Source organism: Anabrus simplex, chromosome 1 (assembly GCF_040414725.1).
Source record: "Anabrus simplex isolate iqAnaSimp1 chromosome 1, ASM4041472v1, whole genome shotgun sequence".
In the NCBI taxonomy this organism is placed as follows: Eukaryota; Metazoa; Arthropoda; class Insecta; order Orthoptera; family Tettigoniidae; genus Anabrus; species Anabrus simplex.
The window spans coordinates 626,203,714-626,430,706 of NC_090265.1; the positions used below are offsets into that span (position 1 = coordinate 626,203,714).

The 226,993-nt window shown below is 40.1% G+C and overlaps 1 protein-coding gene across 1 annotated transcript; it reads right to left on the reverse strand.

The window, feature by feature from the left end:
• Window positions 1-266: 266 nt before the first annotated feature.
• On the reverse strand, window positions 267-127,286 carry GC (gamma-glutamyl carboxylase). Its single transcript, XM_067155133.2, has 10 exons — window positions 127,105-127,286; window positions 123,436-123,591; window positions 100,161-100,326; window positions 80,496-80,681; window positions 80,189-80,352; window positions 46,942-47,109; window positions 40,195-40,343; window positions 39,893-40,024; window positions 19,397-19,760; window positions 267-691 (listed from the first exon to the last, which is right to left on the reverse strand). The coding sequence occupies exons 1-10, from the start codon at window positions 127,238-127,240 to the stop codon at window positions 267-269; spliced, it is 2,046 nt and encodes a 681-aa protein (XP_067011234.2). The 5' UTR covers window positions 127,241-127,286.
• Window positions 127,287-226,993: the final 99,707 nt, after the last annotated feature.

Below are 226,993 nucleotides of genomic sequence, written 5' to 3' on the forward strand. Positions count from 1 at the left end.
CTAGGGAAACCACAAAGGTTTAGCTATGAATCTATGAATTTTAGTATAATCCACATTTACTGTTTTCCACCTTTACATCTTTTCCTGGCATACCATCTTAAACCATAAATCAAGGTTCTACTGTACATAATTTTGTCAGATTAGTTCTTAATTTTATATGCTCCTAAATGATTGACACCAATGAACTTCAGCATAACTAAAACTACTTTCAGATCTATTCCAGTCTATCTATTCCCTTGCAAATATATCAACACTGTTCAGGAATATTAGCCAACCCTGACACGTTTTACCATTGGAACAGAATACAAAAGATTAAGAACAGCATTGCTAACTATAGCAATAGCAGTAAAAAAGTTATCTATACGATTTCTAATTTCATCGAGTACTCCTTCCTTCTTTTCATGATCCTTGGGACTGTCATAATGTGGATCCCTCAACTCCATGATCTGTCTTGACTGATTGATGTATGTATACATGTAACACGAAGGTGTAGGGGATGAAGTGCGGACTTTATGGAACACTCCAACTGGGATTCTCACACTTTTACCTTCACCGACAGTTTGATTTATTAGTTTATCTTGCCCATCCATTTTACTTTCAACAGCTTCTTCCTCAACAATAACTTCTCCCTCCAGTACAGTCAAAGTGACATTTGTTAGATCAGGATTTATGTAGTTCTCAAGAGTGAGACCTAAAAAAAAAAAAAAAAAGCGCATAATAGAATTTCTTTTTAGCACTATACACAATATTACTGTATCTAACTACATTGGTACATACTGATTTTACAGTACAAAGTAGCATTAGTTTTTACTATCTAGATCTTAGGAAAACACCAATGCACTTAACCCTCTTGGAGTCAGGAGCCGATCTGGTCGGCCGCTCACCATCAGCATTTTTGCACTTTTTCTCAGAATATCTACTTTGAAAAATCATTTACACCACAAAATAATATACTGAATGATGTATTATGCATTTCTAAAGACAATTCTATAGAATAATTAATTTGAAAGAGAAAAATAAAAACATAAAAAATAAAAATTCAAACATATGTCACTAGTAAAAACAAGACAATTTTACTCACCTATAAAATTCGCGTATATGTATCGATGTATGGCACGTACTGACAAGAAATTTTCTACGTACGGACAACATAGTATAAAAATAATTCTGAATTATTAAAAAATAAACAGTTGATACAGTTTTTGTTTTCTGTAAAAATCTTTTCTCGTTTCCGGTTCTGGTATCTATTTGAAAAATACAACAGTATACATGTAATTACAAAATCTATGGTGCTAAAGCCCTGATTTGCTTTGGCCTACTAAGCGACCGCTGCTCAGTTCGAAAACCTGCAGTTTACGAGGTGAGGCATGGTCAGTGAGACGAATTCTCTCAGTCATTATTCTTAGTTTTCTAGACTGGGGTCACCCTCTCACCCTCAGATATCTCCTCAATTGCAATCATTTAGGGTCACTTAGGTTGAGTGGACCTCGAACCAACCCTCAGGCCCAGGTAAAAATTCTTGACCTGGCCGGGAATCGAACCCTTGACTTTCGGGTGAGAGACAGGCACGCTACACTTGGCCCGCGGGGACTGGCATTTAGGTAATGATAGAGCACTATATGTGACTATGAGGTTTAGGAGGGAGAAAGCGAAGAGTAAGTTGAAGTATGATATGGGCGGAGAATCAGACATGTTTAGGTCCGGGAAGTTCCATGAAGGAGACAGGAGGTTGAGGAATGTTGTTGGGTTCACTGGGGGAAATTTCCATAAAATGTCCTCCAGACATTATTATCATCATCTTCGTCATCACATCTCTTCTTTAGCTACAGTGATCCTGGGGATGTGCCTGGTATAAATTCGTCGCCACACTCTGAACTAAATTCGCTATCGTTATCCGATAAATCATCTGAGTTAACTTTGTATTGTTCCAAATACTGCATTAATTTATCGTCATCAATACCTTCTGAAAAAATATCATGTGAACCACTTGCCATTTTGCTGTCACAAATCCATTAACTACAAGACCGGTTAGCAGTATTTGTAAACACAGGAAACGACTCTTGTGAAAGCTGTAACACCCTCTTAGAACTGCCAAAGCAAGGTCAGGCACACAATAACGTGTAGCCCCTTTACTATAGGTTGTCACAAAAGTATGCACGTCACTATAGGTTGCCTCAGAATTATGTATATCATAGAATTTTAAGCCGGGCAATGTAATCGGCTCTGGCAACTTCCGACTGGATTTTTAAAGGCCAACCTGAACGGCTTTGGCAATTTAAAGGAGGGGTGCTCGCAATACCGCCTGGCTCCAAGAGGGTTAAAAATAGTTACAAAAAAATCAAATCAAAAATAAAATAAAATAAAACTAAAATAAAATAAAAGCACCTACCAGTTGCAGTATTAAAGAAGCGTAGGTACTAATATAAAGAAACTGTCCACTTCGAGGTCAGGGAAGCCCTATGTTGGTGATATCACTGAAAGTACCATTCAACATCTAGTTCGCATGCACAATATTAGCTGGTAATGGAAAACCTTATCCAGAGGAGAATGATGAAAAGCTGACCTTTGAGTGGTGTAAAAAGCATCTGTCTCTGAACAGGACACCATTCTATGGGTGATATAAGCAGTGTAAGCAGTGGCAAAGTTATCTGGAGGCATTTGAGGCAGCACCTACCCTACACACAGCCCATGGCCTGCCAGGTTGGGGTGTTGATGGCACTTCTCCACCGTTGCCTCTCCTTCCACCCCTCTTCTTCAGTAATTGTATTCCAGTCCAGTTTGCTTTTACTTATACTGTCCTTGACAGAGTTCATCTAGTTCTGGGCCTCCCTCTTGCTCTCTTTCCTTCTATTTTTGGCTCCAACATTTGTTTTGGTATCCTTCCCTCCTCCATCCTCATAACATGTCCAAACCATCTCAATTTATTTTCCATCCTATAACTCAGTTTTTCTACCTCTATCTTTTTTCTGACCTCAACATTTCTTAATGTCTCTCCTTGTCCCCCCTGCCATATTCCTCAAGAACTTCATCTCACTGGCCTGAATTTTACTCTCATTTCTTGCTGTCAAAGTCCAAGTCTCTGATGCTAACATTAATATAGGGGTATAGTACATCTTATATATTATCTCTTTACATTTCATAGGAACTTCTCTGCTCCACACCAGATTCTTTACACTCTGGCAGAACGTATTTCCCGCTTGTACCCTTCTGCTGATCTCCTTATCCAACCTTGCATCTTGCATTATTTCACTTCCCAAATATTTGAAGTATTCAACAACCTCAAGTTTTTGTCCCCTGATAGTAAAGATTCCTTTTTCTTCACTTTCTTCCCTTGTCATCACCACTGTTTTACTCTTCTCCACACTGATTTTCATACCATATTTCTCAATATTGTCATTTAAAGCCTCTAGTGTCCGACTCGTTGGCTGAACGGTCAGCGTACTGGCCTTCAGTTCAGAGGGTCCCGGGTTCGATTCTCGGCTGGGTCGGGGATTTTAACCTTAATTCGTTAATTCCAATGGCACGGGGGCTGGGTGTATGTGTTGTCTTCATCATCATTTCATCCTCATCACGACGCGCGGGTCGCCTACAGGCGTCCATTAGAAAGACCTGCACCTGGCGAGCCGAACCCGTCCTGGGATATCCTGGCACTAAAAGCCATATGACATTTCATTTCAAGCCTCTAGTTGGATTTGCACTTCTGTATTGTTGACTCCCCAGATCACTATGTCATTTGCAAACAAATATTTTCTTATCCCTCTGTATGTTTCCTTTAGAATTTCATCCATAACCATTATAAACATAAGTGGAGGCAATACACTTCTCTGTCTTAGTCTAGTTTGGTTTCTAAACCAATCTGTTCTCCCCAGCAGAGTCTGGACACAACTGGAACAATTCTTATAGATTGCTTTCAGTAGTTCCCTTGATTGCCTTCCACATCCTTTTCTTTCCAGAGTTTCCCCACATGTTTTCTCTATTAACACTATCGTATGTCTTCTCTAGATCAAGGAATATCATCACCATTTTCCATATTCCCACTGTTTTTCCATTAGTAATCTCATGGGAAATATAGGGACATGCCTTGTCGAAATCCATACTGAGGTACTTGCTTTTTTCTCCATATACACCTTAACAGCCTATGTAATGAATGTAGACCAATTGGTACTATTGCCTTTATCATTATATCCACACGTTTCATCCATCCCTACTGTTTTTCCTGTTTTCATTTGTTTAACAGCCATTTCCACCTCTGCCACTGCAATATCACTCTCCATTTCTGGTTCATCCTTATTTACCACTAAACTCTATTCTGCATCATTACTGAAATTGTCTTTCCATCTATTCTTTATCTCCTCTAGGACTGTTACTACATTTCCACTTTCTTCCTTCACTTGTTTTATGAAGAATTGTTCTTTTCTATTATTTATCAATCCGTACAACATTTACATCCTTCTCCAACTCTTGTGTGAAGCTCACCCAACATTTTTCTTTTCCTCATTTACCACCTTTTTACACTTTTAATTTCCTGATACTAAATTTTACTTCCTTTCCTATCTCTATTCTATTCTTGCTGTGCTTTCTTCTTTTGTTTAACAACCTTCACCTTTTCATTCCACCAACGTGTCTCCTTTTCCTTCACTCTCTCCAACGTTCTGCCACAAATCTTCTCTGCACAGCTTACAAATGTGTTTTTAAATGTGACCCATTCTTCTTCTACATTTTCTATTTCTCATATAGGGATGTGCTGTTTTAATTCCTTCTGAGTTCTTTGATCTTAATTTCCATACTTTTATTTTCTTCTGTATTATTTCTTTTACTCTCACAAGTTTACCTATTTTCTATTTTGCTACCACTACTCTGTGGTCTCCATCAAACAGCTCACCTGGTAGCAGTGTTACATCAATTATCTGTTTATGATTTGTGTTTCTTCTTTCACCCCTACCATATCTAGTGATCTTTCTACTATTGTTCTTTCTAAACTGTTACTCATAATCATTCCGTTTCTCTCACAAAAATCAATCATCTTATCTCCCTCGCTGTTTCTTTTTCAATAATCTAAAGGACCAATCACTTCTTTCCCATTTCTGTCATTTCCAGCCTGCGCAAAGAGGTCTCCCATGACTATCACTTCCACATCGGTGATTACTTCCTCGAGTGTCTACAAGAATTTCTCTATATTTTCCTTACTGTTTCCAGTTTGGGGTGCATGAACTTGGGTAAAATCTTTCGCTCATTCTTCCGTCTTCAGTCGTACTCTGATTATTCTGTCACCAACATAATCTACCCTATCCACATTTTCATCCAGGATTTTGTTAACAATCACTCCTACTCCATTCTTTGCCTCACCTCTTCATCTCCAGTATAGGGTGTACCCTCTCCACTCCCTTTCCCCTCCACTTGACCTTACTCAGTCCCATCCTTGCAAGATTCTCTATCTCTATAAAATCTATCAACTCTTCTGATTTTCCTGTCAGGGTAATAACATTTATTATTCCCACCTTCATAATATTGATTGCTGGTTGCCCACTTATCATAGCTCCCGCAGCACAAGAGCTGCACGTCACTTTCAGCAAGGTATGCCCTAACCTCGTCCGAGGCTGATAATTTCCACCACTCATTTTAGGCTGCCAACGGCCATAGCCGTGTTGAAACAACGGATCCTGTGACATCTCCAAAGTTAAGCAACATTGGGCGTGGTCAAGATTTGGATGGGTTGCCATGCGCTGTTAGTGGGGGTAAGGGAATGGAGGAGCAGAAAGGAACTGGCCACCCTACCGTACGTAAACTCTGGCTCAGGCACACCTCTGTGGAGGTTTGGACCTGTCTTCGGGCAGAATACACCCTTACCTTACCTTATTTTAGGCATTTGTTATGATGGGGTTGCCACTCTCAAAGGCATTTTAGAGCTACTGCCAGCAATTATTCAGAGCACCCTTGCAGCTACCCCTAACATTGGAAACAAACACTGCTGTTGAATAGTGTACTCATACTATTCCCCGAGTACTGGCTGCCTCTTCCGCAATTTCCACCGTTCCAAAGTCCATCTTCTCTGCTCTAGATTCCGTTGAGATCTTCGCTTGTAACCCTGAGCTGGGATTCTTACCAGATGGTACACACCGGGTCGGTGTGCTCTGGGACTTGCATAAGCAGGGGCGTCACTCCCTGGGCAGGGCTGCTTCTGAAGAGGGTACCTACTTGCTATCTGCTACATTCTTTCTAATGTTCCAGTGCAGTGCTGAGGCATAACTCATGATATTTCGAACACTGAGCGAATTGTGAATGAAAACTTATGTTCTGTACTTTTTTAAAACAAGTGAGAATGTGTTGCATTAACAAAATGAACAATTCAAATTATTTTAGAGACCAGTACAGCATCTTACATTTTCTTAAACGTAAGCCATTTGCTTCTTGGTCTTATGAAGAAAAGCGTGACAAAGAACGAAAGGTATATGCCTAATTCAGAAATTAAATATTTTGATGGAAAGGTGGCAAATTCTCTAGTTCCCTGGTCCATCTTCCTTACAGCCCCAACCTGGCTCCCAGTGATTTGGACCATTGAAGAAGCACCTGGGTAGTACCCCAAGTGATTCAATGACAATACGGCCAATCAGCATGTCATCGTGACATATAGCTTCAGGGACTGGACGCAAATTTCTTCCATGCCAGAATCCATGTCTTTGTGTACCACTGGAACAGGTGTTTGGATTATGTTGAATAGTAACGCTACAGATCAGCCCTCTGAAGGAAACTATGGAGAGAAAAAGGCTGAAATGGTTCGGCCATGTCAAAAGAATGGGACAAGGAAGATTACCAAGAAGTGCTCTGGAATGGACAGAATCTGGAAGAAGACCAATTGAAGACCATAAACAAGATGGAGGGATCAGGTGGAGGATGACGTAAATCGGAGAGGATTACAGTGGCAGTCAGTGATGAACGATAGAATGTGGGGAAAAAAGAGAAGATTTGAAGTGAGTCTGTGAACAACCTGCATAAGCAGAAAAGTATCAAGAAGAAGAAGAAGAAGAAGAAGAAGAAGAAGAAGAAGAAGAAGAAGAAGAGTAATGTGTATCAGTGCTCTACTACTGTGAATCCTTATATCTGCCTATAATAGGGTGGCCAGATTTTAAGACTGAAAATAAGGGCGACTGCCAGTTTTTAAAACTGAAAATAAGGGAGATTTAGAAAACAGGAAATTATTTTGCTATGGCTTTACAAAACTAAATACTCATGGCCTTACAAAACCAAATACACACTTCAGCTAATTAAGTACATTACAAAATATTTCCTTAATACTTCAAACTTGACTTGGCTAAGGTTAACAAAATATGGAGCAAATTTCAAAAAGTTAGAAAATTCTTTACATGAAAAACAAATTTATGATAACTTGTAACTGTAGTCTTATGAATTCATCCCCCTGTAGGGGCGGTTGGTAGAAAACATCCATGGAATCCCTTGCCTGTCGTAAGAGGCGACTGAAAAGGGAACTAAGGGCTCTGAACTTTGGAGCATGGGTTGGCGACCACTGTTCCCCTAGCTGAGCATGACATTGCTTCTACTTATTTGCGTCAGGCTCCTTGCTTTCACCTTTCCTATCAGACTTCCCTTGGTCAACTCTTGCTTCTTTTCTGACCCCAATGATATTAGGTTTACGAGGCCTATGGAGTCTCATTTTCATGCCTTCAGTAGCTCTTCCCTTTCTTTTGCCTTTACACTCATTCTTTGAAGGGTTTGACCTCTTTCATCCTTCCCTGTAATATTAGTGTTATCGTCTCTACAAAGGACCTCCAGGACAAAGAGTAATGAAGATTTTTCTTCAAACTCTTCGAGGATGGCACTTCTAACAGTTAAAGTAGGGAATAAAACTTATACTTTAATAAATGTCCATGCACCAACAAATGACAAAAACAATAAAGATAGAGAATGAGTTAAAAACGTTTGGGCAGAACTTTATTACATATTATCGAAGATCCCTAATGAGCATATAAAAATCTTACTTGGAGATTTCAATGCTAAAATAGGCAGAGAAAAGAAGTATCGCACAGTTGTAGGAAAATGGCCAGCTCATAAATTAATGAACAAAAATGGCCAAAGATTAATTGAACTTTGTGCTGATCATGGACTCGTTTTGGAAACCACTAGATTCATGATGCTACGACATAAACTTATGACATGGAAATGCCCAAACGTAAAATTGGGAGAGTTTCAGATTGATCATGTTGCTATGGATAAAGATTATCATAAAGAAATGTTTAATGTCAGAGTCCTCCGTGGGGTAGACATTGACTCGGATCATTATATCTCAAAAATAAAAATCAAGTTAACACCAAAAAGGAAACACAAACGTAATCATCTCAAAGCAAGGAGAAATTATGATCCCAGTTACTTAATAAATAATAAAATATATTTAGAGAGATCCAAAACACCTTTAAATGACAAATTAGAGACGATGATCAACAAACTTAAATCCATAGCTGAAGAAATCGCTCCAATTAAAAGGAGAAAGGAACATGCGTGGTGGAATGGGGAATGTGACAAAGCAATTCAAGCACGGCACAAGGCATGGTTAAAGGATCAACAGAGGAAAACAGAAAAATCTCGAGAAGAACTAATTAATGCCAGAAGACAAACAGCTAAAGAAATTAGGACAATTAAAAGAAATTATCAAAAGGAAATGCTTAACACTATAGAGGAAACATTCAATTACCATAAAACAAGAGACTATTACAAAACATTCAAGCAATATCAATCTAAATTTATCCCTCCCACACTTAAGTTGAGAAATAAAAATGGAAAAATGGCACACAATAATCAGGATAATGCTAACATCCTTGCAGAATACTTTAGAGAGTTACTTAATTGTGAGGATCCTGTGGAACATTTAGAATTTGACCCTAACCCAAAAAATAAAACTCCATTACAAAAGATTATACCACCAGTTTACAATGAAGTGAAAACAGCAATTAATGCACTTAAAAACTACAAAGCAGAAGGAGAGAATCAAACAGTAGCAGAAATATGGAAGAATGCTAATGATCAGACTATTCAAAACCTACATAAATACATCATTAATATTTGGAACACGGAGAAGCTTCCCGAGGAATGGAATACAGCGATAATCCACCAGCTGCATACGAAAGGTGATCGCTCTGATCCAAATAATTATCGAGGGATATCCTTGCTTGATATTACATACAAGATTTTATCCAAGATTATATACACAAGAATCCAAGAACAACTCGATCAAGAACTTGGAGAATATCAGGGAGGATTTCGACCAGGTAGAAGCTGTCCAGATCAAATCATTAGTTTAAAATGGATAATGAAGCACCAAAGAGTTCAAAGTAAGGATCACGTTTGTAGATTTTTAAAAAATATATATATATATATATTTTTTTTGCTAGTTGCTTTACGTCGCACCGACACAGATAGGTCTTATGGCGACGATGGGACAGGAAGGGCCTAGGAGTTGGAAGGAAGTGGCCGTGGCCTTAATTAAGGTACAGCCCCAGCATTTGCCTGGTGTGAAAATGGGAAACCACGGAAAACCATCTTCAGGGCTGCCGACCGTGGGGCTCGAACCCACGATCTCCCGGATGCAAGCTCACAGCCGCACGCCTCTACGCGCACGGCCAACTCGCTCGGTGTTTGTAGATTAAAAAAAAAAAAAGCATACGACAGTATTCAACGTGAATCATAAAAAAACCAAAAAACAAAACCCACACCCTTAAAGAATTTGGCTTACACCGAAAACTTGTTAACCTCATTAGTATGACTTTTAAAAATACGAAGGCAAAAGTTAAATTTAGAGGTGAATTATCAGAATCATTCACTATAAGAACTGGACTTTGACAAGGAGACCATTGTTATTTAATTGTGCATTGGAGAAGGTTATGCGTGAATGGAACAAGAAATGCCAACCAACTATGAAGATCGGTAGAAATATTAAACTCACCTTCCTTGCTTTTGCGGATGATTTAGCATTACTTGAAAATACAACAGAAGAGGCTAAATTTCAAATTGAACAACTAGAAATTATAGCTAAAAAATTGGGATTACAAATTTCATTTGAAAAAACAGAAATGATGCCAACTTTTAAAGTTGATTTACCAGTTATTCAACTGAACAGTAATAAAGAGATTAAAATTGTTCAGAAATTCAAATATCTTGGGGAAATAATAACATGGAACACAAATGAAAAAGAAGCAATAGAACACAGAACAACTAAATTTAAACAAGCACAAAGACTTACCTGGCCAACCTATAAAAAAAAATCTCTTTCGATAAACACTAAGCTGAAACACTATAATTCCATAGTTAAACCAGAGGCAACGTATGCTAGTGAAACTTTATTCAAATTAAATGTAAAATCTACAACAGACAAATTACAGAAAACTGAGAGAAGAATTCTTAGAACAATTATTAATAAAAAACACCAAGTTGATGGACAGTGGAGATTGTTGCCTAACAACAGTGTCTATCGTGAATATGAATCAATAATATCTACAATGCGTAAAAGAAGAATTTCCTTTTTCTGTCACATATCAAGATTACCAGTCACCAGGATATTGAAACAATTATTCGATTACTTTTTGAAGAATAAAATCAATAATAATTGGTTCAAAGAAGTTCAGGATGATTTAGAAGAATTTGGTATAACTCGGCAACAAATCAAAGACAGAAAAGAGAAGAGGATTTTGAAGAACAAATGCATGTCTCAAACTAAAAACAGTTGAACGGAAACAATATACTATATCGGACACACAAAGGGGTTCCAGGTCGGAGAGGATGAGAAAGTTCTGGGAGAAGAAAAAGAAGAAATTAACTCAAATGTATTGCTTTCAGTGCTCCAATGTGGGCGTAAAATATGTAAATAAATAAATAATAGAGGGTGGTTGCCCAATTGTACTTCCTCTTAAAACAATAAACTTCACCTTCTCTACCATGTGTTAAATGGCAAAACAAGATGGATTATCTATCTATATGAATAAAATCGTAATGACCATGTGTCTGTACATTGACTATTTTGGTGAAATTTCTGTACAGTTATTCATTACAGGTGTAATAATGACCATCTGCATATTTTTTTTTTTTTTTACCTTTGGTGTCTGTTTGTCTATAACTTGGAAACTACTGGATATATTTCTACCAAACTTCATATTTAGAATCCACCTGTCCTTGGGTAGGTTTTAGGGCCAATATAGTTTCTAAATCCCTGATATGACTGGGGGTTTATACAAAACCAAAACTGTGATTTTCACTCCCACAAAATATATACAAATAAACTTAATGGAAATCTATCTGCCTTAATGGAAAATTTCTAAAGCTTTTTCTTCATGTGCATCATTTCGATACAAGGATTAATAAGGGAGATATCATTAATGGACCGTCTTTCAGTACAAGTCCCACCGGACTTAACTTAAGAGCGGGTGCGTGTAAAGCATACTTCTTATAACTTGAAAACTACTGAAGATATTTCAACCAAACTTTATATTTAGCATCCACATCTCCAAAGGTAGGTTTTAAGGTCCATACCATTTCAAATTGGCGGAATGGACTGGGGGTTTATAGTGAACCGAAACAGTGATTTTACCCTCCCACAATATATACAAGACCAACCTGACTGGAAATGATCAACCTTGATGGAAATCCATTTCTAAAACATTTTTTCTCAAGTGCGTTTTTTTGACAGCAGGATTAATAAGGGAGATATCATGGACGGTCGGTTTTGCAGGCTAAGTGCAGCAGACATAGCCCAAAAGGCGATGATGTATGTGAAGCAGATTCCTAATCTATATGAATAAAATCATAACGACCGTGTGTCTATTGACCATTTTGATGAAATTCTCAAGCAGTTATCCATTTCAAGTGTAATAATGACCATCTGCATTTTTGTTAGCTTTAGTTTCCTGAAAGTCTTCATTTTTACCCCCACCCCCCTCCCACCCCAAAGCAAGACTGAGGCACAATCTGCCAGACGAGCTATAAAATTGAAAATTGAAATTTGGCAAAATTATATGTCTTAGGCTGTAATCGACGGAAAGCTTCCAAGATCTTTAAATATTTCATTTTTTACTCTCGAAAAGTATCAGAATTTTGAGGCAATTTTAATGTCGGTGCTGACCTTCATTTCGAGGTATTTCGCGGCTAAACAGTAAATCATATCACAAAACGGATGGCACAATCTTGGTTCAATTTGGAGTGATCTACAACTTTGGTCCTATGATGTTTCGTCGTATCTCTATTCCTTATATGTTAGATTTGTCTCTATTTCTGGATTATTTTGCTCTTTGTACATGTATAATTCGTAGTTGGAATCACTTATATGAAGGATAGAATCATTTAATTCTACACGAACATTGGCCCACCCAGTTTTCATACGCCAGCCAAATTCTATGTTGGTACCTGTCACATTAATACCCAGAAGTAATGCACTGTGAGAAAACCCTACCTAAATTTCATATTCAACGTTTCTAACTCAATTTCACCCATAAATAGATGAGACAGGAGAAAATATCTTAATAGCAGCCATTTAGACCGCTAAATGAGGCGTCTTATGGTAATATCCATTTGTCGATATGATGTATAGTTTAGCAGCAGTTAATCTGTAAATGAAGGTTTGCAATATTGTAAATATGCATATATTTCGTATGACGATCTATATATATTCATAGAAGTCGATCTGTAGCGATGTAGAAAGGGTGTGTTTGCCACTGTAATTAATATTTTACATCGATAGTGACTCTCAGCAGGAGGGTGTATGCTATTGTAACAAATTACTCTCCACATCAACGTTGACTGGCAGTAGGAATGGGATGCATCTCCAACTCCTTTGTAACTAGCATTAGTAAGGAGGGACTACCATTATAATTAATAATTCTGTTCTCGATTTGACTGGCAGAAGTCAAGGGAGCATGAAATTTTGTTCAAAATGCCCCTAATCGATTGTGTTTGGGAGTAGGCAAATGTGCCCGCCATTATAAACAAGTCTACCCATCTAAAATGTGACTGGGATTAGGCATAGTGGCCTTGCTATTATAATGGAAACTCACCAACTTGGTGGGACTGTCATTAAGAAAAGGGACCCGTCATTATAATAACAGCACAACTCAGTTTTGACTGGCAGTAGGGAAGGTGCCTGATATTATATTAAAAACTTCTCTATTGTAATCTGTATGGAAGTAGGAAATGGCACCTGCCATTGTAACGAAAACTCCCCAAATTGATTGTGACTGCGCAGTAAGTAATGGGGCCATCCATTATAATGAGAACTTACCTACTCGACTGTGAATGGCAGTAGGCAAATGGGCTTGCCATTATCATCACAACTCCGCAACTTGCACTTTAAATTGGAAAAAACGTATGGGAACCTCCTCCTGCTGTTTCTGGATAATGCTTAGAGACATGCAATTTAAAAAAGTCTTATTCACTGCATGTACAGTAATCTATTTCAATATCCATACACAATGTAGAATCCGTAGCGAAGCATTGCTAGTTCTTAATATTAATCAGTGACGGAATGGCAAAAGGCGTGACCTGTGAAAGGGATGTCTTTAATGGGTAAGAAAGTGAACACTTCCCAAGGATTTGTAAATCTAATCTCATCAGTCTCAGAAGACAGCAAGAGCTGATCGTTGGAATTTAGTTTGGAAAGATAAAGTATATGTAGGCAATGCCAGTTCTTGGTGTTCTATGGTTGCCAGTTCATGCTCACAAGAAAAGCAATTATGTTTTAACTTTACTTTATTATTACACTACTGTAAGTGATCATTGCCATCAGGATATTTCCCAATTGCAATGTAACTGTTAATCTTCTTCTTCTTCTGTTTGATTTTGACCACTATGGACCACGGAGTAACAACTATGATATACTGGATCATCTCTTCCCTCCCCTGGCTTTGATCTTCTGCCAATATAGCTTCATTTGTTGGCTTATCTGCTTCCTTCTTTGTTCTGAAAATCACTTTTGAAGATTTATTTTTTCCTTCTTCTCAGAAGCCTCTGAAGTCTGAAACTAATTGTCGAAAGTGGTTCCCGTTTTGGATGGCTTCATGACTAATTTCCATTCTCTCCATATCAACATGTATCTCCCTAAACCACCTGGGAACAATCTTTTTCCCTTCGAAATGTGTAACGAGTTTTCAAGTCAGCCTTTCTTGATTCATACGTAAGAGATGTCCATAAAATTGTATCTCTTCTTCATCGGCTGTATAATTCCCTCAGTCTTTTTGTATAACTCTTTTTCGGTCTTAATCTTCATTGCCCACCAACATAATAGGTCTCAGAATCTTCCTTTCTTTCTTCTCCAGTTGTTCCAGCAATCCTCTGCTTGTTAAATCCAAGGTCTCAGCAGCATATAGTCCTTCTGGTTTGATCACGGTGTTATAGTGCCTTAGTTTTGTTCTCAGACTTAGTGATTTCTTGTTGTACACATCTTTCGTCAACTGGTATGCTAATTCCATCTTTCTAATTCTTGCCTTGATTGCCTCCTGTTCTAAGCTATTAGACTGGATCATTTCAACAATAACAATAACAATAATGACAATAATAATAAAAAGCAAAGTCATCTCCATACAGGCCATGAAGGCCTTGGGACGGGTGGAAGGTAAAGGGTTCCACTATCCGTAACCTTGTCACTTGGAGGGGTAGAGTGGCTAGCTCTATGCCTGGCCAACTTTGCCCCCAGGAATAAATCTGGTACTCAATTTTCGTGTAGGCTGAGTGAATCTCAGGGCCTCGTTTCTTAAATTTTTCGACTTCCACATCTTTCCGGATGAACCGAGCACACCTTTACCACCTCGGCCAGACAGCCCCTACAAGTTATGAGTCCCTGAAGGAATAATGGGTACTGTGGAATGATTTACTAACATGAATTGCATTATTCTATAATTTTTCTTCATTAAGTAAGTTATTTATTATTTACTAGTGACAAATTTGCATGACAGCAATCTTAAATATAAAGTGATAGGCTTTAAAGGATTTGTCCAGTTCCTTGGCTGAATGGTCACCATACTTGAACTTGGTTCAGAGGGTCCTAGGTTTGATTCACAGCTAGCCTGAGAAATTTAACTGCAAAGGGTTAACCTTTTGCACTCCCATGTCGAGTGGGACTCGACATTAAAATATTAGACTTGCACTCTGATCTAGACCCACTCGACACGACAATAGTTTGTACTTTCAGCGCTCCTATGACGACTGCTGTGTTTCTGTATTGTTGAGGTATCTAGTGGTCTCCAAGACCTATTTTCTATAGTTTGAGGGAACTGTAATGACTGTAACTTCTGTTATTCTCATATGTTTATGACAGTTTACTATGATATAGATTGAATGTAAACATGGCTTCTGCTTCATCTTTGCTCATGGAAATGGATATTTTAGAATAGTTAGTGAATAATGTCTGGAAACAATTCAACCTCAGTTATTGACAGAAAGAAGCAAAACTGTGGTGAACAATTAGAGAAACCAAACATAATTGTTGGCTACTCGTCAAAGATGGAAGGCGTTGATTGCTCGGACCACTACACATCAAGCTATGCTTTTATAGTGAAAAGCTTGAAATTGTACTTCTGGCTATTGTAAGTGGCAATAGTCAACAGCTTTTTACTCTATAAAGATTACTGCACCGTGAATCTCATGGGCATTCCATTGCACAAAACCTTGCAGAAACAGGTGGTCAATGGGTTGGTTGGCGAAGTACGCAATGAAGTTCAAAAGTGAGGATGTTGATGTTGAAGAAAATTTGAATGGTAAACTGCACATCATCAACAACCTACCTGGAAAACAACATACAGACTGCTGTCTGTTCAAACAGGAACAAGTAAGGTGGTAGAAAGGAAACGGTTTACTACGGCAAAACGTGTTTGAGAAAACCCGGTCTCCACCCAGAAAACTGTTTTCAAAAGTACAACACAATGAAAAACTACAAGGGTTAATGTATTTTGTGTTCTAACTGCAAGTATATAACATTTTACATAATTATATTTTGTGTTAGATAGTTCTGCAATGTTCACTTCCTGCAACTGTTCATAGTGCAGTCATTAATTCAGAATGGAGCAGGAAGCATATACTAAGGGTAATGGAGTTCATAAGTTTAATATCTCTATGGGAGGTGTGATTGTCTCAATGGCTTAGCAGCTGGCTTCCCACCTGGAAGACTGAGGTTTGAATCTCGGTTGATTGGGGTTGAGATATTCATCTCAAAATTTACGTGGCATCAGGAAGGCCATCCAACTTTAAACCTCCAGCCAAAACTAAAATGAACCTGGGTACATCTTACATTTCCTTAATTGCTGCTACAACCTGGTGGCAAGATTATATGTTTTTACAATGCTTAGTAAAGCTAAAGGTTCCACCTATTCAATAGGTGGAACCTTTAGCTTTACTAAGCATTGTAAAATCTTGAGTCAATACGGACAAAAAATGAAGTTTTTAATACTAAATAAGATTATATGTTTCAAACAGTGAAGTTATGGAATACAGGGTGTATGGAAGCTATTGCTCTTTCTTTCTTTCTTTCTTTCTTTCTTTCTTTCTTTCTTTCTTTCTTTCTACCTTCATGTAATTAACAAAATAATATCAGAAAAGCAGAGATATTCCTGTGTTAACATGGCACAGTGCATGCAGCTGCTAACGGATATTGATATTTGTGGCGAATTATGTACAGACCAGTTATCAGATGTACCAAGTGACAGTGGATTGGGTTAGTGATGTTAGTGATTGCAAAAGTGATTTTGGAACTTCTACATCAAATCGTGAAAAACAATCTCATCTGATGGAATACAGTAGTGACTAATACAGATGAAGATGTAAACATGATAATGTAGATCCCTTTTCACAAAGGGTACTGCTCTGAAAAGAATCACACTGCACAGAACTATTAAGCAACCTGGTGAGAACATGTTCTATGTTTGAGATTGATATCTTTAATACTTTTTGAGTCACAATAGTTTAGGTGCAGCAGTGTAATTTTATTCTTACAAGCTTGAACTATCTGGTCAACAGGAGGTAGCAGCATCCGTTCAGAACCTGTCACTGATGTGTTAATGCACTTTTCATCTACATACAACACACTACACTACCAAACACTACAGAAACATACAATAGTGAATACATCCTTCTACATAGAGCTGACATCAGGAAGGACATGCAGCTGTAAAACAGAACCAGATCCACATCATGTGCCAATCTCAATGAATTGGGAAAAAGGGACAGGAAGAAAATGCTTTGTAAGATTTCCTAGTGGACAACATGTTTGTATAGTATTTATGTAGCTCAAAAGTGGTATTTTTCCAAGGTCCATCCAGTTGCCTGCCTATTAGCTTATGCTATCTCTCCATGCAATATTTAAACTATTTCTGCACTTTCACTAAAATGACTAACTCCTAAACCATTAATGCAAGTTTATCTACTGTAAAAGATAATTTTACCTAAATAAGATTACTGAAGTAAATAAACAATAACTGTTGATAAAGACCAATTAAGCTCAACATATGGTTTCCAATTTTAAGGTTGATTTTTTACTGTGATCGATAACATAAAAATACTTAGTGAATAATAATGTTATTGGCTTTACGCCCCACTAACTATTCTTATGGTTTTCGTAGATGCCGAATTGCTGGAATGTAGTTCCGCAGGAGTTCTTTTACATGCCAGTAAATCGACCGACACAAGGCTGATGTATTTGAGCACCTTCAAATACCACCGGACTGAGCCAGGATCGAACCTGCCAAGTTGGAATCAGAAGGCTAGCTCATCAACTGTCTGAGCCACTCAGCCCGGCAATGCCTATTGATGGCTCCCTTTTATAGTGTATACCGTCACAGACTTTTTTTTTATGAAGCTCTTTAAGCTCATCACTTCTTCCTCACATACTTTGTGTACGCCCTTTGGGCATACATTGGCAATCGTGGGGCACCTAGCTGAGTCGGGTATTACCTCCCCCTTTCTTGTGCCAGTCTCTCCACTTTAACCTTTCCTATCAGACATCCCTTGGTCAACTCTAGTTTTCTTCCAACCCCAACGGTATTATGTCTGCGAGACCTAGGGAATCTTTCATTGTAATGCCCTTCATGACCTTTCCCTTTCTTTTGCCGAGACCTTAATTCTTTGAAGTCTTCTTTTTTTCCCTTCTGATCAGTGTTAAAAGAGGATAAAACAATCACCACCACTCACCACTATATACTTGGGGTCTATCATTGACAGTGTAAACCAAGAAAATGCTTGAGTGACCAATTTTTCTTTGACTTTCTGCACTCAAATTGCCACTGCTCAGCTTCTTTCTATTTTTGATAAATGTTTCATATGCTTACATCTTCTTCTGTAAGTGTTCTATACAGGTTGGGTGAAAAATCCCTTTACACTAGCTCATAATAAAAAGTAATGAGTACACATTTTTAAATATTGTTCTTGAGTCGAGAGCAGCTATCATTATTATTCTATTCCTGCTTGATTTAGTCGGGAGGGTAACACGATGGTGGATACAGGCGATCTGAGTGTTGAGGAGCGTTTAGTGGCTTAAGTGTGGGTTCATGAATGTCCAACAACACACAAAAACAACGGAAGACGTTATTTGCTGTGCATTTTGTGAAACCGTTACTACCGTGGCAAATATTATTGGTATGGGAAAAGAAAGCCTTTGCGATGGGAGGTGTTTGTGATGTGCCACGTAGCGGGAGACCAAGCAGTTGTGCTGAGACTCGTGTTACTGTGGTTGAATGAATTGAATAATCGCAGGCAAAAACAACTCTTAAACGTTGTGCAGTGTTGGGCATCCTGCGATTGACTATGTAAGACCACATGTGAAAGGACTAACGCCTTTCATGTTTTCACCTATTCTCAGCGAATGAGTTGAGTGATCGTAACATTGAGCAATGTGTGCATGCATGTCAAATGATATTCTCATGCTACCTGTTTGCAGATGATCAAAAGAAAGTTAAGTTCTCTGATGAGAGTGCAATTCATTGCAGTTGTGCATTTATAATGCTTTTTGCTGAGCAAAAGACAATCCACACTTTTATGAAGAAATTGAGAGCACTGTGCTGTATATTATGGTTTGCACAAGGCTAACAGCCAACCCTGCTTGGTCTGTATTTTTTTGATGGCCAAGTCAATCAGAACACTTACCTGCAAATATGGAATTAACAACCAGAGGAATAGTTGACATTATGTATATAGTGTAAAGGGAGGTTTTGCCAACTCTATACAATGATGAAAACCACATGAAATATGTTCAGTGGTTTTGGAGATGATCCCACACAAAGACAGACACTTATTAGAGACTTTACTTTATGATACGTACAGATTTTGTGATCTTTCATTACAAAAGTTAATAGTATTTATGTAAATTAGACAAACACTTATTATAGATCATAATATCAGAGCAACGGAAGTATAACCTTACCAGGAAAGTCAGCCACAAATAATGCATCACTGTAATTGGACCAAGTATAAATTTCCTTCTCTAATTCAATTATATTTTCTCTCCATGAGCTGAACTCTGTTAACAGTGGCATCAACCATGAAACCTTTCTGAATGGAGACCATTCAACTTGTAGAACATCTACTCTTGGATCATACATTCGCTGCTGAAAGCGACCGTTGAGTGAACACCATACATCAATGTAGATGGAAATGTTTGGACTAGTAATATATTTACTAATTTCTTCATTGGTATTCAGTTCTCGCAATAGATTTCTCTTCAGGCACTGACCATACTGAACTATCATATCAGCATGTTTGTTCCAACGATCAGTTTGCACCCATGCCTAGAACAAATAACAGAACTACAAAGAAAGAGTAAATGTAAATGAACTCAGAACACTGTTAGAGAAGATATGATGCAAATATAAAATCTTCTGTAGGGTTCCATGGGATAACGTTTGTGCAAAATAACCCTGAAAAAGAAAATCTGAGAAGTGAGTAAGAATTATTCACACTGCCTGAGCAGAATGTGTGACATTCTACATTACAGGGAGATATTTCCTGTTAAATATTGAAAATATTTCAAAAATTCAAAGAATACCTTACAGTCTTATGTCAAATTCACTGAACAAAACTTTGAAAATCTACTTAACATAACTCTCAAGTAAGAAAGCTAACAAGAGTAAAATAACATGTGACTTATCATGTAAGCATGTAGGCCAGTAAATCAACCGACACAAGGCTGACGTATTTGAGCACCTTCAAATACTACCGGACTGAGCCAGGATCGAACCTGCCAAGTTGGGGCCAGAAGGCTAGCTCATCAACTGTCTGAGCCTCTCAGCCCGGCAATGCTTATTGATGGCTGCATGGGTTCAAAATGTTTGGTAAATACTGTTGAAAGGTTGGCTCTGTTGTAATGTAAAGGGACGGGGGACAGGCAAGACAAGATAATGGAAAAAAGGAGTAGTTATATAATGACAAGACTGGGTCCTTTCCTCAACCTAAGCACCAGTTTATGTTCAACTTCTGAATCTATAAGGGCAAGAGGGTAAAAGGATGAGGACCAAGCAAGTGGCTTCGCGGTTCGAACCCCACTGTCAGCAGCCATGAAGATGGTCTTCCATGGTTTCCCATTTTCACACCAGGCAAATGCTGGGGCTGAACCTTAATCAAGGCCATGGTCAATTCTTTCCCACTCCTAACCCTTTCCTGTCTCGTTTTCACCATAAGACCTATATGTGTTGGTGTGATGTAAAGCAAGTAGTAAAAAAAAGGGGTAAATGCTTAAGGACTTCAACTGTGAAACAATCATCAGATGGAATTTGATGGAAACAGGAGAGTATGGAGACTATATGCTGTTTCATAACAAACAACTATCCTGTATTTTTGGCAGTGAAATGCTAGATTTTCATTTACTTTTCACCGATGGAATATTAGACTGATTGTATGTTTTCAATAGAAGTAACAAAGAGGCATTACTAAATAGTCCTGAATATATACATTGGTGCGGTTCCTAAGAATCTCTGCCAGTCAGTAAGTCAGTAAGTAACTAGAGTTCCTATGTGGGGTTACAAATCTGGCATGGATGTTGGTTCACCAGCGGATATGACAGAGCCAACAACTCAACCGACGGATAATCCCCAACAATGTTCATTGTGCAGAAAGTCTTAAGTCTGTATATACATATTTTTGCGTGTCAGTCCCGTGGTAGCTCCTTTAGGTATTTCCAGGAAGTGGCTGGTGACTCAGATGACCTGGAATCTACCAGCCAGCCTTCCCGTGTATTGTTCTCGGTGGCCGGCTTACCTGTGAATTTCTTTGAGATTCAACGGGAATGTTCTGCCTCCAGTGACATAGTGAAATTTCTCGATTAAATTATGCAAGCCATATAAAGGGAGACAAGCCTCGGAGAGTCAGTCAGAGTTGGACTGGGTGTGGGAGTCAGTGTTAGAGTGAGCGACAGTTGGGCTCCGAGGTGGAGCCAGTGTGACACTCAGTGAGTTGGGGTTCGGTGGCTGGGCTGAGGGCGACAGAGGTGTTGGCTAAGAAGTTATTATATTAATTACATTACATTAGTTCCCGAAAAAACCAAAAAAACAAATTTTGCTATTTTTACTTTCACCAACCCAGCTATTCACAATGTCACTAAACCATTAAAAAAGCACAATATTAACATTGCATACCGGACCCGCAACACCAACCGTAATATTTTTTTCAATTCCAACTCCGTTAATACAATTTATGACAGATTCTTAAACTCGAGAATATATAGACTCAGATGCACACAGTGCAATTTTTCTTATATAGGGCAAACTGGCTGTAGCTTTAGAATAAGGTATTTAGAATATTATAATGCCTTGAAACATAAAAAGCATTCCGCCATGAGTATTCGTATGAGGGACACAGGGCATAATTTCAGTACTATCGATCAAGATATGCAAATACTCAAATACGTAAATAAAAGCAGCCTAAGGACCGGGTATGAAAATGATTACATTTCCTTGGACCAGAACTTTAATAAAAATAGTAATTTAAATGACGTCTCGGACATTAACAGCCCCATAATTGAACAAATCCCCAATCTAATTGCTAACTTTGGAATCAATGCTAAAAATTTCATGAAGATTTTTCATTATAAACATGCCTTCAATCCTCCTGTAGTATCAACAGCAACAGTAGCCACACCTACAATGCCTCCTAGCACTGCATCCCCTCCATTGGCCGACAACTCATGTAACGTCCCGCCTCCCTTCCCCTTCCCGCTATCTTCCCCGTCTCTACGATCGCATTCGTACAACAATGTAGCAGCAAGTTAGTGACCATCAAACCTCAGTAAACAACCAAGGGACTAATCTCCCCTCAATTAACACATGGGTAAGCGCCTTCTGTTATTATTTCCTTACAGTAGTACAGCCTTTAAATTCCAGCAACTGACACACATACTATTCTTCCTCTTTCTTCTTTTTTACATGATACACCCGATTTATATTATTTCACCTACGAGATCAGTAGTTCTCCATTTGAAGCCCAATATTAACACACTACTACACAAAATATAATAATGTTTGAAACACAACGCGAGGAAGTCCCATAAGGTTATTTACGCCGATCCAGACAACGTTTTATCATCAGTGCAGTTCGTTTTTTAACCAATATGTGTGATTTTAGCATTCCTCATCATGTTTATTTTAAAAAACAACATCATAGTTCATTACAAGAGCTCACCCTTATGTGAATAACTGTTTTTAATCATAAACAGTCTGATCCAATTGAGCGAAGATTATTATGATCATTGATTTATACGAACATTTAATCACTACATACTATAGTAACATTTCATGTCATTCATTCCACTTACATTTTAAGCAATTTTAATGATCAATATTTGTTTTAATAGACATAATATAATCTTATTGATTATTTTTAAATTGTTAAAATTCTTATTTTATCAATGTATATTAGACGTTTTTTCGTTTTATATACCAGGATCAGGGCCCTGACCCACCATGGATTATGTTATCTATAGCTGATGATGCTCACTAAGATTGAGCGAAACATGTCCTACTTGTAATTAAATGGTTTTATCCTAAAAATAAAGGACTATTGTGTATTGGAAAGGTGGTTTTATTAATATAATACCTTCTTATTCTGAAATCCAATACGGTTTTATAATGAGATTTATCACTTGTAAAGAGGTGCTGGCTGTCACTAGTGTCCCATCGAGGTCTGAACCAAGAGCTGTTGTTGTGGTGTCGGAGTGTCCAGTGAGTAGCTGCATGGGAAACAGCGTACGGGACAGAAGACCGTGTACTGCCTTAGAGTACTGTGTATGTGTACTTCTGTGGATTGAGGACCCCCGTGAATCAGCGATCGTAAGTGTGAGGATAATTGGACATGGGTTAATATTCGCTGTCGTGAGAATCATCCTGCTGTTGGATACTGTTGAGCTATTGCTGATTGTTGTTCACTTCATGTGATTGTGTGAAGTACCAGAGTATCATTGGAACTCGAACAAACGAACAATCGTCTTGTGTTGTATAGCCAGTGACACCGTTTTCAAATCCAGCTATCTATGCACAGCTGCTGTATGAGTTGACTGACTGGACTTGGAGAAGTGAAAGTGAAGCTTAGGCATCCACCGGTAGATTAGTGGGCTAGACTTCCTACTGTGGGTACAGAAGAGAGATTTGTAAATAGACTGTAATTAGTGAGGCCATTCATAACTGGTTAGAATTGCTTGTGTTTAAATATGTGTGTGTGTGTGTGCATTTATTAGGCCATCCTGAAATAAATTAGAGTAATGAAACAGATGGAGTTTTATATTAGTAACAAATGGTGTCAGAAGTTAGAATAGACCCCACGTGTGATACATCATTATAATCAGAGTGAATCATTGGACCACGTGCTGCAGGTTTCGACCACCGTCGGGAACAATGCAGAACATCGGTGTATAGTAAATGCACTCTCATATAATAATTATTTTTCATCTTTTATTAATTACTGCATGCCAACTGAGACCAGAGGCCACACAAAAATGGAGGCTCAGTTAAATGCGCTCTTCGATATGATGAAGAAGATGGAGGAGAAGATGGAAGAAAGTCAAAAGATGGCAGAGAAGATGGAAGAAAATCAGAAGAAGATGGAAGACAATCGAAAGGAGATGAAAGAAGGGCAAAAGAAGACAGAAGAAGGCCAGAAAATGACGTTGAATAAGTTGGATGTAGGCTATAGTGAAATGGGAATGCCCTGTCAGCATTCCCCGTTCATGTATTTTCTGAGAAGAACGGGCTAACACCCGACTGTGTGGATTTAAAATGAGCGCCAAACGTGCAGGCATCATGAGTGACAGCGTGCAAGTGATCGCTCGCTACAGAGTACCAGTCAAGGCCAAGTGACGTCATGATTGAATGTTCCATTCGCTTCGATGTCATTATATCACAAACGGGATGTCCGATCGTGATTTGAAGAATGTCACCTTGTAGGCCTGGATAACAAATACTACTGCCCAAACTTTCATGAAAATCGGCTGAAGGATGGCAGAGTTATAAAATTTTAAAGAAGCTCATATCTTCAGTCTGGCCATCTGACTTAGGGCAATATAAGGAGCTCGCCAGCCCTGTAGTAGACAGTGAGTGTGTGTGATTTCGTCGTGTACCAGCTGCCACGCTGTGCGGGCCAGCTGTGGTAGTACAGACTGTTACTCTGTTCGGCTAAGGACTGGTGATATAAAACACGCGATACAAGTGTCGAACATATTCTCATCGGACTCTAACTTCGCGTGCAAACAGAAAATTTATTTATTTGAAATGTCGATTTGTTGAGCTGATTAACCTTATTTTCATCTTGTGAATTTCATATTGCAGAGTCTATACAGTAATCGCTGTCTCGTAGATATTTTTGAAACTGTGCTGTTATAAGAGTGTGAAGGACTTAGTGCGTAAAGACTGTGCCTTAGCGAAACATTGTTTCCTTTTCGAGAGACTGTGTTAACTTACAAGTAACTAATCTCATTTTGCTCCGTATTGAAGATACAATAAATAACATTCTTTCTTGAATAAAATTACTGTGTCCACCTATTCAATACAATTATATTTTTTAGTGATTAAATTCTACATGAATTTATTATAAACACTAGTTAGGGACATGTTTCGCCCTAGTTTTGGGCATCTTCAGCCTAATACTAATCTTAAGGTCAAGTCTTAAATCTATTAACATTGGAACTTAATACTAAATACTAAATACAATGGTCTTATGCTTCTTACAAAGTTGTGTTGTAGGTGATATTTACATAGTTTACAATATGTACATTAACTAAAAGCCAGAATTTGTGAACAAGGAAGCAAATAAATTATTTTATTTTACAATGACTAGAAAACGTCCAAAGTGTAGATCGGAATTATCCTATTGTATGGTTGGAAGTTTATGCAAATGTGTACATATTGGCTAGAGATTGATCACAGCGTGAATTGGGGCTTCTCCAACTTTATGGATGAACATTAGGGTGAAGGTTTTACAGCTGGTTCGTTCAAAGGTGGTTATGGTCACTATCGTAAGTATATTGTTACAAAACCGGAACCGTGGTTAAAGTAGATCATGTTGGATTTGAATATTCCTTTAGGAAGAAGCATGGTTGGATGGTAATGTTTAATAGGTTAAAGCATGTATGTTGGAAACATATTGTTGGTATTGTTCATTAGTGCTAATCTGATAAAAATTTTGTAATATTGTGCCATTCTTGTCGATTAACGTTCCCATTGGTGCATTGTTCAACCTTGGAAGGAATTATGAGTTGTCTGTAACTGAATAAGAGAAAAAAGGAATTTAGAATGATGAATGTAGAGCCGAATATAATAATAATTGTAAAGTGAAAGTGTTTACCCCATAAAAGTGGACAAACTTACTTGTCTTGTCGATGTTAGCTGGAACCACCTGTTCCGTTGCGTCTGAACGACTAACCTTATTACTTCTAGTGAAGTATTGATGCGGTAATGGAGGAGTGGAGCGTAGAGGGGAAGGGGGAGTGAGTTTCAATTTATGCGTCTGTGTTGTTGCTTGAGAGGCGTTGCTCGAATTGGATTGGGCAGGCCCAGCATTAGGCGTGGCTATTGGAGCGCATGTGTGCTGTGATTTAAACATACTGGGGACTTTATTCTGATTTACGGCCTGGATTAACCTCGGAGTTGCCTCATATAACGGATTTTCATTGTCAATGACGTCGTTAAGATTATTATTTTTATTATAAGTTTGCTCCAAATAAATGTACAAGTTTTCCGTCTCATTCAATAACTTCCCCTTACCTAGGCTTCTAATGATCGTCAAATCTTCCTCAATTGAGGTGAATTTATGGCCTGTTTCACTCATATGCTGGCTCATGGCTGAATACTTGTTATGCTTGGAAGCATTGTAATGTTTCAGATATCTTGTGTAAAAGCTCCTCCCTGTTTGACCAAAATATGTGAACTCACATTGTGCACATTTTAACCTATAAACACCAGACCCTGAGTAAATGTTGTTATTATTGACTCTATTGTGGTTGAGGAATATGTTCTGGTTATTATTAACTGTCCTGAAGGCTATGTTGACGTTGTGTTTTTTTAAAACATTAGTGATATGATGGATAGCTGGGCTATTATACGTAAATGTGGCGTAGTTGTTTTTCTTTGATTTCTCTGGGATTAGTGGAAGATAGCCTAGTTTTGTTATTAATTAACCGATTGATTACATTTATTTTAAAGTCATTGAACTGAGCTAACTGCCTTATGTAATTCAGCTCTATTTCCAAACTTTTTGGCGAAAGAGGAATTTTTAGTGCCCTATATATTAGACTATGATAGGCAGCTAGTTTTTGGGTCTTAGGATGCAAGGATGAATCTTTAATAGTTATGGGTGAATGAGTAGGTTTCCTAAAAATTTGAAATTCAAAATTGTTATCCAAGCGTGTAACCGTTAAATCTAAAAATTTAAAGAATTATTGACCTCATTTTCTTTGGTAAATTTGACGTTAGGATCTATTTCGTTTAGTGAGATTAATATATCGTCACTGTCAGTAATGTCCTTATTGATGATCACGAAAGTATCGTCAACAAATCTTAGCCATAAACAAATGCCCTTTACTTGTGAAATAATTTTTGTATTTTCTATAGAGTCCATGTAAATATCTGCTAGAATGCCAGAAAGAGGGTCTCCCGTAGCTAGGCCTTTCTGCTGATAATATTTACCATTAAAGGAGAAGTAATTATTGTTAAGAACGAAATTCAATAACTTCATGAATTCTTCAATTTCCATTTTACTAAGGCCGCTGTGTTTATTGATGTTATCATGGATAATTTTAATGGTTTCTTTAGTAGGAATGCTTCGAAACATGTTTGTGACATCGAAAGAACATAAAGTATGGTTGGGTTGCAGTTCAAATTTCTTCAATATTTTGCAGAAATTAACTGAATTTCTTAAGGGGGATTTATTGTTGAAAACATAATGTTTTCTTAAAAACCTATGAATGAATTTCAACACTTTATAGGTGGGGCTATTCCTACAATTCATAATGGGATGCATTGGGGTGTCTTTTTTATGAATCTTCGGCAAAGCTCTGGCGGTAGGGATATTGGGGTTCATGTTGAAAAGTCTTTGTTGCTCTTATTCGTTGAAAAGAATATTTATAGTCTACATGTAATTGAATATTGCATTAGAAAGGAAGCAAGCAACACTTGATAAAAACCTCTCCCAACAGTCTAAGATACAATCTCCCACACATAACGAAGTTTCACAAAGAACAGTATCCCCACACGATAACACATCCACAGTAGTCAATTTGACGAATGATGTTTTATTTCGGCTAGGCCAATTATACTTTAGGCCCTTATTCAATATCCCAATTGTACCGGAAACGCCGCTACGTGAAAGAAGTTCGATGTATGTGTGTTGAACTTCGCACGAGGTGGAAGATAGGCAGCCCGCCAAACTCGATGACGTGCACAGCCGTGACGTAGCCGCTTCGAGTGAGCTCCACACAGCCAAGTGTAACCATATATGGTAATGTCCCGGCCCATGTGCAAAAGTCTATTTAGCGTTAAAATATTGTTGTTTAGACATCGCCAACGTGGAAGCCATTGTACCAGATGCAACTTGTCAAATTCTTGAGAAAATCCACCGTGTACTTTAGGAGTTATAGAGGTGGATAATGCCCACGTTCTAGATGCTTCGTCACAATCTGGTATAAAAGGAGGGCGATCCGGACTACAGATTCAGTGTGTGTTACTCCACCGTCTCTGCGACATGGGTGACAGGTGGAGCTCTACAAGTGCGGACCAAACCTATGGTCGGACGAGTCTTTGCATTTCGAGTGTTCGGTTCCAGCGGAGCTAGAACTTTATTATTTTCTTCAAGTGCCATGTTAGGACTTGTGTTTCAGTGACTAACTGAAGGAACTTAGAATTTCTCTCGTGAGTGTTGTGGCCATGATCGTTAAGGCGCTGAAGTCTAAAACGGTCTAACACCGAGGTTAGCCGGTTCGAGTCCCGTTGGTCGAAAAAATTTTCACCATCAGAATGTTGGCCGGCAGGGTAGGGGAGGTGGTGGTATACAATTTCTAATCACTAGATTGCGTGCCAAAAGCCTGGATTAAATTCCAAACCTCTCCGCAGTGCTCATATGGAGTGAGGGCATATGACGCTGTTGATGGTGATTCGTCCGTCGGATGGGGACGTTAAGCCTTGAGCAGACCCCTTGGTGCTATTCGACAGGAGTAGGCTATGTGCCGGCACCGGGTTTCACCCTCTCCCTACTATCATATATCACGTCATTCATTTCATCTCTCATTAACTCCTCTGATGAGGTTGACGTCAGGAAGGGCATCCGGTCATAAAAAACCGCCAAGACAAATTCATCTCACCTCATACCCGACCCCGTAGGGAAACGGGACAAGGGCTGGACAAAAGTGTTGTAACTTTTCCAAGTGCTACATTTGAATTTGTATTTTGAACTTGTTTTTTGTAGACAGACTTTGGGAACATAGAAATTTTCCGAGTGTCTCATTTGGACTTGTGTTTTGCGACAAGCTGTGGAAACATAAAACTTTTCTTGTGAATGTTACAATTTTCCAAGTACCACATTGGACTTGTGTTTCATGACGAACTGTGAAAACTTAGAGTATTCCAGAGTATTACGTTTGAACTTATGTTTCATAACAAATTGTGGGGAACATGAAATATTTTTTGAGTGCCGCATCTGGACTTGTGTTTAAACTTGTGTCATCATAACAGACTGTGGAAACATAGAGTACTCATGCCATATCTGAGTTTGTGTTTTCTTCTCGTAAAGTTCCGGGGGAACATGGAATTTTTCAGTGTCATAACTGAACTTATAATTTATACTTCGTAATCATTTTTCATGGACAGTGTTAGACTCTTTCCAAGTGCAGTTTTACTTTAATGATCACTTAATGACATTACTTAACAGTTTTCAGGTACACGTAGTTTTGTTTATCGACGGAATAAGACATTTCCGAGTACCATTTAATTTGCTTAATTTATTACAAACGTGCCAATGTGTCCTGAACTTGCATGAACTGTGCATCTTGTGTTCAATATTGTGTTCTAATCATAAACTGACGAAATCAGTGAGTTAGGAACTGTGTTGACAATGATGAGCGACCCAATAGAGCATTCCAGTCTGCCATGCCAATGTTAGCAAACTTACGTCATGAACTTGACATTATAACTTATACATTATTTTCACAAATATTAATTCGGCTGACACCTAACACATGGTCAGATATTCAATTCAATCATCTTATTTTCAAGTGATAATTTATGAACATTTGTGATTCAGCAAGGTGTTTGAATCAAGATTCCAGTGTCAATTTCATTAACATTTGACATATTCCATTTGCAATGAGTGAACGCAATAATTTAAAGGTCAATTTATTTAACAGTGCCACAAGTAAGTTGACTGCCATACGGGGGACTTGTGTGTGAATCACGCCTCACATTTTATCAACATTGTTGTGAGAGATTGAACCCCGCAACATGTGCGCCTAGAGAGTCAAGAACTCCCAGATCCTCGAGAACTTCGAGAAATTCTAGAACTTTGAGAAATTCTAGAACATCGAGAACTTCATATCCAGGACGAGCATGGCTCCTGTCCAGGCCGTGCCCAGCAACCATCCCGGAGTCTGGAGATTCCAGCCTGCTACAATGCTTCAACTCAACTTGTATGAAAGGTGATATGAATTTGTTTTCAATGAACAATAAAATCAGATTCTCAAAAAAATCTAAGTTCAATGAACTAATACCCCTCTCTGTACCAACTACAATGTTTTCATGCCACACCCTTAGAAATAGTCCAAGCTAGTGTCAGCGCCCCAAAGACAGACATTTTTTCCTGGTACACAATCTCATCCTCAGAAAACTGAAAGTTCGTCAAATTGACTACCGTGGATCTGTTATCGTGTGGGGATACTGTTCTTTGTGAAACTTCATGGTTAAAGGAGACAAAAGATGGCCAGAAGGAGTCTGAAGACCACCAGGAGAGGACAGGAGATGGTCAGAAGGAGATGGAGAACGACCTGAAAAAGAAGGAAGACTCTCATAAAGTGCTAGTAGACGGCCGAGAGAAGACTGAAGACGACTATAATAAAATGGAGGGCAATCAGATGAAGTTGGAAGACCACCAGTCGAAGACGGAAGGTGGTCAGAAGAAGATGGAAAATGACCAGAAAAGGACAGAAGACGGTGAGAAGATGCTGGAAGACGACCAAAAGAAGACTGAAGATGACCAGAATAAGATGGAGGACGACCAGAAGAAGACAGAAGATGGCCAGAAGAAGATGGAGGACGACCAGAAGATGACAAGGGACGGCCAAAAGAAGATAGGTGACGGACAGGGAAATGTCGACGAGAGTCCACGTGAGATGAAGCATATTCCACAGGTCGACGCTCTGTCCCTTAGACCTTGTCCAGAAGACTACGAGTTCTGTTCCAGGAGGGAGGACGAGCACAAAGTTTCCTGCCAAGTGATTACCATGGGGTTAGAAGGAAACTGGAGCCATGACGCCTGGATAGAAATGCAGACGGATGGGGATCGTCACCTTCCCCTGGTCCCCCTGATTTACCAGTCCGTAGTGCACGAGGCACGGGCTCTTCTCCAGCGAGGACGCTGTCTGAAAGAGAGCTACGCATGTTCTGCAAGGAATAATACCAAGATCGTTAATTTTATTAACATGATTCACTTCTTGATCCATTATATGATAATTGAATACATTAACATTAATTTGACTTGTTTATTTATCACCAACAGAGTTATTAATTCTACAATTACAGATGATATAATACATTCAAATAATAACAATATTAACAGCACTTACTACTACTACTAATTAAAACTAACCAATATATAGTATATACATATTTACAAGACACATACAGAAGAAAAGAAAAACATGAAAAAAGAAAAGTGTTTATACATTTGAAATGACCGAAGGAAGTATACTTTCAGTTATAGTCCTGACGCTCAACCCATACCCACGCGGTGTCTTCTGATCTCAAAACTTGGCCCACCCTGGTAATAATGAGGGTTGTCAGTCTGCCCACTCTAGTGATAATGAGGGTTGACAGTTGGCTCCTTTCCTCTGGACACAAGGGGCACGTGTCGTTTAAAAGGCAAGTGAGCGCTGTCAAAAGCAAGGTTGTCATATTTTGCGTCGATTATTTAAACATGATAACATTCAATTTATTCTAAAGTCAAAATACAAATATAAAAACCTGATCATGAACCACAGCACAAACCAATATCGCAGAATAATTTGTTTCGTGCTTAACCCGTGCGGTGGTTGTAGATGTTGAAAGAAAAAAGAAAGAAAGAAAGAAAGAAAGAAAGAAAGAAAAAACAGGAAGAAGGCATTGGCAAATAAACTCGACAAAGATTAAACTTAAATTGGTACCAAAGTAGGCCTATTAAAAAATTAATTTTATGCTGCTAATATCAGTGTCTCGCTTTCAGTAAAGAAAGGAAAAGTACAACAATTTTTTACAATTTGTTTTACGTCGCACCGACACAGATAGGTGTTATGGCGACGATGGGCTAGGAAAGGCCTAGGAGCGGGAAGGAATTGCCCGTCGCCTTAATTAAGGTACTTCCCCAGCATTTGCCTGGTGTGAAAATGGGAAACCACGGACATCCATCTTCAGAGCGGCCGACAGTGGGGCATGAACCCATTATTTCCCCGATGCAAGCTCACAGCTGCGCGCCCCTAACCGCATGGCCAACTCACCTGGCAAAGGAAAAGTAAAATCACGAACTAGGGACTGGAATAATAATAATAATAATAATAATAATAATAATAATAATAATAATACTAATAATTGTCTGCCTCTGTGGTGTAGTGGTTAGTGTGATTAGCTGCCACCCCCGGAGGCCCGGGTTCGATTCCCGGCTCTGCCACGAAATTTGAAATGTGGTACGAGGGCTGGAACGGGGTCCACTCAGCCTCGGGAGGTCAACTGAGTAGAGGTGGGTTCGATTCCCACCTCAGCCATCCTGGAAGTGGTTTTCTGTGTTTTCCTTCTTCTCCTCCAGGCAAATGCCGGGATGGTACCTAACTTAAGGCCACAGCCGCTTCCTTCCCTCTTCCTTGCCTATCCTTTCCAATCTTCCCATCCCCCACCAAGGCCCCTGTTCCGCGTAGCAGGTGAGGCCGCCTGGGCGAGGTACTTGTCATTCTCCCCTGTTGTATCCCCCGACCCAATGTCTCATGCTCCAGGTCACTGCCCTTGAGGCGGTAGAGGTAGGATCCCTCGCTGAGTCAGGGGGGAAAACCAACCCTGGAGGGTAAGCAGATTAATAATAATAATAATAATAATAATAATAATAATAATAATAATAATAATAATAATAATAATAATAATAATAATAATAATAATAATAATAATAAATATCGGAGTATATAGTTCAGACAAAAAGTAGCCAGCAAACTTCGCTACTTTTAAAACAAATGCCGTATTAACCTTACCTCTATTCGTCGTCCTCGTCATTGTCTGCTAGGTGAATTACAAATCTATCTTGGTTGCTATCCGTGTCGTGTTTCATGTAGTTCTCTTCTGTCTTAATGGTGCTGCGAACACAAGCAGATCACCTCTCAGGACCGATCGTTCCAGCCGTTGACTTTGCTTACTTAAAGTTTAGTCGCCTTTCTTTTCTCCGCGGAACGACTACTACCCGGCTGAATATCACTCGCGGACACGGAACCAGTATTACTCGGTCGAATATCACTGTTACTGGTGCTCGGTTGAAGATCGTTTGCGTGCACTGGCAGATTTAATTCGGGATTTTCTGATGCGATAATTTCCAGGTGTGATTCCCACGGCCTCCACATTACTGCATGAAACGAAGTGAAAAGCAACACACTTCACGAATATTAATGAACGAAGCAAAGAAATAATCCAAAAACTTTCAAACAGCGAACAAAGCAAGTGTGAATTGTCATAGCTGAAAAAAGAGACTGACGACTATTTAACAAGAGGTGCATTGGCAACAGAGCTGTGAGGATTTCTGAAGGGGAATGCGAACTTCCGTTTTAAAGCCCACTGCCGTCATAAATCTCTCCCTGCTAGGACAGTGAGTGGCCAGGGGGATCAAACGTTTGCCGAACTGTTTGAATGCCGCTGAGTACGGGTTGACCGTCTCAGCTATACCAAATGCGCAGAACAAGATACAGGGAACACTGTCTATGAAGCGTCCATACGATGTCTGCAAATTTCATTAACTGACAAGTGGAATACATCCACTATCTTGCTAATTTCATTCAGGGATCTTAAGGCCTGCATAAACCAAGAGTTCCTGTGTGATTCCATTCTGCACCTGGGTAAGTGAAAGGTGACAGTCTGTCGGGTGTTGCGGGAAGGAACATGAATTGGTAGCAACCGGAGTAAATTGGGACAATCAAGGAAATTACCAATACATTTGTGTATGAAACGTGCGTTAACATACCTGCACCTAGTTCTAAGAGACTCAATACAAATTTTTGTACAAAACAAATCATAATCTATCGATGACAGTTTGATACCCAAACACTTTATACTGATCCATTTGAAAATCTCATCTGTACTCGCTTTAAGGCATTAACTAAGTATTGCTGAGAAGGGATCCACACTTCAGAGCAGTACTCTAGACTAGATCGCATAAGCGAGAAATACAGGGTTTTCAATCGGACAACAGATTTAAAACTCATGCAATTTCTTTTGAGGAAACCTAACATTTTAAATGCCTTGTTAGCGATATTTAACACAGTGTCATTGAAAGACAATTTTGATTATTAAAAATAATACCAAGATCATTAATTTTACTAACACGCTTCACTTCTTGATCCGTTATAAGATATTTTAATATATTAACTTGCGATTTTCTCGTGAAGGATATTGCACTGCACTTTGAAATATTTACGGTTAAATGCCAATTTTTGCACCAATCACTAATATTATTTATACCAGACTGTAACAATTTACAGTCACTCATCTTCTCAATTACCCTGTAGAGTTTAAGGTCATCAGCATAGAGCAGGTAGTTGCTCGAATGGATGTGTGATGGCAAATCATTAACAAATAGAAGGAAACACAAATGTCCCAGTAGTGAACCTTGTAGAACTCCAGACACAGGCTGACAAGGATGAGAAATGATACCCTCGTATTTTACTGAATACCTCCCGTCATAAAGATAGCATTTAAACCATTCAAGCAAGCTTCCATGAATGCCATTTGCTGAAAACTTAGTCAGAAGAGCATTATGCTGCACAGAGTCGAAAGCTTTGAAAAAGTCCGTGTACACAGCATCAACCAGCTTGCAATTGTCCAGTGCGCTAGGTATGAAGTAGGAGTGGTGGTAGTTGAGCGTTTCTGGACAAAACCATGCTGACTAATGTTAAACCACTGACTGCACTGTACAAGGCTTTGTTCATGACTCTTTCTGCTACTTTGGAAATAAGTGAAAGAAGAACTACTGGTTTGTAATTGACAAAGATCTGTCACCTTTCTTGAAGACTGGAATAACATATCCCTTCTTCCATTCAGATGGGAAATTGCCTGTACGAAGAGACCAGTTGATTATCGTGGCTAGTGGAGTTGCCAGCTCCTCAGCACACTCACGTAACACAATTCCTGGAATGTGATCTGGACCACATGACTTCTTCGTATCCATTGACTTCAAGATGTTGCAGATTTCCGATGCCGAAGTTACCACTGATGATAAGTTAATTTCCCCGAACTGTTCAGTGTGAGAATTGCAGGGAACAATGGGTGGATGAAATTTCTTGAAAGTGTCAGCAAAATTAATCTTTCAGTGAGCTAATTTCTTTGTCTTCACTAATCATCGTAGAGGGTAGACGCCTAGATTTTGATTTGCAATTCATAAATTTTCAAAATTTTTGTGGATGTCTGATAATATCTTCCTCAACAAACCGACATATACTTTCTCCGCTGCATTTGTTTGTATTCTTTTCTTAGCGCCACAAATTCAATGTAATATGAAGGAAGTGAAGACTTCCCAAGCTCATTTCCTTGCTCTTTCCTTTGCCCACACTTTGTCTGTAAGTTCAGAATCATACCAAGAGGGGAAGATGCCTAGTCTTCATTAAGTGAGAAGATAAGGCGTCCTTAAGAGCGCTGTGCAGTCAATCATAAAAAAAGTCAACTGTGGATTTAAATGAGAGTATGGAGTGGGTATGTGGGAAACTGGGAAACTGCGAGTGAGATTTCTAGATTCTAATGGGTGGGCAGGAGATAGGGATCTGTGCCCAGATGGCCTTCACTTAAACAGCACTGGTACATATAAATTAGGAAATTTGTTTAGTGGGGGATGGACAGGATTCAAGCAAGTTCCACGGAGAGCGGAATAAGAGATTTTGTAGATGAGGAAAGTCTGCTTTTGTCCATATGAATAATGATTTTGTAGTGTGTGGTAAACGAGGAACACGGGAAATATGAAGTCTGAGTTCAAGCGCAGAGTGATATGATTGTACTAACTGATCTGTTGCTTCAAACAGGGTATTATTAGTGATTCTTTCAGACACGATAGCAAGGTCCAGGAAGTTATTCCGTGTTGGAAAACCGCAAACTTGGCGAAGGTTAAATTCATTGGTGACCTCTAAAAGAAAGCAGGCTTCCTCGTTGACGTGGGTGAGGATAGAATTAATAAATCCCAAACTGTCTGAGGCCAAGGCTAATTGGCTTATATTGAAATCACCGCACGAATAATAGTGTCATTTTGTTTTCCTACGCAACTGATTCGAGCTAGGGTTTCTCGGAAGTCTGTGAGCCATACTTTCACTTCGTCTGGGGGGGGGGGGGAGCAAGTAACAGCAGACATTGTACAGCACTTGGCCAGGAGATGGGGTGGCTTTCACAACACATTCCCAGTTTCCCGTTAGGTCGGGTCGTTGCACCGGAATGTAAGCAGAGTTCACTGTTATTGAAACTCCACCTCCCTTGTTCTTACAAGTAATGATATTTTGCCTCTCTTGGCAGAAAATAACATAATTATCGTGCGGTATTTCACTATTGTCAATTGAAGAGTCGAGCCAGGACTCCGCTAAACACAAACAGTCGTAATGCACGTCACTCAAAGAGACATTAAAGTCCACGAGACTGAGCTCGATAGCTGCAGTCGCTTAAATGCGGCCAGTATCCAGTATTCGGGAGATAGTAGGTTCGAACCCCACTGTCGGCAGCCCTGAAAAGGGTTTTCCGTAGTGTCCCATTTTCACACCTGGCAAATGCTGGGGCTGTACATTAATTAAGGCCACGGCCGCTTCCTTCCAACTCCTAGGCCTTTCCTGTCCCGTCGTCGCCATAAGACCTATCTGTGTCGGTGCAACGTTAAGCCACTAGAAAAAACAAAAACAAACAACAAAAAAACAAAAACCTCCACAAGTGATTTCTTAAGACTACAGACATTCTGGTAGTAGATGCTAAGGCTGGTATTTACCTCCGGCCCTGGGTTCAGCTGGACATCGCCAGCAACTCAGCGCCAGGCTGGAGGTTAATCTGTTACTGGCCGAAGGCTTGTGCTTTACATGCTGAGTGGACGCCATTCGCTGCTTCTTGCCGTTAATACACAACATGTGGGCATTTATTTTCAGCTTATTATTGGAGAGTATATCTTCCCAACAATTAACATCAAAGTATATGCTAGTCGGTTCAATTTCATCCACACATAACCATGATAAAAGTATTTGGACCACAAGAAACACATTATTATCATGAACACACTTACAACACGCCTAAAACAGTTTGCCAATTAGTAAGTCAACAGAAACTACCCAGAGGAATTCAAGTGATTAACATGTCCTTTGAGCTCTTCATCGTTGTTGCTATTTTGTCCACCAAGGAACGTTTTCAGGTGCGAAAAGAGATGGAAGTCGCTGGGAGCAAGATTAGGGCTGTACGGTGCGTGGTCAAATTGGCTCCAGCCAAAGTTCTGTAACAGTTGACTTGTCTTGTTCACAGTGTGAGGTCTGGCATTGTCATGAATGAAAACAATACCTTTTGTGAGCATTCCTCGGCACTACTTCTGTATTACACAATGCAGTTTTCTAAGCATTTCACAGTAAACATTTGAATTGATTGTTTCACCCCACAGTAAGATATCCACTAGTAGAATGCCGTGTCAATTTCAAAAGACTGTGCACATGATTTTTCGAGTTGCCAAGATTTGCTTGTCTTTGCTGGTGACGAAGTATGGCTCTACTCCATCAACAGTTGTTTCAATTCAGGGGTTTCAAATGCGACCCACCTCTCATTTCTTTAACTATCTTGCTTAAAAAAATCATCACCATCTTCATTGTAACATGTCAAAAAGCCATGTGCACTGCCCTGATGCTGTTACTTGTGTTTCTCTGTAAGATTTCCTGGCACTTAATGAGAACACAATTTTTGAAATTTCAGTTTTTCAGAAACAATTTCATGAAGAAGTGATCTTGAAATTGGTGGAAAGTGTGTAGGAAGATCAGATAGTGTAAACCTATGGTTTTCCCTGATGTGTTCTTCAACTGCACAGACCAAGTCTTCATTAACCAACAATGGATGCCCACTTCGTTCGTTATCATGCACTTGATCACATCCTTCATTGAACTGTCTGACCCATCTCCTTACTACTGAATCACTCATCGCATTTTCTCCATGCACCTCGCAAATCTGTTGAACGTCGATTGGTTTAGTGTTCTTCGCATTCAGAAAATGAATGGTAGATTTAATCTCACATGTGGTGGGATTTTTAGTCAAATTCACAATTCTAACCAAGAAAATGTAACTTAGCTTTTCAGTCTGTCAAACATACAAGTTCAATATAAATATTACACTAAAACATACCTGTAAGAAACACACTATTAAACAAGGAATAAAATACACACTTGTGTGTTCAACGGACTGAAAAGCTTTGAAGTTACATTTAACTGAGTTGACAATGGAAATGATGGCTTCCTTCTTAACAAAACATTCTAACCAAACACTATAAAGCGTAAACAATAGACAGCAATCTCAAAATGGCATCATCACCTTGACTCAGAGCAACTACGGTGCATGCACCGAACTGCAATGGCAGCGATGCCAGGGCAACTGATAAAAATGGAACTTACTTTCTGGATGTTCATAAAAGTATTTCCAATCCAGAACGAGCTACCGAGAGAGACAAAGAGAAATGAAAGGGTAAATATACTTGTATTAGTTAACTTAGTTCCATGATTACAACAGGTACAGAGGAGGTCTTGCATTCGGCTAAAGTGAACAAACAACGCCTGCATGTTTTTAGATATCAAAAGCTTTTGACAATGTGGGGCACCTCCATCTAAGGAGGACTCTCGATTCAACAGGTATTCCTGATAAATTGAACAATCTCATTATGAATTTAAAAGAACAAATTGAAACAAAACCAGGAAACTGATGCCATCCAATTTAAACATAGTGTACTGTAAGATTCTCCACTATCTCCTGCCCTGTATAATTTTGGAACAGATCACATTCTTGCAGAATTATCTGAAAAATCCATAGTTCATCAATATGGTTTTCCTCTAAACAAAGGAGTACAAAGACTGATGATCATGAGTTTCAGATGATATGGTAATCATGAGTAACAGTGCTGAAGCAGCAGCTGAACTGACAAAAACTGCCCTATAACATTTTCATGAAATATGCCTTGATATAAATGTTTCTAAATCTGTAACTGTTCGCATCAAGAAAGAGAAATATTCAGACGAAAACCTCAGTATAAATCAACAAGAAATAAGAACAAGTCCATCGTGAACAAATACATTATCTAGGTATAAACTTCTCTGACGGACTGATATTTGAGCCTCAAACCACTCTTTAAAAAAGTACAAGATTGTAGAAATTCTTAACTCACCTTTGCTGCAAGCAGACAAGCAGAACAGAAATTTCAAATTCTAACTGTTCAATCACTCCAACACTCATATATCCATTCCAGGCAACACCTGTGTACAAACTTCCACAAAGGTTTCTGTCCGATGCAGATAAGATAATAAAACGCACCCTGAAAGAGGTCCTTCAACTATCGACTGATACACCAGACTGTATGCTTTACATGGCAAGGAAATACAAAGGCCCTGGTCTCTTGCGCTTCTTGGGAAGCTTGATTTCAACATACAAACATCTGTCAGGTTTTGAGCAGAGAAGAAGGCACAAGGCACATGGCACAAGGGACCTAAAAGCAGAGAGTATGATTGCTTGAATCAACTTGGCGTTGAATCAACAGTTGCACTCAATTTCCTGATACAAGGAAGGATCATACTGAAATGTTTTCCTTTTCATGTTCTTATCACTTGGTTTGTGACTTAACTGACATTTGTTTCTTCCTTTCCATTACTTGTATTACTACTAAAAAAATATATATTTTTAAAGTGTTGAAAAATAATATATACAAGCTAAATGGGCCAAATGAATACTTAGTAATAGTGTGAACAAATAAAAGAGCTTACTTCTGGATCCAGGAAATGTTCTCTTCCAGTATTATTGTCCACTACTTTGATAACAACAAGGATTGTATCCCATGTGTGAACCATCATATCCCATGAGTACCCATATAGGCCATTGGTCCAATTGTTGTAACCCTATAAATGTAAAACAGGTGTGTGCTGTCAGTAGACAATGATTGACAAATCATAAAATAAAGCAATGAAACTAAATGATCTCATAAAATGTAAATGTTACAATGGAATATCAAATGTCTGAAGTTGCTATATAACATTTACCCAAGTGTAATTTAAATGTGATAACTTACCTTTGTTATAAAATGAGAATACGGCAAAAATGCCTGCACACCAACATGAGACAGAAGTAAAATAACAACAAGATGATGTTTCCATGTTAGTTTAGACTCACTATTCAGATCAGATTTTGCCTTCAACTTCTCTGTTCCATTATTTTGACCTTGAAAGCATAAATTGTTCATGACAGTTTAGCTATAAGGAGGCATGTAAGTTCATATAATACCTCAAACACCATACAGTATCTCAGAAGGTAGAAATGATATATTCCAACATAATGATTTGTTGATCATTAAATAAAATAAATAATCTGCTAAACATAACAATAAGAAGCCAGAGACAATCACTTTCAAATTCATAAAAATTCTCTTAACTAACCATTCTCTAGGATTCTTGAAAGGCATTCATATTAATAGCCTTTTCTTCAGGATGATAAGAAGTATGGTTTAACCCTCTTATTGCAACACCTATTTACAGTGGGTATGCTATGAATGCCACCCAGCTTACAACCAAATTGCAAGGCTGAGTAAAGAAGAGTGCAATTGCACTCCTGGCAATTTTAGTGAGTCAGGAGGAGCGTGATCACGCTTCTTAGCACTCTAAGGGCTCATTTTTATCCTGAACAGGCTTTTCCTGTCTCTATGCTACGTTAATAAAAAAGAGAAAGAAAAGTAGATTCTTCTCACCCATGCAGAATGAATCTAAGCATTACAGGGTCTTAATATCATGCAATGAATAATGTAGGTACTGTAGTTCTAAATGTAATTCTTAAAGCTTGTTGTCTAAGGGACCTAGCATCTAGGTCATTGGCCCTTAGCAATTCTGTTTTCTATGACAGAAAACACTCCCAGCTTGAATCCTCCTGCTGATTTCCCTATTGTCTTGAATTCTCCATTAATTTATTGGCCAAATACTTTTAACTTCTCCACAACTTCCATATCTTCGCAGCTGTTAAAAACTTCTATAATGTCCTTCAGTACCAGACTTTCCCAAACCTTTGATCCAGAGTCATGATCAGTGGAATCATGTAACTTAATATATGCCATGTACTTCCTATACTACCATACTTTCCCCTATTTTGTCTCATACAGATTTTAAAAAAATGAGAAAGGACAACTTAAAACACCAAGAAGCAGATATAATAGGTCATTGGTGCTATCAGCAATTCTGTTTTCTATGACAGAAAACATTCCTAGCTTGAATCCTTCTGCTGATTTCCCTATTGTCTTGAATTCTCCATTAATTTATTGGCCAAATACTTTTAACTTCTCCACAACTTCCATATCTTCGCAGATGTTAAAATATTCCACTTCTATAATGCATCATAGTTCAGAAAAGCAGGAAGGACAGAATCAGGAATTAAAAAATCTGAGAAGTGAGAATAGGAGAGACTATTCAAAAGTATCTAGAAAGCAAGACTGAAGTGGCCTGACCATAACAAAGGATGAATGTCAACAGGGCTGCAAAGAGGAAGTAAAAAACAGGAGTAAAGGGGCAGATCTCTATGAAAATGGGGGGATCTAATGAAGTACTACTACTACTACTACTACTACTACTACTACTACTACCACCACTACTACTACTACTACTACTACTACTACTACTACTACTACTACTACTACTACTACCCAATGCTACACTGAATTAACAATATATGTGTGTTTGATGCAGCTCTCCATGCCACCCTATCCTGTGCTAACCTTTTCATTTCTACGCAACTACTACACTCTACATCTGCTCTAATCTGCATGTCATATTCATACCTTGGTCTACTCCTACCGTTCTTACCCCCTTCACTTCTCTCAAAAATCAGCTGAACAAGTTGTTGGTGTCTTAAACTGTGTCCTATCATTCTATCTCTTCTTCTCGTCAAATTTAGTAAATCAATTTCCTCTTACCAGTTCGATTCAGTATCTCTTCATTCATGATTCGATTTACCCATGTCACCTTCAGCATTCTTCTGTAACAACACATTTCAAAAGCTTCAATTCTCTTTCTTTCTGAGCTAGTTAATGTCTATGTTTCACTTCCATATAATTCCACGCTCCAGACAAAAGTCTTCAAAAACATCCTTTTAATTCCGATATCAATTTTCAAAATGAGCAAATTTCTTCTCTTAAGAAAGGCCTGCCTTGCCTGTGCTAGTCTGCATTTTATGTCATCCTTACTTCTGCCATCATCAGTTATTTTGCTACTGGGGTAACAACATTCATCTACTTCCTTTAAGACTTCATTTCCTAATTTAATGTTTCCTGCATCACCTGGCTTTGTTTGAATGCAATCTATTAATTTTTTTGGGACTTATTTATTTCTTATTATGTACTTCTTCCTCATGACTGTCCATACCATTCAGCAGTTTCTCCAGATCTTCTGCAGACTTGGATAACATAACAATATCATCAGCAAATCACACGGTTTTGATTTCTTCTCCTTGGATTTTGATTGCTTTTCCAAATTCCCCTTTAATTTCTTTCATTGCCTGTTCTATATAAACAGTGAAAAGGAGGGGGAACAAACTGCAGCCTTGCCTCACTCCTTTCTGGATTGCTGCTTCTTTTTCAAAGCCCTCGATACTTATCACTGCAGACTGATTTTTGTACAGATTGTGGACAATACTTCTTTCCCGATATCTGACACTGATCACCTTCAGAATCTCAAATAGCTTGGTCCAATCAACATTATAGAATGCCTTTTCTAGATTTACAAAATGTCACGTACATGGAATTTCCCTTTATTTGGTCCTCTAAGATCAGATGTGAAGTCAGGATTGCTGCATGTGTTCCTACTTTTCCTCTGATGCCAAAACGATCTTCTCCCAACTCAGTTTCAACTTGTCTCCCCCTTCTTCTGAAAATAATACATGTTAAAATCTTGCAGGAATGAGATACTAACCTAATGGTGTGGTAGTTTTTGTACTTTTTAGCACTGGCTTTCATAGGAATAAGTTAACAATATTCTGCCAAAAATCGGATGGCACTTCTCCTGAATAATACATCTTACACACTAAATGGAATAACCTCCCCATACTGGTTTCTCCTAAGGCAGTCCGTAATTCTGAGGGTATGCCATAATTCCCAGTGTCTTGTTCCTCTTTAGGTCTCTCAAAGCTCTGTTAAATTCTGACCTCAAAATTGGGTCTCCCATTTCATCAGCATCAACAGCCTCTTCTTGTTCCAGAGCCATATCTAGGGCAAGGCATTTGATGATTTTGCATCTTTTTTTTATGAAGGCCAAAATATAGCATGAGTATATGTACATGTGTTTCATGAATTGACTGATTAAATAAGGGCCATTTGTTAGGGCATTTTTTTTTTCATTTTTTGCCGTTTACAAGAGAGAGGTCATTTTTGGAGCAATATAGGGTCATTTTTGGCATTTTTAATTGTTTTCTGGGAAGTGTTATATTTCGTTATATTTGGATATTTAATTAATATTATTTATGTTTACATTACTTGTCTATTATGTTTAACTTAGACAAATAACTTGCTCAAGAAAGAACGTATACTTGCAACATACCCTGCTGCCACTAGTTTTCAAGGAAAGAGTATTTTCAACTCGATTTCACTTCCAAGAAAACATACTATAAGCAGTACCTGCTTCCCCTATATGTAAGACGCATAATGGACTCGCCCAAGCTGGGCATTGCTCCTTATCTTCAGCTAGATAAGAAGGAAGTCAGTCGCCCGCGTGCTACGAGTCGAGTGAATTCTTTGTTGACAAGTACTGTAAGATGCCCAAAGTTAAAGGAAGTACAATTGTTAAATTAAAACAATTTGTTACACAATATGGAGGAAATATATTTTCCACTGATGGGAAAATATTATTTTGCAAAGTGTGTGATGTGCGAGTTTCAGCAGAAAAGAAGTTTACAGTTGAACAACATGTGTCACGAGAAAAACATAAACGTGGTGTGCAGCGACTTGAAGATAAAAGAAACCGTGGCTTACACCAGACACTACTGGGTTAATCTTCAACATTTTCTCCATTTTGTGAGAAACTGTGTACAGCATTTTTATGCGCCGATATTCCACTGAACAAATTGAACCATCCAAAGCTGTGTACATTCTTAGAAGAGGAGACTGGCAAATCTGTACCAGATCCCAGAACATTAAGAAGAACCTACGTTGGAAGATGCTATGACAAAACGTTACAAGAAATAAGGATAAGGGTAGGAGACGGAAACATATGGGTATGCATAGATGAAACAACAGACAGTATGGGACGATATATAGCCAACGTTATTGTAGGCGTCCTGGAAGCAGGGAATGCTGGAGAACCATTTCTACTACATTGTGAGCAATTGGACAAAGCTAACTGGTCAACAATTAGCAAACTGTTTGACCAGTCTTTGAGGCTGTTGTGGCCCGATGGCATTCGGAATGACAATGTGCTGCTTTTAATAACAGATGCAGCACCCTACAGGGTAAAGGCTGCAAATTCATTACAAGCGCTCTTCTCGAAAATGGTGCATGTCACATGCCTAGCCCATGCGTTACATCGGACCGCGGAAGAGGTACGACATAATTTTCCTGAAGTTGACAAGTTAATTGGGTGCATAAAGAAAGTGTTTTTAAAAGCCCCATCTAGAGTTCTAGCATTCAAAACAAAAGCTCTTGAAATTCCCTTGCCCTTTTCACCTGTTTTGATTAGATGGGGAACGTGGATTGAGGCTTGTTGTTATTACTGCGAGAACTTTGAAGTTGTAAAGAAAGTGGTCGATTCCTTCAACAAAACTGAGGCTGGATCAATAAAAACAGCCCAGGAACTCTTGGCTGACAAAGAAATTGCAGGTAAACTTTCCTACATAAAAACAAATTTCGGATCCCTTCCTAATGCAATAAGTGCTCTAGAAAAATCCCAAGTGCCACTAGTGGAGCAGCTGCAAACTGTGTATAAAGTTGTGAATGATCTGAATCGTGTGTGTGGTAAAGTGGGTGAAGTTGTATCCATGAAATTGAATAAGGAGTGGGTATAAAACTTTGTGTTCTATTGGCAAAGCATTGTCAGGTGAAAATTTTTCTCTTACCGACTGTGAATTGAATCCGGGAGATATTGCTTGTTTTCAGTATGCACCAATTGTTTCAGTTGAGATAGAGAGAAGCTTTTCCATGTACAAATCGTTACTTGCAGACAATAGGCAATCGTTTTCATTTGAGAACCTACGCAAAGTTTTTATTGTGCATTTCAATTCAAATTTATTGTAAACAGCCACTGAAGGTTGTTTTCTTAAATATTCTTTGTTAATTAAATGACACCTATTTGCTAGGAGAGTATTTGAAGAATATGCCAGTTCTAAAATATTTCATTTTTTTTCACCTGGGGTGCAAAGTGGTATTTACTTTGCTAGTAACAAAAATAATTTAAACTTAATGCATTGTCATCCATTAAAATTCTCTCTCAAATCAGCTAATTGTTTCTTAAAGGATTAATAAATAAGTGACTTATGATTAATTTATTGGTCTTTTTTTTTCAAATTTTGTGTCATTTTAAAACCATTTTTAGGTCATAAATGCATTTTTTATTTTGCATTTTCTTGCTATTTTTTGGTCATTAAATGCCTTGCCCTACATATCACCTTTACCTTCATACAACTGTTGGATATGTTCCTGCCATCTTCCTGCCTCATCTTATTTCTCCAGTGATTTTCCATTTGAGCTCTTAATATTTATACACCTAGTTTTCCATTCTCAAAAGGATTCCTTGATTTTCTTGTATGGAGCATCCACCTTTCCTAGGACCATACACCCTTCAACATCCTTGCACTTTTCTTTCAGACATTAAACCTTGGCACTTTTTATCTACTTCATTCTTTAAATGCCTGTATTCTTTTCTTCCCTCCTCATTTGTTCTATTCTTGTACTGTACTTTCATTGTTAATCAATCAGGCCTAGTATCTCCTGAGTTATCCATTGATTCTTAGTTGAACTTTCCTTTCTTCCTAACCTTTCTTCAGCAGCCCTACTGATCTCATTCTTCAGAATTGTCCATTCTTTCTCTATTGTGTTTCCTTCAGCTTTTTCATTTAGTTCTTGTGTGACATGTTACTTGAAACAATTCCTCACATTCTTTTCTTTCAACTTGTTTAAATCCCACCTCCTTGCATTCCTTTTTTCAATTTCTTCAACTTCAGATGGCATTTCATGACCAACAAGTTGTGGTCAGAGTCCAAGTCTGCTCCTGGGTAAGTTTTGCAATCCAAAACCTGGTTTCTGAATCTCTGCCTAATCATAATGAAGTCTATTTGACACCTTTCAGTGTCTCCAGGTCTTGTCCATGTATACAGTCGTCGTTCGTGGTGTTTGAACCAAGTGTTAGCAAGGACTAAATTATGATCGGTGCAGAATTTAACCAGCCGACTTTTTCTTTCATTCCTTTGTCCCAATCCAAATTCTTCTGCATTACCTTCTCTTCCTTGGTCTACCACTACACTCCAGTCTCCCATCACATTAACAATACACCACTTAAATAAGTTAAATTTATATTTTTTATCAACCGAGATCCATCTTTTCTTATGATTTTTACAAGGGAAAGAAAAGTTTGCTTCTTGAGTTCTGACATGTTTACTTAATTTCAAAAGGACCATTATAAATCAAGAACTCCATGCGATTAATGGTTTATGTCAAGTTGCCAGCCTAAAGGTCTTATAAACTACCAGTGAATCCGACTACTAAAATACTTGTGCGTGTTAAAAAAGGATTAAAATACTCATATTTAATTATTTATTAACATATTTTAGAGCCCAATAAATACTTCAATCTTACCATTATCTTTACCCATAGAAGATATTGCTGGTTTGTAGATACAGCTCTCATTCTTAACAAATACAGGATACTCAACTTCTTTCATCAAAATCTTAGCCAACAGTTTTCTTGGCCAATCTACATGGCTGAAAAGTGGCAGTGTCACCAAGCAGACATATGCAAACATTCCTGAATGTAGAAAAATATGTTAGATATGGAGCAATAGTTGTAATTCAGTGACATTAATCCTAATATTAGTTAATTCAATACTTCAATAACTTTAATAAAGTGATATAAGAGGTACAGTGATCAGTCAGAAACTGGTAATATGTATGGTATGTGGAAAAACAAATGACACTGTTATTATTGCTCATCTGCTGACCACGTTTCCCTAGTAATGAAGTATTTTTTTTATTTATTTATATAATAATTTGTCATATTGTAAAATTAGTATTGTGGAGAAGGTGTTTATCATGGAACATGATGTCTTATGTTAATGATAGGGAACAACAGAGCACCCATGAACCGTCACCACAAACAACAATCATGGATGATTTCACCAACAGATATTACAGTCTTCAAAGTGTAGTTTACAACGAACATCGCTTGAAACTCTGTTTCAGCGATAGGTCTGTTTGGCGGATGTTAAAAGAGCCTGGTGGATTTGCATACGACATTCAAGTAGCTCATCATCTAACAGAAAAGGTTAAGCAAGCCCAATTACAGTATTACATCTGTGTGTGTTGTCCACAATGTATGAGGATCCAGATTTCTTCTGCAACATATGGTTTTCAGATGAAATATGGCTACATCAAATGACAAACAACTAATTTTTTAGGGTTTAAACAGCCTGATGATGTTATGCAGATACCATTACACAGTGCGCAGGTTACGATTTGGTGCACCGTGTCTGGTTATGGAATACTGGGCCTTTATTTCATCGAGGATGCTGCACAGAATCCAAAAAATAGTGGACCAGGTAGTCTACAGAGACAACATTATAATCTCATTTGTGAAAGATTTGTGCAGTTTTTCTGTCACGCCAGAAACTTATCCCTCCAACGACAAAGGGCTGCAAGATGGAGCTACAGCAGGGGAGTCACTAACCCTTCTTCAAAGACACTTTGGAGATTATGATATACAATTTGATTTCCATGGGGAACTTGAATATTTGACCTGAATAAGTAAATTACTTCAGAGGTGGCCTAATTTCTCATGGAACTCTGTTCTTGTACCCTTCCAGCTCCCTGGATCTCATGGTCCCAGATGCCTACATACGGAGCCTGTTGAAAGAATCCCCAAATTACGCAAGAAGATAACATTATTTTTTGTATCCTTACAGCAACCTTTGTTCATCAACATGTTCATTAATCTTCAGTCCAGCTCCATGGCTGAATGGTTAGTGTGCTGGCGTTAGGTCCAAGGGGCCCCGGCTTCGATTACCGGCTGGGTCGGGTCTTTTAACTTTCATTGGTTAATTCCTCTGGCTCGGGGGTTGGATGTTTGTACTGTCTTCATAATTAGAATTCAATTAGATAGGGGCCCATCCTCACAGAAAAGCAGGTTGCGTATACGGCATCAATTCAAAAGACCTACACTAGGCCTCTCCGGAGGCCAAATGCTATTATTATTATTAATAATAATAATAATAATCTTAGAAACGTTATGTACAATGTGAAACATGTGATGGTTCACATTTTGTACATGTACTGTACCAACACAATTAAGTTAGATTTCAGTGTCACTTGTTTTGCCGCATACAGTATTTCTTAGAACAAAGGAACATCTTCAGTCAGTCAAATGTAAAATCTTGATGCAAACTTTCTTAAAATGGCAACTCTGATGTTACAATATGTTTGGGACATAGGTGAGAGCATTTTTACAACTTACAGTGAAAATGTCTCCATCTTACTGTGGTTAATAACTTTTCACTTGATGCAATGGTCTGTCAAGAAATAGTGAACTAATTTAATGATATTATGCTTTTAGAGAGCACAGCTGTCATAAATGTTTAAGTTACATTATCCGTGAAAAATATAATCATATTTCAATTTAGGTTTTCATTAGTCATTCCGCTGTTAGCAGAATGGAGGGACAGACATTGCTCATTCTCGTTGTAGTGTATCTGAAAGCCGAGCTACAAAATGGATAAGACATACACATATCGGTACTTCTATTACACTGGCATTTCAAAATTGAGCAAACATTCAATATTATTTCCCTTCTCATGGTTCCATCTTGTTTTCAGTACAATGTAGGCAACATAATTATAACTTACGTCTCATTTATAAAGTAGCCAATTATCATGTAGTTAAGCCAGCTAAAGAATAATTATTATCAAAATATTTGTTAATCATTGTGCTGAATACAGTAGGTTCCATTTGAATAATATTTAAATGGTACAATTTATTATTTTATTTATTTATTTAGCTTATGGTTATACAAATTTATAAAACAAAAACTAAACAATATTAACAACTCTAAAAGTGAAAAGTCACAAGTGACACTTTATAACAAGTGTTAAGACACTGACAAAGTCATAGGCAGATGCAGGAAATGCCTTCTGTGAACACTTTTGGACATTATGGTGGATGGATTGTTTAAGTTCACTACAGTCATAGGGAGGGGAAGACTGTACACCCCACTTATAAGGGAATGAACTGGATTGGCCATGGCTGGTTCGAAACCTGTTACAACTGATCCAGGTTTTCCAGTACTGAACTAAATGTTAGCATGTGGCTGCCAGAGTATCTTATCTACTGATCTCCTGGCATACACACATAAAAGAATGGTACAATTATTGTGCTAACACATGTGCATTCTATTAAGAGAGATTTTAATATCTTACTCATCATCATCATTTTCCAGCTCCAGTTTCCTGGGTGTGATGTATAAGAGCTTGCCACTTCTTCCTGTCAAAGTATAATTTCTGTTCCTCTATGTCCTCCCACTTAGCATTCCTCTTGCTGACCTCCAATTTCACTGTGTCTATCCATCTATTCTTTGGTCTCCCTACTGGCCTCTCCCTTTTCACTTCTCTGTAAAAGTAATTCCTTACTGTTCTTGTTCCATCCATCCTTATAACATGTCCAAACCATTGTATAGTTGGGGACAAATCATGACGACCTCGCCTCACACCACTACTTTCCAGTGGCAACTCAGTGTCTATTAGTGACTTATAGGATTTACTACCTCTACTTCATCCAGAGTTGCCAAATCGGCTACTGCACTCTACACGAAGAAAGGGTAAATACTACAGAGAGTGAAGAAGAAAGTGGTTTGGCAGCCTCTCCAAAACAAACAAGGATCGCTTAGAACTCGTTAACTCAGCAGGGTGCAGGTTGTGATTGACTAGTGGCTTCCAGCTCGCTTCTAGGAACTGACGCCGTCATGTTTTGTCCCCAACTATAGCCTGCATTTTCCCTAAAAACTCAGTAACGTATTTTGATACCACCCTCCTTCCTGTTTGCTTCATTTCTAATCTTGTCCTTCCTGGTCTTTTGGTTCATTGTTCTGATGAATTTCATTTCTGCTGACTGGATTTTACTATTTGCCTTGTTATGCAGGGTACATGTTTCAAGTCCATAGGTGAGAACTGGAATGAAGTAGGTATAAAACATGGTCAATTTACTTTCTGGGGTATTTTATCATCCCAGAGTAGATTTCTCATTTGAAAATAAAATTGAGAAGCTTTCTGAGTCCTATTAAGTATTTCTTGGTTTACTGTGTTATCTTTTGAAATGATACTTCCAAGGTATTTGAAGTTAGAAACAGACTTTAATAGAGTTCCCTCCAGGAAAATGTTTGAATCTGTGCCTTGCTTAACGATAGTCATTTCAACAGTTTTTGTTTTACCGATATTTAGTCCATATTCTTTAAACTTGCTGTTCCAAAGATTTAGTTTCTCCTGTATTTCTGCTTCAGTTTCTCCCCCGATCAGAACATGATCTGAAAATATTAGAGTGTTAGGCTCTCTGCAATGTTCTTTGATGGACTTTATGATCCGATACATAACAATGATGAACAGGAGTGGTGACAAGGCACTTCCCTGTTGGACTCCCCTTTTGGTATCAAACCAATCTGATCTTCCATCCCCTGCTTGGACACAGTTTAAGCTCTTTTAATAGACCATCTTTACTTTATTGATCAGGAAGTTTGGCACACCTATACCTTCTAGACATTACCAGATGATCTCCCTAGGCACACTGTCATAGGCCTTCTCGATGTCCATAAAAACCATCACTAAATCCTTAAATACTGAACAAAAGAAATTATTTATCAAAACGTTCATTTGGAGTGTACTGTTATACGGCTGTGAAGGATGGACTCTCTTGAAGGAGGACGTGAAACGACTAGAGGCAGTGGAAATGTGGCTATGGAGGAAGATGACATGAACTAGCTGGATTGAGAAGAAAACTAATGAAGCTGTGCTTAGAGAAATAAACACCCAGAGACATTTAATAACAACGATAAAAAGGAGAAAAGCGTCACTTTTTGGTCACATTCTCCGGCATAATAACTTCATAAAGAACTTGTTCGAAGACAAGGTGATGGGAAAGAAAGGCAGAGGGAAACCACGGAAGAAGATCATTGAAGAGGTAGTTGAGATGATGAGATGCCAAGGTTATGGAGAGATGAAAAGGATCATAGAGAGAAGAGATCAATGGTTGCAGCGACAAGGCGAAGCCTTTAGATAATGATGATGATGAAGTTCTTGCTATATTCCCATTACTTCTCTGTTAGCATTCTGATGGCAAATATCAGGTCTGTAGTGCTTCTGTTCTTCCTGAAACCCTGCTGCTCCTTCTCCAATAATGGTTCAACTATATTCCTGATTATTCTTTCAATTATCTTCTCCAGAAGTTCAAGTGAGTGAGAAAGTAGAGTGATACCCTTACGATTTCCACATTTCTTCCTGTCTCCCTTTTAATACAGGGGTATAATGATACCTTTCGTCCAGTCCTCTGGTATCCTGTTCTCTTTCCAGATGACAGAGAGTACTCTATACAGCCAGTGTATGCTGTAATGCTGCAGCTGCCTTTATCATGTCAGCAGTGAGGTCATCAAACCCTGGGGACTTACTATTTCTCATGTTCTTCATCTGAGACTCCACTTCTAGCCACGTTAGCTGGTGTTGTTCTCCATCTTGCATTTAAACTGCAGTCTTCAGTGATATAATTTTGAAGACTTTCTCCATTTAACAAAGTATTGAAGTACAGTGGTTCTTCATTTCTTTTCTGATGCCTTGATCTGACTTCACCAGGTTCTCATCATCTGTTTCCAGTGCAAGGATATTGCCATGCTCACTACAGTACTTTTCTTCTTGACTACTTTATAAAGCAACTTCCTATTAGTTTCACAGTCTTCTGTTAGCCTGGTAGTGAACTCATCCCAGCACTTTTCCTTTTCTTTAATCAGTTGCTTCACAAATAGTTTCTTGTTCCGATACTCCTGTGCCATGTACTGAAGTTCACCTTCTTGGTGGACCAATTTCTGTTTCTCATTATGTAGTCTCTTCTCTGCTGCATTTCTTTCTTTCACAGCAGTTTTTACGCTCTCATTCCACCATGGTGTTTCTTTCTCCTTGCAAATTGCACTTGTCATTAGACATAGTAATTCGCCTTCTGAAACCAGGGTTTCTTGAATGACAGCCACTCTTCTTCTACATTTTCATTTTTTGGTAATTTGGTTGAGATCTTTCTTTGGTATTCTTCTTTCTTTCCATCTTCTCGTATCAACCAGGTCTTTACTTTTTGGTATTTTCTTGCGCTTGACATTCTTCAGATGGACGTTTCCCATGTGCGCAACCAAAAGTCAGTGGTCACCATCAAGACTTTTACTTGAAATAACCTTAACATCATATAGTCTGTTGAGAATTTAAACTGTTTTGAATTGTGTAGTATTTTTACTCTCATTTGTTTTTGGTTGTGTATCATGGCGACTCTTGGACCAGTGAAGAGAATTAGTGTTGTTGTCTAAGTCTATAATCTATCACGATTATGTGTTGTTTAAACAGTAAATATATTGAATCTATGGAGTCAGATCGAGTTTATTACAACATAGTGGTGACCCCCGACGTGATGGATGCTGTGAGTTTATTCCTGTCCTAGAAAAGAAGGAATTTGAAGTACAACAGCACATGGTCCCGAGTTACTATTTCTTCCAAGTCGAGAAGGAATAAATATGGAGAAACTGAAGAAAGGTAGGATAGCTGTGAGAAAATGCTTCACAAAGAAGATAAACGACATAAAGGGAATCCTCGCAACAGGTATGTCTCCCGATTTTAATGATGCACTTACTTCAAATTTCAGTCGTTTAGAGGCATTAATGTTGGAGCTTCATGAATTAGACAGCAAAATAATGGATGCACTTTTAGATAGCAGTGATGATACGACAGTAATTATATCAGAAAAAGAAACTTCCGAGAAGTATAATGACGAATTTGAGGTTATACGTGTACAGGTGAATAACGTTTTGACGCACCGTAGATCAGACAGTTCTTTAAGTGAGGCACATGAAAAGGCATCATGTCATAGTCAGGATAGGAGGAGAACTTATAAACTTCCTAAGATTGAAATTAAGAAATTTAATGGTGATTTACGTGAGTGGTTAAGTTTTTGGTCGCAAGTTAGGAAGTTTTATGAAGATGATAGTCTGCATGATAGTAACAAATTTCAGTATTTATTACAAGTTATGGAAATAGGAACTGAACCTCATGAAATTGTGCTTAGTTATCCACAGACGTCAGAAAATTACCCGAAGGTCATTCAAACTCTACAAGAACGGTTGGAAGAGCGGATCTTCTATTACAAGTGTATGTCAGGGAATTACTGAAGTTAGTGATTTCAAATGCGACACAAGAGTACAAGCTTCCATTACCCACCTTGTTAACCAAGCTAGAGTCTCACCTTCGATCCCTCAGTAGTTTGAATCTAGCATCTGCAGACCCAAGTACAAGGCTCTTTCCATTAGTCAAATCTAGCCTCCCAGAAGAGGCATTACGAGCCTGGCAAAGAAGTCGGTTCTCGAAACAAGAAAGAAGTACAAATGGAGAAATTGGGTCTCGACTTGAGTGCCTCATGGAATTTCTACGTACTGAAGTCCAAAACGAGCAGCAGATTCTATTAGCTCAAGCAGGATTTAGTAATTTGGCTGTGGAAAGTAAGAATGAGAAGAGGTTAGGTTCTACCAGGACGGAGAAGAAACATAATAAAGACCCTGTAGATAGACCCGTTCCTACTGTTGCCGCCCTTTACAACAACAGTTCTTCAGTGTCATGCATTTTCTGTAGTAAATCTCATGAAAGTGATAAATGTTCTTTTACTAGGAAGATGAGTATAGAAGACCGGAGATCAAAAATGAAAGAAAAAGGTTGTTGCTATTTGTGTACAAAACCTAACCACTTAGCTAAGAACTGCAAGTCTTCCGTTCACTGCTTACTTTGTGGAAATAAGCACATTACTGTTATGTGTCCTGATTTATCATGAGCTGAGAAGAGAGAATCTAAGACTGAGAAGGAAACGCAGTCATCTCAAGTTACATCTGACCTAGCTAACCATACTTGTATAAATCAAGTTGTTCTACAAACACTGATGGTCAAATTACAAGGGACTGGTAAACAGAAAACAGTACGAGCATTCTTAGACTGTGGCTCACAACGAAATTACCTCCTTCAGAGTACAGTTAAAGAGTTGAGGCTAGAACCTTGTGCAGAAGAAATAGTAACCCATGTTTTGTTTGGTGGAGATCAAACTTCTAGCATTAAACACAAAAGATACAAAATCAACATAGGAAGAAATGATGGACAATTCAATTGTGAAATAGAGTTACGGGATCATCCTAGAATTTGTCAGTCGATTCCACAAGTGTCAAGATCTTCGGACTTGTTGCAAGAGTTGAAAATGAAGAGGATATGGATCAGTGACCTGGATGATGATTTTCCTGAGATTGAGCTCCTCATAGGAATGGATGCATACGCCAAGATTCTCACAGGAAAGGCAGTTCAATTGAAGAATAGACTCCTAGCCGTGGAAACAAAACTCGGATGGACTTTGGCTGGTGAGAGGCAAGACCAATCTGTTGATGTTAATCTGAGTAACCTCACCATCTCAATGGCTTGTGATGATATGCGAACCATATCTGAGCTCTGGAACCTGGAGACTATTGGTATCTGTGATCAGGTAGAAGACAAAACGACTGAAGAGGTCAAACAGAATCTCCTTAGCACTTTGAAAAGAGATGGCAGTGGTCGCTATATAATAAACTTCCGATGGAGAAAAGATCACCCCGAGATCGGTTGCAATAAGCATAGTGCAGAGAAGAGACTTGAATCTACAACTGACAAGCTAATGAAGGCAAACCTAATTCACCAGTTACGATCAGATTTTTACTGAGTGGAAGAAAGAAGGATTCATAGAAGAGGTACCAAATGAAGAATTGGAAAGATACTGTCATTATCTCCCTCATTGGCCAGTAATTAAATTAACAAGCTTGACAACTCCTGTTCGTCCAGTCTTTGACACATCCTGCAAGACAGAAGAAGGTGTTTCACTGAATGACTGTCTAGAGAAAGGGCCCAGTCATGTTCAGTTAATTCCAGAGGTACTCCTCAGATTTCGGGAGAACGTGATTGGAGTTACTTCAGACATCCGAAAAGCCTTCCAAATGATTGAGGTTGCGACAGAAGATCGTGATTTCCTGCATTTCCTATGGAGGGAGAATTGCGATATGAAGAAAATCAATGTTTACAGACACTCGTGAGTGGTTTTTGGAACTACCTGCTGTCCATTTATACTAGGTGCTGTAATAGAACACCATATTACCAACGGACGTAAGGAAGACAAATCAACAGCACATAAATTGATGGAGTCGATGTATGTCGACAAATGTGTGACATCGGTGGCTTTGAAGGAAGAATTTGATACATTTCAAACTGAGAGCGTTAAACTGCTGAATGATGCAAAAATGGAACTTAGGAATTGGGAATATTCAACAGAAGGAATCACAGCGATGGAGGACAGTGAAACTGAGAAGAGATACAACACAAAGGTTCTCGGACTACAGTGGAACAGAAGATCGGACACACTGAGTGTTGAATTTAATACAAAGATTTTAGCTCTCCCAGAAGTACTGACGAAGAGAATCTTACTTTCCTTAATACACAAGATTTTTTATATCATTGGAATTCTCACTCCACCACTTCTCCCATTCAAGCTGTTGTTGCAGAAGGCATGGTGCATAGAAAATGAAACCAAGAAGGTCAAACAGAAGTGGGACACACCATTACCTGAGAGTATTGCTAATGAATTTCGTAAGCACTATCAGGAAATAAACTGCTTAAGGGAAGTGGAAGTTCCTCGATTAATCATGGGCGGTGTGAAGGAAAGGAATCGATGGTTGCTTCATACCTTCGTAGATGCTAGCCAACATGCTTATGCTGCTGTGATCTTTTTACGAACTGAAAGTGACCAGGAAGTTTCAGTGCAGCTGCTGTTAGCTAAAGCCAGGGTAGCCCCACTAAAGACCATCACTATTCCCAGGCTGGAATTATTAGGCTGCCTAGTTGGAAGTAGACTCGCATCAACAGTTAAGTCTGCTCTACATCTACAAAATGTGAAAGAATATTTCTGGAGTGATTCTTCAACTGCATTAGCCTGGATAAGAAGAGATGAACCATGGGCTACATTTGTTGGCAACAGAGTAAAAGAGATCAGGAGTTTAACAAGTCCAGAGGACTGGAAACATATTCCAGGAATACACAATCCGGCTGATCTCATATCAAAAGGATGTTATCCGACCCAGCTGAAGGAATCGTGGTGGTGGAAAGGTCCAGAATGGTTAAAATGACCAGAAGAAGAGTGGCCATTTAATCAGCTGGAAGACAATGAGGATGAAACCACAATCCTAGCAGAAAGGAAGAAGTTGGACTGCACTATGACAATGCTAAGTCTAGAACTGACAAGAAATTTGAGTTTTTCTCAACGAGTTAGGGTTATGGCATGGATTCTTAGATTTAATAATAATAATAATGTTATTTGTTTTACGTCCCACTAACTACTTTTTAAGGTCTTCGGAGACGCCGAGGTGCCGGAATTTAGTCCCGCAGGAGTTCTTTTACGTGCCAGTAAATCTACCGACACGGGGCTGTCGTATTTGAGCACCTTCAAATACCACCGGACTGAGCCAGGATCGAACCTGCCAAGTTGGGGTTAGAAGGCCAGCGCCTTAACCGTCTGAGCCACTCAGCCCGGCGATTCTTAGATTTTGTAGTAATGCAAGGAAGATTAACTGCCACACAGGTCCCCTACACTTTTCAGAAATAAAGACAGCAGAGCTGATTGTCATCAAAGGTAATCTATCAGATTCATTCCCAGCTGAAGGTGATAACATCAATGGGATAAATGTTGTCAGAGACGAGGAAGGTCTCATCCGAGTGAAGACCAAGATTGTGATGAGAGAGGATCTAATGAACTTCAGATACCCATTGTTGCTACCTAAGGAACATAAAATAGTTGAGGCACTGATTATGGAGCAACACTGTCATGCCGGTTTGCAGTTTTTAATGGTTTATTTGAGGAAAAGGTATTGGATAGTGCAAACTAGGAGGACTGTAAAGAAAGTGATAGCAAGTTGTCTGCAGTGTAAACGTCATAAAGTAAAGAATGCTGAAACAGAGTCTGCCCCTCTACCTAATGATCGAGTAAAGGATGCCAATGTTTTTGAACATGGCAGGACCATTAATTCTGAGAGATAATTCTAAGGTATGGGTTGTTCTCTACACCTGTGCCGTCTTCCGGGCAGTCCATTTGGAACTAGTTTCGTCATTAAGTACCGAAGCTTTCATTCTTTCATTGAGAAGATTTATCGCTAGAAGGGGCCGTCCATCCATTATCTATTCTGACAATGGTACTAATTTTGTTGGGGCTTCCAATGCATTAAAAGGCCTAGATCTCCAAGAACTTCAGCAACAATCTAGGTTTCAAGAAATAGAGTGGAAGTTCAATCCCCCTACTGCAAGTTGGTGGGGAGGATGGTGGGAACGTCTGGTCCGTTCCATTAAAGAATTGTTGAGACGAATGCTCGGAAGGTCTGTACTCACTTATGAAGAATTACTGACTTCGCTTTGTGATGTAGAGGCCGTTATTAATGGACGCCTACTGACTTATATATCAGAGGATCCTGAGGATTTAAATCCTTTGACACCATCAATGTTTCTTAACGATGTTGGAGAGGGTTTTGTGCAAGATATTGATCATCTCGAGAATGAGAAGTTCCAGACACGCCTGCGCTACCGACAACACCTGATGCAAGAACTAAAACAATGCTTTAGAAAGGAATATCTGTCCCAGCTGATCCAGCGTGTCAAAGGAAAGGAACATCGACTTTGAAGGAAGGTGATGTGGTTCTGGTTGGTTGCGAGCAACAAAAGAGAGTGGAGTGGCCACTAGCAAGAATAGTGTCTCTCTTTCCTGGCAAGGACGGTGTATCTCGGGTAGCCAAGTTAAGACTGAAAGATGGAACACTGATAAGACCTATTGAACGACTGTACCCTCTGGAGATGGACAATCGTGAGGACCCCTTAGTTTCCAAAGCCTCTTCACCTGATAACATTCCCCATGGGTACAGAACCCGTAGTGGTCGCAGAGTGGTCCCCAATCCAAAATACTCCACTTAAGTTATAGACTACGGAACTGTGCTGAAGAAAGGGTCCTGTGATATTCACAGGTATAAGTTATTTGTGATATAAAAGTGACTGAAATTATTCCCACAATTTCAGGGTGGGAGAAATGTTGAGAATTTAAACTGTTTTGAATTGTGTAGTATTTTTACTCTCATTTGTTTTTGGATGTGTACCATGACGACTCTTGGACCAGTGAAGAGAATTAGTGTTGTTGTCTAAGTCTATCACGATTATGTGCTGTTATTGAGTTTAACCAGTAAATATATTGAATCTATGGAGTCAGATCGAGTTTATTACAACACAGTCTATCACTGTCCTCTTCTTCCCATCCCAACTGTAGCGTCTGATTTTGTGGCTGTCTCTCTTCTGAAATCGAGAGTTTTGTATGCTCAGGTTATTCTGTGCACAGCCATGAGGGCCTATGATGTCTTTGCAGCCTTGCTTATCTGCCCCAACTTGGACATTCAGGTCTCCCATAATTGTGATGTTGTCTTCCTTTATTTGGTTCTGTAGATCTACAAGGAACTGATCTCTTTCATCTGCAGGGCAGCCTGTCTGTGGGGTATATACTTGGAGAAAGGTATGGAATACCTGGCCAACATGCAATTTCATTTTAATGATTCTGTCACTCATATAACTGATGTCTGCCTGCACATCAACATCTTTGTGGAGAATGAAAGCAACTCAATTTCTAGCTTCATTAGGGTTCCCACTCCAGTACAATATATAGCCATTTTGTAAGGTTTTCTTTCCTGAACCTTTCTATTTTGTCTCACTCAACCCTAAAATCCCGAGTGTGCGCCTGTCCATGACGTCTACAATTTCTTTGCATTTACCAGTAAGGGTGAGGATAGTGAGGGTTCCAATTCTGAGCTGTTTCTTCCTGTGTAATGTCGGTCTTCGATGAGCTTCGGGTTGTTGGCCGTCATAAGTTTGTGAGTTGCACGAAGAGTTGTTGTTGTGTCTGGTAATTTTAATACTTTTACATCCGAGGCGTGTTTTGGTTTTGAAAGCAACAAACTCATCAACTCTGTTCAGCTGACTTGCTAGGCCTAACACTGTAGAGAATTTTCTGTTGGGGCAATCTCCCTTAGCCTTTGGCAGTCCCCTGCCACATCTGGAAGGCAGCAGCATTTTGGTGAATTTGTGTGTCATTTCCTACACAAAGGCTTCACCAAGCCTCCTACGTGAAAACTCCTCCACCCTTAGACGTTGGTTCTCCCTTAGTTTGTCAGGTTTGGTACTGGCCGCACAACCCTTGGCCAGAGAGTCGTAGGTACTGTCACATACGGTAGCAGGGTTTTCCTGACCTTAGAATTTCATTTCAATTACTCTGTATCTATTAAGCTATATTACCTAACAGTTAAAGTAAAACCCAGATGGTTGAAGTGATAGCTTTCATTTTGAAAGGTCATTCATCACAGCAACCAAGGCGTTTGTCTGGTTTCTTACCTATACCGGAGACCACACGACTATACAGGTTTCTTACCCTTTATTACACTTGTCAAATCTCCAGATGTAGAAGTCTTGTTTCTATATTTCTAAGCTACTTAACAAAGAATTCAAACTGTTTTTCTGGGTGAACTTAAGCATGCTGTTATGACCTTGGCTTTATAGCCTACTATTACACCAACCATATTCCTTTTTACATAGTCGATCAACACTAAAAATTCTTTACCTTATTTGCTAGAAATTTCTCAAGATACAATTACTTTAACCACAGGTACATAATCAGCTGAAATAACTAAAATTAAATATAATCTGTCTTATTGATGAAAACACAATGTGCCCTTTGATGTAAAGTTTAAAAATAATACTTCTTATACTACAGACAAGCAGGCAAGCTGATAGACAACCTAATCATGCATTCACTAATAAAAAAATTGAAAAAATAAAACAACAACTTTTTAAAAACAATTTTAAACTGCCACTTAACAATGAACAAAGCAGATGGAAAACGGAAAATATACTAACAGTAATCAAAAAGAAAATAATCAGAATGTATCTTGAATTGTTCTTCATGACAACAGAACAGTCCAGGGATCTGCTTCATTATTTATTTATTTATTCATTCATTTATTTATTTTGTTGTCACTGATGCTTTCATGGCCTGTACTTATAGACACGATACAGGTTTCTCTGCGAAACGTAAATAATTTCACATTATTTTCTTGACACGGCATAAGACCAAAAGCCTATATCATGTCTATTTATTTATTTAAAATCCGCAAGTCATATGTGGCTATCTTCCATCTGCTTTTAGCTTATACAGAAGAACTTCGTTTATCCATCCTCATTGTCCTAGATTTCCAGTTTATCAGGAATGATATATAATCAGAGTGTATATGATGAACATCATTTGTTACTCTACATAGTTTTAGGCAAGAAAAACAATAGAAGTAGGCAGCCAAAACAGACATTTGAAATAGGCAGCAAAACAGGCTCTTACAGTTCCTACCTCTTATATGGTAATGTCGTTGTGGCAGTGAACAAGTAAATCATCCTCATCTTCTTCCTCCTTTCCCCTTATCCAGTTCCTGCAGGGTCGGGGCATTATTTGCACTTCTCCATCTTTCTCTCTCTTTCCACCATTCCTCTTCCATCATTTTGTCCCAATCCAAGCCTTTTCTTCTTGCACTCCTATTTACTGAATTGATCCGCCTTATTTCAGGTCTCCCTCTCAACTCTCTTTCTCTCAAACTTCATCTCATCTGTTTAGGTATTCTTTTACCCTCTGTTCTTTTTACATGTCCAAACATCTTAGTTTATTCCATCAATTCTCTCACTTATGTTTTTTATTATGAATTCCTTTCTGACACCTTCGTTTCTCACTGTCTTTCCTTGTTTTTCCTACTGTACATTTTAGGTATTTCATTTTGCTGGCTTGAATTCTACTCCTCCCTACGTGTCATTGTCCAGGTCTCAGCCATGTAAGTCAATATGAATGCTTAATTATTTTGTACATTATCTCTTTACACATCCTTGGTACTTCCTTATTCCAGACAAGTTTTCTTACACTCTAAGAGAATGCATTGCCCTGTTGCACCCTCTTGCTAATCTCCATGTTCAGCCTTGTCTTCTGCATAAATTCACTCCCTAGATATTTGAAACTGTCCGTAATTTCATGGTTTTGACCACCAATTTCCATAATGCCCTTTTCTTCTCTTGACATTACAATGGTCTTGCTTTTCTCTGCACTAATTTTCATACCATGTAGTGGAGACGTTGAAATACCTGGGGAGTGAATTAATGGAGAATGCTCGACTGGATGCTGAAATTGGTAAGAGGATTCAAGCTGGAAGCTGTCCGACTCATTGGCTGAATGGTCAGCATGCTGGCCTTCGGTTCAGGGGGTCCCAGGTTCGATTCCCGGCCGGATCGGGGATTTTAACCTTCATTGGTTAATTCCAGTGGCGTGGGGGTTGGGTGTTTGTGCTGTCCCCAACATCCCTGCAACTCACACACCACACACAACACTATCCTCCACCACAATAACACGCAGTTACCTACACATGGCAGATGTCGTTCGCCCTCAACGGAGGGTCTGCCTTACAAGTGCTGCACCCAGCTAGAAATAGCCACATGAAACTAAAAGAAAAAAAAAGAGCTGGAAGCTGTTTCTGTCATAGTGTAAGAAACATGTTATGGGACAAAGATGTGCCAATGGAAGCAAAGGAAACCTATGTACAAGATGTATTACGTACCCATAACAACTTACGGAGCAGAAACTTGGACAATGACAAAGAAGGATGAGAGTTGAATACAGGCAGCCATAATGAAGTTCTTGAGGAGTATGATACAGAAGAGTAGAAGAAACAAAATGAGAAAATCATCATCATCATCATCATCATCATCATCTGTTTACCCTCCAGGTTCGGTTTTTCCCTCGGACTTAGCGAGGGATCCCACCTCTACCGCCTCAAGGGCAGTGTCCTGGAGCTTCAGACTCTTGGTCGGGGGATACAACTGGGGAGTATGACCAGTACCTCGCCCAGGCGGCCTCACCTGCTATGCTGAACAGGGGCCTTGTGGAGGGATGGGAAGATTGGAAGGGATAGGCAAGGAAGAGGGAAGGAAGCGGCCGTGGCCTTAAGTTAGGTACCATCCCGGCATTCGCATGGAGGAGAAGTGGGAAACCACGGAAAACCACTTCCAGGATGGCTGAGATGGGAATCGAACCCACCTCTACTCAGTTGACCTCCCGAGGCTGAGTGGACCCCGTTCCAGCCCTCGTACCACTTTTCAAATTTCGTGGCAGAGCCGGGAATCGAACCCGGGCCTCCGGGGGTGGCAGCTAATCACGCTAACCACTACACCACAGAGGCGGACAGAAATGAGAAAATACAGGAAGAAATTGGCATGGAAGAAATGAATGACAAAATAGAGAAGAGCTGATTAAGATGGTTTGGGCACATAAAGCGAATGAGTGATGAAATAATGCCAGAAAAGGTGATGGAAATGCAAATGCAAGGAAGGAGAGGCCATGGAAGACCACGATTGAGATGGAAGGACACAATCCAGTGTAGTATTAGAGAATGAAACTTGGACTGGGACACAGTGTTGGAGGAGGAGTGGTGGAAAGACCGAAGAAAGTGGAGAGGAACTATATTTGCCCCTACCCGGCTACAGCTGGATAATGGGAAATGATGATGACGACTTTTCAATTTTCTTGTTCAGTGCATCAAGTAGTTCTTGTACTTCTTTACTATTTGTATCCCAGACCACAACATTGTCTGCAAATAGTAATAACTTCATCTCCCCATTCCCATATTCTTCCTTTGTCTCCTTTACAATTTTGTCCATAACCCTTAGGAACAAAAGAGGTGACAGCTCACTCCCCTGTCTTAGTCCAGTTTCATTTCTAAACTATTCCGTATTTCCAACTGGAGTCCGTATGTTGCTGATACGGTTGTTGTACATTGGTTGCATCATTTCTACAGTTTGTGTACCCAGTCTCTTTTTGACCATGGTTTCCCAAACCTTCTTCCTGAGAACACTATCGTATGCCTCTGTTAGATCTATGAATGTCTTGACCATATCCTTTCCATATTCCCAATTCTTTTCCATTAATTGCCACATGGTCCACTGTAGATCCTCAACTTCCTCTTGCAACTCTTCTACAGTACCTTTCTTCTCATTCTCCTTTCCAGTATTTTTGCCACTTGTGATAAGAGGACTCCTGTATAGTTAAACACTTTTTTATTCCCATTCTCAAAGGCTGGTATTATTATTCCCTTTTCACAGTCTTCTGGCACATGTTTCTGTTTCTACATGCACTTTAACAATCTGTACACACATTGTAGTCCAACAGGTCCAGCAGCCTTTCAAGTGCATTCTCTGCCTCCTTGTTCCATTAGCTGTTCCCTTCACACATACAGCTGCTAGAGCAAACCCAGGCCCTCTCTCAGGCACAATTTCCAAGAGCACTTAGCGTTTGTAATTGTAATGAAATTCATAACCTGTTTTCTTCATGCCAATTCCGTGCAATTCTTATGTCCAAAAAGTGGTTGACTAACAAATGTCCCAGCTCAGCTGTTGACATGGATGGGTACGTCCTTCTACGAAATGACCGTGAGGGAAAAGGCCCGGGGCAGGACTGCTGCTTATGTTGCCACAGACCTCAAACAATTAGCCACCTTCACAGTATGAACGCAAACCAGAGTTTTCGTTAGTAGAGATAACTTTGTCTAGAGAAAGTAGGATACTTGACCGACCTCGAGACTGAAATGCTAAAACTTCAGCCTGACTATGAACACATTATTATAGTGGGAGATTTCAACAAAAATTTATTAAACAGTACTACAGCTTCTACTTAATAGTTTTGTAATACTTTTGAAGCAAGAAACATGACAATTTTAACCCTTGGACCAACCCACAACACTAATTGCAGTCACACTCTCCTTGATCTAATAATAACAAACAATTCGGAGTAAGTTCTGCAATATGGACAAACATCAGTCATGGAACTATCTGGACATGACAATCCACTTGTCCTATCACTTAAAAGCAAAAGTAAAGCAAAGCAAAGTCATCTCCGTACAGGCCATGAAGGCCCTTGGAGGGGTGGAACGTAAAGGCTTCCACTATCCGTAACCTCGGCACATGATGGGGTAGAGTGGTTAGCTCTAAGCCCGGCCGCCTTTGCCCCCAGGAATTAACCTGGTACTCATTTTTGGTGTAGGCTGAGTGAACCTCAGGGCCATGTGCACCTCCGGAAGTGGAAATCTTGTTTCTTAAATTTTTCGACTTCCTGACGGGGAATCGAACCCACGTCCTTCCGGGTGAACCGAGCACGCCTTTACCGCCTCGGCTAGGCAGCCCCTTGTCCTATCAATTACAAAGTCCAAAACAAAAGTAAAATATGTTATTTAGGGACCTCAGACAAAATGACTCAGACAAATTAGAAGAAGATGTGTTTTCTGTGCTGTGGATGGAGATAAATCGTGCCAATAATGTAGAGGAAATGGTTTCAACATTTAATGACCTAGTAACTCTACAACTGACATGCCCCTGTTCACGTGGGAAAGGGTTCCAGAGCTCGGAAACTGTGGCTAGATGATGAAATTTGCAACCTAATGGCTAAACAAGACACTGCTCATAGACGATACAAACACTACCCAACGGAAGTGAACCACCAGACTCATAAAACACTATACAATAAAACTACCTCCAAAATTTTAAGCGCTAGACTACGTTATGTCCATAACTTGATTAAACCAGCCATATGTCCTGTGATGATGTGGAAATCTATGAAATATTTTGGCATCAGTAACCAGAAATCTAAGAACTAACTGTTATCATGGATGAATTGAATGACCACTTTGTTTCCTTACCAACAGGAATTAATATGGTCTTGAAAGAGAAAACAATTCATTCACATGATAATACACAATCTCCACAAGGATAAATTTTACTTCAGCCACATCACACCTCAAGAAGTGATTGACTCAATAAAACTCATCAAGACCGATACTAGGAACGTACATAATATACGCTATGAAATGCTAATGAAAATTCTCCATTACATCATTTATCCATTGGTGAATATCTTTTATTATTCACTTTAACAGGGGACTTATCTGGAAATATGGAAAATGGCCATAGTTCACCTGCTTCCGAAAATAAGACTGGCAAAAGACGTCAGTGACTATTGACCAGTTAGCATCTTATGTATACTATCAAAAGCATTGGAATTCATAGTTCATAAGCAGATTACCAACTATCTTACTCAGCACAATCACTTTGATATCCACCAGTCTGGTTTTAGACCAAGACACAGTACTTGCAGTGCATTAACACACGTTACCGATGACAAAAGGCAAGCTATGGACAATAAACAACTGATGGTTCTGGCATTATTGGACTTCAGTAAAGTTGTTGACAGAGAGATACTTATATCCAAATAATTTAAATTTCTCTGTGAGTGCACTCCAGTGGATCCGTTCCTATCTCACCAACCGCCGGCAGTGTGTACTTAATAACAATGAATATTCAAATTGGCGTATGGTTGATGTGGGAATACAACAAGGATCTGTACTGGGGCCCCATATTTTTCTCTTTGTGTATAAATGGCATAACTTCTGGATTAAAACACTGTAGATACCACTTAAATGCAGATGAATTACAGATATATACAAAGTAAACCCAGAAACCGACATTCAGATACACTTCACCTGAATGAAGACTTGATGACCATAGATATATGGGCCAAAAATCACATATTAAAATTAAACCCATCAAGATCCCATGCAATAATTATTGGTTATGCTAAATTACTTCGCAAACTCAATCGAACAGCATTACCACAGTTGTCCATAAATGGAATTCTTATACAGTAGAGTGAAAACATAAGGAATCTTGGTATAATATTTGATGAAGATCTGTCCTGGTCTGCCCAAACTACACCTATGTAAAAAAAAAAATGGAACACTACAATGTCTTGCTAAATTTCAATTCACCTTCCCTTTTAAACTAAAGAAAATCCTTCTTGAACACTTGCATTACCTCATTCTGATTATTGCAATATAGTTTACAACAACCTAAAGCTCATTTCATGTTAAGAAAACAGTATTGCTCTTATGACAAGGTTGCCATATCAAACGCCTCTGCTCAACAGCATCACGGGAAAACCGTAGCATATATATTGGTGAAACTCAGTACTTAAGTTGAAAATAAAAGAAGGAAGAAAGTACATTGCAAATTATTTGTTTGAAATCTAGGGTACAGGGGTTGTAGAGTCGGGGGAGGGCTTATTTTGGTTTTTACAGCAACATGGATAAACTACTGCACATACAAAACCTCAGCATTAAAGCAAACTAGGAGAAAATAGACAACAGATAATTTTTATAGGCTCAGGGTGGGGGATGCAGTTAATTGCATTTAATAAATTTGCCCAGGCAACGCCGGATACTACTGTGCCGTCATACCGCCCCACGAAAAGAATGGTAACAATTAAATGCACTTATGAAAGAGTGGTCAAAATGTGGCAAAAATAAAATGTGCTTAAGAAATATAAGCTAAATAACAAAACGAAGCACAGATAAACATCATTGCGAATTTCTGTATCTGTATAAGTCACGCCTTAATGTATCGCTGCACACAACAGCATCAAAATCTTCAGTAATAATTGCTGTACAGTATGTGAATATTAGAACACACATAAATAAATAGATGACTTCTCTTCAACAGTGATCTATTTCTTTATGTGTGTGTTCTGATATTCATGAACTGTACAGCAGTTATAAGTTGCCGGCGATCCACAGCATAACAGTTTACATGTAACATGTACCATACCAGAGCAACTCAGAAGGAAAATGAAGGAAGGCAACAAAGCGATTGCTATTCCCATCATGTCCTTCCTCCCTGCTAATGTATTTATTAAATAGAGAATGTTAAGTAATTTTTTTAATAACTTACAGGCAAAAACATGCCTCATCCATTTTCTTTCTTTCATAATTAATATTTCTTAATCACGAGGATTTATGAGTGTCTAAGAGGGGGTGTGTTCACTCCTTGTAGGTCCATAAGAGCAGTACTGTTTTTTTAAACATGGAATGAGCTATAGGAGTAGAATGGGGAAGGAAATTACAGTGTGCTCAGAATGCTTGTGTGAGATTTATCTGTGGGCTTCGTTACGTTGATTAATTCACACCGTCGTACACACATTTATGTGGTTTCACTTGCAAGGGCACTGAAGACTTCATACTCTTTTGCTTTTTGCATAATATTCTTAAATGTTCTCAACCAGCTTATCTTCATGATTGCATCAAACTTCTCTCCACAGACCATAACAAAAATACCTGATCCTGCAGCACCATGTGTTTATCTTTCCCTGTACCCAGAACAACAATCTACGCAAAATTATTCACCATTACTACAGCCCGACAATGGAATATCGCATCAGTGGATGTCAGAAGTATGTTCAGCATCTTCATTTCCCATTTCCAGCTTCCTGGGTCGAGTTGTAAATCAAGGACCTCCATCGCTGCCTGTCTCTCCAGCACTCTTCTCCTTTTTTTAAGTACATCTTCTGGTTTTCCTCCCCTCTTCTCTATGCACTCCCACACTGAATATGTCCATCTCTTTCAAGGTCTTCCTCGTGGTCTCTTTCCTGTTAACTTCTACGAAAATTTTTTTTTTGACATTCTCTCTTCTCGCATTCTTATTATATGCCCGTACCACTTTAGCTTTGTTGTTTTTATCCTGTCTTGAAGTTTCAAGATTCTTGTTCTTTCCCTTATCTCTTCATTTCTAAATCTATCCTTTCTGGTTTTGCCCTTAATTCCTCTTAGGAATTTCATCTCTGCTGCTTGTATTCTACTCTCCTCTCATTTTGTTGTAGTCCACGATTCAGCTGCTTGAGTCAGTTTGGGTTCATAACAGGTTGAATATAATACTTTCTTACATTTCTTCCGGACGTCTTGATTCCACAAAATACTCCTTACATTCTGGTAAAGCTGTTTGCCCGTTGTGTTCTTTTCCAAATTTCCTGTTATCTTTCCATCTTCTGTGGTCACACTTCCAAGTACTTGAAACTTTTAACCACTTACAGAATTTTCCCATTCAGTTTTATCTTTCCTCTTCTTTTCTTCCTTCCTTCTTTCCTTCCTTCCTTTCTTCCTTCCCCTTCTCATCACTACATTTTTATTTTTCTCTGTGCTTACTTTCATTCCAAATTTTTCTTTTTCTTAATTCCATAAATCTACTTGTTTTTACACTTCCGTTTCATCCTCACCCCATATCACTATATCATCTGCAAACAACATGGCTTTTGTTGCCTGTCTTCCCAATCTCTGTTTAATATTCTTATGAATTTCATCCATGACTACGATGAATAGTATGGGGGATAGTACACTTCCCTGCTGGAGACCAGTTTCAACTTTTAAACTATTTTGTTTTTCCTATACTATTCTTCACATTACTAACACAATTTTTGCACAAAGCTTTTATAATTTGCACTTCCACTCTGTTAACTTATTTTTTCCTTAATGTTTCCCATACCAACTGTCTGGGCACACTGTCATAAGCTTTCTCAATATCAATAAATGTCATCACCATGGCCTTTCCTAACTCCCATCTTTTCTCTATCATATGTCTTAATGTAAAGATCAGGTCAAACGTTGATCTGTCTTTCCTCAAACCATACTGTTCTTCTTCCATTTCTCCTTCTAGCTTCCTCCTCAGTCTTCCTTCCAATACTCTCTTAAAGATCCTAGCTACATGGGTAATAAGGGTGATCCCTCAGTAGTTATTACATTCTTTTTTTTAATCACCTTTTCTAAACATCGGGATACAGTAATTAAACCCTTTCCCCACTCTTCTGGGATCACCTTCTTCCCCCAGATTATTCTAAATAATAATCTATACAGCCACTGTAGCCCTACTGGTCCTGTTGCTTTTATCATTTCTGTAGTTACCTCATCCACTCCAGCTGCTTTACCGCTCTTCATCTTTTGTACGGCTTCCTCTATTTCTAACATCAATATCTCCTTTTCTTGTTCTTCTTCTTCCCCATTGTTTCTTCTTGCTTCTTTTCATCTACCAGTTCACTGTATTTAATATTTAGTAATTGTGAGAAGTATTCTCCCATCTTTTTAGTATATCATCTCTTTAAGTCAATATCTGCCCTGTTTCAGTTTTTTACAAATTTTGTATCTTCCCTATTTCTTAAACTATTCTTCACCACACAAAACCTTTTTACTTCCCTTTATATCCTCCCATAAAGTTTTTGTGAATATTTCCCAGCTCTTCCGTTTCTCTTCTTGTACTATTTTCTTACATACCTTTTTGACTTCTTTATATTTCTGCCAATTCTCTGTACTACTGCTGCCTGTCCACATCCTTCAAGCCATTTGTTTCCCTTTAACTGCTTCCTTTATCCTACTGTTCCACCAAGGAGTCTCCTTTTCCTTTTTCCTCCCTGATAGTCTTCCACAGGTGTTTACTGCACACTTTACAAAACCATTCCTGAAACATGTCCATTCCTCTTCTGCACTGTTCATGTCATCTTCGGGCATTTCTTTCTTCAGATACTCTTGAAACTTTTCCCTTATTTCTTTCTCTTTTAACTTTCATTCCTTTATTTTTCTTTCACTTTTTTCTATTAACTTCGTTATTTAACCAAGTCTTAATTTGGCTACCACCACTTTATGATCTACGGCCGTAGCCGTGTTGAAACACCGGATCCCGTGGCATCTCCAAAGTTAAGCAACATTGGGAGTGGTCAGGAGTTGGATGGGTTGCCATGTGCTGTTGGTGGGGGGGGTAAGGGAATGGAGGAGCGGAAAGGAACTGACCACCCTACCGCACGTAAACTCCGGCTCAGGAACACCTCTGCGGAGGTTTGGACCTACCTTCGGGCAGAATAACCCTTACCTTACCTATTTTATGGTCTCAATATCTTCTTGAAATTAATATCTTTCTGAAACGTTCTTTTAATTAGTATATCCAGTACTTAATATTCACATGATTTTTTTATGTATGTACAATGTTTTAATATATATATATACTAGCAAGATACCCGTGCTTCGCTACTGAAATTTATAATTGAATGCTTTATTGTTTTATATAAAATCCGCCAAAATTCGCGATCTGACTCGTTTTCTAATAGATTACGGCAAGTTTCCTCCCATTTTTCAATCTTTCTGTCCAGTAATCAATTTTATACTTCTCGGGCTAGGTCTAGGTATTCCACCAGGTCAGTTGGGTCCCTAAATCTTTGACATCTTTTCCTATAAGCATTTTTAATATGGATAAAATCCTTCAGGAGATCCAGCGTGGTGTCGTCTTCGGTGCCTTGGCGGTACTGAACCCGCGGCTGGACTGCATTCTTAGTCATTACCCATCCAGGACCCGTTTCCAGCGCGGTCTGCACATTTGATGACGGTCCAGAACATTACTGTTATTATTATTATTATTATTATTATTATTATTATTATTACAATTAGGGTGGGTGATATTAGTTGGTTTTAGGTTATTATTATTATTATTATTATTATTATTATTATTATTATTATTATTATTATTATTATTATTATTATAGATGTTCTGGACCCCACAGCAAGATGCAAGACCGCTACTTGGCAGTAAATTACATCTGCTGCCATTGTCATTGTTGACAATGTGACCAGCACCATTGTCGCGCGTAGGCAGTGTGTGGGATTTCTAGTGATACAAATGACATACTGTACTTCCGTGCATTATTGACCTTATTATAGAGGTAAACAATTGGATGGTAAATCTCATGCCTATCATTTATTTCAAATGTGTTTAAGATTTAAAATGATCGGTTTATGATCAGAATAAGTACATTGAAAATCTACAGCCTGTTTCCAGTTATTCGACAGGGTCAGGAATGGAATGAATAAAGCCCCCATCTAGCAGCGACAATAGGAATTGTGCCGGCTGCCAAAGCCTGTCGCACTCCTCTGGGGCAATGATTAATGAATGACAAATGAAATGAAATTATATTGGACAGTGTTGCTGGAATGAATGATGACAGGGAAAACCGGAGTATCTGGAGAAAAACCTGTCCCGCCTCCGTTTTGTCCAGCACGAATGTCACAAGGAGTGACCGGGATTTGAACCACGGAACCCAGCTGTGAGAGGCCGGCGTGCTGCCGGCTGAGCAACGGAGGCTCCTTATAAGTACATTATGAACAGTAAAATCAATTGGTCTCACCTCCTTTTACACCCCACCGCCGTTAAGTTTATTTACCCCTCCCCCAAAAGAATTAAAAGAAGGCGTGTTTCTTTAGGTTTAAAGGAGAATCTAAACACCAATGTTCATGTCTATTACCTTCAGTTTGAGATATAAGTATCCCCATAAAAATAATTCACTTTATTTCACTTCCTTTCACACTCCTTCCCTCCCAAAGTGAATTTTCTGGCAAAAATACTTGTTTCTTTAATAGTAAAGGATCTTCTGAATACCAATTATCGTGACTCTAACTTCTTCAGTTTTTGATTTATGTGTCCTCATGAAAGGAATTCAACTCCTTTTCACTCCCGCCCCCCAAGATGATTCATCCCCCTCAAAAAACAGGTTTTTCTTTGTTTTTAAAGGAGATCCAAATACCAATTTTCACATCTATAACAACTTTAGTTTTTATTAGATGTAAGTATTCTCATACAATTAAGTCAATTAATTTTTCAATTCTTTCACTCCCTCCCCCCCTCGTTCATTGGATTTTCCGAGAATATGTGTTTCTTTACTTTTAAAGCGGATTCCAATAATATCAAATTTTGTGTCGGTAACATCTTCATTTTTGAGATATCAGTAGACCAATTAAAAGAATTCAACACCATTTTCAGTCACTTTTACCCCCCACCGATCCACCCAAGTGGTATTTCCGAAAACTAAAAATACACGTTCCTTTATTTTTAATAGATATAAAAAATACCATTTTTCACTTCTGTAACATGTTAAGTTTTTTGAGATATACTGTATAAATTCTCATTTTAAAATTTCACCCCCTTTTTAGTTCCCCTTAAGAGGAGTTTCCAAAAGCAAATCACCTATGTTTTTTCACATTTACAGAAGATTCCAAATACTACTTTTTACATCTGTAACATTTTACGTTTCTCAGATACTCTGTAGATATAGTCCTTCAAAAAATTCACCCCAATTTGTCACTCCTGTTTAACCGCCATTAATTGGATTTAAAAAAAAAAAAAAAAAAAAAAAAACTTCTTTATTTTTAAAGGAGATCCCATATACTGATTTTCAGTTCTGTAATGTTTTCATTGAGATATATGTATCCTCATTAAAGGCATTCAACCCATTATTCACCCTTTTACAGCCCTCCTATTGGGATTTACGGAAAACAAAAAAATATGTGTTCCTTTATTTTTAAAGGAGATCCCAAATACCAATTTTCAGGTATGTAATATCTTCAGTTTCTGAGATATAAGTATCCTCATTAAAGGGATTCAACACCTTTTTCACCCCTCCTATTGGGATTTTCCAAAAACAAAAAATACATGTTTATTTATTTTTAAAGGAGATTCTAAATACCAATTTTTACACCTGTAAACTTTTAAAGTTTTAAGATATAGATACACTCATTTTAAAAATTCACCTCCCTTTTCACCCCCCATTATTTGGATTTTCCAAAAACAAAAAATACCTGTTTCTTTATTTTTAAAGTAGATCCCTAATACCAATTTTCAGGTCTGTAATATCTCCAGGTTCTGAAATATAAGTAGCCTCATTAAAGGCATTCAACCCATTTTCACCCTTCCTATTGGGATATTCCGAAAACAAAAAAATTTGTTTCTTTATTTTTAAAGGAGATTTTAAATACGAATTTTTACCTATAAACTTTAAAAGTTTTGAGATATAGATACACTCATTTTAAAAATTCACCCCCTTTTCACCCCCCCCCCCGCCAATAATGGGATTTTCCAAAAACAAAAAAGTGTTTCTTTATTTTTAAAGGAGATCCCAAACACCAATTTTCAGGTCTGCAACATCTTCAGTTTCTGAGATTTAAGTATCCTCATTAAAGGCATTCAACCCTTTTTTTCACCCCTTTTCACCCCTCCTATTGGGATTTTCCTAAAACAAAAAAATGCATTTTTCTTTTTTAATGAAAATTCTAAATACCAATTTTTACATCTGTAAACTTTCAAAGTTTTGAGATATAGATACACTCATTTTAAAAATTCACCCCCCTTTTCACCCTCCCATTAATTGGATTTTCCAAAAAAAATCTGTTTCTTTATTTTTAAAAGAGATCAAAAGTACCAATTTTCAGGTCTGTAATATCTTCAGTTTCTGAGATATAAGTACTGGTATCCTGATTAAAGGCATTCAACCCCTTTTTCACTCCTCCTATTGGGATTTTCTGAAAACAAAAAAATATGTGTTTCCTTATTTTTAATGAAGATTCAAAATACCAATTTTTACACCTGTAAACTTTTAAAGTTTTGAGATATAGATACACTCATTTTAAAATTTCAACCCCCTTTTCACCACCTTAGCGACGGAATATCCAAAAATCCTACATCTTAATATGAATGTATCCCCAAAATTTCATTTCTTTATGTCCAGTAGTTTTGGCTCGGCGATCAGTCAGTCGGTCAGTCAGGACAAGTTATATATATATATATATGATCTTATTTATAAGTTCGAAGTAACAGACATGAAAGTAGCAAGAATGATTGCTGGTACAAGCAGGTGGGAACAATGGCAGGAGGGTCCTCGGAATGATGAGGCTAATTTAGGAATGAACTCGATGGATGAAGCTGTACGCATAAACTGGCTTTGGTGGTGGGGTCATGTGAGGCGAATGGAGGAGGATAGGTTACCTAGGAGAATAATGGACTCTGCTATGGAGGGTAAGAGAAGTAGAGGGAGACCAAGAAGACGATGGTTAGACTCGGTTTCTAACGATTTAAAGATATGAGGTATAGAACTAAATGAGGCCACAGCACTAGTTGCAAATCGAGGATTGTGGCGACGTTTAGTAAAATCTGAGGCTTGCAGACTGAACGCTGAAAGGCATAACAGTCTATAATGATAATGTATGTATGTATGTATGTATGTATGTATGTATATGATTTTTTTGTATTTATGATATGATTCTTCCTTAATATCACAAGGTATTACTATTCTTATTCTTATTCTTATTATTTGCATACTAATTTTATCCATCCCTCATGCCTTCCTATTTTCATTTTATGGACTGCTAATTCCACCTCTAACATTGTTATATTATCTACTGTTCTCACCACACCGTATTCCTACCGTCTCCTCTGCAAAATTTCTCGCATTTAGCAGTTTATCAAAATACTCCTTCCATCTTCTCTTTATTTCTTCTGGATGTGTTATCAACTCTCCACAACTAAATATTCCTCCAAAATATTGTATTGAGAACTGAAGTCTGTCAGAATACTTCAGCGACCCAGTGAATGCTGCAGATCAATACAGAGGCAATGCAGTAATATCAATGTCATTTCCAATCAGTGCTTCTCCCACCAACATAACTTGCTTCGAATCAAGATTTCTTTTTTTGACAAGCTCTTGATGACCCATTTCAGCATTTCTTCATTTGTATGGTGATAGAATGAAAGAACTGATGCCACAGCATATGCTCTCATTAAACTTTAATTTACACTATCAACATAATGAACTGCTGCAACTACAATCAATATTTCCCACTTTTAAAATACGGCAATTTTCATATTGGTTGATTTTATATCATTTTATTTCTTCCATATTCTACAATGCATTGTTACTAGGTGACATGCAACAGAGTTATAGGATGTACACTGGCAAAATGTCCGCTACGAGCAGCCTCAACGTGAACTGGCAAAGCTGCTCGAAGATACCTGGGCCCTGTTGAACAGCTTCACAGGTGTTATTGATATGCTGCTGTTGATATCATTAACCAGAGTAGCACACACCATACTTTTCATGTGTATCCACAGATAAAAGTCTGGAGTATTAAGATAAGAAGACTGGGCAGGCCAATACACTGGATCTCGATGTCCGATCCACTCTTGTGGAAAGGTGTTGTCCAAACACTACTGCACACTACACGAAAACTGAGTGCATTGGAGCCACATTGTATTCAAAACACTGTTGATGATTAGCAACAACTGTACAAAAGGGATTTTCAACTGCCCATGTGTGTGTTATGCAAGTTTATAATGCTCGCTCTCTCTCTCCCCGCCCCTCACCCAATTGTGGCCTTGTCGGCATCATCGGATGACAAAAGTCTCAGTATGGCATTGGCCAAGTGTAATGCTTGCACCTCAGTACCAACATACTGAAGGACGGTATGTTCATAAGTGTTGGTGGGGATGATTATTGTTTTAAGAGGAAGTACAAGTGGACAACCATCCTCTATTAACATTAATCAGAGGGAAAATAAGGAAGGAGTCTAACACTTCGAACAATGAAGGTTTTGGCCAAAGAAAGACAAGGGCCACAAAGGGCGTGACAATGAAAAGCTTCCTAGGTCTCCGCATGTAATACCGCTGGGGTTTGAAAAGAACAAGAGTTGACCAAGCAAGGTCGGATAAGATAGATGAAAGTGAGGAGCCTGATACAAGTAAGTGGAAGCAATACCAGGACTCAACTAAGGATCCCATGGTAATCAATCCACTTTCCCAAGTTAAGAGTCTCTGGAGCCCCTTTCAGTCACAATTTACAACAGGCAGGAGATACTGTGGGTTATTCTACCACCAGGGGTTATGTTCATAGGGACTTCTTTTCATCTTTCAATCCCAGGAATCGCCCCCTATATGTCCAGCCATCATAGAGGATTACAGGCACTTATTTGAAGCAAAGTCCCTGATGCGGTGCAGACCCATTGCATTTTTCACACGTACGTACTCATGTCAAAGTACCGGAGTCATACATAAAATCAGGTCTTGGATTGTATAGTAGTAAACCTTATAAAAACTTGGCCATTTAAGGCAAAGTTAAAAAAAAAAAAACTATGTCAAGATATGGGAGCTGTAGTACTAATGCAGTTTGTGACTGCCCTCTTGAGGTAATTGGTGATATGCATAAAGACGAGCAAGTACTTTCCACTCGCGTATTTGGAGTTTTAACTCGCAGTCGCATGCATGAGAGTGAGCGAGAAGTCCACTCACTCAACACTCACAGTGTGTGACGTCACCCAGTGGAGCGGGGGCAAGCAGACACTAATTTCCAGCAGTTCTTGCTCCAGAGTGGTATGCCTAAAGATCGAGTGGTGATAGTTTATACTCAGAAATCAGTGAGTTACCTCTGCAGTTGACTTACGAGGAATTATAAGGGCTACATGCGCAATAATGGAGTATTTTATGGATGTTGCAAGAACAAGGAAGGATCCTCAATTATAAATTTATATGTTTGAAAAGGAAAATGTGCGTTGGATGGCACAGTATTTTCTCAACGAAAATGATGAAACAAGAGGCGGTGTTCTTAGCAATGAAGGAACTTTGAGGGTTTTTTTGTGCTACGTTGGCGATCCTGGTTTTCAGAGTGGCGTGGCTGAAGACATAAGTGTTAATCAAAGTACAGTATCTTGTACAATTTCCAATGTTTCAAGTGTGATTGAAGTGAAAGTTAATTGCTGGATAAAGTTTCCAATGACAATCCAAGCTCTACAGGATGCCAAAATTCAGTGGCAGGTAAGGTATAATTTCTCTTGCTGTAGAAGCTGTTGATTGTACACATTATCTTATATATATATATATATATATATAAAAAAACGCCACATCAGCATGGTGATGAATATATTAATAGGAAAGGGGCACCTATAATAAATGTGCAAGCCACCTGCAACATGAGTGAAGAGTTTACTAGCGTGGACGTCACTTGGCCTGGTTCAGTGCATGATTCCTGAATCTGGTGAAGCATTGATGTTTGCAAAGTAATGACAGGCAATCATGCAAATACCCTTCTTGGGGATGCAGGTTATGTATTAGACCATGGCTTATGACTCCGTACCGAAATCCTGAAACCGCAGGACAAACACAGAGAAGGTTATTTTTGGGCAGGTAAAACGCTCTCCAGTACTTCCGAATAAAATACGATAGCCACAGAGAAAGTAAAAGAAGGGATGAAATGGCAAGGCTACTACATGGATTGTAATCTTATTTAAGTACTTGCTGAATGTGTTCCTTTTAGTAATATTTTATTAATTATAATACGTAGATCAGTCACCTCATTTTCAACCCTATATTAGTCTTGCGCTTGTGGTGAAGTATTTTGCTGTATATATATAATTATGTCCTCCAAACTGTGCTCTTAACAAGTGATTGAAACTATTTTTTCATGCCAGTGCTTAAGAGTACATCATTCTATGTTTGGGTCCTGATACTATAAATCTTTCCTTTTTAAAGTGAGCAGGAGAAAATCATTACTGAAAAATCTATTTCCTGAAATATGTTGGTTTTTAGTGACTTCAATTTCTTTTTATAATTAATGCTGTCACATTTAAGACTACCAACCCCTGTCCAGAAAACTAGCTATTTTTTACATATACTCTTCAAGTCCTGACATGGAAGACACAGAAGAAAGTGGAGTACGGACAGAATTCCACCCGTTTAATCTACTGCTAAAAATAAAATCTGCCAGGACCATAGGACCTTCAAACAGAAAGCAAAATATAAAATAAATTTGAAAAATAACACAAATACAGATTTGAACATTGTTTGAACACATTTAATATTTTGTCACTACATTTTTCTCTGCTCGCTTTTCTCCATTTCTCACAATAATTTCTCTTCTTTAAATTCAGAACTCACAACTGTTTTATTAGCACTCATTTTTACAACTCTGCAAATGACATTTCTGCACCGGCTTTTCATTTTTTCTCCTTCCTGCGATGCTACAGATTCTAGGGGTGGCTGCAGTGGAAGGCTTAAAGATGTACCTGGGTCATGTGTTGATCAAGAAGCCACCATTGCTAATTTTCCTTCTGCAATATTATTAGAAATATTCACTACTGCAATTATAATTATGTTGTACAGTAATTATAAATAATTAAATTTTTGTAGAATTATTTATTGTTTCATGATATTTTTTTGAACTTGCAATCAGTTTATTGATGAACTTGAGTCACTCTCCATTACATCAAGTAATTCTTTCCCCACGATTTTAGGTGGACTGGTTTGTTTCCTGTTCTTTTCAAGTCTGTTTTGGCTTTAATTCTTGAATTCTTTTAGACACTTGACCTTCAAATAATTTGATCCCAAAGTTACTTCTTGTTTTTCGGATGATCACCTGCAATGCTGCTGCTTAAAAAAAAAAAAAAAAAAAAAAAAAAAAAAAAAAAAATCTGGTAGCTGAGATTTTGAAAATAGGATGAGTTAAGACTTCAATACATAGACTATACAAAACCTGCCTGAAATTCAATACCATCCTCCTCCATGGTAACTAACACTTAAATTAATCTAGAAACTGTAACCCACTGTTGTAACATACCTCACTGCCTCTCAGTTCCCAGAAGCTGTGTGTCAGCGAGAATCAGTTCACACTTGGAACATTGAGTAAAGACTCGTGCAGTGCAGCGAGATGTTAAGCATACTGTTTATCAGTTGAGTGTTTCCCCTTTTCCACTCCGAGTAACCACTTCACTTTTATGCATATCACCCAATGTTTTGCATCGTACATTTGAAGTGTATATTTTTCTTAAAGGGCCGGCCCCATGGTGTAGGGGTAGCATGCCTGCCTCTTACCCGGATGCCACGGGTTCGAATCCCGGCCAGGTCAGGGACTTTTACCTGGACCTGAGGGCTGATTCGAGGTCTACTCAGCCTACGTGATTAGAATTGAGGAGCTATCTGACAGTGAGATGGCGGCCCCGGTCTAGAAAACCAAGAATAATGGCCGAGAGGATTTGTCGTGCTGACCAGACAACACCTCATAATCTGCAGGCCTTCGGGCTGAGCGGCGGTCGCTCGGTAGGCCAAGGCTCTTCAAAGGCTGTAGTGTCATGGGGTTTGCTTTGGTTTACTTTTCCTAAAGAGAAAGAACACAAATACTGGTATGTTGAAAATTTTGTGGCTGCTGATTTTTTTTTAACATAAAAAGTCTATAGTTTTCATATATATTTCCTCTGATCTAATCAATGTGTCCTTCATAGTTTTACTATCATTGTTTTCATTATTCTTGCAATAGTCTGTCCTACTTATCACCACCAAAAACTTCTGCAAGTATGTCTGTTATTTCTATTAGTTTTTTGTAATTTGAATTTTCCATCAATACAGGTTTGATTAAGAATTTTTTCTTTTTTATTTATTCAAGATATGGTAACTTACTGATGCTTGATAATACTGATACAGATAATATAATATCAGTATAGATTTTATAACTCAAAGTTAGTAAATATAATTATGTTAAAACTATATATCATTGGCTAGTATGGAAATAAAAGGTACACTATTCTTATATAAAGTCGTACTTGTATATCATAATTAATGTTTCATATTCCCCTTTAATAACTGGGAAAATTCAAATTTTCAATAATCCATATAACTTTCTGCTCATTTAGGTTAGATAAACGAGGTTTGACTGTATTCATAATGGAGAAAATCTAATGGCTGCATACTGACAGTGAATATTACATCAAAACAATGAATATTTACCAATGCTGAAAATTCTTGAATTCATTAGATGAAATGAAGAACAAAAGAAGAAAGCATATGGTCTCGTTTTGTCAAAGAAAAGCCAGAATCCAATTGTGAGATCAAGAAGGAAACCACTGAAATGGATTATCCAATAATCCACTTGTTCTGGGGTAAGCAATAACCTGTAGAGGAAGCAGCATTGCTATTTCACAGGCCAACACCAAACCCAAAATATAATATTCCATTGTTAGTTTTATAACCTTCAATGCACATTGAAATTATTTATTTTCAATAAACTACAAAAATAAAATTTAATAGAACTTACTTAAAAGGTTCAAAAATCCAATGGTGATTGAGGTTTGTCATAGAATAGCCTCCCAACCAATCCTGGTCAAATTTCTTCAAACCAGCATAAAAATATAAGAGAAAGAACTGGAAACGGAGAATAGCATAGTTCCACAATGGGACATGAGTATCAGGCTTTACTCTTCCAAGGTAGCAATCTAAAGACCTGCAGTACAGAATAAATACATCTAAGTTTCTTTCTTTTTGCAGAAAGACCACAATCATGTAACAAAAAATATATTAAAGGTACATACAAGTGGCACCCTGCAACCTCAACAGTCTCTTCTCATCTCATGCAGATTTAACACCTTTGGATCTCAACCATATTTTTACCTCTCACATCCAAACCTCATGCTCTCCTATGCCTTCTTCCAAATATTTTTTATGAGCTTATATTCTAAAAAAATGAAAATCAAGAATATTTCAGTAAGTAATAACTGTCAACCAATATTTTTATTTTAGATAGACACCACTGAAAATGTTGGCACCAAACAAAGCTTGTCACAGACAAGTGCACAAACAGTCTCGAAGTTACTTAAGTGTGAACAAAGGGCTTCCATATTTATAATTTATCTCATTTGTGTCATAACATCACCAATTCACAATCTTTGACAAATTTATGCAATGTAAACAATTTTGTATGTAATATATATGCATGGTTAAAAGTAATCTGTTAGAATGAAATGTCATCACACTTATTATAATTGCTCATATTTTACAGATATTTTACAGTGTTCTAAGTGTTATATTCATGTCTGATTGACTGACAAGCTTGTGAGTTATATTAATAAAATATGATGAAATGGTGAACAATGAAAGTGTCAGAATTATGGGAAAATACTATTTGGTAACATTCCCACACTTGTCATTTGTGGTACCTTCATTGTTCACTATCAATCACTTCATAAACAGTATCCTCTATTTCGTATACTGGTAATCATGATGTATCTTATGGACAAATACAGAGGAGCAACATCACAAGACAAAAGCATTCAAGTGAACTTGTAGTAAAAGGATAAAAATAGTTTATCAAGCAGCATTTCTTATAATTCTTAAGGTACTTATTATTATAATTAATCACATACAGTCATATCAGCACACTAATTTTAATTCAAAACCAGTTTTCGGAATCTAAGGTCCATCATCAGTATTGTATTGTTTGCATACCTTTACTTTGATACTTTTACACATGTTTTATTTTTTCTTCTTTTTCTTATTTTACAGTTGATCTCAACAAGGCTCCATTTTAACTTTTTAAAACTTAAACTCAGTCTGACAACACATTCATGTGGAATTAAATGTTTTAAATCTTTTCAACACTGATGATGGACCTTAGAGTCTGAAAATCAGTTTTGAATTAAAATTAGTGTGCTGATACAACTGCATGTGATTAATTATAATAATAAGTACTACCATTAGCACTGTTACTAAGATGGCTTTGATATTTTATAATTCTCAAGATAGGAACACCTATCAACAGTACCAAAGATAAAGATCAATGATCATTACATGGTCACCCAAACCTGAGTGGTTGTATAAATTAACTTGAAATATGAGAAATCAATAAACTATAGTTGGGCATGGGACACAAGCCTTTCCACATTGCCAAATAAAACTCAGAGTATTAATAGGAACATACGAGGGCAAATCAAAAAGTAAATTACACTTCTAAGTTATGGCCATTTATGAAACCACCTACACATAGGGAACATGGCTATGACAACATACAATACAAGTTCACTTTTCCACATAGTCCCCAAGAGATTGTAAACATTTCTCGGTACAGTCAACCAACTTTTCGATTCCAGATGCGTAGAAATCACCTCCAGCACTATGTAGCCACCTGGAGACAGCTGCTTTCACCTCCTCGTCGTTTCGGAACTGAGATCCTGGTTCAGCTTATTGAACACATGACAATCGCATGGCACTAAGTCTGTATGGAGGATGTTGCCATACCTCCCACTTGAATTGCATCAGCAGTTCGGACGTTTGGCGGGCCGTGTGAGGTGTTAAGGTATCGTGCAACAAAATCACACTGGCGCTCAATTTTCCCTGCCGCTTTTGTTTAATAGCCTTATGGAACCGGTTCAATGGTCCAATGTTTGACAATACGAAGCCGAGTTGATTGTCATGCCTTTCGGCATAAATTGCATGTCAAAGAACACTGTCGTCATTACCTTTCCTGGTGAAGGTTGGACTTTGGCCTACTTTTGTGGTGGTGGTGTGGTGTGCACCCATTCCACTGATGTGTAACTTCGTTTTTGATTTGCCCTTGTAATTCCATGTAAATATGAATATGGAAGAAAACAACAACAATTACAGCCAAATTAAACATGGAAATATTAATGGCATAATTGAGGAGTCTAGAAGCCAAACTGGCAATGTCCAATCAACCCAATTTTACAGGAGAGACTGATTTGTTAGAACTCTAACTAGAGGAGATACATGCATGAATGATTTTACAGAATATACCTCTTCCACTCTTAAACATTTTAAAATGCAGCATAACCTAATATTTACAATAAATGTTGAGGACTGATGTTATTAAAATTGGTGATCAATAGGTTTGCCACTAACAGGTGGAAATTTCCACTTCTCCATTCAACATAATTGGAAATGAAATAATAGAAAATCATGGTCAAATAAGAGTTCAGTATATATTAACTGTGTTTAATCACATAAATAGAACATCTAAACTATCAAATCATTTGTTTCTACAAAAAACTTCCTCTTCCTCATTCTCTGTCATGTCATTCCCCATTGTTTCCAGCAAATTTGTATAAAACTGGAGCCCGTCAAACGTTTTCCAATGATTGCCGTAATGTTTAGTCAACAATTTGTCAATGTCTTGCAATTTCAAAGTATTCACTTTAACACCTCCTTCAATTATGGCTGCCAAATGCAAGATCTAGTGTGGTGTAAGAGCATCAAATATCTATATATAAAGGGAACTGTGCTTTGTTAGCGGCTTCCTGGCAGTATTTATGATACTGTGGCATATATTTACTGTATGTGAGTGTTGTCTAGTGAATTTGTGATCATTTTATATTGATTTTTAACGTAAGTCTATTGTGTTTTTATGCCATAGACGATAGTCATCTTGTTTTGCCCTCAATCCATAGACAACATTACTAAGAGAGACACTCGATATAATTATTTACTATATTTGCATTGCCCTAAGTGTCAGCCATTTTGTTCTATCTGCTATAAATGGCACGGAAACTATGACTAATCCGGAAACTATGCATGCTCTTATCGACGTTGCCAAGGAACTAGAGTCTACACCTGTTGACACCATTACAATGGACGTATTTTTGACGTTATGGAGTAGACCGTACAGCCAGCAACTCCACCTGACACCCTCAGGGAGCCAACGGCTTCGGGTGGATGAGCTCCTTGAAGAAGGGCGGTGGTCCCTCAGTAGAGGAAATGCCACTGGAATCCACTGAAAACCTTATGTCGGGCAGCAGCGCCATCAGTATCGACTTGATGCACAGAGCAATTCATGCTCGAGATGGGTCAAGAGCGGGGAGCCTCAAGCGTCACCAGAATGACTGGTTTTTCGGTTGTGGTACTGCGGTGTGGAAGAGAGAGGGACCTCACTACACTATTATTCCCATGAACACTATCATGATAGCTGCTTTAAATGGATCTAATTCATCATGCGACCCGGCTGACAACCGGCACTTTTGTGGTTCCAGGCTGCATAGTGTGAAATGTGCTACTTGGCATGTGCATGTAGGCAACCAGGCTGCACATGCGAAATTTGCGACTGGAAGAACAAAGCAGAATGTGGCTACTTGGAATGTGAGAGGACTTTTAGCTTCAGGAAAACTTCTCCTGATCACACAAGAGTTGGAAAGGTATAATATAGGAGTGGCTGGGCTAAGTGAAACTCACTGGAAAAACAATGGCCATTTTAGAAGTGGTAATCATTGGGTCTACTTTTCTGGAAATGAAGAAAAAAGCAGTAACGGGGTTGCAATTGTGATCAGTGACAAACTGAATGGCCTAGTGAAAGGATATAAACCTGTTAATGATAGCATTATAACACTAAGTCTCAAATGCAAGACACTTTCAATCAACATCATTCAGGTTTATGCCCCAACAGCGGATGCATCTGATGAAATAATCAACCGCTTCTATCAAGATCTTGATGCTACTGTTTCAGCTTTTCCAAGCAGAGAAATAACTATTGTTACGGGAGACTTCAATGCCAAAATTTGTTCAACACAACATGATGAGCATGTCAGAACATCGATAGGAAGATTCGGAATTGGAGAAAGAAATGAACGGGGGAACAGTCTTCTTGAGTTTGCAATTCAATATAAAAATCAGATTGACTATATCTTGATCAGTTCAAGATGGAGGTCTTCTGTAATGGACACCAAAATCTGTCCAGGTGCAGTATGTGGCAGTGATCATCAGCTTCTTAGAACAGAAATAAGAATAAAACTTCAAACACCAGTTAAAAGATCACACAGGATACCACAAGTAGTTGATATGTCATCATTAAAGGAATCATTGGCGCGAAGAGCCTCCATATTACAGGATCCAGTAACAACTGCTGAAGGGCTGTGGAAGTGACTAAAAACTGGATAGAGTTCTCTTTGAATGAGTCTCGAGTACCAAATACTAGACGGCAACAGTGGATCTCTGACATGATCCTTCAGCTTGTAGAAGAAAGAAGGTGCCTTAAAAAATCTGATATTAACACTACAGAAAAAAAGAAAGCAAATGTCTGATCTTGATAGAAGGATTCAGTCTTCTTGTAGAGGAGATAAGAATAATTTCTTTAGTAACATTTGTTTTGAGATTGAAGACCATGCAAATCAAAATCACAGCAAGGATCTTTTTAACAAAATTAGAATAATCACTTGAGAATTCAAGCCATATTCCTGGAATATACAGAACTCACAGGGTGATGATGTTGTGGATATAGAGAATGTTCTGGAAACATGGACATTGTACTGCCAGGATCTGTACAGTGAACAATGTAATGCACAAGACCAAGTGAAGATAGACAAACAGTCAGACCCTGAACCTGACATTCTCCGAGATGTAGAAATGGCTTTGAAAATGCTGAGAACTGGAAAAGCGTGTGGACCTGATGGAATAAGTGCAGAAGTCTTGAAAGCTACAGATGATGCTGGAATTGTTAAAAATCTGTCAAGCAATATGGAATTCTAGAAGATGGCCCAAGGAATGGGTACAGTCAGTCTTTGTCCCAATCCACAAGAAAGGATCGAGGAAAAAATGTGGAAATTATCGCTTAATTGCTTTGATTTCACATGCCAGTAAAGTTATGCTTCATATCCTGCACAAGAGACTCCGGGCATTCCTAGAGTATCAAATTCCTGAAGTTCAGACTGGATTCATGAAAGGAAAAGGCACTAAAGAACAGATCTTTTTTTTTTTTTTGCTAGGGGCTTTACGTCGCGCCGACACAGATAGGTCTTATGGCGACGATAGAAGAACAGATCTTAAGCCCAAGACAAATCATAGAAAAGGCTAGGGAATTCAATGTTCCGGTATACCTGTGCTTTATTGATTACCAAAAGGCCTTCGATACTGTCAAATGGAACCATCTTTGGAAAATTTTGGATGACATGGATTTGCCACTCCATTTGATTGATCTCCTCAAGTCCTTCTATAAGGAAAATACAGCCACTGTGAAGATTCAAAACAAACAGTCTTAGCAGTTTTGTACAAGGGCTGGAGTTCGCCAGGGATGTATCCTCTCACCGTTACTTTTCAATCTCTATGGTGAATATGCAATGCGAACTGCATTAGAAGACTGGGACAAAGGATTTTCCATTGGGGGATGCAAGATCAACAACTTGAGATTTGCTGATGACACCACCTTGATAGCTTCATCTGAGGAGGAGTTGACAGAGCTGATCAAGAGAGTAGAGGAAGCAAGCCTAGAAATTGGATTACACCTAAATCGACAGAAAACCAAAGTCATGATTGTTGATCGTAAGAACAACAACAGTCCACATATCAAACAGATTGGAGGGTGTGAAGTTGTACATCAGTATGTATATCTAGGCTCCTTACTATCAATATTTTGGAAATTCCAAAGTTGAAATAAAGTGAAGAATTGAAATAGCAAAGGTAGCGATGATCCGTCTGCGGAAAATCTGAAAAGATAATAACATCACCATCAATACAAAAAAGAAGCTCGGTGAATCTCTAGTCTTCTCAGTCTTCTTGTATGGCGCAGAGACGTGGACCATCCTCAAACGTGATTGTGAACGGATAGAAAGCTCTGAAATGTGGTGCTGGAGAAAAATGTTAAGGATTCCTTGGACAGCTCATCACACGAACCCATCAATCCTGAACCAACTTCAGATAAAAGTTTGTCTATCGTGTAAGGTCTCTCTGCGGATTGCACGCTACTTTGGACATATAATGCGTCGAGATGGTGGTCTTCAAAAGCTGATTGTTGAGGGCAAAGTCCAGGGAACCAGACAACGAGGACGAGTACCAACGCGATGGATTGACATGGTGAACGTCCCTCTACAGAGTTCTCTCAGAGCAACCACAATGAAAGCTTTAGATAGGGAAGAATGGCGGAGTATGGTTCATCGGCTAGAGGGCTGAATATTATGATAGTCACGATGCTTTAGTCATGAAGCAAAACGAAGGAGAAGAAGCAATTATAGTGGGAGTAATCATTCTTATATTTTTGCCAGTTTTACACACACTTTTAGTCATCATTATGTCACTTTGATAATGAGGCTCTCCTCGCACTAGTAGATCATTCATTTGATTTGTTTTAGCTCTTGTTAGAACAAAATGCTTGGTAACATTAAATTTGAAACAATCAACCACGTGACATCTAGCTCACTTGTGACTGGCCAAAATAGACATTGCCATTTCTGCAACTCATGGAGATTGCCGACTTTGCAGCTAACCGCAATTTTTAATATTGTATTTGAGGAGGATTTTGAGGATTTTGTTGGTTCCACAACTCAATAATTTTGTCATACATGTCATTTATCTTGTACAATGCTATCCATACTTTAACTCATTTCTGAAGGGAAAAAAAAAAAAATGGAGATTGCCAGTTCTGCTTCTAGACCCTTCAATTACCTCAACAAAATCTTAGTAGTACTTGAGGGCATATAAGTCACTGGTATAAGCTGATTTGATGGTGCATTGAAGTCCTAGCTGCAAGTGAGGAGAGAGGAAGGACAGGAGGAGTACATCATTGTCATTAAGGTAAGTTCAAACATTTCATATACTATATTATGAAGGTTTACTCAGAATTTTAATATAAATGCTTTTACACTTGTTCATAATATTCATTAATTAAAAAATAAAAGAAAAAAATGATCTGCTAGAATCTGATGATGTTTTTTCAAGAACGAAACATGTCATTCTGCTTTCGATTAAATGGAGTATCTTTCAGGTATTGTCTACAGGATATATTAAAAGAGTTTGCTAAAAACAGCTTTGGCAAATCCGTCTGTCCGTTCTACTGGACCGATTTACTTCATTTTTGTTTTATTTTCTCCGGAATTACCTGCCGGTGAATCATGAGACATCGATAGGTCTCTAAGTTCAGTCGACTTTGAGTAATCATAAAATCAAATCATTAAATGATCACATCAATAATTGCAGGCGAAGGCCTACACTAACCCGCAATACACTGTGTACTTAACAGGTTGCTAAGCGACTAACACTTTCCTTAATATTCTGATATACAGTATGTGATTTTCATCCTTAGTAAAGCCATTGCCTGCAGCCTTGTTTGATTACTATCTGTCAAGCCAGAGAGTATACACTTCTTCTGACCACGGAAGAATACTATTCCCTCCTAGATACCCTTCGATTTTCTAATCTTTCTCAGCTTCCAAATATATTCAACAGATGGCAGAGCATTCCTAATAAGTTACATGCTGCTAAGGAAAAAGTCTCTGTACAAACAGTCCCCATCATGACATACACCATGGAGATTATCTGGGGAAAGCCATCAAAGGATAACCTAGCTACACTAGAAAGAGTGAAGCCATATTGTAAAAGTTCACTGCCTGGGAAAGAACACTCTTTTGAGACTAACCTATGAGCTCACAAGACAACCATTCTGTGTAGAAATACCACTGCCTTCTACAACAAAATACTAAGCTTTACATCAAGAACTGCAGGATGAAAAAGCAAATATATGGATAGAGTTTTATCAAACAGACAGCATTATGATGACAGAATGGATGAATTGTGATTACTAACTGTGGTATAGCATAACACGCTTCTTATTAAATATTCATAAAACCATTGAAAATCGCAGGCAAAACAATATGACTACGAATTGCATATCAAGACAAATAATCTGACCTATTTATAATAAATGCTGCAAAGCAGCGCGGGTCCTCTAGTCTGTTATTAAATGTTTACTTTTTTCGAGTAGTTTCTAATTTTATTAGTATCAAGAGACTGAAAACCTCACAGTTATAGATAAGAGCTGAGTTAAGATGAAATATGTTGGATGAAACTGCAATGGCAGTGGGACCTAGAGAAGTGAATGGACAAAAATGGATTACCTAACAGACTAACCATCAACTGGTCATGCCACAGTCTTTCAAGCAGGGCCTATTTATTTCTGCTGAATGCACTCTGGTGCCAAGACTTTCCACTCCCTAGAACCTTCCCCCTACCTCCTCAACCTACAACACCATGCATGTGTTATTACTTTTGCTCTAAGAGCTCTGTTGCTACAAGCAAAAGCTTCCAACATCCGATCTGAAGCTCCGTTCATGACCAAGTGTATGTGTTGCTTTTACAACGTAAAGTTCTGTGAGCGACTCATTAAGATTGTCTAATTTGTGTGCAATTTTGTTTTTTTGTTACTGTCTTTTGACTGTTATTGTGGTAAAGTGGACAAAAGAGAAGAGTGGATCAGGGAACTACTTCTAGAATGTGATTCAGACCATGAACATTCTGCTGAAGACAGTGATGCCGGAGATGGAGACGAGCTAGAAGTATGCGATCATCTGAGCTGTCAGAAGACAAGGATATCCCAATGTATGATGTAAACAATCAGTCCAATTTTATTTTAGGAAAAGATAATGAAAAAAAATGGTTATTTGTCCTCTCCAACTTAAGCTGTGAGGCAACTGCTACATAATATTTTATGCATGCATTTACCAGGTGTTCAAGGACTGACAAGAATGACAAAGAGATAGGAGATGAGATGGGATAGTACGGTATTTTGAAAAATTACATAATGGTGAAAATTTAAATATCAAACAACAAGAGATCATGGAAAAATAAAATATTCAAAACATGGAGCCTCCTATAACATGGATGAAAATAGAAAATACCCCAAAAGAACATGAGTGAAGGCAAGACAACAGCCATAGTTGAGGTAAGTACTGGCATGATCAAGGCTGCTGCAGTGCAAGGCTTGCAGTGATTGTTTATAGTCCTAAACACCATATGGAAAGAAGAACTACTCGAAGACTAGACTAAAGGAGGCATCGTCCCTCTATTTCAAAAGAGGAGACAGACAGAAACCCAGCAACTACAGGGGCAAAACTATCTCATGTACTCAAAATGTTGGAACAAATCACAGAACAGAAACTAAGAACCATCATTGAACCACAGCTTGAAGAGGAGGAATAGGGCAACAACAGATCTTGTATTTTCTGCAAGGATGAACATAGAGAAACAATGGGAAAAAGTAAAAGGTTATCTTCATTTTCCTAGATACTGAGAAGGCTTACAACAGTGTACAGAGACAGAAAATCTTGGAATGCCTTGAGAATAGATCTATACCATGTGCTTTAATTAATAGATACAAAATGCTGTATGAAAACTGCCAGAGTTTTCAAATAGGGGATTGATATTCAGAGTGGTTTGAGACTAGGCAGGGTGTACAACAAGGCTTTTATTCAACACTGTAATGGATGAAATAATGAAAAGATTTAAGGGACTCAACAACAACTCTGAGTTAAAGCTCTTGCCTTTGCAGATGATGCGATATGGGGTGATAGCAAGGTCAAAGTACAACAGAAGTTGAATGACCGGAGTACTATATTCAAGCAATTTGGTCTCAAGATAACCAAGTCTGAAACAGCAGTGTTGCCTGTTAGTCAACAGAACATCTTACCAACATCACTCTAGATGGATCAAAGCTGGAACAAGTACATCAGTTCCATTGTCTTGGCAGTGTAGTAACAACAGATAGCCAAGCATCTGCAGAAATCACTACTAGAGTACAGAATGGAGCACAGTTTTATCATCTTGTGAGAAAATTTCTTTGGGACAGGCAAGTTCCATTAAGATCAAAATTACTATTCTGCTCTTTGTACCAGTTACCACATTCAGTCTAGAAACCTGCATCCAAACTGACAGAAATATCAACAAACTACAAGCAGTGGAAATGAAGTTCTTAAGAGCTATGATTCAGAAAACAAGGAGGGACAAAATAAACAATGAGATACACCATCTTGTCCAAGTGAAACAACCTCTTAGTGATATCTAGAGCCCGGATTTCCATGCAAATACGTGTTCCTTAATAAGCTGGTTACACTTCTGAAACTTCGCAAATATTCGTTTCATGACTAATCAGTTCCAAATAACTGTACTTTTTCCATGCATGTTTGCATGTTTTGGCCTTTTTGGGAGAAAATTCATGCGTAATGCATATTTTGAAAATTTTGGGTTTAATAGCGAATAATTGGACATTTATATTGGATTATATGACTTTTCTTCTGACTTTGATGCACATATTATGTTAACTTGCATTATAGTGCATGTTTGGAACATTAGTTTGCAGACTTGGGGACAGTATGCCCACGTTATTTGTCTATCATTCAAAGAGAAAGAAAATGTATTCCTGGTATACTACTTGACAACCAAAGTTAGTTGCTTAGAGGTCCTATAATCCAGTTAGCCAAGCACTTTCTTACCTGTTGCTTGAGTAAACATTGACATAAGCAGGAAGACCCCGCATCGACTGCTCTAATTGTTAGAAATAAGATGTCCCAGTAAAAAGTGAACCCTAAATTTTGCATTAGTAAATGATGGCTATTTTTTTTTTTTTTTTTTTTGTGTGTGTGTCTATGTTAGACTAAGGAATCAGAATTTGAATCACACTTCTGTGACGCCGCATTATTGAGATAGCGTCCAGCTCCGTGGCTAAATGATTAGCATGCTAGCCTTTGGTCACAGGGGTTCCAGGTTCGATTACTGGCAGGGTCGGGAATTTTTACATAATTGGTTAATTCCCCTGGCACGGGGATTGGGTGTATATGTTGTCTTCATCATAATTTCATCCTCATCACGACGTGAAGGTTGCTTACGGGCGTCAAATAAAAACCTGCACCTGGCGAGCTCGAAGTCCTTGGGCACGTCCCGGCACTAAAAGCCATACGCCATTTCCATTTTTTAAAACTGAGATAGCAGCTCACGAACCTTGGTTTTGCACTGAACCCTGTTTTGTTTTCCTGGAATTTCCTACTACGAACTCTCACAGGTCACATGTCTGAGGCCAAAATAATTGAGAAAAGAAGGAAATAGGAAAGCAGCACGCTTACATGCTTCAAATTGTAATTTAGTGTTAGACTATGCTGTGAAATGTTGGTGCCATGCCACCTGTTGAAAGTCTACGAAGAGACCTTGTGTCTAAATGGATTGAGGGAAATATAATTTTCTGTATTCAGGAATGTTCTATCAGATAAATGAAGTTAAATGAAGAAAATGTGGAGAAATTAGTTGTAGTGTATTTCAAAAGGAAATGAAAGTATAACAATATGGAACTGAATTTTGCTGGTGCATATTTTCTAGTTTATTGTGCATGTTCCATCATTTGATAGTACATGGAAATCCGAGCTCTAGTGATATCTGTATCAAAGCGAACTGAAATAGTTTGGTCATTACGAAAGAATGGACTCACAAGGAACAGCTAGAGTTTGATTTGAGAAGGATCTCAAAGGCAAAAGATCAAGAGGTGGAAGAGATGGATTGATCAGATTAGAAATGATCTAGCTGGACGAGGTCTGGATTTGCAGCATGTTATGGAAGAAGACACCTACATGGACAGAAATAAATGGTGAGCGCTCATTCACCACACCCAGAAAACTGGAGGTGGTTCAAGATGATGATTACGATTATTAATATTATAAATGATATGAAGTAAATGTGTTTGCAAAGTGTGGATTTTTCTTTTTGTATAGTAATTAAAGGAAAGTCAAATATCATATTAAATATTTATTAACTTTAGAATAACAAATATTATTCTCATAAAAGGACTGTTTTCATATTAACTTCAAAACTGAATACAACACTTCTGACAAAATATTGTTACGAAAATGATACAACGTTTGGGGTGGGAAGACTTGGGAGAAAGGAGACAAGCTGCTCGACTACGTGGTATGTTAAGAGCTAGTGTTAGGTTTAATGGTCCACCCAATCATACTTCATTTTACAAGTGAAAACTATTTAATATTAAAATATATTAAACATACTTTGGAACACGTTTCGTTTTATTTATTCTTTATTCTTCAGCCATAACGTCTTGTAACAGAATACGATACTCATTGTTATTGTCTAATAATTTTAAAAATGGAAGAAACCATGTCCTTACAAACTGTTTGAGAATCATTTCAAGACAATAAATAATATTTACATTAAATTGTCCATCACTTCTTGTAAAAAATATTCTTCAATGTTGAAATTTGAATGGCGTTTCTTGAAAATATGACATGCAGTGCTGGTAGCTTCAGTGTACTGACCGAGGGAGATTTGAATTCTGGTCTCGGAATAGGAAAATGGGACCATATCCACATCAGGGTTAATTCTTATAAAAATTTGTTTCAAAAAATAAGCTATTTCTGGTAGAAGGAATCTAATGCTTCTGAGATAGCCTGTCGTATGGCAAAGGTTTGCGTTGCATGACCACCATATTGATAGCTTAATTCTTATGAATATTCCTTTCAAAAGGCAAGGTCTGGAAAGAAAGATATACAGGGTTATTCACATAACATGTTACAGGAAAATAACTTCTAAACCATTGAAGATATCGGCATTCTGTTTTCATACTCGTAAATGGTACCCAGGGTCATGTAAAATAACGTGCTACTTAGTCTCATGGTGTGATTAATAACAGAAATATTGATATATTGGATAGTCAACATGTATCCAAGCATACAAAGAGCAAAGCTTTTCCCTATCATTGAAAGCAACTTAAAGAAATACAGTCCTCTTAGCAAACTTGAAATATATGACTTCATCTCCATTCTGAAATTAGTCGTCAATAATAACTTTTTCACTTTTGACAAAACTATTTATCAACAAGACGGATTAACAATGGGTTCACCCGCCTCTGGTATCTTAGCGGAGATTTATTTAGATTATCTGGAACACTCTAAAATCAACAACTTTCCCAACATTCTACTATGGGCGAGATACATGGATTTGTAATTATGAATGAAGAAATTAAGAACGCGGCCTCTACCCTTCACGATCTTAACAGCATCGATCCCCACATTAAATTTACACTTGAGTCTGAAACAAACAGGTTAATCAATTTTCTAGATTTGACCATTCATACACACCCTTCCTCTTTATCTTACAAAATCTTCAGGAAACCCACACAAACTGCAATTACCATTCGTTAAGACTCCACATATCCCCAAGCACACAAACGTGCTACCTATAATAGTTTAGTCCACCGTGCCTTCACAATACCCATGTCAAAGAAAGACTTGAACAACAAACTCAATACTATTCGTGCAATTGCCAAATTTAATGGTTACAATAAACCCTTTATAGAACAGATTATCAACAAATTCAGACACCGACCTAAGACCACTCTTACTAAAGAAAAATCTAAAGACGCCACTTCTTCCACCTTTACTTTCAACAAAGATGTCTATAAAATCACCAATCTCTTCAGTAAACATAACGTAAAAATTTCTTTCAGAACAAATAACAGGAACTCTGAAATTCTGCACAATTCCCCATCAGTTAACATGTCCAATACTTTCTTAAAGTCCGGAACCTACAGATTCAAATGCAATGACTGCAATTCCTCATACGTCGGGCAAACAGGACGCAGTTTCACCACTAGATATTAAGAGCATGTCAACACTATAAGATACAATAGGTTTTCAGCAATAGGTCAACACATCTCTGACTCCAAGCACAAGTTTACCGACATTGAACACGATTTAGAGATCCTTCAAATGGCCAATAAAGGGCCTCTCATGAACATAATCGAAAATTGTTTCATCCATTTCAATCAATACTTTAATCCTAACTTCAACTTAAATGAAATCTCTGATAAGCCTAATATCCTTTTCGATTTCTTAATTAACTTGTTTAAAAATATCAGATATTCAAACACTAGCGCTATCTTTCAAGCCATGTGCAATCCACATCCCCATCACTTACCTCCACTACCTCATCCCTCTGCCCCACCATAGCCCTACTCCTCAGCTTTAGCTCCTCCTTTTTCCCCTTCCCCTCCCCCCCCCCCCCTCACTCTCCCTTCCCTTCTGCTTCTCGGCCTCCATTATTGCTCTATTCATTACCCCAGCTCCTCTCCTTTCAACATCTATGCCATCATGCTACTCAAGGTGAGTTTGCCTCCTTTCCCTTATATTTCTTTTGGCTATGCACATTTACATCACACCTAATTTGGCTTTCATTTTCGTCAGGTCTCCATGTTTCCATACTGAACTGGGAATCGTGACGTTAATTCAAATTACGATCTCCACAAGACCACATTGTTGGCTTCGAAACCACCTGAATTAAGCCTGTTAATTACCGCAACTTAAGAGAACAAGATTATTCTTCCCACTGATAACATATGAGGCCTTATGATTTATGCACTTCAAGCTGGACTATTTTGTTTATCAAGACTCAACAACTGGGATACCTTCTCAAAAATGTTATGTTTTACAGTCAGCCACACATCATCATTTCAACTGGTTATAATCTAACAGTGACTTTATAGGTGCTGTCATATGTTTTAGATAGTTATACGCACCATACCCTCATCATTTTAATGTTACATTTAAAATTTGCCTTAGTTGGTGCATTTAAATGTTGTACATAGATATGCCTTATGTTCTAGAAACCTCAAGCTGGACTACTTTCTCGTGTATCATACCCTAACTATTGTTACCTTCTCTGTTTTGATTTCATTGTTTTAACTTTTGACAATTTAGCTTTCAACATTAATCCTTGTATTTGCTGTCATGTGTTTTATATTTTAACTAGTCATAGTTTAACATTTGTCTTGTAGGTGCTATCATGTGTTATATATTGCTATTCGATAAGTTGCATTTTGCTCAATTGATTTGTTGGCTGATGATGACGCGTAATGAGCGTCGAAACTAGTACCAACCTTCTCTAGATGTTATGTGATATATATTCACATCAATAAACATTCATGGTATTGAAAAGGTGGACCTTTAACATTTTCATTTTACTGTCTCCCTGTCCTGTCATGAGTTTGCCTGCCATACACACTTTGCAAACCCATCACATGTGTACAAGGTGCTTACATGCCTGGTATCCATTCTGTGGCTGAACTCACTCCCAGGAAACTGCTTGCGCGTCAATATGTCCTTGCCCGACTTCACGTCGTCTGATGTGGCATGCAAAACCGCGCATGCTGTTCTTATTTATATCTTAAAAAGTAATTGTCCAATTTTAAAAATAATTACATATTTGAACTTGTAAGCAGTCAAACTTCTATACCAGCTGCATGAATTTGTGCCGTTCTATTTAAAAATATGGAGTTAGTATCAATATCTCGGTTATTAATCATCTCATTAGACTAAGTAGCACGTTATTTTACAAGACCCTGGGTACCATTTACGAATATGAAAACAGAATGCCGATATATATGATGGTTTAGAAATTATTTCCGTGTAACATGTTAGATGAATAACCCTGTATATATATATATAATTCATGAGTATCAGTCTGTTAAGAGACGTTACGGCTGAAGAAGTCTTAAATTAGACAAAACATGTTCCAAAGTATGTTTAATATATTTTAATATTAAATAGTTTTCACTTGTAAAGTGAAGTGTGTTGATTGGGTGGACCATTAAGACTAACACTAGTTCTTAATTTAAACTGTATCAATACAGATTCATATGATGAAGTTTGTAAACTGTAATAAGTGGCATGTTCCGAGTTGTCAGTGGAGAGATGGCGTGGAATGACATTAGTAGCTGAACAAGTTCGAGTGGTGTTCTTAAAAGTAGGAAAGATGATAATATGAAAATAAGTTGAAATTGAAGAGGACAAATTGGGGAAAATATTTGTTTATAGGAAGAGGATGAACTAATTTACAAGAGAGATGGTCAATAGATTTCCAAATTCTATGTAATTATTTAAGAAAAAAGAAAATGGAGTAAACAAGAGATAGGGACTCTGCCACCTGGATGACTGCTCTAATTGCAGATCGGTGATGGCTGATTGATTGATTTGATATGTTTATAGTATGTATTATAATAATAATAATAATAATAATAATAATAATAATAATAATAATAATATAGTATGTAAGCCATAAAGAAGGAACCAGCTCATTACGATCACCACAATAATAAGCTTTCAAGAGAAATTCCCTATTTTGAAGATTTTCCTACCACATCCTTTGCAGTTTTTCAGGAAACATCACCAAATGAGTGCCACAGAGAAAATACTATCAGGTGAGTAATAAGTATTTTTTGCTGAAATAAACATTTATGACTACGGCTGGTATAATTATAAGCTTAAATAATTTTCAGAAATATGTTATGTGCTTAAAATGTTAATATGTGGTTAAGTTTCCAAAATATGTTCTTAAATTTGTATCACAATTACACCCTCCAGTTACTGGAAAATATACACAGTTTAAAAAAATTAGGGGAACATGTTTTGTAACGTCTGGTATATGAATGTTAATTTGGTAGATGGGGTTCCAATGGTTGCACAGCATACCTTGAGACCTTAGCTACTCAGGGTATGTCAAATCAAACTTATACTCCATCTGCAGGCATAGTGATGTATTAAACTGGGTGACCCCTCAAAACAAAGTGAATAGCGGTACGTCCGTGTGTCGTTGTGAGGTACACAGACTACTGCGGTCATTTGAGCACATTGTACGTAAACCACCACATCCCACGAGACATCTTAACGAGGTTCAAGTCACAAGGGCCGTCACTTTGATCCAGGAAGGATGCACTTTTCGCCTGTTGCTATGGATCTCCATGTCCCTCCGTCAGTTATTCAACGCTTGTGGAACCACTACAATGAGACAGGCCAGTTCACAAGGAGGGTTGGACAAGGTCGTGGCCGCATGACAACCCCTCAGGATAACCGATATCTGACCATCTGTGTGTTGCAGCGTCGTTTATCAACAGGACCTCAGGAGGGTCACTGGTGTCAAGGTGTCTGACCAGACAGTAAGAACAGGTTAAGAGAAGTGTCCTTATGACCCAGGTGTCCTGTTTGAGTGCCCCGTTTAACACAGCAACATCACCTTCTGTTTGCCCGTACCCACATCAACTGGCAACTTCGCAAATGGAGACCTGTGTTGTTCACAGACGAGTAAAGATTTCCCTGACACAGCGTGATGGACGTCAATGTGTATGGAGACGCTGTGGTGAGCAGTACATGCCAAATGTTGTCCAGGAAGGCGACTGTTTTGGATAAGGTTCTCTGATGGTGTGGGGTGGCGTCAGTATTGATGGCCTTACGGATCTTGTCGTTGTCCGTGGTAATCTTACGGCTGCAGGGTACATTGAGCAGATACTGCTACAGCATGTGTTGGTTGCTGTATACGGTGTTGGCTTTGAATTCATACTCATGCATGACAATGCCAGGGCTCATGTAGCACGCACCACCAGAGCTGTCTTGCGAGAACTGGACATTCAAGAGATGGAATGGCCAGCAGTGAGTCCCAACCTTAATCCCATCAAGCACGTGTGGGATAGGCTTGACAGAAGTGTTCATGGGCGTTCTGTTCCACCACAGACTCTCCAAGACCTCGAACAGGCTCTCATTGAAGAATGGGACCTGACCGCAACGTGACCTCCATTGACTTATATGGAGCATGCCATGTAGGTGCCAATCTGTGATAAATGCTTGTGAAGGACATATGCCATACTGAAGCTCTCCAACTGTAATAAAAATCCACCCTGGAGGACTGTTATCACTTTGTTTTCGCCCCTATTTGGACATTTTCGTTTGTGTTCTGAATATGAATGTGAATCCATCGATGTTCTTTTGTATACTTCAACGCTAAAGAATAAAGGTTTAGTTGGTAATAGACATGGGTGTGAGGTATTATTTTGTGGAGTGTGGCATACGTTCAAAAGCATGGTCCCCTAATTTCTTTGAACTGTGTAGTTGAAACTTCCAGCTGCTTAACAGGCTGGCGCTTGCTGCAGTTCCTGAATCCAGCAGCGTCAGTTGTCTTGTCTACTTAAATCCACACTGCGTTGTTGCCAATTTTACCATGAATTCTGTGTACTGTCTCAGAGTTAAGTTTTGGTAAATAGTACTTACATAGGTTGACTCATCAGGGAGATGAAGTTTGACGTACTTTTCTAGTATTTCACGTAGCACTGGACGCTGCAAATTGTTAAGTGGTATATCAGCCGCAAGAAATGCTTGATAAATATTTTGTGAGAACTGCACCATACATTTCAGGAAGCAAACGTTGTGTTGACTTCTTTAAAGAAGCATATTTCATGTTTTGCACTCAAATATGTTACATAACTTATGAACACATGTCTGCATCTATGAATTTCTGACAGATATTGCAAAATAGTACAGTTGCATCAGTTTTAGAAATGTTCGTAAACTACCGCACAAAACAGTGCACAGTAACACTTCGCACTTTTGGAGGCATCTTATTAGTTGAAACGAGAACTCCACTTTGCCAGTCTCTTAGAAGTTTGGTAGACCACTGTAATTTCAGGTAAAATTTCCTGTTAAAGCATGGGTTGGAGGCGAGGTGAAGGAGGCTTAATGAGACTGCTAGTTCCAGCCCCTGGTGCCCTTAATGGCTGGAGAATTCCTATCTTGAAATAGAATACAGAAACAAGAGTAAACTGGCAAAACAGAGAAGCCACCTGTTGGAATTGCCAAGGACTGAAAATGTGAGCAGGAGACATCTAAGAAGTAGATCATACCGTCGAATAAGCAGGGGTGTAGCTACTAAATAAATACACCAGAATATGTATTAAATAAATAAATAAATAAATAAATAAATAAATAAATAAATAAATGAATAAATAAAAATATTTAAGCACATAATTATTTCAACCTTAGTTATGACAAAATGTAAATTGAAATTATAGGGACGTTTTTCCTTCCTGTATCCTTCAATTCAATTCCCAAGATCATGCGCGCAATCTTTTCAAACACTTCTGCATGGGCTATTCCAACAATAGTTTTCTTTATGACAAGTGTTGGCGTATTAAATTATACTCAATATGCAAAACAGAAGAGCTTCTCATAAGCCTTATACATCACAAATAAATATAGATGAAAATGTATGTAAAACAGATAAAAATTCATAATTATCAATCAGGACGAATGATGTAATGATATTTGAACCTTAATATGGCACCAGATCACAGCAAGTAAATGATTTTTAACACTATGAGTAGCTCTATTTTACTACTTACCAATAATGATTAGCACCTGAACCTAATAACAATAATGAAACCAAACCGTAGAGATAGGTATGATTGTTCCAAGTTGCTTTCTCAAGTAGAAATATATACCAATATGGAATTATGAAAGCAAGGCAGCTCAGTCGAAAATACAACCCTGTCATAATGCCAAATGCTCCTGAAATGTGAAAATGATATTGTATTACAATACAGACATTAACACAAATACAAGGGCAACTGGCACCTAAATGTATATAAGTGGGACAGTGCTATTGACGGGAAATATTTTATGAGATAGGGAAAGCATGATACCACTTCATAGGAAATTTATTTTATTATCAAATACCATATAATCTCGAATACCACCCGCACTGTTTTTTCGAAAATATCGCTTCCAAAATTGAGTGCGGGTCTTATTTAAAATTTTGGGAAATTAGTCTTTCCGAATGCGCGTAAATCGGGCATCACCACCAGCGCGGCTTGGCAACAATGCTCTCTACGCTCTCAGTATACGCTACTTCCGCGCTTGGCGTCAGTCTCACGCACATTCTCGGAGTATCAACATGAATTCCACAAAGCATTTGCAATCTTTTACTGCGAGTGAGAAACTGAAAGTAGTTCAGGAAGCCAAAATTATTGGAAATCGTGCCGCCGGTAGGAAATACGATATTGATGAGTCGTGTATTTGCATTGGAGAAAGAAGAAAAATGTGCTATTAACATGTAGTGGTGATCATAGAGCTTTTTGTGGACTGAGTGTACAGTTTCCAGAAATTGAAGGAAAAAAAAACAACTTTATAAATATGTGACAGAAAGGCGGGAATTGGGATATGGTGTGTCAACCAAAATGTGTCAGCTAAAAGCATTAGAGATCACAAAGGAACTTTCATCAGAAGGGTTTAAGGCAAGCCGAGGATGGGTTTGTAATTTTTATAAAAGAAATGGGTTGAACGTACGAAGGCGTACCTCAGTTTCACAGCGTCTTCCTGGTGCCTACGATAAGAAGTTATTGTCGTTTCAGCGTCACATAATTCGGTTGCAGAAGGAAAATGCATATTTGCTTTCCCAAACTGGCAATGCAGATCAGACACCAGTCTACTCTGAAATGCAAGTGGACAGGACTGTGAATATTAAGGGTGCGAAAAGTGTAACCATTAGAACAAGTGGTAATGAAAAACAACGGTGTACGGTAATGCTGTGTATTCTTGCCGATGGAACCAAATTGTCGCCGTACATTGTTCTCAAGTGAAAGACGCTTCCTAAAAATCTACCCACTGGTGTTATTGTCAGATTTCAGAACTCCGGCTGGATGGACAGTTCATTTGTGGAAGACTGGGTAAAGTGTGTCTGGCAACGTTGTCCTGGTGCATTATTGGGACAAAAGAGCTTGCTTGTTCTCGACAGTTACCGTGGCCACGCAACAGACGCTGTGAAGAAACATATCAAGGATGGGAAAACCGACCTAGCAGTCATTCCGGGTGGGATGACGTCCATGCTACAGCCGCTGGATGTCTGCGTGAACCGACCTTTTAAAGCAGCCTTGAAACAGCTCTATACAGAATGGATGGCGGCTGATAATCACACACTGACGTCAACTGGTCGCATTCAGCGCCCGGAAGTTCAGCTGCTGTGTTTGTGGATTTTGATGGCATGGAATCGTATCCCTGGTGACCTCATACAGAAGAGCTTCAGGAAATGTAGCATTTCTAATGCTATGGATGGCAGCGATGACGACATTTTGTGGGAAGGTGATGGTAATGAAAGTTTTGAAGTTGGTACTGGTGATGATGATGATGATGAATGAACTCGTTGGATATTGTTCTGGAAATATTTGTTTACTTTTATTTGTATTTTCTAATCAATTGATGTGTGTTAGTAAAGATTGTAAATCATTTTGAATTCACTTTTTAAAAAAAAAATTTGTTCTTTCAAAATAAGGGTGCGAGTCTTATTCGGTGGCGGGTGGTATTCGAAATTATACGGCAGTTGCAGCAAAAATGTAAAAACAATCTCATTTCTTACGAAAGAATGATTGTTGTGTGTGTCTGTGTATACCCTGCTACCATGAATTATAATATTTGCTATGCGGTGTAAATAACTATTAGCATCACTTAATGGAACATTAATGCATTTTTGAAGCAGCTTTACTGTTCCAAGGGCTTCATTTTGTATGGGAGCATTTTTCTCTGCCAATTTCATTTCCCCATCACCTTCATCTTAGGTAGTAGTGGCAGCATGATGCACAATCATTCATTGACATTGCAGATTTCTGACATCAGTAGATTATTATTATTATTATTATTATTATTATTCTTATTATTATTATTATTATTATTATTATTATTACTACTACAAGTTTCACACTTAATAAAAATATCTTTTCTAATTTACAATTAAAAAAAGAGTACTATGCCTATAGGCGGGATTATGAAGCATTATAAGAGGGTAATAATATTCAGAATTATGTGAAACTTATAATGTTTAAAAGCATGATGAATAAATAGTTGCTATACCTGTACATGCAGTCACTGCACTTCAAGTGCATGAAACAAAATTTGCTCTGTATCTAAGGAAATCCTAGCATCGTTTGGGAATGGGTGTACTTAAAGGCTTAATGGTACTTTCTGTTCTATGAATGGAATTTAACACTCAGAAAAATCCCTGTTAATAGAGAAGTTGCAATGTCCACGGACTATATGAGAAGAGCATAATGCATGGCATAGAATTAAAAGCGGGAGCGCATTAATGAGGTTTACTATATTAATTTGAAATAATCCATGCTAATAATATACAGGGACTATATTTAAGACTCTGCACTTTTGCTCACAGGATGCGAGAATCTCCAAGTGAGGCCATATGGCTTCTGTCAAGCCTGGTGTGATAAGACGTGTTGACAGCTGATGTGGTAGTTTGATAATAACTGAGGATATAGTGAAGGTGAGTGGGGTGAGATGTAAGGGGAACGTGCAAAGTGGACAGTTTCGGAGGAGGCTTTAAACTTGGCAGAGACCGTAAGAGTGAAAGTGTCCAATTAAATCCCTGTACGAGCATGCGCCAGCCAAATATCCATGTTTGCATATAATAAAATTAAATAATTTCATAGCCTTGCTTGCCCTATTATTTATATTTCAAGAAGAAAAATAATGAAGAATTACATCAAAATGTAACATTTGAGACCAGGAATTTTTATTCAAATTGCAAACGTGAAGTGACATGGGCCTCTGGCTTGCATCCCGTGTTTCGTGAGGGTTGGCAGCAGTGAGTTAGTTTGTTTTTGTGTGGAAGACTTAAATGAGTAGGCTTGAATGGCTTTGTGAGGGTAGGGCAACACACTGTCTGCCAACAACCATTGGCTTGCGACATAATTCATACGGTATTTGCTGCCCCTAGCTGCTAAGTAACACTTGCTATCAAAAGGTAGAGAAAGGTCCACCTATTCAATACTATTAGTTTAATATAGTGTCCTATATAATTGGAACTAGTTTCGACCCCACATACATTGGTTCATCTTCAGACACGATCCAACTGGAAAACATATGCCCACATACAACCAATAATAAAGAAAACTTACCAGGTATACCAGATTGTTTTCTCAAGTTTTGAGTTCACAGGGAGAGTGGTAATGATTGAAAAAATGAACACAAGTTCCATGGGATTCATGTTTTGCTTTGCCATGTTTACGTAATTTCCACATCAGATTCTCGGTGATGGTATTCTTTAAATATAATTATCACTGTATATCCAAATGGAAAAAATAGCTGATAAAGACAGCCTTAAAATCTGGTTCCAAAACCACTGTTAATGTGATACTTTTCATTTAATATAAAAGAAACTCAATTTTGCTCTTCTCTTTTTCTGTCAAAGTTGTCAAGAAAGAGGTGTGGGAAGAAGTACTATGGCCTCCTCCCTTCTGAGAGTCTACTGGCCGCTACTGCTGCATTCGAACTGTGACATTGCTGCAAGAAGGATGACAAGTGGATGTCACCGCTTGTACTGGAGTGCGTCACAGTGATGTCTCCAGAGTATGGAAAAAGGTTCAGGGAGACACAAACGGTTACTGACTGACAACAAATGGGACACCCATGCAAGACAACTTGCAGGGAGGATTGATATTTGTTGCTTTTAGTACGCTGTGGACCCACTGATACTGTTGCCTTAATTCACCACGTTTTTCAGAGAGCCACTGGAGGGAATGTGCCAGATCAGATTACGAGAAATCAGTAGCAAAATGCAGGATAGATGTCACGGAGGCCCATGCCAAGTGATTCTTTTTAACCACACCATACGGCACCTCATGTGAGATGGGCAACCACTCATAGCCCATGGCATTAGCAACAGTGGAAGTGTATGCTATTTCCTGATGAGGCCAACACAACAAGAGCATTAGAGTCTGGAGACAATTCAGTGAGAGATCGAATGAGCTATTCATTATGGAGCATTATCAACAGCAAGGGAGTTCTGTTATGTTTTAGAGTAGACATACGCCCCTAATTCCTATCCAGGGCAACATGACTGATGTGGTATAAAGAGACAACATCCTCCAACCTGTAGTCATAGGATTTGCTGCCATTGTGGGCAAGGACTTTACACTAATGGATGATAATGCTTGTGCCCATTGAATCAGAGTGATCAGTCAGTTTCCTGAGATGCACAACATATAGTGAATGGTGTGGCTGGCATATTCTGTGGATATAAACTATGCTGAACATGTATGGCATGAACTGAAGAGAGCAATTGCCCACGATCCTAATCCTCCAGCTAACATTTAGCAACTGACTGAAGTTGGTATCCAAGAGTGGGATAATCTGTTCCAAAATAAGTTGGGTTCTTCGATGCTGAGTATGCCTCATCGTGTTCAAGCATGCCTCCAGGCCCAACACCGTAGTGACCTTCCAAAGAATGAAAATTTTGTGTTCAAAATTCCACATTAACGACTCTGTGCTTTTTTTTAAAAATTACATTTCTGTTAATTTTCCACAGGTGACTATGGTTTTTTTTTGTTGGGTATATATCCTCCCCGTTCCCAGAAAACCATGCGACCTTGCAACGGTGGGGAGGCTTGCGTATCCCAATGAAGTAAATATCAGAGCCGCAGGTGCAACCATATCGGATGGGTATCTGTTGAGAGACCAGACTAGCGAATGGTTCATCGAAAGGGGGGTAGCAGCCTTCTGGAAGTTGCAAGGGCAACAGTCGGGATAACTGACAGCTATAGCCTTGTAATAATACTCAACATGGCTTAGCTGTATTGATACTGCTGTACGGCTGAAAGCAATGGGAAATTACAGCTGTAATTAACTCCCGAGGACATGTAAATATCTCTGTATGAATGATGTATTGATGATAGCTTCCTCCCGGGTAAAATATTCTGAAGGTAAAATATTCCGAAGGTAAAATATTCCCCCCATTCGGATCTCCGGGTGGGGACTACACGAGAGGGGGCAATCGTCAGGAAGATGGATACTGACATTCTACGAGTCAGAGCATGGAATTTTACAAGTTTGAATCATTGTGGTAGGTTAGAGAATCTGAAAAGGGAGCTTGATAGTTAGATGTAGTTGGTATAAGTGAAGTATGTTGACAGGAAGAGCAGGATTTTTGGTCAGGCGACTACAGCATTATCAACACAAAATCAAACAGGGGAAATGCAGGAGTTGGTTTAATAATGAATAAGAAAATAGGGCAGCAGGTAAGCTACTACAACCAGCATAGTGAAAGGATTATTGTTATCAAGACAGACACCAAACCAATGCTCACCAAAATAGTGCAGGTCTGTATGCCTACTAGTTCAGCAAATGATCAAGAAATCAAAAGAATATATGAAGAGATAGAAGATTTAATACAGTATGTAAAAGGTGAAGAGAATCTAATTGTGAGGGGAGACTGGAATGCAGTGGTAGGCCAAGGAAGAGACGGTAATACAGTAGGAAAATTCAGACTGGGACAAAGGAATGAAAGAGGAAGTCAGATGGTTGAATTCTGCACTGATCATAATATAGTCCTTGCTAATACTTAGTTTAAACACCACAAACGATGGCTGTATCTGTGGATGAGACCTGGAGACACTTGAAGGAATCATTATTAGGCAGAGATTCAGAAACCAGGTGTTGGATTGAAAAATGCTCCCAGGAGCAGACATGGACTCTTGACCACAACTTGCTGGACATGAAATGCCACTTGAAGTTGAAGAAATTTAAGAAAGAATGCAAGGAGATGGGATCTAGACAAGTTCAAAGAAAAGAGTGTGAGGGACTGTTTCAAGGAACATGTTACACAGGGACCAAATGAAACGGCTGAAGGAAACACAATAGAGGAAGAATGGACAGTTGTGAAGAATCAGGTCTCTAGGGCTGTTGAAGACATGTTAGGAAGGAAGGAAAGATCAACTAAGAATCAATGGATAATTCAAGGAGATACTAGTGTTGGAATGTTGTGATTTTCTTATAAAAAAAAAAAAATAAAGTGTCATGTATTATATCTTGTGTTCTTTGAACGTTTGAACTGCTTGGTGTGTGTGATAGTCAGTTATTGATAACAGCTTGTAATAAAAGGATGTGAGTGATGAAGCTGGTGTTTCTATGGTATAATTCTGTCCGGTGTAATGAGTAGAAATGAAGATATTTCAACAGGTTATGGGCCAGAGCTCCAGAGCGCCAAAACGCCGCAGTATATTCCGGACAATATAAGTTGAAATGGAGTAACGAGAATTAACGGATGAAGCAAGTTGTGACATTATTGACGGGAAAAATGGTGACCTCGTGGACCGGTGAAGAAACACTAAATAGGAATGTAGCCAAGCTTACAGTGGAGAACTATTTTTCGTGGGCATTGAAGGTGAAACAAGAGCTGTTGTTGAAAGATGTGTGGGTATCAGTAATAGGGTATGAGGATACGCCAGGTTGTCAACTGTCTCAGATAGAAATAAGACAGGGAGCGCGAAACAATGCGATCACGTTTGCGGTTATTTTCAAATATGTCGGAGAAAATTTTGAAAGTGACAGTGTAGATATTGAATCAGCGAAAAAGGCATGGGAAAAACTGGACGAGAATACTTCAAACAAATAAATCAACTGTGGAGGAGAACGAGTAAAGCCGGATACTATTTCACAGATCAACAAGTTGCAGGAATGATGATCGGAAATCTTATGGAGGAATATGGCGAAACTGACAATCTCAAGGTGAAGGCGAGATTACTCACTGAGGAAAGCAGAAGGAAACTTCAGCAAAATGGGGGAAAGGCTTAGACACTGGAAAATGTGAGGAGGATGAAGCTCAAGCCATGGTTGTTCAACAGAAGTGAGATATCAAGAAAGAAGACATGGAACGAGGAAAACAGTATAGTTGCTACAATTGCGGTAAACAGGGACATGCATCTAAGTATTGTCGCAGTACCCAAAAGTGATTCAATTGTGGTAAATCAGGGCATTATTCTAAAGTATGTCCAACAAAGAACAGTGATAAATCATCACAGGAGAGTAAATCAGTGAATGCGAGTGGAAAAGTGGTAAGCTCAGAAATTATACATGTAGTAGATAAAGCACTGAGCATGGCAGTTTATGTAGGAACTGGGAAAATTAGAGATTGGCTGTTTGATTCAGGTGCGTCCCATCATATGTGTCCAACAAAGGAGATGTTTATAGACATGTCAACAAATGTAACTGGGAATGTAGAAATAGGAGATAACAGTAAGCTGGATATTAGAGGTACAGGTAAAGTGAAAGTAAAAAAAATCAGCAGGATGGACAATTATATTTATGGATGTGTTGTATGTACCAAACTTGGGTGCAAATTCAATATCAGTTGGTAAGTTAACCGGCAAAGGTTTCAAAGTAGGATTTGCAGGTGAGAAAGCAGTGGTCATAGATAAGAATGGAGATGAAACATTGTTTATTGCAAACAGGAGGAATGATGTATACGTAGTACAGACAGAGGGAAGAAATGATATTGTAGCTGTGAGTGATTGTGACCAAATAATAGATCAAGAATGTAATAACAATGTAGCATTTAAATGTGTTGGGCAGGTTAGGTTGTGGCATGGGGGATATGGACATGTACATTCTGAAGCTTTGTTTAAATTGCCTACGTTAGAATTAAAAAGAAGTAATGATATTAATACTTGTTCTGTATGCATTCAGGGGCAACTAAGTAACAAGGGAGTACCTAAGTCTTGTAAGCGTAAGGGAGAAAAACCACTTGATGTTGTGCATACTGATGTAGTTGGAAAAATTAGTCCACCATCACCAGCATTCTTTCTGATTATATTAGACATGTTTGCAAAATTAATAACTGGTTTGACAGAAGGCAGTTTGGGTTTAGGAAAGGTTATTCGACTGAAGCTCAGCTTGTAGGATTTCAGCAAGATATAGCAGATATCCTGGATTCAGGAGGCCAAATGGACTGTATTGCAATTGACCTATCTAGTGCAATTGGACTAGAAAAAAGAGTGACTGAATGGGTGGCTGTATTTCTAGAAAATAGAACTCAGAGAATTAGAGTAGGCGAAGCTTTATCTGACCCTGTAATAATTAAGAGGGGAATTCCTCAAGGCAGTATTATTGGACCTTTATGTTTTCTTATATATATCAATGATATGTGTAAAGAAGTGGAATTAAAGATAAGGCTGTTTGCAGATGATGTTATTCTGTACAGAGTAATAAATAAGTTACAAGATTGTGAGCGGCTGCAGGGTGACCTCGATAGTATTGTGAAATGGATGGTGGACAATGATATGATGATAAACGGGGTTAAAAGTCAGGTTGTGAGTTTCACAAATAGGCAAAGTCCTCTCAGTTTTAATTACTGCGTTGATGGGGTGAAAGTTCCTTTTGGGGATCTTTGTAAGTACCTAGGTGTTAATATAAGTAAAGACCTTCATTGGGGTAATCACATAAATATGATTGTTAATAAAGGGTACAGATCTCTGCACATGGTTATGAGGGTATTTAGGGGTTGTAGTAAGGATGTAAAGGAGAGGGCATGTAAGTCTCTGGTAAGACCCCAACTAGAGTATGGTTCCAGTGTATGGGACCCTCACCAGGATTACTTGATTCAAGAACTGGAAAAAATCCAAAGAAAAGCAGCTCGATTTGTTCTGGGCGATTTCCAACAAAAGAGCAGCATTACAAAAATGTTGCAAAGTTTGGGCTGGGAAGATTTGAAAGAAAGGAGATGAGCTGCTCGATTAAATGGTATGTTCGAGCTGTCAGAGGAGAGATGGCGTGGGAGGACATCAGTAGACGAATAAGTTTGAGTGGTGTCTTTAAAAGTAGGAAAGATCACAATATGAAGATAAAGTTGGAATTCAAGAGGACAAACTGGGGCAAATATTCGTTTACAGGAAGGGGAGTTAGGGATTGGAATAACTTACCAAGGGAAATGTTCAATTATATTCCAATTTCTTTGCGATCATTTAAGAAAAGGCTAGGAAAACAACAGATAGGGAATCTGCCACCTGGGCGACTGCCCTAAATGCAGATCAGTAGTGATTGATTGATATTTTTAATGTACTGGGAAAGCTCAATATGTTGTAACCATGACTGATGAATACTCCAGATCTGATGTGGCTGTATGTGTGAAAAACAAGGATGAAATGTTAAAATAAATAAATCAATAATGATCTGCATTTAGAGCAGTCGCTCAGGTGGCAGATTCCCCATCTGTTGTTTTCCTAGCCTGTTCCTAAATGATTTTAAAGAAATTGGAAATTTATTGAACATCTCCCTTGGTAAGTTATTCCAATCCCTAACTCCCTTCCTATAAACGAATATTTGCCCCAATTTGTCCTCTTGAATCCCAACTTTATCTTCATATTGTGATCTTTCCTACTTTTAAAGACGCCACTCAAACTTTTCCATCTACTAATGTCATTCCACGCCATCTCTCCGCTGACAGCTCAGAACATACCACTCATTTCAAATGGAAAATTCTAAATTCCCATGGAGGGAATTAGATATTTTTCACCAATAGAGCATGTCAAAAACATATCAGATGTAAGGCTTTTCAGGCGTTTGCTCCCACTCTGACGAGTCTAGTGTCAGACCTAAGATGAAACGCTGGTTAATAGAGCAAACGCCTGAAAAGCCTTACATCTGATACGTACCACTCAGTCAAGCAGCTTGTCTTCTTTCTCCCAATTCTTCCCAGTCCAAACTTTGCAATATTTTTGTAACACTACTCTTTTGACAGAAATCACCCAGAACAAATCGAGCTGCATTTCTTTGGATTTTTTCCAGTTCTTGAATCAGGTAATCCTGGTGAGGGTCCCATACACTGGAACCATACTCTAGTTGGGGTCTTACCAGAGACTTATATGCCCTCTCCTTTACATCCTTACTACAACCCCTAAATACCCTCATAACCATGTGCAGAGATCTGTACCCTTTATTTACAATCCCATTAATGTGATTACCCCAATGAAGATCTTCCCTTATATTAACACCTAGATACTTACAATGATCCTCAAAAGGAACTTTCACCCCATCAACGCAGTAATTAAAACTGAAATAACTTTTCCTTTTTGTGAAACTCACAACCTGACTATTAACCACATTTATCAACATACCATTGCCTGCTGTCCATCTCACAACATTATCGAGGTCACGTTGCAATTGCTCACAATCTTGTAACTGATTTATTACTCTATACAGCATAACATCATCTGCAAAAAGCCTTACCTTTGATTCCACTTGTTTACTGATATCATTTATATATATATGAAAACATAAAGGTCCAATAATACTGCCCTGAGGAATTCCCCTCTTAATGTTTACAGGGTCAGATTAGGCCTCGCCTACTCTAATTCTCTGAGTTCTATTTTCTAGAAATATAGCAACTCATTCAGTCACTCTTGTGTCTAGTCTAATTGCACTCATTTTTGCCAGTAGTCTCCCATGATCGACCCTATCAAATGCTTTAGACAGGTCAATCGCAATACAGTCCATTTGACCTCCTGAATCCAAGATATCTGCTATATCTTGCTGGAATCCTACAAGCTGAGCTTCAGTGGAATAACCTTTCCTAAAACCGAACTGCCTTATCGAATCAGTTATTAATTTTGCAAACATGTCTAATATAATCAGAAAAAATGCCTTCCCAAAGCTTACATGCAACGCATCTCAAACTTACTGGCCTGTAATTTTCAGCTTTATGTCTATCACCCTTTCTTTGTCCGACTCGTTGGCTGAATGGTCAGCGTACTGACCTTCGGTTCAGAGGGTCCCGGGTTCGATTCCCGGCCGGGTCGGGGATTTGAACCTTCATTGGTTAATACCAATGGCTCGGGGGCTGGGTGTTTGTGCTGTCCCCAACATTCCTGCAACTCACACACCACACATAACACTATCCTCCACCACAATAACACGCAGTTACCTACGTATGGCAGATGCCGCCCACCCTCATCGGAGGGTCTGCCTTACAAGGGCTGCACTCGGCTAGAAATAGCCACACAAAATTATTATTATTATTATTATTATTACCCTTTCCTTTATACACAGGGGCTACTATAGCAACTTGCCATTCATTTGGTATAGCTCCTCTGAAAAACAATAATCAAATAAGTACTTCAGATATGGTACTATATCCCAACCCATCGTCTTTAGTATATCCCCAGAAATCTTATCAATTCCAGCCGCTTTTCTAGTTTTCAACTTTTGTATCTTATTGTAAATGTCATTGTTATCACATGTAAATTTTAATACTTCTTTAGCATACTTCTCCTCCTCTATCTGGACATTATCCTTGAAACCAACAATTTTTACATACTGCTAACTGAATACTTCTGCCTTTTGAAGGTCCTCACATACACACTCCCCTTTGATCATTAATTATTCCTGAAACGTCCTTCTTGGAACCTGTTTCTGCCTTAAAATACCTATACACACCCTTCCATTTATCACTAAAATTTGTATGACTGCCATCATGTTATCCTTAGCTGTCTTCTTTGCTAGATTCAATTTCCTAATAAGTTCCTTCAATTTCTCCTTACTTCCACAGCCATTTCTAACTCTCTTTATTTCTCTATTATAATAAGTTGGGTTTTTACCATTTCTTACCACCTTTAAAGGTACAAACCTGTTTTCACATTCCTCAACAATTGCTTTAAACATACCCCAGAGTCTGTTTACATTTTTATTTACCATTTTCCACCAATCATAGTTACTTTTAAAAAACTGCCTCATGCCAGCTTTATCAGCCATATGGGGCTGCCTAATAGTCTTACTTTAAAGACCTTCCTTTCTAACACATTTATTTTTAACTATGACAAAAACAGCTTCATGATCACTAATGCCCTCTATTACTTTGGTTTCTCTATAGAGCTCATCTGGTTTTACCAGCACCACATCCAGGATATTTTTCTCTCTAGTTGGTTCCATCACTTTCTGAATCAGCTGTCCTTCCCATATTAGCTTATTTGCCATTTGTTGGTCATGCATCCTGTCGTTCGCATTTCCTTCCCAATTGATATTTTGTAAATTCATATCCCCTGCTACAATCACATTTCTTTCCATGTCGTTTCCCACATAGCTGATTATGTTATCAAATAATTCTGAATCTGTGTCAGCACTACCCTTCCCCAAAGACTTCAAGTTGCCTATTATCTTTAGAAATGAGCCTTACACCTAGAATTTCATGTTTCTCATCTTTAACTTTTTCGTAGCTTACAAATTCTTCTCTGATCAGAATGAATACTCCCCCTCCCACCATTCCTATCCTATCTCTACGATACACTCTCCAGTTCCTTGAGAAAATTTCTGCATCCATTATATCAATTCTCAGCCATAATTCAACTCCTATTACAATATCTAAAAGCAAAGCAAAGTCTCCTCTGTACAGGCCATGAAGGCCCTTGGAGGAGTGGAAGGTAAAGGCTTCCACCATTGTTGACCTTGGCACGTGATGGGGTAGAGTGGTTAGCTCTACGCCTTGCCGCCTTTTTCCCCAGGAATTAACCTGGTACTCATTTTTGGTGTAGGCTGAGTGAACCTCAGGGCCATATGCACCACCGGAAGTGGAAATATCTTTTCTTAAATTTTACGCCTTCCTGACGGGGATTCGAACCCACGTCCTTCCGGGCGAACCGAGCACGCCTTTACCGCCTTGGCCAGGCAACCCCTTATTACAATATCTGGTAAATATATATCTATTAAATTAATTCTATTCCTTTCTTTACAATACTTCTACAGTTCAACACTAACATTTTTATGTCATCCCTACTTGACTTCCAGATCTCTGTACCGTTATCACCGCTCCCTAGATAAACCCGTTTCCCTGAATGTACCTCCTTATTACCCTTCCAAACAAATTTCCTAACTTATACGTACCACTGCAGTTTAAGTGAAGGCCATCTAAGCACAGATCCCTATCTCCTACCCACCCATTAAGGATCTAGAAATTTCACTCCCAGTTTCCCACATACCCACTCCATAGTCTTATTTAAACCCCCAATCACCCTCCAGTCAGTATCCCTCATACAGAGAATTCCACTGATAACAATCTCTGCTTCCTTACACTACACCCGTGCTGCATTTACCAGATTCCACACATCCCCAACTATGTTGGTACTAATATCAGCTTGCCTTACATTGTTTGTACCAATGTGAAATACTACCACCTTCTCCTTCCCCTCCTCTCTCTCTTCTACTTTCCTCAACATCTGCCTCAACTTAATTCCTGGATAACACTCTACCCTGGTTCCCTTTCCTCCACACACTCTCCCCACATGTCTAACGATGGAATCCCCCATGACCAGAGCCTCAATCCTCCCACCTCATTTGATCCTCTTCCCCCCTGGTCAGCCCTATCTTTCCTGATAGCTGCAGAAGTTACTTCCTCCTCCTTTTTCTCTTTTCCATGACCCTGTTCCACCTGTCTTTTCCTATCCTCTACTCTACATTTCCCTTTCCTACCTTTTCCCTTTCTCCTACTTCCAAACATCTCAGCAACAGTTCCCTGTTCCTCATCTTCCCTCTGTTGCTCTACCTGGAGTGGCTCATAATGATTTCGCACAGACACCACACCTGTCCTGAATTCTGATCCTGAATAGAGCCCTTATCTGCAATCTCCTTTCCCTTAGAACATTAGACCACCTGTCTTCTACAATCCCCCCTTTCCTTCCTCTCTCCCTTGTACACCTACTGTAACCTGTACATTGTTTGAGGGAGGCCTATCTTCCTTCCTGTCTTCTGTGAGAATCCTAATTATTTCCCTCAAACTCTCCAACTCCTCCCTCATACCCCTCAATGCCTCACCATACCCACAGTCCTTACACTTGCACTCTTTAGCCATTCTTTACAGGAAAAAAAAATCAAGATAAAAGGAAAAATAAAATAACTTATGTGCAAAAAATAAAATGAACGGAGGGATATATTGTCGGAGATAGTACTCAAAGATCACACGACAATAAAATTAATTTACGACTACACTATAATACTACTTAGTCGAACTGTATTTTTGTCCTACAACACCCTAACAGGATAAAAACTGTTGTTAATTACTGAATACCAAAAGGAATACACAAGAATTATACAAATCTAAACTGCAATTAAGCCTAACCTAATTACAACAGAATTTTAGTAAGAGAGTTGCTACGGATACCTGTACTATACCGGTACTACACAAATATTTTACAATAATAAAATAAGCACGCTAAATTCTAATAAGATGTTACTCGTATACTACTGTAAATACACTACAATAAGTTTAAACTACGTTCAGACGTATCCTAATTACAATACCGGTACTGTATGTCACTACTAAGCAGAAACAGAAATGAAAATTGCAAGTTTGAAATGAACCACTGTACTCAAAGATTACGAACAAGCTAAATGCTTAGACAGGTTATTATTAGTACCGTACTATGCTCTAATAGATTCACACGAAAGATACACACGAATATAGCAGGCAAGATACGGTACTATCTAAATATACTGTATCTACACTACAATTCTCAGCTGAAATGTGGTTATATGAATTTTTACCGCTGGTGGATTACTATTATTTTCCCTACTACGCGGGACTGAGTATAAAAGTGTCCTTAAATGCTGAAAAATAAGAGGTTGTCTACGATAATTTATGTCGAAACTACGCCGGGGGCTTGAAATGCAATATTATTGGGATATAGGAATTTGATTATTAACTTTTACTCAATGAATAAACGAAGGTGGAAAGTACAAAGTATGCAGGGAACTAAGACTACAAATTATCGGAATATAGTAATCAGCTGATTTTGTATTTATTTACACAACTACCATGTGCATGTAGCAACAATCGTCAACAATTCTAATAGAATCTTCAACAATCCAAAAACTGTTAAGTACCGTAATTATCCATTTTCTTTAACTTCCTTTTAAATCGAAGTTTAGAGGTGAATCGTGTTATTTAATTTATTAAATTATTACTTTCGTGATAGTTTGAATGGATATCTATACGAAATATCAGAAAAGTTGCGGAGGAAGTTACAATGAGTTACAACCCCTTATGATAATCTGCCTTTGTAAGTATTATACCAACAAACCTACAGAGATTTAAAAATATTGTTTTAAAAGTTAATATTATTACCTAAAGTATTTCCTAAACCTAAAATTCGAACAAGGTACACCTAGCTAGCCTACTTAACCTAGAAAATGTAATCTAGAAAATGTAATCTACTGAATACCAAATGAATTACTTGTTATAAAATTCAAATAACTATCACTACTCCCAATTTCTACCAACAAGTACTAAACACCAATATATATAAATAGCACTAAATGGAACACACACACATAAAATTTAAACAATTTCAATAGGTTTTATGGTTGTGTTTAATAGGCATCAGGCAAAGGCAGAAAAGTTACATGGTGTAGGAATTAAGGTAGTGCAATCGGACAATGGTACAGAGTATACATGTAGCGGGTTTCAAGCACAATCGCAAAAATGTGGTATTACTCACAGGAGGTCTGTACCGTACACTCCATACCAAAATGGATTAGCAGAGGGGCAGGATAGAACAACGTTTCATACTGTTAGATGTCTATTGATCCAGTCTGGGTTACCAAAAGAATTCTGGGGAAAAGCGGTAACGACTGCAGTGTACTTAAGTAATAGGTGCCCATCCTCAGCAATAAATTTTCAGATAATGTATGAACTGAGGTTCAAAAGGGAGTTGGATGAGGAAGAAATAGGTAGATTGAAAGTATTTGGATCTCAGGCATGGGCTGTAAGAGCATACAGCAGGAAGTTAGATCCCAGAGCAGAGTCATGCGTTATGATAGGGTACGAGGCAGGTACTAAAGATGGATATAGATTATGGAGTCTTGAAAGGAAAAAAGTCATAGTGAGGAGAAGTGTGGTATTTGAGGAGCAGATATTTCCCTTTAAGGTGAAAAGTCCTGGAATTGATATCACTGAAAAGATAAATGTACCAAAGGCATAGGGTAGTGAAACATACTTTGACATACTGTGCACTGAAGATCCAGAGATAAAATTAGGGACTGAGTTAGACACAAGGGAGGATGGAGAGGAAACATTGGCTGTTGAGTCAACGACCGGAGAGGAACAACTAGAGGTTGAGTCTATAGCAATACAAGAGCCAGGGAATAATCTGAGAAGGTCAATAAGACAGAGGAAAGGAAAGACTTGTGCAGACTGTAAGGCAGTAACCACGGAACCCAGCGGTGAAAGGCCGACACGCTGCCGTCTGAGCCACAGGGGCTCCTCATGACATATCAATTCAGGGACATGTACTGTAGACTATTTTATTCACTAATAATGATTGACATAACTAAAGTAATTTATAATAGCTAGTTCAGCAGTGCTGAAGAAGCCTCATTTGATGTTGAATACTATTACCAAACAATATTGAGTCTTAGGGCAGTATGGATTCAGATCCTCTATTATATGGATAGTTCTTCCTTACTTATTTTCTTATTTCTTACTATCTTACTTCATTCAATCTTTTGCTTTTTGAAGGGGCCTTACCAACCTCTATGAAGGAGCTATTTTTGGAGGTCAAGTCAGAAGGAACCTTTACCTCAAACCTGCTAGCTATTTAATAGGCTATACCTACCACCCCGCCTATGGCTATTTTTTGATGGCTGCAGTGTTTTATCTTCTATGTCTTGGCACAGACCAGAGCAAAATGTAGCTTTCACTGACATCTTTGCAAAATTTTACAAATCTGGCTCAAAATGCAAAACTGTTTACCTTTAAGCAAAATCGCAAAATAACTGACAAAATTTGTGGGATCACTCTTTAATCCAAGAAGCATAATGAAAGATGATTTAAAACTGATGAAATCTCGTATCTAATAATGCACATTCGCATCCTATGAGAACTTTCAACTTCAGAACATCTTGAGCCATACACAGTGTTTAGGGATCTAGTTGGTACTTCATGTAGAGCAGGTAAAGATACTGATGTGATCTTTTCCTGAAATCAGAATATGGGCATTTCATGGAAGCTAAAGTGAAGGATTTATGAATCCCAGTCAGTAATGTTGATAATAAGAGGTCATTGTCAATGTCTTGCAATATAATGTCTGACGGTAGAACAGCTCCGACTCCCAGTAATACGGTACTCATGATATCTCTGTCTTTTTCACACTGATGTGCAAATTATGTACGCAGACTAGATCCTACTTGTTAAAGTGGCAGGATGAAGATTTTTCTAAACATCCATGCTCTGATAAATGTTATATGTGTTTTCAGCAGAAGCATAACTCTCATGTTTCTACTAAAAAGCAAAGCAAAGTCATCCCCGTACAGGCCATGAAGGCCGCTGGAAGGGTGGAAGGTAAAGGCTTCCACTATCCGTAACCTCAGTGCTTGATGCAAAATGGCTTTTAGTGCCGGGAGTGTCCGAGGGCATGATCGGCTAGCCAGGTGCAGGTCTTTTGATTTGACACCTGTAGGCTACCTGCGCGTCGTGATGAGGATGAAATGATGATGAAGACGACACATACACCCAGTCCCTGTGGCAGTGAAATTAACCAATGAAGGTTAAAATTTCTGATCTGCCAGGAATCGAACCCGGGACCCCTGTGACCAAAGGCTAGCACGCTAACCATTTAGCCATGGAGCCGGACAGCGCTTGATGGGGTAGAGTGGTTAGCTTTACGCCCAGCTGCCTTTGCCGCCAGGAATTAACCTGGTACTCATTTTTGGTGTAGGCTGAGTGAACCTCAAGGCCATGTGCATCTCCGGAAGTGGAAATCTCGTTTCTTGAATTTTTCAACTTCCTGACGGGTAATCAAACCCATGTCCTTCCGGTTGAACTGCACATGCCTTTACTGCCTCAGCCAGGCAGCCCCAATGTATCTAGTACATATGTCAAAATAAAATATGATGTTCTACTGCAAATATGCTTATCTATGGTTTAGCTTTTACTGCTGAAAAGTGAAAATAGAATTTAGTGAAATTATGTACAAAGTAAAATAAAAATAGCAAAAAAATATATAAAAATAACTTATTAAAAATGACAAACTTAGGAAAAAATCTTTTACCACAAACAGGTGCCTCTAGTTATAGGGTTATGTCATGTAGTAGTGTCAGTCTTGCTGCAATAACAATTTCTGGCCCAGTAAAGAAAGCAATGGCAAACTACCTCACTCCTCATTATGCATTATACATCTAATTATGGCACTGCCATGGGTTTTTGTATTTTCTCTATAAACCACATAATCTTTGGTAGTGTTATTTGAGGATCCAACCAGACTTTGGGATGAAAACTTAACAGACAGATCTAGCACCCAGAGCTGTATTTAGGAAGGGGTCAGAGGGATCCAAGACCAAGGGGACAAAAAATTAAGCATGTCCATAAAACTTTTAAAACTTTTTGAATTATTTCCAAAAGGAATATCTCATGATGTGAATAAGAGAAGTTTCATACAGCAGTTAGCTGTGGGTGCCGTTGGTCACACTGTTAATTATTTTGGTTTCAGAGAATAAGAGATATAATTTGGTATCATTCGTAAAGTGATCAGAAGTTCTGATTTCGGCTGTGACAGTCCCTCTATTCGTACAAATATTCCGCTATTCCACAAAAGAGCTTAACTGCCTCGCTTCTTCAAAATTCAGTTTGAATTTCCCACTTTCCAAAAATATTGTGTGTATATATATATATATAGGTGACATTTTAGGTCTATTGAGATTGGCAGTGAATTTTATGTGACGGGACTATACGCCACGTGTTCCACACCGAGTGTTCACCGGTGAAATCAAAGGGGTAAATTTTTAAAAATATAACCTGTTCAAGGGTGTAGACCAACGTTATCACCAGGAGAAGAGATGGATAAATTTATTATACTGCTGGACTCTCCGTTCACAAGAAATAAACATTAAAACTTCTTGTAATATCAAAACTTTAGATTTGACGCCTTAACAAACATTCTCTGAGGGTGTATGAAAGATTTGATAACATATTTTAGGAAATATAAATAATGATATTATGAAATAAAATTATGGAATTAATTAACTAATTAATTAATAAGAAACCATGTGTCATGTGACTCACAACACTGAGGAATTTAGAATGTCAATTGAACCAGGAGTTACGCTGGTGGACAGAGTTAAGAATATATTGGTGTACACAGTGACGGACTCTCCCTCACTTATTGCATACCAACTCACTTGCTTATTTGTTGTTGGATTCTTGTAGACCTGAACAGCTGTTACTCGTCACCACGAGAAGAGCAGTTTCGCTTCTCAATCATATGAAAATTTATCTAGATTCACAGCAGACGTCAATAGTGTTCATGAAGAAAGTATGTATCATTACATGTTAATGGTGAAGCTACGAGTTGTGAATCAATTCTAATATTTTCGTGTAAGTTTCAGTGAACATCAAGAGGTACCAGTTCATAACCGGACGAGGTGATGAAGACCAGCGTTAGGAAATTTATTTACCTCGAGGACATCATCCATCTTACCATGCAGCATTAAGGAGGACCGATGCCGACAGTGTCCTAATGCCATGAATCCAGCCTAGAAGGAAACCAGGGTTATCAAGACATCAATGTTAAGTCGACAATTCATTTTTACTGGGTATTATATGTTCTATGTAGCTGTAATAAGTAGTTAACTTTCTTCTTGAAGGGATTATTGGTTGAACTGTAGTTTGGTTAGATTTCAGCAACTTTACCATGACATTTTCTTGCGTTATATGATGTTGAGTCTGTATTTTCTTTCATTATATGATTTTTAATGTGCGTGATGTCTGAATGTCAAGGTCATCGACTGTGCGGGTTTGAAATAGTCATGTCAATGGACGAGTATCTGAGTTAAATATCAGCCATCGGCTAACCTTTAGTAAATATTATTTTTCCATATTGATATTGAGGAATGTGTACAGGTAATATTTTTGTACTTCGGAGTTTTTTCTCCTATATTTTTCCCAAAAGTGTTTGCCACATTTTCATAAGGGATTAAGCTCATCTGACGTGCGAATGCTACAGTCATGATATGGACATATTTCTTTTGAATCTGACTTCTATGTTAAAGGAGGACATTGTTCGATTTTTACACTTATTTGTGGTTCCAGTCATTTATGTAATTTTACCCGTCATATTTTGGATGGATGTTGTGAATTGTATTGATACTTTCCTCTTACATTGTGCCATGTGGAGAGATGTTGTATTGGATTATTATAATTTAATGTGCTATTTATTCTAACCTTCATGTTATAATGATCATAAGCACATGTATTCTATTTTCTGCGATGTTGTGTATAATGATGAAGGAATTTATCGTTATTTGATAGATATGCAATTGGTTGTTTTCCATGAGAGAACCATAGATGATAGCATCTTCACAGAGTATTATTGAACCACGAGGTAAACCACATGTCTTCTTATAAAATAAAATTAAGCATATGAGATTATTAGAGCCTCTTGTTACACTTGATGAACTCCATCACAATGATATTAAATCGTAGCTGTCTGATACTGCTCAGCTCCTCAATATTTGATAGATTTTTGTAACGACTTGCATTGGATGTAGGTATTGATAACCTTATCGGTCACCATTACCCAAACTACGTCCATCAGATTAATTACTGTGTTTCAAGTCATCATTTTTGGGATTATTTCATCTCCAGTAAAGTGGATAAAACACGTGTGGACATGTGTTGTATATTTTTGTAAAATAGTATTTTCTAGTCGTAGTTGGTTGCATTTCTTTCCTTGGTAGATGATGGTAACGAGAGATTTAATACCGGCATATTTTAATTTTTTTCATCTACAGGTTGAGTGCTTTTTATTTTATTGTAATTTATTGATGTGTGTGTCACCATCGTTGCCTTAATTTTCGGTGTTGTGTCAAGGTCATTACACAAGGTTAAAGATTTATTTAAATTTTTACTTTTCTACTTTTGTCATGTGAAGTTACGTGTATTCTGAGGTTACACTGAACAGATAATGATTGAAATGTCGAGTTAAATTTGAGGGTCGTTTAATCAAGCATTATTAAGTTACATGACTGGTCAAAATATAAGGAAACGAAAATACAAAAAATTTAAATTTGAGTTCCACTTAAACATTTAAAATCTTGTTCCACATTTTCCAGCATGATTTGATATCCGCACGACCCTCATTCTCTTAACAAATAAAATTTAACAGACATGAAATTCGAAATTGATGTTTAACGAAAAATTTTGTCAGAATTAGTAGAAATTTATTAATGTGTACCATCCCATTAAAATTTTTTTTTTTTTTTTTTGGATGTACAACAAGACTGAGAGTAAAATTTAAAATTTTAGTGATCATTGTTCATAATCATAGTGCTCAGGATGATGTAACATTTGTAATAAATCATCTACCACCGATTTGTATTTGAAAATTTGTTATTTGTCGATATCTGCCCATTTCCTTTGATCCACACCAGTTTTTTTTTGGAACATGTCAAATCTCATACTGAGCACCCCTGAGTGTGTCTTGTGTTTCTTGTGTAACTAGATGCGGCATAAACGGGCAGAATAGGTATTTACAGTAGAGTCCTGTGAATCTGCTCTAATTGGGACCAGGCCCTGTTTGGATTAGGAAATTTTTTGATTAATCAGAAAATCGTTTCTAGAATGAAGCATTGAGCTGAAATGTCTTGCGCTGGCTTCAGGCATTAATTTACAACCTCTGTCGATTGTAGCACCCCTGTCATTACTACGCTTCTGATGAAGTTTGGTTTTTAAAATAGCAATTAAATGAAAGCATGTGTACACTTAAAGAAAACCCTGAAGTGTTGAAACATTTAGATAAAAATGAAAGTGTATCAAAATTATTTCTTGAATCTGGTGTTGGAAAAGCAGCAATTTCCAAGTGGAGAGAAAACTATGGTACATTCGAACAGTTTTGCACAGCATTATCATCGGCCATCTTTGAAGCCTACCAAACATCAAAAATGTCAAAATATGATAAATCTGATGGAGCAATTCACTGCCAGTACTGGATGGTTTGAGTTATAAAAGAAAAGACATGGAATATGTCAGCTGACACTCAAACAAATAACATCATCAACATGTAAAATACATTATTAATGTAAATTAACTTTGTGAATTACTGCATATATGTTGCATGTTGTGCTGTAGTAACTAATAAATTATATACTCTTTTCCTACCATATATATATCTAGTTTTTGGTGATATAAATAAGCTATAAACAATGTACAATGAAAATAATTACAAACGATAGCTTCACGGATTGGGTGTCCCACTTTGACTTCCAGAATTTCTGTTCACTTTGATCGTTCACTTCCTGTACTGTTTATAACGATTTAACTGCTATTTAGTTACTGGTACTGTTTTGTGGGCCTTGTGTTCATGTCATCATGTGTTTCAGTTTACTTACAGTGTGAAGATTTAGTTGTGTAGCCAAATCCTGCTGCTCAGCTGAACGATTGTTTTCTGCTCTTGCAAGGATTAAAAATTATTTACGATTAATTATCTCAAAGTCAACAATGCTTGGTCTATCTTGCTGTGCTTGTCATTGACAATTATTTAACCGTAGCAAGACAGAAACCACTCAGCTGATGATTAACTCTCATTTTCAGTGAGTGCAATCACAGTTTAGGGAAGTGGAGTAGGAGCGCACATTTCCTCGAGTCCATGAGTGCTGCAGTAGTTAAATTCGGTTGTTACCACTCGATATTACTACTGATAAAATCAACCTCCTTTTCCAGAGAACTGCTCCAGAATTTTAAAAATAATTGAACTAGAAACATAATTCTACAAGAAATTCCTGAAAGAATGGGTTTTCTTTCATTTGAGATCTTCTGATTTTTATTTTAAATAGTACGTTAAGACACAAATGAACAGTATGACTTACCACACCACATAATCAGATACACCACACACATCCATTCTAAAGGTAATGGATGAAGAAAATTAAAAAGAGGAAAGTGACATTCATTTGGATCACCCCATTTCATGTCAATATGAGCCAAGCCTCGTTCTTCAGGAATATCCAACACCATCATCAATCCTAGACATGAAAAACAAGAGAGTTAAGAGTTGAAAACTCAAGATCTAATATTTTATACTTACCACCATACAGTTCAGTCAGTTAAAACCTTACCAAAGATGTCTACTGAAAATAATAACAATGACATATAGGTATCCCACTCTAATTCCAAATTAACAATAATGTCTTTTTAGCAATGTTTATGAGTTTTCTTCCTTTCGGGATGGTGGGTTTATTAGACTCTTTATATATTGAACCTGGAACACTGGTCTAGCATCTGCACTCGAAGTATTTCAAATTTCAAATATGTGCTGTGCGCAAGAAGAGCCGTCACTGCTAGTGAACGTGGTATGAGCTTGCTGGTGGCAAGTCAAGGACAAACTAGCCTACGTCACTTCGAACATTCCATTCCTTCTATGCTTAATAACTACCTTAATAAAAATGGTACAGAGAGGAGGTAGTAGAAGAGGCGCCCAACGTGAGAATGGAATGTCAACTTAACAGTAAATTATTCTTGTTAGAATCTGCTAGGTAACTCATTAACTTTTAATGATATCAATGAAAGTTTTCCACACTAGAGAGGTTTACCTACCTTATGGTGATGAACCTTAATTCACTGAGTTTGTGAAAGGCAAACAGTAGAAAACTAAGAATAGGAGAACTCATATACAGCATGATTCAGTCGCCCCTTCCAATGTAGTTTTATGCAACTCACAATATTCATTCCATCCTGAAAACATTTGCCCTGTCGATATGTTCAGACAACACAACCGGATATATTGGTATTGACAGGACGCCATAATGTTATACACGTATTAAACACTGGAAGACATGCGTGTGCCTTCTAGATCATATGAACCTGACACGCCGGCGAAAAACTAAATTGATATTGTGACCGCAGTAAACCTTACACTGCCAACCACTACAGAAACATGCAATAGTAATGACATCCCTTGATATAGGGTTGCCATCAGGAAGGGCATCCAACTGTAAAAGAGGGCCAAATCCACATGTGCACCACAGTTCGCACCTGCATCCCCACAGATGTGGGAAAAGTGGTAGAAGAAGAAATACAGCTTCGTCTGTGTCGTTCCTGACATAGCTGACTACTTTATCAAATAATTCTGCAAATAATTTCCAAGTCTGTACACCCCAAAAACATCATGTTGTCTACTACCTTTCGAGATGAACCTTACACCTAGAATTTAATGTTTCTTATTCTTAACTTTTCATAGTTAACAAACCAGTATGAATACTCCCCCTCCTAATATTCCTACCCTCTTTCTACGATAAACACTCCAGTTCCATGAGGACATTTCTGCACCCATACTATCACTTCTCAGCCATGATTACAATATCTGGTAAATGTAGGGCCTATATCTATTACAGGAAATTACATTCCTTTCTTTACAGCATTTCTGCAGTTTAACACTTACTTGACTTCCAACTCCCTGTACTCTCATCGCTACTCCCTGGTCCACTCCATTTCCTTGAACATACCTCCCTATAACTCTTCTAAACAAACTAACTTTTACATACCATTGTAGAAAACCATCTTCAGGGTTGCTGACAGTGGGGTTCGAACCCACTATCTACTGAATGCCAGCTGACAACTGTGTGACCCAAACCGCACAGTCACTTGCTCGGTACCAGAGATCTTTTACATGACGTCTTATGACAGGAGTGTCAAAGGGATTTATTTTCACCCTTCAAATCCAACTATCTCTGCAGGGTTTGAAACCACTATCTTGGGATCTGGAGGCCGACACTCTTACCACTTTTAGCTCTGAACATACCGCTTAGCTGAGCAGGTCAATTCCTCACTCCCAATCCATCCTAGCTTAAAGTTTGCAACATATTTGAAATACTACCCTTTTGTCAGAAATACCCAGAGCAAATCGTGCTGCTTTCCTTTGGATATTTTCTAGATCTCATATCTAGTAATTTCTGGTGAGAATCCCATATGCTGGAACCATACTCTTGTGGTCTTACCAGAGACTTAAGTGCCCTCTCCTTTACATCCTTACTACAACCACTCAATAGCCACATAACAATATGAAGAAATCCTTAATTTTCAATCCTGTTTATGTGATAAGCCCAATGAAGATCCTTCCATGATTTGCTCTAGGTAATGTCTGACAAAAGTGTAGTGTTATGAAAATTTTGCAAACTTTTGGCAGGGAAGGCTCGGGAGTAAGGAGACAAGCTGCTCGCGTAAGTGGTAACCTAAAATCTGAGCTGTCAGTGGAGAGATGGTGTGGAATGGCATTAGTAGACTAATAAGATTGAAGAGATAATGTGGAATGGCATAAGCGGATAAATAAGATTGAATAGAGCCTCTAAAGGTAGGAAAAGTGTATTCTATTACAGAAAGAGGAATTAGGGATTGGAATAATTTATCAAAGGAAATGTTCGATACATTTCTAAAATTTTTGAAATTATTTAAGAAACAATTGATGGGAAATTGCCACCTGGATGATAGCCCTAAATGGAGATCAATGATGACTGAAAGAAGAGATGAGATGACTAAATAAAACAGACTCTTAAAGCACAACAGTTTGACAGTCTATTGGTTTAAGAGGAAGAAGTCTACCTGGATAGAAAAAGTGGAGAATGTTTATTTACAGCAAATAGGCAACTGGATCATGATGATGATGATGATGATGATGATGATGATAATAATAATAATAACATCTAATGTATTCCTGTGCACACTCTGTATGTCTCTGAAAAATTTCTCTACTTACAGCTCATCATTAGGCTATTCTAAAACTGGAGGCATTCTTGCATGTATGTTAAAATGTTCCAACTATAACATAGTATTAATGAGATTATGTGGAGTACCGGTACACTATAGAATCAAAGTAAAAAAAAATATAAATATTTCTCAAATTACTGGAAAATAAGCATACTGGGTTATGTGAATATCGTGCAGTATCTGAGGCATTCAAATATCGGAAATTCTCAGGACGTGTAGCACTCGTACAGTGAATTGACACGTTCGATTCAGGATACACCTGAGAAAGACAATCGTCCAAGCAACCTTACCCACGGTAAGAAAATGACAGCCTTCTGTATAAATTTCCCTACCCAACAAAGCTGAAATGGAAGAAATAGGCTAATTATTAGTTTCAGAAACATATTATTCATGAAGATAACTTAGTTGGTACACTTTCCAATGATTCACAAGACATCTAGTCAATGCAGTAACGCAGGCAAAGTGAAATAAACATGTGTAATTTAATGTCTTAACATAAAAAACAGTATATTATCACAAAGTCACATTATACAACAAAAAACAGAATGATGGCTTCTTCCATTAACTAACAACAGAACAGTTTAGTTTCTGGAAGATGTTAGGGGTGAAGATTTATTTTTCCAATATCTCTTAGTGCTATTAGTAGAGGAGAATAAATGTGACAGTATCTTCTCCAAGAAAAAATCATACTGATTAAATTATTGTGAACTAGGAATTAAATTCTCACTAGAAGGATAGTATGTCTAGACCAATACAATAATCTCAGTATAGCTTACCAAATAAAGCCCTTATGATTCCTAGAGAAGCAGGATCCATAGGTCTATACAAAAGCTGAACAAATCTCTTCCAGCTTGAAAGGTCAGCTGGCAAAAAGCCAAATAACTGCTGAAATTGTTCTTCTGCTCTAGACATTCCCACATCATCACTGGCCTTTTGACTACCAGCCTGTGAGGAAGAACTTTTATCTCTCTCTCCTGGTAAATTACCTTGATTTTTTCTTCTTCTGGCACTCATATGCATCTTGCTGTAAACAAAAAGTAAAGATGAGCACACAATTACAACTGAATATCAAGTAAAATTATTTATAACTGTAATTCTTATTTTCTGATAGTTGAAAAGAAGTTTACTACCTACTGGTACCGTACCAATTCAAGCTGAAAAAATATTATCAATCAATCACCACTGATCTGCAGGTGGCAGATTCCCTATCAATTAACTAAGAAACAATCACACCTTGCTCACATGAACAACATCTCCTTTCACAAGAAAAAGGAACTGATTTACCAGCACCTGTTAAATATTGCAATAACAAACCAGCTAAGGAGCTTTACGAACACCACTTGACCACAGAGAGGCTTCCGAATTTCTACTTGTCGAAAGTGTACCTAGGCCTAACAAGTATTCATTGTCTCATAACATTATGACAGAATAAGGCCGATGTAAATAAAAAAATAATGAAGAAAATTAAAATATATATATTGTATTTTTCTTACCGGTTTCTAGGCCACCGACTGCTTGTCCACTTTTCGCGTAAACCTTAATCAGATTAAAGGGAACGTTACTCAAAAGATGAGACAAAACCTCTCATCCAGTCATCTCTGCGTTGCCATGGTAACAAAACTGTACTACAGGACCACAAACACAATCATGAAAACAACAAGGTGTACGCAATCGATAAGAACCAAGCTGTTGTCATGGTTACACTGACGTATTCGAATGATCAACTTCCCGGATGTATCTTTGCCTTTGCATAGGAGTCAGAGGGTTTCATTAGGTACCGGTAACTCTAATGCATACATATATGAATATGTATTAACGCTCGTTATAGAATCCACGTCTGCTTTAACCTCATCTGCCGTAAAAATAGTACGATGCATTCTTATTTCGTAGTTTTAATTAGGTATTTTTAAGAACGCTGTCATTTCCTTACGGGAATTGACTTTAATAAAAACATCATGGAACAACTTCCAGCAAACTATTATCGCATGAAAGATATATGAAAGTTAAACAGAGATTTGATAAAACATATTTTTCTTTAATATGTGCATTTACTTATTCTTGTCTCAAAGCGTATGAATTTCACAAGTTGGTTCTAGGCTTCTAGCACCGTACGCTGTTGCTGCAGGCTATCGTGCATCGTGCTTCAAAATTCAATTAGTGCGACAATTCGTTACGAGATGGTGCGGCGATGTAGTTTGTGACTCTAGCTTTGAACGAGCCTGGCGCATGTTCCCTACGTACAGTAAACTCCAACAAGCACAGTTTATATTCTACATTTAATCACAACGATCTTAAAAAAAAAGTAAGTCATCCTCGCTGGCTCAAATGATTGTATTCTTGCCAAATCTAGTAATATCTCTAATCTAACTCAAATTTTTAATTTTCAAAAAGCTCAAATAACCAATGTGACACAGTGTTAGCCGTACCATTTTAAATTTAAGCGCCACAACAATCGACATGTGAGCTGGATAACGTCGTGATTGTTGCCTTTTTATATAGGGTTGCCAACAATCACGATTTTGTTGACATTGTCCCTTTTTCTAAATCAAAAATTGACTTTGTCGGGTCACCTAAATTGTCCCTACATTTTCGTGTTACAGTGTAGTATTTAAGCTATATCCACCGGTAGACTAGTTCTATAATTAGTAAGGTTAGAATTCCGGAATACGCTTTAATTTTTTTGTGTTTGTGCTCCTGGTGGTTTTAAAAATTATCCAATCGACAATGACTTTACCGTTCTACCGCCTGGGCGATAGCCCTAAATGCAGAGCGAGCAGTGGTGATTGACTGATTGAATAATAATCTCTCTCTAATCGTCTTGCGTATAACCTACTGCAGGTGCAGAGAATGTCGACAGTAACTTAGTTCAGTGGCATTATTCAGTATTGTTATTTGTTGTACGTAGCTAAAATGAACATCTAGAATAAAATAAAGTTTCCAAAATTTTCAGCAAGTTTAAGAAAACTAATAGTGACGGTGAGAGCAGTGGCCATAGTAACACGCTAAACAAACTTAGTTGAGAAAAGGTGATGATGAAGGTGTGGCGAAATGTACCGTGTGTCCTGCTTCGTTTTCGGTAAAAAAAAGTGAAGGGATAGGGGAGGGGAGGGGGGGGAATCAGGAAACATACCTAAAACAGAAAATCACAAAATTTCTGTTCCTGCATGTTCCAAGAATGAAACAACTGGGGATTTTTCAACATTCGGAAATCGAAGTCGCAACAGCAGCTGTGTTTTCACTTGTTAGTACCTATTTGTATTTCATGCAGCTAAGTACAGTCATAGTTACTGGTATATATCCACTGACTGTGGAATAAAATTAGCAGATTCAGTTTTTAAATACCGTATTGAAATTTAAGCCCAAAATTAATTTTGGATGAACAAAATGCAAAACACTAGTTTCGAATATCTTCGTTCCTCATTCTGTTGAACTGACAAGGAATGATTTAAGAGCGATACATTTTACTCTGTTTCTTCAAAAGCTTCCAATAAAGGGATCATGAAGTGTTTTCGATAGCAGTCAGGCAGTTTTCTAAAGTAGGTGATGTGAAAGAGAAGTTGCTAAGTTTCTACGCAGATTTGGATGAATCAAAAGATTGTATTTCTGAGAGACTTCCCTCATTTAAATGATCACAATTTTAAGATTTCTAATATTTCGAGTTAACCTATAGTGAAGATAATGCCTCTGTTAACAATGGCAAAAATCATTCAGGGTTCCAACATTTCAAATCTTAAACTCGAACAGCTCAGGCAAATTGCATTTGTCACGTAACTCATAACATGGCTAAACATGCTTTTAAATTACCGAAGTACGATATACAGGCACTTGTGTTGAAAGTACATAGGTAGCGAGTTTTCTTCTAACCAGAAAATACAACAACTAAAACAACTAGCCTATGAACTAGCCAAAGAGCCTTTCTGTATAGAAGTCCTGCGAATGAAGTTTAACCTTTCCTACACGGACAACTGGCAATTAGTGCACGAAAGAGAGAGAAAGAAAAGTGAGATCTAGCCCAGTTTCCATCAGGAATCAGGAACTTCGACATCTTGTGATCTCGTTGGCAGTACATGAATGTATGTTGAGTGCTCAGCCCAGAGGCTGATTTGGACCTCAAAGCTCCGTCATCAGCCGTCATAGGTGGCCGAAGCGCCACTGAAGAGGACTGCTAGGGAAATGAGGAGTGAGGTAGTTCTCTGTTGCTTTCCTCACTGAGCCAGAAGTTACTATTATATATTAGTCTGACAAGCCCACTGTTTCCAGTTCTAGATCGTATGCTAAAAAACTGGAAAGCTGTTCGATCACATTTTCTTTCTCAGGGTCTGGAGGAAACAAATAATATGGAATTTTGTAAAAGGATTAGACGTTGACGATGAACTGTCACTTCCGTTACTATGTGCGTTTCAAGAGGAAGTACAACTAGGCAACCATCCTCTATTAACATTAATCAGAGGGAAAAATGGAAAAGGTTCGACACTTTGAAAAATAAGATATCGACAAAAGAAGGGGAAGGGCAACCATCGGGGCTGAAAAAGAACAAGAGTTGACCAAGGGAGGTCGGATCAGAAAGATAAGAGCGAGGAGCCTGACACAAGTGGAGGTAATATCAGACTCAGCTGGAGGAACCGTGTTCACCACCTACGCTCCCAAGTTGAGAGCCTGATCCCCCTTCCAGATCTTTGTGGCGTTTTAAATGCGTTACGTAAGAATCTTGAATCAAGATGGAGTGATGAATTTTGTGTTTCTAGTGTAAACTAACATTGAAGAAAATTGGATCAAAAATCGCTGAAGAAATCTGGCGTCTTGAACTTGAAACAGGAAGTTAATTTTGAGAACATTGTCAACATAGTTTACGTCCATAATAAAGATATACACTAGTGTCCAAAAGTGAAGCAAAAGTTACGAGTAAGCAGGGCAACAGGAAACAGACCGCAAGTCGCACCACATATGCAACTACCAACCTTACGTGTTCGCTCTGTATAGGAAAGGAGTGTTCCCTGCTTTGACTAGCGGCGTAACCGTAAGGTAAACACAGCCAGTGCCTGCGCCCCATATTCTCTCAGTAGTGTTTGCCCTGTTATAGTATGCGGAGTGCAGCCTCGTGGTGAATGTGACAATATAATGGCACAACGACGCCATTTGGACCCCGTTTTGCAGAGTAGAATACTCGGCCGCCTGGAAGCAGGCCAGACACAGATCGAAGTCGCCGTATCCTTGAATGTGCAACAAAGTGTCATTTCCAGGCTTTGGAGACAATTTCGAGACACGGAGATGTTAGTTGTAGGCCAGTACCAGGTCGACCAAGGATAACCACGACACAGCAGGACCGATATCTGGCCTTAACCGCCCGACGAAATCGGAGTGCACCTGCAAGACAATTGTCGGCGGAGCTTGCAGCCGTCTCAGGCGTTGCCGTTTCCCGGCAAACAGTGTACCGGAGGCTCAGAACAGCAGGGCTGTTTGCCCGACGTCCAGCGGTGTGCGTCCCGATCACTCCAGCACAGAGACGGGCCCGCTTACTCTGTAGCCGTCAACATCGAAAATGGACTATGGAAGAATAGAGGCATGTGCTCTTCACAGATGAATCCCCCTTCAGTTTCCAGAACGATTCCCGTCGCACATTAATCTAGAGAGAACCGGGTAGCCGATACAACCACAGGAACATCGTGGAACGGGACCATTAATGGTGGTGGTGGTGTCATGGTGTGGAGCGGAATCATGTTGAAAGGGCGTACGGACCTGCACATCTTCAGAGGTGCGGTTGGTACAGACTTCCTCTTAATGGACGATAATGCCCGACCGCACCGCGCTGCTCTGCTTGATGAATTTCTGGCTGGGGAAGACATTCATCGCATGGACTGGCCAGCGAGGTCTGCGGATCTGAATCCTATAGAACATGCCTGGGATGCATCGGGGAGGCGAATTGCATCCCGTCAGCCTCCACCAAGGACCCTCCAAGACCTTCGCATTTCCCTTTCGGAGGAATGGGATCGACTGCCACAAGAGCTCTTGGACCATCTGATAGAGAGCAAGGTCGCTGCGAAGCATGTGTGGCCGTTAGGGGTAACCATACACCCTATTACAGCATATTTTGTGGTGGAAGACGTTGCCAAGTTTTGTTAGTTGTTGTCAAAGGTGTACCTTAGCTATCAGAACCTTTCTGGCCCTTTTTTTTTTTTTTGGGACAACTTGTGTGAGATATGGAGTGTGATTCAACTTCCGTTTGTTCAGCAATTCGTCTGACATTTCTATCAGGCGGTATGGCCTCGTTTAGTGATTATGCTTAACTTTTGGACACTCGTGTAGTAGGCGACGATTGTGTAACGAATTCATCCTACGTATAAGTTCAGTTCTTATGAGTTTCGACTTGACATTTGAGCGCTGCCTTTCGGCGGAGGCTAAGTGAATTAATAAACAGCCAATCATAGGCAGTCAATCGCTCCGATAAAACGCGTTAGACTCGATTTCCGGTTACCAGTATTGTCGATCTGTGGTTTACTGTAACCATGTGCTATCAACTGTGTGTTTTATTGTGCTCAGTTCTTTTCGCGGTCTTTGTCAGTTCACTCGGTCATTCCTGACACAGCACCAACAATGGCGGCTAGAAATAATGAGTGAGTGGATTGAGTGGTTGAAGGGGCACAATATTTCGGTTCGCAGTGATATGAGGAAGGGGGATCTCATGCATCTTGTGAAACAAAACAAGCCCTAGCACCCAGTTTACGTGATGGATGAAATAGCCAAGAGGCGTGGGCATAAAGTGGTCCGCCACTCAGAAACGAGTGGTGTATTCCGTTCATAGGATGTTTTCCTTCCTTAAGAGAAATTGAATCTGCAGTAATAGCAACGCGAGCTCTTCTAGATGGTGAGCAGAAGTTACATTTCATTTTCTGGCGTTTTACCTGTTCGAGCATTGATCTATTTTTATTTTATAGCCGGCTGCTTCTGTGGATCAGTGGTAGAGTTTTGGCCTCCGGATCCCAAGATAGCGGGTTCAAACCCGGCAGAGGTAGTCGGATTTTTGAAGGGCGGATAAAAGTCCATTCGACACTCCATGTCGTACGATGTCGGCATGTAAAGGATCTCAGATGATACATTTGGTGTTTACCCGACAAAATCCATTAAATATCAGCCATAGACCCCCAAGAGAGTTTCGGTTTACTTGGTCTGCCATCTAGCGGAACGTCGAAATTAACGAGCAGACAGCCAGATGGCGTCAAATGGAAATGTCTGCACACGGTAGCTGAGGCCATTATTATCTTATATCCTAAGTATGTTATGCGTTATTGTTAGTCTTATGTGAGTTATACATGTTGCTACAAAGAATAATAATTATTCTTATGAAGTCCATCAATATGTCCAGCATGAAAAGTCACTTCTTAAAGCAGCCGCGTCGCAGAGGCGGCCGATGTCATGCAAGAATTTAATTTATCATCATCATCATCATCATCATCATCATCATCATCATCTGTTTACCCTCCAGGTTCGGTTTTTCCCTCGGACTTAGCGAGGGATCCCACCTCTACCGCCTCAAGGGCAGTGTCCTGGAGTTTCAGACTCTTGGTCGGGGGATACAACTGGGGAGTATGACCAGTACCTCGCCCAGGCGGCCTCACCTGCTATGCTGAACAGGGGCCTTGTGGAGGGATGGGAAGATTGGAAGGGATAGGCAAGGAAGAGGGAAGGAAGCGGCCGTGGCCTTAAGTTAGGTACCAACCCGGCATTCGCCTGGAGGAGAAGTGGGAAACCACGGAAAACCACTTCCAGGATGGCTGAGGTGGGAATCGAACCCACCTCTACTCAGTTGACCTCCCGAGGCTGAGTGGACCCCGTTCCAGCCCTCGTACCACTTTTCAAATTTCGTGGCAGAGCCGGGAATCGAACCCGGGCCTCCGGGGGTGGCAGCTAATCACGCTAACCACTACACCACAGAGGCGGACGAATTTAATTTATTCTACTTGTAATTAGTTCTTTTCTTCTTTAGTAAGCATGTTGGACGTGTGATTGTTGTAGGAATATTAGTTTTATCCTATCTCTTAGAATGTGTGTGTGAGCTTATTACTTCAAACAATAAGCAAATATTTTTATTACGTTTTTGTAAAAGTATCGACTTTTCCACTTTTCAAGTTGGCAATCCTAGTTGCCTACTCAAAGTAAGCCGGCCGGGTAAACGATTTTTAACAGCTGAACGAGAACAAGAATAATTTCGTGGGCAGTGTCAGGTTCGGGGAAAAACCAAAGTGAAAATGTACACAAAATAGATAATGAAATTCAGGAGAAAAGAAGCAATCAAGTGGTTGAAGACAATATTTCTGTTAGGAAAGTAGAACTCGTTATAAATTCAAAGGGGGAAGTGATAATTCAGGCCTAAGTAGTGAAACAGTTTCTGTCGGTGAAGAAATAATCAGTTAGTTTTCAAATTAACTAGCGGTTTCCCGCTGGCTCCGCCCGCAATGTACAAAGTATGGTGTTGATCGTTACTATCCTCACTATCCCCACTATCCTCAAGTTTCGAGTTAATGAAATAAAGCACATGATCTGCTGTGGTAATAGAATGTAATATTATGTCAACAAAACACTTGAAAATACATCACACCAAGAAACTGAATTAAACGTTCCTTGGAACAACACTACACGCCGAACTGTTAAAAAGTCCTTCAAAGATCTTCGTCATGGAGACAAATGTACTCACAACTTTTCTCAGAATCTACCAATTTAAGTAGTTATTATCTCAAAAGAAAGCGCTTGATCCACTGAGTGTTTTTAGACCAAAAGGAACTGCGTACCTCAATTAGAACGAAAGATATGATTGCTTCAATGAGAAAAAATGTTGAAGAAATTAGACGTCAAATTGAATGTGCACTCATAACTTTCCTCATAATCAACCAATTTGAATAGTTAAGAGCTGAAATGAAAGAGCTTGATCGACTGAGTGTTCTTAGGCCAAAACGAACTCCGTACCTCAACTAGAACCAACGATATGATTGCTTCAAAGAGACAAGAAATTGAAAAAAATCAAATAATTTGAGGAAGGCGGTAGTTAAGTGATTTATAGTTGTTGTTGTTGTTGTTGTTAGTCGTTTAGTCGCTTTCGACTCTCCGTGACCCCATAGACCAAAGTGCACCATTTCTTCCTGTCGTATACTATTTTCCGAAGTCTTTCTAAATTGAGAGCCGTGGCTTCCTTGATGTCATCAATCCACCTCATCCGTTGTCACCCTCTTCTCCTGTTACCATCAGTCTTCCCCAGCATTAAGGTCTTTTCCAGTGAATCATGTTTTCTCATGATATGACCAAAGTACTTTAGTTTTTGCCTGAGTATTTGGCCTTCCAGTGAACAGCCTGGGTTGATTTCCTGTAATATGGACTTATTAGAACTCTTCGCAGTCCACGGAACTCTAAGGAGTTTTCTCCAACACCATAGTTCAAATGCATCTATTCTTCGGCGCTCAGCCTTTCTTACTGTCCAGGTTTCGCTTCCGTACATTGCTACTGGGAAGACCATAGCCTTCACTATACGAATCTTCGTTCTTAAAGTTACGTCTCTACTCTTGAAAACGTTATCAAGGTTGGCCATTGCCTTCCTCCCAAGGAGCAAGCGTCTCTTAATTTCATGGCTGCAATCGCCATCAGCAGTTATTTTGGAGCCCAAGTAGATGAAACTAGGAACAACCTCCATTGTTTCACCATTTATATGCCAGGAGGTGATAGGTTTAGTTGCCATAATCTTTGTTTTCTTGACATTCAACCTTAGTCCAGCTTTTGCACTTTCTTCTTTCACCTTCATTAGTAGATACTTAAGTTGCTCTTCACTTTCTGCCAACAGGGTGGTGTCATCAGCATATCTAAGGTTATTTACACTGACTGACAGACAGAGCAAATGCAACACCAAGGAGGAGTGGTTCGAAAGGGATGAAAGTTGGGGAAAAAACAGAGTCGGCACGGAAGAATAATTGATGTTTATTTCAAACCGATATGCAGGTTACACAATGCGCACGGCATCGACTCAGTAGGATGTAGGACCACCGCGAGCGGCGATGCACGCAGAAACACGTCGAGGTACAGAGTCAATAAGAGTGCGGATGGTGTCCTGAAGGATGGTTCTCCATTCTCTGTCAACCATTTGACACAGTTGGTCGTCCGTACGAGGCTGGGGCAGAGTTTGCAAACGGCGTCCAATGAGATCCCACACGTGTTCGATTGGTGAGAGATCCGGAGAGTACGCTGGCCACGGAAGCATCTGTACACCTCGTAGAGCCTGTTGGGAGATGCGAGCAGTGTGTGGGCGGGCATTATCCTGCTGAAACAGAGCATTGGGCAGCCCCTGAAGGTACGGGAGTGCCACCGGCCGCAGCACATGCTGCACGTAGCGGTGGGCATTTAACGTGCCTTGAATACGCACTAGAGGTGACGTGGAATCATACGCAATAGCGCCCCAAACCATGATGCCGCGTTGTCTAGCGGTAGGGCGCTCCACAGTTACTGCCGGATTTGACCTTTCTCCACGCCGACGCCACACTCGTCTGCGGTGACTATCACTGACAGAACAGAAGCGTGACTCATCGGAGAACACGACGTTCCGCCATTCCCTCATCCAAGTCGCTCTAGCCCGGCACCATGCCAGGCGTGCACGTCTATGCTGTGGAGTCAATGGTAGTCTTCTGAGCGGACGCCGGGAGTGCAGGCCTCCTTCAACCAATCGACGGGAAATTGTTCTGGTCGATATTGGAACAGCCAGTGTGTCTTGCACATGCTGAAGAATGGCGGTTGACGTGGCGTGCGGGGCTGCCACCGCTTGGCGGCGGATGCGCCGATCCTCGCGTGCTGACGTCACTCGGGCTGCGCCTGGACCCCTCGCACGTGCCACATGTCCCTGCGCCAACCATCTTCGCCACAGGCGCTGCACCGTGGACACATCCCTATGGGTATCGGCTGCGATTTGACGAAGCGACCAACCTGCCCTTCTCAGCCCGATCACCATACCCCTCGTAAAGTCGTCTGTCTGCTGGAAATGCCTCCGTTGACGGCGGCCTGGCATTCTTAGCTATACACGTGTCCTGTGGCACACGACAACACGTTCTACAATGACTGTCGGCTGAGAAATCACGGTACGAAGTGGGCAATTCGCCAACGCCGTGTCCCATTTATCGTTCGCTACGTGCGCAGCACAGCGGCGCATTTCACATCATGAGCATACCTCAGTGACGTCAGTCTACCCTGCAATTGGCATAAAGTTCTGACCACTCCTTCTTGGTGTTGCATTTGCTCTGTCAGTCAGTGTATATGTATCCCACCAATATTAGCTCCAGTTTCTGTTTCATCTAATTTGGCATTCCTCATCACATACTCTGCATATAAGTTGAATAAGTAAGGTGACAATATGCAGCCTTGACGTACACCTTTCTCAATCTTGACCCATTCAGTTGTTCCATATAGGGTTCTCACCGTAGCTTCCTGATCAGAATAGAGATTTCTCATAAGGCAAATAAGATGATCTGGTACTCCCATAGTCTTGAGTACTTGCCACAATTTATTGTGGTCGACACAGTCAAAGGCTTGAGCATAGTCAATAAAGCATAAGTATAGGTCTTTCTGGAATTCTCTTGCTTTCTCCATAATCCAGCGAATATTAGCAATTTGATCTCTGGTTCCTCTGCCTTTGCGGAAACTAGCTTGTTCTTCAGGTAGTTCTCGATCTACATACTGCCGAAGCTTATTTTGGAGGATCTTGAGCATAACCTTACTAGCATGCGATATAAGTGCGATTGTTCGGTAGTTTGAACATTCTTTAGCGCTGCCCTTCTTTGGAATTGGGATGAACATTGAGTTTTTCCAATCTTTTGGCCACTGCTGGGTTTTCCATATTTGCTGACATATTGAATGTAGCACTTTCACAGCATCCTCTCCTAGGATTTATAGTAGGCTACCTGATGACAAATCTGTGCATAAATACCTTTCAGTTTAAAAAATAACTAAGGAAATCGACCGGATAGAATGACCGGATGACTGACTTTAGTTTTCATAAAAATTTTAAATATATAGTCAAGATTAGTATATTATATATATATATATATATATATATACACACAATGTCTAGAGAGTCTTTCATTTCTTCACAGTTCTTGAGCTTTACCATTGTGGATACATTAATTTTTCTTTCGATGTATCGTAACTCTGTATCTCCCCTGTAGGTGATGTCTAAGGATGTATTCTCTGTACCCCCTGCATGTAGTAAGAGGTTACCAAGAGGGGAACAACCAAAGAATCTGTATTCGCTCTCTCTTCTTGTAAGCCCAAAATACCTTTCAGTTAAGAAATGAAGGAAATCGACTGGATAGAATGGCCGGACTGACTTTAGTTTTCATACATATTTTTAATATATAGATACTTTAGAGAGATACTATATCTCATGTCAGTGGCGAATATAGAATATATTTTGGGGGGGGGGCCAAGATTGATGTAAGGTTAGATTAAGTAATTTTAAGAGGTCATACGATTTCAAACACTTTAGAAAGGAAAACGGAAACATTGAATTGGGCTGATACATACATACATACATACATACATACATACATACATACATACATACATACATACATACATACATACATACAGTACACTAATGGTTACAAAACGAAGTCCAGGTTTCTTGGTACACTTGCAAACTTATCAAGAACTTCTTCATCACTAACTATAATGTCTCTGTGGATAGAGAGTAAAGCAAGCCCGTTAAGCCTACTTTTAGATGTGCTGTTCCTTAAGTAAGTCTTCAGTCTCCTTAGGCTAGAGAAAGTTCTTTCTACGGTTGCGATAGAAACAGGAAGAACGGGGAGTAATTTGAGAAGGGTATAAATGTTGGGGAAGAAAGTCTTGTCACATTTTTCTAGAGAACTTACAGCCATGTTGGGAAGATTTGAAGGATTTTCCTGACTCCACTTTTCTTTACTCCACATAAACTCACTTTGCACAATCTCTTTATGTGACAGATTTCCTTCGAAGAAACTAAAAGCAGCCTCCAATGAACCGAAATCTGTTACGATACACAATTGTGGAAGGATGTTTTGTAAGGATGCAACAATTTCCTTGTGAGATTCAAAGCATTCTTTTAGTGAGTTACAAAAATCGTCCAGGTATGGCACATAAACTGCTAACTGTTGGCTCGGAATCTCAACAACGATCGAAAATTCCCATCATTTTGGTCCGGTTCTTCAAGGCTTATACATTTTTTCGGGGGGGGGGGGCCCAGGCCCCCTGGCCCCCCCCCCCTTATATACGCCCCTGTCTCATGCTAAATCGTACTGCACACTCATACTGTATTGTCAGCGGCATTAAAAGGAATAACGGATGCGTACAACAGAAATTTGGATACAGCTATTACTTTTTAAGTATAGCCTATTACAGTTAAAAGCTACGGAAACACTGGTGATGAAGAATAATTTAATATATCTCATACTTTATCAAATGTAAATACTAAGCTCAGTTCCAATTGATTATAAACGGTTAAACATAAGGATCTTATTTCTTCTCAGTTTCTTATTTTTATACACTATTGGCCCTCCCTGTGGATACGCCTCTGCATTAATTTCAAAGTTTGTTAACTATAGACTAATTATGTACTTGTCCGACTCTTTGGCTGAATGGTCAGCGTACTGGACTTCGGTCAGAGGGTCCTGGGTTCGATTCCTGGCCGGGTCGGGGATATTAATCGCTTCTGATTAATTCTTCTGCCTCGGGGACTGGGTGTATGTATCCGTCCCAACACTTTCCTCATCATATTCAGACAACATACCGCACTACCAACCACCACAGAAACTCGCAATAGTGCTTACGTCCCTCCAGGTAGGGTGGGCATCAGGAAGGGCATCCGGCCGTAAAACAGGGCTAGATCCACGTGTGCGACACAGTTCGCACCCGCGACGCCACAGGTGTGAGAAAAAGCGGTAGGAAAAGAAAAATAAGAAGACTAATTATATACTTGCGCGATTTGTCAGATTGATGTCAGTTTTGTCAAGGAGATATTCTGGCCAACATAAATTGAAATTTGGGGCTGTAGATACTTGTCCACAAGGGCCATGAAGCTGTTTTAATCAAATAATCCTTCATGGGGAAGTTTTTAATAAATGTTGACGTGCTCAAAAATTCCAAAGGGGCCTCTCAGGGTGCATGCAGCAGTGCATTGCGCGGCGCAAGGTGTAAAATACGACTTCTCTAGGTTGACCTAAGTGCGGACATCCACTGCTGGATTTTAAGCGATACCGCTATCTCTCTCTCTTTCCCTACGCCTGTCCCGCTCGTTCCGCCTGTCCCACCCTTCCTCACTTGCTCTGCAGCGCGCCACCAGCCGATCAGTTAAGCCGAGTTTAGCCAAGCTTAACCGAGTCGCCCGCAGACAAAATGCTGGCCCGAACAGGGCCGATCCACGGTGCACAGAACCTCTGCGCCTCGGTTTGCACGCATGCGATTTTGGGCGTTTGAGCTGAATCTGGCATTGTTTCGATTTACTTGTGCCAGGCTCCTTAGTGTCATCTTTCCTCTCCGATCTCACTTGGTCAGCTCGCATTTCCTTCAGATTCCCGACGACATAAGTTTTGTGAGCTTTTCTTTCATTTTCACACCCTTCGTGGCACTTTCCTTCCTACTGCCGACACCTACATTCTACCAAGGATCGGACCTCTTCTATAGTTCCTCCGACTTAGTGTGGGTGGTTGTAGTTCATTCTTCTTTACGACACATCGACACAGATAGGTCTTATGGCGACGATGGGATAGGAAAGGGCTAGGAGTGGGAAGGAAGCTTGATGATGCTTGATGTTTTAAGGGGCCTAAGATCGAAGGTCATCGGCCCAGGAAAGGAAGCGACCGTTGCCTTAATTGAGGTACCGGTACAGCCCCAGCATTTTCCTGGTGTGAAAATGGGAAACCACGGAAAACCATTTTCAGAGCTGTTGACAGTGGGGTTCGAACCCACTATCTCTCGAATGCAAGCTGATACCTACGTAACCCAAACCGCACAGCCATTTGTTCGGTGATTAGTGTTAAGAGAGGATGGTTGCCCAGTTATACTTCCTCTTAAAAGAATCACCACCACCTAAGTACTAATTGTTTACCGGTATACATTATGGTCTACAAGACACCCCGGAGTTCCGAACGAGATTCTTTAACGTACAAGTGAATCTGTTGATAGGAGTCGCTTCCTCTTTACGCACCGATAAAATCCGACTGATCGTGCCGGATTTTTTTTTGTAGGGGTGGGGGTGAGATGGGAGCGATTTGCCTATTCGAAGAGCATGGCGTGCTAAGTTCATACATAACGACGTGAGAGACACAGGACCCTGGATTTCACTCAGCATTCATCAAACCAGGGTATTTTTAAACGTACATAAGGTTAATCTCTAGTGCACGTTCTATTTAATGCCGATGCTATGAATAGCGGAAATCTTTACCTTCCACTCCTCCAGCTGGGGGTCTCCATTGCCTGTACGAATATGGGTCTTTATAACAGATTTCGATCCTTTTATCTACCGGACAGGGCTAAATTCCAGAAGACTGACGAGGTCAGCCGATCATAGTGTTCGCTGTAACTGTGGCCAACCTCCACTAATGGGAAGGTACTACAAGAAACAGAAGAATAAGAAGAAGAAGAAGGAGGAGGAGAAGAAGAACCTCCGCTACATGATATAATAATAATAATAATAATAATAATAATAATAATAATAATAATAATAATAATAATAATAATGGTGTGTGGCATCCGAAGAGGCTTGGTGCAGGGTTTTCCGGTTGACGCCGTATAGGCGACCTTGCGCCTTTGAGGATGGAGCCCTACCTATGATGAATTCTAATGACGAAGACAGCACACACACACACACACACACACACACACACACACACACACACACACACACACACACACACACACACACACACACACACACACAGCCCCCGAGCTATCAGAATTATTCAATGCAGGTTAAAATCACGAACCCGGCCGGAAATCGAACCCGGAACCCCCTGGACCAAAGACCAACACTCTAACCATTTAGCCATGGAGCCGGACGGTACAGGATAATATCTAGAGTATTGTTTGTATGTGTATGTTCAGTCTTCAGCCCTAAGGCTGGTTGGATCCTCAACAGCTCTGCCTTCAGCTGTCATAGATGGCCTAGGCATCACTGAAGAGGCTTACTAGGGAAATGAGGAGTGAGGTAGTTTCCCGATGCTTTCCTCACTGAGCCAGAAATTGCTATTACATATCAGTCTGCCAAGCCCACTGAAATGCATGCACCGACCGACCCTTTGAGCAACATTTTCATACCATTCATAGCAGGGACTGGCTGTACAAGGAATGGCATTACTATCATTGCTCATACCTCAGTCATTTTCATATTGTCAAAGCCAAGGATAAGACAGAGACAGATCAATGAAAGTAACAAAATTGCTCTAGCCCATACCAGAAGACATAGTGCTTTGTAAACACTAGGTCCTGCCAGCAAGGCATGTATTGTTTGTACGCCTTATAAATAAAGGTGGGAAGCTGAGTAATTGGTTATGGCATCGGTAGGACTGTCATAATAGCTAAGCTGGCAAGGACCTAGTGTTTACAGTGCACTATGTCTTCTGGTATGGGCTAGAGCAATTTTGTTACTTTCATTGATCTGTCTCTGTCTTATCCTTGGCTTTGACAATATGAAAGTGACTGAGGTATGAGCGATGCTAGTAATTCCATTCCTTCTGCAGCCAATCCCTGCTGTGAATGGTGTGAAAATTTTGCTCATAGGGTCGGTTGGTGTATGCATTTCAGTGGGCTTGGCAGGCTGATATGTGATAGCAACTTTCGGCTCGGTGAGGAAAGCAACGGTAAGCTACCTCACTCGTTTCCCTAGTACGCCTCTTCAGTGATGCCTAGGCCATCTATGACACCTGATGGCGGAGCTGTTGAGGATCCAACCAGCCGTAGGGCTGAAGACTGAACATACATACACAATATGTAGTAACGTGCCATACTTCTTTGCTATTGTCAGGTACAAAAATGTGATATTCGGATACTTTTCTACTCGGCAAGTATAAGTGGTCCTGAATATAACATACAGCAGATATGAACTTCCTATACGGTGTTTGAGAATGTTATACAGTACCAACATTTTTCACGTATAAAGTTGAGATTATGTGAAATACTCCCCCTAACCAGATGTTTGAAACTTTTATATTTACTTGTTTTAGGCTTCACCTTTCCTTTCTGATCTCCATTGGACAATTTTATTCCGACTTTTACCGATACATTCATTCTTCGAATAGTATGCGGGAGGTAGTAGGTTCGAGCCCCACTGTCGGCAGCCCTGAAGATGGTTTTCCGTGGTTTCCTGTTTTCACACCAGGCAAATGCTTGGACTGTACCTTAATTAAGGCCACGGCCGCTTCCTTTCCACTCCTAGCCATTTCCTGTCCCATCGTCGCCATAAGGCATATCTGTGTCGGTGCGACGTAAAGCCAATAGCATTCTTCGAATAGTTGAATTTCTTCCTATAATTTTAGCGATAAGAGGGCATGGCTATTTAGTTGTTTTCTCCCTTAAAATAATAATTTGGTATATAGTGGGTTCGAACCCAATTGACGGCAGCAGCCCTGAAAATAGTTTTCCGTGGTTTCCCATTTTCACACCAGGCTGGGGAGGTACCTTTATTAACTCCGCTTCCTTCCCACTCCTTAGCCTTTCCTATACCATCGTCGCCACAAGATCTATCTGTGTAGGTGCGACGTAAAGCAAAATTATAAAATCACCGGCACTACTTGAAATAACGTACCAACATCAGTTGCTTTGCACGTGGAATCGAATGCAGGTATATTCATGCTCCATTAAATCAAGCTAACTGATAAATTTACAGATTCACGCGATATTATTCAGACTGTCGTCGACTAGTACATAGGGCTGATGTAGCAGTCATAAACATAGTTTGTATTACTGTGTAATTCATGCTTGCTGATGTTCACCAGTGCTTTTTTTTTCTTTCATAAACGAATGGCGTGTTATGATGTGAATTTATCAGTTTTCATAAATCGAACCGGTGGTCATGGAAACTAGAAACTAGCACGCTAAACTACTTGATTAGCCGTACCGACTGTTGTAACAAATGATATCCCGACATTGATTGTGTGTGCGTCACGGTGCAAAAGCTCACTCTTCCACCTGTCCACCTCCACCAACCTTCATTAGTCTAGATATATATATCTGTGATCCACTCAGTGGCGTAGTTATTATTTTATTTCGGGGAGGGCTATGCAGGTTTTCTCAAGTACCACATTTAAATTGACCCATATTGTTTCAACACTATACATTTTTAAGTACTTTATACATGGTCTCCCTTTTCATTTTATGAAATGAGATTACAGGGAGCTAGAAGTCAAGTAAGGACGACATGAAGAACTACTGTAAGAAAAAAAAACCGAATAGAATTAAGTACTTTAATAAATAAATATTTATCAGATATTGTAATAGGAGTTGAATCGTGGTTGGGAAATGATATTATGGGTGCGGAAATTTTCTCCCTGAACAGGAGTGTTTATCGCAGAGACCGGATAAACCCGAAATGAGGGAGGGAGTATTAATTCTGGCGAAAGAAGAATTTGTAAGCTATAAAATAACATGGTATTCTAGGTGCAAGGTTCACCTCTAAAGATAATAGGCACCTTGATGTTTTTGACATGTACACAGGGGCGCCCGGTTTTGAAAAATCAGTGGGGGGGGCTCTAACTCACAGTCCAAACATGTGTGTGTGTGTGGGGGGGGGAGAGTCCGGAAAAGTACAACATGTAATCCTCATGCCAATGTTGTTTTATGTGTTTTTGAATGAACAATACTTGATAGAAAGCATAAATTGATTTATTAGGCTCTGTTTTTACATTAATGAATTATTACAAACATAAGTTAATCCACATAAAAGGTAAAGCTTTTTTTAATCATACAAGAGAGGTTTTACATTCATTTGAATTAAAAGAATGGAAGCTAAAGAAATACAAATTGTCTCTCTAAAACCTTAAGGTAGGAAACATAGTAGTCTAGTTTTCTCCTAGAATGTTACCAATCTGAGTATAAACAATATAAACTGCCCCGAATTTGGCGCTTACCGTTAGTTTAGAAATAAAAGAGAAACTGAAATTGAGAATTAAGTACGTGTAAATTATTTGCGAAATTTCTAATTCTCACTCTCAAAGAAAGTGTTCATGCGAACAGTCGATTGTTCGATGAAAATATTCGCCAAAATTTCGAAGTTAAATTTATTTTTTATTTCTTAATTACGCACATGCTTGATTGCATTGCCGTTCAATTTTCATTGGGTCATGTCGCTGCGCAGTAAAGTTTTTAATCTTCTCAAAGCGGAAAAAGGACGTTTTGATGTACATGTATTAACAGATATAGCTAAAGCAATCTTTTCAACTTAACCACCTCTGGAATCAAATCACCGACGTGTTTATTTGAGGACAAGACGCGCACTAAATCTTGTATGATTTGAATGATACATTCTTTAGATCCTCACACAATTATTCTGTAGATGCTCACATAATTATTAAGGTATAATTATATATTGTATCTTCTTTGATCCTTCTTCAAAACACGCCGCTTACTTCTGTGCAAAATTAACCTTTCACGGTTGAAGTCATCCTTGTAAAATTCTGTTAAACTTCAATATTTTCGGAGAGAAGACATCTTTTAATTATTTTGCAGAGTCACAGCTCCTGTAGAATTTTGAATATCGAAAAGTTTTATCACGATATCTAACACTTAGAAATACATTTTCATGTAACAATCACGTGGGCTGGCAAAAGCAGCGGGTTCAGCGCTGTCATCAAGTCTTCGATTTTTTTTGGAAGAATCGGCTCTTCGATATCAATTATTTTGTTAACTTCAAGCAAGAGCAACAAGCTGCATCGAAATGAAAAACTTTAAAACGTCTTGAATGCTATGAATATGGTCTATGGCATTTTGTAGCTGTATTTTGCTGCTCGGCCAGTAACAATAACTCTGCATGGTTTGATATCAACAAAAAAGCCAAGTTAGAGCATACATTCCTATTTTCAGAAATACTTCAGCTGTACTACATTCAGTTTTATAGAAACTAAAACATAATTTAATTTGAAAATCCTTTCTGTTGACAAATCAAAAACAAATTGAAATTTGCTCGTGTTAACATGTGTTGATAGTTTCATCCATAAGTATTGAATAGTTCTGGGAGTCTTACAAACTTAATCAAATTCTGTAAGATTTCGTTTGGCACATTAGGACCTATACTAGACTTAACTAAAGTTGGCGTCTGACAGGTAAGGTTGGAGGGAGGAGCACTGCACGTGCCATTTCACGATGTTGCCACATTCCAGCATTCCTTTCTACATGCTCTTACCCCTCGCTTCCGACTCACTTGTTCCCTCCTTCATTCTGACCGCTGTGATCTGTTGTAGACTACCTGGCCAGGCGATGTCGTCCCATTTGCGATCACTCTTATACAAACAATCAGGTTCTTATCAGTGACAGTGTCCGACTCGTTGGCTGAATGGTCAGCGTACTGGCCTTCGGTTCAGAGGGTCCCGGGTTCGATTCCCGGCCGGGTCGGGGATTTTAACCTTCATTGGTTAATTCCAATGGCCCGGGGGCTGGGTGTTTGTGCTGTCCCCAACATCCCTGCAACTCACACACCACACATAACACTATCCTCCACCACAATAACACGCAGTTACCTACACATGGCAGATGCCGCCCACCCTCACCGGGGGGTCTGCCTTACAAGGGCTGCACTCGGCTAGAAATAGCCACACGAAATTATTATTATCAGTGACAGTGAGAGGTTTGGCAACTCCCAGAAAGACGAGCTGCCCTGAAGTTTTATCTCCATGGCAACCGCAGTCCCCCCCACCCTCGTTTCCATGGCAACCACACAGCCACTCCCTTTATCCCGCCTCGGCAGGCAGTAAACGGATGCCAACTCTTATTATTAGCAGTATAGTTCACTTTTCATTTGTACTTTGTATTTTGCAGCCAAGAGGATAAATCAGAGTTATCTTCAGGAACTAACTCTAACAATCGATGATAATTAGAATCTTCATTTGTGTGACCACGGATTGCTAACCCTTGAACCATGAGATAACGCAGTGAAGATAACATTCTTAAAAGAGCAACTCTTGTACATTTAATTTCTCTGCCTTAACTTTAGAGATCAAAGACCGCATGTTCACAGCTTTATCACTTATACTTTCCCTAATACAGCAAGACATACGAAAATCCGATTTGTTAAGAATATTGTAAGGATTCGTTCCAAGAAAACCTGACTTCACGAATGCTTTTATCACGTCTTCCTCTCGTTTATTTTTTTCCGAAAAATTTCCACTGGAAGAAATAACTTCCATAAATACAGAACAAAATTCTTCATCACGCTTCTCGTCGTATAAGATCGAAATACTTGTCCTTCCACTGTTTGAAAAGAAAGCCTACCAGCACCATTTTTCTTTGTTTACTCAGATGTAGCAGTTGAATCGGGACCACCTGAAGCACTCTCTGCTGTTGACACAATAGCCGAATCACTTTTCTCCATAGACGAGCGAACAATGAATTTATCCATTGTCTAGAAAGTTTAAGCACAAAACGATACGAACAAACAAAATTTATAGAAACGTTGTATAAAGATGTCACCACAAATGAAAACAAAACATTAAACTAGCTTATTACTTTACACTTCACCGAGAAGTAAGTGAGTAGAGGAGCGGTAACAGGTAGCCGTAACACAAAGAACTAATATACTGAGAGTGTTCCTCTAAATTCAAATTAGAGTTTGGTATCTGGATTAAAATTAAATTCCAAAGCAGCGGAGGATATTCGATAAGCACTTGCTTTCGTGAGAGTTCCGCTAGAGAGTAGTACTGAGCGTGAGTGCGACTGAATGAGTCGCAAGGTCGAAGTTGCTTGGGTCAACGCGAGATGAATCGCCGCTCCGTCGGGAGAAAAAACACCTACATGGAATTTTGCTACTTTTGTGCTGACCAAATTAGATGAGCTCTGCAGAGAACTTGAAGTGATAGATTGTGTAAGTGATCACGAAGATGTTTTAGTCGTAGTTAAAAATAAATGAGACTGAAAGGAGGGTTGTAAAAGTAGGACTATAAGCAGAATCGTATGGTTGATAAAAGAAGCGTGAGTGAGTTTTAAAAGGTTATTAGGATCGGTATGAACACACACATACAATAGTGTCAGAAGCACTACTATAACTTAGAGGATTTCTGTATATTTAGAACACTAGGCTGACTTTTGTTACATCGATTTTGAGAGAACGGCTGAACCAATTGACATCGTGAAGCATTCTGACGAAAGCTCTTGGCCTGTAGATTTGCAGAATGTATATAAAAGTATAAAAATGTCTTGCCGTATATTTTTAAATTATTAAAGAAAAGTGTAGCATTCTCATTGATCAATGCGCTCGCCAGTACTTCTAGGCCACTTGAACCGTGAGAGCGCTGAGCAGGTAGCACGATAGGGGAGGTGGAAGGGGGTAGGCATGCATGCGCAGTCAAACGCCTTACTGATCAGCTATACTTCGTGGACAGGAATACTCGCTGTTTTGCTGCCCAGCAGTTGAATAATGCACGTTACATTCAAAATTCCTCTAAATTCAATTGAGAGTTCGATGTCTGGATTAAAATTAAATTCCAAAGCAGCGGAGGGTATTCGATAAGCACGGGTCAATATGGGATAAAGCCCCAATGGTAAATAGTCATTCATTAATGTGTGTGAATCGTTGTTCTTGGGGGAAATTTCGTATGGTTTTGCTTGTTTTGCCACATGCTTATCCCCAAACAATGATTAAGTTATAATTGTATTAAACTGCTTCTTCTTTGACCCTTCTTCAAAAACACACCACTCATATAAAAACATATGCGCAAAACCACACAAAAATGGAATTCGCTGATTTTTTGCAAGAAATCGATAACTGCAACTACCCCTCTGTGTACAGTGACGGATCAAATGTTTTGAACTACAAGCCAGAATTTTAGCACATGATAATATCGTGATTGAAATTTATAGCAAAATGTTCACTTCTGCGAGAGATTACATGATTTTCTCGAAAGTTGCCATTCTTAATTAATTTAAAAGGCATTGGGCTTATACCCGGTAGTTCAAAACGATACCTAGTGTCGACAGATTAATGCCGAAGATGAAAGCTAGCCATTTCATTTTCCTGCATAATTCTTGAATTCCTTGGAATTGATGGTTTGCTTCCACATATTATTATTTTAAAAATTGGAGCCATAGTTATGCTTCTGAGAAATCGGAACGTTTCCAACGGCTCCTAAACGGAACCAGATTAGGGCCTAATTCTAAGACGTATGTACGAATATTTTTTAGATTTGGAAATAATAAGTGGGGATAAAGCTGGACAGAGTGCTTTAATCCCTCGAACTGACTTAACAACATCCGATAAATCACTTCCATTTTCTTTCAAGAGCCATCCATTTCCAGTTCGCTTGGCATTTTGTATCACGATCAATAAATCTAGAGGGACGTGAAGGTCTCTGTTTACCTCAGCCATGGCCAGTTACTGTAAATGTTGCAATGTCAAGAGAGCGATATTTTAAAGGTTGCAAGAGTGCCAAAAGGTAATTGTACAAGGAATCCACCGAGGCAAGTGGCTGCATGGTTTGGGTCACGTAGCTATCAGCTTGTATTCGGGAGATAGTGAGTTTGAATCTCACTGTCGGCATTTCTGAACATGATTTTCCGTTGTTTCCCATTTTCACACCAGGCAAATGCTGGGTTTATACCTTACTTAATGCCACGGTCGCTTCCTTCCCACTTCTAGCCATTTTCCACCTCATCGTCGCCATCGCCGTAAGACCTATCTGTGTCGGTCAGTAGCGTAGCCAGGATCGGCCGATGGGGTGGGGGTTTATGGTTATAAAATGGTAATAATAATAATAATAATAATAATAATAATAATAATAATAATAATAATAATTGTACCGGGCGGTACACCTCCACGCCGCTAATTTAAAAACTGCGCCAGGTGAAACTCCTCTGCTGGAGGAAGTCTGAACTTTATCTACGCTGTTAATTCTTTACCTTCTCAGAAGATGTCACCACGTGGAAAATTTTGAGTTTTTGAACTGTGTCATTTTTGATGTGTTTTTGTTTCGCTTGAAGTAAGAAGTGTAAACTTTCTCTCCTAGAGGACACTACTGAAGATCAACAATAGTGCAACCTAGTGCGGAGTCAAAGAACTATTTTGTTGGAGAAAATTTAATTTCAAGAGTTTGTTCTTTGTTAAATTTCTTTCAGTCATTGTTTAAGTTGGCAATATTCACCCCTTCTTTCCCCTTGTGTTGAACCTAACCAATCCCGAATTTCTTAAATTAATTTCTATCCAATCAGATGTATCTTCCCCCAACTTGAATATGTTGCTGTGTCCTACTTAATAAAGTGTTTGTGGGAGGGTGTTTTCATTCCCCTAACGCCTAGAAACTTCCGCGAGAGTATTTAAACTGCTGATTTTTGGGTCTCTCGGCCACTTCTGTTCCATCTTTCAGTGTATTAAGTACATAGCAGGAGGCGGGAAGCGCCTCTTTCCTCGGCAGCGGTCAGCAACAAGGTAATGGCCGATTAATAAATTCTTTCTTTGCTAGCTCAGCAGTTTAACTTTCGGGGCGGGTTCTAAGCGTTCCACTATGTAACCTTTTCCTAAAATGTAACTTCTCTTTTCATCTATTCTCTTGTAAAGCTACATACTGGGATAGAGAGTGCTAACCCTCTCGAGCTCCCACTCACATTGTCTGGAGGTGAACTTATTTTCTCAACCAATTCTTCCGTAATGTAATGTAAATTGTTATTTTCTTAAGTCACATCTGTAGTATGGGATTAGCCCTTGCACTAACGGCCTAAGGCCAAGTAGGTCTTAAACAAAGTGTATTAGGAGTGCAAGTTCGCCTCCCCTCAAAATTGTATTTTAGAGGTCATGTATTAACCTTCTTGTCATTTAATAGACCTCAGTAGGTTGGGTATTTTACCCCTGTGTATATGTCCTTTGAGGACAGCTTAAAGGTGGAGTTTGGTGTGGCCTGGGAGAGGCTTAAAATTGAGAGCGAGTGGCTCTTTTGAAAATGGTATATTGTATGCCTCGAGGAGGCTTTTCAGTGTAATTTGGAGCAAGGGCTCCTAGGTATGAATGGGGTTTTCTGCCCCTCTGTTAAAATTGTGTTTGGGGTAAAACTGAGCTGATTGCCCAAGAATTATGTTTCTGACTTTTGAAGCCCCAAATGGGGTACCTATGTAAATGTATTTTTCAATTGTGTTTCGGCTACTAAGTACCTGTTCTATTTGTTGTTACCTAATTTTGAAAAGAAAATATAACCTTGTTAAATTTTAAAATTAATTTCACTTTAGTAGCTTGAGACCTATTCACCACCCAGCACCTTCTTTCATGCATAACTACCACCAAAACACGGTAACAAGTGGTAGCAGAGCGTGGTTGAATGGGTCTCAATTTAGCCCCTTTTGACGGCTAAATATTGTTTGTTCCGAACTCTAACTATTTTCCCAGTTGCTGGACTTTTTTGAGTTTTTCAAAATTGTTCTGTCACCATGCCCGGCCCTCGCGATGTTCTCCTTCTTAACTATTTGCGCAAGGAGGAGTTGATCTATGAATTAACTATCAGAAATGTGCAATCTGGAGGCACGGTTGCAATAGACACTAACAAGCTTAGAGAGTCCCTTGATTTGCCCATTTCCATCCCCAATTTGGGAGAGAAAGAAATTGACGATTCTCTTTCCACGATCACGGAGAATGTTACTGGGCTAGCTTCTGTAGTTAGTTTTTTTTTGATGAAAATGATCCGTCTCCGAATCAAATTAAGCGTGTGCAAGGTAGGCTATATCATTTTTCGAATAGGGTTAACGATCTGTTGTCTCTAAAACTGAATGATGTTCAGAGGAAGGAAGCTAGTACGCTCCTGGAAAATATTTCCGAATTATCTAGTAAGGTCACTCAATTGTTAACTGGGGAAGTTCCTCCCAAATCTGATCAACCCACCATAGTAAATGCAGGTAGTGAGGAAGCGCCTCCCAAGGGAGAAGTTAATAGAATAACCGTTGCTGCTCAAACTATCCCTGCCCCATTGGACAACGAATCTGAACGTCGTGCATCATTGAGTAACATCCGTTCTGAATTAACTTCATTACCATTGAAACCTTTACCTACTATGTCACCCGGGTTTAGCAGCTTGCCTCATCCAATGGCAATGTTGCTCAGAGGTATCTCTAAGTTTTCCGTTAATACCACCAGTGATGTAATTTCATTTTTAAGATTTCTAGTGGAATTTCAGGATCATGCCCTTGTTTTTTCTCTTTCTCCATGTCAAATCTTGCAAATTATCTATCCGTATGCTATTGGTATTCTCTCTGATAAAATCGTAAGAGCCATTGCCGAGCAATCATCTATTGAGGATTTCCATGCCCACTTGCTAGCTAACTTCATCCCTGCTAGGGCCAGGTCCTCCCTTATTCAGAAGTACTATTATCGTGTACAGCGCTTGGATGAAAACTTGGCTGATTTCATACAGGACATTAAGTTTTATACTAGGGTGTTTGCCCTTCATTTTCCTGAAGATCAGATTGTACAGGCTATTGTAGAGGGAATTTCACCTCCCTATAGGTCATATTTGTGTTTCGCGGCGTGTCCGCAAACCTTCTCTGAACTTGAAGCATTGGCCGTCTCAGCGGAAGGAGTTAGATACGCCGATTCTTTGCGTGTCGCGAAAGAACCCCCGCCTTCCTTTAGTAACACTCGGCCTCCACCTCGCCGACCAGTCAATTCCCGTAAATGTTATGCTTGCGGGTCGCCTGACCATCTGCGCAACAAGTGTCCTCTGATCAAGTCTAGTAGGGCAAATAATGGAGCGGGTTCATCACAAGGCTGTTTTAAATGTGGGGCTTTCTCACATATCGCAAAGAATTGTCCCAATTCGAATAGCACCCCCTCCTGCTCAACTTCTGGTGTAACTTCCAACAACAATCAAAAGTGACTAGTGGCTGCAGCTGAGTCAACTAATTCTGCTTCCCAAGGCTCAGCCCCTGGCAAAAAGGTCGAGAATTCAGGGAACGATAAGTCTTCGAATACATCTTTTGAATGCCCCAAAGAGTGTCTTAGGATTGCGGCGGATACCCCCGCACCTGTTCCTTTTCTTAAGATTGAGTTAAATAACGAGCCTATAACAGCCCTCTTAGATTCAGGCAGTGTTTGTTCGATTATTTCAGCTGAATGGTATTCTAAATTGAAAGCTGTTTGTAAACTACCTGACTACGTCTCATCTCCTATTCAATATGTTTCGGCTAATTCATCTCCATTAGAAATTCTAGGTTCCGTACTGGTCAAAATTCGTATTTTTAAATTTACATGGAAAATTAAATTGTTTGTGGCTAAGCACTTGTCTTGCCCCATCATACTGGGAGCGGACTTTATTTCTCACACTGGTCTTGTGCTCGATCTTCAGAGTAAGTCGTGCACATTCAAATTTGCGTCCAATTGTAAAATTCCCTTGTTTAAGTGTAATTCTGTGTCATGTTCATCTATTTCGCCTACCCAGGATGAGATGTTGTTAGACCTTAGACATCTACCTGAGGAGCAGGCTGATAGTATTCGTAAATTATGTCAGTCATATCCAGAGGTGTTCTCTGATACTCTTGGTGTTACTGACCTTATTGAATACAAAATTGAGGTCACGGATTCGATTCCTGTCCGTTTTCCACCTTATAGGCTATCTCCACCTAAAATGAAGGCTCTGAAAGAAATTATCGACCAGATGTTGAAGGATGGTATTATTAGGCCCTCTAAGTCGGCGTATTCATCGCCTATTTTTCTAGTCCCGAAACCCCAAGGAGGCTTCAGGCCTGTCATTGATTACAGGGCTCTCAATCGGAAGGTGGTGTTGCAATCTGTGCCCCTTCCTGACCTTCATTCTTATTTTTCATGGTTTCGTAAGGCCAAGTTCTTCACTATCTTGGACTTGAATCAGGCCTATAATCAAATTCCCCTTGCCGAAGAGTCTAAACACCTTACAGCGTTTGCCACGGACTGGAATTTATACGAATACAACCGCGTGCCTTTCGGGCTCCCCACGGGGGCAGCTGTGCTCACTAGGCTACTAGATAGGGTCTTCTCCGACATCAAATTCGAGTACTTATATCACTACTTAGATGATGTCGTCGTATTTTCAGAGACTTTTGAAGAACATCTAGATCATCTGCGAGAAGTTCTCGATCGCCTTCGTAAGGCTGGGTTAACTGTTAAGTTGTCCAAGGTTGCCTTTGCTAAGCCCTCTATGTCATTCCTAGGGCATATTGTGTCACCCGATGGTGTAGCAGTCGATCATTCTAGAACACAGGCCATCCGTGATTTTAAACCTCCCAAGGACATTAAAGGTATCGCCAGGTTCATTGGTATGGTGAATTTCTTCAGGAAGTTCATTCCTAACTTTGCTAATAGAGCGGCGCCCTTAAACCTTCTTCGTAGGAAAGGCATCAAATTCGAGTGGGGACCTTCTCAACAAGCCGCTTTTGAAGACCTTAAATTAGCACTTTGTAATGCCCCTGTACTTGCTATGCCTGATTTCTCGAAGAAATTCATCGTCCAAACCGACGCGTCGTCGTCAGCGGTAGCTGCAGTCCTTCTTCAAGAGACTGAACTAGGGAGGCGCCCCATCGCCTATGCATCTAGGACTTTGTCGGCTCAAGAAGCCAAGTATTCCATCTATGAGCTCGAAGGTTTGGCGGTCTTATTCGCCTTAGAGAAGTTCCGTCTCTATCTGGAACATGTTAAATTCGACCTGGAGACAGATAATCAAGCCTTAAGCTGGGTCTTAGGTAGGCCGCGTCGTACTGGTCGTATAGCCCGTTGGGCCATCCGTATTTCTGCCTTCCAATTTGACGTCAGGCATATCAGAGGTACCGAAAATGTTGTCGCTGATGGACTCAGCCGTATGTTTTCAGATGACGTTGAGAACCATGAACAGGTCGACAGTTCATCACCTGCCGAGTCCATGCTATCTGAGGTTAATGCCATCCTAACAGATGCTCCCATGCTTTTTAGGGATATCGAGAAATACCAACGTGAAGATCCGACGCTGGCTCCGATAATGGAAGCCCTTTCTTCTGGGGAACATGCTGTCCCTTATGTTCTGAGGAATGGTGTTCTATGTTGCCCTTCGAGGCATGATAAGTTGATGAAAGTTGTTGTTCCAGCGGTTCTTGTACCTATGATCTTCAAGTATTATCATGAGACCCCATTAGGAGGGCATCTTGGAATCTTTAAAACCCGTGAAAAGATTCGTGAAATGTTCATCTGGAAAGGTATGGACGGCGAAATTCGTGAACTTGTAAAAGCTTGTAAATCTTGTTTGCTCAGTAAACCCACCATGTCCACTAAGGTAGGCTTTTTGTCTTCTCATCAAGCGTCGCGCCCCATGGAACGCCTGTATATTGATTATGTAGGACCCTTCCCCCAGTCAAAGGGGAATGCCAACAAGTTCATCTTTGTATGCGTAGATGGTTTTACAAGATTTTCGTGGTTATTTCCGACTAAGCTGGCTACCGCTCAGTCTACAATTTCTTGCTTAAATTCTATTTTTGCTTCTTTTGGTCCGTGCCAATATATTGTATCTGATAATGCTAAGGCTTTTACATCTAATCTTTTTCGTAAATTCTGTTTTGACTCGTCCATCTCTCATGTAACTACTTCTGCTTATTACCCTCAACCATCCCTGGCTGAACGGGTTAACCGTAATCTCAGGTCCGCACTTATTGCCTATCATCATGAAGATCATTCCAGGTGGGACACGTCCCTGCATTGGATAGCTTTTGCTTTGAATTCGGCGGTTCATGAATCTCACAAGTTTACTCCAGCTTCTTTGATGTTCAAGTTTGTTCCCAACTCGCCGCTCTCTAACCTCTGGTCTCTGAATGACATTCTACCCGAGACAATAGATCCGGATAACATTAAAGATCTTTGGAAGAAGGCTAAAGCCAATCTTAAAGTGTCTCATGAAAAGGTTAGGGAAAAGTATGATCGTGGACGGAGACCCACCACTTTGAAGGTAGGTGACCAGGTGATGGTCAAGAATTTTGTTCCCGCGGGCAAGCTTGCCCCCAGATTTCATGGGCCTTGTATAATTCTCGATTTTCTTACGCCAGTTACGTTGTTAGTAAGCAATCCAGCCACCGAGAGGGTATTTAGGGTTCACCTGTCACAGGTGAAACCAGTGTAAATTTTGTGTCAACTTGCTTCATATAATTTGAAAGGAATATGAAGGTTATATTTTTTTTTTTTGAGTTCAACTTTTAAGGCTTTCTGCCCCTTCTATAATATTTTGGTCTTATATGTAAGCCTCGTGTAAAACCTTCCCCGATCCGTTAAACTGCCATTCTGTCCTTGCCTCGGCCATTACCACGCTCCCGTCTCCTGCTTAAATACACACTGTGGCTTGATTTGAGTAAATGCCATGGATATCCGCACGCCGCTGGCCCCTCAACCTCTCCACAAGCCTGTACCCTCAAAGAAGATGATGGTCCAACACAATTCTGCCGCCAAGCTTTAATGTTTCAGTGCCCCCGCAGCCGCGCGGCGCCGTGCAGCAACTGGAGCAGAGGACGGGCCCCCTCGGCCCCAGCGAGAACGACGTGTGCACGGCGAGCCGGAGCTCTCCTCCCGGCCAAGGCTGATGTGCGGCGCACGACCTGCTACTTGCCCGCAGCCTGTATATGTTCACCGCGGGCGCGGCGTGCTTCAACACCTCTGCTCCCCTCATAGTGCGGGCGAGCGGTATCTCAGGGTACTTGAGGGGTCTGAGCGGCCTCCTTTGGACGCAAGCCGCAACGGCCGGTCTGGCCATCCCACTTCATCACCATCTACTACATGAACAGTTACTATAAGTAATGACTACACTTGGGAATTCAACTGCAATATTTGGTGGACTTTGACAATTTTTTTTCCTTCACTTTCAAGTATAAAAAGTTATCTTCAGAAATTCAACTTCTACAAATATAAAGACTTTACTTCATCTGCAACAACAAAATTTTGAAACTCAATCAAACCAAATTAAGAAATCTTATAAATGCTTCTGCAATCAATCTTTATATCCACAGCATAACTGGACCTTGTTTCAAACAGATTTCATGTGTCACCCCTGGAGGAACTTTTGGGGGGGGGGGGGGGGAGGTCTGTACCGGGCGGTACACCTCCACGCCGCTAATTTAAAAATTGCGCCAGGTGAAACTCCTCTGCTGGAGGAAGTCTGAACTTTATCTACGCTGTTAATTCTTTACCTTCTCAGAAGATGTCACCACGTGGAAAATTTTGAGTTTTTGAACTGTGTCATTTTTGATGTGTTTTTGTTTCGCTTGAAGTAAGAAGTGTAAACTTTCTCTCCTAGAGGACACTACTGAAGATCAACAATAGTGCAACCTAGTGCGGAGTCAAAGAACTATTTTGTTGGAGAAAATTTAATTTCAAGAGTTTGTTCTTTGTTAAATTTCTTTCAGTCATTGTTTAAGTTGGCAATATTCACCCCTTCTTTCCCCTTGTGTTGAACCTAACCAATCCCGAATTTCTTAAATTAATTTCTATCCAATCAGATGTATCTTCCCCCAACTTGAATATGTTGCTGTGTCCTACTTAATAAAGTGTTTGTGGGAGGGTGTTTTCATTCCCCTAACGCCTAGAAACTTCCGCGAGAGTATTTAAACTGCTGATTTTTGGGTCTCTCGGCCACTTCTGTTCCATCTTTCAGTGTATTAAGTACATAGCAGGAGGCGGGAAGCGCCTCTTTCCTCGGCAGCGGTCAGCAACAAGGTAATGGCCGATTAATAAATTCTTTCTTTGCTAGCTCAGCAGTTTAACTTTCGGGGCGGGTTCTAAGCGTTCCACTATGTAACCTTTTCCTAAAATGTAACTTCTCTTTTCATCTATTCTCTTGTAAAGCTACATACTGGGATAGAGAGTGCTAACCCTCTCGAGCTCCCACTCACATTGTCTGGAGGTGAACTTATTTTCTCAACCAATTCTTCCGTAATGTAATGTAAATTGTTATTTTCTTAAGTCACATCTGTAGTATGGGATTAGCCCTTGCACTAACGGCCTAAGGCCAAGTAGGTCTTAAACAAAGTGTATTAGGAGTGCAAGTTCGCCTCCCCTCAAAATTGTATTTTAGAGGTCATGTATTAACCTTCTTGTCATTTAATAGACCTCAGTAGGTTGGGTATTTTACCCCTGTGTATATGTCCTTTGAGGACAGCTTAAAGGTGGAGTTTGGTGTGGCCTGGGAGAGGCTTAAAATTGAGAGCGAGTGGCTCTTTTGAAAATGGTATATTGTATGCCTCGAGGAGGCTTTTCAGTGTAATTTGGAGCAAGGGCTCCTAGGTATGAATGGGGTTTTCTGCCCCTCTGTTAAAATTGTGTTTGGGGTAAAACTGAGCTGATTGCCCAAGAATTATGTTTCTGACTTTTGAAGCCCCAAATGGGGTACCTATGTAAATGTATTTTTCAATTGTGTTTCGGCTACTAAGTACCTGTTCTATTTGTTGTTACCTAATTTTGAAAAGAAAATATAACCTTGTTAAATTTTAAAATTAATTTCACTTTAGTAGCTTGAGACCTATTCACCACCCAGCACCTTCTTTCATGCATAACTACCACCAAAACACGGTAACAATAATAATAATAATAATAATAATAATAATAATAATAATAATAATAATAATAATAATAATCGTATGGCCCCAGCTACCGTGTGCAGACATTTCGATTTGACGCCATCTGGCTGTCTGCTCGTCAATTTCGACGTTCCGTTTTACTCTAGGCCCATTAGATGGCAGACAGAGTAAACCAGATCTCTCTTGGGCGTCTATGGCTGAGATTTAATGAATTTTGTCGGGTAAACACCAAATGTGTGTCACCAGAGATCTTTTACATGCCGACATCGTACGACATGGAGTACCGAATGGACTTTTCTCCGCCCTTCAAAAATCCGACTACCTCTGCCGGGTTTGAACCCGCTATCTTGGGATCCGGGGGCCGACACTCTACCACGGATCCACAGAGGCAGCTTTGTAAAATGGTGATAGAACACAATGAAGGTTTGGTGTGTGCATGCAAGACTTGTCATTATAAGGACACTGATACAAGTGAATTATGTTGATACTCAGATTGCAGTACACTACAAAATATTACATTAAAATACAGAACAATACGATCAAGGTCAAACATTTTACAGCGAATAGTATGTTCAGTTTAAATCTAAAATACAACTCTCGCGGTTTCTTAGAAAATAGATTCAGCAGATCTGTTAGTTCTACAATTATGCCTCTTTATGTTTATATAGTTTATTGTCGGTTTCTGTTTGAATTTTGTAAAATTTCCATGGGATTGGGGGTTCAAACCCCCAGTAACCCCCTCTTGGCTACGAGTCTGGTGTCGGTGCGGCGTAAACCAAATTGTAAAAATATAGCACAAGGAATGTCGTACCTCGTATATAAGGAAATCCTTCAATAAATATTTACCTCATTGACCGTATGTCTTGACGGGTTTCAACTAGTTATACATTAAAAGAGTATAAATATGTATAATATATACATCTGACAATTTTACGTCCGATTTATTGGCTGAATGGTCAGCGTTGAGGCCTTCGGTTCAGAGGGTCCCGAGTTCGATTCCCGGCCGGGTTGGAGATTTTAATTGCATCTGGCCCGGGGACTGGGTGTTTTGTCCCAACACTTCCCTCTTCATATTCAGACAACACACCACAGTATCACCCACCACAGAAACACGCAATAGTGATTACATCCCTCCTTATAGGGTCGGCGTCAGGAAGGGTATCCGGCCGTAAAGCAGGGCCAAATCCACATATGCGACACAGTTCGCACCTGGGATCCCACAGGTGTGGAAAAAGCGGTAGAAGAAGAAGACACTCTGACAATTTTATGTGCTGTCATTCCGACGTTGCACAGTGCGTCCGAAGAATTGTAAAACTCTCTGTTATACTGATGATAATCTGATTCTGAGGCTGAGTTGGTAGGTTTGGAATGGGTTTAAACCAATAGAGAGAGAAAAAATGAGCGGGAATAGAACCCGCCAACTTGTGCTCAAAAGGCCAGCGCTCCACCATCTGAGTCACTCAGGTCACTGCCTTCGTAATATACAGGCCGTACTGTAGAAAGCGCGCTAAGCCAATCAGCTGATGAATTGAGGCGAGCTAGGCGAATGTTACAAATTGTACTTGTGAATGTAATCCATAAGTATTGGGGGCATTCTTAGGATAATTGTGACCATTGAGAGACAAAAAATATTTAAGTATATTCCATGTTTTTTCTTTAAATTTATCACATCAGGATTTAGGTAAACAGCTGTTATTAAGATAATAAGACGTTATAGTTTAGGTTGGGCATGGTGTATCTTCACGTGGTGAGTAATGTAAATTCAAGGGACGTAATACGTCTCGTGTAATTTATTCATTTAATTGTTATAGTATAACACGTTTTTGTGGAAATAGGCCTATAATGTGCTACAAATTTAAATAGTGTGTGAAAGTTCGCATTTGCCACAATACTTGTGCGTACCATGGCGAAAATACAACTATACAAGTAAAAAGACATTAATATTTTCATTTTCTTCGTATGGGAGCAGGCTACCTTTATGTAAAACGAAAATCCCAACCGAAAAAGTACCTGTTACGAAGAATAAAGGTGTATGTTTCACTCATTTTACAGAGCTGATGATGAGTTCTGCTTTTGACTTCCTTGTTACACAGATTTACAGCAGAGCGTTTTATTGTTGGTACAGAACAAGTATAAAAGTGGACAGTAACCAATGGAACCTACATATGGTTATTTCTTGGGTTCGTAATGTTGAGTACGCGCTGCCTTTTCACCCCAAAATTAATGCAAGTAAAAACCATTCCTCGGCAGTGTCCGTGAATGTGGGAAGTAACTAATAGATCTGGCTGATCAGTGCATTAATATTTGGGAAAACATGGGCTATTCCTAACAAAAAAGATACAAATATTTGTATAAAAGAAAGGGCTCAAGAAAGTCTTCGAAGGATAGTACCAGAAGTGTCAAACAACAACAAAAAATCCAAGAAAGCTACTGAATTTATGGCCATCCAGAGGTATGGAATAAAGTTTATTATTGCACGTTTGTTGTCTACATATTTGTATTAATGTATAATAATTATTTGTTGGGTACAATGACGAGTAAATCACTGAAGCATTGACCGCGTAGATCGCATTTCAAACTTACTTCTCCTAAAATTACTTAGACCTGACTTACGAGTTATGATGCGATTACAGGTTTTTGTGATCTCACCTTTAATACGAATACAACATTTGTAAATATTTCATAATTACAAAAGGTACAGACGCATTATGTCCTTGCATTACACGGTTCGGACGGAGGAAACAGTTCCCCTCTTTGTGTGACGTCATCAGATGTACAGTATGGCTTGTACATCACGAAGGCAGTGCTCAGGTTTACTACCCCCACCTTTGATGGCGCTGTTGCTTGCTGTCTTGCTTTTCATCTAATGGAAATATAGAGATACAAGCTGCGCCAGCACCTCAAAACGGTAGACTGGAAACTGGCTAGATCTTAAAAATACTACACTCCCAACTTTCTTCCGTGCGGAGAACATTCGTATGAATCATAGGGAAATATTTAAACACATTTAAAAAAAGTTGGCACGGCATTTTTTTAAGTTCACGTCTCGCTTCTGACGGAAAGGGAGCATGAAGGTGTAGTTGTATACTACATACAGTCTAGACAATAAGATGCGTTACGACGAGCGGTGCCAAGTGCATGAGTCATCTAAAAAAAATACCTATCGCCGAACACTGTTAGTAGAGCGTTCACGTGAATGAGCTCAGCTTAAGCGCGTGTTCAGTAGTTCAATAAATCATCAATGATCTGCATTTTGGACTGTCGCCCAGGTGGCAGATTCTATATCAATTGTTCACCTAGCCTTTTCTAACACATTTTCCAAAGAACTTGGAAAATAGTAGAACATTTTCCTAGATATTCATTCCAGTTCCAATGCCTTACTCTTCGTCCTACAAATGAATATTTGTCCAAATTAGTCCTCTTGAATTCCAAACTTATCATCATATTTTTCCTACTTTTAAAAGTTCCGCTCAAGCTTATACGTCTACTAATGTCAATCCACGCCATCTTTCCTCTGACAGCTCAGAACATACCACTTCGTTGAGAACCTCTTCTCCTTACTCCCAAGTTTTCCCAGCTCCAAGTTTGTAACATGTTCGTAACCGCACTCCTTCGTCGGAAATCACCAGAACAAATCGTGCTGCTTTCCTTTCGATCTTCTGCAGTTCTCGTATCAAGTAGTCCTGGTGTGGCTCAAAAAAGCTGGAACCATACTTTAGCTGGGGTCTTACCAGAGACATATACGCTCTCTCCTTTACATCCTTACTACAGCCCCTACATACCCTTCACCTAGGTACTTACAGTGATCGGCATGATGTACTATCATCCCATCAAGCTAGTGGCTTTACGTCGCACCGACACAGATAGGTCTCATGGCGACGATGGGATAGGAAAGGCCTAGGAATGGTTGGAAGCGGCCATGGCCTTAATTAAGGTACAGCCCCAGCATTTGCCTGGTGTGAAAATGGGAAACCACGGAAAACCATCTTCAGGGCTGCTGACAGTGGGATTCGAACCCACTATCTCACGGATGCAAGCTCACAGCCGCGCGCCCCTAACCGCACGGTCAACTCGCCCGGTACCCCATCAAGACAGCAGTTAAAACTGAGAGGACTTTTCCTCCATCGTGAAACTTAAAATCTGAATTTTCATCCCGTTTATCATCATACTACTGTCTGCTGTCCATTTCACAACATTGTGGGTGGTTCTCCGCACCATTCACTAGTTTTTCTTTGTTCACTCCAGATACAGCATTCTGTAGATTACCGGTAGAGGCACAAGCTTCTAATAATTGGATACACCTATGGACAACTTTCACGTAGAAGACACTGAATTCCATTAATTGACTTTAAATTGTAGTTTATTTCCATTATTATCGTTTTGCTAGTAGTTTAACGTTGGACTAACACATAGTTTCCAGCGAAAGGGTTAGGATAGAGAAGGAAACAACCTCAGCACTTGCCTGGTGTGAAAATGGAAACCACAGAAAAATATCTCCAGGGCTGTCCAAGGTGCGGTTCAAACCCACCATCTCCCGAATGAAAGCTCACAGCTAAGTGAGCGAACCGCCCAGTCGACGTCTTCGGTGATTGAAACTTCTGAAACACATGTCCCAAAGATACCTTTTTTAAACACGTGAACTCGTTTCATCTCCGAAAATGAGTTTTATTTCTGTAACAAGGACCATTCCTGATCAATAGTTCAGGTATATCGCTCCCTGTAGAAGTTCCCTCTGTCGTAGTTTCGCCTACAGGTGCAATGGAAACAATTTCAGCCTGTTAACTATTTGTGTCTAGAGCAGAAGTATCTATAGTACGCACGTTTTATATCCTGGTATTGATCCGTCAAGTCTGATTATTATGGCGAGGGCCTCTCCATGTTTTTATTTCTAGCTTTTCTGAATATCCATGTATCTGAAATTCAGACCATAATTCTTCTATAACATAGTCATAATATTCACTAGCTTCTGAATCATTTACATCTGCCATTTTCACAAGAAAACTTTCAGGCAAAGCACGACTGTAATAAGAACGACGCGACGGTTGATCGCTATTTTAAGCAGTAACCGTCAATCGTTTCAAAGCTGTATTCTCCCCTTCCCATGCTAGTCAAGAATGAGGGTAACTGTCTCTGTGGCTAATTGGTTAGCACATTGGCCTTTTTTACCAAAGGGGTCTTGGGTTCGATTCCAGGCCCGGTCAGAGATTTTAACATTCATTGGGTATTTTTCTCTGGGTCAGGGGATACGTGTTTGTGTGTCGTCTTCAACATCAGATTTCATCTAACAGACGTGCAGGTCGCCCATGGACATCAACTCGAAAGACCTATACTAGGCCTCTATTCAAGCCATACCTGTTTTCCGTTCGGTACCGGACTTGCACGCGTATACCACATTGCAAGCTAGGCGACGAGCTTCCAGTATCAGTAGGCTACTGCATAAACTTACGATAGACACGCCAAAGAGTATCGAAGCAAATAGTTTTTTCATACTTGTTGGGGTGACGCTTACAATCTCAATGACTGAAAATTCAAATATTTTGCGTTATCTGAAGGCATCTCTTTTCAGCTTCGATTCAGTTAATTTATGACCGTTAGGTGCACATTGATTTAAATAACTAAATATGGCAGCAAATACTTATGACAGTACACTGCACATGTGTATAACTCACTTCCAGAACATACACTCGTGTTCATAAAAAAACAGAACACCTTGGATGACCAGGGATAGGAAGTTCATAATCACAGGACATGTTCATTAGTATGTTCTGCAGAAACGATTAGCATTTCAGTCACCTAGGTTCAGCATGTATCCTGTTGCCTAGTAGGCACTGGGTCCTCCATGGGCACTGATAACTTGTTCCATGAGTGATGGCATTGGCGCATGTAAGGCGCGAATACCGTCCTGGGGTATAGCCATCCATGCTGCATCCACCTGGTTCCACAGTTCATCTTGGGTGGTTGGCATTGAATCATAGCGCCGCACCCGTCATTTCACCATATCCCAAACATTTTCGATTGGCGACAAGTCCGGTGATCGGGCGGGCCAGGGCAACAGTCTGACATCCTGTGACAACAAGAAGGCACGTATTCGTGCAGCAACATGTGGTCGCGCATTGTCCTGCTGAAATATGGCGTCTGGGGTGTCGTGCAGGAAGGGTATGGCTACAGGTCGTAGGATATCATTCACGTAGGTCAAACTGGTCACAGTGGCCTGGACACGCACGAACTGTGCTTTGTGGTTGTACCCAATAGCACCCCACTCCATAAGGCCTTGAGTTGGCGCTGTATGTCTTGTGTGAATGCAGTCAATGTGATGCCTCTCCCCCTGTCTGCGGCGAACCAAAATGTGGCCATCATTTTCAAACAAACAGAACCTGGATTCGTCCGAAAACACTATCTGCTACCATTCCTGTTCCCAGCGACGCCGTTCCACACACCATTGCAGTCTAGCATGTTTATGCACATTAGTGAAAGGTAGGCGGAGAAGCGGACGACGCGCCACTAACCCAGACCGTAATAAATGGCGACGAACTGTCACTCCAGATAGTGCAGGATGTGTTATACTGTTCCGTTGTTGCGCCAAAGCCGAGGAGGACGCAGATCTGCCCTGCAATAGCATTCGGATGAATTGTCGATCTTATTGGGGGGTGGGGCGATGATCTGGGTGGTGCGACCAGACCCATCTCGTCGTGTTCTACGCCCTTCTACGAACCATTCCGTACACACCCGTTGTACTGCCGATACACTTCGTTCCACACGAGCAGCAATTTCACGTTCTCTCATGCTAATAATGCGTCCTCTTTCAAACTCGCTAATTTGACGGTACGATTCTCGCATACGTCTACGAGGCATCTTGAACATCTGTTCAAGTCGCACTGATCCATTACGTTCGGTTTATAGCGACAACGAGAGCCGCAGGCATCTTTTACCAGTCGTGGTGGTGCGCCGAGATATCGATATGTACCTTGAACCTGAGGTCCGACATGGTTCAAATTCTAGTCATTTCTTGCTAATGCACATGTCCTGTGAATATGAACTTCCTATCTCCAGTCTTTCTAGGTGGTCTGGTTTTTATGAACATGAGTTCATAAGAAGCTACGAATATAATTTGTTCTCTTAACTCTGGAACTTGAATTCGGTAGTGTATTGTCGAAAATAACTTTGAATGAATAAATTTATAACCTACATTAAGTTATTTCTCTTTCAGGTATAATTCTGTTACCATATGTTTTCTTTTTAAAGTAGTTTATATATTTATTTATTCAAATAGAACCGAACAGGTATGGATTAAAATCTTTCATAAGATGTGTTTTGTATACTCTCTCAAATTTGTTATACTGCCGGTAGACGCGGTGTATTTCAGAATTCACTATTGTCCTATAAATACACGATATTTGGACATGTCGCAATGAAGAGCTATTTCAGACGGTTGAAATTCTATCAAGAAAGCATTAAAATTACTTTTTAACCTACCTACATTGAAGCCAACAGCTTATCTATATAAGCATTGTAATATTCTTCCACTTGAGGCTCTACGTTGAAAAACTTCAGCTGTGACGATGTGTGAATTGTGATATGTAGTAGATCACTCCAATACTTGTGTGAGAAATCTGTGACATTCGCTCATGCAGTACCAGAGGTACTAATAACATTCACATTGCTTTAAATTTCAACTAAAAAGGCAGCAAATCCGTTAGACACTACTCTGAACATGTGTATAACTCACTTCCAGAACATATTGTCCAGTATTTAAGCACAAATATGTGATCTTTTAAAATGAGATGCTATAAACACAATTTGTCCTCTTAACTCTGAAACTTGTATTCGGTAAAAATACTGCAACTCTCTAACGAGTATAATTCATTTTAATTTTATTTCCTTGTAAACATCATAAGGTGGTCTGTTATCTCTTAATTCTGCTGCTTGTTTATCTGGTATTTATCGATCTGTTTAAACCACGACTCACTCACTCACTCACTCACTCACTCACTCACTCACTCACTCACTCACTCACTCACTCACTCACTCACTCACTCACTCACTCACTCACTCACTCACTCACTCACTCACTCACTCACTCACTCACTCACTCACTCACTCACTCACTCACTCACTCACTCACTCACTCACTCACTCACTCACTCACTCACTCACTCACTCACTCACTCACTCACTCACTCACTCACTCACTCACTCACTCACTCACTCACTCACTCACTCACTCACTCACTCACTCACTCACTCACTCACTCACTCACTCACTCACTCACTCACTCACTCACTCACTCACTCACTCACTCACTCACTCACTCACTCACTCACTCACTCACTCACTCACTCACTCACTCACTCACTCACTCACTCACTCACTCACTCACTCACTCACTCACTCACTCACTCACTCACTCACTCACTCACTCACTCACTCACTCACTCACTCACTCACTCACTCACTCACTCACTCACTCACTCACTCACTCACTCACTCACTCACTCACTCACTCACTCACTCACTCACTCACTCACTCACTCACTCACTCACTCACTCACTCACTCACTCACTCACTCACTCACTCACTCACTCACTCACTCACTCACTCACTCACTCACTCACTCACTCACTCACTCACTCACTCACTCACTCACTCACTCACTCACTCACTCACTCACTCACTCACTCACTCACTCACTCACTCACTCACTCACTCACTCACTCACTCACTCACTCACTCACTCACTCACTCACTCACTCACTCACTCACTCACTCACTCACTCACTCACTCACTCACTCACTCACTCACTCACTCACTCACTCACTCACTCACTCACTCACTCACTCACTCACTCACTCACTCACTCACTCACTCACTCACTCACTCACTCACTCACTCACTCACTCACTCACTCACTCACTCACTCACTCACTCACTCACTCACTCACTCACTCACTCACTCACTCACTCACTCACTCACTCACTCACTCACTCACTCACTCACTCACTCACTCACTCACTCACTCACTCACTCACTCACTCACTCACTCACTCACTCACTCACTCACTCACTCACTCACTCACTCACTCACTCACTCACTCACTCACTCACTCACTCACTCACTCACTCACTCACTCACTCACTCACTCACTCACTCACTCACTCACTCACTCACTCACTCACTCACTCACTCACTCACTCACTCACTCACTCACTCACTCACTCACTCACTCACTCACTCACTCACTCACTCACTCACTCACTCACTCACTCACTCACTCACTCACTCACTCACTCACTCACTCACTCACTCACTCACTCACTCACTCACTCACTCACTCACTCACTCACTCACTCACTCACTCACTCACTCACTCACTCACTCACTCACTCACTCACTCACTCACTCACTCACTCACTCACTCACTCACTCACTCACTCACTCACTCACTCACTCACTCACTCACTCACTCACTCACTCACTCACTCACTCACTCACTCACTCACTCACTCACTCACTCACTCACTCACTCACTCACTCACTCACTCACTCACTCACTCACTCACTCACTCACTCACTCACTCACTCACTCACTCACTCACTCACTCACTCACTCACTCACTCACTCACTCACTCACTCACTCACTCACTCACTCACTCACTCACTCACTCACTCACTCACTCACTCACTCACTCACTCACTCACTCACTCACTCACTCACTCACTCACTCACTCACTCACTCACTCACTCACTCACTCACTCACTCACTCACTCACTCACTCACTCACTCACTCACTCACTCACTCACTCACTCACTCACTCACTCACTCACTCACTCACTCACTCACTCACTCACTCACTCACTCACTCACTCACTCACTCACTCACTCACTCACTCACTCACTCACTCACTCACTCACTCACTCACTCACTCACTCACTCACTCACTCACTCACTCACTCACTCACTCACTCACTCACTCACTCACTCACTCACTCACTCACTCACTCACTCACTCACTCACTCACTCACTCACTCACTCACTCACTCACTCACTCACTCACTCACTCACTCACTCACTCACTCACTCACTCACTCACTCGCTGATTAGCTGCCACCCCCGGAGGCTGGAGGCTCGTATTCGATTTCCGGCTCTGCCACGAAATTTGAAAAGTGGTACGAGGGCTGGATCGGGGTCCACTCAGCCTCGGGAGGTCAAGTGAGTAGAGGTGGGTTCGATTCGCACCTCAGACTTCCTCAAAATGGTTTTCCGTGGTTTCCCACTTCTCCTCCGGGCAAATGCCGGGATGGTACCTAACTTGAGGACACGGCCACTTCCTTCCCTCGTATTTGTCTGTCCCTTCCGATCTTCCCATCCCCCGACAAGGCCCCTGCTCAGCATAGCAGTTGAGGCCGCCTGGGCGAGGTACTAGTCCTCCTCGCCAGTTGTATTCCCGACCCAAAGTCCCATGCGGTAGAACTGCGATCCTTCGCTGAGTCCGAGGGAAAAACCAACCCTGGAGGGTAAACAGATTAAGAAAGGAGAAAAATGATCTTAAAAAAACTACAGTCGGAATACCAATCAATCAATCAATCAATCAATCAATCAATCAATCAATCAATCAATCAATCAATCAATCAATCAATCAATCAATCAATCAATCAATCAATCAATCAATGCATATTTTTGTTTTGCAATTTGTTTTACATCGCCCCCACATAGGTCTCGTGTCGACGATAGGATAGGAAAGGGCTAGGAGTGGGAAGGCTGTGGCTGTGGCCTTAATTAAGATACATTCCCAGCATTTGCCTGGTGTGAAAATAGGAAAACCACGTAAATCCATCTTCAGGGCTGCCAACAGTGGGGTTCGAACCCGCTATCTCCTGAATGCAAGTTGATAACTATGTGATTCAAACTACGCAACCACTCGCTCGGCAATAAATAAATAAATAAATAAATAAATAAATAAATAAATAAATAAATAAATAAATAAATAAAATAAAACGCGTTTTATTCTGAAATCTCGACATGACAGAACATTCTTCCTGGATGTATGAATATCAGAGCATATAGCATAATTTCTAGACGAACCTGTCCTAGGGAATCTTTGGCGGTAAGTCTCATTTTCACAACCTTCGCGGCCCTTCCCTTTAAACCGGGCGAGTTGGCCGTGCGGTTAGGGGCGCGCAGCTGTGAGCTCGCATCCGGGAGATAGTGGGTTCGAATTCCACTGTCGGCAGCCTTGAAGAGGGTTTTCCATCGTTTCCCATTTTCACCTTAATTAAGACCACGGCCGCTTCCTTCCCATTCCAGGGCCTTTCCTATCCCATCGTCGCCATAAGACCTATCTGTGTCGGTGCGACGTAAAACAAAATAGCAAAAAGAATAGCCTTCCCTTTAATACCGATACCTCGTTCGCGGAAGGGTCAAAGCTCGTGCTTTTATTCCCATGATTAGTTTTTTCTTTTTCGCTACTGGTTTAACGACGCATTAACCCATCGAATATTTGCAGCAACCCAAGTATGGGAAAGGGCTAGGATTGAGAACGAAGCGGCCGTGCCTTAATTTAATGTGCAGCCTGGAGTGCTCCATTTGCCTGGAATCGGAATGGGATGCCGAAGGTGTGATTCGAATCCAAAATCTCCCGAATTCAAGCTCACAGCTACGCGACCCTAACCGCATGGTCAACCCGCTCGGTATCCGGCTCCATGGCTAAGGTCCAAGGGGTCCCGGGTTTGATTCCTGGTCGGGTCTGGGATTTTAACCTTCATTAGTTAATTCCTATGCCTCGGGGGCTGGCTGTTTGGGATGTTCTCATCATTAAAGCTCATCTTAGTTAGGCTCCATGGCTAAATGGTTAGCGTGCTAGCCTTTGGTCACAGGGGTCCTGGGTTCGATTCCCGCCAGGCTCGGGAATTTTAACCACCATTGGTTAATTTCGCTGGCACTGGGGCTGGGTGTACGTGTCGTCATCATCATTTCATCCTTATCACGACGCGCAGGTCACCTACGGGTGTCAAATCAAAAGACCTGCACTTGGTGAGCCGGACATGTCCTCGGACACTCCCGGTACTAAAAGCCATTCGCCATTTCATCTTAGTTAGGGTCCTATCCTCACAGGCGAGCAGATCGCCTATACGGCGTCGACTCCAAAGACCTGCACCAGGCCTCTCCGGCTTATTATTATTATTATTATTATTATTATTATTATTATTATTATTATTATTATTATTACTCGCTCGGAGATTATAGTGTTAAAAAGGGACGTTTGCCTAGTAATATTTCCTCGTAAAATAATACTTACCACCAAATTTACCAGTCTTTGCAAATTAATATCAACACAACATGAACAAATTAAAGGTCAAATTTAAAAAACAATGCACTTCGTATGATATGGAATTCTTCTAAAACACGTAAAGGAAGCTTGTTGCAAGTGAGTCAGAAGATTTACGAACGATTGTTCCTCTAGAGATTTTGCTATAAATTAGGACTACGATATTCATACATCCATATTTCTTCCTTGGCGTTCTTCTATCCGAATGTTACATTGACGTTGCATACAGTTCTTGGAATTTAAAAATGTGTAAATATTTTAAAGTGGTAATAACAAATCAATGTTTACTTGTTAGCTCTTAGAGTCAGAAATATTTACTAGTTAGGTCCTGAGCCGAGAAGCAAACAACACTACTAGTACAGTAGATGGGTCTCGGGTTGAAAGCGCTGACATTTCATTGTTGTTTTGTATCGAATTAGCTAGTGATCTGCCGCACTCGAAGCTGTTTTAGACGTAGTCTATATAAATGAAGTTGTAGGGGGTCCGCTGTATGTAATTTCGTTCGTTTTGCCAATTTTTCAGATATTTATCCCATTTAGGTCAACTGAAGACCGTATCAGTAGTTTTTAGTTGTTCGTCCGCCTGTCTATCCGTCTCTTCCACCATCACGGCGGAACAGCTGGATAGCTTTAGATCAAACTTCATATTTAGAGTATATTCATCCAGGGAAAGGTCTAGATATGCATATGATTTAAAAATCACTGAATAGCCTGGGGTTTTATACTAAAACCACGACAGTTTTCTTCCATTTTCTCTTATACTATTGATTTTCTGTCAAGTCCGTGGACTATATATGACACTTTCCTTTATTTTTAACAACTTTTGTTATGAACATAATTTCGTTTCCTCTTCAAATGACAGAGAAAATTACTACTTTCTGCGGGTTTCATGCTCTGCACTGAGTGACCGACAACGAGCCTACCGGTTACGAGGATGGTTGCCTAGTTGTACTTCCTCTTAAAATAATAATCACCACCACCACCACCACCACCTACCGGTTACAACGACAACGTCTGTGGATGCTTGCCACCAGGCAAGTAACATACACTAATGTCATTTTCGTCAACATTCCTGTAAACTCGTGGTTCTTCCTTGCGCAGAAGACGAGATAGACGTCAAGCTGCCATTCTGCGGGATATTTGCGGAATACCGTTAGAGGTTACAATCGTCTTCGAATAGCACTAAAGGGGGCTGTTAATATTTGAACAGTACAGCGGAGTGTAGCCCATTATTTCACACCGTGAGGTGTTTTCTGGCATTTGCTTTAATTTTTGCAGTATTTTTCTTCTACTTCTGTTTTTTACTTTAATTCTTGCCTATGCCTTGCATCTTTAGGCTTAAGTAATGACACCATAAGTCATGAATCCCTGCACCTAAATTTCTCCTCTGTTACCGCCTTCTTATATCCGTAACTCATATCATCACAATTTAGTGAGGGACATTTCATTTTACAATACATCCTCTAAGTATTTACATATTTGCCCTATCCGGTTGTCCTCAGTTATAATCCTATTTTCTATTAATGTCTTAACTGTATTACTCTCCTTAATTACTCCGTATGTATTCGATAGCTAATTCAAAAACTTGGACACTCTTTCCTTTGAGGAAAAGTTCCAAGCTGTTCAAATGTGTAACGTTTTGGCCCCGAAAAATATCGAAATACGGAGGACATTTCCATGACGGTGTAGACCTTAGTTTCGGGGTAATTGGTGGCTAAACGGTAAGTCGTATCACAAAACAGACAGCACCATCGCCGTTCAATTTTCAATTTGGAGAGATCTACAATTTCTGTCCTACGACAGTTTGTCGTATCTCGATTCCTTATACGTTAGGTTGAGCTGCATATCTCATTTTAAGTTAATTTTGTACATTTTACCTGTATGTGTTATCGTTTGACACACTTATAGGAAACGTAGGATCACCAAATTCGGTACGCACATTGAAATGATAAGTGATCATATGTTAGCCGAATTTTATGATTCGAGCTGTCACATTAATATCCGAAAAATGAAGTAATGTGTGAAGACTGTACCCAATTTCACCCTATTTAGTGTTTCTAACTCATGGTAACCTATAAATGTAGGAGATACGAGAAAATGCCATAGGATCAACCATGTATAACACTAAAAGGGGCGTCTGATGGCGGAATCCGTTTGACGATATGACGCATCATTTCAAAGCAGTAAATCTCGAAATGAAGGTCTGCACATATAAATGAGCCCTAGCTTATCTATTTAAATAAAGTTGTAGGGAGTCCGCTGTCTGTAATTTCTTTTTGCCAGTTTTTCAGATATGTGTCCGATTTAGGTCAACTCAAGTCCGTATCAGTAGTTTTTAGCTTTCGTGTCTGTTTGTCCGTCTGTTCCACCATCACGGCGAAACGGCTAGATAGATTTCGACCAACCTTCATATTTACAGTATACTAATACAGAAGAAGGTTTGGATATGCATATGTTTTAAAAATCACTGAACAGACCGGAGGCTTATGGGAAAATCACAACAGTTTTCTCTCATTTTCTCTTATACTATTGATTTTATGTAAAATCTGCGACCTGTATGTGAAACGTCCCTTCATATTAAACAACTTTTATTATGTACTGTGCCAGGAACGCGCGGTACATGCTGTATTTTTTAAGAATATTATTGAATCGTTACGCGCGTCATTTACTGCGAGCTTGGTGTGTCTACGTTTAGCAGAGCGAGCCAGCATGGAGTCCAAACAGCTGTGAGTGACGTAGGTGCAGGAGCGTGATAGGCTACCTGCTCGCTCAGCCACTTGCCACACGACATGGAGTAGCGTTCCTGAACAAACGTCACGCCTTCCAGAAAGTTCGGTTCGGAAATTTTCAAAAACTTCAGTCCTAATGGTTGTATCATCTCGAGAGATACGTCATTTTGTAGAGAATTATGTGATGTCTACCATAACAATTTTGAAGAAAATCCACCGAGGGATTTTCGCGTTATTCCACTTCTTAAGAATCACGACATCTGATGACGTATGAGCTCCAATCGTATATAAGACGAGCCAGCTAAACAGTAGATACTAGTCACAGCTGGGAGTTCTGATTGCGAGTGAAACGAACTTAGGTTCTACAAGTAAATCGGACTTAGAATTTATGTGCAAGTAGGGACTTTGATATTGGACAAGTCTTTAAAATTTTTCAACGGATTGTGGAACTTAGATTTCTCACCATCAAGTGTTATAAATGTGCTAATTATTTCAAAGTGACAGACTGTAACATTATGTCATTAACGGTGGTGTTTTTCTGAGAATGTCTCTAGTTTGAAGCTCAGTTCAATTTATTTCATTTGCTACGCAAAGGTGATCTTGAAAGTGCTTAAAATGCTTCGCTATAATAATACAAGTGTTTGCGTATTGCACAATTCAATACTAGAGTGCTCCGATTCTGTGTTGAAGTGAACGGTAATCCATTCAAACTGGATTTTATCAGTTCGTTGCTAATAGCAGTGTCCAATGGATAAACTCTTGAGCATCTATTTATTTTTTGTGTCAAGTGCAACATTATCTACTGTGGAAAGCAACCACGAACAGTGCATAATACGTAAACGATCTTTAGTTTCATTATTCCCAGAAGCCAATACCCATGAACTGTGATTTATTTTTTCTTTCTTCATTCGATGCTACTCGCATCTTCAACTTCTTAAACGACATTTAAATTCTGCTATCAACAAGTGACAAGTAAAGTTCTGACTACTTCAAACTTCGCGTTACGTCAATATCAAAGTCAATCGCTGGTGCCGAATAAATGTGTCGGGGAATGCGTAAATGTGGACGCTCGTATGAGTTAAACACGAGTGATTATCCCGCGGCAAGTTCATCGGAGAGCTTCGAGATCGTCTAGAGCTTCAGGTACGAGATACGAGTTCGACCCCATGTTGGACAGACCTGGGTGTCCAGCTCTATTCCATGGTGACGAAAGGACCCTGCAGAACGGATTCGATTCCATGGTGACAAGGAGACCTGGGAGTACAAGGTTACCTGGTAGGCGATTCTGAAGACGGCGAATATCTACACCAAGGTGATATGCAATTCAACCTGCATTTAATTTGAATAAACTAATTTCTTTAAAGAAATCTCAGTTTTCTTGTAGATAGGACTTATCCTCCTGTACCAGGCCCTAGCTAACTTTCACCTAGGATTGCCCTGAGAAATGTCTTGTGGCTTTAAAGTCAACAGTACAGTCGGGCTATATTTTACTGGTACAGTACAAAATTTCACTTTGTCACTGGAAACTCCTTCCTTTGATGAAAAATTTCAAGCTGTTGAAATGTACAGCTTTTTGGCCCCGGAAATTATCAAAATATGTAGGCAATTTCAATGACGGTGCAGAGCTTTGTTTTGGGCTTTCTAAACGGTAAGTCATTTCACCCAGATATACAATCGCTGCTCAGTTTGGAGAGATTTTCTACTTTAGTTCTATGACTTATTGTCGTACCTCGATTCTTTATAGGCTATGTTAGATAGCGCTACATTTCTCGATTATAATACAAAATCTCCAACTCGTTTGTGACTGGCACTAGGGAAAGGGGCTTGTCATTATAATGAAAACTCTGTCCATTCTTAATGGCGTTTGACAAGTGAACCTGCCGTTATAGTAGAAACTTCCGAACTCAATTGTGAATGGCAGTAGGAAATGTGGTCAGCCATTATCATCAAAACTTCCCTAACGCGCACCTTACATAGGAAACAACATATGGGGTCCTTCCCGTCGTGTTTCTTGGATAACGCCGAGAGACATGCAATTTAATCTAATCTTACTGTGTGTGCAGTAATTTACGTAGAAATCCATATGCAAGGCAGAATACCGTAGCAAAGCACGGGCACATTTGCTAGTTAAAATGAATGGGATAATACGGAAGGTTGTAAAAGTAGGAAAAATAGGCAGTGCCATATGGTTGATAAGAGAGGCATGAAGGAGTAGTATTGGTTGGGTCTGATTCGTATTAAACAACAATATACTGGGCGTGCTCTATCTTACATCAGGTCCTTCCAAGTGGGTCTGTCCCAGGGCAGCCCAGGTCTCTCACGGCTGAGTGCAAACTCCGAAGGAGAGACAGTGAGTGAGTGAATGGAGAAGAAAAAGAAGGAAGTGAGTTGTGTGGACGGCACATTTTATGAGACATAGAAATAATTTTATTGTATATTCCGCATTGACTTACAATTCTCAGGCAATTTTTTAAAATGAAATAAACGTTCTTAAAACAAGCCCACCTATTCAATACACGTTTCAACTATACAGTTACATTAAATATTATTTTACTTATTTCGTAATTTTTGTCTTAAAACAGAAGATTCAAGATTGACAAAAATAAACAAAAATTAATTTAAAAAATAACACAACAAAATAGAGCAGTCCTTTTTTCTACGTTTAGGAAGGCACCTAGCATTTGTTTGATTTTACTAATTGTTTGAGCAGGACGAATGATTAAAAAAAAGAAACCATACTTTCCAATGTCAGCTCACTTAAGGTTTTCAGTCTGACACCATAATATGTATGTATGTATGTATGTATGTATGTATGTATGTATGTATGTATGTATGTATGTTGGGTATTCAGCCCGAAGGCTGGTTTGATCCTCCGCAGCTCCGCCAACAGCTGTCACAAATAGCCTAGGCATCACTGAAGAGGCGTACTAGGGAAATGAGGAGTGAGGTAGTTTCCCGTTGCTTTCCTCACCAAGCCAGCCGTTGCTATTGCATATAAGTCTGCCAAGCCCACTGAAATGCATGCACCAACCGACCCTATGAGCGATATTTTCACACCATTCATAACAGGGACTGGCTGCATAGGGAATAGTATTACTAGCATCACTCATACCTCAGTCACTTTCATATTGTCGAAGCCAAGGATGAGACAGAGACAGGTCAATGCAAGTAACAAATTTGATATAGCCCATACCAGAAGACATAGTGCACTGTAAACACTACATCTCTCCAGCAAAGGCATCACCATAACGTACCTGTAAAAAAAACAAAAAAACACTATTAAACACGGAAGTGCAGCGAGTCATTGACCTGACTAGGGTAGGGGACGTGACGTAATGGAGGGTCAACAGACTTGCAGCCAGTTGGAGTCGAGCTAATGAAAGAGCAGCGGTTTTTCAAACGCCTCGCATTGTATGCTGGAGAGGAAACAAAGCAGGACCTCATTATGAATAGTTGCAAATTTCAAGTTCCTACGTGCTTGGACAGAAATAATCATAAATATTTCCAAATATTGAATGTGACTTGATAGAATCTGATGATGATGTCTTAAGAGCGAAACATGCCATTTTTTGTTTAATAGCGTGTATTTTATTCCTTGTTTAATAGTGTTTTTTACAGGTATGTTATATTTATTTATTTCTTTTATTTATTTGTCTTTAATAGTGTAATACTTATATTGAACTTGTGTGTTCGGCAGACTGAAAAGCCTTTAAATTTACAGAGTGAATGCGCAACCCTGCTTCCAACTCATTGGACAAACATCGCATATTTTACTACTATTCAGGTTCTTGACTGAGAATATGTGATCGCAAAGGTGTGTAGAGCCAGTCATATACTAGTCTGCATTTCATATCCTGCTTACTCCTGTCATTGTTAGTTATACCACTAACCAACTAACAATATCCTTCGGCCTCCTTTAAGACATCATTTCCTAATCTAACAATTCCTGCATTTTAATGTAAGTACTCAGAACTGCAGGATAGTTACAGAAAGTGAAACATTCTTAACTGAACCAAAGCATACTTGAGGGTGAGGATAAATATGTTTGCTATTTGTGAATATGATCTAAATTTTATTATTGTGTCTCGTAAGAAGTTAGAAGTCCTTAGAATAGCAGGTGACTGTTGGCTGGCAGTTCGGCGTGCTGACTCACTACCTTAATTAATGTGTTGGCCCATGCCCAGCAGCTAATGTAACAAGTGGCAGAGTGACGTTTTTACTCAGTGTAATAAATATTTCACTTAGTTTAACTTTAAAACATAACCAAACACCTATCATTTTTGTTGTATACAAGGAACTCGATATACAAAGCACAACATAAAAGTTTATTATTTGTAAATCTTTACACAGTATATACAAAAAAGGAACGAAAACTGACTTGATGCTTGAAGCGCTGCACACGTTAAATAATGACATAAACTAGTAGACTGATGGTCTGAGAAGTATGTACAATCATATACATTAATATTTATATTACAATGCTGTCTATCTTGATAAGATAGGACGCTTGAAGGAACGAATGTCCGTGATAGCTGATGACTGTCTGTAGTTTGTAGAATTATACAGGGAACTTGGATTAAAGTTCGTGGTAGCAGAATGCTAGGACGAAGTTGGAGAACTTGCAGGGAACTTGTGGTAAAGTTCATGAGTAGCAGAATGCTAGGACAGGACGCATGTCGGTGATACGGGAGGCAGGATACTTGAGGCGGAGATGTCCTGAGGTGAGACCTCCCGACCAGAATTAGTCCACCTGTTCAGAACACGTTTTTAAGAGGGTACCTCCGTGTCTGACATACGGTGTAGTCTGATCGCTGGACACTGCGGGAGTGCCTGCAGTGGATTTTTTTTACGGGGGCCCCCGTAGCCCGCTCCCCCGCCGTGACCATCGACTTAATCTACATGGCCTCCGACATGCTATTAATTTCTAAGAAGAAAAGAGATAGCTGGGTAGAGTGGGAAGTGATACAAGGAGTATCTGCCTGTTTCCATGTCAGACACGCTACCAGGCGAGATTGTGTTAGGTATATGGTGTTGAAGTATGGTATTGAAGGGCCAGGGAAAAACCACATTGGCAGAAAGAAGAAAGAGCCTACATGTAAAACCTGACATCTTTTGATAGCACATGCAAGGATGTGGGCTGGAAAAATGACCAGAGACTGTGTTAGTTAGGAACAGGTAACATGCACAAAGCATAAACCCATTCCTCGCCATTCCATCGTCTGGGGATCAGTCCGTCTGGGCACTGCTGTGACTAGCGCGGTCCTTGCCGGCTGCGGAGCCATGCGTCGAGTACCACTAGGGCCTGCCGCACGGCTCCACCTCCTTGGGGTACCTCGTACCCAGTCTCCGATCCTGGAGAATGAGGCCAAGCCCGCCGAGGCGGGGGCCTCCTGGAAGGGGGTGGGTCATGGCGCCGGGCCTCCTTCCTCTCTGCCCGCGCCATGGCCCGGTAGATAGGGCAACTGCGATGGGAGGCCGGGTGGCCCCCCGAGCAGTTGGCGCACATCGGCGCCTCCCTAAGTGTTGCGCAGGCCGTGTAGTGGTGATCACCACCACAGCGGTTGCACCTCACCTCGAGCCCACAGCTGATCTGACGGTGGCCCCACCTCAGACAGCGGAAACACTGCAAGAGCTGCTGAGGAGGACGTTTTACTCTCACCTGACTGCCGCTACCCGCTGAGGTCCTCTCCTGATTGGCTCCTCGGTTGACTGCTGTCCTGGGAGCAGTCTTGGGTTGCGGCTGGGAGGCCCTCTCTTGGTGGGCCGGCGTCGCCTTCTGCTTCCTGGTCCGGCAGCGTCGTCTTCTTCCCTGGGGTTTCTTCTCAGCAGGGGAAGAGGCCTCGTCCCGGTGGCCCTCCTCCCGGCCTGGTGACCCCGGGGTAGCTGGTGGCTCCTCTGCGTTGCCGTCTTCTTCCTTCTCCTGGCTGGCGGCGGCGGCGTCGGTCGGTGCTAACACTCGACTGCTTTCCCTGTCCTGAGGGGCGCACATCGAGGTCTGCAGCTCGACTGACATGCAGGCAGGCTGGGCCTGGGCAGCAGCATCGGAACGCCAAGGGGCGTCCTTCTCCACTGCTGTGCTGCTCTCCACCATCACGGGCGCTCTCCTGGTTTGCGCCCGGGTAACATGCCCTTCCTGGTAGGCCTGCGTCTGCGACCACTTCGCCTTGGTAGGTGGTCGACGATCCTGGTTGGCGGCCTTGTTGGTCTGCGTGTACTTCGTAAAGCACAGCGGTCCAACAGGGTTCGCACCGTCGCGGCTCTTGGAAGCGCCGCCGTCATCGTCCTCGGTCCTCGGCTCCGTCTGGGTGGCTGCATCCTCGTGGCTGCCCCAGGCGTCCAGCTTCTCCCTGAGTCCTGGTAGCCGGGCGACCTGGTTCAGTTGGGACACCACCTCCGCGTAGACCTCGAAGCGGCGTGCGTCCTTAGGGCGGATGATGACCGCCCTGGAAGGGATCACCTCGCCGATGATCTCGGTGATCTTCTCTCCTAGGAACTCAGCGTTCACACTAAGGAGATCGATTATGTCGCTCGTTCCCCACCGGTTGTACACCACCAGCGACGGGCGTCGAAAACCGGGGGCGTCCAACAACCTGAGCACCGCTTGTAGTTTCGCCACCGCTTCCTTGTGGTTGTAGTCGGCCCGTCTCGCTGGAACTGATAGTTTCTCCATCCTGGTCCTCCTGTAAGAAATCCTAAAACAGAAGAAAGAGCGAGCACTGAAGTGCTACAGCTCAGACAATGCTCCTTCGAAGATGTACTAATAAGTACAAGTGCCTGGCTGGCAGTTGAAAAGTACAGAGCGCCTGGCAAGGAGAGAGAAAGCGCAGCGAGAGGCACGTACGTCCTTTCACTACGACAGTCAGCTCTTCCTTCGCCTGCAGTGGAGAAGACGTCGCCCAATTTATACCCGCTGACCGACGTCACACACGATTACGTCAGCACGCAGTAGTCCGCACCTCGTGGTATCTAGAAGCGTCGATGCTGGGCGGGTTGCGGAGCTTGCAGGCGGCGGAGGACACACACAACAATTTTTTTCACCAAAACTGTTTCATGAACAAGGTAACCCGCCTTCGTAATGTAATCACAAAGTCCGTGCTTACTGCAGAACAGGTCATGATAGGAAGGAAAGAGGAAAAAGCTACCGAGCTGATAACTAACAAAAAAAAAGAGCACAAAACAGATTTATTGTACAAGAAATAAAAATGCAAGAATGATCCGTGAAATCTGTATAAATAAAATGATAATTTGCAGACTGCATACTTTTGCTTCATTCTGAGTTTTTAACTCGGATTAAATATAAAAACGTCAAATATGGATAATTTCAATTCAGTTGTCTGTTTTTTTACATCATGATAAAAGACTGAAAATAATTACTCAAAACTAGGTATTTAACTTCCGATATAGCCGAGTTGTGCACTAGGCTATATTTTATTTGATTAATATGCAGGGTGGTCGAAAACAACGTGAACCGGTTATATGAGCGCAAGAGGTTTAGTCATACTGATCAATAATTTGAAGAAAAATTCGATATCTCGTGCCGTTGTCACTTTATCAGCTACTGAAGTTAGCCAATGAGACCGCTTCGCGAGCGAATTCAAATGGGCTTTGCGAGCCGGTGCTGGAATGTTTTATGTACGAATCTATCAAATATAATCACAAGTAAAAAGAATAGAACTTGCTTCATAAATAAATATTCTTAAGAAATATCCTATTACCTACTGGGTATCACGTATTTCATGATACGAAATGTGTAAAGCTCTACCACCAGATGCACCGCCTGAACAGTCTCCACTGGAAAATGTTCTTTGAAGGAATGCCCGCTTTCTAATCTCATTTCTTGACATAAAACCACTTACCACATTCTCCAGATTTAACGCCTTAGCAAACTCCGAAGACTCCACATTTTAAGGGGACTTAACATCAAGGAGGAGAATTCTTGAGGGGTGGGGGATGGCACTCTACCCCCCTATAAATTTTTACCGTACCGGCTATGATAACCGAGATATTCATGAATTTGGATTTTGTTGCTAAGTGCATATCAGCGCTGATTAACGAGAAAATGGGTAAACAGATTTTAATGAAAATGGATATATAAATTCGGGAAATAAGGAACTACAGTCTATGCTATAAATAATTTTATAAGAGTCGGAAGAAGCAAAATGTGAAGACCTACAATGTAGAGAAAGCTCATACAATTGATCAACAATAACATTACATTGACCATTGTTTGTTGTGATGTGCTTTGCGTCTTCTGCTGCCAATCGTCTACGATAGATCAGATTACTTCTGCGTACCCAGTATAGCAAACTCCCTGAATATTGGCGGGAAGGAGCTAGGGTGTTAGATCTCTCTCTTCTTTGGCATGCCATTCCTCAGGTTCATAAATTTTCTGATATTACTGGTACGTAAACACTGGTTCATCATAGCATTCCAGCTCTTCAGTCCCTACTCTGAGGCACTGATTAGAATTGAGCAGTGTGCACATTTAACGGAATAATGGCAGAGGAGTGTTCGCGGCTGTCTGCAGCCTGGTCATTCCAGCACTGGAAGTTTGGTTGATGATGATGATATTTGTTGTTTAAAGGGCCTAACAGCCAGGTCATCGGCCCCTAATGGTACGAGATGTAAAGAAAAGACAAGATAATTAAAATGTGAAAATATATCCACTGACTAGAATTTGAAATAAATGATGATGAAAAATGATTATGAGATAAAAATAATTAGTGGATCTAATTCGCAATGCCTTATTTTCTAATAAAACTGTAGAAAATATAAATTACAATGGAATAAGGCATTGCCATGAAGTACAGAGATATATATCATTCAAATTATAAGTTAAAAACATATTTAAATACGCAAACACGAACTAAAATGGAGTCAATCGGATAAAACGGTAAAAAACAAAAAAATACACTAATACAAAATACATTATTACGCACGATAAAAAAGGCCACCATCTCTCATAAAACGGATGACGAGGTCTGCTGACTGATAGTTATCTCGTAGGATGTGGGAAATGGCACTCGGGAGTTGTAGATTACGGCGCAAATCAGCCAGGTCAACGGACTCCGAAAGGATGTACACCACGATTAGATGACCACCGCAAGTACACACCGGGGGACGTTCACACTTCAGTAGGTAGGAGTGCGTTACTATGCCATGGCCAATCCGAAGACGACATACCAAGCCCGAAGCGATGTTTTCCATACCTTCGCAGTTCCTTTTATTGCTCTCAGCTTATTTGGGAGAGGGGTGGCCTCTCACTCAATCTCCCAATAGGAAATAACCAGATGTCTCTGCTGAGAGCGAATGTCACTGACAGGAACCCTGTAAGGCAAGAGGACAAGGTAACAGCCTCCTTGGCAGCCTTGTCACCTTACTCTTTTCCATCTACACCCATGTGGCTGGAAGCCACATAAACGTAATTCCGGTGCCGACAACAGAACACCCGGCCAGCACGTCTTGTATCCGCTGCAGCAGAGGGTGCCGAGGGAGACATGTATCTATATATTGTAGCGCGCTCAAGGAGTCGGTACACAGCAGAAATTGCCGGCGCTCATCGGGCAGTGTATACCACAGAACTTCACAGATGGCATAGAGCTCTGCTGTGCACACACTAAATATTTTCGGTAGAGGAAAATTAAAAAAAATATCTGTCCGTAGTATTATTTCTTTTTAGAATTTCTATGTCTTTTATGTTTACATTTTTAGATTTTATTGTTTATAGTGGTTAAGTGTAAGAGAGGGCCATGAGCCCTAACTTCGTCACAAATGTAAGCCAGGAATAAATAAATAAATAAATAAATAAATAAATAAATAAATAAATAAATAAATAAATAAATAAATAAATAAATAAATAAATAAATAAATAAATAAATAAATAAATAAATAAATAAATAAATAAATAAATAAATAAATAAATAAAAAATAATTAAATAAATAAATAAACCTGTTATTATCAACAACGAACGCACAGTATACTCCCGCTTCTGCCCTCGAACCATCCATGAAAACAACGACCGAATCAGGGTACCGGCCAGCAACGGACAGGAAGAGTCTCCGGTAAATGAAGGGGTCCGTGTTTTCCTTCGGGCCGGTGTGCAAATCTAGTTTGATTTTAGGTCGTTGTATTACCCCAGGAGGTACCCTACTTGATGGTCTGACAAGACGAGGAAACGAAGGTACATCAAACAATCTGTGACTGCTATCCAAGCGTATTCCAACCGGCTGCGTTGCTCGAGGGTAAGCAGCGTACAGCCGACGGTTTTCATTGTGGAATACGCAAGGATATCTTGGGTGAAGAGGCATGTGTCGCAAATTTGCAGTATAGGACAGAAGCATTCACTGGCGCCGCAGGTGTAAAGGCGGCACACCAGATTCAGCGAGCAGGCTAGCAATGGGGCTTGTACGAAAAGCTCCCGTTGCCAACCCAACTCGGCTGTGGTGAATGCTGTTCAGGCGGTCTAGTACTCTTTGCCTTGCTGATCCATATGCTGCACTGCCATAGTGTAATCTGGATAAAATATGCACCCTTTAACATCGTAGGAACACCGTGCGGTCTGTCCCCAAGAAGTGCTGCTAAGAAACTTCAAGATATTAAGCTTCTTAGCGCATTTCGCTTTTAACTACCGCACGTGTGGCTCCCACGATAATTTGCTATCGAAAAGGAGCCAAAGAAATCGGTGTCAACTAAAGGAAGAGCAACATTCCCTAAATAAAGCTCAGGATGTGAGTGAAGAGTGCGCTTCTGGCAAAAGTGCACAGCAGAGTTCTTTGCGGATGAAAACCGAAAGCCATCTTCTAAGGTCCACTGTTCCACTCTCCTAATTGCTTGCTGTAATTGTCGCTCGGTGACGGCCATATTTTGCGAGCTATAATGCAGCGAAAAATCGTCTACAAATAGCGACGGTATTACTGCTGAACCATCAGCAGCGACAATGCCGTTTATGTCAATAGCGAACAGAGTGACACTGAGAACCGATCCCTGTACGACTCCATTTTCCTGAACGTGGCATTGCGAATATAACCTCCCTATTCGGACACGGACTAGATGGAGGGACGAAAAATTCGCAATAAATACCGGCAAGTTACCTCGGAAATTCCATTGATGCAGGACTGATAGGATACCGTATCGCCATGTGGCGACATAGGTCTTTTGTAAGTCAAAGGAAACAGCCACCAAATGCAGAGAAAAGCATCCTGGATAGAACTCTCCAGGCGTACCAAGTGGTCAGTAGTCGAGCGACCGGCTCAGAAACCACACTGCTACTCGAACACTCACCGAGTTCGATAGCTGTAGTCGCTTAAGTGCGGCCAGTATCCAGTATTCGGGAGATAGTGGGTTCGAACCCCACTGTCAGCAGCCCTGAAGATGGTTTTCAGTGGTTTCCCATTTTCACACCGAGCGAATGCTGGGGCTGTACCTTAATTAAGGCTACGGCCGCTTCCTGCCTACTCCTAGCCCCTTCCTGTCCCATTGTCGCCATAAGACCTATCTGTGTAGGTGCGGCGTAAAGCAACTTGTAAAAAAAAGCTACTGGGACAAAAGTCCCCTTTTCTCCAGGCACCACACAAGTCGGCGATTCGCCATCCTCTCAAACAGCTTACACAGACAATTACTTAGGCAAATAGGTGTCTGTAACTTCCTGCATATTAAGGATTTTTTGTCAGGCTTGAGGAGTGGAATTACTGTACTCTCTCGCCACTGTGACGGAAACTCACACCCCAAGGAGATAGAAAAGTCTTTTCTCACTGAGGTATTTCAACATCTGGTTATGGACATTATCTGGTCCGAGAGACGTGTCCTTGTAAAGCGCCAAGGTGCTGCGGACTTCCCACTCCGTAAAGGGCACGTTATAGTCCTCCGTAGCTTGCGTGGCAAAACTAAGAAGATGAAGTTCTGCCTCCGGCTTCAGAGATAAGAAATCACGATGGTAATTCCCGGAATCGGAAAACTCTTCAAAAAGGCTTGCTAGATGGTTAGCAACCGAGGATGCATCTGTCACGATGCGTCATGCAATGGAAAATCCCGGTGCGGAGGATGGTCCTTGTATTCTTGAAATACGTCCACTCTTGAGATGACAGTGTATGTGACTTCATGACACGTACCTTTCTCAGGAAACTTTCTTACTGTGTCGAATAGGAGCTCGCGCCTTAGAGTGGAGTTTTTTAAATGTTACCAAGTTGACCATATTAGGCTGCCTACGGTTCCGTTTATGAGCGCGACGTTCTCTTATAGCTGATGCAATTTCCTCGTTCTACCAAGGAACGAGCTTCCGTCGAGGATTGCCTGAAAAGAACGGCATGGACTCCTCATCAGCAGCAAGAATAACTTGTGTTATATGAGTTATATCGTCGTCTATGCTTCGGTTATTCGCACCATTAAAGGCAGCTAATGATGTAAACTTTGGCCAATCAACACGTTTAAGAATCAATCGGGGAGAAACCTCGATAGATTTCTGTTTCGACAAAACAAGAATAATAGAGAAATGGTCACTATCACAGAGATCATCATGCGTATTTCATTGAATCAGGGAAATGGGCGCTCGGCTGCAGAGACTAACGTCAATGAGCGTATATGTGCCGAACGTCGCGCTGAAATAAGTTGCTTCTCCTGTATTCAAAATATATAAATCCAGCTCTTAGGTTAATCTCTCCAACTCTCTTCCTCTGGGGCAAGGCATTGTTAGCCCCAAAATGGATTGCGGGCGTTAAAATCACCCAGTAAGAGGAATGGATGTGGGAGCTGATCTATGAGATCAATTACGTCATTGACGTGAAGTGGATCACCTGGTGGAAAATACACTTTACACACGGTTGCTATGACAGGCAGCGGTGCTCCTACCGCAGCTGCTTCCAGTGGGGTTCTTAGGGGAACCTCTTCGCTATAGGAATCAGAGCAAACAAGAATACCAACTCTACCGGAAGCCCGGTGGGCATAATATCGTTCTGTCGAGTATAGTCGAAAATTTCTCAAGTCCGTATGGTGACCTGGTCTGAGATTGGTTTCTTGAATACAGACTATACTCGCCGCGACCTGACTAAACTGGCGCAGCTCAGTAAGGTGTCTGTCATAACCGTTACAATTCCACTGTAACTGTGCCATAGTGTGGACTTCTGATCTTTAGGATAGAAACAGCGAGATGCTACTTAACCTACACTCACATCATCATCCGAAGATGGAGATAAATGTTCCATAGTCTAGTGATGAGGTGATGCAAGCCTTGAACTTCTTGGACGTATTCCGGGGGCGGGGTTTCTTCCTACGAGGGGATCGTGCAGGTTTTCCAAGAGGAAAATCTGCTGGCGCAGATTCAGACTCCCTGGGTGGAGGGCGTGAGACTCCATTCGTAGGAGAGGTGGAAGAACACCTTCTAGGGGCGTTCTTATTTCCCGCCGTCGATTCTTGTATAGACGATGCCGCCTCCACCGGCTTTGGCGCGGCTTTCGCCGATCTCATGAGGGACCGTCTTCTTCCCCTGCTGTGCCCGCGTAGGTTTCTTAGCCGGCACAGACTTGTTTGGCTGGGGCGAACCCGCCTTCGAGCCTTTTCTTTTTGCGGCGTTGCTCACCCGAACAACTGCCGCCTTGGGTGCAGCGATTTTCTGGGACGGTGTATCAGTTGTGAAGGACGAACCTGGGAGAGACTGTACTATCATGCTGATGTATAGTGCCTTTGCTGGTGCATTCAGAGAACTGAAATTACGGCGCGCTTCCTGATAGGAACGACCCTCCAGGGTCTTGATTTCCGGTATCTTCTTCTCACTCAGGTATACCGGAGTGTTCCGATCTCGAGGAGAATGAAGACCAGGGCAGTTAGCGCACCTATAGGGAGTTGTGCACTCTTCCGCGCCATGAGCTTCTCTTTCACATGTACCACACATAGATGGATTCGAACGAGATACCATGTGTCCGAATCTCTGGCATTGATAGCAAAGCATAGGAGGCGGGATATACGGCCTCCCATCGCAACGATAGGTTGTAACCTTGACTTTCTCTGGCAACACTGACAATTTGAAGGAGACTATGAAAGCACTCGTGGCAACGTCTTCACCGTTGACTTCGCGTGTGATGCGCCGGATGTGTATCACGCCACGGTGCTGTATGTTTTCCATCGATTCATCGTCAGTGATCAGAATGAGATCACGGTGGAAGATAGCTCCACGAACCGGATTGAAGTTTTTGTGCTCTTCCACATTGACGGGGATTTCGCCGAAGTGGTCGCACTTAAGCAACCGATCTGATTGGAGCGCAGTGCTCGTCTTAAGAAGCAAACCACCATTGCGCATTTTCTTAAGGTCCTCAAGTTCGCCGTATACACATTCGATGTGTCGACTGAAAAGGATCGATTTAACCAGCTTGAAATATTGCCCATCGGTTCTGGTAACAACCAGGAACCTAGGGAAGCTGGAACACAAGCTAATTCGCTGCGCTTTTCCCAAGGTGTTACCCCACCTCCCTTAGGGAATCAAATGTTAAGACTTGGGTAGCGAAATCATCCTCCCCGAATACCACCCACTCTGATCAGGAGCCTCTGTAGCCGAACCAAGCAGCCAAGGCAATGCCCACTTGGTCGTAGCAGGTATTACCCGGGGTCCGATGTTGGACGATGCCTAATACACGGTGACTGAGTCAATTGGGCACTAGCACTTCCTTCTTCCAATCACCCGCAATAGCATGTACTCCATAGCGTGTACAGAGTCATAGAGAAAAAAACAATATATCCTTCTGGTATTCGGCTGTGCGGGGACCTGTTTTGTCAGTCGGATACTACTGCACGGGTACATGGCGCTCCCACCCGAAGGCTTCCTGGGGTCACCAGCAGGCTTTCGAACGTAATCGCATGCGTAAGAGGCCCATCATCGAGCAGCACGCACATCAAGAATTTTGAATCGGTTTACAACTAACACTCAAAAAATAAAAAAATGAAATAAAAATAAATAAAACTGTGAATGTATTGAGCCCCTCCCATCCACAGGGGGTCCAACACATGATACCAAACCGCAAGCTATGTCCGCGCCGATGTCGCCCCTTTTAGTCGCCTCTTATGACAGACAGGGTATACCGGGGTGTATTCTACACCTGCGTCCCCCACCCGCAGGGGGTAGAAGTTGGGACTGTTAGATCGGCAGCGTAGTACAGTACTACGCCCATCCCGCGCCCAGGATAACTGACGTAAAGACATTACGACTAGATCTTAGGGTTCATTATTTTGGTACGTGCGTTACTACGCCTTTTTTATCGTAAAGATTTTATTTCTGAGAGCTCGTGGGATTCAAACAACGCTGATACGCTATGTAAATTTATCTATCATCGGAATTGTTGGCCGTCTCAATCTGACGTATCATGAAATTGCAAGAAAATGGATAATTCTACAGCTTAAATCTAAGTTGATCTTTGTTACTATGGAAAACATCAATAATACATCATATTAACCTTAATTAATGTCATTTATTCAAGAAAGTAAGAATTAAGTGGATGAGAGGGGTAAAATGTGAGAATTAAGTTTAAATTTTGATTATTGTTCACTCTTCTCATATGTAATAATCATCTGTGCTCATATAATCGGCATCAATTACGCTATTTGGCTTCTTGCCTCTCCTATCTTTCACTATTTTTACAATATATCACAATTAAAATGGATTATTAATTATATCCAATAAAATATTCATTAAAATATATATTTCGCATCTTGATATGGGAAATTGTTGGTTGTACCGGTCTGAAGGGTCATTCTGTACATTATAAAATCGTTTATTATTCAAGAATCACCTAAATCGCAACATGTTTCCTTATTTTACATTAGATTTCATTAACTTTGCTTAGGACAAGTTTTCTTAACATAGGATTGATATTTAATTTTTTAGAATTTCAATTTAAGCTTCTGGAAAAGATAAGTTTTTCACTCGACAGCATAACTCTGCTTCTATTCGAGTTAAAATTACTATGTTAACCATCATACTTTATATCAATTCATTTTAACGTAAATAATCATTGGATGTATCTAATAGGCTGATATGATTCTCAAATGTGACCAAATATATTAATTGATGACCTAATGTGCGAGTTATTCTAAGTATCGTGCCTAGGGAAAATCATTTTTGAAGACACTAGTATCTACTCTCAATTATATTTATCACACAATCGTATAGTAATCATCCATGTTAACCTCCGTTATGCCATCATTATTTGAAAAAATGGATTTTAAAATAGTATATTAAGTTAAAATATCCAAGTACACAGCTAATTATTTTTATAAGAAGTGCTCTGCCATCAGTTGAATATACCGGGTGGTCCACAAGCCCCTTGCGATCCAGTTTTATGCATCTCTTCACATTTACTACAATTCTGAAAGACATTAGTACCTCTCCCTAAACCGGGGTAATATAACGAGATGTGTGTTTACGGGCTATAAGACAGTGGGAATCGTGAGCGCCACTATTAATTCATTATGGGTGCCTCGGATGAACGCGTAAAACGAGTACAAATACGCAGAACACGTACTTTAAAACAGGAGGTGGACGCACAGACCGGGAGCACGGTACTGTATCGGCTGGGAAGTGGGCGCTGTAGGTCAAGTGTCGCAGTTGCTCACATGGCAAGCGGGCGGGATGATATGTATTAGTGGACAGTGCTCGAGGTAGGAGGTTCGAATCCTACATAAGTACTTTTAACAGCCAGTTGCCTGGGATGTGGTAAGGTTGCATACTTGAGTATACTTGTTCCTCGCTTCGGTAAGTTTGCATTGTAACCTGAACGTTCAGGCTCTACAAGCTATATTCTATAAGATGGCCTGGAAAAATAGTGTGTGATAAACCAGTAACATCAGAATGTACAGCGGTTATTGTTTCAGAGGACGTTTTAATTTTAGATTTCGATTTATGCGTTTATCCTAAATCCAGCGATGAAGGTGTTAGGCTACCAAAACTGTCTACATATAGAGGTTCGGCAAAATAAAACTAGCCTGAAAAATATTTACAATATAACTACGTGAGATTGACCCTTGTTAATGAAAATCACAGAAGATGCTGAAAATGGCCTCATCCGAAAAAATGAAGAACCGAGGATACAAAAGTCCTGACTCCACTCCACTCAGAAACCACCGGCAGAAGTCAATACGTGGAAGTTCTTCTGGACTATTTAACGCATGCACAACAGTAAATGGATAAGGGTACGGATGCAGGTCCTTTTTGATAATGTTTCGACACGACGATCCCTTACTGTAATTCCCACTTGCACAGATAAACGGCGTCCGGACTTCGTTCCAGATTTTCCTCCACATGAGCAATGTTTTCTGGTGTTCGAACTCTTTTCGGATAGTTACGGGTTATAGTCGCTACAGAGCTCGTTTCACGCCATTTTGCCAATGAGTTTTGCATGGCAGACTTCGCTGGAGGTTTTGCCGAAACATTTCCACTCTTAAACTCGTCTGGAAACAGTTCTGCACAGGTTTTCCAGGAATCGTGCTTCGCATAACACTCGAACACGTGTGGTTTTATCATGAGCACCATTTTGTGTTGCATTCAACATGTCTGCTCCTCTCAATCACTCGCACGTAATGACACAGCGACATACTCGTGAGATGAGCACGTGCAGACATGTGACAGCAACCGTTTGGTGCATCGAAATCACGATTTCCAGCATTTCCTGTGATGGGCAGTTCTCCTGTTCATTAACAAGGGTTATTTTCACGTCAGTGTTATAAATAATTTATTTTGCCCATCCTGTAAATACCTTATCTTCAAGTGGCGATTTAGGTTGGGCATTATTTATAATGCAAATCGTAGATCACTCAACGTGGCCTTCATGATGCTAGGTTTCGGTGTCAACTAACATAAAAGGGGAGCGCTTTTAGCAGCTTTCTTCAAATGAGCCATTATCGATTCACGATTTTAAAAAAACCGTATGCGGTAAAGTTGACGGAATTCGCATTTTTATACAAAATGTTCCTAGACATCTGGGGTGGGGAATCGAATAAGGTATGCCCAAACTCGATATATTTAACGATTAGGGAGTTATAGGTCTTTCTACTGTACTTATCTGTTGTGTTTTCCCCAAAAAAAGCCCACAACTTCGGATTAAAAAAAATCCATTCAGCCAAAGCTATTGAATGATGAAAGAGATGGTTAAAATCGACACAGAGAACTCTAGAAGTAAGCGTTAACGTATGAAGCCTTGGCATTTTATATTGACTGTATTTAGCCCTTATTTCCAATGACCAATCATATAAAAGAATATCAGCAACCTCAACAAATCAACAGCCATTTTATCGTGTTTGTATTACCATTTTCGTTTCATCGCACCTACACGCACTTGTTTGTATATAAATTCACCAGAATAGTGCAATGAAACATCTTTAACAGTACATTCGATCACAGAATGCACAATGAACACGACGTAGCAGTGTTACTCTAACGAAGCTGACAGCCGACATACAGTATTTATAGACTGCGGTCCAAGAATGTTAAATGCAAAATTTAAACAGTATATTTCCACGCTGACAATTTTGTTCTGCATATAGGTTATGAATACCTATGGATTTGATTGTTTTATATTTATGAGCTCGTTTTCTTCTTCTTCTATAGCTTTTCCCACATCTTTGGGGTCGCACATGTGGATTTGGCCCCTTTTAGGGCCGGATACCCTTCCTGATGCCAACCGTATGTGGAGAGATGTAATCACTATTGCGTGTTTCTGTGATGGTTGGTAGTGTAGTATGTTGCCTGAATATGAAGAGGCGAGTGCTGAGACAAACACAAACTCCGAGTCCTCGAGCCAAAATAATTAATCAGACGCGATTAAAATCCCCGACCCGGCCGGGAATCGAACCTGGACCCCTCTGAACCGAAGACCTCCACGCTGACCATTCAGCCCAGGAGTCTGACATTTACGAACTTTTATTATCATTCCTTCTTTAATTGAATACAATGTGTGTAGCTACGGCTATGGAGCCAAGCTTTGCATTCGAGAGAGGAGTGGGTTCGAACCCCACTGTCGGCTGTTCTGAGAATGATTTTCTGTGGTTTCCCATTTCCATTTGCAGGCAAATGCCAGGGCACATTCTATTCATAGGCTACGGTCGATTTCTTCCATCTCCTTCCCAGTTGAATTCACCATTGTTTATTTCGTCTTCATTAACTCCTTAGCTGAGATTGGCGTCAGGAAGGGCTTCCGGCCGTGAAAACAATCCATGTCATTTCATCCCACCAACCCCAAAACAGGGATCGGGACTAACTGATGTATATACATCAAAACTAAGAAAAAAGTCATCCCCGTATAGGTCATGAAGGCCCTGGGAGGGGTGGAAGGTAACCTCGGCACTTCGTGGGGGTAGAGTGGGTAGCTCTACACTCGACCGCCTTTCCTCCCAGAAATTAACCTGGTGATCAGTTTTGGTATAGACTGAGTGAACCTCAGGGCGATGTACACCTCCAGAAGTGGAAATCTCGTATCTTACATTTTTCGATTTCCTGAAGGGGAATCGAACACACATCCATCGGGGTGAACCAAGAACGCCTTTACCGCCTTGGCCAGGCATTCCCTATACATACATTACATTACATTACATTACATTACATTACATACATACATACATACATACTATACCCGTAACACGGTTCTCAATCAAAGTCCCCGATGTATGCGGAGTTATGCTACCCGCCGAACACGCTTCCCCTGCGAACATGTCATCTGTAAGCAGCGGGGAAGTGAGACGTCACAACTGGGTAACTTGGCCAAGGTTGTATTACGTCAGACGGAATGTTCCATCCTTTTCCATCGTTAATTTCTTTTAAATGGATTAATGATATGAAGAAATGAACCACATCAGCGTATAGCCAAATTTTTTATAATCCTGGTTCCCAAGTTTCAAGGAGATCAGTTAAAAACGATTGAAGATATTAGCAATTATAATTCCCAGGGGATACTGAATAAATAGGCAGGCATTTCGCTTGTCAAGCCAGTCTACCTTGTGCCACAGTCGAGGCCGGTCAGTCGGATGTTGGTCATTCTGCTGCCGTGATGTTGGTCGCCAGTTCGACTCTCCGATGGAAGTTTAAGTTCGCGTACTATTGAACTCTGATTCTACAACGCATATACAAGACTTAGAAGTATTACAGCATCGTTTGCGTGTGGTAATAGAAGTTTTATATGAGTGGGGACGTGTACAGTTAAGGTGTTTGACTATTTACAGGAACAGTGTGATTCGAACTAGTACGATACTACGCTACCAAGTACTTAAATGTAATTTGATGTTTAAATTACAAGATATGATAGGATTTGAATGACAGTGTTTAAACTTCACAAAGTGATTTCACATTGGATGCTAAAAGTGAAAAACCCTTGTCGTTAGTGAAACTTCAAAACTGTACATAATTTTCTATTTAACCCTAACAAGTGATAAACCTGTGCTAATAGCGAGACGTAATTCAGTATTTCAAACTCTACAGGTGACTGAATTTTGTGACAGTGTTACTCTACCAAGGTGTTAGAACATTTTTTCAAACTATACGTTTATGTTACAAGCTACTGGCACAAGTAGTTGAATTTAACATTGCTATCGAACTTAAGATTTATTTTCCAAGTGACCATATTCACGATCGAACATAGCCTTAGAACTGTGGTTAAATAAACTGGTACAGTTAACATTTCTTGTGTTGAACCCAGGACGGTTCTTAAAAGGACAGTGTTTTCTTTATTTAATCGTGAACGGGACTAAATTCATCCCAGAACAAATTCTTTGGTTTCATTTATTTCTAGAATTAATTCGAACTTGAAATGTGTAAAGTCTGGAAGTGGAATATTTCATTTTCTACGTCATTATTCAGCCGAAGTTCTCATATTTAACTTTGATAAAGTGACTTATTTATTTTCCGAGGCTGATATATCGCAGATTTATTTTGAGCTCAATTCAAGCCATCAGCAATAACTGTGTTCATTAGTGAAATTCCACTGTGAAGACAATTGAGTGGAGACCACTACTAACTATTATCTCATTTGTGCTGACCAGTTGCTTTGGATCTATTTCATGCCCAGTGCCACGTTACAACCGTGACTACAAATGCTCCTAGACCATCCAGACCTCCGAGATATTCGAGACCTTCCAGATATTCAAGATAGGCTCGGAAGATGGTGGCACCCTAAGCAGACATTGTGACCCGCAATGTATCAGGGCCAATTCCGTCCCAAGGAGAAGTACTCATTATAACTGCTGTGCTGAGGTGATGTTGAAATCTGACTTTATTTTATGAATAAACTTTTTTTTTAAACAATTAGTGTTCCATTATATTTATCTGACTTCCCTCTCCTCTGTAACAATTCAGATAGTGACCGGTCACCCCTGGGCCGAGTCTTGTGTTCAGCTAGCCATCAAAACAAACTTTTTTTACGGTTACAATACATACATGATTCAAAAGGCCTAAAGAGCTTATTCAACATTCGCGAGTTGGCAGTGCGGTTGGGAGTACGCGGGTGTGAACTTGCATTCTGGGGATAGTGGGTTCGAACCACTGTCGACAGCCCTGAAGATGGTTTCCCGTTTTCACGCCAAGGGACTGCACCTTAATTAAGGCCACGGCCACGTTCTTCCTACTCGTAACCGTTCCCTATCCCATCGTTGACATAAGACCTTCCTGTGTCTTTGCGACGTAAAGCGAACTGAAAAAAAATACATATTTACTCTAGTAATGTTGTTTGCTTTACGTCCCACTAACTACTATTTTACGGTTTTCAGAGACGCCGAGGTGACGTATTTGAGCACCTTAAAGTACCACCGAACTGAGCCAGAATCGAACCTGCCAAGTTGAGGTCAGAAGGCCAGCGCCTCAACCGTCTGAGCCACTCAGTCCGACTTATATTTACTCTTGTATTTATTCACTAAATAGTCAAAATACATACAACCTGAGCTCCGCATTATCCCTAGATAAATTCTGGAGCTCTCGTCATATTTCCACAAATAACATTGATATGCAACCATTTTACGAAAGAGAAACTCTTTATATTTTTCTGTTCCAATCCTATGGGCAGTTACAAAACCCATATTCAGTTTCATTTCATCACGTCCAGTTTCTTTAAAAACAACTGTTTTTGAAATTCATGAAAATGTCTCTATACTGAAATCAATATATATCTTTACATCAATTGTACTATTATTATTGCGTTAAAGCTGGTAATTTAGACGTAACGGAATCACTAAGATCTTATAAAACAACTGACATTAAAACGTACGAACAAAATATCCTATAATTACTTTTCTTTGCTTAATATTACAAGGACACTTCAAAAAATCAATTCATTTCTACATTTGTATGAATGCCATTCCTTGAAACTGATAGGTATAAGCCTTAATTGTGTATTCATTTAGTGTGTCATATACCCTAAGCAGTAAATAGACAGTGTCCAGAAAATATGTTGTTCTTTTGATTATTTAAAACGAAAAGTTTCGAAAAAAGTGAAGCAAAAATTAAAGCTGATGTATTTGATGGACCAGAGATACACGACCTAATGTGGGATCCAAATTTTCAGTTGTCAATGAATGCATGGCGTTCATTTAAAAGCTTGACAGAAAACTCCCTAGATAACAGGAAATCTGAAAATTACTAGGGAATTGCCGAGGAAATTGGCTAACTTAAAATCTCTAGGTTGTAACATGAGTGTGAAACTTCATTTTCTACACATCCATATTGACTACTTCCCCAAAAATCTTGGTGCAATGAGTGAGAAGCAGGGTGAAAGATTTCATCAAGATAATAAAACGATGGAAATAAGATACCAGGGCAAGTGGAATGAAACAATGTTAGCAGATTATTGCTGGCGATTAAATAGGAGTGCATCTCAAAGTCACAGCAGGGCATCAAAACAGCACAACATTTCGACTGACAAATTGAACATCTGAATGACTGTAAGTACTTTTTATGATTATAATTCAATGGTTTATAGTTAATTTTATACAGTCAAATTTTATATTGCGGTGTTAAACCTAATTTGCAGTTGTTGAAATTATTGTTCAAATTTTGAAGTTTTTCATTCTTATTTCTAAAAATTACACAAAGCGGGATACGATAGAGAAACTCTGAATGCAGACTTGGATTCTACATCCCCCAATACCTAAGCAGTTATTTCATATATATTGTCTTATTATATTATATGTAATTTTTTAAGATGATGAACTTCGCCAATTTTGATGGTTTTTCGATTTTGTTTTCAAAATTACATATCAAAAACAGACTTGATACAGAAAATATGAACACACAGCCTATGTAGATTCAGGGCAGTTTACTTAACAGGAATCAGTAATATTTTACCTTGTAGCAGAAAATGATTGAAATGCATATCAGTGTAATCTTCTCGTAACCATCAGTTCTATTCTTAGGTTTGTATAGTAAGACTTATATATACGACTCAGTAAAAATGTATTTAACTGTAACTTGAAAACTGTTTCGTTTACTATATCATCGCTGGAAAGGTAAAACGTTGTATACCACAAAGCTCTTCCTATCAATTATTGTCCTTATGACTGGTCACGCCTCCCAGCCACGTATGGATATGCAGTCCATCAGAACAAATTTTGTTGTGTTCATTTTCCTATGCCCATGTGTAAAGGAAAATGAACCGTACAGTACCGTACTGTAGGAATGTACGTTTGCATTACGTATTTACGCACTCCTAGTGTACAATGCATGTAAGGTTCATTTTCGTTTAATCGTCGACATAGGAAAACGAACACAACGGACATTGTTCTGATGGACTGCGTATCCATATGTGGCTGGGAGGCGTGACCAGTCTTAAGGATAATAATTGATAGGAAGAGCTTTGTGGAATACAACCTTTTACCTTTCCAGCGACGATACCTTGCTTCTTATTAGGAGAAGAAAGTGCCTTTCCGTCGTGGAGAGACCTACCCATCCTTCCAATTAATGCAAGTCTCAATCAGCACACGCTGCATTAAGAGACATTGTATTTTCATGAGTTTCAAACGACATAAGAAACCAAACAGTTATATAGTGACAATCTCTGAGTTTACGGAAAGTGCACCGTTCCATAAACGGCAGTAAAGAGAGAATGTATGTTCCGACCGATAGAACAATACATCAACTCAGCCGTGCAAACAATACGAACGAGTTTGGCATCAGTGTTCTTTATACGCATTTTAAAGGTAGCCATGGATCTCGTCTGCTACGTGAACTGATAAGGAGTTACTTCTTTCAGATTAAGGGCATGTTTGTTCTAGAAAGAGACAAGGCATTATCCGGACCATTACGTTTCTTGTAATTTGAATTTAAGTAAGATGTTTCGTCCCGAAGGAAGATCCGTTTAAGGTTACTTCGTCCTAAACAATTACTGAGAGAAAAATATACGTTGGCTTTATAGTCAACATGGCCATTATTCCCTAGTTGGTAACGGAATAACGCTAGTCGCTTGTAAAATACGCAGTATATCATGAACTTCTATCTTCTTACTTTGCTCGGAACTAGCAGCGGATATCTACTGCTGAACGAAGACGCACAGAGGAAGGGAGCTAGTTCTGTAATACTCAACAGTAGTGACGAATGAGGTACACGTATCTTAGATAATAATAATAATAATAATAATAATAATAATAATAATAATAATAAATAATAATAAATAATAATAAATAATAATAATAATAATAATAATAATAATAATAATAATAATAATAATAATAATAATACCGAGCAAGTGCCTACGCGATTTGAGTCACGTAGCTATCGACTTTCGGTCGAGAAATAGTGGGTTCGAAACCCACTGTCGGCAGCCCTGAACATGGTTGTCCGTGGTTTCCCATTTTTACACAAGGCAAATGCTGGGACTGTACCTTAATTAAGGCCACTGTCGCTTCCTTCCCACTCCTAGCCCTTCCCTACTCCATCGTCACCGTAAGACCTACCTGTGTCGGCGCGACGTAAAGCAAATTATAAAAATAAAAAATAAAAATGCAAGAGCACCACGATCTCGATGAAAGAAGTAAAAAGAGACCTATCTGAACTAGGCCTAAACAGTGAACTTATTATGGTGGAGAGAAACACATTCAGAAAGATGGTCAAAAAACACACACACACACACACACACACACACACACACACACACACACACACACACACACACACACACACACACACACACACACACACACACACACACACACACACACACACACAGAGAGAGAGAGAGAGAGAGTTTCAGAAACTCGACAAACAGTAGCAGAACCTATGAGAACATTAGATAGAGGCCAGAAATCAAAACATGAAGAAATTTTGGGACTGGGAGAGACAGGAAGCAGAAAAGCATAAGCTAAACATGAACCATAGATAGTCCAGACTGATGATCTTCTTCTGCGCGAATGGGTCACTTAGTACCTCGCGGAATCAACAATTGTCGAGCTTTCCTCTTTGCCCAATTGCTCTTCATTTTCATCGATTGTTGTCATTTCTATTCCTCCGACTAAGTACTTCGTGTTGGTTTCTTCTTCTTCTCCTTCTTCTTCTTCAAATCCCCTTGTGTGAACAATATTTTCCTGATTACATTTCTATTCTGCAGATTGGGTGATCCTAATTCAGTGAGTTCTTTCTCTAATTGATTATACCATTTTGATCTCGTACGTTTGATTAGCAAAAAAAAAAAAAAAAATGTGTATTCGATAAGTAGGTCTGTTGTTATTCATTCTTTCCTAATGGCTTAACAATTGAATTACCGAGCTCGATAGCTGCAGTCGCTTAAGTGCGGCCAGTATCCAGTATTCGGGAGATAGTGGGTTCGAACCCCACTGTCGGCAGCCCTGAAGATGGTTTTCCGTGGTTTCCCATTTTCACACCAGGCAAATGCTGGGGCTGTACCTTAATTAAGGCCACGGCCGCTTCCTTCCCAGTCCTAGCCTTTCCTGTCCCATCGTCGCCATAAGACCTATCTGTGTCGGTGCGACGTAAAGCAAATAGCAAAAAAAAAAAACAACACACAATTGAATTCGTCGCAGTCTCATTGTATCAGTAAGTTTTTTAAACAATGCTATTTATTCGGGGCGTCGATCTAAGATCTTTTGCCCCTACTTTGCACTGAACCTGCGTGTATTTGGAAATGGCGGAAGTGTAGAGTGTTGAATGTAAGGAAAGGAACATTAAGGACGACATAAACACCCAGTCCCCAGGCCAGGAATGTTATTTACAATTAAAAACCCCTGACCCGGCCGGGAATCGAACGCGGGGCGGCTGGGTGACAGGCGGACGCGTTGCCCCCTACACTGCGGGGCAGGACACCAGTAAGTTTAGAACAAACCTGATGTAATAATAATAATAATAATAATAATAATAATAATAATAATAATAATAATAATAATAGCCAGGATACTATCCTGGAATGTAATGCTGAGAGACGAGCACTTAACTAACCGAGCTACACAGTTGGCCTGGCCTGGAAAGAAGGGACGTCGTCAGAAAGTGCATGACTCTGAGATCATAAGCTCAGAGAAGAACATCACTCTCAAAAAAATATGTATTTGTTTTTGTTTCTTTGTTTTGTTTATAGCGAGTCATCTATCCGAATGTTCTTTGTATCGTCAAGATGCACCACCGTCCGTTTTGTAGTTATAGTGCAGCTAAAACGCCCAAGGAAGTGCAAATAAGGCTTACTAAGCTAGGGTAAAAATGAAGTCGGACGGCTAGAAAAGCTTCCTTCCTGTTGTATTCACTTTTTTGTGAATGAATGGCGTGCAATTCTTAAACAGAAAAGTTAAAGCAATAGTTCTTCCTCTGATGCACAATTACAATTGAAATTCTTTTTCAAACCATAGAAGTATCCACCAGAACTTCACGGTATATCAATTCCCTTCATACTGTCACATAATAGCACGTTTGTCGGTTTATATGCTCACTAGCGTTTACATCAAATATCAATATTCTTCGCAAACTCACTGACTGAATGCCGCCCTTAATCAATCAGTTGTCTCTCCGGCTGTCACATGAGATAACTGTTCGCTTCATGTTGGTAAAGCATACACGATGGCGACAGGAGTCTCCACCATCTACGCTAACATGCAGTGAGAGAAGTTGAAGTACAGTGGCTTTAGATTCTAAACGCTGCCATCACATCGGGATTAAGAAAAAAGACGAAGAAAATATTCTACACCTGATACTAAAAGAAAGTTACTGAACTTGCCACAAAGAACATGCTGTCAATACTCACCTCATTGTGTAATGCATAAGCCATACCAATTGCAGGTGTGGGAAACATTTAACCTACCAAATCTCAACCCTGAAATGCTCGGATTTTTATGTTAACATTTAAGAATTAATATTGGATTCTATGTAAAGTTAATGTGTACAATATGTTTAATCCTCAGCCAGAAGGCTGAGTGGATCCCTAGTACCTCCACCATCCGCTGTCATAGATAGACATCACTGAAGATGCGTACTAGGGAATTGAGTTAGTTTCCCGTTGCTTTTTGCTGAGACATAAAGTGCTGTTACATACCAGTCTGCCAAGCTCACCGAAATGCGCAAACCAGTAGACCCTATAAGGCACAATTCATAACAGGGCCTGTCTTCATAAGCAACGGCGTTACTAGAAAAAAGTTGTAGCGAGGGTAAAATATTGATGAGAAAGTAATCAATTTCACTTTATTTGTACGGTGTCAAATGCTTCGTCTCTCTCTGTCACGTTTTTCTTCTCTGGGCATTTTGAGTTTTTGGTTAATCATTCGTCATCTTGACAAGGTATCTAATGATCAACGCCCCCTTCGGTTTCATGTTTGTCAGTCTGTCTGTGTGTTTGTTGAACTATAAAGCCAACACCTCTGGAGTGATTGACATGAAACTTGGTATTTGAATAGAAGGCATATTGGAAGGATTTTTCTCTTTTTGTTGGAGGTTTGACATCGCACTAACTCAGACTTTTGGCGACGATGTAATAGGATTGGAAAGGAAGCAACTGTGGCATGAACATTAAGATACGGACTCAGCATTTATCTGGTGTAAACATGGGAAACCACGGTCATTAGGGCTGCCGATGGTGAGGTTCGAACCCACCATCTCCCGGGTGAAAACTGACAGTTACACAGCTTCCGTATGCAGCCAATTTACTTTGTGATGAAAAAATTAAGAAAACCTATCCTAATATTTCTAAGTAAAATGGGGTTTAGAGGGTTCTCTCAAGGTTTATTTTACACATATTTCCAGAACGATTTATTTTTTCAAAGCAAAATAGACCTACATATAATGAAATGAGTAGGAAGAATAATTTGAATATTTGTGTTCAGCTCATTTTCTGGTATAATAATGACGTATGACCTCCGGAGAGGCATGGTGCAGGTCTTTCGATTTGACACCTATAGGCGACCTGCGTGTCTGTGAGGATGGGGCCCTCTCTAGCTATGATGCCTTCTAGTGTTGAAGACGAGACACACACACACACACACTTGCCCGGAATCGAACCTTCACCATGGAGGGGGACGGCGACCCTCACTGATATTTGCATTGAGCCATAGCTTATGGTTCTAGAATACTGCTTCCTTTAGTCATCTAAGAACCCACAGTCTGTAACATCGGTACATTCGAAAATGCAATTGTTATACTCACACAGCCTACAATATAATAATAATAATAATAATAATAATAATAATAATAATAATAATAATAATAATAATAATAATAATAATAATAGCATACATAAATAATCATTATAGACTCTTACGCCTTCCGGCGTTCAGTCTGCAAACCTCTGTGAATTGACTCTGTCTGCAATTAGTGCTGTGGCCTCATTTAAATCTATACCTCTTATCTTTAAACCGTTAAAGTCGTTAAAAACTGAGTCTAATATTCGTCATCTTGGCATCCGTCTACTTTTCTTACCCTTCATAACTTCAGGGCTGCCGACTCTGTTACTTCTAATGAATAAGATATCCTGAGTACACCCAACTTTCGCTCCCGTAAATCAAAGTTGGTCGGAAAACAGACCGATGCAAAAATAGTTTCGTCTGGGAGCTCACTTCCTTCTTACAGAATACTGTTGATCGCAACTGCGAGCTCACTGCATTAGCTTTACTGCACGTTGATTCAATCTCACTATATTACCATCCTGAGAGAACACACATCTACCTCTTCCAGCTTTGTATCGCCAATCTGACAGTTAATTCTATTGAATTTCTTACCTACTGACAACAATTTAGTCTTCGAAAGGCTAATTTTCATACCGTACTCATTGCACTTATTTTCAAGTTCCAAGATATTAGAATGCAGGCTTTCGGCACAATCTGCCATTAAGACCAAGTCGTCAGCATAGGCCAGACTGCTTACTACAATTCCACCTAACTGAATCCCTCCCTGCTACTTTATACCTTACAGCCACTATCGGTGATTGGGAGTTAGAAGTGGGGGGGGGGGGGCGGCATGTGTCTACAACAAAATGTACCCGGGTCTATGGCTATAACGGGGAAGGGGGAGGGGGAGGGCATCAAAATTGAAAGATATCTACAAAATGGTAAAGTTTTTGAAGCTTTCTGAGTGAATTTCGATAGAGATGTAAGGTTGAGTCTACCAACTTTAGTGCGGTAATAATGACAATATACAATAAAACTTTCACCAAAGGGACAATAATTAGACATGCATTACAATTAAAATGTAGAAGTTCGGAGTGAAAATGAAAACCTACAATCTGTTTTCCAGTCATTGACCGGGTCAGGGATGTAATGAATGATGCAGATATAGGCTATTAGTACGATGGGGTCACCACTCCCAAAGTGATTTATTAATGAGTGATAGATGATGTGAAATGAGAATGGAGAGTGTTGCTGGAATGAAAGATGACAGGGAAAACCGGAGTACCCGGAGAAAAACCTGTCCCGCCTCCGCTTTGTCCAGCACAAATCTCACATGGAGTGACCGGGATTTAAACCACGGTATCCAGCGGTGAGAGGCCGACGCGCTGCCGTCTGAGCCACGGAGGCTAAGTTCGGAGTGATTAAATAAAAATTTAGTGTGGCTATTTCTAGCCGAGTGAGGCTGACCCTCTGATGAGGGTGGGCGGCATTTGCCATGTGTAGGTAACTGTGTGTTATTGTGGTAGAGGATGATGTGTGTGGGTTTCAGGGATGCTGGGGACAGCACAAACACCCAGTTCCCGAGCCATTAGAAGTAACCAATGAAGGTTAAAATTCCCGACCCGGCCGGGAATCGAACTCGGACCCTCTGAACCGAAGGTCAGTACGCAGACAATTCAGCAAACGAGCTACACCACATCTGCATTTTCTTCATTAGTGTACTGTATATGTGTGGCAATTTAGCCAGCACGTGTACAAACACAGTTAACTGATGCTTCTCTCTGATACACTCCTCAGTCCCTCGCACTACTTCACTCACAACACACCATGGGCAACTGTGCGTTCAACGGGCTAGTTTAATAACAGAAAGACATCCCGAGCAAAGAGGTACTGTAGGTTGGACTAGAATAAAACTTCAAATAGGTTGGGTGGGTGAGACACATTCTTGCGCGCCGCTAACCAAACAACAAATGTACATTAAATGTGTTCTTATCTCGGAAACCCCTCGTAATAGGGCATATGCCCATATGAAGTATTTTGTTTCAAATGATCGTTCCTGTCATATCCCTGAATATTGAACTTTCCTCTTAGGGAATCCTGTATACGGCTTGTGAGCTCGATCTGTGCCAAACCAAACCAAACCAAACCAAACCAAACCAAACCAAACCAAACCAAACCAAACCAAACCAAACCAAATCAAACCTACCCCATGGCACTACAGCCCTTGAAGGGCCTTGGCCTACCAAGGGACCGCTACTCACCTCGAAGGCCTGCATATTACGAGGTGCCGTGTGGTCAGCACGGTGAATCCTCTCGGCCGTTATTCTTGGTTTTCTAGACCGGTCTATCAATCACCATGAGTTTGTATTTACTAAGGTTGAATTCTAGTCCTTTCTCAAGACTCCCATTCTTAACTCTTAATAGCATATCCAAAAAGCTCTTGCTCACTGCTTGCCACTAAACTAATATAATAATGGTGTGTGGCCCTTGAAGAAGTCTGGTGGAGATCTCTCGAGTTGCCGCACAATGCTGAACTTTAGTCATCTGGCTTTGGTATAAAGCACATTAGTGCCCTTATTTTACTAGATATTCCTAATCATTAATTTCATAACTTCTTCTTAGATCGTCTGCCGCCTGATGTGAAACCAATAATTCTCACACCTGATTGTTCTAATTTTATGATAAACTAGATCAGAATTTTTGCGATTATGTCATGAAGGGTAGCGTTTCGGTTATGGGCTGAATCCAGTTACAAATGAAACAGAATAGATTGGTAATGTAGCCAGTATCGGCCGGTGGGTGGGATTATGGCTACAAAATGATGATAGAATACAACGAAGGTGCTTGTGCGTCTATGGTGCACGCATGCAGTTTTATAGCGAGTGGTATGTTGAGTTTACAATCTAAAATACAACTTACGGGGCTTCTTACAAAATACATTCAACAGATCTGTCAGTTTTACAATTATGTCTCTGAATGTTTATTTAGTTTTTGTCAGTTTCAATTATTTTTTTTCTAAACATTCCGTGGAAGGGAGGGCTAACCTCCAGTAACCCCCTGGCTACGCCACTGTTAGACACACTTAAACTAAAGCTGATCTATTTTTCTCCTCGGAGGTAAAATTTCCCAAATCAATTCAGCAAATTAGCTTTGTTTAAACTGAATTTCTAGCCGAAGTTTAACTTGGTCGAAATTCAGAATTCCGACTCGTTCATTATCATATTTTTCGCTAAAATAATTGTTCTATGACAGGAATAGCATGATAATTTATGCCATAAGGGAATATAATAAACTTCACCAATGTTCATAAGTGAGCCTCGGTAGGAGAAGGCAGCAGCTCAGGGTTTAAGCAGTACCTTTTGGGAGGCCTCATTTCTATTTCTTATTTTTAAGACGAAAAATGCGTGACTGTGTATCTTTTTTCTTTTTAATTTTCAGTTGGCATTTCTTTAACGTAATATCAACTACAATTGTCCGCTTTTCGTTGAGAGATGAGATCTGTTTTGTTTGTGTGAAGTTAGTATTTAATTTTACATCCGAAATAGCTACGTTTAGTTTCTTGTATGTCCTGAACAAATTACGTTTCTCATTATTCAATCTTTTGTTTATCAAAGCAATTGTTTGTTTTTTAAGTTTTTGTGAAATCAGGGGTATCTTCAACTGCCACGCCTAAGAGCTCTTCACCGAAAAATTCTAATTAGGGCTTTTATTATCGAATGAGACTAGTGGGTAGACATACTATTGTCGAAAGAAACGTATGTCCGCAAGGAATGCTTGTTCACGGAAGAGTTAAGTTCCTTAACTGCCTTTAAAGTCCGCCTCTGTGGTGTAGTGGTTAGCGTGATTAGCTGCCACCCCCGGAGGCCCGGGTTCGATTCCCGGCTCTGCCACGAAATTTGAAAAGTGGTACGAGGGCTGGAACGGGGTCCACTCAGCCTCGGGAGGTCAACTGAGTAGAGGTGGGTTCGATTCCCACCTCAGCCATCCTGGAAGTGGTTTTCCGTGGTTTCCCACTTCTCCTCCAGGCGAATGCCGGGATGGTACCTAACTTCAGGCCACGGCCGCTTCCTTCCCTCTTCCTTGCCTATCCCTTCCATTCTTCCCATCCCTCCACAAGGCCCCTGTTCAGCATAGCAGGTGAGGCCGCCTGGGCGAGGTACTGGTCATACTCCCCAGTTGTATCCCCCGACCAAGAGTCTGAAGCTCCAGGACACTGCCCTTGAGGCGGTAGAGGTAGGATCCCTCGCTAAGTCCGAGGGAAAAACCGAACCTGGAGGGTAAACAGATGATGATGATGATGAACTGCCTTTAAAAATGTTTGGGCAGGTTAGGAAATGTACGGGAAACTGCTTCTTGCTTTAATTTTCACCTCTGTCTAGGAATCGTTAGTTTTTCACCATTCATCAAGGACGAATCTACTTTTACTAAGACGTTATCTGAAATATAAATATCACGCGCGAAATAATAAATAATAAATACGGTTTTTCTAGAGATAGCTTTCTTCCATTTGGTGAAAACAAAATTGCTGCCTTTAGATCTAGTGTATATCCGGATGCAAAATACGTGGGCTTGTTTCAATTCCTAGTTTTCCCACGTTTCTCTCTTCAAACACCATTTATTTTTACGCATAATGCTCAATAACGAATGCGCCCATCCTGCGTCCAGGTACGACACAAATAAAAATACTCCGACAGCTCAATAATCTCTCAGGGTAAATCTTCATGTAAATAAGTCGGCTTAACGTGAATTCAGAAGAGAAATTCGACCTCATGCGAAATAATTCAATACCGCATATTTTTCCAACGCATGTACCTTGAGAAATCGCAAAAATCCACTTAAGACTAAGTTATCCTACCACAATTACCTATAAATCAATTACTCACACATATAAATCTATAATAAGAAGTTTATTCATCTAATTTAATTCAGAAGAAAAGAGAAAATAACTTGTTAAAATATTAGTCCAACAAATCAAAAAATTAATTAACATTATCCATGGATTTAATTTATATCAGCGCTGACTTAATCAAATTCAATCCTGACATGAGCTAACATCTTGTTTTTACATCTTCATTTGATACGTAAATATTTAGTTAATCAATCATATCACTGATTCATATAACGCATGATCCATATTTAGACGTTTTCTTTCAAGTTAGGCAATCTAAATTGTTTTATGAATATCGCTTCATCTCCGCTATCTCCGTTGAATACCATGCTAAGGTTACTAACTCCTATTGCCACTTATAATCTTGGCACCTACCATCCTAGTCTTACTATGTTTACGTATTCATAAAATCATCACGTACGGTATCTTTCACAAATAAAAAATAATCTAAACCTCATTACTAATACTAGTTCTTAATTAGCAATAATTTCATACTCTTACTACTACTACTGCTACTACTACTACTACTACTACACGTTTTCATTCCTCCCCTGAAGGGGGAGGCGGGTCTCTTAGACGGTTACGCCGTCTCTCAGCCCGGAAGATTTGTTACGGTGAAGGAGATGTGCTGAGAAGGAGAGGGGGTGGGCGGCTGTGGCCTATACTAGGAACTGTCCCGGCATTCGCCTTATTGTAGGAGAATGGAAAACCACGGAAAACCATTCTCAAGACAGCCGACGGGTGGGGCCAGGCGTGAAGTCCAGCCCTATGCCCTGTTCCGTCTCCCGAATGCAGAGGCGTAGAGCCATGGTAGAGCCGTGGCCACCTTTCCTCTGCTCGGTTGGCCGATCAGAGTACAGAGCCGTTGGACCACGGACAAGCCGTGGTCTCTTAAGAGACGAAACCCAAGGGCCGAAACCCACTCTGCATCTACCGACCACCGAGCTCGATAGCTGCAGTCGCTTAAGTGCGGCCAGTATCCAGTAATCGGGAGATAGTGGGTTCGAGCCCCACTGTCGGCAGCCCTGAAGATGGTTTTCCGTGGTTTTCCATTTTCACACCAGGAAAATGCTGGGGCTGTATCTTAATTAAGGCCACGGCCGCTTCCTTCCCATTCCTAGGACTTTCCTATCCCATCGTCGCCATAAGACATATCCGTGTCGGTGCGACGTAAAGCAAAAAAAAAAAAAAAAAAAACAACCCATCTACCGACCCATCCTCTTATTGAATACTTGACTTTACATGAAGCCTTATTTGCGTTGAAAAGTTAAGTGACTCCTTTCAGTTTAATATGGCAGCGCAATATTATCTCTGACGTCTATGTTATTCAACACAGCTACACACAGATCTTACCTTTCAATTCGTGTATTACATCTATAGGATATTTGCTATGGATATTTCCTTACTACACAGCCTAATTTTAATATGGCAGGAACCATCTACTCCGATATACGCGTCTGGGTTAGCCATGCTTACTTTGTCTTACAATATTCCAACGAAGTATTAATCATTCCATGTACTTGCTTATTATAATTGATCCATAATGTGAATATTTATAATTAGCATCCATCATTACGTCTTTGATGCAACTATCTTCCTAACACTTCATTTCAATTCCTTCATATTATTCCATTCACTTCTGTATATCGCTCAGTTAAATCAATTATAAACATCAACATGACCATTTTCTTCATATCATAAAATCTTCACATATAACACAATTCCTACGACGTATTAAGTTTCATTGCATCTATATTCACTTCATTGGATCATAATTCATCTCACAGAATACTATTTTACATCTAGTATTCCATAATACCATTTCATGACGTACATCGACAAGGGATAACTCATACAATCTACACTCCCTTTCCATATTATTTCATTATGACGCTTAATAAGCATGCTCGTCTTCCAAACCCATTTAAGAAATCTAATACGTGCATATACTCTCATTCTGCCATGTGAAATCTACACTCATTCTCGCAAATAATCATAAATTCATCAGCTATTATAATACACTCAATACATGTATAATCACTTCTTCGAGATATATCGATTTTATCACAACTTAACCTCGTAATATACACTGACTGACAGAGCAAATGCAACACCAAGAAGGAGTGATCAGAACTTTATGCCAATTGCAGGGTAGACTGACGTCACTGAGGTATGCTCATGATGTGAAATGCGCCGCTGTGCTGCGCACGTAGCGAACGATAAATGGGACACGGCGTTGGCGAATGGCCCACTTCGTACCGTGATTTCTCAGCCGACAGTCATTGTAGAACGTGTTGTCGTGTGCCACAGGACACGTGTATAGCTAAGAATGCCAGGCCGCCGTCAACGGAGGCATTTCCAGCAGACAGACGACTTTACGAGGGGTATGGTGATCGGGCTGAGAAGGGCAGGTTGGTCGCTTCGTCAAATCGCAGCCGATACCCATAGGGATGTGTCCACGGTGCAGCGCCTGCGGCGAAGATGGTTGGCGCAGGGACATGTGGCACGTGCGAGGGGTCCAGGCGCAGCCCGAGTGACGTCAGCACGCGAGGATCGGCGCATCCGCCGCCAAGCGGTGGCAGCCCCGCACGCCACGTCAACCGCCATTCTTCAGCATGTGCAAGACACCCTGGCTGTTCCAATATCGACCAGAACAATTTCCCGTCCCGTCGATTGGTTGAAGGAGGCCTGCACTCCCGGCGTCCGCTCAGAAGACTACCATTGACTCCACAGCATAGACGTGCACGCCTGGCATGGTGCCGGGCTAGAGCGACTTGGATGAGGGAATGGCGGAACGTCGTGTTCTCCGATGAGTCACGCTTCTGTTCTGTCAGTGATAGTCACCGCAGACGAGTGTGGCGTCGGCGTGGAGAAAGGTCAAATCCGGCAGTAACTGTGGAGCGCCCTACCGCTAGACAACGCGGCATCATGGTTTGGGGCGCTATTGCGTATGATTCCACGTCACCTCCAGTGCGTATTCAAGGCACGTTAAATGCTCACCGCTACGTGCAGCATGTGCTGCGGCCGGTGGCACTCCCGTACCTTCAGGGGCTGCCCAATGCTCTGTTTCAGCAGGATAATGCCCGCCCACACACTGCTCGCATCTCCCAACAGGCTCTACGAGGTGTACAGATGCTTCCGTGGCCAGCGTATTCACCGGATCTCTCACCAATCGAACACGTGTGGGATCTCATTGGACGCCGTTTGCAAACTCTGCCCCAGCCTCGTACGGACGACCAACTGTGGCAAATGGTTGACAGAGAATGGAGAACCATCCCTCAGGACACCATCCGCACTCTTATTGACTCTGTACCTCGACGTGTTTCTGCGTGCATCGCCGCTCGCGGTGGTCCTACATCCTACTGAGTCGATGCCGTGCGCATTGTGTAACCTGCATATCGGTTTGAAATAAACATCAATTATTCGTCCGTGCCGTCTCTGTTTTTTCCCCAACTTTCATCCGTTTCGAACCACTCCTTCTTGGTGTTGCATTTGCTCTGTCAGTCAGTGTATCTCGTCAATACTCTTGTATTAGCTTATTGAGCTGACGTTTCCCAAAATATTTAACACTGGGTTCAGTGTATCTTCAATCTTATCTTTGCCTTAATTTTTTTTATATAGAATTTAATATAATAATTCCGTTCTTTAAGGCTTAAGAATCTCTTAATTTTGCTCCTTGGTAATGATTCGTGGTTATTTTTCTATCCTCCAATCTCTATTTTTAATAAGCTTCGGCGTGTCGTTTCGCTCCTTGTCTGATCAGTTGATGAGCGTATTTAATTCAATTCTCCTTATTTCATGCCGCGATTCATTTCTTCTGCACTGAATACTGTGTATTACGCCGTATCTTCTTCTTTAGAACTAGTAATTTTTGATTATTTCGTTTAATTTGGCTAATATCTTTCTTTTCTGACGCAGCTGAAATGTTTCGTGTCCATCCAGTATCTCGGCAGATTAGTCAGTGTAATAATAATATGTTAATATTTACTTGTTTCTTTTCAAACAATCCACTTGATATCTTTATGTTCTCTACTCACGGCCTTTGAAATTGTGCGCTCTTTCTCGGTCATGGCCTCCAGTGAACTTTTAAATAATCTATATCTATACTAATATTATAAAGAGGAAAAAATTGTTTGTTTGTAACGAATAGGCTCAAAAACTACTTGACCGATTTTAAAAATTTCTTCACCTATAGAAAGATACATTGCCAGTGAGTAACATGGGATGTATTTTATTTTCAAAACAATTCTATGTGGGGGGCACCGGGGAGAAATATAAAAATAATAGGCTAATATAGGCAAAATATCGAATTTGTCGTATAAGGACGAGACAAAGCTCAATTTAATCCTCTTGACGCAAAGAACAAAGCTCGGTAAGCCCTACGGGCCCGAAAGCCATGTTTTAAGGCCCTAAAACCAACCGTTACGGAGATATTGGCACCACACTACCCCTGCTCTAGGAATCGGATAAAGAAATGAACTGCCGTAACCATGGCAACGTCAGCTCCAGGATTCTAGAGCAGTGAGATTATGTATGTACGTTTGGGCATAGCTGCCAACCAAAATTGGTACAAAGAAGACTTAATATCTGGAAAAAATATACTGTTGTGTAAGGCACTCATAGGACTCCTTTGGGAGGGGATGGAAAGGGGGTGAAGTACGAGTATAAAAATCTTACTATATATAGTAATGGAAGAGTGTGTGTGTGAGTGACACATCTCCTACTAAACCACTGGAGCAATTTCAACCAAACTTGGTACACGTATTACTTACTATCGGGAGACGATCACTGTGGGGGTTAAGCCATCCCTAGCGCCCTTAAGGGAGGGGGGTCAGGGGGGTAGTTATAATAATAATCGAGAATAGTGTCGAATTCATAGTTTTCGGGGTCGCTGAGTTGAAAAGTAATACTCTAGAATTTTTTAAAGTCCAGCCCCCTTTTAGGTGGGGAGCAAGGGGGGGGGGGTGAGGTATAGAAATTATTTAAAACAGTTTCGAATCCACAGATTTCAGGGTCTCTGAGATGAATATCTACAATAAATCACAGAAACATAACATGTTACAGACATGAAAATTGATATTTGGAATCCCCTTTAAAAATGAAAGAACAGAAATATTCGTTTTCAGAAAATCCACTTAATGGGGGGGGGGGAGTGAAAAGAAGTGAGGAAGGAGTTGAATTATTTATATGATACATATATCTCAAAAATGAAGATGTTACAGACTTTAAAATTGGTACTTGCAATTTCCTTTAAAAATGAACACACTCTTTTGGAAAATCCACTTAAGGGGGTGAAAAAAGCGGGTGAATTTTTAAAATGAGTATCTTCTTCTATCGCTTTACCCACACCTTTGGGTTTGCGTGTGCGAAATGTGTAGCACATGTGGATTTGACCCTGTTTTACGGCTGGATGCCCTTCCTGACGGCAACCGTATGAGTAGAGATGTATTCTATACTTTTATACTAATATATAAAGAGGAAAAAATTTGTATATTTGTTTGTAACGGGTAGACTCAAAAACTACTGAACCGATTTTAAAAATTACTTCACCTATAGAAAACTACATTGCCAGTGAGTAACATGGGCTGTACTTTATTTTCAAAACAATTCTAGAGGGGGCGACGGGGGGTGATATAAAAATATTACAATAATAGGCTAATATAGGCGAAATCGAATTTGCCGTACAAGGACGAGACAAAGCTCATTTTAAGCCCCTTGACGCTAAGAACAAAACTCGGTAAAACCTTCGGGCCCGAAAACCATATTTTAAGGCCCTAAAACCAACCGTTATGGAGATATTGGAACCACATTACCCCTGCTTTAGGAATCGGATAAAGAAACGAACGGCCGTAACCATGACAACGTCAGCTCCAGGATTCTACAGCAGCTAGATTATGCATGTACGTTTGGGCATAGCTGCCAACCAAAATTGATACACATATGACTTACTATCTGGAAAAAATAAACTGCTGTGCACGACGCTCATAGCACTCCTTTGGGCGGGGATGAAAAGGGAGTGAAGTATAAAAATAATAGCCCCGGAGATCTCCGTAGTACAGCGACCAGTGGTTGCCGACGGGCCTCCGTTTTTACGTACTGGCTTAGGTTTCAGCATTTTGCTGAGTCTGTTACCTATAGTTTAAACTATTTTCTATCAAATCATAGAGTAGTAGGATCACTGATGTTATTAGTGCCGATATTTTTGTCCACTTTTACGATAATCGTAACCATGAAAACAACCTATATACTGTACCCAATTGTCAACATTTATACTCTGATTCATTATATGATGTGCGACATGAGTGACAAGCCCATTACAATTCTCGATAATTATAGTCGTTTCTTTCATGCATCGCGTATTTCCTTGATCATTTGTAATAGTTACGAAATGTCGGATCAAACAAATACATTCAATAATATTTATATTTGTGGTCTAGCGGAAGTATGCTTACACTAAACCTGCAGCTTTGTGAAGGGAGCAGGTATATCTGGGTGGGAATGAAGGAAAAACATGGTCGCAAAAGATCTTAGAGGTCGACGCTAATTAGGAACTAATATTTAGAGGCCCCCATGAAGAAAAGAAGAAGAAGGTACACTATCATTCCAAACATACCAAATTATTTCTACGTACTCAATAAGTACACCAGTGATATAAATATCTAATGAAGTCAGTCACACCGAAAGTATGAGTAACTAAAGCCAGTTCCTGATAACCCGTACGAAGAACGGGTACTTCTGCTAGTAGTGCATATGATTCTTGCTTGTGTGGTCCATACATCGACTTTGACGCCATTTTGGAACACGTCAGAAAATGCAATGGGCACACTAATTAAGAAATAATGTGACTACTACACTTTCTAGATGTTTTCACATTGACAATGATTAGTAAGAAAATAATCAGCGATTATTATCAAAACTTGAGATAACCGTGATCGCACACATTTATGGCAAAACTGGCCTACTTCCGTCTCAGACGACAGAGCTGTCGCTGTGGGGTGGGGCCAAAACTCTCTGCAGTTGCGGTCAGACTTATTCTATACGTTATGTTTATAATACTCGTCGTAGATGATGACAAGTTGAAGGGACAAGATGCAGCCTCGCCTGATGCCACGAAACACACTGAAGAGCTCTGAAATATCCATATCTATCTTTATAGCTGCAATGTTGCAGTCAATGGCATGCCCTCCTGGTGGCCAACATCGTTAAGGTGTTAAGTCTTTACGGTCTGACACAATGGTTAGCCGGTTCGAGTTACGTTGATGGAGAACATTTTTTTCCTATCAGAATGTTGGTCGTCAGAGTACATTGCATTAGACTGCGTGGCAAAAACCTGGGTTTAGTTCCAAACCTTTCTGCAGTGAGAACATATTGCGCTGTTGATGGTGATGCGTTCGTCGTATGAAGTCGTTAAGCCTCGAGCAGACCCCTTGGTATTATTCGACAAGAGTAGGCTATGTGCCGACATCGGATTTCACTCTCACCCATATCATCATCATCATCATCTTCTTCTCCTCAAACCCTAGCGTGCAGGTAGCCCGTGGGCGTCAAATGGAAACACATGCACCTGGCCTCTCTGGAATCAATCAATCAATCAATCAATCAATCAATCAATCAATCAATCAATCAATCAATCAATCAATCAATCAATCAATCAATCAATCAATCAATCAATCAATCAATCAATCAATCAATCAAATTATATCAGATGAAGCTGGACATACAATTCTTGGAGAACCTGCAACAACTTCTCCAAAAAAAAACACCTCATATTATTTAATCACCTTTAATTAATTTTTATTTTTACGATGGATTGTTCGATTGTGGTGTGTTTTCTAATGGTATACTGAACCCGACAGGGGCATGATCCAAGGGCCTTTGGTTGATATTGATCTTCGTAATTACGCACGCAATGCTATTTAAGGGAAATAATGCTGAAACTGATTAATATTCATATCATTGATAGAGGTAATACCGATACTAATTAATATTCATACCATTGAGATAGATAAATTGTGTACTTTAAAAATTATTCTACGATATTTCTTTGTCTGCAACTTATTGCGTAGTATTGTCCTTTGTGTGGCGGGGGCCCGCTGAGGAAGCCAAGCCAACTTAGACCCGGGAGGGGTTATGAATGGGGATTCCCCGTGACATCACTCGAGAGAAGTCATCCCTCCTCAAGACTCACAGAATGAGGGGAAACCAACTTTTTCGAAACGAAATATAGGAGCCATCTTGGACTCGGAGTAGCCAACTTAATTACCTACGATCCAGAAAATTAATGAAACTCAAATTATGGAGTCGTCTCCCGATTTAAAAGGGATAAATGTCACTGGGACATTTATTTAGAGTGTTTAATGTCCCTTTTCTTGATAACTTTCAGAAGAAGAAAGAATACTGTGTGGTTTCTGCGTGGAAAAGTACTGGGCCATCTGGTTAGTCTCATGACACGTCCTCGAAGAAGGGAGTTCACCACGCAAGGAGGGGGAAGCCGGACAGATTTTAATTAACTGAAGGAGATCCATCGAAGGATAATTGAATGGTTATGTCTCAATCGCATCAACTAAATATTGGTCACCGATTAGCCGTACTATTATACCTTGAGTATGCCGTGAATAGGCGATGCGCAAATTAGTGGAAGGGGTATCGCTCCCTTGAAAAAACTACTGCAGCAAGGGACGAGCGTCATTCGGGGCTAGGCTCATCGACGGCGAAGCTATGCTCGGTTAAGCCCTCGTTAGTTCTTTGTTCAAGTGAAGTTAACTCCCATTTTAAGGGAAATAATAGGATTCGCATAAACAGTGTATAGTTTGGTCTCTGTGACGCCAGTGTTAAGCTTTTTATAAAACCGTGATGTGTAAAGTAATATTATTATCATTACTATAGTATAATAATCTTACGTGCAGCAGACTGAATAGTGGCCGAGAGATAGACGAGATTCGGTACTGAACCGCGGACTACGTAGTCGCTTACGGGATCGTGACCGGACGTTCACAGTGAACGCTGTTAACCGGAGTGTGAATTAAACAGTGACGTTGTGTGTGTACAGGATTAACTGCCAGCGGCTCCACCAGCATCGAACAATGGATCTTCAACTTCAAGATGGAATGGAAATGGAAGTAATCATCGCGGTGCCCATGGACCAGGAGTAAGCTCAGGATGGACCTCCTGAGCTCACGAAGGTGTCATCATGTGATAGAGATGAGTACAAAGTTTCAATATCTGGCATGCATAGAGGGAATGGGAAATGTTTATTGTAAACTGACGCTATAAGAGATTAAAGATGTAGTCCTGTTGAAATAGAGCGCCGAAATGGGCGCGTAGTTATTAATTCTTAGTTTAGGAAACCGACGACAGGTCTGAGTAATTGATTGTAAATCATTTAGGGAATATATACTTTAGTTTTGCATGTGGTAGAGATTTATTCAGTTATTTCTTTCTTGGGAGATTTTGTTTGATTATTTGCGTCAGAAGACCAGGGGTAATGAGTTTAGGGGAGTGCAGTGAGAGTAGTTATTAATTAGAGTAATCATTAAATTGATAAGTGCATGGCAAGTAAAACGGTAAGTACTACAGTGTGTAGGGCACGTAACTATGAGGCTCAGCGGTCGAACTGACAGCCAAAAACCCCACCCTTTGGAATACTTAGATAGGAAGTGATATGATTTAAATTGATTATGTGATTAAATTTACCAGGAAGTGATCATAATGCGTGTGTCAAATATCAATCCGTGTGAATATTAATTAATTAATTAATGAATGTACTGCCGTGTGACGATAAAGCAACCATGTGCTGACCATCGATTAATTAGCAGTCAGTAGTCGGATGTTAATTGCCGCGCGAGCACTTAATTGTGTTGTAATTGCTGAATAGATTCCGCACGATGACCATGCATAATTAATGTAGCGGGTAAGCCATGTAGGACGGCGGTAATAATAATAATAATAATAATAATAATAATAATAATAATAATAATAATAGTGATCGGGCAAAGGTTACCATTGTAATGCCGGAGTCGCGTTGTGAAAATGACGTGATACTGTTGGGTAAAAATGTGTTGAATTCAAGGTGATTTGCGCGAGTCTTTGAGACCGCAGTTTATTGTAGACGTACTTCCGAGTGAAGTGTTACTGTTTCCTTTGAAAAGGGAATGTCACGCGTGTTATGTGGGCTGTTGACCCTTGGGGTGGCGGACGCGCCCGTCTGACCTTGCCCAAGTTGTTTGTCCTTTTTTTGTTTGGGTGTCCCGTAAGCTGAGGAAGGAGGGACATTGCTGTTAAAGAGAAGTTGGCTTCTTTGAACGGCAAAATATGTGATTTACCTAACACGCCAGAGCAGTGTAGTAATTAACAAGCGACCCGGCCGATAATGATAATGTTTGCCAATGAATCATTGTTAATTGTTCGAGTATAATATAGATAGGGATTACAGGACCCTGCCTTCATCGCAAGAGGTTGTCAGTTCGATGCTCAACGTAGGCATAGGAGGCCTACAGCGTCAGAAGAAAGATCAAAGTGCCTTTACGCATTTTGTTGCATATTATGTATGATCTATGTGTTCTTTATGTCATGGGTGGTTGTAAATAAGGTCAGTGGTGGTTTTGTCCATCAGCTTGGCGATGTCTATAATAGCGAGGGTCGGTTCGAACCCAGGTATTGTATCATATGTGTGTATTATCTTTTACGTCATTTCATTGGGGAATCTAGGCCTTCATTAGAATAGGGATTGCTCAGACGTGTTGTCGGGTGCATGTTAGTTTTATGTGTTAGTGATAATATAGCCTCAGTGTTATGATAAAATTGCCATTCGCTACATGTCACGATATACCACTTCGCGGTAAACGTACTCATTTCTATCAAGCCTAACGAACAGATGTTCACATAACAAGTCACAACAAACATTTATAAATTTTAATGTAATTCATTAGTGTTATTTAATGCGCCATTTCCCATCATCATTAAGGTTGAATAAACCGGTTTGTGAGTTAAATATTTTAATTCGAATGTGTTCTCATTTTAGTTATGTATGCCCCGCTTCTCCTCCCCTGTACGCCTTTAAGTTTACTTTAGTTCAGCGCCTATTTATTTCATTCTTCTTGACCCATGTGCGACCCTGTAGATTCCATGCCGGTGCCATTTAGGGAGGGGGCGGGTGCAATACTTCAGTTTCAAAACGCTGTTTTAACATACACAAATATTGTGAACCCATTTCAATTAGAGGCCCACAAAACAGAATGTTGTTCATATCGTCGAAACTCAAGTTCACGTGCAACCTATTAACTGCTCATGGAAAACGTAGTGCACGAGAGAATGCTGGAAAATTTGCATTTGGGTGGAGACAAAAGCATCTGGCTTTGAAGAAAAATATACTTTTAGAAAGATGCGTTGCCTTTCAGTAGTTGTGTCAGTCAGAAACTCAATCGTTAGATTAAGCAATGAATGTATAGAGTTCAAATATTAATAACAATTTTGTGTGACTACCTGCTAGACTGCCTCAATGGCCCAGACGGCAACTCGCCAGCCTCTCACCGCTGTGTTCCGCGGTTCATATCCCTGTCACTCCATGTGAGATTTGTGCTGGACAAAGCGGGGGCTGGTTTTTCTCCGGGTACTTCGATTTTCTGTGTCAGCTGTTATTCCAGCAATACTCTCCAATATCATTTCATCTGTCAGTCATTAATCATTGCCGCAGAGGGGTGCGACAGACTTCGGCAGCCGGAACAATTTCTATCCTCGCCGCTAAATGCCGGCTTCATTCATTCCATTCCTGACCCGGTCGAATGACTGGAAACATGCTGTAACCTTTGTAAGGTTGACCCTGGCACTAGGATGGGCCGCACCGGGCGAGTTGGCCATGGGGTTAGGGGCGCGCGGCTGTGAGCTTGCATCCGGGAGATAGTGGGTTCGAATCCCACTGTCGGCAGCCCTAAAGATGGTTTTCCGTGGTTTCCCATTTTCACACCAGGCAAATGCTGGGGCTGTACCTTAATTAAGGCCAACTCCTAGGCCTTTCCTGTCCCATCGTCGCCATAAGACCTATCTGTGTCAGTGCGACGTAAAGCCATTAGCAAAAAAAAAAGGATGGGCCGCATCTACCGTGTATGGGGAACTGAGTGTTAGTGTGGCGGAGGGTAGTGTTGTGTTTAATATGAGATTTGTTGGAATGTTGGGGATAGTACAAACCCAATCCCCGAGCCAAGGGAATTAACCGTTTACGATTAAAATGACTCCATTCTTCCGTCAATCGAAACGGGGGCCCTGAAGACCGAAGGCCATGAAGAAGACAGTTTAAACATTAATAGCGTTCGTGTTCATAAATAATTACAATTCCTGATATTCTGAATTGTGGATGTAAATGTCCTGAGTTATTCATTGAACAAGTCATAATTTTAGGGTGTTCGTTGGTACGACTGTGACTCGTAAGGCAATAAGATTCAACTTTATCTTCAGTTTTCTCTCGTTGCTGCGAGCGTGTAGAGGCAGTGACAGTGAGTCCTAAATAAAAGCAGGTCAAGGTTGACACAAGCAACTGACGGCGTAAACAAAGCAAGGGCAAGGGTATATTATAGTAAACTGCAAGAAATAAATATCTGTGTTTACACGTGGCCATATTTAACTTCTATGTTACTGTTATTTGCTGAGATCTTTGGCCATGCGGAAAGGTAAACAGCTGGTGACGAGCACACCGATATGCTATGATGACAGTGCGATACTGCCAAAACGGAAAATGACGCAAACAGATACCGTAGACTGCCCCTCCTTCTCCGCGGAAGATGGTATGGCCCCGCTAGCACGGCTGCAGAACCCATCGAATGGCAGTAAGATAACTTTTATTTTTTACAACTTGCTTACGTCGCACCGATACAGATAGGTCTTATGGCTGCGATGGGATAGGGAAGGGACAGGAGTGGGAAGGAAGCGGCCATGGCCTTAATTAAGGTGAAAATGGGAAACCACGGAAAAACATCTTCAGGGCCGCCGATAGTGGAGTTCGAACCTACTATCTCCCGATAACTTTCTTATAATGGTCGGTTGGACGTTGGTGATTTCTTCCTTACACAGTGATAATAATTACTTCTCTTTTTTCTTTTGCTTTAAGGTACAGCGCCGACATTTGCCTTGAGGACTGCGGGCCTGTATAGTCAACCAGCTTAGTATTATTGTTTTAAGGAGAAGTATGATGCGATAACCGTCCTCCCTTAAATAATACAACCATTAATGTTAACGTTTTACATTCTACTAACTACTTTTAGGGCTTGCGGAGATGCCGATGTGCCGGAATTTTGTCCCATACTTCTTTTACGTGCTAGTAAATCTACCGACACTAGACCGGACCATTTGAGCACCAGCAAATGCCACCAGACTGAGCCGGGAGCGAACTTGTCAATTAGGGGTAGGAGGTTAGCGCTCTTAAGGCTAGTACACACCTAGCGACAAAGTCGCGGGACATTGTGTGGGGATAGTTGCGAGGCACTGTCCTTAGACTGTTGCGATACAATGTCCCGCGTCCACATATATAGAGCCAGGTGCACCACAGGAAATGGCGCAAGAAATTGCTTTATGTGTCTTTAATGTTGTGAATCATTTTCTCCATCTCGTGAATGGACATAGTGAACTTTTTTAGCTAGAGACTCCATTGCTTCCCTCCTTTTGTCTCTGTTTTTATACTCGGTAGACATAACATCCCAAATACAAGGTAGGGTGTGCAAATCCTCAATGATTTTAAGAGTAGTTTCCATCGCAAAACAACAGAACACGGAACAACAACACCAACACGTGGCGGCTATCTGCACACTGGCATCGGCGTGTCCCGGGACTTTGTCTCGCGACACGTCCAGCCTACATCATTTTGCGCAACATTTGTATCATGTATTTCGAATGGGAGACCTGAGACACGTAACTTTTGTATCGCGACAGTCCTAAACACGGAAAAAATGTCGCAGGACATCCCTGGAACTTGTCGCGATACACGTGTTCCGCAACTTTGTCGCTTGGTTGTGTACTAGCCTTTACGTCTGAGCCACCCACCACGGCATCTATTTTAACTCTAATCAAAAGAGGAAGTGTTCGCACTCGTAGATCTTCTCCGCAACACGGAAAATCATACAAACATGGATATGTTTTTGGGCTTACAAGACAAGAGAGCGAGTACAGATTCCTTGGTTACTCCCCTCTTGGTAACCTCTTACTACATGCAGGGGGTACAGAGAATACATCCTTAGACTTCACCTACAGGGGAGATACAGAGTTACGATACATCGAAAGAAAAATTAATGTATCCACAATGCTAAAGCTCAAGAACTGTGAGGAAATGAAAGACTCTCTAGACATCGTATATATAATACTATTATTATTATTATTACTGAAATGAAAAAGGCGTATGGCTTTTAGTTACGGGAGTGTCCGAGGACAAGTTATATTTTTCTTTTAGAACTTCAAACTTAATCTTTCACTGAGTGAACACAATAATATATCAGGTACAATGAAAATCTTGAAACAAGTCAAGGAAAATACAAAATTAGTGAATCCTACAATTACTTTTATTTTGTACTTTTCCCATCACTGATTATTAATTCCTAGTTTCTGACTGAAGAAGCAAAGAAAGGCCTCAGCGAAATAGTAAGACACAGAGCGCCTGTGAAATGGGGACGCAATAGAGTATTTACGAGTGTAGACAAACAGCTTGCTGGCAACAAGAGCTCATAGTTAAACGCGACACTGGAATAACTGTCTAATAAAATATTATTCAGTTGGACTGATAAAAGGGTAAGCTACCACTCACAACTCTACAAACTACACAATGAATCGACTCATCCCCTATCAGATCAATTCTATCTATTACTTAAATGATGTTTTATTCTTACCTTGTAAACAGTGTTGCAGCTCACATTAGCAATCATGTCTTCATGTTGGTTCCCTGGTGCGATCGACATCTGTTAAGAGATACACCTTTATAACATCCTGGCATTTCACTCACAGGTAAATGACAGGAAACACTGTGCACTGAACGGCACACAAATGGGAGAGTTCACTGCTGTGACCTTCGGACTGCACTGCTTTATCCCCTCCTTGCCCTCACTACATTGTCTATAGTCCTCTCCGTGTAAGGACGTACCCTAAGGGTGGCGTGCACCATCTTGGAGTAAATTACTACGGAAGTAGCGTTTACTAAAGAAGTCCATACTACAGAAGTGAATTACTACGGGATTTATTTACTCCGGAAGTAACGTCGGAGAGTTGAAGTACAATTTACTCTTTTAGTTACTACTACAGAAGTAGCGTTCGTTACTCGCGGAGTAGTGCTGTGTTCGTGTATCTTCTTTAAAGAAATCCAAATAGATAAGGTTATGTGCGATAGGAAACGGGGGGGAAAACGTAAGCGAAAAAGATAAATGCTTGTTAATAGAGATAATGACCATCTATGCAAAGGATATGAGGTGTAAGAAACACAACATAAAGATGCTGGATAAGAAAGGAAATTCATGGAAAGTCGTGGCGAAAGAATTCAATGCTTCGAGTGACGGAAAACGCAGTGAAAAGCAAGTTAAGATTCTGTAGAAGGACTTAAAAGCGAAGACGGAAGCAAAGCAGAAAGTCATGGACACGCGGGAAAAATTAAAACTGATGGCGGTTTCTTCATACAGATGGCCTACATCCACAGCGAAATTTTCCCATTTTCACACCAGGCAGGTAGGCCCTACCTTAAGGCCACGGTCGCTTCCCAATCCCTAGGCCTTTCCTGCCCTATCGTTGCCATAAGACCTATCTGTGCCGGTGCGACGTTAAGCAAATTGAAAAAAAAAAATCTTCCGATTTCTGAAAGTTCACCGTTGTCACCGAGAGGGCAATAAATGGGAATATGCGCGCAGTCACAGTCAATTGCACCCACGACGTGTGGAAACCTGCCAACGTGAAGAATATCCTTTTATTTTCCGAACGATCATCATCATTTGCAGGCATACCTCCCTCTTAGCCTCAACTACTGCTTTAACCACGCGATGAAAGATACGGCTAGCAGTTGTGCGGTAAACGTTAATTAGATCACCGGCAACTGTACTGAAATGTTCCGGTACGAGACACCCGTAGGGCACACAGCAACTGTAATTTTAGATATACAACAAAATTAAGACAAGAATTCAGCTGTAAGTGATCTCCAAGTAGATTCAGAAGGAAAGTAAAGGATTCCTTCCTAAGACCAAAAACGTTCCTGAAACTCGCCGTGTTCACATTACACGGCTATCGCCTTTCACGCACTGTAGGCCTACGCACTATTACATTTCCCATCGTTTACTACGTCGAGATCGTCAATATAATCTAAGTAATCCATAAACACGTTTGAAACGTCTTTCCTCTCATATACGGCACGATATTGTCATTAGTCAACAAGTCTAAACTTAGCTTACTCCATGCACGACGTGAGAGTAAATTCTAACCTATATTCGTACGTTATTTACTTCTTTAGTAATATACTACAAGATGGTGCTCTTCAACATTTTACTCTTGTAGTAATTTAGTCCAGGAGTATCTGAAAGGACTAAAATACTTCGGAAGTAATTTACTCTCGTGTGGAAGTCGCCGAATGCTGACTTCAAGAGTACTTTACTACGGAAGTAGAACTTACTCTTGGTTGGTGCACACCACCCTAAGGGTGCAACCTTACACTTTCTCCCCTGTAATATTAAGGTATTGATTTATAGTTACTTTTCTTGCTGTTGGGTATTTAGCAGGTCCTTTTCAGTGTCGGTAACCATACAGTTTAGGGACCCTACTTGCCGTTAATCTGGCACGTTGGCAACGTTCAATCACTGTTCTAGCGTGAATTGCGTGTTGCCACCGCATTGCCGTTAAAGTCACTAGTGATACATTTGCGAGAATATTTAAAGCATATTTTCTTTTTCTGTGGGATTGTAAATCTACACTGACTGACAGAGCAAATGCAACACCAAGAAGGAGTGGTTCGAAAGGGATGAAAGTTGGGGAAAAAACAGAGACGGCACGGACGAATAATTGATGTTTATTTCAAACCGATATGAAGGTTACACAATGCGCACGGCATCGACTCAGTAGGATGTAGGACCACCGCGAGCGGCGATGCACGCAGAAACACGTCGAGGTACAGAGTCAATAAGAGTGCGGATGGTGTCCTGAGGGATGGTTCTCCATTCTCTGTCAACCATTTGCCACAGCTGGTCGTTCGTACGAGGCTGGGGCAGAGTTTGCAAACGGCGTCCAATGAGATCCCACACGTGTTCGATTGGTGAGAGATCCGGAGAGTACGCTGGCCACGGAAGCATCTGTACACCTCGTAGAGCCTGTTGGGAGATGCGAGCAGTGTGTGGGCGGGCATTATCCTGCCGAAACAGAGCATTGGGCAGCCCCTGAAGGTACGGGAGTGCCACCGGCTGCAGCACATGCTGCACGTAGCGGTGGGCATTTAACGTGCCTTGAATACGCACTAGAGGTGACGTGGAATCATACGCAATAGCGCCCCAAACCATGATGCCGCGTTGTCTAGCGGTAGGGCGCTCCACAGTTACTGCCGGATTTGACCTTTCTCCACGCCGACGCCACACTCGTCTGCGGTGACTATCACTGACAGAACAGAAGCGTGACTCATCGGAGAACACGACGTTCCGCCATTCCCTCATCCAAGTCGCTCTAGCCCGGCACCATGCCAGGCGTGCACGTCTATGCTGTGGAGTCAATGGTAGTCTTCTGAGCGGACGCCGGGAGTGCAGGCCTCCTTCAACCAATCGACGGGACGGGAAATTGTTCTGGTCGATATTGGAACAGCCAGGGTGTCTTGCACATGCTGAAGAATGGCGGTTGACGTGGCGTGCGGGGCTGCCACCGCTTGGCGGCGGATGCGCCGATCCTCGCGTGCTGACGTCACTCGGGCTGCGCCTGGACCCCTCGCACGTGCCACATGTCCCTGCGCCAACCATCTTCGCCACAGGCGCTGCACCGTGGACACATCCCTATGGGTATCGGCTGCGATTTGACGAAGCGACCAACCTGCCGTTCTCAGCCCGATCACCATACCCCTCGTAAAGTCGTCTGTCTGCTGGAAATGCCTCCGTTGACGGCGGCCTGGCATTCTTAGCTATACACGTGTCCTGTGGCACACGACAACACGTTCTACAATGCCTGTCGGCTGAGAAATCACGGTACGAAATGGGCCATTCGCCAACGCCGTGTCCCATTTATCGTTCGCTACGTGCGCAACACAGCGGCGCATTTCACATCATGAGCATACCTCAGTGACGTCAGTCTACCCTGCAATTGGCATAAAGTTCTGACCACTCCTTCTTGGTGTTGCATTTGCTCTGTCAGTCAGTGTATTTGGCTAATACCAGGTAAGTAGAATTGTGGCATGTTAATAACATAGTTTGTGTGAAATGATGAAAGTGCTCAAATACGCCAGTCTCATGTCTAGATCTACCGGTACATGAAATAACTCTTGCGGGACGAAATTTTGGCAGTAGAACTTATAACATTATTATTTTCAAATCCGCAGTGAACTTGAAAGCTGATCTAATTTTCGTTCACGGAGCTTGGCACATTAGTATTCCTATATGTTTCCTGATAAGCTTGAAGATATAACAAGCCTGCAGGCTGAAAACATGCCCAATAATCTCTCTCCTTACTGGTAACCGGTATTGAAGAGAGAAGGAAATGTTCACGCAAAAGAAAGGGAAGTCACTGGATGTCTGGAACTTTCGAAAATCACACTGCAAAGACTTATTAAATAAATTCTTTTCAAGAATATGGTTATAGTACGCCTACTGTATATCAAAATAAAGACAGATATATGTTACATTAATTTGAGTGAAAAAGTGTGTTTATTTCCTTAATTCCTCATGGAGCGTGGAAATCGACTTAATTATGAATATCTTCATTTACTAGGGTAGGGAAAAATTCATTATCGGTGTTTACATTGAGGTTAGTTTGTTATGGTTATGTCTGGTGATTTTAATATGTAACCAGGCAGGTTGGCAGCAGTGATCAGCCAATACAAAAAAAGAGAAAAGAAGAGCATCGGGCGGCGATATTTACTTTCTGGGGTATTGCCTTACGTGGCGATTACTACAGTATGGGAGCCGGGAGGAATAGGATGTTCTGGAGTGGCTGTCATTTATTATGAAGATACGCACCTTCTTGTAGATACAGAGAAACAATTTACTGCATTCCAAAAACTTTTCTTTGGGAGTTGTAGGAGTGTATGTGCTTAGAAAGCAGTTTTAAAATGTTATATCTAAGAATTTGGGAGTTATAAGAAATTACGAGATGGGATTCATTCATTCATTCATTCATTTTCAATCATTCATTCATTTCCTAAAGGCAATGCATTGTTGATACAACCAATCATCTCCATCTTCCGCCACTCTTTTCATCGTCAAGTAACTTCTGAATCCCATTTTTTTCCTTGGTTTCTTCGAAGTATTT

Excerpts from the sequence above, each read along its gene's own strand:
- GC (XM_067155133.2), bottom strand. The coding sequence starts at position 127,240 with ATGTCTAGAGCAGAAGAACAATTTCAGCAGTTATTTGGCTTTTTGCCA. Across the intron at positions 80,353-80,495 it reads TGGATTTTTGAACCTTTTAA|GTTATTGCTTACCCCAGAAC; the intron begins GTAAGTTCTATT and ends CTTCCTCTACAG. Across the intron at positions 47,110-80,188 it reads TTCAAGAATTTTCAGCATTG|GAATGTTTGCATATGTCTGC; the intron begins GTAAATATTCAT and ends TTCTACATTCAG.